A 288,358-nucleotide genomic window follows, 5' to 3' on the forward strand; every position below is an offset into this window, starting at 1 on the left:
AGTCCTTGGGAGAGCAGGCAGCTTTTTGAGAGTCATCAGCTCAAAAAGAGTCTTCAGAGAAGCTCTGCTTTCCCAGTCCCATATTCCCTTCACAGTTGTGCAAACCCAGACACCACCAAACAGAAAGGTGAATCAAGGGCATGCCCAAAGTGCTTGAACCTCATAGTCAAAAAAAAAAAAAAAAAGGAAGAATAATGTAGGTTCATTAGTGCTCTAGGTACAAATCAGTTATTCAGTCTGGGTAAGGCCTACTTTAGACCTGAAAAGGAAACTTTGCCAATAGCAAAGTTTAGACACAGAATAATATAGACACAGAACCCTCCTGTTATCACCGTGTGGATGTTTAGAAATAGCTGAAGTGCAACAGTATTTATGTGTGAAAATGATGCAGGAACAATCAGTCTGGCATATATTTAAACCATGTGAGATAATTTCCCCCCCCCCCCCCTTATTCTTTCTGAACACACAGAGGCAATGCAAAGGGACATCCTCCTAACAGGCAGCGCTAGTGTTGAGAACAAAAAGGAATCCTCCTTTCAACTACATCAAAAGAGGATGTCTGAGCCACAGCCTTTTTACAAGTGGAAGGGTGCAGATATCATCCAGTTGACACAGCTGCCCAGGGAACATACACAGACACATGCTGTGAGCTACTGAAGCTAGTTACTTCAGGATCAAAACTCTCAGTTTCCTGCTGCCTCCTGAGAAATTTCACGCTGCTCAGGCCCATTCTGAGTCCGAGAAATAGGATTAAGGACATCCATTTGAAAATAGGACACAGGGAAAAAAGTCAAGGAGAGCTCCCAGCTAACAGGACAAGACCACATTGGGTTAGGGACCTTAGACTTGTGTCCTTTCCCCTTCCCAGTGACTGCCTTTTCCCTGAGTCACGACCAGACTGAAGTCCTCTGCACAGCAGCCAAGTAGGCAAATGGAAATTAGTGTTACTCCACATGTTTCTGAGCTGCATTCCCCAAACTGCAAGAGCAGCCCTCCACTCCCACTGTGGGGCCACCCAGAGCATATCAGGACTGACCATGACATGGAACAGACTCTACCAAATCCTTCCAGCCTGGATGTGTTTGTGCTTTACTGAGCTTTGCTGCAGCAGTCCTGGTCTCCCACCAGCCCTGAATTTTTCCCCTGAGGTTGAAACAGTAAGTGTCTGTTGCATTAATTTCTTTTTGGGAGATAGAGATGGGAAATGATCCTCACCTGCCTTTGAGACTTGCACAGATTCTGGAACAAATGCACATTTCATAAGCCATTGGAAGATAACAAGTCACAGCTTGAACTGTGAAACAGCTGCTTCATGTAGCAGCAAGGACAAGTAGCCTGTGTGGCTTTGCCAAGAATAAATTCTGTTGAACTGATCTAATATCCACTTTTAGCAATGTAACAGGCCTTAAGAATAAAGGAGAAGTAGCTGTCACAAATCTTACCCCCTTACTAAGGTTTTCAAAAGGGCTGCATGTGGCATTCTCATAAGTGAGCCCCGGCAGCCCGGTCTAGATGAGACTGTGATCGATTGGATGCAAAGCTGGTTTGATAACATATCAGAAAGGTTATCAATGGTGCTTTGTCAGAGTGGAAGGATGCAGAAATGGAGTTCAGACAGGTCTCTTCTGGATACAGTCCTGGCGTATGCTTTCATTAATGAATTAGATGATAGAAAAGAAAGTATGGTTATTAAATTTTCAGATGGCATAACGCACGCTCAGAGACATTGTAAGTGCAGGAGGACAGGGTTTGAATTCAGAATGATTTGGAAGAATTGTATAACATGTCTGGGGTGGGAAAGGGGAAGCTGAAATTCAGCAGGGACAAGTGCAAGGCCACAGACTTCAGCTTACACTATACACAAATACCAAAATTTGCCAATTGCAGCTCTGTAGCAAAGTGTGGAATTGCAGTAGATGACAAGGTGAATTCCTTGTTAAAAAAAAAAAAAAGAAAAGAAAAAGAAACTGCCACCATGCAGGAGTGAACAAACAGGGTTATAACATTAAAGATACGCAACAGTCCTTCCTTTTTCACTGGAAAGACTTCAGATACTATGTCATATTCTGTTTTGAATGTGTCAGCTCAAGAAAAAGGTGTGCAGCAGCAGTCCAGAGGACAAGAGGACTACCTGAGATGTAAAGAAACATGGCCAGAGCAGAAAGACTTGCAGGCTCTGTGTTTATTTAACTTTAGTAAGTCTTACAAGAAGCTCTTCAACAAGCTTCATGTATTTAGAGAGCTTGTTGCAAACAAAAGTACAATAATCTGTTTTCTAAGTCTCCAGGGAATAGAAACAAAACAAACAAAAAGCAGCTTTCTTTATAATGAGAAGTTTCAGTTTGAATTTTTTAACAGTGAGACTTACAAAGCACTTGGAAGATTTCTTCTTAGACACAGTTTTGTGCTAATGGCCTGACCTCAGCTGGATCAATACCTTTGATGCAGGAATCAGTGCATCCTGCCGAAAGCAAATCCTCATAAATTTCATGCACCAAAGGACTGGAAGTGGGATCTCGTTGGGAATCTCAGCAGCAGTGAGCTCCAGACTGGCTCTGTCTCAAGTCTGGCAGTACCACTGAGTTTCAGCACAAAATCTCAGTGTGGGTTACTCTGGGCTTTGCTTGTGTCATCAGTCTCTCCCCCTCTTGGTGCCTGAACTGTTCAAAGAAAGTTGTTTGCATGGAAGTGAGAATGGCAACGCATTTTTTAATTTCCATAGGGTGGCAGAAAAATAAAAAGCTTATTGATGAATGCTGAGATCTTTATTAAACAATGGGTTGGATATCACATTTATTTAAACACCATTGTCTCTTGGTTTGTGGGCAGAACACTCTGGGGAGTCAAAACCCACTCATTGTACAGCTTAGAGTGATCTTCATTAGATATGCTACTTAGGCTTTCATTGCAGTTTAATGTGCTGAAGGATATGGCAGTTGTCCATGATAGATTGCTTTGTTTCTCCTGTAGTACCATTGCCCAGGTGGAGGGACTGAATGTGGTTCCTCTGGCAGTGAGGAATCATTTGAATTCAGTGATTTCTAAACCTGTGGATCCTCTGCATTCCTGTCAGATCTGAGCCTCTTGCACTGATTCAGATGAGGCTGCAGAGCCAGAGGAAGACAGAAGGGCAGGTGGTGTTGGTGGTCTTTAAAAGAACTGGAAAACTGATTGGTGTCAAATTCCACATAAGGTGAATTTAGGAGCAGCCTTTCATTTATGAGCTTGGAAATCTGCTGCTGACTCCAACAGGCATGAGGAGAACAGCAACTGCTTTTTCATTTTTGTTTTGCCAACTCAGAGACTCCATCACTGGTCACAAGAGCCCTGATCATGAAATTTAGTAACCTTTGACTTTTTAAGTACTGTTCATAGTCATTAAAAACTAAAATGCTGAATATCATGTAAAGGCAAATTGAGGGAGAAATAAGTAAATGCTGGGATCTAATATTTTAGATTTATAGTAGCCATAGATTGTAAACATATACTTTAAAGACAGAAAGAGCCCTTGTAAATTTGACTTTGCATAAAACAAGGCAAGTGTTATACAGTCATACCTTCACGTGAGTGAGACTGTGGGGTTTTCAGATTTCGGGGAATAGAGAATCTGCCATATCCTGAGGTGAACTCTCCAGCATTAAAAATATGCAGCTTATCTGTAGTCAGAACTTGTCCAGCTCGAGGTACCAGCCTGTGAAGTGTTATGTACTTGTATGTTAAATTAAAAAGCCCTCTGCCCTTATGTATAATATTTCCCCAAATTTCTACTTGGAGCTCTTTCCCCTCACTGCTTTTACATTTCATTACTGCTCTGCTGCAAGAGTTCCAAGTTTTCCAGTGAAAGTCTTGTGGGGTTCCAGGGGACAATGCTCACCTAGGCCAGGCTATTTGCAGTGCAACACAGGGTAAGGGGAAATGCATGCACAACTCCCATCAACCCTGAATGACAGGTTTAACAATTCCTCCTCTCCCTCCTCCCCCCAGCCCCAGAGTATGGATTATATCCATGTCTCTTCACCAGGGGCCTATATCCTAGCTGTTTACTGTTCTCTGATATTAACACTTGAAGTTTTAATGAGCACAAGCAAAGGAGGATGCTTAGAAACAATACATAAAGTACAACAAATACAGGATAAGCAGTCTGAGATTAGATTTTAATGCCATCTTAATGACAACACCGGGATCTACTCATTGCTCTGCATAACTATTTCATTAACACAGATGCCAGAATACTGCAAAGAATATGAACTACTGGGTTTTCCACTTTGGGAAGTGGGATTTTGGAAGCAATCAGGACAAAGGGAAAGGAAGGGGCAACAGAAAGCAAGGTGTCAGGACATATCTCAGTAACATATTCAATCTGCTCAAACAGCTTGAAGGCATGGTCAAAGTGCCCTCATTTGCATTAGTTTCACAGAATTTCTCTTGTTCCCAACAGACTAGAGAATTATAATGGCAATATTGCCACTGTTTTTTAAAGATTTTTGGTTTTACTCACCTTTTAGCTCCATTCACTCCCAGCTATGACAGGTTACCTGACTCTACCCTTTCAGACTTGCTTATTTTCTCAGACTGCATGATTGTCTGCAACATTTCTTGAGATAATTCTGTGCAACTATAAATACAAAAAAAAATATTACAGTTGTCCCTGGATGAGTTTTTAAAAGCTGTATACCATTGTATCTGTATTATTAACAGATACAATCAGGCTTCACAAATTATGTTTGTGGGTTTTGGAGAGAGGATTAGTTAAATAAAATGTGTGAATCCTGACTAGCTAAAACCAAAGGTGAAAGCTTTGAACTGCTGTGCAGTCCCCAAGAAGCTGAAGTCAGCTTGCCTTTAAGAAATCACCAACCAAGATGCAGAAGGGAAAGGTAGTCAAAATTGGAAATGGAACCTCAAGCCCTGTGCAATGTAGAAGAAAAACAGCAACATGGAATCTGAAGGGCTTGACACGGGACATGAGAAGTTTGTCCCTCCTAGCAACTGTGTAAGATGATACTCTGGAAGGAATTTGTGTGTTAGACTCAATCCTCTAAAAATACCACAGTTACTAGAATTTAATTCTCACACATCTCCAAAACCAGGGGGAAAACCTTGTCTTTACTTGGGCCCCACTGCTCATACTGCCTTTAACCTTATGTTCTGTACCAGGCAAGGTTTAGGAAGGCCCAGTGCCTGCACTTATTTTTGTGAATGCATCATTTTTGTGAATGCAAGCTACCCCTGCACTTATTTTATTGAATGGGGTGATAGAAATGGGGAAGTAGCAGAAATAGTGGGGAAATAAGACCTGTATGAGTCTGGAGAATGCATCAATGACAGGAGCAAGAGTGAGACCACAGTCATTCAACACCTTCAATGTTGCCACCTTGATACAGCCTTTGCCTGAGTTGGCATCAGCTTCAGGAGCCACTTCACACACTGTCCTAAATCTCCTCTGAAAAAAACTCTGAATGGCAAAAGCCTTGAAGTTCATTCTCCTGCTCTTTCATCTCCAGTTCTCCATGCTGCCACAGAAAGAGCCAACTGAGCAAGGCACTGCAGTCCCTTTTCTCCTTTCTTTCCCATGTCACATGTCTTAGAAATCATCAGCTGCAGGAAAATCAAATGACCTGGTGTGATGTAATTGTGTGCCTGTGACTGCCATGCACTCATTTATCTGTGTGTGATAGCCCACTGATAAAATGAATATGGTTACCATGACACCGAAAAGTCACAGCTGGTTTGAAAAATTCACAGAGGTCAGGGGCAGAGCGATGTAAAAATCACTTTGTGTTAAGCATATCTGGAGTTGTCCTTCTGTCACCCCGAAAAATTTCAGCATTGATTCAGATCTCCTTGTGCTGATCTTTGCTATAAGGAGAAGAAGATGACAGGACACTGAACAAGAGAATTAATGGCCTGTGTTCAATCTCTCTGCCTTTCTCCCTTTTTCTCTGAATGTTGTAAGAACATGCTCAGCTCTCACCAGACCTGACTCAGCCCTTCCTTCCAGGAAAGACACAAAACTGCATCTTTCTTTGTGTTGGCCAAAGGAGACCTAGGAAACAAAGGAGACAGAGGGCAAAGGAAAGGATTTATATGGGAATGAGAGGCTTTTGATGATGAGAAAATAATGAAACATAAATGTCAGAGGGAGTAGCCACAGAGAAAACACCCACGAAGAGCAAAGTTAAAGAGAGGTGGGAGGAAAACGTTGATGATAAGGGGGAAGAGAGAGCAAAATGAAGCAGAAAGGAGTCTCAGCAAATTTCCATAATGTAACACTGATGAAGCCCTTCATGATTATGACAGGGATTCTCAGAATGTTCCCTTGCAGGAAGTTTGCATACTCATTCTTTAATAGCTCTGAACACTTTCCCAGACTCAGTGAAAGTGGAAACTTTTTCTGCCAGTGCTGGGTGCTCTAAATCTGGGCTAACCCTGTGCATCACCAAGCTCCAAGGAGCTGTATCTCTGAGGTCTGCTCTGGATGGGCTGGCACATCAAACCCATGTCCATGCTGCCTCCAGAGAGTGTGAGAGCCCTGCCTGTACTGTGCAGAGCCAGCTGATACTGCTCTTCAGGAGGCATACACTATGTCCTGCCAAAGGAAGGGAGACATTGTCTGCACAATATCTTGTGGGACATGGATAAAGGTTGTTGAGGTGATTCAACCTGTGTGTTTCATGCAAAACACATTTCATTTTCAGGGAAAATGATGAGATTCTGGGCTACCTGAAGCAAAACCAAATTCACAAGTCAGTATGACCTTAAAAGCTTCCAGAAATCTCAGCTTGCACTTACTTCCAGTCCAGACTCAAGCCCCAATCCAGTGTGCAAACAAAGAGTACAGATTATTGCTATTTACATACCACTTGTTTACCTGACTCTACCCTTTCAGACTTGCTTATTTTCTCAGACTGCATGATTGTCTGCAACATTTCTTGAGATAATTCTGTGCAACTATAAATACAAAAAAATATTACAGTTGTCCCTGGATGAGTTTTTAAAAGGTGTATACCATTGTTCAGTGCTTGTTAGGGGAAAAAAAAAAAAAGACTGCCAGAGAAATCACCTTACAGCAGAGAGGAAGCTTTTGAGCTCCACAGAATGATTTCACTAGTCCTTTCTGTCTGAAACACATTTTGCTTGTGCAGATGATTTGCACAGGATAAATCCATCACAGTCACTTCAAGAAGACTGACACCAGTGGTTTAGTCTTTCCAAATCCTACGAAGTGATGAGAAATAGTCTCTGATCCCTTCAGGGCCTCTGCTGCAGACTTCAGGGGGAGGACTCTCCAGTGGATTCCCCTCAAAATTGCATGAGCAGTAGTTGTAGCCCCAGTCCAGGTTCACCAGCTCCCCAAAGGCTGCTGGAAGAGACCGTAGATGGTTGTTTCCCAACCAAAGTGTGTGCAGATTCCTTAGAAGGCAGACATCCTCAGGAAGGCTCTCCAGTGAGTTAAAGAGCAATAGCAACGTTTCCAGTTTCTCCAGATGCCGAATGCTGGAGGGGATGGTATCTATTTTGTTGTCACTCACGTCCAGAAAGGTGAGGCTCCTCAGCTGGCAGAGGGTTTCAGGCAACTCAGTGAGGCTGTTGTTGGCAAGGTGGAGGCTCTGCAGCCTTTGGAGTGCCCCCATCTCTGCAGGCAGCGAGCTCAGGCTGTTGTTGCTCAGAGTGAGCCTCTCCAAGCGGCTCAAAGTGCCAATTTCAGCAGGGATTTTCTTCAAGTTGTTGGAGTCCACATAGAGGCAGGTGAGGTTCCTCAGATGGCCGATCTCCTGGGGAAGCAGCTCCATCCTGTACCTCAGGCAGCTCTCTCGTTCCAGGCTCATCTCCAGCACCTGCAGCTGCTCCAAGCCAAAGACCTGTGTGGGAACTGACAGCAGCTCTCTGCCAGAGATCTTGAGTTTCTTTTTCCCTTCACATTTTGGATCGTGCTCTGTGAGGTACCTCCAGAGTGGATCAGGACCTGGACATGCACATCTGGGAGAGGTGACTGCATCCATATCCCACCAGAACAGTGGCTGGTTGCACAGAGACTGTCAGTCACAATTACCTGCATGCTCCACAGGAAACCTCTGAGGTTTTTGGTGGATCAAGGTTCTCTCTCAGCTTTGTGCTCTGCTGGGCACGTTACCAACACACAGAGTGTTTGAGTTGCTTGGATACATCCCACTGAGTAAACATTTGGTATTCTCACAAGATCAGGTGTTTTCCCTCCTGCTCTGCAGAGCACACAAACCCAGCTCCTGGGCTGTGATGTGGCCTCTCACAGCTGCAACCAGTGAGCAGTGGTCAGGGAAAACTGCCTCTGCTTTTCAGCAGGTGTGTTCAAATCTCTGCTTGTGTGTAGCTCTCTCCTTCTGGAAGCATCAAGGGTGCCTTTGCCTGAAGAATTCATATTGCCTGGATTGCAATGGAAGCAGCAAGGCAGAGTAGGTAAGGCACATGGTAAATGGGACAAGAATGTGGTAAATGGGACAAGGAGAAGACAGAGTAACAGTTGGTGGCCTGGGAACTGGGAGCCATGAACATATCTTGTCCTCAGGTCAGTTTGTGCCTTTGACATTCAGCAAATACAATAAAGGATCAGTTTTGAAATCTGGAGGTCCTCCTCCCTCCTGCTAAGTGTGTAAACCCCTACACCATGGAGATACCATTTTTTCTTGTGTTGCACTTGCTCTGGCATATTTAAAAGCAAATTTTTATTCCTTGCTGTCAAAGGTTTTGTAGATGTGTAAAATGCCAGGTTTATCCCAAGCCACTCAGCACAGCATGTGATGTTGTGAGCAAGGCATTCTTCTGGAAGGAGAAAATTGTGGGTTTGAAGCCTCAGGCTGAGAAAACCAACCTCTTTTACTTCATCCTCTAATCCTTAAGCCTTTCACCTAAAAAACTGCTTAAGACAGCCATTTCAAATGCTTCTTAAGGAGAGAGATCTCCTTGAGATGGAGACCCACAGGCCATTAGAGGTAGAAGACAATGTGTTAGAGGTGTAGTCTAAGCAGGTCTACTAGGTGAGGTCTTGTGAAGGTCAGGTCTTGCACATCAGCTTTGCTTTCCCAGCCTCCTCAATTCTGATTATCTCGGGCCAGGATGTTCCTGAATTTGCTGGAACCTGTGTTCCAGCACCAGGGGAGTGTGTGGCTGCACAGCTGAGTGAATAGTAGTAGCTGTCTGTTCAGACAATGCTGGCAAGAGGATTTGGGGATTCTTGTTCAGCTCTCTCTCTTACTTTCTAGATTCTAATGCTTTTTAATTGGTTTTCACCCTGAAATACACATTTTAAGGCCTGGCATATACCAGCTATCACGCTTGACTTGGATTCAGAGTACAAATACCATAATAATTTTGAAATCAAGCAATGGATTTCTTCAAGATAAATTTCTAGCATCTGTAAGAGAAAACTGTATCACTTTGCCTGTGAGGCTGCTTAGCCATGTTAGGCTCCTGGGGTAGAATCACAGAATTCTTTGGGTTGGAAGGGACCTTAAATACAATCTAGTTCCAACCCTTTTGCCATGGGTAGGGATGCCATCCACTAGACCAGGTTGCTCAGGTTCCCATCCAGCCTGGCCTTGAAACTTTCCAGGGATGGATTTTACATGAAAAAAATTCAGCAGAACTTGAGAGAGTCTAATAATTTTTCATAAGCATGAATGGGTACAATAACTTAGAAATATCTGTATATCAGACACAAATGCAGCAGCCAAGGAAAAGTGAGACTTTCACTTGCAGAAGGCTGTTTTCCAACAGACCTCACAAATAACTGTAAAAATAAGATGAACTCCCATCAAAAAGGTGCTGAAGAAGTTTTTGCACTGACAATAATTTCAGACTTGGGTGAAAACCATCCCCCACATTGCTAAGGGGAAAAATGTGTCTCTAAGAACACATTGTCAAATACATCTGTCCTGTGAAATAAACCAAATTGCTGTATGTGCTGCCTTCTGTTTGAACATGCTTTTCTCTTCAAATCCAAACCCAAGTCTTTCAGACAGCATGTCATGCAGAGACAAAGGTATTGTCAGAAAGAAGTTTCTGAGGGTTTTGGCATTATTCTCTTGCTGCATTTTTTCAAACCTGGAGTTTGACCCCATGCTTTCCTTTATAAAGGTGGCAGGTTCTTCTCTTCTCCTTGCAGGACATCCATCTTCCTGATGCTGATAGGAATGTAGGGAGTATGATTAATGTTCCTAATTGTCCCCTTATGCTTTCTACATGAAACTCATGTCACAAAATGTAAAGTACCAAGAAAGAGCCTGCATTTTCAACACATAATCCCCTAGAGACCCAGCAGGATGGTCTCCTTCTCAGTTCAGACAAACTTCAACAATGTTGCCAGCATTAATATTGTGAAGCCAAGCCCTGCAAGGTAGTCAGACGTTAACTCTTACAACAAAAACCTGCTTTGCAAAGCAACTACCAAAAGCAGTCTCCTCTTCATCACATCTTCATGCTTTTCTAAGCAGTTGTTCCCATTTCACAAGTCAGACGACAAGATCTACCATATATGTGACTTCCAGGTTTAAACCAAATCAATGAAATTAAACAGGCTTTTTCTTGGGTCAACTTCACCATTTACAAAGGTATTGAAAGAAAAATCCAAACCCTGGTGGAACCATATTGCCCTAAAGGCCTCAGCTACCAAATTTGGTTCATAGGAGGCAACTGGGTGGCTGATGAAGAGATTCTTCCTCAGCAGTTCTGCAGAAGCAGCAGCAAGAAGGACTCCTGGTGGTTTCTGGTGGATGCTCACCCCTGCATGGGGCTGCAGACTGGCAGGAGCCTGCCTTCAACTCCAGACTGGCTTCATCCTTATGCTGCTCTTCCTGCCATGCCATGGAGAAGCCACCTTAACCCTCCTCAGCATGGGGCTCCAGCTCACAGAGGCTGAAAGTAGATTTATTTTCAGTCTGTCTTGTAACTGTTGAGTTAGTACAGTAATTTTAAGGAAGTTTTCATTGCCCAAGGACAGTCCAAGTTCCTGCCATAACCTTGCCCCTCTCCCTGTGAGTAGCCTGGCTGCTGGTCACGGAGCAGCTGACCTGCCATCACCTGTGACATGAATATCCCCACACCAGCTCAGGGGGAATGTAAGTAACTGAGGGTGGAAGATAAAGACAGCTCCTAAAAGATCTCTTTTCCATGGAGATGTAGTTAATGTAGGTAACTCCATTCTCATCCCACGGCCACTGGAGCTGACGGGGCTGGCTAGCCGCTCCTGGAGTGACCGGTGGAGACTACAAATCCCACCACTCCCAGGTCCTCTGCGAGAACCCCTGGGTAGTGGCTCCATCTGCGGCGTGGTGACGCAGGCGAGAGCAGGACAGCGAAGGAAGGAAGGAAGGAAGGAGTGGACACGCGTGTGGACACCAAGGCGCTTTATTGACCCAGGCAGGGCCAGTAACGGTGTCAGGGAAAAACCATTAGGGAGGCACTGATAAAGGGGAAGGGTGTAACGGAAGGAGACACGAGGGACCAATGAACGAAGCCCAGGGGAGGAGCGAGGGACACAACTGAACCAATAGGAATGGCCCAGGGGAGGGAAAAGGCTCAGGGGACAAATCATATGTTAGGTAAGGGAAGATTGATGTAGAAATTTCTCGAAAGGAAAGGGGGTTGGTTACATTGAGGGACAGGTAACTGGTGGAAGGAATGAACCATTACGAGGGAGAACATGGGGGGAACTGAGGGTCAAACCAAATTCTTAACTTATAAAAAATAACCAACTTTACAATAAACCCATATAAAACACACGATGCTACAGGTAACACAGCTCTGAGTGCTGCAGTTCTTTAGGATAAGCTGAATGGATCTCCAGGTTCTACAGCTCTCATTGGAGCCACCAAAATGCAGGTCAAACCACAGCTTGACTCCTTAAAGTCAAGGAGCTGGACTTTGATGATCCTTGTGGGTCCCTTCCAACTATGGATATTCTATAGTTCTATGTTCTGTGACTCTGAATCTCACCATGAGAGACTGAGCATGGCATTGAGGGACCCAAACACAGACATTTTTCATTATTTGATGTGCTCTCCCCTGGGGTCACCCACTGAAGCTCTGGAAAGGCTCCCCTAGGTCCCACATCATACCTGCCAGTCCCTGTCAGTGTCTCTGGCCCCATGTATTGTGCATGGTGACACCCAGCCATTCCTAGGCACCAGTCCTACAGAAGCTGTCAAATGCAATCTTTAACAGGGCAGAGCTTGGCCAGTTTCCACATTAAAAGGCTGAATAAACAGAAGACTCTATTTTTGGGGGCTTTTTTTAAATATAATTTTTAAACTTTTTTTTTAATAGTTGCTCAGAATGTAAAATCTGTGTTCATCTCCTAACCAGTTCTGTGGCCAGAGCACAGAGTTTGGGCTTAGCTGACACAGTGTTTTTATTGTCTCTATGGAAAGAAAAAAAAGCCCACAGGCATTTGATACAGCTTCCAAAAAGCAGCTAATTCAAAACTGTTTAGAAATTGTTAAATAATTTAACACAAAAAAAATATTTTCCCCAATGATCCTGTTGCTTTGTTCTGTCTCTGTAATTTGTTTATTTGACAGGCAAAAATTGAATGAAATAATGGTTTGTTTGCTATAATTACTGTAATTTACAAATGATTTAAAAATAGGAAAAAAAAAAGAGCAACTGACAGTGGTGCCATAAATCCCATGTGTTCCTTTTAAAAATCTGAATAATATATTGTCTCGCTCTCTAATGCAATTTTAGCAGTATATTGCCACAGGGCCAAAACAAAATCCAACCGAAAAATCAGTCTATTCCCAGGTTTAAACCTCAGACTCAGTGAACAGAATGGTGATTTACCACACACTTGGTTGCAGACACAGGAACACTGAGATGCCAAAGCCACAACTTTCCCTTACTCAGGGTTGCTTAGGAGAGAGCCACCAGCACTGTCCCTGTCCTACCTGCCACCTCCTGGCTGTGTGTTCACCTGGCACAGTTCTGGACAGACAATGCACACACTGTCACCTGCTCAGGCATAGAGGCACCTGCATTTTCTGGAGAGCAGCTTCTGACCATGCCCAGGGCTGTACTTGTAGGTTTACTGGATTCCCAGATGGCAGATCTACTTTGGAAAGTAATCTCAGGCCACCTTTACAAAGACTGAAAATACACACAAACAGACTGAAGCAAAAACTGTGGTAGTTTTTGAAATCCTCCAAATACATCCTCATTTCTTACCTCTTATTGCAAGTGTCCTTTTAGGCACATTCTTGTAGGGCTTGCTTCTCTAAGAGGTGGCAGCTACAGAAACCTCCCTTTGATGACTAAAATCTGGGTGAGTACAAACATGGGTCTTGATCAGGGTCTGCAGCTCATGTACTCTGCTCACTAACGACAGATTCTGCCTGGTAAATGTCATTTAACTGGCTGGAGAGAAAACAAGGTTTAAGAAAAAGCAGGGAAATGGCACCCACTGAATTCAGGGCACAGAGACAGTCTGGGGTGTCTCTGGGAACAGACTGAGCAGATAGCCATATGCTAGGGAATATGCTGAAGCAAAGGGAATTAGGCTGTGTCCCCTTTTACGGGTGGAAAATGCTCAGAGATGTAGTCTGTGTCTAGCTCATGCAGATTTTTCAATTGCTATTAAAGATGCAAGTGTTTCCCTTGTGTTCCAAATACAGACTCTTGGAAATGGCTCCCACAGATGTTCAAATTAAACAGGTTATCAAAAAAACCCTTTCATCTCCTTCAACTGGATGCCACTGCATTGTCTCACCTACTGTGGATTGCACTAGATGACCCTTAGAGTTCCCTTCCAAGCCAAATTATGCTATGATTCTATGACCTCACAGGAGTTAAAGACCCTGAAATTTGTTTAACAGAACATCATTATGTAGGTTCCCTTCTCATGGTGCATTAGAATATACTGAATTCTATGACATGCATGGCACATCAGACACACATGATGAGAGCCTGTAGAAACGAAGGGGTCACCATCATGACAGGAATTAAATGTCACATTTGCATGGCACAATTAACATGTTTGACCTCCATAACACTTGTTCATTACCACCACATTTACCCAAAACAATGTCTCTTCCCATGTTAGGAGGTGCTCTCAAACAGGGACCCTTTTCTGCCTCACCACTGGAGGGAGGAAATCTCAGCCTGGACTAAGAAGAAGGCTTCTGTCAAACATGTGATCAGTATGTTTGCTTAATACTAAAATCCAGCAAGCTAACCCAAGATGCAGTACAGTAACAGATATACCATTGAGAGTTACTTAAAAGTGGTAAGCTTTTACTTCATGGTATTTTCACTTTAATTGGTCTTTCCACAGCAAGAAACACAGTAAAATCAAATCAAAGAGTTTATTTGCATAGGAAATAGCAAAAATAGCACCATTAAGAGCTACACAGTAAAGACTTTGTTTAACCCTGGCATTTGTACTTGTTATTTAATTTCATTTTTCAGTAAAGCAGAGGCAAATTTTATCTGCTACTGGGTGAGAAAAGACTCCAAGACTGGCAAAAGCTTATCTCAGCGCTTTAGCCTCAGGGTATGATTCTGGGCTGGTTATCAACAGCTGTGGCTTCTGCTTTGGCTGGCCAGTTTGGAAGCACCATGCCATATGGAGAATGTGTTAGCAGGGCAAGGTGCCTGTTTTCTGTCTCCAGAAGAGCAGACCAGATTCCCAAACACATTCAGCACTTAGTGCCTGTGTCAGGTCCATTACTCCCATCTCTCACTACAAACTGCTTTGTGCAGAAGAGGTTTGAAAACACAGCTGCTTTGCTGGCTGGCACATATCTGAGGCCTGATCACTTCTCAGATCTGCACTTGGTGGGTGGGCATGGCTTGGTCAGAGGGTTAAGCTCAGCTATTGTGAAGGTCTTTTCAGACTCCATCCCCTTTTTACTTTGTCTTTGCACTCTCAGGTTGATTTTGGCAATTAGCTGATAGGGAGAAATGGCCACTGTCTGGCTTGTTGCTTTCACCATCAAACACAATTTCCCCCATGTTTATGAACATTTCTTTGCTCTGATCCTTTCATCAAAGATCAGCATCCTCCTAGACCAGGCAGCCAGCACTATGCACCAGCCCTCTAAGTAACAAAACTTGCCAAGTTATTGTCATAATGAATCAACCAAAACAGTGAATTGGGTCACAGTTGGCTTCCTGAGTTTTTAATACCAGGGGGATTTCTATGCTGCTCTGGCTGATTTTTGGGTGAAGCAGTGGTAGGGAGCTGTGCATGTGCTAACATTGCACAGGGGATTTGGCATCCTTGACCTGACAGAGGATAACCTTGTAAATTCATCTCCCTGACAGAGGTAAGTAAGCTCCACTTCTTGGAAAAAAACTCTCCAGTACAGAGAGGTTGAGATCTTCTGTGTATCCCTTCAGGCCTTTACTATGAAATCCCACATGACTCCATGAAAAAGTAGCTCGTATAGCATATTGATTCATTTATCAGCAGAAGAATATTAAATTTAACAGGGAACTTCTGGAAAGCACACACTAGCTGTTCAAAATTGTCCACTGGGAGTTGGATATACTGGAGACACCTTTTCCAGCTTTGGTATGACTTTATCTTCCTCCCTGCCATGTGGATGGCAAATAGCACCAACAATCCTGTGCCTATGTGTCACAGTTAATGCTCTAGGCTGCAGGATTTCATTTGAGCTGAAAGGGTGAGGGATAAAGCTTTGAAAAAATTAATCAGATAACAGATAAAAAATTTGGCATTGGAATGGTTTTGCATAAACAGTCAGACAACACATTGCTATTATACGCTTTTCAAAAGAGGAAAAAACCCACTTATTTTTAGCAATTTAATATGCCCTGATGTTAGAGAAAACAAACAAAAAAATAAGTTCACATATCACATCAAAGATAATAATAATAATAATAATTATAATTCATAAAAATAATCTGACCGACCGGCAGCATTTGTTGGCTTTAGAAGGCCTCCCGCGAAAGAAACGCAGCTGAAGACATTGGAGAGCTCTTGGCAGGTGTGAGGAATTCAAGTTTTCAAAACAAGTCTGGGGGTGCTCTCTGCACACTATGGCCCTTTGACATTGGAGGGCCGGGCAGCCAGGCTTGCATAGTAAGCGCACTGAGAGGGGTCACACTGTCCATTGGCTCCCGGGGGCCCCTGGGGACCTGCCAGACCTGGCACACCAGCTTCACCTTGAGGGCCAGGAGGTCCTGGCATCCCATCTTTGGCATAACCAGGCTCCCCTGGGAGGCCTGAAAGAGAAACAAAATGCCCTGGTGAGTGGCACCAGAGTGACACACCCAGCGTGCAGTACTAAGCAGTGGAACATCACAGGAGATGGCTTTGCTGCCAAACTGGGATGCAGACAGCAGCTTCCATAGGTTTGGATTTGGCTAGGATGTATCTCAAGGATACAACCAGAGTGTCTCCTCTGAAATAAAGATTTCCACTCCCTATGGCAACCTTGGGATGCTCAGCTCCAATATGGCTGCTCTTCTGCCTCCATGCTGAAGTTATGGAGATGCGCAAGACAACTAACGACATACAGTTCTCACAGAGAGGAGGTGAGAATGGGAAAGTGGAGGCAAGAGCCAGCCTGATTTGATAATTCACTGGTGCAGAGCGTGGTGGGCACATTGTTATTTGAAGGCAATGCAAGGCCAGTCTGCCAGATGCAGACAATGGGGTTATGAGGGCTTCCCATAGTTCCTTTCCCAAGAAAGCAGTGAAGGCAAAAGTTATCAATGGTGCCTAATTTCAGACTGCAGACAAACTGTATTTGCTGCTGCTTTGTCAGTAATAGTAAAGCAGAAGCTGTATCCCCAAGGCACAGGTGTTCAATATGACCTTTCATAATATCTGAAGCTGCCTGAACCTCTGGGTTCAGCTTGGTCACAGGAAGACTCTGCCAAGGACAGAGAAAACACTTCACAGTGCATTTAATAATTAAAGCTTCACTTTGGATTTGACCCAAAGGTCAGTTAACTTAGCTGTGACTGAGATAGTTCATGGTACTCATTCATCAGGCTGAGGAAATAAAAGTGGCCAGATGTGATGTTAATGATACAGTTCTTCCCTTTGCGCCACATCCTACAGAAATCGTGTCTGTTGTTTTTATGTCATCCTGATCATCTCTCCAGTATAGCAGAGACCTATGTCCTGGCAGTGGTTCTAAGTGATGTGTTTTGTGAGGTGTTCTGAATAACACACCTGGAATTCCTGGGGGACCCATTTCCCCTCGCTGACCAATGCCAGTGTCTCCTTTCTCCCCCTTTGCTCCTCTTTCTCCTGTAGAGAGGGAAAGAAAAAATATGAACTGATGAGCATGGTTTACAGAACTAAGCACTAGTATAGGTCTTCCATCCACATTGAAGCCAATATATTTGATAAAAACAGTTCCTAATTATGGCCAATCCTCTGAAAGAGGACATTAAGTGGGAATGAAGACTTGCCCTACTCTAATTCTGGCTAGAGGTGCAACACACCAGCAATTGCTGGTCATATTCAACACCTCTGGTTCAACAGAGGTAGCTTCCAACACCTGCATTTTGAGGACAATTTATAAACTGCTAAAAGGAAAGGTTTAATTTATAAATTACTAAAAAGAAAGGCCAAAGTCCAGTGGACACATACTTTTATTGGACTGCTCCAACACACCATGTTTCACTTACCTTTGGGACCAATTGGTCCAGGTGGCCCTTCAGACCCAGTCTGCCCAGGCCGGCCAGGCTCCCCAGGAGGGCCAGTTCTTCCTGGGAGTCCTTCCTTCCCAGGGGGACCAGGAGGTCCTGGTCTGCCATGGGATGCTTTTACCTGTGCAGGCTGTATCTGAGCCAGGATGTAGGGTAACTTTACTGTGAAGAGAGGAAAATGGGTTAGACTAGAAGGACTATGCTCCAAGAAATGGAGAGGCAGAACCAGGGGCCCAGTAAAGTCCCAAGTACTGTCACAGATCAATTTTCCAGGGCCACCTCTTTTCTGTCCCCCCATAATCCATGATTGTGACTCCCTGATCCTCTCTAAATTGTTTAAATCTCATTTCTTGGTAGCTTTGAATTTCTCCTAAATTCCATACTTTATGATAAACCTTTCTCTCATCCTCTGCTCCTTGTCCTCCAAGTGTCTGAAATGTCTCTTCCCTTTAGTTGTGCAGATGGTGGATCCCTGTTAAACTGGGACCACTGCTGCTCTGAAAAGGAGAGTCTTTTCCTACTGCTTCTGTGATGCCGAGATGCTACATGGCTGGTCTGTAGGGAGAAAGCTTTTCTTGTTCCCAGCTGTTCCAGGCAGGCACACACTGCCTGCCACCTCAGTGCTAAGACCCTGAACAATCATGCTGGTTTTGGCTGGGGTGGAGTTGATTTTCTTCATGGTGGCTGGTATGGGGCTCTGTTTTGGATTTGTGTTGATAATACAGAGATCTTTTTGTTATTGCTGAGCAGGGCCCACACAGAGCCAAGGCCTTTTCTGCTTTTTGTACAGCCATGCTGGGGAGGAAATTTGGGGTGTTGGGAAGAGACACAGCCAGAACAGGTGACCCAAACTGACCAGAGGGATATTCCAGACCATGTGACATCATGCTCAGTGTACTAAGTGAGGGAAGGAAGCAGGGACATTTGCAGTGATGGTGTTTTTGTTCCCAAGTAACCATTACCTGTGATGGGGCCCTGCTCTCCTGGAGATGGCAGAACACCTGCCTGCCCATGGGAAGGAGGGAGTTAATTTTTGCTTCTGGGTGCAGCTTTTGCTGTACCTATTAAACTGTCTTTATCTTAACCAATGAGTTTTCCAGCTTATACTCTTTTGATTCTCTCCCTGATCCTGCTGGTGGGGGAGAGAGTGAGCAGTGTGTGGGCCTTGGCTGCTGGCTGGGGTTACACCATGACAGCAACCTTGAGAGCTCATAAAACACTCAGCATCACATAAACATTCTACAGAACAGAGGGAGAAGAGTGTTCTATCTTCTTTTCATTGATCTTAAATGCTTTCAGACTGGTGTGGATATTGAGGACTGAGAGTGTGTAAATAAAATCTGTGAAATGATCACCCTGTTTACCTGTGATCTTTACTACAGAACAAAATGCCTGCAGCTGTGTGTCAGCTGCATCAAGAGCTGTATGAGGACTACAGCTCTGCATCTCACTGTCAATAGGGTCAGTAGTGGTCTGCAATTCTCATACTTTGAGAGAAACAGCAGTCCATATCTCCTCCAGCCCCTCTTCCTATACTGATGAGTATCATAAGTCATAGGCAAAAATCATGAACATTTCTTCTCCAGTTGGCCCCTCAAAAGAAAGTTTATGATCTACTCTGATTACTTTCTGTGCTATTGCTGGGAAAATCAAAGCCTGGGGAACTGTAAAACACATATCATATCACACATCTTCCAAGCAGGCTTGCTGCAATTCTATCTTCCTTAAGCAGGAGAGGTTCAGGTACCAGCACAGCTCTGGAAAGCATATTTCATACTCTCAGATCCATCTTCTGGCTTCCTGGTACTGATTACTTACCATCTAGCTGCTTGGATAATTCCTCTTGGATAAGTCTCCTCAAAGTCTCTAGAGATGGGGGCTCTCCCTAAAAAGTCAGAATCACAGTGATGAGACTAGATAACCACAGTAAAGGGATCAGATAGTTATAGGACAAGGGGGAACAGTTTTAAACTAAAAGAGGAAAGATTTTGATTAGATGTTAGAAAGAAATTCTCTTCTGTGAGGGTGGCAGGGCACTGGAATGGGTTGCCCTGAGAACCTGCAGATGCCCCATCCCTGGAAGTGTTAAAGCAAGCTGGGTGGGCTTTGGAGCAACCTCACCTAGTCGGTGGCATCCCTGCCTATGCTGGGTGGGCAGTTGGAAGTAGATGATCTTTAAGGTCCCTTCAACCCAAAACACTCTGTGGTTCTGTGATGTGCAAACTCAGACCTTCACAAAGGGCTCAGCAGGTGCCATGTCATCACCCACAGCACACACAGGGACGCATGGTCTGCCTAAAAGAGGAATGTAAAGGGGCTCAAAACAATCACAGAATCAACTGGGCTGGAAAAGACCTCTGACATCATGAAGTCCTTGACTGAACACCACCATGTCAAGTAAACCATGGCACTGACACATCCAGTCTTTTCTTAAATGTCTCCAGGGACAGTGACTCCACCACTTCCGAGGGCAGCCCATTCCAGTATCTAATTATCCTTTCTGTGAAGAAATTCTTTGTAGTGTCCAAAATAAACCTCCCTGACACATTTTGAGATTATGTCCTCTTGTCCTATCACTAGCTGTGTGGGAGAAGAGACCAAACCCCATGTGGATAGATCCTCCACCTAGGCAGTTATAGAGCCTCCTATAAAATCTCCCCTGAGCCTCCCTTTCTCCAAGCTGAACAACACCAGCACCATCAGTCTTCACAGGAGTTGGGCTCCAAATTTTTCACCATCTCTGCTCCCTTTTCTGGAACTACTCCAAAACCTCAATGTCCTTCCTGGATTTAGGGGCCCAGAACTTGACACAGAATATAATGTGGCCTCCCCAGTGCCCAGCACAGAGGGACAATCACCACCCTTGTCCTGCTGGCCACACTAGTGCAGACACAGAAGACCAGGAGGCCACCCTGCTCCTTGCCCACCTGGACGTATGCCAACTCACATTTGGCTGATGTTGGTAAGCAACCACATGGACTTTTCCACTGGGCCCCTTTCCAGCTACTCTGCTCCCAGCCAGGAGCACTGCAGGTCCTTGTTGGGACTCTGAACAGGACAGGGCACAGAGGACACTGCTAGTGACCAAATGCCAACTCGTTGCAGCTCCATTCCCAGCCATTGTCTGGACACAGCCATCCTGACAGTTAAGACAGCCAAGATTGCCCCTGCCCAAGCTCTGGGCTGACGGCTTTTCCAGGACTGTGCTGTGGGAGAGGGAGTCAAAAGCTTTGCTCAAGCCCAGGGACACTCCATCCACCGCTTTTCCCTCAGCCCTGAGGAGGGTCACTTGCTCCTCAAAGGACATCATGTCTCACAGGCAGGACCTGCCTTTCCTAAACCCACACTGGCTGGGCCTGATCCCTCAGCTGCCTTCTCTGGGCCCTGTAGTCCCCCTCACGATGATCTGCGCCAGAACCCTGCTGGGCCCTGAGGTCAGGCTGACAGGCCTGCAGTTCCCTGCATCCTCCCTGCAGCCCTTATGAGCATGGGTGTCACACAGCCACCTCCAGCCATGTGGGGGACATCGTTATTGTCCAGGACTGACATTAAAGGATGGAGAGCAGCTTAGTAAGCCCTTCTGCCTGATCCCTGAGCACCCTTGGGGGACTCCCAGCCAGCTCCACTGACTTGTCAGTGTCTCAGTGGCTCTGCAGATCACTAATGATTTCCTCTAGGACTGCAGGGGGTCTGCTCTGCTCCTGGTCACTGTCTGGCAGCTCAGGGGACTGCTTGTCCTCTGGAGAATGGATCTGCCTGTTGAAGACTGAGGCAAAGAAGACCTTCAGTAGCTCAGCCTTTTCCTCACCTTTCATAACCATATGCCCACCGCATATTCAATAAAGAATGAAGATTTTCAATGGCTCACCTCCTTTGTTGTTAATCTTTGTAAATGAACACTTTTTAATTGTTTTTTACAGTAGTGGCGAGGTGAAGTGCTAATGATTTTTGCCTTCCTGATTTGTCTTTCTACATGAGGTGGGAGCTAAGGGGTGGGACACCTGGTGGGCTGGGTGGGAAAAGCAGATTGGCAGAGCAAAGGGCATCTTTGGGGATGTTTAGGAGAGGAACACACAAGGTGGGAAAAGGGAGAGCAGCAGGTCATTGGGAGAGGAAGTAGTATAGGAAAAGTCAAGGGGCAAAGGCCTAAAGAAGGCCTTTGTGACCAAGGACGCCATGTCTCTCCATGACAAGGGGTGGCCGTGCCCACCAGGCCTTTGTGACCTGCAGTTGCATCGTGCCCAGAGGCCATTGTGACACAGGCCCATGCCATGACCTGGAGGGCTCTTGTAGGGCCAAACCCCTTGTGTTGTCACTCTCAGGAGAGAAGCTCTCTGAGGAGGCAGCAGTTCTCTCACGAGGTAGCAGCTCCTTAGAAGGAAGCAGCGCTCCTGGGTGATCTTGGCCAGTGTTGATCATAGCACTGCCAAGATGTCCAAGAGACATGACATGAACCCAAGCAGCCAGTCCCGTGAGCGGCAGCCGCTGCTGTCCAAGCGGCAACAGGTGAGGGACGTGAATGGAGGGAAAGGCTGCAGTGGGACCTGGGAGAGGGCTGGGAGCAGAGAGCGGCAGGCAGGACGGGCTCCAGGCCTTGCTCTGGGGAGGAGCCGGTGCCAGGATGGCCTGGGTGAGGGAATGGCCCAGAGACAGCGAGTGCAGCTGGGAACCCAGCCTGGGCCTGGCTGCTGTGGTCAGCACCTGCCTTGGGGCCAGAGCTGGGCTCACCAACATGAGGGGGGACAGTGTGCCCACAAAGCCGCCTCCATCTCATGCCTTCCCCTGCTTCCCACAGGTGCCCCAGAGGCCACCGCAGGCAGCGGCGGAGGTCACATGGGTGACTGTCACATCCCTCCACGGGAACAAACTGCTCCCTAGACAGGACACCCAATGGAGACCAAGAAGACTTGGATCTCAGGAGGAGAGCCTGGAGGGAGGGCACTCACTGCCCCTCAGTGGCACAGTCACACGGCCAGCAAGGTTGTCCGTGTCAGACTTGCCGCCTCTCCATGGCCCTCCATTGATGGTGACACCTCCATGGCAGCTCAGCCCTCAGCTGCCAAGAGCAGCCTCGGCACGGATCAAGCTGCCCCCTCTGCCAGCAGCCCCAGCAGCCTCTGGGTCTTCTCCCAGAGGCAGAGCACAGTCTGCAGGCCACGTAGCCAGCAGCCACCGAGACCTAGTGCCACCTTCTCCATGGGGCACTAGGGCTGCTTACGGGGCCCAGGAAACACCTTCCCTGGACAGCTCAGCTGAAAGGCTCTGGCGAGGGTCAGCATCACGGCAGGGCCATCGCCTGCCACCCCTGCGATGGGCAGGTGGCACGCTGCTCCAAGCAGGGACCCAGCCTGCCTGGAAGCACATGGAGCACAGCGAGACAGAGGGGCTCACTGAGGTGCAGGAAGAGCACGGTGGCAACACCAACGGAGAGCCATTTACAGGCTTTGCCCCGTGCCTGTTTGGAGAAAGGTTCACCAAGTCCCCCTGCACTCAGGAGCAGTCAAGTCTCTGCCAAGAGGCAGATGCAGGGACCCAGGTGATGCACAGAGCTCCCGGCTTCAACAAAGACTCTAATGCAGACAGTGAAAACTCCTCTGAGCTCCTGTCTCCTGCCTGGTTGCCAGAGCAGCAGTCTGTCTCTGACAACTCACAGGGCTGGGAAACTCCTCCAAAAGAGCCAGAGGCCAAGTGGCAGGAAGAAGAACTCCCAGAAAGAAAGGCTTCTGGAGACAGGGACAGTAACTCACAGGGTGCATCGCTTCCCCCTCTCAATAAGGAAGAGTCAGAGGCAGCAACTTCTGACCTGGACAAAGATCCCTCAGACAAGGGGCACAGCAAGCTTTTCCCTATGTCAGAAGCTGAGGAAACCTCATGCTTCTCAGCTTCTCCCTCATCTGGAAGCTCCTGTGAGGAGAGGGGAACTCGTCAGCTGCCAGAGCAAACAACACATGGCAAGCTGATATGCACGGGGCCGGAAGAGGATTCTGATCATCTCCTGAAAATTGAGGCAGAGGAGCTGGAGAAGTTGGAGGACGAGGTCCTTGCTTCCCTGGATGCAGAAAGCCCCTGGGTCCAGCACAGCCTTTGCAGCTGGTCCAAAGACTGTAAAGGAGAGACTGAAAACTACGCACAGCTCGTGCCTCCTGACCTGTTTGAAGAGCTGTGGTCTCTCTTCAACAACGAGGATGCATCATCCAGGGACACTCAGCTAGACCAGCTGCTGGCAAAGTGGGAGGAAGAAGAGCTCCCTGACAGACAGAGTGCAGGAGAGGGGGACAGTGAGCCAGAGAGCGAGTTGTCCCTCCCACTGCAAGAGGAGGGAGCAGAGCCAGCAGCTTCTCCCCTGGACAGGGATCCCTGTGAGGAGGGGCACAGTGAGCCTTTCCCCATGGCACTGCCAGAAGACTCAGAGATGTCTGCAGTTTGTGCCTCACCTGCTGATACCGTGGAGGAGGTCAATGCTGCAGGCATGGAGGCTGGCTGTGCCCAGGCCACCTCTCCCCAGGAAAAGCCCTGTGGGGCTGGTGTGCTGCCTGGGGTTTCCCCAGTGCTTTCCCAGCCCCTGGTACACCAGGTCCCTGCTTCCACTGCTGGCATAGCCACAGTCCCGCAGCCCCTGGCCCCACGGCCATGGCGCTCCATGGCCAAGACGGCCCGGCGGGCTCTGCGCCGCCTTTTCTCCCTCAGTTGCCTCAGGGGGCAGCCGGAGGAGTGAGCCCAGTACCACCACCGGGATGCTCACCAAAGATGACTGCTCGCCCTCAGGCGACAAGTTGCCAAAGGTAGGTCCTGCTACCCGCCCTAATCCTGAACTCCAAGCCAGCAGCAATGCAGCAGAAAGATTGAAGAGATCTGGTTGAGGAAGGATGAAAGCCCTGCCCTGTAGAATCCCACAGAAGCTGACTCCAGGCCCAGTCTGCATTGAGGGCTGCATCCCTCAGGCTGCATTAGGAGCTGAGAAATGCTCCTTGGGCCTCAGCATTGAAGGTAAAGGAAGGCAAGCCTGTCTTCCTTTCACATTAAAAATAGGAAAATGCCTCCCTGGATACCCCCAGTATGGAATGGAGAATGATACCCCGCAAGATGGAATGGAATGGATATCCCCAGTATGGATTGGTGTTGACCCAGAATACCAGCACCTCCAAAAAACCACTTGGACCTCAAGCACAGAGTAGCCCAGTATGAGGAAGGACTGACAGGACTCTGCTGGAGCCAAGTGGCTTGGATTGTCTTCTGTTCAAACTCTCCTTCACTCCAAGTTTTCCCCTTCTTTTTGTCTCACCCTCCTCTTTCCCATCCCTCTCTATCTCTGTATGCCACATTCATAGTTAAATAAAATCCCCATTGTTCACTTAGGTAGATGGTCTCCTTGGCACTTAATTCAGGCAGAGGCATCTCTCACTAATCGCATCTTAACCGTGGCACACATCTGCACACAGCACTCGAAGTGTGGCCTCCCCAGTGCCCAGCACAGAGGCACAATCACCTCCCTGGTCCTGTTGGCCACAGTAGTGGTGATACAGAATGCCAGGAGACCACTGTGCTTCTTGCCCACCTTTGCAAGCAGTGGCGGACGGTCAGCCTCTGTTGGCCAGCACCTCAAGGGCCTTTCCTGCTGGGCAGCTTTGCAGCCACTCTGCCCCCAGCCTGGAGCACTTTAGGGGCTTGTGGGAACATGAGGGCAGCACCCAGTCCTCATTCTTCTTGACCCTTATTCTGCTGGCCTCACACCATCAATCCTGCTTGTCCCCTGCAGTGCCTTCCTACGCTCCAACACATCGACACTGCCACCCACCTTGGAGTCATCACAAATTTACTGCTGAGGGTACCCTCAATGTCCTTGTCCACATCTGCAGGACACTGGACAGGACTGGGCCCAGGGGACACCACTGGTGACTGGATGCCAACTCAATGCTGCACCATTCCCCACCACTCTCTAGACTCAGCCATCCTGCCCAAGCCCTGGGCTTACAGCTTTTTCAGGACCTTGCTGTGGGAGATGGAGTCAAGGGCTTTGCTCAAGTCCAGAGAGACTCCATGCACCACTTTACGCTCAGCTCCGAGGCGGGTAACTTGGTCTTCAAAGGACATCACGTGGCTCAGGCAAGACCTGGCTTTCCTAAGCTCACTCTGGCTGGGCCTGATCCCTTGGCTGTCCTCTATGGGCCGTGTGATGTCCCTCACGATGATCAGCACTATAATCATTCTGGGCCTCAAGGTAAGGCTGACACACCTGCAGCTCCCAGCATCCGCCCTGTGGACCTTTTTGGGCATATGAGGCCCATTGCCACCTCCAGCCATGTGGGACCTCCCCAACAGTCCAGGACTGATAATAATGGATATAGAGCAGTTTAGTGAGCTCTTTTGCCTGATCCCTGAGCATTCTGGGGTGACTCCCAGCCAGCTCCACTGACTTGTCAGTGTCTCAGTGGCTCTGCAGATCACTAATGATTTCCTCTAGGACTGCAGGGGGTCTGCTCTGCTCCTGGTCACTGTCTGGCAGCTCAGGGGACTGCTTGTCCTCTGGAGAATGGATCTGCCTGTTGAAGACTGAGGCAAAGAAGACCTTCAGTAGCTCAGCCTTTTCCTCACCCTTCATAACCATATGCCCACTGCATATCCAATAAAGAAAGAGGATTTTCCTTGACCCTCCTTTGTTGTTAATCTTTGTAAATGAACACTTTTTAATTGTTTTTTACAGTAGTGGCGAGGTGAAGTGCTAATGATTTTTGCCTTCCTGATTTGTCTTTCTACATGAGGTGGGAGCTAAGGGGTGGGACACCTGGTGGGCTGGGTGGGAAAAGCAGATTGGCAGAGCAAAGGGCATCTTTGGGGATGTTTAGGAGAGGAACACACAAGGTGGGAAAAGGGAGAGCAGCAGGTCATTGGGAGAGGAAGTAGTATAGGAAAAGTCAAGGGGCAAAGGCCTAAAGAAGGCCTTTGTGACCAAGGACGCCATGTCTCTCCATGACAAGGGGTGGCCGTGCCCACCAGGCCTTTGTGACCTGCAGTTGCATCGTGCCCAGAGGCCATTGTGACACAGGCCCATGCCATGACCTGGAGGGCTCTTGTAGGGCCAAACCCCTTGTGTTGTCACTCTCAGGAGAGAAGCTCTCTGAGGAGGCAGCAGTTCTCTCACGAGGTAGCAGCTCCTTAGAAGGAAGCAGCTCTCCCGGGTGATCTTGGCCAGTGTTCATCAGAGCACTGCCAAGATGTCCAAGAGACATGACATGAACCCACGCAGCCAGTCCCGTGAGCGGCAGCCGCTGCTGTCCAAGCGGCAACAGGTGAGGGATGGGAATGGAGGGAAAGGCTGCAGTGGGACCTGGGGGAGGGCTGGGGCCAGAGACCAGCAGCCAGGCCTGGCTCCAGGCCTTGCTCTGGGGAGGAGCCGGTGCCAGGATGGCCTGGGTGAGGGAATGGCCCAGAGACAGCGAGTGCAGCTGGGAACCCAGCCTGGGCCTGGCTGCCATGGTCAGCACCTGCCTTGGGGCCAGAGCTGGGCTCACCAACATGAGGGGGGACAGTGTGCCCACAAAGCCGCCTCCATCTCTTGCCTTCCCCTGCTTCCCACAGGTGCCCCAGAGGCCACCGCAGGCAGCGGCGGAGGTCACATGGGTGACTGTCACATCCCTCCACGGGAACAAACTGCTCCCTAGACAGGACACCCAATGGAGACCAAGAAGACTTGGATCTCAGGAGGAGAGCCTGGAGGGAGGGCACTCACTGCCCCTCAGTGGCACAGTCACACGGCCAGCAAGGTTGTCCGTGTCAGACTTGCCGCCTCTCCATGGCCCTCCATTGATGGTGACACCTCCATGGCAGCTCAGCCCTCAGCTGCCAAGAGCAGCCTCGGCACGGATCAAGCTGCCCCCTCTGCCAGCAGCCCCAGCAGCCTCTGGGTCTTCTCCCAGAGGCAGAGCACAGTCTGCAGGCCACATAGCCAGCAGCCACCGAGACCTAGTGCCACCTTCTCCATGGGGCACTAGGGCTGCTTACGGGGCCCAGGAAACACCTTCCCTGGACAGCTCAGCTGAAAGGCTCTGGCGAGGGTCAGCAGCAAGGCAGGGCCATCGCCTGCCACCCCTGCGATGGGCAGGTGGCACGCTGCTCCAAGCAGGGACCCAGCCTGCCTGGAAGCACATGGAGCACAGCGAGACAGAGGGGCTCACTGAGGTGCAGGAAGAGCACGGTGGCAACACCAACGGAGAGCCATTTACAGGCTTTGCCCCGTGCCTGTTTGGAGAAAGGTTCACCAAGTCCCCCTGCACTCAGGAGCAGTCAAGTCTCTGCCAAGAGGCAGATGCAGGGACCCAGGTGATGCACAGAGCTCCCGGCTTCAACAAAGACTCTAATGCAGACAGTGAAAACTCCTCTGAGCTCCTGTCTCCTGCCTGGTTGCCAGAGCAGCAGTCTGTCTCTGACAACTCACAGGGCTGGGAAACTCCTCCAAAAGAGCCAGAGGCCAAGTGGCAGGAAGAAGAACTCCCAGAAAGAAAGGCTTCTGGAGACAGGGACAGTAACTCACAGGGTGCATCGCTTCCCCCTCTCAATAAGAAAGAGTCAGAGGCAGCAACTTCTGACCTGGACAAAGATCCCTCAGACAAGGGGCACAGCAAGCTTTTCCCTATGTCAGAAGCTGAGGAAACCTCATGCTTCTCAGCTTCTCCCTCATCTGGAAGCTCCTGTGAGGAGAGGGGAACTCGTCAGCTGCCAGAGCAAACAACACATGGCAAGCTGATATGCACGGGGCCGGAAGAGGATTCTGATCATCTCCTGAAAATTGAGGCAGAGGAGCTGGAGAAGTTGGAGGACGAGGTCCTTGCTTCCCTGGATGCAGAAAGCCCCTGGGTCCAGCACAGCCTTTGCAGCTGGTCCAAAGACTGTAAAGGAGAGACTGAAAACTACGCACAGCTCGTGCCTCCTGACCTGTTTGAAGAGCTGTGGTCTCTCTTCAACAACGAGGATGCATCATCCAGGGACACTCAGCTAGACCAGCTGCTGGCAAAGTGGGAGGAAGAAGAGCTCCCTGACAGACAGAGTGCAGGAGAGGGGGACAGTGAGCCAGAGAGCGAGTTGTCCCTCCCACTGCAAGAGGAGGGAGCAGAGCCAGCAGCTTCTCCCCTGGACAGGGATCCCTGTGAGGAGGGGCACAGTGAGCCTTTCCCCATGGCACTGCCAGAAGACTCAGAGATGTCTGCAGTTTGTGCCTCACCTGCTGATACCGTGGAGGAGGTCAATGCTGCAGGCATGGAGGCTGGCTGTGCCCAGGCCACCTCTCCCCAGGAAAAGCCCTGTGGGGCTGGTGTGCTGCCTGGGGTTTCCCCAGTGCTTTCCCAGCCCCTGGTACACCAGGTCCCTGCTTCCACTGCTGGCATAGCCACAGTCCCGCAGCCCCTGGCCCCACGGCCATGGCGCTCCATGGCCAAGACGGCCCGGCGGGCTCTGCGCCGCCTTTTCTCCCTCAGCTGCCTCAGGGGGCAGCCGGAGGAGTGAGCCCTGTGTCAGCACCAGGCAGATTTCCAAAGATGACTGCTCACCCTTAGGCGACAAGTTGTCAAAGGTATGTCCTGCTGCCAAACCTAATGCCTGAACTCCAAGTCAGCAGCAAGGCAGCCGGGTCAAGGAGAGCCGGTTGAAGAAAGATGAAAGCCCTGGCCTGTAGAATCCACAGAAGCTGACTCCAGGCCCAGTCTGCATTGAGGACTGCATCCCTCAGGCTGCATTAGGAGCTGAGAAATACTCCTTGGGCCTCAGCATTGAAGGCAAAGGAAGGCAAGCCCATCCTCCTTTCACATTATAAATAGGAAAATGCCTCCCTGGATACCTCCAATATGGAATGGAGAAAGGTGTTGACCCCCGAACACCAACACCTCTAAGAAAACAACTGGGAGCCCCAGAACAGAGTAGCCCAGCATGAGGGAGGACTGACAGGACACTGCTGGATCCAAGTGTCTCAGACTGTCTTCTGCTTCATCTCTCCCTTACCCTCTGTTTTCCCCTTCATTCCATCTCCCTCTCCTTTTTCCTATCCCTCTGTATTTCTCTACCCCACATTAATTTTTAAATAAATCCCCATTGTTAACTTTGGTAGATGGTCTTATTGGCACCTTAATTGGAGGATCGGCATGTCTCCCCAATGGTGTCCTAACAGGGTCACACATCTGCACACTGCACTCGAGCTGTGGCCTCTCCTGTGCCCAGCACAGAGGGACAATCACCACCCTGGTCCTGCTGGCCACACAATGCTGACAGAGAAGGCCAGGAGACCACTGGCCTCCTTGCCCAACTGGACACAAGCTGGCTCACATTTGGCCACTGTCAGCCCCAGAGCCTTTCCTGCAGGCAGCCTTCCAGCTGCTCTGCCCCCAGCCTGGGACACTGCAGGGCCTTGTGGGGACATAAGGGCAGAACCCAGGCCTGGCTCTTCTTGAACCTCATTCCACTGGCCTTACACCATCCATCCAGCCTGTCTACATCCCCCTAACAGAGCTTTCCTACCCTTCAGATACTCCATCCACCTTGTTGTCATCACAAATTTACTACTGAGGGCACCCTTGATGCCCTTGCCCACATCAGCAGGACAAACACTGAACAGGACAGGACACAGGGGACACCCCTAGTGATCGGATGTCAACTCATTGCAGCTCCATTCCCCACCACTCTCTGGTCACAGCCATCCTGACAGTTCCTAAGCCAGCCAAGAGTGCCCCTGCCCAAGCCCTGGGCTGACAGCCTTTCCGGGAATGTGCTGTGGGGACAGAGTCAAATGGCATTCTCAGTTTCCAGCCTTCTGGCAAACCATGGGTCAATGGTTTAAGCAGGGAGCCTGGTCTGAGGGCACCAGTTGCAGCACTGTTCCCATCACCATCTTTAAGAAAATCTCCTTCCTATGCACTCATAGGAGAAGTTGTACAAGTTACATGAGGAATCATCTCTCCCCTACCAGATCACAGTGGAGATACTATGTTCTATTCCATCACGGCATGTTTCCTTGCAAAGAGTGCATGTGTCCCAAAGGTTCTAATGCTGGCTATCTGGACTTCCTGGAAACACTCATATTGGATGTATCCCCTGCCAACAGGCCTTATCTCAGGAAACAGAAGCCAGTTTATGCATATGATACCTATTCTTCCAAACCAGTAGAAGGTTTTGTCTGCTTTCAGGCTGTTGAAGGGAGACAGGGCAAGTGGCTGTCTGGCCTTGGCCCCCTACCCAGCTCCCAAGGCACAGTATCTTTCATCCTTTCTCTTAATTCTTTTGTGCTGCTGCTGTTGTACAGCTGTAATAGCTGTAAAAACTCAAAGTAATGTGAACTACAACTCTGGATGATGCAACTAAAAAAATTATGAAAGCATTTTTTATAGGTGGAAGAATTTTTTAGATTGTAAATAATAATAAAAAACAGGTTTTAGGGTTGCCAGGCTCTTGCCTTTGTAAGAACTCAAAAGAAAATTGCAGCTATGCTTAAACAATAAACCATTTTCAAGCAGAAAGATCAAGTATTTTCTTTTAGAAATCAGAAAGTGAGATGTTCCACTCAAAATATACTTTTCATTTTTTTTGGCTAGAATAATTTTTTGCATTTCTGTCAGTTTTGAAAGTACTTCTGGTCAACCTAAAGACTGCATTCTTTTGTGCATCAACTGCTTGCAAAAGTGTTGCTTTTCCCTCACCCTTACTCTTTTAACATAAAAGGATGCAGTTTGTGTTCCCTATGTTTATGAAAACCTAGTGAGCTCTTCTGAATCAGAAGTTATTCTTCATTAAAAAAATGGTATCTTATTAAATAACTAAGTGACATTTCAATTTTAATCAATAGCATTGCTGATAAATACAGAATTGGTCCATTTACCGCCTCCTTCCTGACACAAATTTTGCATGAGAAAACGATGTGTCACTGGTGACAAAAGAAACAATTTTATCATTAAGTACTAAGCATTTTTGATGGCTCTTAGTGTATATCCCACTAAGTAAACATAATTGCGGAGCATACTTTAAAGGCTTAAAAATTATCTTTTCAAGTTTTAACCCCATTAGTTAAATTAAGTTTCCATAATCATCACTTGATTTCAAACACAAAGAAATGCTTTGTCTAAAATTTAGTCAGTTTTTACATCAGAGATTATTCTCTGTTTATTCTCCTCAGAGATGATCTCCAATTCGTTCTCAGGATAGGAACAGTGGCTTCACTGCTGTTGGTAGTTTTTCTCATTCTGCAACATAAACCACCCTCAGGCATTCTCAGTAGTGAGACTGTTTCCCAGCAGGGGGAGGAAAAAAAAAAGAGGGAGAATATTAAACAAAAATAGTATTTCATGAATTCTGATGAGCTGACTACAGGACTTCCAGGAATAGAGCAGTGACCTTTCCATGGCTCAGCATTTTTTCTCTCGTAACAACCAGCAGCAGAAGAAGGTATTGGTCCTCTGTATGAACTGCTACACATTATTGCCCTCATAGAAAGAATCTTTTTTTACACTCCAGTGCCACGGCCAACATCACAGGACCGGATTTAGGCATTTAGGGGTAAAAGGTGTCAGCAACTGGCCACACTGACTATGAGTCTGGATTATTTAGCTCCCCTGAAGTGCAAGTCAACACCCACATAAGCCTTTCCTAACTTCCATCCATGGAAGCGTCTGAGGCTGGGCTGGACACAGCTTGGAGCAACCTGGTCTAGTGGAAAATGTCCCCATTCATGGCAGGGGGGGTGGAACTGATGGTCTTCAAGGTTTCTTCTAACCCAAACCACTCTATGATTCCATGATTCCCTGATCCCTTACACAGCTCCCCTTTATGGGTATTAAGAGCTGAAAGCACTGCCTCCCCATTAAAACATGCTCCTGCTCCAGTTTCTGTCATCCTCAGTGTACTCTGAGGCACTTTTCTGATCCCTGTGGCAGCAAAAGTACTGTACAAAGCTTTTTTCTGGCAACCTTACCCTTGGTCCTGGAAATCCTGGCTGCCCTGGAGGACCAGGAGGTCCAACTTGCCCAGTGTCTCCTGGAGGTCCGTGGGGACCCATCAGTCCTGGATGGCCCTTGTGGCCAGGTATCCCAGGATCACCTGGAGGACCCTTTTCTCCTCGAAGGCCTTTTTCACCTTTGATGCCAGGTTCTCCCTAAGTGAAGAGAAGGACATTACCACCACAAAATAAGAAGCAAACTTCTGATTTCCAAACACAGAGAAACACTCACAGCTGAGCTGGCAAAGTTGCTGAGTGCAACATCTGGTGCACTACAAATGAATCACAAATTGCTCTGATGGAGAATGATTAAAGAGACCTGGAAGACTGAGAAGCACTGGCTTCACTTTTGAATGACCTCTGCCCCCAGGCCCCAACTCAGAATACCTCTCTTTATTTCATCATAATGAAATAACTGGTAATGTTCTCCAACTTACCCTCTCTCCTTTGGAGCCAATTGCACCCTGTTTCCCTGGTGTGCCCTGCAAGAAAATAAAGGTAAGCATAAAAGAACCATCCATAATAAGAGTAAATAATGAAACATATGCCTTTGTAATGATTCCTGTGACCCCAGGAAAATTTATTTCCATGACAACCCCACAGTTTCCTGAGAGCTTTCTCTTTTGCTCTCAGTTATTAACAATTAAAGGAAAAATAAACCAAAACAAAACCCAAAAACCAACCAAACAAAAAACTCCAAACAAACAAAAAAACCAACAAAAACCCCCACCCCAACCACATGACAAGCAGGTTGAGGAGGGTGATTTTCTCCCTTCACTCCCCTTTAGTGAGACCCCACCTGGGATGCTGTGTCCAGCTGTGGTGCCAGAATATAAACAAGGCCATGAACCTGTTAGAGCAAGTTCAAATGAGACCACAAATATGCCCAAAGGGCTGGAGCACCTCTCCTGTGCATTCAGGGTGAGAGAGCTGGGGTTGCTCAGCCTGAAGGAGAGAAGGTTCTGCAGGAGCCTTCGAGTCCCTTTCAGTACTAAAAAGGGGTTTATAAGAAAAACAAACTTTTTTGTCAGGGACTGTAGTGATAGGACAAGAGGTAAATGGCTGCACAATCAGAAAGAGTGATATTTGATAAAAATTTTTCACTGTGAGGGTGGTGAGGCACTGGAACAGGTTGTCCAGAGAAGTTGTGAACGTCCCATCTCTGGAGTGGTTCAAAATCAGTTGAATGGGGTTCTGAGCAACCTGGTCTAGTGGAAGGTGTCTCTGCCCCTGGCAGGGTGGGTGGAAATAGATGATATTTAAGATCCCTTCCAACCCAAACCGTGCTATGAAAAAACCCCAATTTCTTGCAACCCCGGTAATACCTTTGATGATTTTTTCCCTGTGACACCAGTCTTATATTGAAACAACTGTGAATTTAACTTACCTCTTTTCCAGGAGGACCTTTCTCTCCTGGTTCTCCCTAAGACACACAGAAAGTGAATTTAGCATCACACTGGAGGAGCTGGAAGAATGGCTCTACCTAATACCCATAAGTGTTGCTTTGTGTTAACAACACAGCAGCAGATTTGCATGATTTATCCTTATCCTACTGCTACTGGCCATTCCTGGACAGACACATCCTGCTATTTGGAAAGCATTTTTTAGTGAATTTGCATCCCATGTAAACATAAATAACAGGTAGTAATTTCTAACAAACCAGCTGAGGGCAGATGTTTCACTGGAAGTGTGTTCCTACTTTCAATACATTTTGTTCCTTTTTCTTACCAACAATTCCCAAAGCTTCACACACTTTATATGGTCTTGTTTAACTTAAGGAGCACCAGCATTATACCCATAAGTGTCTGAAGATGTAAGTGAAGTAAATTTTGTCAGTAGAAGTACCATCTTGTATTACACCAGCTGGAAAAACACATACAGAGGTTTAAGGAATTTTAAGCTTAAGTGCTCACCTGTCTTTCATAACTATATTCAGTAATCTTAATTTGAATAAGTACCCTTGTGGAATTATTTATACATATCTATTTAAATATTTTTTTGCATTTATAATGTCATATTTAGACAATATAGTTTCCATTTTAGTATTTCAGTGGAAAAAAATCATTGCAGTCCTAAACTGGTAAAGCAAAATGAACATTAAACTAGTTGTTGCTGAAATTCTGGCCACTTTCCCATATCATGTACAGAAAAAATAATCTTTCTAAGTCTGTTTGCAGCCAACACACATTATCATATCTATAACATGGTATTTTCCCCTGAAAACATAATATCTTCACCTGTATCAGCATCCATACACGTCTCTATGAGGAATGGAACTAATCAGAGATGTGTGATCCAAATTAGGCTGCATTAAACTCACTTGAGTTTTCCTTAGGCTCACTTCAGTTTAAATGGCCACCACATTTGCTGCTTAAAATTAATTGTCCAGAGAAGTATTTCTTTCTTCTCTTTGCATCCAAAAGCTCCTTTTCAAGTTTTAAAATTAAATATTAAAAAATACAGAAGGAAAAAAAGAACCATCCTGGGGAAGATTCAGCTCTGCTAGAGACATACAAAATATTTTAAATTATAAATTTTTGTCACAACAAATCTAGAAATAAAAAAAATTACCTAGCGTTCACTTTTTCCATCCCTCTAGGGGAATTTAACATCTTTTGCTCACCTTGCAAAGAGACTGAATTCTGAGGCTGTGATAATGTCATGAGTATAGGTTTATTATTTATTATTTTAGATCACTTTGGGAGATATATGAATGTTTTAATTGCAATGTACCTCTGTTGCTGGCAACAAAGGAATTTCCCTCAGAATAGCAAATATCAGACATACCTGTATTATTATCAGCACTCACAATTTCCCTATTTAGCCCATCTAAGGTTTATGCAGAGGTGTAGTCTGAGAACTTAAATACCCCATACCTGTATTAAGAAGCCTATTGAAGCAGTCTGATCAATGCACACATTATCAGGGTTGACTGGCAGGTAGCAGCTCCATACATGAGATTATGGTTGCTCATCCATATGAAAAATGCTATTTTTGCAGTTCAGTTTCCTTTGGAAGTAAAATTATATGGTTTCTGGATTTGCTAGATATCCTCCTTATGCTTTTTTTTAAACCTAACTGAAGATGACCATGTCCCATCTTCCTGTCTAACCTTTAAAATCAGATAAAGAGAGGATCTAATCCATCCCCAGACATACTCACAGGTGGTCCTCGGGGTCCTATAAAGCCAGGGAGTCCTGGGCTGCCTGTTTCTCCTTTATTTCCTTTGGGACCCTTAGGACAGAAATGAGACAGACACTAGCAGACCTTTCCCCAACACCTCTTTCCCAGAGCATTCATGTACAGATACACTGGAACTGGGAAATTTCATTTTAGCAGCAGGACTCCCAAAACTGACAAGGAAGAAAAAAGTATTTTAAAAAAGCAGGTTGCAGGTATTGTGGTTGCCTTATCAATAAGCTATGCAGGGTCCCTGGGAGAAGATGAAAAGGGACAATTATGGCAGGGGCAGGAGGTGTGCTCCAGGGCTGTTGTGGTGTCACATGGTTTATAAAGGGGTGTTGAAAACTGTGATGGGGGATGACAGGGAAACATTGCAGGTGGTCATACTGCTCAAATCCAAGAATACAACCAACAGACAGCTACAGGGCTTCTCCTTTGCCTTTATTTCCAGGTTCAATTTCTGTCTCTTTCACTTATCTCTTGTGATATTCTGTCAAACTGTCCCTTTTTCCTTGCAGATCAGGGCAGTTGAAGTGACAGTTCATGATACAGAACTGTTTTATGCACACTTCTGGTGTGGTTTTAACTCTTAGTTTAACCTTTACTTTCAGAACTTTGTCCCCTAATTTTGGTTCAGAACACAGCCCTTTTTCTTCTTAGAGTAAAACTCATGCAAAGTGAGCACCAATGAGCCTGTCAGGCACAAAGCACATGGATTTGGGGTGTGTAACTTGCCCTGAAGATTTCAGGGGCTGGATTGTGTTGTTGTGTGTGGGCTTAAGCATGAGCAAGTGTGAACTGTGATGGGCACTGTCAAACAGCAAATGTAAAAGGAAAAGGCTCCTGGCAGGTTTTACCTTGTGATTTCAAGTCAGCAATGGTGAAAGTAGAAAAAAAAAAATCCTTATTGCCATGATAACCTTCCTCACCTTCCTTTTTTTCAAAATAGAAATATAAAATATTTGCTTGTCAAACCACACTGTGAAGGAAATTAGTGCATTTCAAAATAAATGGATTTATGTACAGCACAAGGAGACACTTCCCATAATAACCTTTATGAAAAGGAGAGGATTCATTTTAATGACAGAGAATGAAAATGATGAGATGACTGTCTGTTCTGCTGACCAACACTGTCTCATCATTTCCCCTTCCTCATCCATCTGACTTTATCCTTTTTCAATCTCTATGTTATTTTTGGACTCTAAATCCTCTGGAGCAAAGGCTGCTGTGGTGCTGTTTGTGCAGGAAGCTGCCTGTGAGTCCCTGGGTCACATCCTATAGGTACTGTATAACACTATGATGATTAAAATAATAATCCCCACTTGGCATTCACAAGGCATCCCAAAGCCACAGTGCCCTGATAAAGACATAGAAGGTAAAAAAGCAGTGATAGGAATTGGGAACAGGGGTAGGTGTAACAAAAAGAAGAAAATAAGGAAAAGGAAAGAGCAAGGATCCACAGGGCAAGAAGCAATGGCAGCAGTCTCAGGAAGGTAAGAAGAGCTTATGTCAAGGACAAAAAGCCTGTGGCATTTGTTTTTTGATGCAGAAGGGCTCTCAGACTGCAGCACCCTGTCCCACCTTCCCACACAGAAAGGTGATGTCCAGTTCTGGTCCCTCAGTTTAGGAAGGATGTTGAGATGCTTGAGCACTTCCAGAGAAGGGTGACAAGGCTGGTGAGGGGCTTGGAACACAAATCCTGTTGAGGAATGACTGAGGGAGCTACGGGTGCTTAGCCTGGAGAAAAGGAGACTCAGAGGTGATCTTATCACCCTCTACAACTTCCTGAAAGGTGGTTCTAGTCTGAAACCAATTTCCTGAAAGGGGGTTGGTCTTTCTCCAGGCAGCAACTGACAGAAGAGAGGACACAGTCTCAAGCTGCGCCAAGGGAAATATAGGTTAAATATTAGGAAAAATTATTTTATGGAAGGAGTGATAAAGTACTGGAATTGTCTGCCCAGGGAGGGGTTGGAGTCACCATCCCTGGATGTGTAGACTGGATGTAGCACTCAGTGCCTTGGTTTAGTTGAGGTGTCAGAGCATGGGTTGGAGTCAATGATCTTGTAGATCTCTTCCAACCTGGTGATTCTGTGATTCTGTGGTGTTTGCTTCTCTGAGACATCCCTGCAGATGCTTGATCAGGGCACAAGTCTGTGGCGAGGCTGGGGTGGCTTTATGACTTTGCAAGGGTCACAAAGAATGAAGTCCTGCTGCAGCTTTTCACATTCCTCCTGCTCTGCCTTTGTTTTGCTGTTAATCCCACAGTCCAGCAAGCTGTACTGTCTCCATGGGCAAAGAGAGGGAAGAGCTCTGCATTGTGATAGATGCTACTGGGCACAAAGGAATGTTTGCATAGATTTGCTGAATTCTGGACAATTTTCAGCAGCAGAACAGAGGAAAAAAACAAAAAAAAACAACCAAACCACTGTCCTTCTTACAGCTTCTCATTTCCAAGCTGTTCTTCCTCACAGGATGGCCTCAGGGGAGTTTCATTATGCTTCCTGATCCTGGTTTACTGCCCGCTGTCTGCTCTTCCCTCAAGTGCCTGTGAGGATTTTTCTGCTGCCACTATTCCTCAATGGCAGCCTGCCAACTCCCTGAGGCCCTCTCCTTCCTTGTGACAACTCTCTGCTGGCTGCATGCTCTCTGCTTGGCAAAATTAAATCTACTGGTGAAGATGAGGCATGCCAATCTTTTTTCCATGCTAGGCAATCAATCATTTCCATTTGCTGTGAACACTTAACTTTCACTGGGAAAAGTGATGACCCAGCTAGCATCTCAATTCCAGGAATGTAGCCAAACACCCTTCAAAATTGTGGCCAGCTACTGATTTTCAGATCAGCCATCTTCAAACATAGAAACCTCAGGGATGGTAACCAGTTACACTAATCCACTCTACCTACACTTCATCAATCACCTCTCCTGGCTGCAGCAGTCTCCCTTTGTATTACTTACTGGGATACCAGCTGGGCCAGGTTCTCCTGCAGAGCCAGGCACTCCATTTTTGCCCTGTGTCAAAAGAAAAAAGGTTAGTGATGTAATGCATGCTAAAACTAGAAATATTCAGCTATGCCTACGCCAGCAGGGATTTCTTTAGCATTGTTCAGTCTCCTCTCCTGACAGACTGTGAAGTATCTTATTTCCAACTGACCTCACAGCTTCTGCACCCCTGATTGCATGGCTGATCTCAGGAAAAAAATCAATACATGGACCCAAATCCACAGGCCTGAGGAGGACCAAACCAGCACTTCTCCTTTCCTGCACCCTTGTCCTTACCATATGCAGCATCCTTCTGGGTAGATGGAGCCACCTCCTCTGGCTGCTCCAGGTCACCACTGTTCAGATAAGACTCTTTTAAATCATCTCAGGCTTCCCCTTTTTTGGGGAATGGAGAGAAACACTTGTTCAAACATTTGATGGATACCTGACACCAGACAACTCAGAATGAGCGAAATGATCCTTTAAAAGGACCTGTTTCTCATTGTTCCTTGAGAAAGCAGCTGAGCTAATCATCCACAAACTTTGGTGAGATGAAGTTTTACACTCCTCTCAACTCAACACTCAGAGTCTTTCCCTTTACTGGAGTTGACCATAAAGACCAGCCCTTGTATTGTCAATATTCAAAATTATGCCTCACACTCCTTTTTGGATAATTAACAAAGAAAAGGAAGAACAAGAGAAATTGACACATTGCCCTCCAACATACAAGTATGAAAAGAAGAATGTGGCCTGAAGTTATGATAATTTCCATCTTCAAATATTTTTACTCACTGCTAGTGTTGTGCAGGGGCATGACATGATAGTGAGTGATGCCAGCAGCACAGGAGTAATGAGATCAATTATGAGGTAGACACAGGAGGTCTCCTTATGTTCTTGCAGTCTAATCTAAACCCCAACCCCCCCAGCTTGGAGGGACCTGCTGCTCCAACTCCTGGCATTTCTGAGTCAGCATTTTCCCCTCCTGATCATGCTGTGGAATCTGTTTCACTACCAGGTCTTCCAAGAAGGAAAGGAACTCACTCATTGCAACACACTTAAGACGTGCCTTGGTTCAGCAACAGAGATATCAATTCAGATTTGATAAGGATTAATTTCTAAGACAGAATTTTACACCCTGTGAAATTAATAAAAGTAATTTCTGAGCCATCCCAAATGAGACTTTTTGAAATGTCAACTAGATTTCTGTTTCTCCACTGAAGCTGTAATAAAATAGTACAGGTGAATAGTATCACAACTGGACCCCACAAAACTCAGCCTGGGCACCCACAGTGAGTGTCTACCTTTGAAAACTGAGACCATGTGAGAAGTGAGTGGGATTCCAGAGGCAGGACTGAAATACGAGTATTTCTGACTCTGCATCCTGACAGAATCCATTGAATTGTTCTTCCCACTGAGTCAGCTACCATCAGTCCTTTGCACTATTATGAGTCTTCATCAGTTTCTAGCAATATTATTCTTATTTGTCTTTCTGAAAGGCAAAGTGTTTCAATCAAAGATTGTCTGAATCCTCCTAAACTCTCTTCTTTCAAGCCAGAGTTCTGGACTGCAGAACATTCCCACCACACACAACATCCCATCCCTGGAAGTTTTCAAGGTCAGGCTGGATGGGGGTCTGAGCAAGCTGGTTTAGTGGGTGGCACCCCTTTCCAGGGCAAGGGGTTAGAACTACATTATCTTTAATGTTCCCTCCAATCCAAACCATTCTATGAACTATTATGGACCTCTAGAAATGGCTTGTCAGGAGAGAGAACTCACCGGCTGCCCTCGGAGTCCTCGAGGCCCCTGTGGTCCTATGGGACCAGGATCACCCTGAAAGGAAGAAAAGTATTCAGGTGATTGAGAAAGAGCTGACATGGAGGCAAGTAACAAACATTTTAAAATGTTCCTGATAAATTACACTGTTCACATATTAGGGAAAACAGGGTTAAAGGAATCTTACTGCCCCCTTTCAGTTATTTATGAGGAAGATCAACCCTTTGGATTTTAAACACCTACCACTAAATGCAACCTGATTACAAGCAGAAGCCATTTCTATCAGGTTAGGATCAGATTATCTTAAAGATGTATTTCTTAGGGACAGAGATTATCTGAAATTTCTCAAGAATTGAGAATTTCTCAGGAATTGAGCCTATTCTCTTTCCAGGAAGGCTTCAGAGCTGCCTGCACCTCCTCTGAGTGGTTCCTTTTGGTCTGCCCTACATTTTGCTTTGTAGGGTACCATTTTCAGCACACCAGCTTCCAGTGACACAAAGGGGTGCAAATGAGAAGCCACTTCTCCAGGTCCCATGGCAGTGGCCCATCAGCTGCTCGGAACATTGCTCGGCAGCTGCTGCAGGATCCCACGTCAGCTGCTCCCTCCCAGGACTCTGTTATATGACTGCACTTGACACTAATCATGCTAGAGGGACTGTTTGTACCATCTTTCTTTTCCTCTGAGCAGCAGCAACTTATTCCATAGGTATTTCCCAGACTTCAGTGGAGCGACACAGTCAGTCAGGTGCAGCTGTGGCAGAGGAGGCGTGATTGAGCCTGGCCTGGTGGGACCTGCAGAGCAGAGCTCTGCTCAGAGATGGGTGCCAGAAGACAGGTCCATGGCTACCAAGCACAGCCTGGGTTTCACACAATGCTGCTTTCTCTGCTTATCCAAAGATATAGCTGACATTTTAGTGCCAGCAGCTGAGCAGTGACAAAGGCCCTCTAATTCTTTGTTTCCCCTAATGATCTTTGCACAAATCATACCCTGCAGTAATTCACCCTTTATTGGAGTTTCTGCAGCTGTTTCAGGTCAGGGTCACTGTGAATTAAAATTTTCATTTGTCAGGGAGAAGGAGATTCATTTCTGCTCAAAATGGTGCACTTACATCCTTCCCTGGTGGCCCCTCACGACCAGCAGGACCCATCACACCTGGCTCCCCCTGCAATTCAGCAAAAAGGGAAGAGATCAGCTCAAGGTCAAATTCAGACCAGTATCACCACTGTAAGTGGTATGGGGTTTCTGCAATGTGTGACTGAGCTCAGTGAAAATTTTTTTAAAGCCAGCAAGAGCCTCGTTCATCTTATATGACATGCAGCTTATAAAAATATCTCAGAAACATCTCCTGTAAGTGATGCACAAGGCAGTGCTCTGCTTTCCAGCAAATTATTTGCTACTGCTACTGCAGGCACTGAAAATCACCAACACATTCATGATACAGAAGTTATCATAATGAGGAAGAGATGAGGATCTCCAGCACTGGATTTTTCACACCAGCTTCTGAAAGCAGAGAATTTTATTTCCCTGTAAAAAAAGGCAGGATTAGGTGGAAGAATATTCAGTTTTGTATTCTCCCTTTTACACCAAGGAGCTCCAAACAGAGTGGAGAACAAATTTTCATGCAGGACTTGAGGTTTGGGTTTTATGACCCACAGGAAACTAAGCCAAAGGGACATTTCTGTTCACTTTTCTGTAAGTTTTGTACTTGAACTTATTTTACACTTCTTCAGCATTTGTGGAGGAGAGCTAGTGCTTGTCCAACAAGTGCAGTAGGGGTCCTCACTTTGCCAGCATTTTTACCACAAGGATGTGGCATGGAGGCATCCTTGAGACTTATTCACAAAGGAGTATCTGAAAGGGAGCATCAGAGGATTCAGCTCTACCAGCTGCCTCACCTTCCCTGGAATCAAAAGTTCAGCAGAGGGAATGAAGACAGCTGCTGTCATTTCTGTGCCATAGATGTGGCCCATAGTTGAAAACACTGTCATCAGCCACATGAAACACTGTCATCATTTTTATCTACTGCCTCAGAAAATGCAATTTCAATTCCCACAATCTTTCTCCAAAGGATTGTGCATGAGGTACCTGCTACTTACCCGGGGACCTGGGGGACCTGTATCTCCTCTCTGTCCTTTGAAACCCTACACAAGGAAATGAAATCAATAATTATCCATCACCCTGATGCAGGAAAGACTAAGAAAACTCTAGGTTGAATGTTCATTTAATAACCTTTTCAGTTTTGCCAAAAGTTACTAGGGACTGGTCAGCATGGAGCAGCTGTGTCCCAGGGAGCAATTAGGCAGGGCCACATCACAGGAAAAGTTTTCCATGGCTTCTTAAGCTGTAAAACCAAGGCTGTGCTCTGTGTATCCCTGGTGTGTCCAGCCCATACATTATTTAACCCTAAACTTTACTGTCCCCACCCTTTCAGAGGACCTGTAACAGAACACAAGGGCTACAGCTGTGACTTCTGGTGGAGGGGTGGCATGAGGTCACATGCTTTAATTTCTAGATAAGGGATTTACTCTTCTCCAATGTGAATGATTCAGAAATGTCTGTGTTCTATTGTTGTTGCTTATCTACATATTTTATTTAGTCACAATGCCAGGACTGGTTATATGTTTCCATCTGTAAAGAACCTCATGTGCCCAAGAAATGCCCCCTGACTGCAGTACAGGGGGCTGAGTGGGTGGAACCCTTCAGAGCAGCACCCACCGGCAATCCTCTGGCACCCTCCCGGCCTGGGAGCCCTTGTTCTCCAGGCTTTCCCTGTGGGAAACAATAATGCTCGTGTTAGAGAGAGCCCCAGGTCCATCTCACTGCTGCTGGAAACCTCCCACTCCCCTCCCTTAGACAGAACATCACTGAGAACTGTGAGTGCCCAGGGCTTGTCCGGCAGAGTCTGAGTTTGCAGGGAGAGCAGGAGCAGCAGGGACAGACCTTCCCAAACACACCTTGAGCTGCACTGTCACCTGCACTCTGAGCTACTGAGGCACCTCACACCTCGGGACTGGTGCATGGTTGCAGTGTCAGAGCTGCACCAATACCTAATCAGCACATGCAAAATCAGCATCTGCACATAGAAATGGGATGTTTGGTGCAAACACAAACTACCTGCAGCTTCTGTGACAAGCACTCCTCTACTTAGCAGTTGTCCTAATGCCTGGGAACTTGGCTGTTCCCAGAACCACCAAGTCCCATTTGGCAAGTCACAGAAAGAGGCTGGCAATGCATGATACTTGATGCACATTCTTCATGTAGCACACACAGTTGCAAGAAATTACATCCACTGCCAAATTTACTAACATTGCCTTTTAGTTGACAACTTCGTGGTTCAGCTTTTTTCCCTCAGCAAATGCAAGTAATAGACTAAGTAGAGAAATCAAATATAAACTCTAATTCTGGGCAACAGAACTGTCTCAGAGCAATCCAGCAAACAGCTTCTTTAAAGACTCCTCCTCTAAACTTTTTATGCCCCATAAACTTCTATCAAAAGGATGGATCACTAGGCTTAATGTTACAAGACAACCTTCTTTCTCTGCAGTGTTTAAGACAGCTGTAAAAGTGGAGTCACTAAGTTTTAGTGTATTTATGGTAGTTGTAAAAGTAAAAGAACACAGTTTCTTTTCAAGATTGCTCATGTGTCATGCCTATAAATCGCTCAAGACAATACAGTTCTTCTGGTGTTAAAAACAGATGTGCAAACAGGCTCCTTGTTCCCCCTAAGGAGTCCATAGATAGGCAGCTTCAAAAACAACAACTGGATGCAGCTTCTGATTGACTGAGCAAAACAGTTTTAAATTACATTACCGGCTCCCCCAGAGATCCTGGTTTGCCATCTTTGCCATCATTCCCAGCAATGCCCTGTTAAATGAAATGCAAAACAGAGTAAAATTGACAAGGATGATTGGTGGGGGTTTTGTCAGAGTGAGAAGTCTGCTCATCATGACATACTTATGTTTGCCTAAATCTCCAAAACCCTCCGTACTTCTATAGCTCAGTCATAAACGTCTCCCTGCTACACCCTGTAATGGCATAACCTCACCCCCCTTTCCAATATGGCAATATTTCCCTTTCCAACAAGATGAGCAGGCCAACAATCTTAAATCAGGATTCTAAAACCATAAATCATTATAATGCCATTATCTTCAGGTAGGCTACTTTACAGTAGAATTTTCTCTGCCTGTATCCTTATGACAGATTAAAAAAATCCCAAAATGTTGTACTGCTACATTTTCCAGAAGAGAGAAGTTTATGCCCAAAGTACACTTGAACCTGAGTCAGTGCAAAGGAATAATTTTTACTGGATTCAGATAAAGTCAATGTCCCAGTCCCTGAATCCCTGTGCCCTTACACTGGAGTTATAGCTTGATTTCTGTGCTCTGTATAAGAGTATTTCTTCCAATGAGAAGACAGGCAATGAACAGTCCTGATTCACATTGTTATTAACACTTTGCTTTAAAGTGATCAAATGCAGATTCCGGAACAAAACAAAAACTGTCTTGGAACAAGGACATTGCATCAGCATGACAGACACTGCTACAGACCATGCATGGCTCTCAAAGCACCTCAGAAGTGTCACCTCTTTGTTTTACATACCTATGTGTGCATGAATAATTTAATGTACTGAATTAGAAGGAGCTTAATCACACTCACTGGAAGTCCAGGCAGCCCTGGTGGGCCCTGTGGACCTGGGGGACCATCTTTGCCCTGGAAAGAAAGAACAAACACTGAGGGTCAGGCAAGTTCCTCAGAGGCTTCTATCAGATGAAGATTTATCACATGTAGAGTCTGATGGGACAACTGTGAGAAGGTGGTCTTGTAGCCCATGTCACACAGTCTATGAGGTTTTCCTGAACTCCTTCTAGTTTAGAATGGATGGCTCTCTTTAAACATAAAAAAAATCACTATTATCATTGAGTTCTTACAAACTGAGAAACCTCCAAAAAAATTAGGGTTTTTTTTTTCTGAGGCTTAATTATATTTAATATTTCATCCTTAAGTTTCTGGATGAGGTGCCCTGCCACGAAGCAGATGTGTATTTTATACCTTTTAAATGAATAGTTACCAGAAGTGCCTTGCTGACCTTCCCAAAAAATCCCCTTACTCCACAGGATTGGACAATATCACTCCAGGTCTTTCACAGTGTCACAACCTTATCATCAATTTGAAATGGAATTTCAGCCAGCCTGTTCATTTCATCTGGCCTCTCTGAGAATGCTCTCTATTTCATAACAGCCATCAGAAGGACCATCACTGTTTACTTATGATGAAGATCAGGTTGTGAAATGGCTCTGCAAAAGGCACTTTGTCCCTTAGGAAACCTTGCTCTAGAAATCCATAATGGAATTACACAGTTTTAAACTGTTCCAACTCAATAGGGAGTATTCTTTAGGGAAGGTTCATCTTCAACTTTTCAAACTGAAATTAGCATCAATCAGATTATCTGTCTTTCCCAGGGGTTTCTGATGCATTGCCATAAAGTAGCATCTGAAAACCCTTAAAATGAAACAGCAATGCCAAAATTCTTCATGGGCTTCTTGAAAGTTATACCTGGTATTTTTGGTGGTGCCAGGAAATAGTGCCAGGCTCCAGCATGTCAGCAGTCTGCCTTTGACATCCTTTAACAGGTTGCTGGTTATATTTTGATAATCCCCACACAGAGTTCAGGTATTAGCTTTAGGTCATGAAGCATCCTAACAGATTTAGAAATCCTGTTCTGGAGGCTAAGAGATGTTAATAGTAAGGACAGGAAGACAAGAGGTACAAAAACCTCCACAGAGGTCCCAAGGGCTGGACTATCCTCTGGCTAACTGGGAATTTCATTTGGTGAGTAAAAAAAGTGCTATAACAGTAACCTGTGGTTATTTGTGGAGGTTCTACTTGCAGGCTGAATATTCTGGAGACCTTCCAAAGGATATTACATGGATGCCAGCTCAGCTTTACTTCACAGACCTAAACCCAAGTGAAGCCAGCAGTGAAGCACAGAGCTTAGAACTTACCATGTCTCCTGGGTTTCCTGCTGGTCCTATTGGTCCAGGTGCCCCATCTGATCCCTAAACAAAATAAAGCAGAAACAATGTGAATGATTAATGCATTTTATATGTTTGTCAACACATAGCTGGCAACTCTGGAGCTTTCTTTAATCACTCAGCTTAACATTCATTCCATTTCTTCATCCATCACTGAAAAGCAGTGCCAACCTCTGCACTCAATCAGCCTCCAAAGCCAGAAATAGTCAGATATTTGAGTTTGGTCTTGGCTTTTCCTCCTGAAAACAGGGGACAAATAGGAAAAAGCCAGTCATGACAAAAATAACTCTGAAGAACAGCAATTATGGGAGAACAGAAATTATGAAGCACACACTGTGGCAGGCAAACTCCTGGAGCCACAAGTCAATGCAGACAGAGGGAAAAGTCAGCAAAAGCTGAAGAACAAAACTGTATAGGGGACATCACATTTTGCTCTGTTTTGACAGGCTCAGTTTTACTTTTCCTTTCGCTGTGAGTCTGTTCAGGAGGTCTCATAGGACAATTTAAAGTGTTTTAATCCCACTGGTTCAGCTCTGTAGTTGTAGCAGTATTAGGTTAATAGAGACACAGCAAATGTGTCTGTTATTAACTTCTCCTAAAATAATGCTCATGGGAGCTCAAATCACCCACAAAGCAAGTTCATGTGCTGTCACAGCAGCAAAGCACCCAGCATCCTTTAGGCACTGATACCATATGAATATAGAATTTTAATCTAATCCCCCTTTCTGGTATGTCCTGTCATTTAGTCAGTGCAATGTGAATTCAGGTTGTGCTGATCCCCATAAGGGATGAAGGTGGCACACCCTCAGCAAAGCAGAGCCAAACTGCACTGTAAGCAGCAATATGAGCTGTGATGACTCTGGGCAATGAAAGGTGGTTTGGAGAGAAAAGTCCTTGACTCAGAAAAAATCCCCAAACTTGAAGGGAGTAAAGCAGGAGAGCCAGCAGGAGAGCCAAGTGATCTCAGCCCTGATCCTGCACTATCACCCATTTTTAAATACAAAGAAGCATAATTTTATTCATGGAGAGAGCAGAATCTAAGAATGAGGACTGTATGGGGAGGGACATGTAAAAGGCCTTTTAATTCAAAAGTAACTCACACAATATGAAAACTGGAGAAAATCCAGTCTCATACCACTGTGCAAAATTGAGAACTAAAATGCTCTCAGATCTGCTAGTTCTAGACTAACAACTTACCCCACATACAGGAAAGCACCTATACATGCACTAAATAGTCCCTATGGAAGAGTTTTAATCATCATCTTTGTGTTGTATAAAGAGAGCAACTGAAGCTTAGCAACAATTTACAGAATGAGTTGAAGCAATCAGTGGAAAGTGGCCAATGTATTAAATAGCAATTACCATGAGTGGGGAACTCTATCACACTCAGGGGATCATGAGAAACCCACTGGAAAATGCAAATTCACTGCACAGACAGATGGGAATGGTCCTTTCCACCCCATGGAGCTTGCAACACCCTTTATCAGCAAGAAACTACAGGAACATCTTTGCAACAGAGGAACTTACAGGTGGACCAGGGTTTCCAGGAGCCCCTGAGAAGCCAGGCATTCCAGGGTGGCCCTGTGGAATGAAATCAGAGCCTTTCCTTATGCATTAGTCACATATCTACTTTTATAAAAGTTAACTGGTGATTATTATGAAGTAACACCAAATGTCAATTCACAGAGAGCTGGTTATAATAGAATAAAGGCTTTTTAAAGTGAAACCTTGGTTTTCAAAGCATGCATTTCCAAAAATAACATAGTTAAATTTCAGGTGTACTTCTTCCCATGCACTTTTTAGTCTGTGCTAATGGCAGATGAGAGCACAAGACAGGAGGTCAGTTGGGAAACCAAGCCTGTTTAAAATGTCCTAAAAATGTCATTGAAGAGGTGCTGATTTGCACCTTGAACCAGTGACTCAGCTCTTGGCAAAATTAACTGCGAAAGTTTACTCTAATTTAAACCATTCTCATCTTTCCTGTGGCCTCTCAGTCCCTCCTAAAAGAGGTCCTCCTTACATTCACCATCTAAGACAAATAGAGACACTGGCTTTTCCACTCCATAGACACCTGAACTCCTGGAAATCATCTAGGGATTATCCAAGGAAATGAGTAAGGGTTAGGTAATGTAGAGAATGTAATGCATTCAGTCCAGAGGTGAGGAAACAGATGGTACTGGGAGGTTTTTATTGGAGATGAGGATGGAATCTGTAGAGCTATGGTTCACTCTTTGACAGAGCCCATTTGTGGTTTGTCAGTGATGAAGAGCTCCCATCTTCCTCCTGTGCCTCTGAGAACGATGCTCTTGTACAGGCATCACAGGAGTTACTGAGGAAGGACCAATCACAGTGACAGCACTGCTGGAAAGCACACTCTGTTTTTACCTGTTCACCTTTTTCTCCTACTTCCCCAGTCATGCCACGGTCTCCTTTAGCACCCTGGTAATAAAAAAAAGAGCCAATGAAAGTCAATGAGATTCAGTGTTGTGACAGCTTTTTGACCTCTCTCATAAAGCACTTGGACATTCAAGAATAAAACTCAAGAATCAGGACTGAGCCCTCCTTGCCCTCCTCTTAAATTCTTCTCCAGACTTTCACTACCACTGCTGGAGCCAGGAATATATGTGGAAAATGGCCTCTGAGCAGAGCCAGCATAGCTGGTTTTTAATGTTTTATTATCATAAGCATAAAGAGGAATTACACATCCTTAAAGACCAGGCAGGTTATTAGGCACTTCACTAAATCACATCTTGATAAAGAATCATCTGGCCCAACAAAGGTGCCCACACCCTTCAGGGACAACAGCAATAAAACCAGCATTTCTAAGATGCAGCCAGAAAATTCATGCTCAGAAAGTGCTCCCCTCTTTCTCTTTCTATTCTAGAGACACAGGCAGAGACAGAAAGCTCAAATGTGCATGTGTGCATTACCAGTGCTTGGTACATGAGACAAGACACTGAAAATTACTGAGGTAAAGGTGAGCAAGGTGTGAACAATGCAGAGAGCAATAATGAATTGCTGGCCATGGAAATAATACACTGGTTTGCTACCTGAGAGCTAGGAGACAAAGGGGAGAAAGTTGCAATTTATTAATAAAAGAGCTCAAATTCATATGGCCAGAAGGAATGAAGCTGTTCATGAGCAAAGATCTGCAGTTCTACTGCTCTTCTTTCAGAGCAGGACCTAATAGCTTGGTAAGGACAATATACCACAGAGTCAAAAGTGCAGAGCAATTTGGGTCTTCCACTGCAAGGATCCTCCTAAGACATGCAGAAAAGAGTCACAAAGACTGACCTTGTGATTGCTCCTTCTCAGAGGTCTTCAAATACTTTTTTTTTTAATAACTGTTTTTATTGAATTCAAGTTAGACTACTTATCAGTTACTTGATTTTAGTTTATGCACATGTATAGTTTGAAATTTATCCTGTTATTTCACCTGTCAATCCATTTTTCTGCCTAAATCTCTGCTTCCTTAAGAAATATAGGAAAGCAGCAGACGTGGTATGTCTCAGATTGCTTGGCATTTCTGCCAGTTATTGGCTTTATGGGTTACTAATTCTCTTGTAAATTTTATCCTGGAACATACTTTCATTTTGATCAACTCTGTGTTTACTTTCGAGATTGTGCTGCTCTCCCCACCACACTTTTAATTGCAAGATATGAAATTATTTCATGAAACTCTATTAGCTTGTCCTGCACTCTAAAAAGTGCAAATACAAAGATGTTAAAATAGCAGGAGCTATTTTAGACAGTAAGTCAGTAGTGAAAGGATGCCTGGAGGAAACTGTGGCTGATCATTAAATCACCTTACCTCTCCCTCATTGATTTGTTTTGATTTATTTCACATTAGGCAGTTGTAAAGGTTTTAACTGTGGCCAGGCACTGGCATTGTGAGCAGACTGGAGGCAGCCCTCTTTATGAGAAATGCTTGAGATGTGACATTATTGAAATACTTCAAACAATGGAAGTTTTATGGTCACCTATGTCCTAGACCATGAAGCAGCACCATATAGCTAAAAGAAGTTTTTCCTGTATATTTCAGGAAATACTTGGAGTTGTTGGGTAAGACCACCAGGGCAGATGGTGTGTTTGGAGCCTAGCAGCCCATTGCAGCCTTAATTTAAGTGATTCCAGGACATCAGATTCAAAAAGGAGAGGTACAGGCATGGTGGCTACTGCTGAGGCTTTAATTTCTTTCTCACCTAATTTGAGTTGAAACTTACTCTCAAGTCTATCCATCAATGTAATGAAATTCAACACCAAGAATCAGGCCCTTTAGATGTGTCTGCCTGTCTGTGTGTGAATAAAAGGATGGCAGAAGACACTGCTAAAGTGAAACAATCCCTCGTGCCATGGGCAGGGACACCTTTCACTAAACCAAGCTGTTCAAAACTCCATCCAACTTAGCCTTTAACACTTCCAGAGATGGGGCATTCACAACTTCTTTGGGTAACCTGCTCCCAAAATAGTTAGTGTGACTAATTAGTCACAAATAAGCTTTCATCAGACAAGGGAAGAAAACCAACCAACCTTTGGGCCATCGAGCCCAGGTGGGCCTGGAGGACCTCTGGGACCAGCAATCCCCTGCAATGCACAAGAGGTACAGGTAAACACTAGTTTAGTTCATTGAATCCACAGGCCTCTAAAAAGGATTCACCAGGTTGTTGATGAAAAAAAAATTAATCATCTTACAGAGAAACCATCAACCATAGTAACAGAAAAACAAGGTCCCAGCAGATGCAGGCATGGTGACTCCCTCAGCTCTCTTACCGGTTTCCCATCCTGGCCATCTCTCCCTGGTGGTCCTCGCAGACCTCTATCCCCTTTGAAACCTGGGATGCCTGGCAGTCCTGGTGGGCCAGGAGGGCACTCACTGCACACATCCTGGGAGAGAACATGGGAAAACACATCAGCAATAGGCTGCAGGCACTTAGCAGACCCTGTGGACACCCACTATGAATGCAGCACTGTGGTGCTGGTATAATTCTTAAACCTTTGCTGTTTTACCTTAGGATTGGGGTGAATCTGGCTTAAAGAACCAATGAGGGCGGTGTGAAGCAGAGTGAGGGTCAGCAGCTGAGCTCACACCTGCTCCCATGGGAAGTTTCCTATCAGTTCTAGGACCTGATTGGTCACCCAGGATCAGGAAACCAAGGAAAAGCTCTTCCTGATGGGGAGGTCAGGGAGCCTAGAAAGACTATCAAGAAAAACATTGATTTGAATCTACAAGACCACTAGAAGTCTTTGTCTGCTGCAGGCTGAAAGATCTGTGTTACTGCTTAGAGGGCAGGTTTCTAGGGAAAAATCAGGTGCAACACAATGTCAGAAAGGGTTTCTGCAGGAGAAATTATTCAGCAGCCACCTTGGCTAAGGACAACTCATCCAAGGAAGTTTGTGAAGACCAAGTGAATGTCACAGTGTCCTGGCCAAATTTTATCAGGGAGAATCACTACCTCCCTCCTTCCAAACATCTTTGAAGCATGGTCTCAGCAGTCTTTACATTCCAGCTATCCTCAGGAAATTGAATCCATCTATGAAATTTCAATTTCAAAGGCAGACCCCCTTCTGTAAAGGGGGAATCCTGCCCATAAGAGCATAATACAAAACACATCATCAGGTGGAGAGTCAGGAGCCCCTGCTACAACACCCAGCTCTGTCAATAATCTGCTGCAAAACTGTGGGGTAAATTGTCCTTCTGAGTCTCAGTGCCTACATCCACATTTATCTACTTACAGTGTAAGTGCTTGAGAAACACCCATAACAGCAGAGCCCCAATTTCATCTGAGATTTCAAGGTGCTGCTTTCTGTACCAAGCATGGAGTGAAAAAATACCAAGCAGAAAAAATGCACAAATGTGTTTAACCATAATAGAAGCAATGGAAGGAACATCAAAGTGACATCCTTTACCCAAGACTGAGTCTCTTGCTCTTGTCCAGATCAGAAGTCCCAAGCAACACTTTACAGTGAAACCTCCAGAACAATACTGGGGTCCACAAAACAAAGACAGCTCTTCAAAGAAGAGTAATTTCACAGCAGCAATCTTAAAAGGGCCCTTTGGTTAATGTTGTTGGTAAGAGAAGGTAATTTTTTAGTTTATTTCAATCAATAAGAAAAGATTTCTTGCCAGGTTTAAGACAGCTTAAAAAACTCACAACTCAACCCATGTAAATCTATAGAGATTTTTCAGTCAGCACCTATCAAAGACTGACTAATTTATCACAAAATTCTCTACATGGAGAGTAAAGGCAAACAGATTATCACTTTTGAATCACAAGTACTTCTGGGGTTAATTACCTGCATCCTTTTAGATTCACAATGCAAACTAAATTTGCATCCACAACGTCACTGTTGAAGGTGTATGTGAAAAAATCCAGCATTTTATTAAAATGGTTTCCATTTTCTGGTTTAGATAATGTAAATTGATAATGCTTATCTCTCCTTGGAATGCATGCTTCAGAAAGAGCTGAGAAAGTCTTGGAGATGTTATAGAGAACTTTTTAGGTCATTTCACTGCTGGGGAAGGGATTTTCATCTCTACTGTGAGCTCATGTCCCAATGCCAGTGCAAGCAGGAGACTTATGTCTTGAGCTTTGAAAGAGTGTTTAAAGACACCTTTTGCACTTGCAGTTCAGACACTTTCCCATCACAGAGTGTTAGGTCTGAATCAAACAGAGACATAAACTCCCACCCTCATTAAAGGCTGATTACCTTTACCAGGAGATTTATGTCCTCTGGAGTAAGCAGGGGTGGGGAACCCTGTGGAATGAGAAATTCATTACTTCAGGCAATTTTAAGAGGCATCAAGACATAACAATTTTTCCTGAACATGTTCTTGGATTTTCAGTGGTTTTCCTTATCCTGTCTAGGATTCACTGGGCTGAACTTGTACTTCCCACCCTACCCTACCAATGCTTTTCATTGGAACCTGAGATGAGTTCTTGCTGGTACTGTACAGTGGTGCTAAGGAAGTGCCTTTAAAATTCTGGCTTTTATTTACATGCAGAATATCCAGTTGTTCTCATACCATTCCAAAGCCTTCACTAAACCTTTAGTGGGTTTTAGTCTTTTTTCTACTGTTCTACAAAACAACAGTAGAAAAGCACCCAAGTGCACTTCTGAGGTGAGGTGTACAGGTGGAAACTGAGTTAAAAGGAAGATGTAATACAGAAGTGAAGTTACATACAGGTTTTCCAGGAGGTCCTCTTTCCCCTGGATTTCCAGGTACACCCTACAGATCAAGAAAAAGAAAAAAAATGTGAAATTATTACACAATAACCCCCTGGTTGCTCTTGCACTCTGCTGACTGATCTGGACTAGCACACACTTTACTTTCTTCTGCTGAGCAGCACTACTCCTTGCATGAGACAGACAGCAAACTCCTCCAAATATCTGCAACTTGAACATCCTCTCAAACTCTTGCTAAATTCATTTGAGTCACGCAGAGACTGGAATTGCTTTAGCTTGTCTTCTGGTGATAGGAAACACCATGAACTTTACTGGTGTGAAGGATGAAACTTTAAATCTCTGAAGGCACCTGTCAACAAGCAAAATCAATTTGTCTGTTTGGTTGGTTGGTTGGTTGGTTTTTTGTTTGTTGAGGTGTAGTGGTATCAGTTTTCTTGAGATGAAGGCACAGAAGTTACCAGCATTCTCAGAATTTTATGTCCAGAAAGGCAGGATTAGGAAAAGGGACAACCTTCACCCCTCAGCATGCATCTCTAACATGTCATTTACAAGGAATTAAGTTTGTTAAAAACAAAACAAAAACCATGTCTAAAAATTTTTGTAAAATCTTTGCATAAAGTAATGCTCACTTGGGAAACCAAATACTTTGAACAAGACAGTTGGCCACGGCTCAGATGGTGACAATAATCTGTACTGTGAGGATCCTTGCAGTTTTGAGGATACTTGGTGACATTTCCCCAAACCATTTTCTGCTGAATTCCTGTATCCACCTGGTCCATCACCCTGTGTCATCACTCAAGCAAGTGCATGTTCTATTCATACTGAGCACCTTAAAGAGTATACAAAATTTACCAAATACAAAAGCTGTCCTACCTGATCATTTTTGTTTCTAAAGGAACAGTTTCTACAGACCATCTAAAAAGATCTTATTTGTGTTCAGCTTTGTTGATTCGGCAGAAGTCCCACATGGGGTTTTCTCTGGGATGGTTCCAGATTTGCCACCCGGGATGTTCATAGAGTCATAGAAAGGTTTGGGTTGGAAGGGACCTTCAAGACCATCTAAATTCAAACCCCTGCCATGGGCAGGGACACCTTCTACTAGACCAGGTTGCTCTGAGCCCCATCCAACTTGACCTTGAACACTTCCAGGGATGGAGCATCCAAGGCTCCTCTGGGCAACCTGTGTGCCAGTGTTTCACCAACCTCACAGTAAAGAACTTCTTCCATATATCTATTTTGAACCTACTTTCTTCCAGTTTGAAGCCATTACCCCTTTTACTGCCACTCCCCTTGTGTGGCAAGAAAAAGGTTGAAAGTGGAAGATCTAATGAGAAGGGAAAAACAGAGTTGTTTTCACTAAAGATAACCTTGCAGCTGGAGGATGCTAAGAATATGCAGTGTGGAAAATTTCACATGTTGTGTTTTCTTTGGGTTGTTTTCTGTCTGTCCTGAAAAATGGAAGTTTTATAGAAGACAACAGAATGCTGTAAAAAACTTAAAAGGCATTCCTCACAGGTTGGGGCCTCCCTGCTGGGAGAAGGAGAGATAAGGAGCTTTGAGGCTACCCTGAGCAATTTTTGCCCCTGCTAAGATGGAATAAACTTAGCAATGCATATGTCTCCATTCTTCCAGAGTGGTAATGGAATAAATCTATTCTTTACACTTCAGCTCTGGATTTTGGCTGTCTTGGTTACCTCTAGTTCTCACACTTGGTCCAAAGTACTTCTCCATCTTTCTTCAAGGCTCCCTTCAGGTACTTGAAGACCACAAACAGGTCATCCTGAAGCCTTCACTTTTCCAGTGAAAAAATTCTCTCAACCCAATTCTCTCCTACTCCCAATTCTCTCCACCTTTCCTTGTAAGAGAGTTGCTCTATCCCTTCAGTTGCCTTGGTGGCCCCCTCTGGACTCTCTCTAACAGTTCCACATCCTTCCTGTGCTGTGGGACCCCAGAGCTGGACACAGCACTGCAGGTGGGGTCTCACCAGAGTGGAGTAGAGAGGTACAATCCCCTCCCTTCACCTCTTGGCCACACTGGTTTTGATACAGCCCAGGACTCAATTAGCTTTTTGGGCTGCATCAACATCTGGATGCTGATCAAAGTACAAGTAGTGGCTTTCAATCAGTCTAGGCTCAGCAGGATTTTCTCTTTGAGACTATCTAGTCTTTCCATATGGAAAGTTCCTTTAAAATTTGGTCAAATGCTTAGCCAAGAAGGGCACTGGGTGTTCTTTCTGCCACCTTGTCTCAGGTTATTCAGTTTTGTCAATCAGTTCCTTGCATTATTTACACCAACAACCAGATGGGGACATGGGGATCAATGACTGAAGAGCACTGTGTGTCATGATACACCACAATTGTAGCTACAGGGCAAACTAGAATTTCATCCTTGAGTCTCACTTAGTACTTAAATCCTGTATGTCTTGCTAGAGGAGAGAAAAAATGGAAAAATATATCAATTATCTTTTTCTATGTCCACATTAAATGCTTCTGGATGAGCAACAACCCTTCAATTACCTTGAGATTCTCAGAGACAAAAATTAAACACACACTGATACGGACCTAAAGTGGAGCTGAAGTAGTACTGAAGTTCATGGATGAACTCTTGTTTCCTGAGGAACTAAACCTTCTGCAGGTGAGAACAAAGAGAAGATAATGTCTGAAGAAGATGTTTAGATCACATTTCTCCCCAGAAGTCCTTCTGGGGAATTCAGTAAATATAAGTGACCATTTTAGTCATTTATAGCTTTCCTTCTTCCACATAATTTCAAGGTGAATCTAGAGAACTGTGTATTATTCCCAAAGTCCCTTCCCTTTCACAGATGCTGTCAGGTCATGCTTTTGGCATCTTCTACACTGTGTTCTCAGCCACCTCTGCAAATGGGAAGAAGGATGGCTAAATAACAATTACACAGATCTTATATTCCCAGACCTACTTTGTTCAGGAGGACTCACACAGAACTTGCTCTAAAAAGTGTGATGCAAAGCAAAAACTTGAGCCATGAGAATAATCCTGGATCAGAAAGCAAGACAGAAAAGACAGTTCAGAAATGTCTTTCATGCTGACTAGTAGCACAGCTATAAATATATGCCATAGGGCTCAGTGACAGCCTTCTGCTTTGGGATTTGAAATATGAACATGGCAGTAGTGGTGTAATCTGAGTATTTAAAGATCTTTTAAAAAAAGAATATAGGAAAAGACTTCTTAGTTATGTGAAAAGACACACAAGAAGAGAGTGAATAAAATGGAAATCCTCAGAAAGGATTAAGCACAGCTATCATGCCCACATGTCATTAGAGTGCCTTGAGACAAAAAGGGATGAACCCATTTTCTTGCACACTGTATGATGTGGAGCTGGTGATGTCTCCAAAAGGGTGGAAATGAGACAGGAAAAGAGATTAAGCTCTGTGCCATGGCTGACAAACCTGAAAAAAACCCTGAATCCCCAGGAAAACTTCCCAGAAAAATTGAAAGGTACAAGATTGCAAACAGAGAATGTCCATTGAAGAATGCTTTTGTGAGCCAAACTGAACAAACCAGATGTAGCTGATGGCACTTCAGCATGGTGCATTATCAGAGAACAGGCCAATGGAAGCAGAGTCAAAAGCAGAGGAAGTATTGCTGGTCTGTAGAGGCCTGGAGTTAGAAAAGGCTGACAAAACCAGACAAGCTACAAACACAGAATTACAAAATATCCTGGGTTGTAAGGAACCCACAAAAAATTAAGTCCAGCTCCTGGTCTTGCACAGGACAATCCCAAGAATCACATCAGGTGCCTGAGAGCATTGTCCAAATGCTCCTTGAACTCTGTCAGTCTTGGTGCTGTAACCACTTGCCTGGGGATCCTGTTCCAGTGTCTGGCCACTATCTGGATGAAGAACCTTTTCCTAATATCCAACCTAAACTTCCCCTGATGCAGCTTCATATTGCTCAGAGCAGAATGAAAATATTAGAATGAAGACATGGAAGTTAAAACTGCATCTGACAAGCTAATAGGGAGGGAACTGGAAAAGAGAAAGCCAGAAAATTCAGAGAAAAGGAAATTAGTCTGACCAAAAAACTGCATGGCACAGAAAATAAACGCTGCTAACACGATGTGGGAAAATGCACAGACCCAAATAGCAACCAGTGCTGGAAAACTCAAAAAGTTTGAACACTTTCAGGAGATTGCAGCCAAGAGTGGCTGGCACAAAGCAGAACATCCAATGAGTGGTAGAGCACACCAGTACAGGGAAAAGATGTCAGCCACGAGGAGGTGGGATGCACAGTATCCAGAATATCAGTCTGCAAAATCTGACACACAGGAATTTAAATGGGAACTGATGGAAACTGTGTTGCTGATAATGCTAAAAAACAATATTTAGCTTAGTTGGTTGGCAAATGGTGCTAATTATGCCAAGGATGTGGGTTTGATCCCCCCATGGCCCATTCACTCCAGACTTGGACTCGATGAGCCTTGTGGGTCCCTTCCAATTCAGAATACACTGTGATTCTGAATTATATACCTGTGCAGTTAATAGACAAAATCCTATGATGGGGAAAATGATGCTCAGGTCAGTGGTACATGTGAAAATACTTAAAGAAAGTCTGTAAGGAAACATAAGTGTATAGGGGAAGTGTGTCAGTCACACAGGCATATGGTGGGATAGTTCTATTACAAGACTGAAAATTATACTTGAAATGCAATATCTTAAATCAGTTATATGTCACAGCAATAAACAGACAATAGGTGGGTTAATAAGTATACCGTGGTTTGGGGTGTAAGTACCCCAAACACCAAGGCTCCTTGGAACTGTCCTTCTAACAGGATGGGAAAATCAACCTCAGAACAGCAAACTCTGCTTTTCAAATCCATTGGCAGTAATTTATGCATCCACAAAGGTTTTGCAATTATGAAAGCAAATGCAGGGGGAAGATGAACTTCCTGGTAATGCTGGAACTTAGTTACCATAAATAATTAACCTAATTAAAAAGTGATTAATTCAGTGTTTATGTTTATTCAAATTATCATAATCAAAATACAGAAAGATCCTATTAAACAGGTGCCCCCACTGTTAATAGGAGGATAAGAAAATATCTCATTCAGATTGTTTCCTAATCTAAGGACACTAAATAGGTGTGTTGAACAGAAACATTTTATCTCCCAGCAGACAGGCAGGGGAGAACAGATGATTCCCACACCAAGAAGTGTAAGAGTGGCTGGCCAGAAAGTGTCTGCTCCTTTAGGGGTATCTGGTCAAGAACCTTTTGAATTCAACAAAGGAAGAGAAGGAGAAAGTCATAAATTAGAATGTCAAGGACACAAACCTGACCAAAAAAAGATGGCAGTGATAGGAAGCAAACCTGGACACTCACACTAATTGATCAAGGCATGTGGAAATATGAGGAGGCTTACTGCAGCAAGGTTACCTCATCCAGGACCTTGTCAGCTGGGAAATTAAGGGAAAAGGAAGAAATCAGAAACTAAATTTTCCAAGACACGCAGACCTAAGAAGAAGCAGATCTTATCACTGGCAGTAACTGATGGGCCATCAAAAACCACAGACTGCACTTGCTGGGAGAGCAATCTGGACCTTGCAAGTGATCAGATTGTAAAGTGGGGGACCATGAACTGGGCGGGATGAGGGACTGATAGAGCTGGGGAGATGCATGAGGGGCTGTGCAGGGGGAGAGAGAGGAACAAACAAACAGAGGGTAGACACAAAAGGGTATAAAAGGGGCTGGTAAGCCAGAGCTGGCTGAGCATTTGTTTGGCTGAGCCCTGCACCTGCCCACCGCGGCTTGTCCTGTCATTTTACACCTTCTAATAAACCATTTCATAGAATCATGGCATGGCTTGGGTTGAAAGGACCTGAAATACCATCTCATTCCAAGCCCCTGCCATGGGCAGGACACTTTCCACTGGACCAGGTTGCCCCAAGCCCCACCCAACATGGCCTTGAGCACTTCCAGGGATGGGACAGCCACAGCTTCTCTGGGCATTCTGCTCCAGTGCTTCACTCCATGCACAGTTAAGAATTTCCTCCATACATCAAATTTAACCAGGCAGGAGGGACCTGCTCTGCAGCAGCTGGAGGAGACAGCACTGCATATAACATCACTGAATATGTAGACATCCTTTTTTAATTCTCAGACTAGGAGATTGGCCAACTTCCCCAACAGAAGGTACTACAGGCTACACTATTTTAATGCTTGATACAGGAATACGGACAGATTAAAATGTGATTTGGATTTTTTTTTTTTTTGAAAAGCAAGAGAAAGTGATTTTTTTAAGTGACTGAGGTCCTTAAAGTAGGCACAATGTGTAGTAGTTCTGTTATGGAAAAAAGTAGTCATATTATTAGGGAAAATGAACCTAAAAAAAAGCACACTTTTCAGGCTTTAAGAATTGGAGCTTTGGTTAATCAGAAAAAAAAAAGCAAATTTAAAGACAAGAATATTATATATATGGAAGAAGACAACATGTCCCAAATTTGTTGCAGAAAAAGATAATTTGTAGGGAATTATGGACACAATGAACTCTAGAGGACAAAAAAATAGCAAGGCTTTTTCTAAGAGGAACAGAACAAGGCCAAAGCAGCACAATTGTATTGTTAACCTAGGCAAGTATCTTCAAAACCTAAATTTTAATAAAAAAGACACTGTCCTGAGAACTCTTGATATTAGATTGAGTAGCCAACAGATGTTTCAAAAGGTGACTTCGGGCTATCCCAAAAAATATGACACATGCTTTTAGGGGACCAGAAAGAATCCAGAAGGTAGTTATGTAAAAAAACCTCTATTTATTCACCAGTGGGAGAGAATTCTGGCCAAAGCTATTGCAAAAACAGCATTGACTCTTTCATCTCCCTAAATGCAGTTGTAAATCTGATTTACTATATCAGAGAATGCAACTGATAGCAGGCATTTACACATGCATCTGATGAGTTTGCAATTGGAAAAATAATTCAGAGAGTAACTCGATGTATGTAAATGTGATTTAAAAGAAGTTTCCAGTCTCAAAAAAAACCATGGAATACATTTGCAAAGGCCACAGCAAAGTACAAGACACTGAGGCAAGTCATTCAGGCAATTAACACTGCATGGCTTGGGAGTTGCATGGCAAATTCATATTAGCAATTCAAATTGGAGCTTTCCTATCCAATGATATCCTGTTTGAACACAGCAGAGTACAAAAATGGACATGTTTCAGAGGATACAGGAACACTGCATTGGCACACAGGAGTGCAGAAGCAGAACAAAAAGTTCCTTATGCTAGTTAAATAAAGATAGAGATCAGGGAACTGCAAATGCATGATCTTGTCAAAATAGGTTATCCCTGCTGACACACCAAGAAATGTTGGAATGCGCCCTGTACCTCCAATTATACCTCCTGAAACACAGACAGAATGGTATAACAAGTGATCAGACAATACAGAAAGGTTCTAAAAGACATATTGATTGCAATTAAAGCAGTGAGTGTAATAGAGAATATGTTTTATAAGTAGCCTGAGGAATGTCTGTGTTTGGATTAATTTTCTTCAGGGAAAAGAAAAATGTAAAGACCTCAGTGCTGCATCTCAAAGAGTTGACCAGCCAATGCTGATCTGAGCAGAGCCAGAAAGAGACTCCAAAAAGCTGCCTCAGGTACTCTTCTTACACAGTTCAGCTCTAACAAACCCATCTATCCTATCTCCTGTTCAAAACATCTTCATTTCAAATTTCAAACATCTGAGGCAAGGGGATGAGATCTAGGGACAAGCTGCAGGACACAATCAATCCCAAATCTCTGGCTGCCCAGGGACACAAGGGACCATTTCAGCTATTATGGGCTCTGGAAGAAAACCCTGGCTCAATCCTTTGTCTTGTGACAAAGTATAGAGTCAGAGAATCTTTGAATGGTTTGGGTTGGAAAGGGTCATAAAGATCATCCAGTTTCAAACTTGTGCCATAGGCAGGGACACCTTCCACTATCCCAGGCTGCTCAGAGCCCCATCCAGCCTGGCCTGGAACACTTCCAGGGATGAGGCACCCACAACCCCTCTAGGAATAAGTAGGTGGGAAGAAAACAAGACCTTCTTTCCACAATAAAGGACCTCCTTTAGGCCACCTGATGGATGTCAGTAAAGCCACACCAGGGCTGGAAAGTGCTTGCTGTGGAGCTGGTGAGAGCTGGTACTCATTTCAGACACGACAGCATCACTGAGCAGCACTGAGAAGGAGAGTTCCAGGAGGTCACTTCCCCCTCTCCACAGTGTTCCCTTAAACCCAAAGATCAAGCCCTTCCAAATCTTCAGAGGCTCCTTCAGAGGACTGGTTTCCACATCACAGAGGAAAAAAAAAATTCTCCTCCTTCTGATGCAGCACTGAAGTGGAAGCAGGCAGAGAGAGGGGCCAGCTTTCCAGCTGGGAGTCTGCCATGTTCCTCTCTGCTCCTCAGTTCCATGACTCACCCCTGAGACAGTGGGAGCACAATGCACCAAGAGGTTAAAATGTCCTCAAAAATGCACAATAGCAGCAGCAAAATGAACTCACAGAGAACTTAACAGCTGTGGCCCTGTTTTAACAGAAAGGGTACTTATCTCAGTGGATTCTAAGAAGTTCCTAGACAGCCTAACCACCATCCTTTTCCAGTGTGGGATCTTTCCCCAGTGTATGCTGCCAAGTCCCTTCTCCAGTGTCATTTTAAAGTGGTTCAGTGATGAACCCCACTTTCCTTGAAGCAATCCTCCTCATTCCAACTGTTTTCCTCTTTGACATCCTGAGTTGTAAGAGCTCCACTTCTGCAAATCATGTCCCTTGGACAATCCTAGTAACACTCAGAGACTGCAGTTGATTATCAGCACAAATTTTTAAGGAAATTAGATGCAAGCACTGACCAGCTTCTTGACCACTTACACTTTAATTTTACTTACATCCTGGCCAGGAGGCCCCTGTGGTCCAGGGATCCCAGGCACACCACGGGGACCCTGAGAGGGAGAGAACAGACAAACCCAGTAGTGTGAGCAGTATTTATGAGATGCTTCTTAGCTGAAGAGAAGAAATCCTTAACCTAATAGTAATTGGTGGAAAAAATTAACCAGCACCTACTAACTATGAGAGAGTTTAAGAAAAAATATAATTACAGTTCACACTGCACTATCCTGATATCAATAATTTCTGTGCCTCAAGGGACTTCATGTGCATCACTAAAGTCAAGCTTCCCATACATTGATTGGAGAGGTATTAATGACTCTTTACAGGAGGTGGGTTTTTGAACAGAGAGAAAATATGCCTGAGCACAGGACAGTAGAGGAGAAAAGAAGGTCCATTTCTGTCACTGTCATATTTTCTGAAAAATCCCCTTGCCCAGGATTCTTCTCCTGGGAAGCTGAGAAGCCTCAGAGAAAAAGGAAAAACAATAATTATCTCATTTTGCTTCTCCTGTGTTTTGCTGCTTTGGAATGTGGTTTGGAGATTGTTTATCCAACAAACAGCTGGTTGGTTGATTGGTTTCATGTGAATTGTTTTTACTTAATGACCAATCACTGCCCGGCTGTGGCAGTACTCTGAAGAGATCATGAGTTTTTCATTAGTATCTTGTTAAGCCTTCTGTATCTATCCTTTCTCTATTCTTTAGTAGAGTTTTAGTATAGCACTCTTTAATATAATATAAGTACATAAAATAATAAATTAGCCTTTTAAGAACATGGAGTTAGATTCATTATTTCCTTCCTGCCACGGGGACTCTGAAAATAGCACACATCTTCTCAGTTCCAGGCTATCACTCTGCTAGGACTGGCTGTTGTGCTGGAAATTCAGGCCAGTGTCTACTGAGACCATGGTACACAGTTGTTTGTGCCACACCTTGATTGGGTTGCATCCTTGAATGGATTGCATCCTTGAAAAACTGAATGTTGAGGGACTAAAGTGTGTTTGGTGAATACTGAAATCTGTAAGATTTAAGTAAGAAAAATGTTCTAAAATGGTTTCTTTTAAACCTTTGAGGCCTTGGCTATAAGAAATATGCCTTGAATTATGTGCCTTAAAATAATTTTTTGAAAGAAGGGTGAAGCAAGTCACTCATTATTTCTCTTTTAGGACTACTAGACACATAAGGAAACATTTCCACCAGGCCAAGGCTTTTGATCAACTCTTTCTCACAACTCAATATAGCAGACAAGTACCTGGTAATACACAGAAGTTCTGATGGATCAGCCACCCTATGACCATTCCTTGAGCAAAACCAAAGCAATTATATCTGCCCTCATGAAATGACTGGCAAAAAAGATAATTAGTATGGTTTCCCCCACCCCAAAGAATTTGGGTATAGCTAGAAAGACATACTGTACCAGTGACCCTTTGTCTCCTGGGGGTCCTGCAGGGCCCTACAAACAGAAAAGACACAGCAATCAAAACTTTAAATTCTCATTTAGCAGGGTGGGTGCTGCATTAAGGCATTTTTCTCTGCTCTGGACTGTGTGCTGCACTCCTGAGTGTGGATGTGTGTGCACTGTGCCCATGGACAATCCATGCTCCTGGCTGGGTCTGGAGACACAGAACCACAGAATCCACACATCCCTGGGGCTGGGACAGGACAACTGCCCCAGGCTCTGAAGACCACCACATTCAGCCACCTCTTAGACAAGGAAAAACATCCCACAGGACTTCTGTGCTCTTTAATTTAGGTCAAAGTAGGGGGAGGGCATGTGCATGCTGTTTGTTTGGGGATGCAAAGTAGTGGGCATGTGCATGCTGTTTGTTTGGGGATGCAACTTAAAATGTGCAGCTGAGTAGAGGGAGCCCCTGGCAGGTACCCACTTCTACAGGAACACCACAGAAGTGCTGCAGTGCCATATCCATCATGGGTGACTCAATCTGGTATTCCAAACACACCCAAAACAAGGCTTGAATAAATTGGCCACCACTATAACTCCTCTCTCCTTCTGCTTTCTGTTTCAGGCACAGTGTCTCCACGGAAGAAGACACCTTAGTGCATGTTAAAGAAATGGCTTAATGCATAATTTAATTAATGCCCACAAGGCAAGACAGGGCAAAATTGAAATCTTTCTACTTATACTGTGCATCCGTGCATTAGGCAGCTTCAGCATATGCATGTGAATTCACCCCAGTTTTCCAAGCTGTCCCCTACTCTGTTGGAAGCACACACTCTGCTAATGCTCAAGTTTATGGCTCAGTGTTATGTAAATTGTAACTCAATACTTCAGCAGATAAGATAAAAAAAAAATCCTCATCTATATATACTTTTTGTGCAAGGAGCAAAGCTGAGAGAGGTTAAGGGCAGAGGAGGAAACAGGGTGAGGATTCCAATTAAAAAGAATTGTTGGCTCTCAGCTCTGAAGCTGAAGTATTATAAACACAATTTTGTCACATTGCTGAAAAGAGTAGAGGCTGATGTCTTTAATTCAGTATGCAATATGCACTGAAGCAACTCCACTGATTTTATTCTGGTTTTTTTTTTTTTTTTTTTTACTGTGGGATTCAGTCTTTGTACAGTCTGCTAGATTCAAGGTTGTACAGAGTTTTTTTTTTCCAATTCCAGTCTTTGCACTGGAGCTGAGGTTATGATGAATCTATACTGGAAAAAAACCCATCATAAAAGTGGTTTGGTTGTTGTTTTGTTGGGTTTTTTTTTCTTTTTTTAAAGAGGCATTTAGTAAAGCAAATTAAAGAAATAAAACATATCATTTGAGAACAGTGTGGTGTGTAGGTGGCTACACATCCTGACAGTGGGCAAATAATGAAGACACTGAAAAAACCAATCTTCTGGTGTGAGACAAGAGATGTCTGCATTTGGAGTCAAGTCCTTAGTCATTTGTGTTTAGGGAGATGAGGATGCTAAACCCCCAATGAAGAACAACTTTGTCATCCTGTATACATCAGGATGCAGACATGAACTCATCTAGCCCTGGACTGAATCTAAAAATCTGTAATCAAAGACTATCCACTAGCTAGTGATTTTCAAACAAGCCAGATACTCATTTGTTACTTTAATTTCATTAATGGCTGAACATTGAGAAGTGCGAGAACACCACTGTTCCTTAGATAAATCATAGATAAATCTATAGATCCTCAGATAAATCAAAGGACATCCAGGAAACCTGCAGTGATTGGTAACTCTGTGAGGACCATAAAAGCCATGATACAATCTCAGTGTGAAACAGGACCAACCCTGTCTGTTCTAACTCAGAATTCAGCTTAGTAAAAGCAAATATTAAGTGGGCATACACCTCAGAAAACCAGATTTTTCAACTCATTACTCAGGAATATGACTTATCCCTTCAAGGCAAGTTCCTATACTAATTGGGACATTTATATCTAGATAGACAGAGCACTAATAACCAAACATTGATGATTGGTCCAGGATCATGGCATGCATGAGGTATTGCAAAAGAATGCAAGGGCTCAGATGTCCTCTTGCAATTACAGCCAGAAATAGCATTTGCTTCCTCCTAAACATATTTCACAAGCAAATTCAGTGCATACCTGGAGGTCTCTGAGCAGGACTACTGCCAGAGCACTGCCAAATCCCCCTCATTTCTAGAGGAGTTGTAGATGACAAGTATTGGAGTGATCAAAGCCCAGCAACAGGAAAATCCAAATTTTCTGAGCAGACTCCCATATACACCATGTGACCAACTGATAGTCAGGAGGGCAGAGCTGGATAAAGTCAAACCTTCCAAACATTTGGGGGAAATTATGGGCAGGAGGCCCCTCTTGGAACATAGCAGTTTAAGCAATCTGATTTTTTATTTTGCTATTGGAGTGTCACTATGTCACTGATGTGGGCATGTGTGCCACACTCATCCCTTCCAACAGGGTTCATACAACAGCAAGGTTGTGTCTGTGCAGGAGACCAGAACTGCTCCCTTGGCACAGATCTCCTCTCACATCCACAGCAGTGTGCCAGGATGATGCACAAAATTCAGGAGTGACAGTCCTGACAAAATTCAGGAGTGACATCAATCAATGCCAGAGCACTTTTAGCCCTCATAGCAGACATGTGACACGTGAGCCACAAATGGCAGCCTCTGAACTCTTCTGGAATCTGCACCTTCAGAAGGCAAAATGTCCCACAGGCTCTCAGCACAGCTGAGCACAGGCAATGCAGGTGGCAATGCCTGATTTTTCACCTCATGGTATGCTGCAGCAGGACCTGCTACTTACAGGGGGTCCAGCCAGGCCAATTCCTGGCACTCCTCTGTCTCCTGGCTGTCCAGGGAGGCCAGGAGCTCCCCTCTCACCCTGAAATAAAGGAAAGAGTTAAAAGCTTTGTGCACTGATGAGAAAATGTGCTGAAATGCAAGCAGGTGGTACACCAGAATGTCACATGAGTACATCTGGTCCTGATCCTGCCCACAGAGGGACAGCATGTGGCAGCATGGGGACATGGCACAGTTGCTGTCTCATCATGCCATTAAAGTGTCCTTTTCTCCCACAGGGGCCCCAGCCCCGCTCTGCAGGCTCAGAGTGCTCCCATCACATCACAGAACTGAGGGCAAACACAATCTTTGTGTGTGTGTTCATTTATTTTAGTGCACTGCATCAAATTTTAGGCATTTCACAGAACCACCAAGGTTGGAAGAGACCTTCAGGACCAGCTTGTCCCGACCACCAGCCCAGCAGCACCTCAGTCACCCCAAACCAAACCCCCAAGAGCCACATCCAGAACCAGGGATTTCAGCAGGGTAGCAGGGACTTTCCTGGGCTTGGGGAAGCACCAAGCACCACAAATCACTTTTCTCTCTCTGTGCTTCTGTGGTAAAAGGCTAAGGCACAAAAATTGCTGAACATAGATCATATATCAGAGGAAGACAGGATTAGGGAATTTTTGCTGCATCTTAATACTCTCCTGTCCTTTACCAACATAGGCCTGCTCACAGAAGTGTATGAAATTACTTTGGTAAAACAGAAGTCAACACTTCAACCACTCTCTCTCAAGCACTTTATTAGAAAAGGAGAGCCTTCCCTTCTAAAACACAGATTTTCAAAGTGAATAAACATGAATAGCACAGAAAACAGCTTGACATTGTTCAATGTACAATGCAGACAGAGGGCTAAGAAAGAATTCAGCTGTAAGGCTTTAATTTAACATCTGTTTTCTAGTTATAGGGAGAAATCAATAAGATTTTTATGGATTGCATTGCAGTTGGGAGATTTGGTCTCACGTTGGCAGTAGATTTATAACAATCAATCTTATTTATGCTATTTATTATGACATTTTTTCTAGCTATATAGAAGCATGATAGAAAAATTGTTACCTGTGGATTCTGCCCACTCAAAATTAAATCTGCAATATCTCCTATTTTTCCCTTTTCTTGCTTTCTTCTTAAGCTAATCTTTTACAACAAAGAAATAATACTGCAAGGCCACTGAGGAAAAATGCATTCTGATTAGTTCAAACACTCCACACATCCCTTATCAGTTATTTTATTCAAAAAGATAATTTTAATACAAAAATTTCAATAGTATTTTCCCCACATACAATTAAGACTTTTATCATCTTCTGTTGCTATTGAATAGAATACTTAATGAGATTTCTTTTAGTGTTTTTTTTCCTGACTTTTATATTAATTCCCAGTCTATTAGTGTATGTCTGTGTAGGTGTAGGTCTGTGTTCTGAAGTGTCAAAGATATATAGAAAAGACTACAATGCATTTGTACAAAATGCATCAAAACTAAAAAAAAAAATCATAGCAGTTTGGTTGTTTCAAAAATATGGGACATAGATGGATTGGGTCTCATACTCCTATAATCCTGCTTTTATCATTTACAGAATCTTTTTCAACACCAGATTCTTCTTCCAGTCCACATCAGAAAGTGGTCATTTTGAAGAGGACAATTTCTGAAATGTCTGATTAAATCTTCAAGCACAAAAATCAAAGATTTTTGCTGTTTTATTACTTTCTCTCTTTTCTGTGTGCTTAAAAGGGAATAAACATTACTTTCAGCAGAAGTTAGTATCATCAACTTCTTCAACTAGCCAGTCTGTGCCTCAATACAGGAGGGGAAACTAGGACTACCTGGTTCTACTGGAAAATAATTAATGTCCTCCTTGAAGAGAGGTGAAGGGAATGAGGGCTAGGGAAAAGTTCTCTTTGAGGGCTGACAGGTGGTCCTGAGAGCAGATCACCCCTGAGCCATGCAGAGTCTCCCTGGTTGTGTGGATTAAAGGGTCTCAGTCCCAGTTTCCCTGAAAAAGTGTGCACTGAGACCTCCACCTGTGATGAATTCTTATAGTGCTGGAAGGTACTTTAAATGTGGAAAGTGAACACAGCTAATTCATAGCTGAGTATTTACATCCACAGAGATGCTGGAATAATAAAGAAAGGAATCCTCTAGAAGGTAAGAAATGCATTTTTGAGTCAGAGCTTTGCAAACTCTATTTTCCAGTGGAAAACAGACTATGTTTGCACCATGTTCTTTTCCCCAGTTCAGGTGATTAAGATGGGCAGTCCATATGAAGTCCATCCTCACCTTATGTCCAAAGGGTCCTGGCAAGCCTGGTGGTCCTCTTTCCCCCTAAAGTGACAAAAGCAAACCAAGAAAACAGTCACCATCCAGCCAAACAAGAGCCTTTGCTATAGTCAAGGCAGCAATTCTCCCATCCCTGCCCTCCTGAGCTCACACTGTCCTGGCAATCTTTTACTGACAACATGTAACCAACTTAAACAATCTTCTAATTGGGCAAGAATTAAAAGCTTTTAGGGAACTTCCATCAAGTTAATAATTTTTGTACTAGTCACAAGGACAATCGCTACTCCTTGTGGAGGTCTCTGTTTTCAATGTAAATTTCAGAAATAAATCTTCAGTTCTCTCTGACTTTTTTTTTTTATGCACAGGTGAGATCTGGAGCATATTCCACAGGCAGGCCTTCCATGGATTACGGTAAATCCATGCTCTCCTGAAAGAGTCATGGTTGCCTGTCTCACATTGAACTAGTCAAGCACAAAGCTTGCCAGCAGGACTTACCTTTTCTCCATCTCTACCCTTCCCAGGCAAACCTGGCTCTCCAGCACGCCCTGGCTCACCAGGTGGCCCAGGTAAACCCACTTTTCCTTCTTTTCCAGGATCACCCTGCAGAAGAGAAGCCATCAGAACTCATTAAAATACTAGACAATTACCACCTCAGATCTTTCACTGGAACTGAAAGGCATGGATATTTTCCTAGCTGTCTCATCTGGATTTCTTTTGGTATCATAGGAAAACCTCGTTAATGGGAATTCTTTTCCTTCAGTAATCTCAAGGCAGTTGTAATTTCCATTAAGGAAAGTAAAAGACTTCAAAATGTTTTGGAAACCAGCTATATGTGGTGGTGTGCTCTTTCCATGGAGCACACCCCAACCTGAACTCATCAAAACTGCTTATCCCTGCTGTGACACTGAGAAATGTTGGAATGTGTCCTGATCCCAACCTGACCTTTGCTTCCCATCACCCTGCCCAAGTGACACCCAGCAGCAGCAGCAGCAGCAGCAGCAGTACTGGATGCCTCTGGTTGTGATGGCTGCTCCTGACTCACAGTGGGTTCTGGGGAGGCAGATAACAACCCTACAGGTGAGGGCTGGCTTGGGCAATGTGCTCTCCTAAACACAGTGCTGGTCAGTGCCTTCACAAATTTGGGAGCAACTTTTTTAGCCAGCATGAAAATATGAGCCAACCATCTTACCCCAAGAACAGGGCACAGCCCAGGGCCTGCAGCGGGCTGCATGCCCGGATCTCCCCTTGACCATGGATGCCTCTCAAGATAACCCCTCAAATTACCACCTTATCACATCAGATGCTCAGCAAACAAAATGGGAATAAATACACTGGAAACTCTGAATCCTTAGCTAAGTGATACAAAGGATTGGTTCCACAAATATAATGCTTTAGACAAAATATTGATCAAGTTTGGGACTAACTTTGGATGCAGCAGACACCTAAATTCCTCTCTGAGAAGGAGTTCAGAACACAAAGGGATCCTTTCTGAAGCTCATGACTCAATGGAAGGGTCTCCCTGACAGTTTTGTCTGTCCCTGTCCTCAATGCAGTAAATAATCAAGTGTACCTTGCATTGAATCTTGTTAAACTACTGTGGCATTTACCAATGAACTTTATTAACTTGGTGTCTTACATCAATAAAATATACTGTTCTTCTTTCTTGTGAGTGAAGTGCATCACTCTTTCTGCAACGCTGAATGAGAGAGTCCTGGGTCCTCACATGACCCTGAGGCAGAGCTCAGTAACTTGGAAGAAGATTTTATTGAAGGAGTTGGGATTCATTCCCTTTTAAGCCCCAAATGCATGGATATAGATAATCATGTTTCTGATTAATCATTCCTAATCCAGAAAACAAAGATCAGGACAAAGATCAGCATGCTGGGCACACAGGGATCCATGACCAAACACAAGCCCCTGACTTCAGAAAGCTCATAAAAGGGGACAAAAAGCCAGTTTTTCTTCCAGCTTTGGATTTTCCGTCATAAATAGGAGTTTCTTAAAATACCAAATGCCTGCTCTTGTCAGGTAATGAAGACCATAATTGTGTAGCAGTGACTTTACCTTATCCAGTCATATATCAGTGGTTTATTAGGTAAATTATAAAGTTGCAACTGGGTAAAAACTTTACAGAACGTGTAATAGAGGAGCTCAGACAAGAGGAACTCATGAACCCATGTGTCTTAACCATCCATGAACCTATGAAATAATTTTCCAGTTCAGAGAGTATCTGTCCCTATTACTTAAAATGCTCAAGAAAAAAAAAAGAAACAAACCCATCAAAGAACCAACTCACCTTTTCCCCTCTTTCTCCTGCCTTTCCTGGGAGTCCAGGGCCTCCAGGAACACCCTGGAGAGAAAAGAACTTTGAAGTTTTTTTGTAGGCAGTATTGGATTTTAAAAAAGGGGCAGATCTGTGGGTTCAGTATAGTTTATCTCAAGGATCAGTATCAGCTCAACATTTCCCAGGACAGAAAATCTGTAATCCAGAGACTACCACAGAAGGTGTATAACAGTTCCTTAAAGGAAGAATTTCTTTTACAATATAAAAAATAGCTGAACAGAAAAAGCAGAAACTGAGCTTGTACCAGATTTGTGCATTGTATCAGTAACTATTTCTTTTGTTTTGTGAAATTCTCAGTAGTCCCTAATACGCTACCAACAACCCCCAATCACCACCTCTGTATCAGAGAAGCCAAAAGCCTCCCAACACTGGGAAATGTAGCTGTGTTCATTTCTTCCTCTATTTCAGTTTTCAATCCTTTTAACATCTTGGCAGGTCTCAAAGGACTCTGTGTCAAAATATAGATGATTTAGAGCTCTAAATTAAGTACTATAACTTCCTAACCCACCAAAACATATCTTAGAATGGTACTCCATTTTAAGATGTGAAATCATGTCTTGGCACCATTAAGATTGGATTGACCTCAGAATGGATGTGATAATTATTTTCCTTTCTGCACCAGTAAAAATTATTTCCAACTATATTGGCTTTTATAGGTAATATATTGGTATTACTGGTGTAGAAGTTTGCTTAATGGAATATGAAATTGAAAAGTTCTTAATTTTCAATATCACCTTTCCTTATGAAATTAAATCACTACATTAATACAATTAAATCAAATGTATCTTAACAATTAGTTGAAGGGCAATTTAAGTTTTCTTGGATTGCCCAGGTAATAAACTCTGGTTCTAACAGTGCTATGGTCTAAGCCCTGTGCCTGAATACATCATATCCTGAGGTCTAAATGCTGTTTTTCACCTACTCCAGTCTGTGCCCAGTGAAACCCCAGGAAACAGAAAGAAAATTACCATAGTGGAGCTGGGAGTAGAGTTAATCCAAGGGTTTTTTTAGCAAATATGAAAAATTTTGTCATGCAAAATTAATAGTGGTGATGAACCCCCAAGTAAGGGGATGCTGCGTTGATTTCAAGGGTTTTTAGGCTCAAATGCCTACATGTTTCCATAACAAAAGTGGGAGTTTACGATGTTATTTTTATACCAAGAAGTCTCGTTTACAAAAGGAGAGGACAAATGAAAAAAAGACAAAGAAAACAAAACCAAAGACACAATAAACATTAATTTTTTTCTCTTGAAGAGTTGGCAGCAAAAATTGCTTTTAACAATTTGGTGAGGAATGAAGCAGCTCCCTTCCTCCCCTTGATAAAATGAATATGAGAAGACAGTTAATGGATACACCATTCCCAGGTGCCTCCAGATCTTTCAATTCAGCCATAAGAAACAAGTTTAATGAAACACAGCCTTCTGAACTTCATAGTAATCCCCATGGAAGGGAAAACTAAGCACATTAAATAAAGAAATCAGGGCACAGATGGGAAAACAAATACACTGGTGCATACTTACCACATTTCCTGGCAAGCCTCTTGGACCTGGGGGCCCTGCTGGTCCACTCAAACCCTGTTTTAAGAAAGATGGAGTGTGTGTGTGTGTGTGCATATCACAACTTGTATCACCATAGGAACAAGATGTTCTAAGTGAGATTGGATTTCATGTCAGACAAGGTGTTGTACATCAAGAAGGCAAAAAATAGCACATTTGTTGGAAACTTTTTAGTGTAAAGAGTAATGAAACAATACAAAATGGATGAAGGCTCTCTTTGGGAGCTTAAAGCTACCTTCTATGAAAAGAAACCATAATCTAGCTCAGACACAGGAAGGAAAGTCTGGGCCAGAAACATCAGAAGAACAGAGAAAAGAATGTTGATTTCTCATAAAAAAAAATGTAGGTCAACAAAATGTGCTTTGTTGACAATTCTACCGTTCTCTGCTGTGGGGAACAAAACCTGGAAACGTTCTTTTGCACTAAACAGGTGAAATAGCCTAAACCATCCAGAGTGTAAAGTTTTGAATTGCAGATCTTCATCTGTTTGGGAGATAAAGCTTTGTAGCATGAAAAAGCCCATGTGTGTCTCCAAAATTTCATGGGAGACATATATTCATTAGAGGACATATATTTGGGGATTTATGTCCCAACAGAGATGTATGTCTGGGGTTATCAGGCTATATTTAGAGGTTTCATGGAATCATAGATTTGGGCTGGAAGGGACATTAAACATCATCTGGTTCCAAACCCTCTGTCATAAACAGGGACACCTCCCTCTAGACCAGCTGGTGCTGGGCAACCTGTGCCAGTGCTTCATCCCCTTCAAAGGAAACAACTTCCTCCTAATACTTATCTAAACCTACTCTCAGTTTGAAGCCATTCCTCCTTGTCCTATCACTCCATGCCCTTGCAGAAAGTCCCTCTCCAGCTCTGTTGTATTCCTTCTTTAGGCACTGAAAGGGGCTTTGAGACCTCCTTGGAGCCTTCTCTTCTCCAGGCTGAACAATCCCAATCCTCTCAGCCTCTGCTCATAGCAGAGGTTTAAAGGTTTCCTCATTTCTGTGTTATTTACAGTCACTGGTCTGTGAGCCAATAGAAATATGGAACAGCAGCAGGCTGTGAAATGATGGCAAGAAAAGAGAAGGTGCCTGCAAATATCTGCATTTACATATCATAAACATCCTCTGAGCCACCAGGTTCACAAAAAATAAAACCAAAGAATGGGTTTTTGTGGAAGTGGGATAGTTTTTGCCATCTCTTTTTTTTTAAATTTTTTTAAATTTTTTCCTCCTCTCCAAAATACTAAGGGGTCCTTCAACCAAGAGTGAAAGACTCCTGAAAATAGGCAGTTCAGGGTTTAGGGTCAAAGCACTCCTTAGGGACACTGCCTAAGCACAAGCCCAAGAAAGAAAACCATGAACACAAAGGTAGAAGAAGAAATTTCAGTGCTCTATGATGCATGATTTGAATTTCTTATTCCTTCCTTCTCCTAATCAGTCATTCCCTTTCTCAATCATTATTTCAAACAGTTCTTCAGTGTTTCTTCCTTTTTGGCTTGCAGCTTTTATTCAGCTGCAAAGGTCTTATGTGTTCCTACAATAATAAAACTGAACTGGAATCCTTTGTTGTTCCTAAGCACACAGACAAGAGCAGCACTCCCTACAACAAATGCCTCAAAAAAACGGGTGTGGGATGAGTCTTCTGGATGAGCCAGTATTAAAACAAAAAACCAGCAGAATCAACAGTGAAGCCTAAAAGCACCCACGATGAAAAGCCAATTGCTGCTGCTGCTGAGCAGTGAGCTCCCTGCTCCAGCTGCCTGCCTGAGCTGGGCTGACATTGCAGTGCAGTCACACTCACAAAAGGGTGTTTTGTTAAGCAGGGAGAGATTTGAGCAGGAAAAGATGCACAACCTTGAGCTGGGCTGAATGGGGCATTGATCTGTTTGGTGCAGATGGTCCTGTTTGCCCACAAACAGCCTCTTCCAGCTATGGATGAGGATGTGCTCTGTGATCAAGCAGCCTGGGACTGCAAATCCACAAGATGTTGATGTCAGTGTCCCTTCAGGCGTGTCACTGCCAGGGGAACATGCTGCAAGGGAAGTTACTCACAGTCTCTCCAGGGGCTCCAGCCTCTCCTCGGGCTCCTTTCTCCCCCTTGGCACCCTGTGCAGAAAGGAGAGATACCAGCTGATTAGACATGGAATGAGACCTCCTGCCAGACAAAAAGGCTTCAAGATGCCTGAATGTGTACTAGGAATTGGTTTTGTTAACCAATTCACAGAGGAGTTAATGGCTGAGGAAACAGCTCCCAGTTCTGTATGCAGTAAGAAAGGGAACTATAAAAATAAAACCCTGAGACTTCAGAAGAGTTACTGATGACTGATCAGCTCAGATACTGTTTCTCAGCACAGGATGCTGAAACCTGCAGGTATTCATCTGGGTGAAACTCCTTCCTATCCTCAGGCCTACCAACTACTTCATTTCCAGTGGAACTTTGATGGTCTCCCTTCACAGAAGACTCACCTGCAATTCTAAAATATAAACATCAGTCATCTAGAAATGGTAATAAGAGATCCCCTTGCAGAGGGTTTGTCCTAATCATACATATCAGAGAGCCCTTTCTGAAGAATTTTTGCAGGACAGTCTACTCACTGAACCGTCCCCCATTTAGCAGATGTTAGTTAAAAGTTGCATGGCATTACTGTGTTTTTTGTTGGGTTTTGGGGGGTTTGGTTTTGCTTGGTTTGAGGTGGTTTTTTTATGTTTTTTTTTTGAATGCTCAGACTGCTGCTGACATGCTCAGAAACCTGTTTAAGGTGCTGAGGCCCAAGTATGGCTGATTATATAGGCTGGGCACAGCATATATGATGGCAGAGTGAACACCTACCCATGTTGAATGGAAACACCTCAGTGTTGATTGGAAATAGTTTTGTGTGACACCACATTTACTGAAGATGGCTGAGACCATAGAACCATTTCACATGAACCATTGCTCATTCCAGGTGAGATGAGCTAGGGTTGAATCTGACTGCTCTGCAATGTTTTGGAAATGTGATTTATCTGCAAGACCTGTGATTTGGTAGCAGCAGTACAAGATGCCCTCTTGAAGGACCATGAAGCTGGAAGAAGTCTCTCAGACAATACTGACCATGCTACAGAGATAATGTATCTCTGAGCTGATTTTCCTCCTGCTGTCCTGCAGTCCAACAGAAGTAAAAACCTCTATAGAACAAAGAAATGGGCTGCTGGTGTGTACAGGAAGGATTATTTACAGTGATACAGACCTTGAGGGCACTCCTCTCTAGTCATGTCAAAGATTTTCTTCAAGGTCCCTCTTACCTGTACTCCTGCAGGTCCTGGCACACCTTGCTCACCTGGGACCCCAGGTAATCCCTGCAAAACAGAGGGAGAGGTGAAGGAGCTCCTTCCACTGAGAGAAGTATGATTTTTACAGAGGATGTCACTGCACAGGGCTCTGTCTCTTCTAGGAGCTCCATCCAGAACAAGAAAGTCCAGAATACAAATGCGGTACCCAAATGCACAATTTAGCTGGGCCACATCACTTCAAAATCCCTTAATAAATCCTGCACATAAATTACTGCCAGCCAAGCTCTGCCTAGCAAATCCCATAGTCCTCTTTTCAGCTACTAAGGCCCAGAACTACAGATTAGGTGCCTAAACTCCAGTAGTCATGTAGCTTCCTCTACAGGCAGCACAAAGATAAGCACCACTGTGGCTATTTTTGATGAGAGAAGCATCACAGCTACAGGAGCATGTCCCACCCTCTCCCTCCAAAACTGACCACTCTCATGTCCTCTCTTTGCTGTACTTACAGGTTCTCCAGTCACTCCTTGATCTCCTTTGTCCCCTTTTGGTCCAGGTTCACCCTGATATAAAACAATAAGACAAAGAGAGAAATAAAAGCTATTTCCAGGGCTGGAAATCACACTAGTTCTGTTTAGTAAGTGGACTCTTTCAATCAGTTACCCATTTCTGACACAAAGTAGCTTCTTCAAAGGACCTTGAGGTCAATGAGTCAAAACTGAATGCCACACTAAGATATGGAGACCACTGTCTAGACTCCTTGGTCTGTTCCGATACTAACTGAAAAAATACCCAGCTTAAAAGGAGAACATTTTGCCCACAGGTGGAAGAGTAGCTAAGTCTATACCCCAAATTAAAAAATAAATCTCTAACATTTTTAAAGGCCACATGATGTGACCAACAGCAAAAGCACCAGTGCCACTGCACTACCTCTCAGTAGGACCAGAGCCCTGATGTCATCCTACAGTGATCCCAGATACAGCTCCCTATTCCATCTATAAAAGAGAAGTGTTCAGTGATCATCTGGAGCATTTCCAGAGGTGAGCACTACACAGTTATTCCTGATCTCTACTTCTATTAACATCTCCATACATCCATGCAGCTTCCTCTCCCTCCTGCAATGACAGTACATTTTTTCATGCACCACCATCAATGCCTAATAAGATTAATTTATTCCTGTTCTTCCTCCTTACAGTAAATTGAATATGCATTCAGACAGAAGTTCATCAGCTTTCTCCTGTGGTCTAGAGCAATAATCAATAAATCCATATGTCTGCTTTTTATAAATTGAAAAGGAAAGCACACAATTATGGAACTAGCTGGAATAAAGCAGGCACTACACTACACCAATACTCACTTTCGTATATTGTTATGAACTTATGCATTCAGGCAACAGCAATCATTACTTATTCATTATTTATCATACCAAGTGTTTCAATTATGCAATCAAGGAAGAGTAAGAACATCAGTGATTTAAGCTACACACACAAGCAAGGAATTGTGATCAGCCAAAATGCAGAGCCAGACAAATCAGCTTGAATTTTATTTACATCTGCTATTTGCCAATCATTTCTGCAACACCTAGGAATTCACAGTCCATTTTCAAATGATTCTCTAACAGATAAAATAAGTGTAGCTGCATAAATATTACTTATGCTTGTATTAATTATGCATTATGAATAAATATTATAATCTGTGGTAAATAATGGGAGGAATTTTACTCTACTAACAGCATCCTATTAGATCGACTTTTAACCAGGCAGTCCCTGATGCCATCTAGTGTCCTTCAGAAAAACACCAGGATCACCTAAAGCAGCTCAAGCAAAGGGGCTAAAGCTGCAAACCTGGATGTTTGTGCTTGGAAGCTGTTTTGTGTAATGACATTTCAAATTCTGAAACTCTTTTGAGAAAGCACAATGACAAAGCACAGACATGGGTCAGTACATTTGTAGGCAGGGATGGTGTTACTGAGTGGGAATAAGGATGTACATTACCGGGAAAACAAAATTGCAAAGTGAAGAAGTAACACAAGAGATAAATGGGGAAAGTTTTTAAGATTTTCCTTTCTTCCACTTTTTCCTTGATACTTGACTTGCACAGCAGTGCAAAATCTAACAGCCACAGACATGGGCAGAAAAAGGATTTCTTCCCAGATTCATACAATGGTTTGGGAAGAAAGGGACCTTAAAATCATCTCATTCCAACCCCTCTGCTATTGGAAAGGCACTTGAAGCCCCATCCAACACGGCTTTGAATGCTTCCAGGCATGAGGCACCCACAGGTTCTCTGGAAAACCTGTACCAGTGTCTCAGTATTCTCACAGTAAAGAACTACTTCCAAATACCTAATCTAAACCCACTCTCTGACAGTTTAAAAGCCTCTAATTATCTTTGTGGCCTTCTCTGGATTTACTCCACGAGAGCCAAGATGTCCTTGTTTTGGGGGCTCCAGAGCTGGATGCAGCACTCCAGGAGGGGTCTCACCAAAGCAGAGGGATAGAATCACCTCCCTTGACCTGCTGGCCACAGCTGCAGCCCAGGACACAACTGGCTTTTGTTAACACAACCCACCAGAAAACCTGCCTGCAAGTCCTTTCCAGTTCACCAAATCCATGACTCTGCCAAGGCTGTTACCACTGCCTGCTAGTGCTGCCCACTGGCAGCTGCTCTCAATCCATTGCCACCCACTTCTTACCTCCCCCTCAGTGCACAGAAAAGACAGAGTGACAGCTGCCAGCTGCCTCCAGCCTGGCCCAGAAGAGGACTCACAGCTCCCATGACCTGCTCTCAGCAGTGTCCTCCTGTAGTCTCAATTATGCCTCAGTAATTCCTGTGCTACTTAAAGGAAAGCAAGTGCAGTGGGGGTCCAGCTGTGCCTGGACACAGTGGGAGACAGAAGGAAAAGTAAGGAGCCACCTCTTTTTTTACTGCTTTTGCCTCTTTCCAGCCATTATACCTGACCACTACTGTGGTTCTCTCATCCCATCTCCAAGAATATTTCATGATCCTACCTGACTAGCCTAAATATATAGGAAATAGTCCCCTGGTACAATAAACACCCACTCAATGGGAAGCAGTGGCAAGGACTGGTTTTTGGAGAGCACACGAGCACCTGTCAGCATCCTGCTGGTCCTGCCACCTCTGTAACATTATCCATGTCACTCTCCTAAGGCTCATCACCTCCTTCTGACACTTTAATGTGTACACCTGTACATCCAACTGTTCTTACCTTCTCCTCCCTCACACTGCTACGTGTAGAGCTGTGCTGTGGCAGGTGTCACCAGAGTCATCTTGCACAAGGAGAAATCCCAGCAAATGGAACAGCTGACACACTTCAAGCCTTTTATTTCTTACTGTCTTGCAGCTCATTTACCAGAGCAATGTACTCAAAGCAAAAGGAAAAACTCTTTCTCTGAGTGTAGCACTACAAAGACCACGTAAGATGTCATTGTTCTGCATGTTTCCTTAGAGTGTGTAAATATATATCTATATATATATATAAGTATAACCTTTGAGCAAAGGGGAAGAGCAAGCCAAAGAAATCTTATCTCTTTCTCCACTACTGCTTCACATCCTCATTTCCTTCTTCAGCCTCTGAATAACCTGGCATATATGTTCTCTTTCTAATGGCACTCCTATAGCCTACCTCTGCCATCCATGAAACCTCCTGATCCATAACAAACATTCACAGATCATGTTATGTCATTTATTTCCCACTAGGTGCTACAAATGGGAACAAAATCTTCACTTTACACTGGGATTAAGAGGCTGGGATAGCACACAGCTCTGTCCCAGCCACAGTTGGTTTGCCTGCTGATCTTACCAGCACAGCTTTGGACTTCTCATAGCTGGTTACAGTGGTGAGGATGCCCAGAACCAGACTAAATATGGGTTCTTTACTGAAAGCATTTAAATAACACAGAAAACAGTAAGGGGTGTGTCTACCAGATACAAGAGGGGATAAGCCAGAGGCCATATTTATTGGAGATGTTACTTACAGGAATCCTGGGGTGTGGGGTGAAGAAGGCTGGCTGGAACAGAAATCAGAGTGTTAAAACCATGACAGCCTATTTTCCTTAAATGCAATAGATTACACATACTCCTGTCATTACAGATTGCACATTCCATACATTCCATAAGGAGGTTTATAAAAGAGCAACCCACTGTAACATCTGGGTGTTGGGAAAGAAGCCCACAAATATCTTAAATCTCCCAGAATATTTGAAATATGAACGTAAAGTCAAGACTATCCTCTGTGTCCTACCATGATGAAAAAACAATCAGTCTTTAAACTTTATAGCAATTTTACTGCTAGCAATCTCCAGCTCACTTTTCCACTTAGAGCCATCTTCTGTATTATTAAATTTCCTGATACCATGAATAAGTGTGTTCTCCCTCTGCTTTGTACCATGTAATGAAATCTCAATGGGAATACATAGTCACTCTGAAGGAAAAGCCAGAAAAAGAAATTATAAAGTTTTGTAGAAAGAGACAGTATCTTTTCTCAAAGCTGATAAAATTTTGAAAAAAAATAGACCTTGATGAAATGAAGACTTGACAAAAGCACTACCTACTTTTAACAGCTGAAACGGTGCCCTGGTTCCAGCCTAGACCAGTGGGAGGGAGCATGGCCAAGACATTATGTTATTCAATACCACCTCATGCCACTGCCAGGGGTGGAGGAAAGGGCTTCTTTCTCTCACTCTGGAGAAGGGAAGGATGTTCCTTTCTGTTGGAGCAAGGAAGGCAGATGGAGCAGTGGGATAATGCTGGTCCTGACCAGAGGGAGTGTTTTGGGTGGCATGGCTGCAGTCAGGTCAAGCTCCACTCCCTCTATTGACCACTTTTGTTATTAATATTGTTTGTTTTGCTATTGTCTGTTTTCTTATCTTATAGTTGTTTCCATAAATTGTTCTTATCCCAACCCTCAATCTTTGCCCTTTGTGCCTCCAGTTCTCCTCTCTGGGCACATGTGGGTGGAAGAGGGGAGAAGTGGAAGTGAGTGACCAGAGGCTGGTTTTGGGGTCTTGGGGGATCAGGGGTGCTAAATTGGGGACTACCATTCCTAAACCATGACAAATAAAAATAATTTCTCCCTACAAACACAGGAAGCTTGAGCAGTGGCACACATTTCCATGTCCAGCCATGTTGTATTTGTTTGTGAGCTGCCTTTTCTGCCTTTACCAACACAGATTCATCTTTGGTGTTGTGACTGGGTCATTCTTGCCTGACACATGTGGAGTCTTTCTACACAAAGCACCATGAAGTGATCTGGCCTAGACTGAGGCCCAGCTAATGGCAGAGAATAAATTAAATCACCTTCTCCATTATGGGGATTTTTGAAGGAATTTTGAATGAGTTAGAGACAGGACCCCTGAGTTTTTAAACGATGCAATTTATTTTTATCCTCTACACAGGCAGGAAGGGTGAGTTCAGCTCACATATTCATAACATGGTTCAGAAGGTCACAAGACCTCTAGTTACAAGACCTTTTAAAGATTTATTGACCAAGAAAACACTGCCAACAAGGATATTTATGTTTTTGACCCAATCCTTAAATATTTTGTCTTATGGACTCATGTTACAGTGTAAGCTTTCTTAGCCAATCACGTTATGACACACAAACCTGCAGGACTGCATTCTAAACTTCTTGTTTACCTTTGTAACTACTTTTATCTTTTCTATATCTTAAACTTTCCTCTTCGTAACTCAACGTGTCTCTGCTTTAAACTATAAATCCACATTCTTGCTTCTATCACCTAAGTTTGGAAGCCTCTTCCAAGGTCTCAGACCAAATCCTATGTTTAACTCTAAGCTTTGGCTTTCAGGCCCAAAGTTCTGAGAATTCCCTGCATTTCACGTTCTAACACTCCACTGCTGTGTCAAGGTCTTTAGGCACTCAATTTTCACCAACCAACAGACCTTGATTCAGATTTTCTCCATAACCTGTGAATGAGGCAGCTGTATCCAGCTGTGGTGAGCAGAACTGATGAGAGGATGTGTGCCATGTCTTGGAGGATCTGTGACTGGCATAAATCCTCTAGTTGCAATGATGGTGCTCATTCCAAGCTGCTTACTCAGGTTTTCTTAGAGGGAATTCAGAGGTTTGTGTATTTACATTCAGTGGGTGCTGATTTAATCACCAGTGAACTTGTAATTCTACTCAGGCTCTTCAAACTAACTTTGCATCTTGATTTTGAAAACAATAAATTTATGTATTCTTGGTCTGTTTTTGCAAAGAGGCAGAGGAAAGTACAACCTCACCAAAAAAATAAAAAGACCAAATAAACCTTGATATTGCTTCTCTGAAACAAAAGGAGATAATCTCAGAGTAAATAGGTCCCAAAGTTTCTGCAGAGAAGAAACTTGAAAATTGTTTCTGAGGAATTTATGTGGAAGAATGATACCTTGAATATTGTTATAGCACCAAACATAATCTTACTTACTGTTCCAGGTAAGCCTGGGGGTCCAGGGGATCCTGTGTCACCCTGGAGGGAGGAAAAAAAGGTAACCAATAACATAAAAAGTTTCCCAAATAAAATTCAACATTATCATTTAGAGATGCAGCATTACCAGATGAGATACAACCCAACCCCCCAGCTCAGTAACACTTCTGGACTGAATTTTTGCTGTCCTTGCTTTGTTGCATGCAGGATTCTCATTCTGTTGTCTTCATCCCTCTATGATTTTATCATCAACCTGAATTCACAGGTTGATGAATTTCTAAAGTTGTCCCATCCAGTTTAGGATATGGAGTTTAATTTGCTTTTTACATTAAAGTTGACCAAAAGTCTTGATTGAACAACATATTTTAGCTAAACTTCTTTCATTGATTAAAAAAAAATCTGTTTTTTATCAAATATTTAAGTTGCTAAATCCAGTTCCCCCCTAATTTTGAATTAAAACTATGCTGCTGCTGGAGGATCTCCTGAGCCCTGGCATTGACCTTCCTGTGGGCTGTGCTCCACAAACATCTGACCCCTGACACTTGAAAGCCAAGAACTACCAACAACACTTGTTAACCTCCTGGGTAAAGGAGGTTTAGGTGCCTTATTGGTGTCAGTGGATCAGCCATGAAAGAATTCCCACCTCCACAGGTGGTCAAAGTCACTGATAAACTGAGGACTGATGGAAGAATTCACATCCTGAATGCCACTGCCCCAGTAATGAGGGCAGTTTTTCTACTATACCCCCACAAGCATCTGCAAGTTCAGTGTTTCTTCTTCACCTTCATGTTCACAAGGGTTGAATGTAAATTTTGGTGGACATTTCCTTTGTCTACTTCTCTCACTTTCACTAAAATCAATGGTGTTGTGATGGCAGAAGCCCAAACTGTTCCTTAAATTATTGTTCTATCCTCCAGAGACAGGCACAGAAAACTTTTTAGATTTTAGTTCTAGGGTCATTTATATTAGCCAGTTATAAAACTGAAAAAAAGAGAAAATTTTAACCAAATTAAAAAAAAAAAAGTTTTCCTTGAATTAATGAAAAATTGTCCTTTATTTCATCAGATTTCATTGCTCAATAAATTATTGTCTCCATCCCACATATAGCTATTTCTGCTATGTAAAATTAGACTTTTAGTTGAACTGTAAAGTTCAGCTAAAAGTCTTCCAAATTTTCTAGTCTTCCTCAGCCTCCTCTATCACTTGTCTCTGCCCCTTTGTCTGTTCTCCTCTCTTGTCTAAGGAAAATCAGGGTCATTTCATAACTTACTTTTTCTCCTCTTTCACCTTTCATTGCTGGGAGACCGTCTCTTCCTTTTTCTCCCTATAAGAAGGGAAAGGAAATCAAGAAACATGCACATTTTGATTTTAATGCATCAGCCTCACTAAAACATTTTACACTCTCAGTTATCTATCTTCCAAGATGTAGAGCAAGCAATTAAAAATGTAGCATTTTGAAGATGGCTTCAAAAATCAACTATATTTTGAAAACCAATGAGTATCAATTGACTTCACAGAAAGTAAAGCACCAATCCTAAAATAATTTGCTTGTAGAAGATCCTACTGCCTGATGTAGTTATAAAAAGCAGAGGTTTTTTTTCTAATTGGAAAAGAGGCAGCAAAACAGCAGTTAAGACCCAGAATGAATATTCATATTACTGTTTTTGGTTTGGGTTGGAAGGTGCCTTAAAGATCATTTAGTTTCAAACCTTTGCCATTAATATATTCTGAATTCTGTGCTTTACAAGGCATAAAATGGAGCAAACTGCATGGAAAACCTCAGTTGATTTTAGATCCTTCTTGATCACATTCAAGCATGTCATCAGTTATCAGGATTACAGACCTCACTGACATGGCTAAATTTACTGTCAGGCTCTTGACCCAAATATTTCCTGGCATGAACACATCTCCAGAGTTCTGCAGCTACCCAGAGGAAGCAGTAGATACCAGGACTTGGGCAGAAGTTAAGCCATCAGAAAATAATTCAGCCATCTGAAGCCTTTTCCAGGGCTCAGTGACGAGGTGAATTAGTAATTTTTTTGTTGTTATCAAGAATTTCAAATGTCCTTAAATCAGGCAAGTAATTCTGAAAAGGAGTTCTAAAGTACAATCTGACCTCTAGAGTTCTAACCTTCTCTATTGCCTCACAAGCAGCATGGCACAACTCTTCCCATTTGGGATAGATATTGTTCATTAGCACCTCTGTGTTAATTGGGAACAGTCACTAGGCAGGGAATACCTTCTTGGGGGCTTGGTAACCTTGCTGGTTGCCAATCAGCTGCTCACCACAGCCATCACACCAAAGCACAACATCATCTAGGGACACTCAAGTCCTCCTGATGCAAAATGGCCAAAAGAAGAACAATTTGTGGCTCCAAGTCACTCACCTGGTCTCCTTTTTCTCCTTTCAGTCCAGGTAAGCCCCTAGGACCAGGAAAACCTGCTTCACCCTGAAAATAAGACAAAGTGGGTGAAATCTGAATGCTGTAAGACAGACTCTGAGTTTTCTCATGAGATTGACTGTAGATGTAGTTTGCTGAGAGATAGTAAGATTAGTTTGATTATCAAATAATTTCTTCGTTTTTTTAAAACATTACTTAAAGCAGCAATTAAGACTTCTCTGTTTTTTTGCCTGTTAACTGATGTCACAAAATTTAGGATGTAGTTCCTTCATGCTGGTCTGTAGCAGGACCAAACAAGCAAATGAAAGCAGAAAAAGAAATACAATCTGAATTTTATTTTCATCATAATGATCTGGTGTAGTCTGGATATGCAAAAACTGCAGTGTATTCATCTGAACAGTACAGATGTCACCTGATGAACAGATCTAGAATTATTTGAGTGCACTATTGCAGACTTGGATTTACTTCTGTTTGAACACTATCTTTGAGTTTCTGCTTTATAATATTTGCTATTGAAGTAACTATGATTTGTGTCATGTGGTTTCTCCTAAATATATCAAGTACTCTCAAATTTAGCTCCCAGTTGACCCAGTTTGTAATATGAAAATAACCATGTGGTTTCCCATTTATAATTCTTTTCTATCTGAATTTATAGTGCAATACCACAAAGTAGATCAGTCATGGATAAGACCAAAATTCACAAAGTCTTGTACAAATACTGAACTAAGAAAAGGTAATCCCTGCTCTAAAGAGAGTATCTTAAGTATAGAGAGAACAAAAGATTATCATGGTAGAGGTGCAATGGGTCTGTAGATAAAATCAGGTGAGGAACAAGATACTGTAGCAACTAAGGATGACTAAGAACATCCAGGTGATGTTGGGAGAATTTTAAAGAAAGTGGCACTTGTTGGCAGATGGAGTGATGCTTTCTCAGAGCTACTGTGGGATCCTGGCTGTCATGGAATAATGGAATGGTTTGGGTTGGAAGGGACCCTAAAGATCTTCTAATTCCATGGGCAGGGACACTTTCCCCTCAACCAGGCTGCTCCAATCTGGCCTTGGACACTTCCAGGAAGGGAAATGACAATGAGATCCCAGCCAGTCCAGAGATTCAGAGAGTAATCAAAGCATCTAACATTGAAGGACACAGAGGAGAATTGAGAGGGAAAATAAAAACACAGTTTAAATTTGGCCTCTGAAATGGTCTTGAAGCAAAATATCATTGAGTTTGTAAGAGTTCAAGGACAGAAAGATAATACAAAACAGCCAATGTGGATTTCTTAAAAAATAATTGTATCAAACACATCCAGTTCCCTCCTTAGACATGAAAACTAAGCAGACAAGAAGAAAACATTTTCCTGATGTATCTTGACTTTAGTAAAATATCTGGCATAGGCCAAAATGATGTTCTGATCTGTAACCACAGAAATGTAGTGTAGAATGATACCTGGAGGGTGGTGTACAACTGAATGAAGAAACAGCATTCATATACCTGCTATTAGCAAACTACTGTCAAAATTCAGAGGATATATGAAGTGAAGTCTTCTCAGGGACAGCACTATTCAGCTTATGACAGGAAAGAGAACATTTATGAAACAGAGAACATCACATTGTAGAGAGAGGGACAAGTGCCTTGGAAGGTGGTGCTAAAATTCAAAACAGGCCTGTGTGGGGACAGTGATCAGGCTGGGGTCTGGCCCCTTGTGGCACTTGGACCAAGCCTGCCTGGAAACTTTAAGCCTGGTAGCTTGTTTACCCAGCTACAGTGAAATGACATCAAGGAAGGGCACAGAAACCACTCATCCCTTGGAGCCTGATGAAAACACTCCTGGGGAATCATTTGCCCATGCTGTGGTGATTTCCCCTTACCTGGAACACCAGGTAAGGATACTTTCCTGGGAACTGAGTGATACCTATCAGGCAGATAGTAAGGACCTTTGGAATAGCAGCAGTACAGTCCAGACTCACAGGGTGGGGTAATTGTTACTGAGTGCCTTATCCCAATAAACCTCAATTTGTGCCTCATACTTGTAGCCTTATTCCACCAATCACAGAATCATTAAGGTTCGAAAAGACTTCCAAAATCAACCATAAGTCTCACCCATGCAACTGTTGCACCTTCAATCACAGAGGCAAGTAACATGCACAGATCTTGTCATTGGCAAATGGCTTTGTTATCTCATGTGGTCACTTGCTATTGTTTTGACAGGTCAAGTTTGCTGTTAAGACTGTTTTTTCTGCTCACCTGCTCACCAGGTTGGCCACGGCTCCCTGGTTCACCCTGGAAAAACAAAAGCAAATCTATAACATTTTAAGGACCCTTTGGTAAGAACACTTCCTCATTAGCAAAATGTGGTCCCTACTGGTCCCTACTGGTCCATGTTGTTCTACCTACATTCCACAAGGCTCTGAAATTGCCTTTTTGATGGCTTGGGAACACAGCCTGCATAGATCCAAGGTTCAGGTTAGATCTCCCCACACACTTAGGCTTCAGAGAGGAGCATCAAACAAGGGTTGGTATTTTGGAACTCTATGAAAGTCAGTGAACCCCATCTGCTCATCCCCTTATGTCTCCAACTCCAGAGGAATCTTCTTCTCCTGTCTTCAGTATAAGACCTTCCAAAATCACACCTTGGTTGACTCAGTGGATACTCAGCAGACCATGAAGTACAATCCCTTACCTTAGGGCCAGCTTTTCCAGGAAAGCCTTCCTCACCCTTTTCCCCTCGTTCTCCCTGCAGGGAACACAAGAAGTCAATTCACAAACTCCTCTGGTGTTTGTGCAGCACATCTGCAGTCAATGGTGAGGAATATTTTAACTCAGTTCCTCAGCATCACCTTGAGGGTGTAAATGGAGCCATACAAGAATATACTTCCTGGAATATTTTTCCATTCCAGTGCCATTTGCAATCACATCTGCAGCACCCTACTGGAGAATTTCTGGAAAAACACAATCACTGTTGCATTAAAGATGTCCATAGTGAATTATCTGGGGAAAAAAACACCTCCATTCAGTTTCTTCAAACTGTATGTGGTTAGAAAGTTAGAAAGTATTTTAAAAAACCATAAAATTTTGGGACTGGGGCCTTGGTCGCTGGATCCATTGTGTAAATACTTTAAAACTGATCTTCCAGTGTGGGTGGTGTCAGCTTGGATGGCAGAGGCTGCAGTAGCTGAAATGTGACTACATAGCTGGGAAATGCAGTAAGTACTACACAGATGTATGGATAAAATCCAAACTTTATTTAATATCAGAAATATGTTATGGACTGCAAATTCCTCACCTTTATTCACCAATAAATGGGAAGTGGGGACTCTGCTAGACCTGAGATCAAGTATCAGAAGCAAGAAAACCTCTGCCTATGCAATCCAAGGCAATAGATGGTTAAGAGCTGTTTTCTTTAATATAATAGTCTTTAATATAATCATCATCCCCAAAACCTAGTTTGGCCTTTGTAGTCAAAACATGGTACATTTCTTTGTCCCTTATTTGCAGGGGCATGAGAAGTCAAGTGTCTCCTTTCTCTACATTTACTATTTCCCTTCTCCCAGTGCACAGACAATGGAGGAGACAACTCCCCTTCCAAGCCATAATTTGGAAAAGCTTTCAAATGGGGCATAAGAAGCAGGGAATAATAAAGAACCAACTTTCTGCCACACAGACCTAGAGAAGGCTCAGGGGGATGGCATCTCTTCTTTCCAGCCCTTCAGGGAGTAAAGAAAGGAACATCTTTGGAGCCTGATACACTTTGTTCTTCTTCTTTGTGCCTTGGATATATGCCTTGACTTGCCAGGGTCACTGGATTTCCTGACTGACTGTTTCCAATGCCCAGCTGTGTTTTTCCTGCTTCCCTTGCTTGCTCACCCCAGTGATCTGCCTGGGTAAGCAGCTTAATCCCAGTGCCTGTGGTGTCACTTGCCTTTTGACCTGGAAGCCCTGGAAGCCCACTGAGTCCATCTTTGCCAGGCAGCCCCTAAACAAGAGGAAAACATAAGCTGTAAGTGCCAATTCTTTAAATTGTGACCAGCAAACTCAGCATAAATATGCTCAGCTCATCTCTCCTGCCACCCACCTAAGTTTAAGAAAAGAAAAACTCCCTCATGCATTTTGGTTTTTGATTTTTTTCCCTACTTTGTCTCAAAAGACACAAAAATTCTCAAACTACGTATTTGCTCTGCCTTTTTTTCCAGTATCCCAGTTTTAATGAACGACCACTGGATGTCAGCATTGTTACAGAGAAACTCCAGTATAGAGCTTTTATGTACTGAGAATCTTTACATTTTTTTATGTACCTTACTTAAATTTTAGTTTAATTTCTCTAAGTCCCTATTACCTGTAGCTATATATATATTTTCCTTTTACATCTGTTTCTCCTTTTAAATCTTGGTAATTTCTTATACAGGAGATAGACACCTAAAATTAAATTATATAGCACATAGTGACAGAGTGGTTCAGGAGATAAGAAGAAGATAAGAATTAAAATTACTTCCTGTAATGCATTTAAAATGGTGAGAAAAAAGTTTTCTTCCCTTTTCCAAGTGTCAGTCAATCCACACACACTGCAGACTATAGGTGGCAATTCTGTCCAAAGTATTTAATTATTCCGTTTTTATGACTTAAGAACAACAGAAATTGCTACAGTCTGCTAAATCTGAGATTTTAATAATGAGTAATTTGGCCTGATTCAGGAAATTCCAGGTTTGGAGAAACAATATTGTGTCAAATGCAAAAGGAATTTTAAAAGGTATCATATAAAGAAAATATCATGATCCAATTGCATAGGAATAGTGGGGCTGCACCTGGTAAAATTCTTATTCACAAAAGGTATCTGAGATTAATTTCTGGATTAAAAGTGACAGTATTGGAGCCCATGTTAAAACCTTGTGTGCAGAAAAGATGTGGGGAAAAAAGCAGACTTCAGAATTACACTATCTGAAGTAAAGAACAACTTTGAGGTGAGGGAAACAGTTCCTCCACACTTACAGGTGGTCCAGGTGGTCCAGTTTTACCAGAAACTCCAATTTCTCCTGGCAGTCCCTGAGAAATGAAATCAGGAGAAAAAAATAATCATTATTTCTGTTCTCTGCAGGAATCTCATTCCAGATTGCTGCTTTCACTTGAAGTACATTTTTCCCTTCCACTGCAGTCAGGTCACTGCTGTGGGGAGCCCTGGAGACCCTGAATTATCCCCAGGAAGCACCAATGTGCTTCCAAGGCTCAGCAGGGAGAAGCTGTGCCCTAAGACCAGCTGTGGCTTTGCAGTAGAGAAAATGTAAGAGAAAACCCACATTGCCAGAGGCCTTAACTCTGTTCCCTCTGAAATCCATGACCTAAAATTTTCTCCAGCTGTTTTTTCTTCTCCTTGATATAAAACAAACCCCCCAGGCTTTCTTACCGGTGGTCCAGGCGGTCCCGGGGGTCCAGCCGTGCCTGGGGGCCCTGGAGGTCCCTGCAAGAGAGGAAACAAATCCAATTTATCAAATTCTCTGGTAGTAGCTGAAAGCCTCAGGTCCTCCCCTGTGTAACAGGGGCCCTGTAGGAAACAGGCAAAATCACTGAGTTTTATTTGCTTAACTTCTACCCAAAAAATGCAAGATGCCAAAGCGAGGGGCCATGAACACATGCTGAACATTTTCTTCTGGGAAATGTTCACTGCTGTCATTGCTACAAGGGGAGCTCCATCCCACACTCCAGTACAAGAGAAGGAGGAGTGGAAGGCCATCAGGGGTAACCCACAACACAGAGCTTGACCAGTGGGATTCCTTCAAGCATCCAAACAAAGTTAACCTCGATTCATGTTGTTTCAAAGTGAATAATTTAACTGTGCAAAAAAAAAATTGCTGAAAGCAACAAATGAATGAACAGGCTTGTGGTTTGAGCTTGCTTTTTTTGGGAGGGTGGGGTTAAAAATATGAGTCCAAGAGAAATGCTGCAATGACTCAAGTGTCTTGAAACAAAATTTGCCACCATTTTGTTGCTTGACATCAACCTTGATTAACATATTCAGTTGGAAATATCTTAACATTCTTACTCATTTCCTTGCAGCAGCTGTTCCTCTTAGGAGAAATATTCTCTTAATAGCCACCTGGTTTAAAGAGGGATCTATTTTTATGCATCAAGCAAATTGTTAGATTTGGCTTCCTATGAGAGATTTGTTTCCAGCCTTGAGAAATCATAATATGTTGCTTGAGATAGAAAGATGTTTGCTACTGCCAGCTTCCCCTATAGACCAGACAGGATTTCTCTTATGCTCAGAATGAAATGTGTTCATGTATTTTTTGGATCAGGACCTGAGCAAACAGCGTGAGAAACGGGTATGTGACTGACCTGAAATTTTATCCTGGATGCCTCTTTCTGTCTTTCTAACGTGACAATCTCACTAATTTTCAGTTTTCAGCACAAGGGGAGTTCTGTTGTGATTCTACTTTAACAAAAAAAAAAAAAAACAACAAACCACCCCACCCAAAACTTCTGTAAAAATTTGAAACTGAGCAACTGATACAAGACAGAAATTGGCCAGACAGCATTTTCCCTGTCATCATTCAATATTAAGGTATTACAAGTCACAGATCAATATTAGCATTTATTTTTAATGAAAAATGTAGATGATGAGAAGAAAATGGTGTAAAAAAGTGAGGAGAAGGATCTATTTGAGGCATGGTTTGGCAGAGATGGCAGATAAGTGATCTTACAAAATACATTCACCAACTTCAGCCAGGAGCTAGGACAGTCTCTCACCAATAGATGGGGCAAAGAGACCACTAAAGGAAACTGCAGCTGCACTTGCCTCAAGAACTTGCAACTCAGAACAGACATGGAGTTATCCTGTCAACAGCACTCTCACTTGTAGAGTGCCTCAAATGTGAATGCAGCAGAACAACCCCAAAAAGATGTGCCTTCAGATGCACTGATGCTGATGATTTAATTCCTGGGGAGTCCTGCGGTTGGATCCTGCAGTTAAAGATTCTACACCCATCAGGAGACACCTGGTCAAGACAATCCTTCATTCAAAAAGGCTTCACCATTCAAGGAAAAAACTCAACAGTCCAAAAAAGCCCAGCACAAGAGAATATACTACACACAGACACAACTGTGTGCAGCCACAGCTGGATGGAGCAAACACACACCAAGGACATGGAAATTCTGCTTGGCCCTGCTCCACCTCCACAAGGCACTGCTGGGAGCTCTACAGAAGGTATGGCCTGCAAGAGGGGGCTTCCATGAGGAATGGGAGGAGCACTGGGGAAAAAAGGTAAAACTTTAGAAAAACTACAAACTGATTCAGATTGGACTACGTGTAAATTTATCTTTGCAGACGTTCCTTAACAAATCCATCAGTTCCTTCCTAATAACTCAGTTTTGTTCTCTGTCAGTAAGTGAACTGTCTCCCACCAGGAAACACATCCTTCCTAGCTCTACACCAGGGAATTTTTATCAGGAGGTGAAAAACCCCAGTCAGGACCCAGCCTCAGCCCAAGCAATCCCAGGTATGTTGTGTTACCCTGCACAGTGAATTGGCAGGGGTCGATCTGATCTAAAAGCAAAGTCTTACTCTTTGCTTTTAGATCAGATCTGTCAGCAACCAGTATAATCCCTAAAATGTGAAGTGCTACATCCTCCTCATCCCAGCTCCTTCTCCCAGTAACTCTTGGTATTCTCACTATCCAAGACAATCTCTAATTACTCTCTAAAACTTTCTATATCCTAGACCACAATAACCTTATGCAACCGTAAGTCCTGAAATTGAATCCCACTGATCTGATCTTTTTCCTAAATTGCCACTAATAATTCAATTTCATTGTCCTCCAAGAGATAATTACTCAGGATATCATACCCAAACTGGTTTACAGGCAGCCTCACCATGTATTGTACCAACAAATGCTACACTCACTAATGGGAAGCTCTTCTGATAAAATCTTCTCTGAGGTGGACACAGAAAGAAACAGTTTTATGAAATGGCCAGCATTATCCCTTGGAGATGCACAGGGTGCTGGCAGCCTGCTCCAGCTGACTGCACACAGCAGTCATTGACTGTCCTACTGGGTTTCCTGCTTTCTGCAGCCTGGCTACAGCAAGTGATGGGATAAAGTGAAATAAAATGGCAGAAATACATCATAAATACCCTTTATAGAGCACTCCCTTTTGCTACAGTGCAGAGAATTTCTGTTTCATTTGTATATCAACATCTCATATTGTAGCCCTTCTCCTGATTTCTGAGTATAATTCAGAGAAGTAATATTTTTTTAAATATTAGAATTCACCAAACTGACAGAATCTATTTATGTTTTAAAAAACCAAACATGATAAAACTACAGCAGCAGGACTGCGTGTAATGTTTACCCCAAAAAATCTCACACCATCTGTTTTCTTTGCTTCCATTTTTAAGTGAATCCAGATTAAAGCACCTGATTTACACAACCACCTTTTTCAAAGATTATTTGATGAATAATACAGATGAGAGTCCCTATCCCAAATCCAGAGCACAGTGTTGTCCTGTTAAAACCTTGAACCAGAAGAAAATAATCACAGGGTGTATTTTTTTTCCAACTGGTAAACACCCTGACATGTGGTTTGAAAGTGTCAAAGCAAGAAATGATACATGAAGACTTGATTTTAGAACAGATCAACACAAACTCACTTTGGAAAACAAATGCAAAACATGGAATTTTTTAATAAAATGTTTAGACCAGAATATTTCCAAACTACTGTTCTGAAACAAAAATATTTCAAATGTTCATTAAAACCTAAAATCTAAATATTGTGTAGAGACGTGTATGTTTCAGGATAGGATATCTTTAAAAACATTGTGGAGGGTGGATTTTTTTCAGGCTTGTGTTTTATCCAGCCTCATTCCTTAGACAATGAAATGCAGTGGCAGTGCTCAGAAAGAAATCTGACACTGTTCATACTGGAGACACAGCTGTATGTGTCCTCTAGAATCCACTCTCCAGTGCTCTCCTCTTCCAGTGTGTACCTTGCTGGAAGATGGGCTGGGAAAGGCAGGGATTTTAAGATTTAGGTTGTGGACTCCCTAAGGAGGCTCTGAGAAGGAAAAGAAACTTTTGTCTGTGACTCCATCAGTAGGCAGCTGGGCCTAAATCTCTTTTCCATGAAAGAAGGGATTATTAAGTCTTAAAGGGAGGTGAACAAATGACATTCCACAATGAAAACTGAAGTCTGATGGGTTTCCCAGACACCTGAAGGCAAAGCCTAAACAGACATATTTTCTGTGTATTATTCCATGGTGTTGTCTGGGTTCTCTTACACTATGACAAAGGTATAGATAAGCCCTTAACACATATTAAAACAGTTTCTGGTCTGGGCTGTTACTGCAGTGTAGCACTTCACAAACAAGAAAGGACACACAGGAGCATTCTGTCTGCTGCCAAAATGAGAGCAAAATGAGTAACTGAGGCACTGACAGCCTTTTCCCTTCCACTCTCTCTTCCTGGCTCCAAAGACATTCCCCAAAATTTCACCTCTCAGAAAGACCCCACAGACCCCTCTTGCTGTTGCCTTTCTGCTGTCTTTCCTTTATTTATATTCCTTTCCCATCAGAAATGAAGCTGTTGCAGCCAGTTTTGTGGAGCAGCCCTTGTGTCTCACTATGTCCTTTGCTACTCCAGACCTCCACTTGTCCTCCACAGCATCTGAGTGGATTCCAGGATCAGCTCCTCAAATCTGCTTTTCATTTCTCACCCAGCCACTTCTGCTGTGAATTGGAATTATACAATCAGAGAATCATTGTGGTTGGAAAAGACCTCTAAGACCCTCGAGTCCAACCATCAACTCAGGGCTGCCACAGCCACTGCCAAACCACATTTCTAAGTCCCACTTCTTTTAAATAGCTCTAGGGACAGTGATTTTACCATTTCCCTGAGCAGCCTGATCCAGTGCTTGACCACCCTTTCACTGAAGAAAATTTTCCTTATATCCAATCTAAAATGGAAATTATTTCTGAGATGTTTTCTGTAATGCTGCATTAGAGCACCATGTTTTTCTCTCTGCTTAAATCCTGCCTTACAAATCAATACAAAGGTAAGAGAACTTATAAAAAAAAGCTGCTGCTGATGACACTAAAAATCAAAAGCCTGAAGAGCCAACAGATGTGAGCATTTGTCTACAATATATGTCCTGTAGTCAGCATCAGTGACAGTGCCATAATTCATACACGGATCCAGTCTCAGTCACTTCATCAAGTGGCATTGGAACTGGAGTACCAACATTAAATTTAAAATAAAAGTTCTGTCAACAACAAATTCTCCAAACTGTCTTTGCAGCTCTTTAAAAGTATGGAGTAAAGTTGACTTTGTACATAGCAGTCTTTCTAGGAGAGTTTCCTGCTTCCAGTGAAAGGCAGTGTTTGTTTAATTTAATCACTTAGTGTAAGCTATGGACATGATCTCTTTTGTCTACAGAGGAAGATTTATTTCCCCATGTGTTTGCTTGGAGTTGGTTTACTGAGTCAGAGCAGCAAATGAGAAAAAACTACTAAAAAAATCTCCTTTAATGTCTTTTGTTTCAGCACTATTAGCAATCTTCACAGGTGAAGACTTTTTTGATTTATTTTATTTAAGGTATAGATCTTATTAAAGATTGCTCTGAGCAATATCTTCCAATTCTAAGCAGCAGTGGAAAAGTTTAAATTCAATCTGAGCTTTGCAGCTGGGGCGCACATCCTTTTCTTAGCTTTTGCAGTATTAACTTGCATTATAAAAAGGACATTAAGGACACTGTGTGTTTCAGAGGAGATCATTTATTTCCTGAATTACTTAAGAAAAGCAGGGCTTGAGCTCACACCCTACAGACAAGTCTATACTAATTAAATCACTGCCAGCCAGGACCATAAGAGGTACAGCTTGTACTGGTCTCCCTCTCAGGTCTGACTTACACCACCAAGTTATCTAGCAGAAGGCAAGCATCAGTAACAGCCCAGAGGTATTGCAAGGCAGAGGTATGTCATTTTTATTTATATTTCAAAGACTTTTGATGTGTTTTGCTGCCTCACAGGTGGCCAGCAAGTACTCACTCAGCTCAGGGAGCCTCAACAGTGGCTCAGTGGCCCATTTGTAGGTGCCTGTTTGAAGAGACCTTCAGGATCCACTGATGATAATAATTGGATCTTCATCAACAGGAGCAGGCACCTGCATCCCCATTCTCAACCCAAAAAGTGCTTGTATTTGGAGCCAAACCCCAGCCTGGGTAGCTCAATGATACAGCTCAGAGTGCCTGAGACAATTATTTCAGCCTAAAGTTCTTTACAGAAATGCTCATTTTTCAGTCTGCATTTGAACATCCTACTGCAATAAAAGTTGGGCCTATGATTAAGGTTCCTGGGCACTAAAATAGTACAAATAAATAACAACAGAAACACATTATTAAGTTCAGGTGTCTGTGTCCTTGCTGCCAGAAAATTGCTCAAGTCCAGACAGGAAAAAATATCCAGAATTCCTATTCCATGGCTTAATGATGTTGCAAGATGCACCATTTATAAAGATGACTGGAAAATAAATACTCATTTTTAAAGGTGCTGATCAGAAAACATGAAACAAATAAGCAGATGGACAGGTTCACCACCACAGCTGATTTGGAAGGAAAAATAAATATTTAAAAATATTTTTATATTATAATTTGGTTTGAGTTGGTGTGTGCAAAGAGAGACAGAGCTACCCTATTGCCACAAAACATCCCCAGTCTAGAAGGGAATTTGCCTCCGAGAGGCTGCTCCAGGGTCTGACAAATAATCTCTTGAATGGTCCTTGAGACTTGGACTGACTCATCTCACCTGCAGTTCATCACTGGACCATGGAATCACAGAATATCCTGAGCTGGAAGGGACCCACAAGAGCAGCCCTTAAGTCAGTTCCCTTGCATAGCTGCCTGACCTGTGGCTTCTCAGTTGGACTGAGCATGACAGCAATGATTTTCCTTGGCAAATACCAATAACTTCAGAAGATCTTTCCTGTGTCTTTCAGCAACAATGAGCTTCTAAAGCTCCTATATCAACCCCTTCCTCCTGTCCATACAGGTATCAATGTGGGGAATCAGGTCAGGAAACATAAATTTAAAATTGCAGAGGAAAAGGAGACTATTTTTGTGTTCTAATCTAGTTTATGTGCAGCCAACTCAAATCAGTTGTCCCTCAGCACCATGGGGACAGCACAGGAACAGCTGACATAGGCTTCCATACATAATTTGAATGAATGTCCATGTAACTACAGTATAAGAAAACCACTTTTCTTCCTGGGCATTTTTGGGGCATAGTCTAATTAAGAAAAAAAAATTAAAAAGAAAAGAAAATGCTGATAAAATGTTTTAAAAATCTAATGCCACAAAAAGTGCTGTTAAGCTGAATAGTTTTGTCAGAAAGTGAATGTAAGCATTTTCATTAAAGAGAAACATTGAAATCTGCAGCAATATGTCTAGAACAGAGTGCCACTGCAGGAATAGGAACAATATTTTACCTTTCATGCAGTTAGCTTGGAGGAACAGTCAATTTCAGTATCCCTTGATGGGGCAAGCATTTTGTGCAGTTTTAATTAACATAAAATTTGCTAACATTATTTAGCTTGTGCAAAAAGGAATCCTATTGTCAGCAATTTTCACAGATACATTTATAAAATTGCTAACACATGCATATATATCTTTAATTTGCAGGGAACTTGAGTTAAGTAAGTGTGACATTGTTTGGATGGATACTGTCAGGTATCTTAAAAAGAATACATAGATAAAAATCTTCCTCCAAAACGAAGGAAAATAAGAAAAAACAAAACAAAACTAAACTAAAAAACCCCCAACAACCAACCAAGGTAAGAAGAATAACACAACAAAAGAAGAGTGTTGGACTCAACAATTCAAGAATTCAAATGTTCTTATATGCTGTAGGAATAGGAAGGGATTCTTGGGGTGTCCTGTGAAGGGTCACAAGTTGGATTTGATGATCCTTTTGAGTTCCTTCAAACTCAGAATATTCTATGATTCTAAAATCTTTAAAATCCATTAGAAACACTGTCTTCATTCTTGCAGGCTGCTGCTGAAATACTTGCATATTAGATACTGTACCAAAAGTAAAAAGTCTTAAAATATGAAAACCAGTATCAAATGGTGTTTTGCTGGGCACAGTTCCCTGCTGGACACAAGGGATTTAACCTGCATGGGGCCTCAAGGTCCTGGATTACTTCTCTGACATTCTTCACAGAAAGGTGATCAGCTCTTTACAGAACTCCTGTCACACAAACCACTTCTAGATCATTCCTCCTGCTTTCAAGGGCATAAATTGCCAGAGCAAATAAATGAGCAATCAGAATCTGCAGTCTAGCAGTGTGATTCCTCCCCCCTCAGGGAAATCCCCAGAGCCCTCCCTTGGAGACACCACAGAGTTCACCCCACCTGGGCAGACAGAAAGAACTTCCCCAGGCCTCTTGCTTAATACTGACCCATCCCCATTCCTTTCCCCATATGTCCCAACTTCCCCTGGTCTCTCCTCTGTCTGCTCCCTCATTGGTTGTGGTACCCCTGGTGGCCACCCCCATTTTCCCCAAAAGCCAATGCCCTTTACCCTGCCCTTTGTACCGCCCCCATGCCCTCCCCTACTTAAGCTTGTGCCGAGCACATGGTCTTGTGTTTTGGCCTTGGTTTCCTTTCAGTGTGCAGAAATAAACCTCACTAGAACTGGCCATATAAAAGGCCCTTCTGCCTCTCTTTGGTGAGCTAGCCATGATGAGTGGTGTGTGTGGATTTGACTGCTTTCCCTGAGTGCTTACCCAAGCAGCCTTTCCAGAGGAGATGCTTATTGGGGAATAAGTAGCAGCAACCACCATCTAAGCCCCACTCTGCTAGAGCAGTTGCAGTACATCACCAACAGCTGTAGCAGTAGAAGCTCATCATCCCTCCCCAAACTTTAGCAATTATTGAAACACAATGCTAAAGCCAGAGTCCAGTTTGTTAATTTTCTATTGAAAGGGAACAAATTAAATGCTCAGTTTTATTCTGAGTGATCAGCTCAATGTGAGGTTGCACCTTTCCTGCTTTAGGACATTCCTGTGGAAATATTTCTTACTGCAGGGGTGACCCTACAAAGTGATTCAGGTCTGCTGAATTTGTCTCCAAAGTTAGCAAAAAACTATGTCAGAGGTGTCAGTGTTATTAGGGCCAAACAGGCTGATCCATGGTGGAGCTGAATCCTCTTGGCAATTCTAAACATAAACCACTCTGTGTGGCCCTCATGATGCTATGGTGCTATTTGGAGCTCTAAGTTGCCAAAAGCTTTAAAAAGAAGGTGTTAAGGGGTCATTAACTTAAGACATCCCCCTTCCTCACTAAACACAAATCAGTGATTTTCCTCTGGCATGATGCTGCTTTAAGCACAAGCAATGGGGAAATCCCATACAACACAGCTGTGCTGCTTCCAAGATGCTGAAAAACTCTGGAAGGTAAATGAAATTGCTGTCAGACAAACAGACATCTCTCAATCTCAACAAGATAAATTATTTGCATCTTAAAAAGAGAAACATGAACTTCAAATACAGTATAAAGAGGAAGATCACACATGCTGCATTGTGTAGTTCCATGTCCTCTGTTGCCACCAAATCTGGTTTTACACATATTATAGGAAAAGGAAGAAATCATCACTTACCTGAGGGCCAATCAGACCATTGATTCCTGGGAATCCTGGTTCTCCCTTTTTACCCTGCATGTTCAACAGAGGAGCACATATTAGAGAGCAGACCAAAGACTGCTATTGATTTTCCAAAGTCTTTCACCACCAACCTGGTAAATCAATGTAATGTGGGTACACAAAACACAAAAACTAGAAATGAAGACAACAGACACCATTTGGAAATGAAGCCCCGGTTGTCTTTAACAATCCTGTATCTCCCAAATGGTGACAACAGCTGTAAAGTTGAGAGCTGTTCTCACACACATTGTGGCATCTCCTACACTCTGCAATCCCATCTGGCTTCCCCCTACAGAGGGGTAAGGAAGTCATGATGCTGAGATGCAGCCAAGGGGGGTGTTAAGTGTAAACATGGGCTGAGAGGTAAAGCAGTGTCCCTCTGGTCCCTTGCACTACTTCTTGCATTAAGAAATAAAATAATTGAGAACTCTGGTGCATGGTTGAATAGAAAAGATCCACAATCTCTAAACTGGGAAACAGGAATCCATGAGGCATTTCTAGGTAAAGGTGGCATTAGCAGCAAAGGGCAGAGCTCATGGACTCCTCTGCAAGTAAAAAATATCCCTTCAAAGGAACCAGAGAACTCCACTGGTGCAAGGCAAGAAGAAGCAAAGAGCTGGAGTACAGCCTGAGACAAGGTCACCTGTATGGATGCTGGGCCTCTGTGTCCCCACGGGTTTGATCTCAAATAATTCAAAAGGAAAAAAATCCAACATGAGAAAAATGAGGAAGAAAGGATGGAGTAAGCACTGGAGTTAAGGCAGCGATTGGATTTGTTTCTCAACCCAAAAACTGACTTGCTATGTTACTTTAGGTAAGTCACATATTTTATAAAAACTACCTCTTCTTCCCTCATATGTAACTGACACTGAATCATAAATATTTCTAAGGCTGTTATTAATATAGTGGGAGGGTACAAGAGGAGTCATGTAAATATCTGAGAGACAGACTTTTTCCTCCTTCCTTTCTACTTCTCATCCAGACTGATTTTCATTTTAGAAGGAAAATAGAATTTAAAAAGTTAAATGTCCCTGATAATGTGAAGGGTCAAATATAAAATTTTCTCTTTATTTTTCTTCATTGAAAGATGTGCAGAAACAGCATCTATTAACAGCATTTTTTGCTGACTTAAAGAAAAATCTAAACCATCAAAAACAAAACAAGTTTTCATTATGTTTTCCTCAGCTGTGAGTGAGGTTTATTATCTGATGTGTCAGAATTGGTTACTTTAATTCTTTTTCTCATTAAAAAATCCCCAGCAACTCTCCACCCTAAAACAATGAAAATCAGCATTCATATACAGAAGAATTTAAGAAGAATATTAAAGGAGTGGTTATAGGGTCCTCAGGTATCAGAAGAAATTTGTAATAATTTGCAGGACTCAAAATCAATAAAAACTTGAATTATATACTCCAGCACACCCACTATTCATAAATGTTCCTTCTATTTTTCCAACATCCATCATTTGTTTTCTTGTCAAAGCCAGCAAGATCTCATTTTTAATGTGAAGGACTCATGTCACCACATGATTTAACATATGTTTTCTAGTTAAAGAGGTTCATTTTGCCCACTGCCAAGGTGACCATGCAAATGGCACTGTTAAAATACTCATTTAAATAAATATGTAAGCTTATGAATAAAGCATACAGGATGTGGTGGGGGGGGCCAGACACAGGAGATGAGCCGCCTCCAGCTTCCTATCCATGTGGGAGCTCCATGCCAAGGTGGCTACTTCCAGATTTATAACACTGAGTCCAGAACAGAGAACTACAGAATCATGGAATTACAGAATGGGTCAGGTTGGAGGGCACCACAGCAGGTCATCTGGTGCAACCTCCCTGCTCAGGCAGGACCATCCCAGAGCACAGGCACAGGGTTGTGTCCAGACAGTGCTGGAATATCTCCAGTGAGGGAGACTCCAATGCTCAGCCAGTTCACAGTAAAGAAGTTCTTCCTCAGTCAGGTGGAACTTCCTGGGCATCAGTTCCTGCCCGTTCCTCTTGTCCCATTGCTGGGCACCCGAGCAGAGCCTGGTCCCTGCTCTGACCCCTCCCTGCAGACACTGACAGACAGGGATGAGGTCCCCCCTCAGTCATCACCTCTCCAGGCTGAACAGGCCCAGCTCTCAGTTTTCCTCAGAAGAGAGATGCTGCAGTGTTCTCTGAGGCTTGGTCCCAGGAACAGAGGTGGATTTGGCACCAGGCACATAGGAAGCATCCTTAATTGTGTCCATCAAAACAACACAGTGTTACTGAGGCCTTTATGTCCCACCAACCAACTTCTCTGTCTCCAGAAGAGATGCAAGAGGAGCTTTTTATTCTTTCTTTGGGTATAATGTTGAGAAGCTTCAGGTCTTTTTAAAACATTGAGAAATCTCTTAGAGCAACATATAATTATAGAGACTGAGAGAGACTTCCTATTGTGAAGGGGACTTGTGGGCCACTCTGAGGTTAGCTGAAATCAGCTACAACAGATTTGCTCCAAAGCATTATAGTCTGTCTGTAAAGGACAGAAATACTTGCTGGGAAAAATTACACCTATGAGAGCAAAACTCAGTGAAATGTCACACTGCCTAATAATATGACAGAGAAACCCAGAAATTATGCTCTGTTACCTACAGTAGGAATCAGGTAAGATTGTCTATCTTTTGACATTATGAAATATATCCTATTTGCCTTTATCAGCAATTTGAACAAAAGCACAGTTAAAAATGTATGTTTTATTGGAAATTTGTGTGTTTACCTCACTGACAATTACAGTTTCACTCTGGATTTAGTCTATGGCATCAATTCCTTCTCCTTTTTTTTTTTTTTTTTTGTTAACTTGCTTACAGTTTGATCTGCATAACTGAGCTTTGCCAGGGCAGGCAAAGTCATCTGAACATTTCAAATACTCACAAATAAATGTGAACACAACCATCCATCAAAACGATATCTTCTATACAGAAGACAGGAAATCAAGGAAAATGTCATTTCCACTCTGCTGGAGGGGAAATTCTGAAAGGTACCTCAGCCCAAGACTGTCTCCCATCTTGCTGTCCAATAGCCAGAACACACATATGTTTTCTTAGCATGTTTTTCTCTGAGGTTTGGCCCAGGAACACAGGTGGATTTGGTACAAAGTACGCAGAAAACATCTTTAGTTGTGAATGAATATGACTGCAAGCATAAATGCCAATTTTGTTTCCCCTGTAACCTGGATGGGATACTAGGATTACCAATTTTATCTGGTCTCTTTACCTCTGCAATACTAGAGAAACCAGAAGAAATCCAGCAATTTTAATCAATGTTTGAGCTCCCTGAAGGCTCCAGCCTTTTGCAGTCTCCATATGCATTACATAACACAGGTAAATTTTGAAGTGAGAGCATCTCCATAGCTTGAGGATAAAAATACCACCAGGGTTGGCCAGATCATGAGTGATTATTGGAGCAATTATGGCAAAGTGAAGGGTTACAAGGACTTCTGGACATTGAGAGAGACTGCACCTTGAGGCTGGCTCCTTCCAAAAAGCCTACTTAATTTTCTAGGCAAACTTATTCTCCTCTCTCCTGGATTATTTATCCATTTCACCTTGGAATTAACAGTCATCTCTCTCCATTCCTTGGATTCTGGGAGCCTAAGGTGGTTCAAATCCAGGGCAGTTCATACACAGAGAAGTAAGAGTTGAAATAGTGTTGACTTCCAAATTCAAATTGTGACTGGCCTAAACAGGAAAACTGTATGCAACAATCCACTCAGGTGAAAGATGGATCAAGAATGGAAAGTCAAATACCTGCATTTGTTCCACCATAAAAACAGGAAGAACTCAGCAGGCCTCCACAGATTTGTTAACTGTTTATCTCCCAGGACAGCTGAGAGGGACAAACCTTTCCTGCATTGACAAGTGATGTGAACACTGCTCCTCTGGGTGGAGAGTGCACCCTGAGCCCAGGAGTTCCCAGTTTAAACTTTGATTATTATTTAATTATTATTAATATTATTATTATTATTACTTATCTCCCTGACTTACGTATATTGAGTCTTTAACATGGAGAAGTATATTCATTAAATGTTACTATATTACAAACATATTTTCCATTAATTTTCATAAGTTTATTCTTATTACCCCATGAGACTCCTGTATTATTTTTGTTTTGTACTGATTGTACTTTGAACTTGGACAGATTTTATCAGTGTAATTTTATAAAACTAAGCTGCAGTCCAGCATATCACACTCAAAATGGTCTAAACAGCTCCTACCTCATGACTGCTGCAGGACAAATGTTTTCTCTTGGCCTCTTTCTGAAATTTCAATCACTTGAATGAAATTGTAGCATTTAAAAAAGAGGCAAATTCTTGAAATCCAAATTACTGAGTACACTTAAGAGGAACCCTATGTTTAGTCTGTACTGGACACAGATCTGCATGTTTTCCAGGAGCATGTCATAAGCCTGCACCTTTTGTACCTATCAAGAAAAAAATTTGGTTTTATTTCAAACAGATATTTCAGTAGATCAGGTATCAAAGACTTAAGAGCAGAACCAAAGGACTTCAGTTTTCTTCAATTTGACAGAAGAAAAAGGACAGGAAGAGGGAAGAAAACCACAAAACCACCCTAAAAGTGAAAGCAGACTCTCAGAGTTCTTCTTTTTCAGGCAGTTTTAATAAAATCAGGACATTATTGTCTGTCACTCAAAAGTCTTGCAGGTCACATGAGAATAGCAGAGCATTTTTCTTCACACAGTGTGCTCCTGATGTAAGGGTATCATTGTCAAAATGCAGACATCAGCTGCCAGGCACTTTTGACTAATAAAATGAACAACCCAGTTGCTTGGTTCAGGTTGGAATTGTTACCTCCTGCCCCCAGATGGGATCTGTGTAGGTCCACCAAGCCAAGTACTTTGATTCATCTCATGAATTCAGTCATTGAATAATGGCCTTTAATTAAAAAAATGTATCTATTCATCTAAGATGCTTGGTGACTAATAAAGACCCTCAGGAGAAGTCTAACTAGCTAGACACAACAGAGTCTAGGGAAAAATTCAAAGACAGAACAGATCAAATGACATCTGTAATCAAATGATCATTAACAGGAGCATTTTCTGGTCTGTTGCAAATCCTGATGGATCACTGTCCTTTACCCAGCTAATATGCTCTGTTAATCTTATTCAAGAAACCATGTTTCACAGCAGGCTTTAAAACCAGGATAATTCCTAACTTACCAACTTAGGGGCAAAGCACTGCAGAGTTATTTGCTAAAGTGATATTTTCTAATGTTTAGGAAATTACAAGAAAGCAAGTAAATGCCCTTTTCCACTGAGGCATTGACTAAAGGCTGCTTGCACTATCTTTAGGAAGATTCCTAAAGTTCATGCTTACAGGCTAAATTTAACAGCACACAATGCAATGGATGGTCTGTAGAAAACCTCTTAGCAAAGTATATATCTTTTTCCCTGTATTGTTGTTTGCTCATCCCCCTCCTATGCTCACAGGTTCTCACATAGGCTGACAACAGCCCTGGTGCTGACTCAAAACACTGCAGGCAAACCCCATGATCTCCTTTAAGGAGTGAAGTTATCATCAAGTCTCTGTGGCTACTTAAAAAAGTGACCCATTAAACAGCAGTACTGAGACCCAAGTGACTGCCTCCAAAAATGCTAAGCAGGTATCTCACTTCCACTCTTATTTGTCAACTCCCTTGAGGGCAAAGAGGCCCTGAAGAGAGACCTTGACAAATGGACTGGACAATCACCAGTTGTATGGTGGGCAGTCACCAATTGTGTGGTGATTGGTGTGAATCCATAGTTCCAGATCCTGCACCTGGGATGGGGCAACCCTGGATGTACAGACAGACTGGGGAATGAGGCTGGAAAGCAGCTGTGAGACAGGATCTGGGGGTCCTGGTCAGTGGGAAGTTGGAGTCAGCAGCGCTCTGGCAGCCAGGAGGGTCAACCCTGTCCTGGGGGCGTCAGGCACAGCATCACCAGCTGGGCAAGGGAAGGGATTGTCCTGCTCTGCTCTGCACTGGGACAGCCTCACCTTGAGTCCTGGGGGCAGTTTTGGGTGCCACAATATGAGAAACACATAAAGATATTAGACAGTGTCTAGAGGAGGGCAACGAGAATTGCCTTATGAGGAGTGACTGAGGACACTTGGTCTGTTCAGCCTGGAGAAGAGGAGACTGAGGAGAAAACTCCTTGCAGTTACAGCTTCTTTGTGAGGGGAAGAGGAGGGGCAGGTACAGATCTCTTCTCTCTGGTCACCAGTGACAGGACTTCAGGTAACTGCATGAAGCTGCATTGGGGGAGATTTAGGCTGCATATCAGGAAAAGGTTTTTCACACAGAATCTGGCTCCCCAGGGCAGTGATTACAGCACCAAGCCTGCCAGAGTTCAAGAAGCATTTCAACAATACTCTCAGGAAAATGGTGGGATTCTTGGGGATCCTTTGTGCAGGGCTGGGATTTGGACTCCATGATCCTGATCGGTGCCTTCCAACTCAGGATATTCTGATTCTGTGTTGTCTCATGAGATGTTCTTCACATGAACAGGCTCAAGCAAGGAAAAGCAGGTTCAAAGTATGATTATAATAATATCAGATCCACTATGAAAATGACCTTTAAGCAGTAGTTAAATATGTGAAGAAGTAATTCCATGTCAAAAAAAAAATCCATGAGTTTTTCATGCATAGGAAAACTAAGCTCTTGGCAGAGAATGGTACACCAGCTACTATTTTTGGGGACCCTCTTTTTGAGTACAGACGAAACAGAACAGAAAATAATAAGTATTGCAAGAATCTTTACACTCATTTGACTTCTAGGACAACAGAACTTCTCTGAAATTTCAGACTGACCACATTAGTAGTGGTTCTGCGCACTCAGAGTCATTTCAAGCAACCCCTTAGCAGTAAAGAGCAGATAAAAGTACAGGAGAGCAGATAAAAGTACAGGAGAGCACATGGCAAGAAAGAACCTGCACTGCATTCAACCTGTCAACTCCAAGAGGTACTGAAAGTTCCTGGACAATGATAAGGAATATGGGAAAGGATCTGGGCCTCAGGATTCTTATATAAGTAGACAAGGATATGTAAGGTGGGTGAAAGTAGCAAACCTTATTGAACAAAGCTGTCCGGAGTCTCCAGAGACTCAGATTAAATAAAAGAAGCAACTCACCCTTTGACCTGGCAAACCAGGGACTCCAGGCTTGCCTTCCAGACCAGGCTCTCCCTTTAAAATTGAGAAGATTTAGAAAGTGAACAGAATAAGAAAAAACTAGTGAACTATATATGATTTCCTAGCTGTTTTGTGCTACCATTACTGCATGGCTACCTAGACAACTCTTACCTGATGATTATGTTGTCCTGTGAGCAGAAGAGAATGAGTAAACAAGATAAAGTGACAATGCCCTGATTAAATACAGAGCACACAACTATATTTAAATTACATAATTCAAACTAGATTTACCTAAACAACACACCTTCACAATGCCATCAATTTTACAAAAGCCAATCAACAGTGAAACACAACAAGCAATTCAAAAGAGAGGAAACACAGAGTGTTTACAAATGAGGCAGCAGTGACAGTCTGAACTGAGACATCCTGCAGAGCTGGGTCATAAAATATAACTAGAATAGGCTGCAATTTAAGTCAGAAGTAAGAATGTTGGCATGTACAAACTGTTGTAAAAATTGTGTTGAAATATAAACACACATACTCAATTCTTAGTTTTCATCCAGAAAGTATTTCAGCCACGACCTTGTGGCATAACACCAACCCTTTTGACAGCAACTACTCCCTGACCTTCATGACATGACAGCTCACAAATTATCAGTCAGTGCCTCTCTGAGACGTGCTGAATGCCCATACAGCTCTTCAGGACATTAGAAATAGAAAAATGATCAGGTTCTGCATGACAACAGCCTTAAGGCAAAGTCTGCCCATGTCCTGGTTGTCACTACCCTGTGGTCAGACAGGCCATCCACAGCATGACACCTCCTCTCAGCAATGAAGAAAACTGGAGGCTGTGGGCACTATTTAAATATTTTAGAGCCTGAATAATGTATAAGATTTTCATATGCCTCACTCCAGCCTGAGTTTCAGCTTCTGAAATTGCAAGTAGTGAGAGAAACAACTTACTGGAGGTCCAGGAAGTCCAGGGTGGCCTTGTGGTCCTCGTGGCCCAGGCTTTCCCTACAGGAATGTTTGAGGTTTTTTTAAAAGAAGTATTAAAGTATCTTTATGAAAATGTGCATGGGCACATTAGACACATTGTCTGTCTTTACAGGACCTATACCACCACTTCCCCCACAAGTCCTGAAGAACCAGTGCAGAGACCAGCTGTTTTTCTCCTTAATCTCTGGCTACTCAAATTATCAGCACTCATTAGGCTGCAGACAGACTGATCCACCCACACTCAACAGGCACTTATCCATATCTGGTTGTCTGTTTTTCAAAGGTAGTGACTCTACTGAAGAGGCTGGGATATCCTGGATATTCCACTAAAACACTCTGGGTTGGGGTTTGGTAGTGGAGAAGAACAGTTTTTGCATAAGCAGCTCCCACCAGCATTTCCCCCAAGCCTACAGAGCTCTGAAGGGCTTTAAAGTATCATTTACATGATGCATACAATTGTATTAAGTAACAGCTAAATGCAAATTACAGATCCACCAACAAAAAATCAAAATTTAAATATATATATATATTTTATACATTGGACTAACAGACTGACACAATGGGTATTTCCCCCTATTTGAGTGCCCAGGTTCAGAGACAAACTAGGCAAAAAATCAAATACAGTTTAACATTAATGTTAATACATCCCTGTCCTTAGATAATTGCATAGCTGACTCTACAATTCATACTTCTCATTGATATAAGATTCACATCTGAAAATGATATTGCCCTTTTTCCTTTCTTCATTATTTTCTCCACTGTAAATAGGAAAATTTATTTCTCAATGTCCTGATAATGCTTCCATCCACCTTTCCTTTAAAGTACTATTTTACAGCAAAATCTAACCTAACAGGCAACAGAATTACATTAAAATTTCCTTGCAATGAAAGAAGAGATATTGAGTCTCTCTTACTTCCTCTCCTTTTAGGCCTTCAATATGCACCTGCAATAGAAATGCAGAGTCATAAATGATGGAAAGAGTAAATACAAGGCAGAAGGTGCCAGAGGTATCATGGGCCCCCACAGGGTATTTTTCTGCCCTTGCTGTTCCTTCAAGTTGCATGATAACTCCTACAGCTCCTCAAATCCTGTTGCAGGCTGGGAGATGCTTTCTATTTAAAGAGCTTAGACTAACCAAGGTTTTCTCTCACCTGTGAAGTGATTTGGGTGGCTGTATAAACAGTAAGAACTTAATTAATTTTCTCATTATATAAATAAGTTAGTAAATTCCCCAGATCTTGTTTTATTCTGAATCACAAAGATCTATTGAGTGCAGAAGAAATCACATAACAAGCAGACTGGCTTGGAATATGCCCCATCAGTTAAACTCATTTTCAGATGTTATACACATCTTTCAAAATTTCTTGGTAATTGCTGTCCCATCATTAATATCACATTTGAACAGGACAGCAAAATGTTCTTACCCAAATAGGCTTGTTTTTTTCATGGTTTTCTAATTCCTTTACTTTCTACCACATTCTGAGTAAGGGAATTGCCTGCTGACTTTCCCAGGATTACCAGGAAGCCTTTTTTTTTCTTTTTTTTAAGTTAAAGGGATACTCCCTAACTGCTTCTTTACCAGCCCATACTGAACTCAGTTCTAGACCTCTCCTCTGCATACTTAGTGGTAAATCTTTCTCCATTCACTCAGAGATAATCTCTTCATACAGACAATACCAGTCTCTGGATATCCTTACATCCCTGCCAGAGATGTCTCTGGCATCAGTGAAGGCAGAGGGATCCACAAAGGATGTTAATCTAGTTCTACAATAAAGATAAACCCCGTTCTTCTTTTTTCTGTTTCATTTTTTCATGAGTGTTTTCCTGATTTCAGCACATCAAGTCCTAGCTGTCTTAATGTCCCACCAGGACTTTTCCAAATACAAGCTAAGGAAAGATCATTCCCTCTCATCAGAAACTGCCTTTTTCTTCTCCTGCCCCAACTCTTACACTTAGTCCATATCAAAGACACTCAGCTACTCAATACTGAAAGTTCATTTGCTTTTGTAACTGGACCAGACTCTATGTACCAAAGGCCAGTTGGAATCAACAACTGTCAGAAACCACACAGTTTTGTCAGAGTATTGCTCTGTCTGATGCACTTGAGGCAATGCTTTCTTTCATTGCCTCAAGTCCTGGTCTTCACACTTCACAATCTCCCAGAATCGTGGCAGAGCATCTCCTCATTGGAACCTGTCACATGCCTTCTTCAAAAATCTTCGCTTTTAAAAACTTCTTAAAAAAAAAAGTATTTAAGAACATCTCAGTGAGATCCTCCCAACCTGCATTTCTACTTCTTATGCAGTAATGCTACAAAGTCTGGGAAAGCTAAAAAAAAAATTCTTACTGAAGTGCCAGGCAATCCTGGAAGTCCTGGTTCACCCTGCAGGGAAACAAGAAAGAAATGAAAAAACATACATAGAACACAACATGGCACAATACCCAACAGTGCAAAATAAAAGCAACATCCTGAGCATATTTTCTAATGGTTATTGTACATTCTTATTTTCAATAACCATCTCATAATTAATAGATCTGGACATATGATCGCAATTAACTCTGTTTTCTCTGCTCTGCAGATGAACACATGCAGGAACTGGTTGTGGACTGTGTTACTGTGATGTTTTACATACATTTTAATGACATTCACTTACTTTAAATGAACGATGCATTGGATGCACAATAGCATTAGATTTGTGCTTCAAAAAATCTTGTGTTTGCTCTGTACACTTACCACACAAACAAACTGTTTGATGCTTAGATCCCTAAGACCCCCAAGGAGATGGATATTAAGGAGGTCAAAACACTTTTATTTGTTAGTAACTAAAATAACTGCAGAAAAAGTGAGAAATGGTACCATTTCCCTCAAGTCATTTTCTAGAGCAATTCACGCCATAGTGGTTGTGGGACACTGGGATGCTACACCCTCTTCCCATGATTTATTGCCATCTAGGCTATCAATTTGTTCTAGTTCATTTTTCTCCAGCAATGTCCACCATTTATTATGCTTCAAGATTGTGCATACAGAAAGTTTATCCTTTACTTTAGGCACAGACTGGTGTTACATTTATCACATAGCTTCCCTCCACACTCTATTTATTCATTACTCATGTAGGTCTCTGAATGACCCAGCATATATTTCATATATTTTCTCTTAAGTTCAATTACTCTTTGTTATTTATTCAGAGCATCATAGAGTGGTTTGGGTTGGAATGAATCTTAAAGATAGAATCTTTAAGATACTGAAACATTAAGGTTGAAAATATTTCCAAGGCCATTGAGCTTGACCTTTGACTGAACACCACCATGGCAGCAAGACCAGAGCACTGAGTGCCACATCCAGTTGTTCACAGAACACTTCCAGAGATGCTGACTCCACCACCTCCCTGGGCAGAACCTTGCAATGCCTGACAAACCTTTCAGTCAACAAATCCTTCCTGCTGTCCAACATGAATGTTCCTTGGCATAGCTTGAGGCAATTTTCTCTTGTCCTGTCACTGGTTTTCTGGGAATAGAGACCAATCCCAACCTGGCTACAGCCACTTGCCAGGGAGTTGTAATGAGCAGTAAGGTCCCCCCTGAGTCTTCTTTTCCTCAGAATACACCCAGCTCCCACAGCAATTCTTCATAGGATTTATCCTTTAGACCCTTCATCAATTGCACTGCCCTTCTCTGGCAACAGTCTTGGCACCTCAACCCCTTTCTTTTCATGAGGTGCCCAGAACTGAATGAAGATTTCTACCCAGTGCCCAGCACAGAGGGACAGTCACTGCCCTGGTCCTGCTGGCCACAGAAGGCCAGAAGGCCGCTGGCCTCTTTGCCCACCTGGGCACATGCCAGCTCATGGTCAGCCTCTGTAAGCCAGCATCTCCAGGGCCTTTCCCACTGGCCAGATTTCCAGCCACTCTGCCCCAGCCTGGGGCACTGCAGGGGCTTGCTGCGACACAAGGGGAGGACCCAGGCCTGGCTCTTCTTGAACCTCATCTTGCTGGCCTCACACCATCCATCCAGCTTGTGAACATCCCCTCAACAGAGCCTTCCAAACCTCCAGTACATTGACATTCCCACTCAACTTGGTATTGTCACAAATTTACTACTGAAAGTATTCTTAGTGCCTTTGTTCACATCAGAAGGACAGACACTGAACAGGACTGGGCCCAGGGGACACCACTAGTGACCAAAAACCACCCGAATGTGGCACCATTCACAGCCACTCTCTGGGCCCAGCCATCCAAACAGTTCTTAACCCAAGCAAAGAGTGCCCCTGCCCAAGCCCTGGGCTGATGGCTTTTCCAGGACTCTGCTGTGGGAGATGGAGTCAAAGGCTTTGCTCAAGCCCAGAGAGACTCCATGCACAGCTTTTCCCTCAGGCCTGAGATAGGTCAGTTGCTCCTCAAAGGCCATCACGTTGCTCAGGCAGGACCTGCCTTTCCCAAACCCACATTGGCTGGGCCTGATCCCTCAGCTGCCCTCTCTGGGCCCTGTGATCCCCCTCACAATGATCTGCTCCAGAACCATGCCTTGGCTGGCAGCACTGGAGTTCCCCTCAAGGTCCCTGCAGTCCTTCTTAGGAATGGGTGTCACACTGGCACCTCCAGCCATGTGGGACCTCCCGACTGGCCAGGACTGACAATAAAGGATGGAGAGTGGCTTAGCGAGCTCTTCTGCCAACTCCATCAGCAAACACGGGTGACTCTGAGCCAATCCCATAGACTTGTCAGTGTCTCAGTCGCTCTTTAGGTCACTAATGACTTCCAACAGGATTACAGGGGCTCTCATCTCCTCCTCAACCCTGTCTGCTGGCTCAGGGAGCTGCTTGTCCTCTGAAGAATTGACCTGCCCGTAGAAGACTGAGGCATATTCCCACCCCACACCCAATAAAGAATGGAGATTTTCCTTGGCCCTATTTTGTTGTTAATTTTTGTAAACAAACACTTTTAATTGTCTTTTACAGTAGTGGCCAGATGAAATGCTAACAGAGCTTTTGCTTTCCTTATTATCTTTTGACATGAGGTGGAGGCCAAAGGGTGGAACATATAGTGGGCTGGGTGGGAAAAGCAGGGCACAGGGCTTCTTTGGGGATGTTTAAGAGAGAGAAACAAGCAAGTTAAGAGAGCAGTAAGTTAAGAGAGCAGCAGATCATTGGGGGAGGAAAAAGCATAGCCAAAGTAGAAGGGTAAAGGGCTAAACAAAACCTTTGTGACAAGGGGTGTCTACATGTCAACACCTCTTTCTACAATGGGTGTCCCCAGGACTCTTGGACAGGGGCATGTCCATGGAAATTACCAGGCCCCTGAGAAAAGGGGTGGACATACCCACCAGGCCTTGGTGACCCCTGGTTGTATCGTGCCCAGAGAGCTCTTGTAGGGCCAAACCCCTTGTGTTGGCACTCTCAGGAGAGCAGCTCTCGCAGGAGGCGGCAGCTCCTCAGGAGGAAGCAGCTCTCCCGGGTGATCCTGGCCAGTGTTCCTCAGAGCACTGCCAAGATGTCCAAGAGAAAGAAAGCGAATGCCCACTGCCAGTCCCGTGAGGGGCAGCCACTGCTGTCCAAGCGGTGACAGGTGAGGGACGGGAATGGAGGGAAAGGCTGCAGTGCGACCTGGGGTAGGGCTGGGGCAGAGAGCGGCAGCCAGGCCTGGCTCCAGGCCTTGCTCTGGGGAGGAGCCGGTGCCAGGATGGCCTGGGTGAGGGAATGGCCCAGAGACAGCGAGCGCAGCTGGGAACCCAGCCCGGTCTGGCTGCCGTGGTCAGCACCTGCCTTGAGACAAGGGCCATGAAAGCATATGGAGGGACAGAGTGTCCACACAGCTGCCTCCATCAGATAGCTCCTCCTGCTTCCCACAGGTGACTCACAGGAAGCCACAAGCAGCTCTGCAGGTCACCTGGACAAACATTGCGTCCCTCCACGGGGACAAACTGCTCCCCAGACCAGTCACCTCAGGGAGCCTCCCAGGACATGAAATACAGGAGGGCAGTCTGGAGGGAGAGCACTCAGTGCCCCTCAGCAGCACAGTCACACGGCCACCAAGATTGTCCGTGTCAGACTTGCCGCCTCTCCATGGCCCTCCATTGATGGTGACACCTCCATGGCAGCTCAGCCCTCAGCTGCCAAGAGCAGCCTCGGCACGGATCAAGCTGCCCCCTCTGCCAGCAGCCCCAGCAGCCTCTGGGTCTTCTCCCAGAGGCAGAGCACAGTCTGCAGGCCATGTAGCCAGCAGCCACCGAGACCTAATGCCACCTTCTCCATGGGGCACTAGGGCTGCTTATGGGGCCAGGGAAACACCTTCCCTGGACAGCTCAGCTGAAAGGCTCTGGCAAGGGTCAGCAGCAAGGCAGGGCCATCGCCTGCCACCCCTGCGATGGGCAGGTGGCACGCTGCTCTGCACAGGGACCCAGCCTGCCTGGAAGCACATGGAGCACAGCAAGACAGAGGGGCTCACTGAGCTGCAGGAAAAGCACAGTGGCAAAACCTATGGGTACCCATTTAGAGGCCATGCCCCGTGTCTGTGTGAAGACAGGTACATCATGTCGACCCGGACCCAGAAGCGGTCAAGTGTCTGCCAAGAGGCAAATGCAGAGACCCAGGTGATGCCCAGTGCTCTTGGCTTGACCAAAGACGCCACAGAAGAGACAGGAAACTCCTCTGAGCTCCTGTCTCCTGCCCAGTTGGCAGAGCACCCGTCTGTCTCTGACAACTTGCAGCCCTGGGACAGTTTTCCCAGAGAGGAAAGAGCCAGAGGAAAAGTGGCAGGAGGAAGAACTCCCAGAAACAGAGGCTGCAGGAGACAGGGACAGCAATCCTGAGAGCACATCCCTTGCCCTCTTGAAAGAGGGAGAGGCAGGAGCTTCTGACCTGGATAAAGATCCCTGGGATGAGGGGCACAACAAGCTTTTGCCATCACCAGTGCCTGAGGAATGCTCAGACTTCTCAGCTTCTCCCTCATCTGGAAGCCCCTGTGAGGACAGGGAAACTCATCCGCTGCCTGAGCAAACTGCACGTGGCAAGCTGATGTGCACAGGGCCTGAGGATGCTTCAAAGCATCTTCTGAATATCAAGGCAGAGGAGCTGGAAAAGTTGGAGGAAGACATCCTCTCCTCCCTGGATGCAGAAAGCCCCTGGGTCCAGCACAGCCTTTGCAGCTGGACCAAAGACTGTACAGGAGAGACCGAAAAGTATGCACAGCTCGTGCCTCCCGACCTGTTTGAAGAGCTGTGGTGTCTCTTTAACAACGAGGATGCGCCGTCCAGGGACACTCGGCTAGACCAGCTGCTGGCAAAGTGGGAGGAAGAAGAGCTCCCTGACAGAGACACTGCAGGAGAGGGGGACAGTGAGCCAGAGAGCGAGTTGTCCCTCCCACTGCAAGAGGAGGGAGCAGAGCCAGCAGCTTCTCCCCTGGACAGCGCTCCCTGTGAGGAGGGGCACAGTGAGCCTCTTCCTACGGCACTGCCCAAGGACACAAATATGTCTGCGGTTTGTGTCGCGACTGCCGATCCTGCAGACGAGGCCGAGGCAGCAGGCATGGAGACTGGCTCTGCCCAGGCCGCCCCTCCCCAGGAAAAGCCCTGTGGGGATGAGCCGCCAGCAGGAGCTTGCCCGGTGCCTGCCCAGCCCCTCACACTCTTTGTTCCTGCTTGCCCCGCTGGCAGCGCAGCCGTCCCGCAGCCCCGGCCCCACGGCCATGGCGCTCCATGGCCAAGACGGCCCGGCGGGCTCTGCGCCGCCTTTTCTCCTTCAGCTGCCTCAGGGGGCAGCCAGAGGAGTGAGCCCGGGGCCAGCAGCAGGCGGATTCCCAGTGATGACTGCTCACCCTTAGGCAACCACTTGCCAAAGGTAGGTCCTGCTGCCAGCCCCAGCCCAGCATCCGCAAGAAAATAGCAAGGCAGCCGGGTCAGGGAGAGCCAGCTGAGAAAGATGGCAGCGGTGCCTGGTACAACCCAGACAGAAGTTGACTTTAGGCCCAATCTGCATTGGGGCGGTGCATCTCCAACCTTCTCCCAAGGCTGCATTCAGAGCTTAGAAATGCTCCTTGGGCCTCAGCATTGCAGGCAAAGGAAGGCATCCTCCTTTCACATGGCAAATAGGAAAATACCTCCCTGGATACCCACAAGGACTGGAGAAAGGTGTGAACCCTCCACAAGAACCAGAGAGACCCCAAGCACTGACAAGCACATGGTAAGGAAAGACTGAGGTGACATCGCTGAACCAAGCGTCTCAGACTGTCTTCTGCTTCATCTTTCTCCCAACCCTCCTTGCCCCCACTTCCCTTCTCACCCTTCTCTATTCCTTTCTATCTCTCTTCCTCCCATTTATTGTTAAATAAAATCCCTGCTGTGGACTTTGGTAGATAGATGGTCTCATTGGCTCCTTAATTTGGGCAGAGGGATCTCTCACTAATCCCATCTCAACAGGGCCACAAATCTGCACACAGCATTTGAGATATGGCCTCCCCAGTGCCCAGCACAGAGGGACAATCACCACCCTGGTCCTGCTGGCCACACTAGTGCTGATACAGAAGGCCTGGAGACCACTGGCCTTCTTGCCCATTTAGGCACTTGCTGGCTTAAGTCCAGCTGCTGTCAACCAGCATTCCCAGAGTGTTTCCTACTGGGAGCTTTCCAGCCACTCTGCCACAGCCTGGGGCACTGCAGGACTTTGTTGTGGCCAAAGTTTACAACCTTGAACTTTGCTTTCTTGAACCTGATACCATTGGCCTTGGCCCATCAATCCAAAATATCTGGTTCCACCCCTGTGCCTCAAGCAGACATGCCACCCAGTAGATCAGTTTGCCTAGGGCCCCATCCAAACAGGATTATTCCAAAAAGAGCTGATGTTATGTGAGAAGTAGTAAAGAGATACACACCAGCCACTCTGAAAATATCAGACCAAGGAGACAAACATCTTCTGGAAGTACCAGTTGCAGCTGGTTCAGAAATATGAATGAAGTGATCAAGACTGATCACTACTGCAGGAAGAAAATAGCGGGAACTGCTTCCAGTCTCTGCATTCTTGGATAAGGGTCACTGACTTAATCCAGAGGAGAAAAAGAGAAAGAAATCCAGAACTGGCCATGCCTTTCCACTTCTGCTGAAGAGCTGGGTCGGAAATACCAAAACCACAGCATCATCTCTGACAGAGAGGGAAACATTAGGCTGCCCTGAATATTTGAACAACTCTGAAAAATAACAAGGTCAAAATTGCTGCTGAGAGAAGTGAATAATTATTTTGCAGGTAGGAGGCTCAGAGGCATTTTGTTGTCACTTTCTGAGTCATTTCCACATCTCCTGGGTGAGAAAAACAGTTTCTACACAAACATATTGACATTTCTACCCACATTTCTTAGATGAGGAAAATTCCTGACCCACACTACACTCTATTTCCTTCTATTCTCATTATCAGCATTAAACTAAGAGCAGAGGAGTCATAAACAGATATATTTTAACACTCACACCCATTTCAGACTGAAGCCATGTCAGAAAAGTGAAACATTTAAATATATATAAACTTCTGTTATATACAAACAAGATAAATATTAGTCCAACAGCCCTGATATTTCCAGCACTGAGGGCCCAAGGAAGAATTAACAAATGTGTTTCTAAATCCACTTTGTGCACCCCATCCCAACTTACCTTGTCTCCTTTGGTCCCACTAGCACCAGGAGGGCCGGGGCTGCCAGGAGGGCCCTATAAAGAGGCAAAATTGAGAGAAAAGTCTTTCTTTTTAAAGTGCAGGAGAAACAAGGCTGCAGATATTGGCAGCACAGTAATGTCGTATTGCACTGGGCAGGAACTAACAGAACATATGAGCCTGCTTTGACTCTGCAGCACAAAGAGGAAAGAGAATAACAATGGAGATGCCACAGCAGCCATAATAACACCAATCCAATTTCAGCTGGTTCAGAAGAATTGCAGTTCAGTGAGTATATCAGCATCAAACACAAAATTTAGTATAAAATTCAGGCATGAAGATTTACCCCCTTCTAAGTGTCTAGACATGAAAAACGAAGAAATGCTTCAGAAAACCCGATTTCTGTAACAGGGTTTCACTTGGACAAATTGTTCCTTTGAAGTACTAGACAAAAAGGATCCATTTTGACATCCCTCTGCATTTTCCTACTTCATCTACATTTGCTGCAAGTATAAACCAGTTCTTTATCCATCTGTAACACTGGAAAACATTTCCATCTTGCAAGGATAGTGATAAACACTAACTAGACACACACTCCTTGGTACAAGGCAAACTGCACCTGAGGAACAGAGCAGGATGCAGATGCTGCACCCTGGAGGTATCAGGCTCAAGGGTGGCAGTGATTAGCTGCATGGTTTTTGGCAAATCCCTTCTGTCCTCTGCTTCTTATTTTGTGCTTTGCTATTTAGCCCAGAAGGTCCTTGGAAGAAAAGGATGCTTCTCATTAGGTATCATTCCCTGGGTAATGAAAACAGTCTTGTGGAATCTACAGATAGTGGTTTTAGACAAAGCAGTGTGTGTCTGATCAGCAGAAATGTACTGATCTCTAGGCCATTTTCTGTTTTCTTTTTGTTTTAAAAATGTGAATAGTCCTAAGCCTTTTTTTTTTTTTATTGAAAACAAACCCAATATATTAAATCCAGTTCTTTTCCTTTCCTGTTGTGGACTTAAACAACCGAGTTTCTCTGAGTGCTTTCTTATGTATTTAATGAAAATTAAGACAAACATTCAGACTATCACGTTTAAAGGACTGGCATTTCCTGTGAGTGTAAGTTGCATTCTAGTTTAATTCTAAAAGCAAACAAACAAAAAACAAAGCTGTACCAAAGATCCTCAGAATAGGGACATGATTGGGTACTATCATGATTCAGCAACCACCCAGGATAAGTCTCAGTTTTAGGGTCAACTTCCACTCTTTCCAAAGAAACACTTCCAGTTTTTGAGTGTTTGCCACATACCTGTTTCCCCTCCACACCTGGCTTTCCCGGGAATCCATCCAGGCCTCTGTCTCCCTGGAAAAAGAAGAGAAAGAACCATTCTAATTTAAATCTGTGCTGTTTAGGTCATTGTCCTGAAGGTGATGCCCATACTATCTGCTCCAAGAGTAATGAATAAGGAGAGAAATTCCAGCCAGTCCCATAGAGAAAATAGCTGAAATTCCTGCATCTGTACCATGAAAAGTTGCTGCAACCAGAAGCAGGTTTGTGCTAGCTTTCCATGTTGGCATCCTTCCTCTGCCTGCTGAGGTGGGTTTGTGTAAACTGGACAATGTGCTCCAGCAGAATGTCAGCCCAGAACAGCTCTTACAAAACTAATAAAGCAATCCAGCAATAGGTTGGTTTTACCCAGTAATGAAAAATCTTTCATTTTTCACCTTTCCTTTCTGTAACCTGGGGGAACAATTAATTTGTTCCTATATGTCTCCAGAGCTGGACAGTCCACAAAGGTCATATGCAATGGATTTCACCACTTTATTGTTTGAAGATATCAGTTTTTCCTCCTGAACCTAAAGCTGATTTTTTTTGCTGTAGTTCCAGACTAGTAAGTCTTTCCCTAACCCCCCACAGAGGAAACTGTTTCCTTCATCTTTGCAATGACCTGTTATGTATTTGAAGATTTACAAAACTCCCCTTTCAACTTTCTCTAGACTAAACAACCATAATACTTTCAACTTTTCTTCATGGGCATGTTTGTCAGTTCTCTGATCATTTTTATTGCTCCCCTTTGTGCAGTGTCCAATTTTTGCACCTCTTTATTGTAGCTAGGTGCATGAAACTCAATACACCTGAGGCTAACTTTGATCAGGAATATATTTTCATGTTTCATAGACTATTTTTCTGTTTAAATCACAGGACAATGTTTACTTTACACCAAACCCCTTTCCACAAGACAGCTCCTTGATCAGTTGTTCCCAATCCATAACTGCAATTTGTTGTCCTATGTGTATGAGACATCCTGCAGCTGTCCCTTCTCAATGCCATCTTCTGCTTTGGGGAATTGTGTTTACAGGATAATTTTGAATTCTGACCCTGATCTGTACTGTTCTTCCATATTCAAGTTCAACATCATATTTTATAAACAAAGTTCTTGATAGAGATAACTGGATCAATTACATACGTCTGCTGAACTTCAATTTTCTCCTACTGATTGTGGCCTTTGACCATTCAATCTCTTTAGTTTAAAAACTCCTAGAAATAGGGACTTGTACTCTCTAAAGTCCTTAAACCTCTGAAAAATGAAACACAGATTTTGTTTGGATCCTTCACACACAGTTGAATATAAACTATCAAACACACACACAGTGCCAATGTGAACATAAATGTGCATGTAAAAACAAATTCTACAAGCACAAGCAGTGACAGAAAACTAATAGTTTTATGCTGTTTTTTAGTGTTTTTCTGTATCTTAAATTCTGTTAGATCATTGTTATTACCTGCAAAACCACACTTAGGCCATTTGATTTAATTCGCTTCTTCTGTAAACTACATTGATTTGCCCAGTCAGAAATGGATTTGCTAATCACTATTTATTTCTCCTCCTTAGAAAGTCAATCAATCTTCCAACATAAACGTTATTTCAAATTATGTATTCAAGGAATGAAATTAAAGATACCTGTATCCTCCAGAAAGCCGCTGAAAACCACTGTCAGACACCCAGATCCACTTGCTTTGGAGGTATAGTTTCCACATTAATGCTTTCCTTTGTACTACCTGAACTACAAATATCCTGAATTTAAGACTTTCAGCAAGCAACAGCTTGGTATATTGCTGACAAAATGTGCAGTGTGTTCCCAGGAGAATTTTTAACATCAATACACTGCAGCAATGAGTACTTCACACACGCTGCTTTAGCTGCCAAAACAGAAAAGTGTCGATGCTCTTACTGCTACCAATGCGGGCTGGAAAAGGCAAATGTATTATTTATACAAGCAAATACAAAAAAAGCTATTTGAAAACACTCCAAACAATTGTGTTTTCTGCTGTTTCTTCAGAAAAATCTGTCATTATAAGTATTTTTTTATTATTTTCCCATTCTTTAAATAAGGCTACTCAGTGAAAGGCACTTTTCTCCCAATAGAAAGAGCAAACACATTAAAGTTTCATTCTCAAATTTTCACTTTAAGATTCAATTTCTTTCTTCTGTGTTCTACTGTTTTTTCTTCTTTTAACCAGTAGAACAAAATGGTGAAGATTCACAAGCAACTAGGGGAAATAACAATTCTGCCAAAACTTCAGTGCTGCTCTCTGACCTCTACCACTTAGAAAATTTAATGATTTGTTGGAAAAATGATTGTCCTGGAGTCTGTAGGGCCCTGGAAAGGCTGGAGGAGAAAAAAACCCACTGCAGAGGAATCTAGCAGCAGCAGACCAGTCCTGCTGCCTTCTTACACAATCCCTTCTCAATAAAACAGACAAGGTTTTGCAGGATGGACACAGGATTATCCAGCAAAAGCAATGCCCTTTGTCACACTGAACTGCTGGATGTGCCTAAATTAGAATGCCAAGCATCACATACAGATATGGCTCCTGTTAGCAGGGCAGTGCATCAGAATTACCTGTCTGGAGTCTGTCCTGGGTTCTACAATGGGCTCATTGACTGCAGAAAGGGCATGGGATAACCCTCATGTGGTGCAGTGCTTTTCCTAAAGTGCAGGTGCAACCTGTACTACTGGATTTGGGAACCTCACTCAACAATAAAACCTCAACATTTACATGTGAGGTCCCAGGATATGTGAGTAATGCAGCAAGATGGATGGGATACTTAGGGCTTTTTGGTAGTAAGGGAGAAGACTTGATAAAACAATATTCAGTGCATCAAGTAGTTTTCCCTCTGATATTATGACACCTTTTCTCTTCAGGCACAAAGAAGCACAGGTTGCGTAGGTGTCAGTATTGAGGTTACAGACTGAAGAGCAGACAAGAAAATATTTGGCCCACTGAATTTACACCCACTGTTTTCACAGTAGTACTGACTGGTAAAAGTTAAAGCACTGGCAGTGGGTGCACTGAGACCATCATTAAAACCTGGGAAAAAATTGAAGCACAATTGTTGTAGCAGAGATTTGGCTGCTTCAGGGAAGAAAAAAAAAAAAAGGATGGGGGAGCACCTCTAATTGTGCAGATCCTTCTAATGAAACAAAACCTAATTCATTTATTCATTTCTTCCCTACTCTCATCTTCCTCTGCTTAGTCAGTTGCCTGCCCACACACAGCTCCAGCTTCCTCTCCCATCACAGTGATGTCAGAAAGATGGATTTTCTTCCAGGAGCCAAATATTCCAGCAGATTAGACAATGTTGCCTCTGGAAAAGCAGCAGAGGCACTGGCTAGACACAGGACACCTATGCAGTTCTGCAAAGGGCTGAAGGAAAAGCATGACAGAGATAAAGTACAGTCCAGCCATTTGCTCTAGCTGCAATAATGAAGATAGGTAATACAAAATATGATCACTTTATCATAAACAGCAGAAAGGATGTTGGTAAAGAGAAACACAATATCTCACACTAAGGGCCTACTGATAATTTTTCCCAGTAGGCAAAATTTGGTGTTAATTGCTGGGTTTCTCTCCAGAAGAAGATGGAGACTGAGAAATGGGAACAGAGCTATGCCAGCAAGATGATGACTCCCTCCTTTACACAAACACAGGCAAAGCTGCCAGACCCTCCCTGAGATAAGCCTGTGTCAGGACTGGCTTGAGTCATAAGCAAGACAGAACATTTTTGAGGGGCCCTGAGCACTGCCAGACAGGTCTACAGCAGAAGTGGGTGCACATCTGAGGTCTCTCTCAACACAATGAGCAAACTGAAATAACAAAGGCTTTGTGCCTGCCCAGCTCTCCTTTTAAATGCCTCTTCCAGGTATAATGAGCATTTGGTCTTTTCCTTGAGCCACAAAAATGGTTCAAATCCCAGAGTGACCTGTACTCTGTGAAACAGCTGTTCACAGTCAGGAGAGAACATGGAACTGGGAAGCAATTCCCTTTGGTTGAAGCCTTTGACATAATACAAATTACCTGGTACTTACTACTAGTGAGTTTATGGGGATGGGAGAAAAAAGAAACATAGGAAGTTCAATGATGTGAAAAACTGGAATGAGATGGGAAAATTCTAGATGCAGACATGGTCAGTGGCAGTCAGTGACCATCCTCAACTCTCAGGTTGTGCACACAATGTGAAGATCCTTCAGATCTCCACACTGGCAACCTCCACTCCTCTCCTCCTCACTCTCCTCCATCCCTAGCTACACACACACACTAAGTCCCTAAATGTGTTCTTAGTAGACAGCATAGATCCCAAAGACCCTCCTGCCCACCCATGGGAGGTAGGGAGCACTTGGAAGTGCAGTGCATGAGGAAACCCCATCCCTCTCTAGAGCTGCTGGCCTGGTAGTCCTCCTCAGCTAATGGGCAAAGGAAAAGCCTGGATTTTCCTACCATGCAGCAGAAATACCTTGTCTCCTCGTGTTCCCTTTTCTCCTCTTTCTCCTTGTAGACCCTAAAAATAAAAACAAACAAAGATTATAAAGCTAAATCCAAGTAGAGGCATAGTTACATCCTCTAATTAGTCACCATACCAGTGTGCACATCTGCACAATCAATTCAAGTGAACCTCAAGGACATTTTCTGTGTTGCCAGTCCTCAGAGTTGGCCACAGGCATGATCTAAGCAGACTCACAGAGCAGGGACTGCTTGTGAGCCCAAGAACATCTGTAATATTATATTGCCTGCAGACACACGACCCTCCTGCCAACAGCAGAGTGGAGGGACAGGGAACACACCACAGCTGCAGATGGTCTGGAAAACAACCAATGCTCTGCATTTTTCAAGTTTCTTGTAAACAATGAGAACTTTGGTAAAGGACAATACTAATGAGAAAACCTATCGCATAAACAAGCAAGTGGGTTTGGATGTGGTAGCCAGACAGACAGCAGGTAGCTTTGAGAACTGGCAAAGGTTAGATGCACTCTGTCCTGGGGGCCCAGCACATTTTTGTGCTGTGAATGCAATGCCAGTATTCCTCAGGACTGCATAATTCATCTCCTCCTAGCTACACCAGAAACATTGCTGGAGCTCAGTTTGGTGTGGCACTAGCACAGACAATTGACTCAATGGGCAGAAAAAGATTTCACCTTTCCTTAGCTCAGCAAATACCTTGTATTTTATCTTTATTGTAGAAACTGAGCAATCAGCTAATAGCTATAGAGAGACAAATATGCTCAGACAGTAGTGACCTCTCTAAAACTGCCAAAGCCTATAGTGCTTCTTGCTGTAATAATTTAATACTTCAGTTTACTTTATATTATAGTGGAGTCTTACCTTCAAGCTAATGAGAGCTCCATGTTTGGGTATATTTGGCCCTCGGGTTGATTTAGATAATCATCTAAATGGGCAGGGCTATTTTATACTAGAGCAGGTTGCTCACAGCCCAGTCCAAGCTGGCCTTGAATGTTTCCAAGAATGGGGCATCCACCATCTCACCAGGCAGCCTGTTCCAGAGTCTCACCATCCTCGTAGCAAAAACCTGCTGCCTTATATCCAATCTAAATCTCACCCCTTTTACTTTATAATCATTATCCCTTCTCCTATCAAAACAGGTCTTATTAAAAAGTTTAGCATCTTTTATATATTGAAAGGCCACATTAAGGTCTCCTCAGAGTCTTCTCCAGACTGAGAAACCTCAACTCTCAGCCTTATCTCACAGGAGAGGTGCTACAGCCTTCCTACCACTTCCATGGCCCTGTTCTGGACCTGCTCTCAGAGGTCCACAAATCTTTCCTGTGCTGGGACCCCAGTGATGGATGCAGCACTGCAGGTGAGGTCTCAGCAGAGCAGAGCAGAGGAGCAGAATCATTTCCCTCACCTGCTGCCCATGGTGCCTTTGGACTCTGAGTGCACACTGCCAGCTTATGTCCAGCTTTTCATCCACCAGCACCACAAGTACTACTTGGCAGGGCAGCTCACAATCCTTTCATCCTCCAGCCTGTGGGAGATGACCCCCATCTGGGTCAGCAAATCTCAGAAAATCCAATCAGCCTTTCCAACATCAGCTTAAAGGCTGCTTACCAAGCTGGGACTACAAGAAAGAGCTTTGAAAATATGACTGGAAACTTGCTGAGAGGAGGTATTTTTTCTTGGTGTTCTGTTGAAGTTTTAAAGCACCATATAAATGGTGCATCATCACAGACCAAAGCAATTGCATTACAGTGGGAGCATCACAAAATCACCAGCTGTTATCTCAGTAATCAAGTCATTTCCGCTGACATCTCTCTACTGGCTACAGGTCTGTTCTCATTTAAAGAAGACAGAAGAAACTCAGTGAAGTCAAGACAATTTTACCACTTGGACTTAGTGCAGATAAGTGGTCAGACAGACTATAGACTGCTTAATAATAAAAAATATGTATGGGCAGAACACACTAAAAAAGTAAAGAAAGTTTCTAGAGCATTAGAAATTGAACAAGAGCCGTGACTTACCGGTGCTCCTACGTAGCCTTTAATGCCTGGAGGACCCTGTTTTCCCTCAGATCCCTGGCAAGAAATTGAGATACAGTAAACCACCAGAAACTCTTTCATATAAAAGACCAAGAATAAAATTAGTTTGTCAGAAATGCAAGTTGGTCTTCCAGACTCACATTGAGGCTTCTTGGCTCTCTCAGTGCTAATACAGGAGTCATGTCTTTCCAGCTACTTACCCAAACTGACACTCCAGTATTTTCTTCTGTCCCCTCAGACATTAGCAAGTTTTATCCTTCTGCTTTCAGACTTTTAACTACAAACTGTCCCATACAGGTTTCTCTAGAGGTTATTTCAGAAGGTTTAGCAATGTCAGCTGTTGCACCCAATACCTGTTGGGGCTCCTGAACATAGCATTAATGGAACAAAGCAAAGGTATACATTGCTGCAAAGTGACCACAGTCTTCAAAATATTATGTTTTGAAGAGTAAATGCAAAGAAACAGATCAGAACTAAATTTTCCAATGTTTTATGTTTACTGATAAGAAAAAATGCAAGAGGATCAGGTACATTTCATCAGTCTTTCAGCTGGTTGTGCACTGACTCACCCTGGAGAAGGTACACTGTAATGGAGAGTGCTCACAGTTTGCCTTTATTTGTCTTACAATGCCTGAAAATTATCTGGATCCCCAGCTGAACAGGCTCAGCCCTCAGAACTGTCCCATGGAGACAGCCTGGGCCTGGTAAGCTGACCTAGAGAATTGGTTTGGCATCTTATATCACCTATTTGACTGATTATTTTCTTACTTACATCACTTCCCCTTCCCACCACTCTCATCTGTCTAACTCCTGTCTAACACTAACTGGGTGGCTGTAATGGATAAGGCTTCAAAACAGATAGAGATATTATTACTAAATAATTTTATAATAATGACTAGATTTTGTATTAATAAAAGTTTTACATTAGATAATAAAATTAAAAATGCAAGACATGTATGCAATTAATTAGCAGCAGAAGTGAGGCTTTTTTTTCCCCAGTGCAGGTTAACAAGAATAGGGTTCAAGCACAAGCAAAGATGGCTCTGGGATCAGACCTCTGCAAGGTCAGGAAGCCTTGCAAGTCCTCTTATAGCAAGCATGCACCTAAATCTCTCCTTCAGCCTGCAGAGAAATACTGCTACCAAAGTCTAGGCAAAACCCCAAGAGAAACAGTCCTGCTCCAAGTCATCCAAATTGCAGAAGTCTAACTCAGTCCTGTTACATAAAACGTGGTTGTAACACTCAGCAGAAGTTACAGAGAAACTGGGTTTGTCTGGATGAGATGTGCTGAACCCACTCAAGGCCTGTGCTGAGATCATGTCTGGTAAACCAGAGAAGCGTGAGACCTTCGACAGGTCGAGCAAGCAAGAAGGAAATTTGTCAAAATGAAACTCTTACCTAATACTTTTTATTTCAAAGGATTGATTTTTTTTTTCCCCTCTCCCTCTGCTTTTTCTATTAAGTGCAGATAACTGTCAGTTGAGATGGGAATGCTATAGCTATGTCTGTGCCACAGCAATGACAACCACAAAAAACCTCTTTATCCTTTTATTAGAGATACAGTGGGGAAAAATGAAGGAAAAGGTTGAATATTTGCGGCAGGATATTGCAGGCTAAAGGGTCTGATCTCAAAAATCCAAACTTTATTTCTCTGCCATAACATTGTACAGTGAACAATCTGAGATCTGACCCTTTTTCTCTGGACCCACTTATTCCATTTAAATTAACCTGTGAGGTCCCACATATTTATGTGGGAGTTTTCCCCACTGACCAGTGAATATTTCTTGCCATCTCAGATTACCATGACATCTGTAACCAGAAGCTCCAACACCTCAGCACAAGGCTGACTTTGATAACTCTTCTTTGTGTCCAGCTTGTAGCCAGCAAGATCATCCATTATTCTTGGGCAACAAAGAAATTTACCCTCCAAGTTTGATGAAAAAGAAAAAACTCACTCCAAACCCTACAGGTTTATGCTGAAGACACTGAGCTAGGAACAATCTCCCCCAGAGACATCACTGAGAAGCAAAACCAGTAAAACCAGGGATGATGTACCAAGGTCATTTCATTCCTGTAACCTGTACATGAACCCTGATGGGCTCAACGACCATTTCTGTAACTCTTTGGACTGAAATTCCATTACCAGAAGTCTGGAGGACTCTTATCTGTGCTACTGGAAGCTTCACACAATTAATGAGGTCTGTAAAAAGTACAAGACAATGTCTTAAAAGAAAGTGCTGGCAATTCCCACTGAAGCAAAAGGCTCCTCAGCCAAGGAGATAAACAAGGGGCTGAATTTCCTGGGGCACAGGTATCATTGCTGAACACACACTGGGCTTGTCTGGCTCAATGCTAATGAAGATGGATTGAGACAGGAAGGATCACAACCCAACCAACCAGACAAACTGCAACATTGCTCTCCACGGAGCCTGGGGTAGAGCCCAGAGCCGCTATATTGATGCCAAAAATAAGTGATCTGCCAAAAAACCTCTAAATAATCATTACACCAGTAATTGGAGATGTGACCTCTCTAATTGCCAACTCCACCCATCCTTATACACCTTGTTCTACATTGATGAGGTGCTCAGGCTTTACACTGAGGAGTAATGTGGATTCCTGTTTTAGATTTTAAAGCCCTGTCAGCAACTCAGGGTTATTTCTTAAAATAGCTCAGGCCAGAATCCAGCTCAAGGACACTGCTCACAGCCAATGCTTCATTGAGGTAAATGAAAGTCACTGTGAAAACACACAATAATTTTATATTTAGGCACTGTGAGAGGCTGGGGTTGGCCAAGCTCATGTCTTCCCTGGGAGCACCTGGCACTGTCCAGTCAGATGTCTTTAGGTCCAGCCCCACCAGCACCTGTCCTGCCCAGCCCATAGATCTGAACTCCTTCTATTCTGCATTGCCTCATTAATTGGCAGAACTGCATGTTCCTGAAGAACCTGGTGGGAAATATGGAGCAGGATCAAGTCCACTTTGAGGAAAATGTAAGTACCTCAGTTTAGCTTGGTTTGTAAAAGCTTTGCAAAGCAAATGTGAGGAAATTCATACCACATAGAGCATCATATAGCCTGCTGTTCTGTAACTCCACTACATGAGACATGGAGGACAGAGAGAAAATATGTATTTATTTACTTGATAGGAGAGATGCAGATAAAAAGCATTTGTGAGTGATAAATTCAGTTCATTTCATCCAAGATCCAAATCCTATTAAGTGCAAAATATTCAGTGTGCTGCCATTCGGCTCAGCCCAGCCCTGCTTTGCACGTGTCATTTATCCCCTGCTGAAGCCAATGTGGTTTCCACAGAGAACCCTGGGATGGCTGCCAAGTATTTCTGCTAATCTACAAACTCCTCATGAGTTCTGATACTCTCCTGATGGGACTTTGCAAAATCTATGCAAAATTACCTTTTGGTGACAGGGCTCTGCATAGCTGAGGAACACAGAGGACCTGTGTATGACCTGCTTCATCAAGTCCTCTCAGACAGAGCCAAGGGACAGTCAAGGCTACACCTAGAAAGGTGCTGAGGTACCAAACTCCTGTTTGAGGGTAATGGCATCAGTGAACTCAGTGTGAGATTTAAGTGACTAGAAATGGCTCTTTCAGAAAGATGAGATATTCAAAGGTCTTGGCTTCTACAGGAACAGAACTGAGTGAAGTTAATTTAGGCAGTCAAATAGTTGTCCTTGCAGCACCTTTTACAAGATGAACTGAACTTGCTGTGCATGGTACCCCCAAAAACACACTTGTCACCATCTACTTTTTGTGTTATAACAGCAAGGCTGAAACCACTTGAGGGTATTTATCCCCTCAATAACCAGGGAACAAGGCAAGGAGAGCTGAGACTTTGAAAGAAGGTTAGAGAATTGCTGCATCAAAATTTGCATTTCTGATGCCCAGCTAAGTCCCACCAGATCTGCATTCAGAAGCACCTTGTTTGAAGCAAACCCAGTGATATAAGCACTGGCTTAAGTTCTGTATCACTCAGGCACTGCTCACTGGTGCAAAACAGAAGCTCCCAAACTAGGCAGAAACATTAAGGATTGGATCTCTACATGTTCTATTTTTCAAGTCATAGAGTAAGAGTAATAATTCTCATCAGCATCTTAGTGAGAGTTGGAAAAGCTATAGAAGATACGACACAAGGTTTATGTGCCCCAAAACATGTTTTGTTCACCTTCTCCAGCTACACTGTTGATTGAAAAAAAGTTATTTCTTCTTCTTACACTCTTTGCATAATTGCTGATACCTTAGCAGGTCCCTTATGAAAATGGGCATTTTGAGTTTCTAAATTCACTAGTAAGAATATCAAATGTCATCAAAAATGAGTAATTCAAGCCATCTAAACATAAAAAATCAGTTAAAGAAATATGCCTGTCCATGCAAAGAAGAAAGGAAAGCTTACCTTTGGACCTGGTGGCCCAGGCAGTCCAAAGGCCCCTGGATGTCCTCGTTCACCCTGCAAGTAACAGAAATATCACTGGTAAACACAAATCTTTTATATAGAAAGGCTAAGATAGCTCAAAATAGTCAGTGCATACAGTTAGAAATATTGACAGTCCTGAGTGCCATTATACAGAGAGCTGAAAGTTTACAATGTGTTTTCCTCAGAAAAATGAAAGCAGAAATAAAATGAAAACTGAAGCAGCTCTTTATCTACTCTCAAAACACAATCAAGTAGTAAAAAATGAATTCCCTAAGTTGTGAGCAGCTTGCACTGATTAAAGTGTGCAAAGATGGATTCCTTGGAGTCAGCAAAATGCATTTGTTCTTGATTTGTCACCTTGCAGTGTATAAACAAATCTTATAAGGAATTCTGTAAGTACAACACTGTTCAATTCCATGCCATGTGTGATGTGATGAAGTTGCATCAGTTCTGGAAGCAATATTGAAAAATTGTCACAGTTTTTCCAAAGTAGGGCAATCGTAGAACAAAGAAAAAACAGGATGTAAGGAAAAGTGTTTTTTTGCTGTGTGTGTCTCCTTTTGTGTATACCTGCCTTCCAGAGAATCCTTTCCCAAGCTCCTTCAATTGCCACCAAGTGACTGCCATAAAGTGAATGACATGGTGAAGGTTCAACATTAGGTTGAAGACATTTCTAAGGGATGGTGATCAAGCAAGGGAAAAGATGTAAGGCTCTAAAACACACTTCTATGAGATACTGGAAAACATATTTATGGTTTTGTGTTTCAGCTGTGGTCCTCTCACAGGCAGTATGTGGTACACTGCAATCTTCCTAGAACTAACCTTGCCCTCCTCCTCTTCTCTTAGTATTTATCAGTGCACAGAAGGACTCGAGGTATTTTCTTCTGTGACCAAGACTCCAGTTTCTCCTGCTGTGGAAAGCAGCATGGTCCCTTGCACCTTTGCTGACTCTGCTAGCCAAGGACTCCTTGCCAGCCATAAAAGAAGTGGCCAGGCTCTGCAGCTGCAGCTCTTTACCAGCAGGTCCCAAACCACAGGCTGCTCCCTCTCCCTCCTTAATGAATGACAACAGAGCTGCCCTGGAGCTTCCAGCCATGGTTTATCCATAGGACACCTGCCTTGGCTGCAGACATGTGAGGGAGAGTTTTGGGACTATTAACCTCCTGCCATTTATTTCTGCTGCTCCTAAAATGACCACACAAATCCCCCAGACGGGTTCCACTCCATGCAGGCTGATGCCCACTGCCTGCCTCACACTGAAAAGCAGGATTACATGGGAGGAACAAAAAGGCTTACAGCTTCTCCTTTTGCTCCATCCCTCCCAGGGGGGCCAGGTGAGCCCAGGGAACCCTGTAACAACAACAGAGTTATCATCAGCACAGCATTAACACCACTGCAAGTGCAGTGACACGAGCAGCACATCTAGAGAAGAATAAGAAATGAGGAGAAACATTTCAACACAAACATTCATTATTTACAGTTCCTGGAGGAGCTGCTGCTGACATTAACACACTAGGCATGATTGATGAGCTGCTAATGAGGAACTAGGCACTCTAGTCCACTTAACTCATTTAAGAATAAATTAATATAAAAGCTCTGGAGCTAATTAGACACATAACAACTGAGTCATCTTAATATTATCATATCATCTTATCTTAGCTTCTTTCTTCACCATTCCATTGTCTCAAAAATTGCATTATTATTTTTTTTCCTCCTTGATTATACAGCATTCATCCCGAAGTTCAGAAGCCTCTAGGCAAAGCTATAATATACATAAGTAGTAAGCCTAAAAGCAAATGGAAAAGAAGACTTGATATACTCAAGCAGTCTTCAGGAATGACCCTGGCCACTGGGAAGTGAGTCCCAGAGCTGTGAATATGCAGAGGTGTAGAAAACAAAGAAACAGAAAGCCAAACACCACTTAAATTCAAGATTTTACCATTTAAAAATCTTCCTATGCACCAGGATGAATGGAACTAAATATGCTGAGATTGGCAGCTCCCCAGCTAAAAGGAACAGCAGCAAATGTGGAGAAAAAGCAAGTTTTCTGCCTGCAGCTGGCAATTTAAAGAACAAATGGAGAGTGGAACAAACAACAGACAAGTTCAACACACAGTGAGGAACTGGCTTAGTGTTTTCACTTCTCGCACTGCAGCAGTTTTGTCTTAGGTGTGTTATAAAAAAAAAAGCTCAAGTGAGAAACAGACATGGGCGCTGCAGGCTGTGATTGTACAGGGCTGGTTTGTTGTATGTTACTTGGAGAGGCATTTTGCCTGATCTGGAACATTTGCTGTTTTATAAGAGGTGGAAAAAGTTTAATTTCCTAAAATTCCTCCTGCAAATGAGAATTTGATTAAGGGATTTCCAACAAATGTGTCCAAAGTCAATACTAGTCAACAGAATTATTTCAGTACTGGATTTAATTTTTGTTTTTTTTAAAATGATGACACAGTAAGCGGCTAAAGGCCACCACAGTCCAGAAGTTATTTATGTTCAGTGCAAGTAAAGTCATAGTAATCTTTGGCCTTCTGTGTCTCATATTGAAGAGACTCTAGTGTTCCTGTGTGTATTAGCACTGAGCTCCTGTTCTATTACATTTAAGTATTTTGGAGTTTTACAAAGTTTAGTCAAAGCTCATGCCTTTGAGCTCTCCACACATTTGTCAAATGTGGCTGAGCATCATCATAAAACTTTAAAACTTAAAAATGTTTGGCTGCACTTTGATGAAAAACAGTACAACATTACAATATCCTGTTCTGAGCACCTTCCTTACACAAAATGAGACACAATATAATACAGAAGTAAAACAAAAGACTTAGAGTAGGGTCAGTTTTCATTAGACTTCCACAGCAGCTTATAAACTCTTAAACTTTTCAAAGTTTAATTAATAAAGACTTTGACTTACTTTTTCTCCTTTGTCCCCTTTCAGTCCAGGGAAGCCAGGAAAGCCTTCTTCACCCTACAACAGCAATGGAAGAAATACCCAATATCAAATGCCATATCATTCTGTGCTATATCTGTGTACTTTAGACAGTGCAGTTGTCATCTCTTGAGAACTGAGTCCAGCTTCTCACCCTCACTGTAACAATGCTCAGTCACCTGTCACTTGCCCATATTCAGGGTTCACTTTCAGTTTTCTATTCCAGTGCATTCCTTCCCTTCCTTTTTGTAATTACCATCCAGAAGCAAAAGTTTTCTAAGAAAAAGATTAGAGATCTACCCTTGTTAAAAAAAAAAGGATTCCAAGCATTTCTTCCTCGAGAAACCCTCCTGTTGCCATATTCCAAGGCATAAGAACTTGAAGTTTGGCATGGCCAACTTACTACAATGCCAAGTTCCCAATGCCATGGATTTTTTTTTAAATTGAAATAAATGGCAGGGAAATTGACATGAAAAATTTTGGAAAAATTCAAATGTAGGATTTTTTTTCCTTCTATCTACTCTCATTAGGACAAAAGACTGGGAGCTTTTTCCCCATCTGCTTTTGTAAAAACTCACTAGCACAGAAAAATCTTTTTGCAAGAGCATTAAATTGGCTAAGAAGTTGATGCATATATTTATTTCCAAGTTGTCTGCATACACATAAGGGCTACCTAAATATGTAGATAAATTCAAGCCAAATTCTACCACTAGCAATCTTATTTCTGACTTTTTTTCCATAAGTCTAGTCTAGCAGACTTAGATGGATGTACTCCTAGGGCAAGGTTCCCTATTTTGACAGTAGATAGTGTTAAAATCCAGCCTTATTTACATATAGGTGTATTTGGCACTTAAAGGTAAACAAAAGATAGTATCTGAAAAGTATCTGTCCTGTATATGTAAATTAAAGTCTTCATAATCACATTTCTTGCTAACTGAGCCTTCACAAAGCACTCCAGAATTTGCAATGCAGCTGGTGGTAAAAATCAGCTCTGCTCTATTGGAATGGCTCTCTAATGAGATAGAAAACCCATCAAATAGAAAACATGATTTTTGAGGAAATAATTTGCTCTGAAAGGTCAATATAACTTGAAGGAACTGTTGTTGCATGGCAAAGTGTGTCACACAGGTAGGAGAACAATTTGTGTCTTTCCTATGCAAAGTAAAAGGAGTTTGCATAAGGTCCACTTAATTAGCTTCTTCTCTTGCCTTTTTTTTTTCCTGCCATGAAATAGCAAATGCTTGGCAAAGCTGAACAAATTAATCCTAGGAGCAGTCAATAAGTTTGAAGCATGGTGTTCACAGAAATATTAATGCAGGACAGGGGAGTATCCACCAGTTTTTCCTGTTTTTCTCCAAGGAGAAAATTGCACAGAACCCGGACCCTAGAGACAGGTTTAATGTCCCCTGGGGAAGCACCACTGGAAATGCTGCAGAGTGAGAAGAGCTCCTGCTTCTGTCCCTTCTGCTGACCTCCAGTAGAATCATTAAAGGTGGAAAAAACCTCCCAGGTCGAGTCCAGCCATTTACCCAGCATGGCCAAGTCCACCACCAAACCACATCTGCATGTTTTTTCAACACTTCCAGGGACAGTGGTTCCTTAACTTCCCTGGGAAACCTGTTCCATTTGCTTGACCATTAAAAATTGCAAGCATTGTGTAAATATGGAAAAGAAAGAGCAGCGGCAGGGAGCACAGAGTAGTGGAAAAACTGCCAGGCAGACACTCTGCAAATGCTTTGGGATGAAACACATTGGGACAACAGGTAGGCTCTGGCAGTTGGCATTGAGCCCTGGGGAACAAAAGTCCATCACATTCTTTGCACAAAAGCCAAACCTGGTTGTGCCACTGAGAGGGGTTAAAACAGTCCTGTGTTCCCAGACTGGCTGCGCTCCCAGTTTCAACACAATGGGAATCAGGTGGTGACATGTAAACCACACGTAGCTGTTTATGCCATGCAATCCTATTGTCACCCATCTATTTTATGAATATCTGAAATTCAAAGGCCGTCCTTTTCTGGAGAAGCACCAGAACCACAATAGGAAGGTAATAAGGACTTGGGAATGAGAAGCACCCGGAAAAGAAGAGGCTACTGATAAAGAGAGGAACTGACTACAGCTTCTAAGGCATCTTCCCTTAGGTTTAGCCTGTATTTTCTGGAGTAGTTTTACACTTTAGATGGGGTGGCCTTCTGCTTTTCTGGTCAATAGTTTTGTGAAGAAAAACTTGAATGTGCAGGTAGTGGTGCCTGTGAGGTATTTTGCAGTAACAAGTATGGCATTTGCAGTAACAAACAAGCTTGGCTTGTTCTTAAAATTGAAATACTTATGAGAATGAGTTCTTAAAAAATGAAATACTGCAAGCTCTGAGGATACAGCACTAGAAAAGTCACTCTAAAAACTCCACCCTTCATTCCTCAAAGAACTGATAACAATTCTGCAAGATAGAAAATTAAGAAGGCTTTCTGAGCCATACTGAAAACAAAAAGTTTAACCAGAATTCAGTAAAAAGGATAGAATTTTGAATTTCTTTGTATTTGCTTTTGAATGGAAGCATTCAGAGCCTCACAATGGATACAAAGCAAGGGGTAGCCACTGCTTCTGTTCTTCCAGAGACTCTCAGAACAGGGCTTACATGGGCACATGGTTTGTCCAGACTCAATGGACTGAAAGAAATGCTACATGATGAGGAACTTCAAAGCACAGGCAACTCTCAGCTGCTGCAGACAGAGTATTGGGTGATGAAGAATAAAAATACTCCTCTCAGCTTCAGCAAAAAAAAAAATAAAAAAAAATAGGTGATCTGGGTAAGGACAGACATGCTCTGGTTCCATTGAGAGGTTCCTTTGTTAGTTTGAGTATATTAGCAGAATTATTCCATTTCTATATTTGAGGAAGGATGTCTGCCTGGTACACCACCATCCTGTGGATTTAGCAGACCATGCCAGCTCCAGGTTAGTGATCCCTTCACACTTACCATATGCACATGTACCTTGTTGTGGGTCATGCAAAAATTCACCTCACTTGGGTTACAGTGAGCCCCACTAGCCCACAGTTTATGGAATACCACATGTTTATGGTCAGTGACCAAATTATATCCACATTTGCCATGGTGTAACCCCAGCCAGCAGCCAAGCCCCACACAGCTGCTCACTCACTCCCCCACCAGAGGGATCAGGGAGAGAATCAGAAGGGTAAAAGCTGGAAAACTCTTGGGTGGAGATAAAGACAATTTAATAGGGGAAAGCGAAAGCCAAGCACACAACCAAATCAAAACAAGGGGAAATTTCCCTGCTTCCCATGGGCAGGCAGGAGTTCTGCCATCTCCAGGAGAGCAGGGCCCCATCACAGCTGATGGTTACTTGGGAAGACAGACACCATCACTGCAAATGTCCCCCCTTTCTCCTTCCTCCCCTCATTTTGTATGCTGAGCTTGATGTCACATGGTCTGGAATATCCCTCTGGTCAGTTTGGGTCACCTCTTCTGGCTGTGTCTCTTCCCAACATCCCAAATTTCCTCCCCAGCATGGCCATACAAAAAGCAGAAAAGGCCTTGGCTCTGTGTGGGCCCTACTCAGCAATAACAAAAACATCTCTGTATTATCAACACAAATCCAAAACAGAGCCCCATACCAGCCACCATGAAGAAAATTAACTCTACCACAGTCAAAAAGCTGTAAAAGATCCCATGTAGATCCTGCTATGTCTGAGTAGAGATAATGATGAAATTACAGAAAAATAACCTTAATTGCTAGATGATTTATTTCATCAGAGTGGGAAAAACTAGTGCAGAGTTTGCCATATCCAACCTCATATTTTTTTTCTGAAGAGACCTAAAACAGAGAAGGAAGGAATCTGCAGGTATAAGGAGAAATGTAGGGATAGAACAATTTAGTATTACCTGATCCTAGAGAGACATAAAGCACATAAAGGAAAAATTCCTCAGTGATGTTTTTAAGCAATCCACTCAAATTTAAATGGTTTTCTTTCCTCCATTTGCAGCTCCTCAAGCAACTGCCAAGTTTACAAATATTTCTTCTAACTGGAGAACAGCTGTGGCCTATAATCACATATTTTATTTGCAACTCTAGGTTGCGGCCTATGTTAATGAAAATAGAGCAAGCTAAACAAAAAAATAAAATGGGGAAAAGTTAGTCCAAAACACATGATTAGATTCTCATTTGCAGTCAAATTCAAATAAATCACTGGTCTCTTCCTTCAGCACACAGACCAGACAACAGAAGACAGATCATTCTAAGGTCAATTCCATACATTCTATTTATCTTCCAAACTGGTCTACATCTTACTTTTACATTTAAAAAGTGTCACTTTTCTAATGCTGGTATGAAATTAAAATTTCTAACCCTGTCACAAAATGTCAATGGAAGACCTGCAAAACATCTGCCAAGCAGAACCCCACACATGACACACTCAGCATGTTGGCAGCTGCACAAACTGGGGGGTCTAGAGCCAAAGTAGGAGAAAAAATATCAAGATTTGAAGATAAACAAAACAACTGGGCAAGATGAAATGGAAACAGAAGTAAAATTGAACTGTGGAATGGTGGCACTTCACCATTAACACCCCCCCTCTCTCCTTTGTTAATTAACTTCACAGCATCCCTGTGAAATGAGAAGGGGGTTACAGCAACTGCAATATTGCTGTCACCTCATGAGGGTGATCAGTCAGAGGTGCAACACTGGAGAGGACAGACAAAGGTCCAAGAGTCTGGGACAAAGACAGAAACTCACTCGATTCCCTGTGACCCAGGTTAGTGCCTTAACCATAAATCTGTTATTTCTCCTGGCTCTTTGGCCTGCATCTACCTTGGCAGCTTGATGTTCATGAAGAATAAATGAGGAGATGATGGGTAGCTGTCCTACTGCTGATCCATGATTACACACTGAATTGTGAGCAGTGTTTGATGAGTCACATGAAGTGGGAGGATAGAAAAGATGTTGAGGGAGGTCTTCAGGTTCAAATGTCTTAGAACACTTCCAAGAGACCTCACAGTCTGGAAGAATGCAATATCTTTCTTTCCAGGGTTTCTCCATTCAAGGGAATCAACCAAGGACATAATAAATATTTTATTGAAATGTACTGTAAATTTAGAGGTGGAGTGGTTTTGAGGGTTTTTTCTTAGAGAGGCAGGGCAAAGACCAGGGCTTCATTAAAAGCCAGGGATGATCTTCAGATCAACTGAGAGGCAGAGCTGCAGTGGATATATGTCACCTAGCTCAATTTTCAAAAGCTGCTGACCAGACAAGCAGCACAAATTGACTGCCATTCTCCAGTCCCCAGGTGCAGGATTGTATTTGCTGAATAACCCTAAAGCCCTGTTAATATCTTGGCAAATTTGGCACCAAAGCTGGCCTGATCTTCTGCTTCCACATAAAATAAGACATTCATCTCAACTTGGACTTTGCTGAAGTAAAGAAGAAGGAAGAAATTAAAGAAATCTTCTCTTCTGGGTCTTCATATTATATTCTGATTTAATAAACAGAATGGTAATGTGGACATGATACACAGGGGTCAGAGGAAGTCATAGGTTCTGCAGGACTATCAGGAAATCCAGCCCAGTGCAAACAACTGTCTAAATGATAACTATTTGTGGGTTTTATATTTCAAATGCATGAAGTATTTTATTTAATCCATTACATAGAATTCAATTGTCCCCAAAAGGTACTTTCCCAGGAGATATTTATTTTCAAAAGCTCTCTAACCCCTTGAATCATTAATGTCATGACCCCCCCCCACCCCTGAGACCAGAAGGGTTCTTCTGACCCTCCATTTTATGACCATGGTTCTTCTGGAGAGAGCAGATGCCCCATTTTTCAGAGATTCCAACAGATATCTTTCTCTCAAGAAACCTAATGCTCCAGATTTTCATAAAAATAGACAAAGCAACAGCTGGGTTGTAGCTAATTTGACACATGGTCACCTATAAGCTTGGAACTGCAGGAGAAAAGATTCATCACAGCTCATTCATGTGGCACACGAGTCATTGTGTCAGTGTAGAGTTCAGAATAACACAGAAACATCCTAAAGACTTCAAAGTTGCCACTGGTGCCTGGAATCCTGTCCATCAGCTTCATATTATCTGCTTCCCTACCATGACACTGCTTCACTCCCTAAACAGGTGATTGCTGAGAGACTGGGGTGGTCAGACACCCCTGACAGCTCCTGAACTTCTGCTTCATCTCCAACCCAGGCTGAGCCAAGTGGTGAATATCACTAAGGAAAGCATCTCTGCAGCAGAGAGCACAGGGATGTACAAGAGGGAGCTCTTCTGTTTGAAATACTCCCATTCAACAATTGCTGAAATGTTCAAATTAAGAGACAGTCAAGATTTGGCAGAGCTATTTATGATTGAACATAATGAATAGGAGGTAAAATATAATTGGAAACAATCAGTACTATAATCCCACTGCACAGAGGAATAACCTGACAAATATACTGGGCTACAATGAGTTGGGTTTGCAGATGTAGGACTAATAGATCCCAAAAGTTCCTTTTTTCTTGTTTGCATGGTTGGGGCAAGAGGGTCTTCAATTAAAGACACATTTCCTAGAAACTTTAAAATATGAAAAACATAACTCTGCTCCAGAAACTTCTTTGCCTTGAAGCACAAGTTGATGCTCCTTACCAGCACCTGACATTACTCAAGACCAGACAAACAGCTTGCCAAGTACCAGAGGGAAGTGTTCACTGAAACAGAAAAATATTCCAGTCATGTATCATGGCATTGATAAATTAAAGTCCTTTCATCTATAAAAAGTAGACAGAAAATGGTTCTGGTCTTGTGGAGGATTTGACACATACTGGTTTATACTTTTTCTTGCAAGAATAATCTATAAAATCCATTTGCTCTGCTTCTGGGAAGTTTCTGATGCTTCGGATCTCCACGTATCCCTTAACAATTTCAGTATCTCCAAGAAGAGCTCATTAGGGCAGAGGAGTAATGTGTCAGAGCACTCCAAACTCTGGTGTTGATCTGCTCTTATCCATCTTCTGCTACTGATATTCCACATTCACCCCTTAGTCTATCTTCTGGTGCCTCCCTGAAATATGTACAAAGCTTTTCCTCAGGATTAACTGCATCATCTAGTCCATGATTCCTCTCCTCCTTGAAGAGTCCCTTCCTTTAAATCTCTCCCTGCTGAGTAAATTTGCCAAATCACTGATCATTCTTCTCACTGCTCTTTAGGAGCAACATCTCTCCACACCTCTCTTTAAATGTCACACCCAAACTGAAGAGAACCTTTGCCTGAAGTCTTATCACCACCTACTTATAACTTGCAGTGATGCACTGCTGTTCACTGCCAAACACACCTGAGGCTGCTCAGTCAAGTCTTTGCCAAAGCTATAAATCTCTTTGATCCAGTCAGACACAGGGTTTGGAACTAGATGATCTTTAAAGTCTCTTCCAACCCAAACTATTTTTTTTTTTTCATTTTATGCTATTTCTTTATGAAGTGGTGCTGCTCCCTAGGTCTTTTTCATCTCAGAGGTTATGACAAAGGTCATGATCCTTCTTCCCATTTTACTTGGACACTGAGGTACAGGAAGGGGAAAAGCTCTGGTCAAGATCTTTTTTGGAGCCAGTGACAAGGACAAAAAAAAACCCAGTCTGCAGAGACTCAAACCTACTCCCAACACCAAATGTATCAGATATCTTTGAAATAACAACCACTAAGGGTCCACACACTGCTTCAGCAGGAAAGCAAACTCTTGTCATGAAAAATCCTCCCATTCTCCTCATCTGGCACTTAGCACTATGAGTACATTTATTACTCAGCAGAATCTGAGACCCAAAACACCATCTTCATGTCAATGCCAGACAGAGAAGGGCTTGTGGGCTTTGGGAGACACAAAATCTCAAGGTAGTGCTTAAGAAAAAGGGTGAGAGACCCAGAACAGGAAATTAAAGGTGTCCAGAGTTGCACTTGGGCAAGTGAGGAACAGCATAAAATCCAGTGCTGCCCTGTCTCAGCTGCCCTTACCTGCCCCTTCAGGGAACCCAGGACCAAGGCACCTGCACCTTCTCAGCCATCACAAAACCAGAGACAGCCCAGCAAGAGCTTTGGTCAGTGGAAAGGGGAAAACCCATCTGCTTAACTAGAGAGATTAACCAGCAGGGAGAAGGGCAGGGAATGCTTAGGGTACCTTTGATAGACCAGTGATAACACCTTGCTTTGTGTGATTCAGCTCTCTGTGATTCATTGGGCTTAGAGCTGCACTTCAGAGGGTGTGCTCCAGACTGCTGAGAAAGCTGTTTTATTTCCCACCTAACAGGCAGATAATCCATACCTATCCACTACAATATCACTCTCAGGAGCATCCTCCACTCCAACAAGATTTATCAATTACAGAATCAAGACAATCTGGTTTTTCCCCACCCCCCCCATCCCAGTTTATTTTCAGAAGAAACATGGAGCTGGCAAATCTCTCTCACATGCTTCCTCTCCTCACTGCCAGTGGATCTTGGCAGAGAAATCCCCCAAAGAAACAAGTGTTGGAGACTTTGCAAACTTCTGGCTGCCAGTAGATGTCATTGCATACCAGCAATGTACCTGCCAGCCAGGGGGTAATGCTGAAAGGGAATGCATGTTTTCTAAGTTTATGTAAGGGGAAAAAAAAAAAGGGAGCAAAGTTACTAGCACTCTTACACTGCTGAGAATTAAGCTGTCACAATCACAATAAGTATGAGAGCTGACTTTGAGTTGTTTATTGCAATCTGCAGCTGTTATTCTGGGTCACAGAAACCCACAGAATTTATCTAAAACCCTCTAATTATGGTTAAAAAGAACTCCATCAAACCATGGTTATTTAGCTCTGCAGAATGTGCTTTAACTACAGTTAAGGGGACACAAAAATACTCAGCATGCAAACCAAAATTGGCCATATACACAATAGGATTCAGAACATACTGAGGAAGGCAGATAGTAACTTTAGTAGAACTCATCTTTTAATATGAGGATTCTGAGAAGAAATCACAGATATGAAAAACTCCATTGAACTGCATGACAGCCTTAGGAAGCAGATGAGGTATTATTATACAGATGTTTAAGTGCTGGACAGAGAGGTTAAGTGCTCTTAACCAGCACTCAGTAGCTAAGAATAGTTCCTGAGCCAAAGAACTGTTTCAGCACCAAAAAGAAAAAAAACAAACCAAAAAAAGCCCCAAAACATATATGTAAAAAATCCCTGCAGATTGTGCTTTCACTTTGCCTTACCAGGTCAGTTTTACTTGTGCTTTCACTTTGCCTTATCAGGTCAGTTTTATTCTGCAATAAAATAAGAAGACCTGAGCACTAAGAACATGAGAACTCAGCCCTGAGGAGGCAACATTTCCATAGCTGCTGTCTCCAGGGAACATCAGTGACAGAGCACTGGGGTTTTGTTTTGTCTTCAAATTTCAACTCAATATTATCTCTAAACTTGAAGACGTTTTCCCATTTTGTTACTGTCAAGAAGTGCTCACTGAAGGAGCCAGCATGGATGCTGATGTACCAAGGTTCCTGTAGCCTGCTTCTGCCTTGGCCTCTCTGGGGAAACCCTTCAGCTCTCCAGAAATGGGTAAACTGGGTGGCATTCGTGAGTTTGGGGACTTGGTGACACTACCTGAACACCACAGCAGCCCAGGCAAGGTCTGTAACCTCACTGGAGCATCTTCCCTGCACTGGGCTCACCGTTTCAGCAATGAAAAGGACATACATTTCTCTTGAAGTGCTAATCAGCTTTATTTGGAAGTTGCAGGAATAAGGACTATTTCTTGGTTCATGTAGGCTTAGGTCCCACATCATTTAACAGCTCAGACAACACATCCTGCTATTAGAAGTTCAAGCTAGTTGCTTCCCCTCCTTTGTACTGAAGCTGTTTTCAAGCTTTCACCTCTGGCCCTTGGATCTAAATTATCATTGCCAGCCTGAGCCTTACCTGCCAGAGTGAGCTTCACCTGCCAGTAAATCACACACACCATCCTGCTGGTCCTGAAATGCATCCCTTAAAAATACACAGATGAAAGCTCTCATTCTCCATTGAACCAGCCTGCAGCACTTTTTGCAGGCAGAATTGCACTCATTTTCTTGTGTCCCAGGTTGCTGGATGCTGGCCAGCCCTGATCTAAAGGCACAGTGCTCGTGCTAATTTGGTAAGTCCTGCTGACAGCACAGCACAGGGGTAAAAAAGCAACAGGGCTTTCAGGTCAGGCCTTTGGTATATTCAGCTGCCTCTGAGCAGACAGAGCACAGGGCTGTGTGTGGAGACACTGTATCTAACAGAGCAGATTTCCACAGCTTTTCCAGAAGCCCTAAAAATGGCAATAACTCCAATTTGGAAGAGAAGGGAAGGGGAAGCAAAGCCTCTGTTAGAAGGATTTAGTGGACAAGATATACAGACCTGGAGGGAAAGAGGCTCTTCAGCTTAATTTTGGGGGAACAAAAAGTAGCTGCTCTGCTCAAGGTCATTAGAGCCAAGCTCCAAGTCTGGATGTGCCACAGTCTAGCCCAGAGCCTGAACTATCTGCCTGCTTTTCTTTTCTATGCTTGGCCTTGCAGTCACTGCATCTCTAATAAGCCAAGCCACTTCAGAGATTTTATTCTCCTTAGAAATACTATAATAGTCCTTCTGCGTTTTTATCAGAGTCATTAGCATGAAAAAAAAATTGCTAGGAGAATATAGACTTCATCTACTAAAGTTGTTTCTCATAGTCATTGCTGCCTGTGTGATTATTAGCATGAAGGAAAGCAGATAAAGCATAAAAGGAAAGCCTGGATACTCTTAGAAACTCATTAGTGAGGGAAGTCCCAGTGCAAAACATAATGAAACCTTCATCCACCACCTCTGCAAAAGATGGGTGCTCATGCTTAGGGTTTTTTCCCCTGATTAATTGGTTTCCTGTGGAAAAATCATGGTAGTGATCACTTGATCTACTTGTTCCATGACACCTTTTTCATGCTTTCTACTCTTCTTCAACAGGTGTGAATAGTGTTGGTCTAAGCCCTGAACAAACTATGGAAATTTCTGTCCCCTTCTGGGCAACAAAGGTGTTAGGAATATTCAAGAGTTATACAAAAGTCTAAGAATAGCTATCAGCAGTCAGGACAAAGGTGCAGTGAGCTCCTGCCCATCTGCCTCAGTTCTCCTCAGGAGAGACTTCTCAAACCTTCTGTCCTGTCACCAATTACATTTTGCAGAGCTCCACTGACATCCTGAAGCAGAGAATGTCTTTGTACTCACTAGAGGTTTACAGATCTCTCTCTCTAATTAACTCATATGCACTGTTTCAAACAACATTTTAACCTCCAGAACAGTCTGCAAAGAGGTGTTTCAATACCTGCTGGATGAAAAGCAACTTCATTTTGTTCATTTTAAACTTGCTATCAGGTAGCTTGGTTTGCCTTCCCTTCAGTTTTACAACAGAAGAAAGGGTGAAAAATAATTTCCCACTAATATCTCCATACCACTCAAAGTTTGACAGATTTTTGTCTTATTCCCCCTAAAGTCATCACATTTCTAAGCACCTTCCTGCCTGCAGAACCTTTTCACTGCTCTTGGCCTTTGGGATGCTGGAAGGGTGTCTCAATGCCACTGCATAATGCTCAGTCCTTTGCAAGACAAAGGCAGAGGTTTCTGAGAGCCTCCCCGTTACATTTTGCATGGAGGCATTAGAAGGGCTGGCTCATGATGTGGATGGCTGTGCCCCAGGAATGCAGACCTCATGCTCTACAGAACCTCCCTTGTCAGACATGAATTCTCTGACTTTGATCAAGTTACTGAAACCCCCTTTTGCGTGAATGGTCGTCAGAAATGCTCTCCAGCTGCTGCTGCTGCCCTCACTCCTCTCCTGCCCCTGCTCCTCTTGAATCAATAGGGATTTGAGATGTGAGTTATAACCCGTCCAGAATCAGCCCATCTGGTTTAGCAGATAGCCACTTGAATAACCTCCAGAATAAAGCTAAAGCATTCCCTTTCATGGTGATGAGTTTACAGAATTGGATATTTACCCACATATAATCATCAGTTCAACAACAGAAGCATTTGCAAAAGTGAATTAACACACAGTAAAGGGACACAGATTTATGAGCAGAAATATGACAGACTACATCTCATGTGAAAGGGATTAAGAACTCCAAGGGCTGAAAGATACCAGTCAATAATGGAAATTTAAGATCCAATACAGAGCAGAAATAGGTGAATCCCACCTCTCCAGGAAATCCACTTGAGAGTGGTTTATGAGGGCACCTGTAGATGCATTATGGTATTTTCTTTTTTTTAATATCTGTGCACAATAACTTGGCTGCATATGCATGTTTCTGTATCCAAAAAAAAAAAAAAAAACCAAAAACCAAACATCCTCCATCATTCTGAGCTACTTAGGCCTGGCAGAACATGCCAGGCTGCTGCTTGAACCATGAGTTTCCTGGGTATAAAAGTTACACAAGTCCTCATGTCAACATGAATTAGGTTTTCAGCCACAGCTGCTATTATCTCGGGGTTTGCCACTAATGATGTGCTTGACATGTTATATATGCTAATACAAGCATCCTTTTGGCTTTAACTTGGTGATATAACCAAGGTGATGACCTGGAGAAGGAAGGCCAGTACCTCTCCTGTCCTTCTGAAAAAGCACAGTATTTTCCCTCTGACAAATGCCTCAGACCTCACATAAATGCCATACAAACAGCACTTGGCAACAGCATGGTCTGACAGGTGTTTGGCACTGGCACAGCTGGAGAGCAAGACTGTAATAAGGGGGTGATTTTAATCTTGTCATCTTGGTCTTTGCAAAGGTGAGACCACTTTGTTCCACCAACATTTAGGATGTGAGCCTCGTCCTTTTAAAGGATCCCACAGTACATGCATGGCAACAACCACACAGACTGCAGCTGTTAGCAAAGTCCAGCATCTCTGATCCAGCTTTCCAGCACTGGCTCATAGCCACATAAATCAAGGAAACAAACCTGTCACAGCCAAAGTGAGAAAGAAACAAGAATTCCTGTTCGTGCAGCCATTGTGGAGCATCAGGCAAACAAAGGAAACACCTGAATCCTCTCCTTCCAGGTGTTCTCCTCTCTGGGAAGGTTTTCATTTCATAGGTTATTCTACTTTGATGGTAACTGGCATTGCAGGCACTTGCAGCCCTGCTCCCTGTAGTTCTGGCTATTTCTTGGGCACTGGAACAGACTGTGCAGGGACGTGGTCAAGGCACCAAGCCTGTCAGAGCTCAAGAAGCATCTGGATTGTGCTCTTGTTACACAGTTTAGTTTAAGTAGTCCTGGATGGAGCAGGGAGTTGAATTAGATGATCCATATGGATTCCTTCCAACCTGAGATAGTCTATGATTTTATGATTCTATATCCTGAGGCTCTCTTTTTAATCGAGCCAGCAACATACAGCTGATAAATCTTTGCCCTGCGTCAGGAACAGCACTGACACTGAGCCACTGGGTGCACATGGGCCACAAACACCCTGGGTCCCATAAACCCTCCCTTAACAGACGAGAACAAGCTGCCTCAGCTGGCAGAGGTACCAAATAAACACAACAAGCTGACCATAAACTCAGCATCCTCCAAGCCTACACATTTCTTTGGGCACTTAATGCTGTTTGGCTACTCCAGCTGAAGAAACTCTGCACCTACTGTGACATTTCTCTACTTTTCCCCCTCCAGACCTGCAAACCTATTTGTCTATGCATGAAAATAATACAGATGGAATTATATTTTCTGACATTTTTCTGCAGAGTTTCAAAACATAAGAAAACAAGAACTTGTTTCAACTACAGCACAACTAATACCATAAACATGTGTTTCCCACCACACTGCTGGCTCTCACCACCTGACAAACACGAGCTGGTTTCCAAAGGCTGAATCCTGAGTCTCAAAGGCTAAATAGTGTCTGTCAGTGGGAGGACTGCAGGAAAATGAATGCAGAGATGTGGTTTTTATGGCCCCCAGGTTTCTAGCCTGGCTCAATAAAATTTCCTGCCATGAGCAACTGGCATTTCGATTGTAATTTCACATGATGAATTACCACTATATACAATCAATATATCATAACCATAGAAAGAGCAAATGAGAAGCTGCAATGGGCATAAATGCCATGTTCTCTCTAGTGCAGCATTCTCTCTTTCCAATCACAATCCAATATTTGGAATTCTCTGAGCAATTGAGTAGCCACAGATTCCCTGAAAAACATCTCAACAGATTCTTAATCTCACTTTCAATATGAACCTTGATTTCTTTCTTAATATGTTCATCTCCTATCCTGTCAATCTTTTTCCATTGTTCCTTGCAACTTGAAATTTCATTTTGATCATAAGGAAAACACCCTCAACCAGGTGTGACACAGAGCTACAGACAGAAAGAGCTAATTCTCTTCTGAAGTCTAGGCATCCAGACTTTTTTCTTTTTGATGCAGAATAGAAAGTTTGTACCCAAAATTGCATTGAAATCACCATCATTTTAAAATGCAAATCAATCCAGTCCTGCTACATGTTTCCCACTGTTGATCACCAATGAAAGAGTTTATCAAGATAGATAACACAGAAATTTTCAGTGGTTATTCCGTATCCTCAGTTTTAACCTCCAAGTCTTATTACTCTGTCCTGCCTAATATTTGAAGTAAAAAAATATTCAGCTTTTTCATTCAGTTTATTAATGAAAAGATCCAATTGGAAGAAAGACTATGACAGACTTCTCATAAGCCACATTTAATCCTGCTGAAAAATTCAATAAACTCAAAATTATGCTTTGTTTCTGTTTTTCATCCTTCCAGCCAATTTCTTTTGTGCATTATCCTCCACGAACTCACTGCTGCTTATTCAAAGGGAAGATTATGATTTCAATTTGATCAGATTTTCCATGCTCAATGCACAAAGAAACTCAAAGAACACAAAGGGGAGAAAGCCATGAACACTCAAAAGCTTGTCTGCAGAAGGAGGCATAAAGGTTCCCTACAAAGATCCAACTGTGTCACATCTTTTGTATCCTATGCACTCCAAAAGCAACCTCTGAACTACAGCAGGCAACAGCAAGCAACTCATTTGTTGGACCAGTGAAGGATTAGATCTTACCTTTTCTCCTTTCTCTCCTATGCCATAGGCTTTGCCCTAGAAATGAAGAAAAAAAAAAAGAGAGGAAAATGTAAATTTGAGAACAAGGGTATCAAACAACACTACAGATACATATTTCATAGTTTCCTTGTTATGCATCCAAGATCTATCGCTCTTTATATATAGACATACAAGTCACTTCAAAACTACTATAGGGAAAGCAATTTTCTTTAGGCATAATAATTCAGTGACAAATTAAACTAAAAACTTATCCCAAATTCTCCTACTGCAGCCAGAAAAACATCTTATTTTTTATTCATGGAAGAGCATGATGTTACATTTCCAAAAGCAAAGTTGCCAACAACACTTACTGGAATGAATTTTGCATGGGGTTAAAGATTTTTTTGCCTAAAATCTCAGCCTGGCATTTGCATTAATTACAGCTGTGGGAGGCTGTATCTTGGTCATCTGAATGTAAAAAGTCAAGAGAGATTTGCATCTTCTTTGTGTTCAGTTGTCTCATATTGTCCCCCAGCAGACGTGCAGCTGTGGTAAGTGCATCCAAGCTACATATTTAATTAGAAGGTCAATATTAAGTCAGTTATCAGCTGTACCCAGGGATGAAACTTCCATCTGCCCCTCTCCAAGAGAGGCCAGTGAGTGCCAGAGAGATCAGGTTCCTCCTGGGATTCAGGTCCAGCAGAGGGAACAGCTTTGACCAGGGCACTCAACATTGTGAGCACCTTCTCACCATGAAGGAGAAAACAGCTACTCACATTTTCACCTCCTTTAGCAAGATCATTGGGCAATTCTTACTTACTGACTCTCCTTTTTCTCCTCGGAGTCCAGGAAGCCCTGGGATGCCTCTTTCTCCCTTGAAACAGAAATTGTGTTAATATCACATAGTTAATTCATTCCTTTCTTAGAAATAGAAGGAAAGTGATGCAACAAGGGTTTGACTGAAATAATGGACACTTTTGGTTTCACCAGTCTCTACAGCCAAGATTTCAGCTCCTGCCCTAAAGACTGGGTGTACCTAATTGCCTGTCTTGAAAACATTCTAGTTTTCAGATTGATTTTCTCTTTTATTTTTCGTATGAAAATACTGGTAGAAGCCTTTGGAGTGCACTGGCAGGGCAGAGAGTTTTCTCCTGGGAAGTACTTCAAATGCCCTTATTTTTTATTAAGAGAGGAAATATTTGCAAAGGTGTTTTGCAGAAGACCTCGAGGGTACATGCCAAAAATGTGCAAAAAAGAACCTGAAAATATTGTTAAGATTTTAGAGCTGCTTTTTTTTTTGTAATCCAAACCCCTTGTTTTCAGTCACACTAAATTTTCAGAATCAGCTAACCTTTCTTTTCCCTCCCACAAGTGTGCAGCACACACAGTCATTATTCCTGCTTGTTCCAATGGGAGAGAGGGAAAGTAACATAGAAAAGAGACAATTGGAAAGATAAAAGTAATGATGGTTGGAAAAGTTATAACTGGAGAAAGACATACATAGGGAGGAAAAGAGAAAAATGGTCAATCAAAAACCAAGCAAAACTTTCTCTTCACTTTTCTCCTAAAAAGGACAGGAGTAAAGGGGATAAAGAATCAAAGAAGATCCAAAATTTCATAAATATTTATCAGATACAGAACTTAAAATGGTGCCAGACCCAGCGAGTGCAGAAAAAATACTTGTAAATCATTTTCACACAATGCTCTGCAGTCTCAACTACAGGAAGGAGACCAGTGGAGGATATATCCACTACTTGGACTAGTTTAAGGCTATGTGTGTGCTGCCACCAGTTCCTTCAATCCCTCTAGCACTGGGAGCTGCTGGGGAGTAGAGGGCTCTGCCCACACACTCTGCCCAGATTCTCACCCAAAATGTACAAACCAGAAACGTGCTGTGCTGAGCACCCCATCTCTCACTTACAAATGCAATGTGCTCACCTATTTGTGCACTGTAACTTCAGTACAGACTTAAAATCAAGCTGGAAAATCTCAGACATGGAGCAGGACCCTCCAGTACCAGAACATCAATAAGTCTGATGGCCCCTGCTCTCCTCAAATCTCCCCACATGGACGACAGCAGCATTTAATTTTGTATCTCTATTGAATTTATCCTGATCTATGCCCCCTCAAAAAAAAGTGCTTAGCAGAACCAGGAACTGAAAACATTTGCTAGGATCATATTTTCTTTTCCCCAGGTAAAGAAATGCTTTTGAAAGCACAGGAAATATGAAAGTTTCTTTCTTTAACCTTTCTGCTTTGTGTTTTGCTGAAAGAAAGAAAACTCACAGAGCAAGTACCATATGTACAAAAACTATGTCATGGTCAATTAAGAAGGATGTGGAAAAATTCACAAAAATTTTTATGTGACCATCTCTTTTAAGTCACTTTCTAATTTGGAGGAAAAGATACATTCTGCTAGAGCTTGTCTAATAAACTGGACTTCACAAACTTCACAATGGAAGGTAAGACTTGTAATTCCTTTGTGGGTAAAAACACATCTCACAGAGCAAGGATTTTGTCTACACTTGGATCAATAGCAGTGCTGGAAGAGAGAAGCAGCCTGTTGATCATCAGCCCAGTGCCCCAACCAGCCATCCTGGCTGCCTGCAAACAACACAGCCTGCAGAGGAACTGTGGAAGGAAAATAAATCAGACTGGGTTGTCATTAGCATCTAAAATTTATCAATAAGACCCAGCCTCAGACATATTAGCCAGTTCTGCCACAGCTATTTCCTGCCTAGCTATTTCCCAATACAATTCTTTACCATATCTCATTCCAAAACACATCAGCTGTGTCTCCATGCATTACCCTCACTTTGGCAGTGTGGGTCATTGAGGCAGAGATGTTTATCTCCCAGAAATATTTTCCACTTTTTTTGATAACTGCAAGCTCTCCTGTTTCTCCCAGCCTTTGGAAGCTTAGAGAAGATCAAAATCACATTATCCTCATCTTTCTCTAATACCAGGTGGTAATGTTGGCAAGCTGCAAATAAGCACTGAACTCCTTGCCAAGGGCAGGATTTTAGCCCAGGTAGCTCAGTAATGTTGCAAGGAGAGAGGAGGAGAGCTAAAATTCATTCTTAAACATAGAGCAAGAACTGTGACAAGCTGGTCCTTGGCAATAGCAATGTAAGAACTGCTGTCAAGAGTGGTATTTGTTACTGAATCTCAACATCTTTGCAAGATGGGAGATAAACATACAACTTGCCTTATTTAGCAGATAGAGAAGCTAAATAATTTGTCTCAAATCATCATATTTATAGTAAATTGTTGTCATATCCTATATTTAAATGGCATCATCCCCAGGTCCTTGAGACTGTGATACAGTCCTGCCTTGTCTGTTTACAGGTCCCAAACCACTACAGCCAGGGAAAAGTGACTCCCATCTGCAGGAGTGGGGCAGTCCTTCTGGGGTCTGTTCCAGAAAACCTCTGATGCTGTGCTTGTAGACACACCCCTCTGTATCCCACCAGTGTGTCCTGCACCCCAGTACTGACCCATGGGACACACTGAGGCACCCTCAGCAGCACACAGACCTTGGCAAGGCAGGGGAAGACAAAGGGATCTTGCTGCAGGGCCCTTTTATCATTATCACCATTGTCTTTTCTGCAACCTCCTCACAACAGGCATGGCTTTGCTGTTCCTTAAAATAGCCCATCACTATTTAAGCTGTCATGGATTAAAATAGAAAGCTCCTATATATACATATACATGGAGGCATAAGGAACTTTTGTCTGCACAGGCACATTTGAGCAGTAATGAGCCCATGTTCTTTCATTCCAGCCTCCAAAAGGCATATTCCTATCTTCAAAACTTCTCTCTGCAGACAGCAGACCAAGCTTTGCCAAAAGACAGCACATCTCTGAAGATGTTTGACCCTCCAAAACCCAGAGATTATTCCTTTCATAATAACTGAGTGACTTTTGATGGGATGCAACCCAGTTATTCACCCAACAGGTATAAATTCCATTTGCAGAAGCAATTCAGATGGAAATAGTTTTGAATATAACTTTCCCCCCAAACATCTTTTAACAGATAGTAAAACTGGGAACCACCAACACCACCAACTTTAACCTCTCCAGCCATGTTGTGACTCTCTGATTTCTTCCTGTACAAGTGCTCCCTCTAAGTCTATTGTCTCATGGCTCTCTCTGTAACTAGGCACAGAAGGAAAATGTGTTTATGCTGAATGCACACACGTGTATATCAGAGAGGCCTGCAGAACAGGCAGGGTAATACAAAGGCTGCACAGTGAAACTTGAAGCAGACATCACAACCACTCTTCTACCCTTTTATCCGGGAAGAAGAGTACTGAGGGAAGTGGCCTATATTTAACATCATGACTCAGGCAGTCTTGCTAAGGATAAAAGATTGAGACTGATCCTTTACCCCTAGTCTCAAGAAACTTTCTGAAGTGTGACTGGAAGGCTGCTACCTCAACATGCATGTGTATTACTGCTGAGAAAGGCACAGCAGGGCAGCAGCACCTCTGTTTCCAGGTGACCTGCCATGGAAGCTGTGCCTGACCTAGTTAATAACAGTAACTTGAAAAATGACAGTTTAGAAGATGCAAGAAAGGATTTTGCAACACATTTACTCTAAGAATCACGTAAAGCAGCAAAAGAGAAGCCTAAATGCAAGCGTAAATTAAAGATAAAAGATCACAAATAACTTCTGCAGTCCCAGGCTCATCCAAAACTGTCTGAACTTAATCATATACTAAATTGACTCTCATTTCTCACAATCTTCAAATCCTCAATTTACTCTGAAATTGTTTCACTGTTGCTGTTTTTATTAACCAAATGAACTAGCACAAATTACTGACCTTTTGACCTTTGGGACCTTCAAAGCCAAGCGGACCCCTCTCCCCCTAAGATAAAAAAGACACCATTAATCAAACTTATCTTCTCATTTTATATTCAAGCATGGGGCTTGATCCTAGGAGGACAGGAGGACTACAAAAATATTTTCAGGTTTAAGCAGAGAAGATAATAAAGCTGACATGCCCTCAGGAGCAATGACAATGAAGTTGGTTCCTCAGAGGTCCCGGTCAGAGCCAGAGAAAGCAAGAACATTGCTTTTAAAAGCCATGAGATTTTTTTCAGTGTGGCCACATTTACCTTCATAATCTATTTCATTTGAAGAAGGATACACATAACTGAGCTGGATAAGAATAATCACTTTATTTCAGTGTTGTTACCAGGACTACCAGCATGACCAGAATCACTGAATTAGGTAAAGAGAAAGCACCAGGGGAAACTTCCTTTACCTCTATAGACATCCCAAATGAAACACACTCCTCTCAGGACTCACCTTTTGTCCAGGAGGACAAGAGCAGTTGAAAATCTTGAGATGTCCAACTTGCTCGCTGCCAACAGTGGGTCTCACTTCCAGGGGAGGTGCTTCTGTCAGGACCGTGACCTGGCACTGCACCCAGACATCCAAGGTTAGGACAAAGCCTTTAATGCTGCAAAGTTTCCCCTTCCACCCACTTTAGACAAATCCCACAGGCACCACTGTGTAACACACAGCCAAATGTGTCCTCTTGAGGAATGAAATCCCACAAAAGCCATTCATCCAAGCAATAGGGGAAAATGAGGCAAAATGAACAATGAACCTCTTTAACCAAGACTGAGGGGAGAAGAGTGATAGGAGGGTGGAAGTTTCTAGTGAGAGTTGGGCACAGGAAAATAAACTGCAACTGGCACTGGTTTTAGCTGTTTCCAAATAAAACCGGTGGGAAACATGTTGAATATTTCATGCTGCATTTCTGTTGTTCTATCATCACTTTGGGGCTTTGTTTCCCCTGACAGTTTGACAGGAAAAGAAGAACTTGGAAACTTCAAATTCCTCATACTCATCCCTCTGCAGTTGCCCTCCTCTGGAGCTGCTACACTGCCAATTACACAGTGAGGTTTCAATCACCCTTATTAAACAAAAATTATAATCCCACACTGCCACATATTCCCTGGTTTATGTAATTAACCAGTGAATAGTGTTCATGTGAGAGTGAATAAATGACAAAAAGGAGCTTACTGGTCCAGAGGGAATGTCGCAGCAGGTCTCCAGCTCAGCGTGCCGGGAGTCGCAGTAAATCACCATCCTCTGGAGATCAAACTGGGAGACAAAAGGAGGCAGCACTCTCAGACACAGTGAATTATTAAAGACCCTGTGTCCTTTTGCTTGGACACAAACAGGGCAGGCAAACACAAACAAAAACCAGATGGTGCAAACTTCAGAGCGGTTCTATGGATCCTGTAGTCAATTTCTATCTCTCCCTATCAATAATAGACCAATACCTCAGCATGCTACAGGAGCTGAGATAATAGGACCCTGAAAATGCCTATTCAAATTCTGGTCCAGGTTTTCATGCAAATCCCAATGTTCTGGCCAAACTTCTGTCTGAGAAGACATATCCTGGCCATGTCTATCCTTCCTAGAATTTCATCTAGACACAAAGTCTATTTTCCTCCTGTTGTGCCTTGCATCTTCTGACCATTTATTCCTGTGTGAGAAATGCTATGAGCACATTTGATATGCACATTCCATCCATTTTGCACAGCCAAGAAAGATTATACAAGTCTGAAATACCAAACTATCACACATAAATTATACCAGGGTAACACTGCTGCTGGACAATCAGCCTGTGTGTCTTGACTTTGGTTCATTTGTACTAAGGGTCATTTAATATCTGAGGAATGGAGAATATATCACAAGTCTTTTCAGTTAACAAGTTTTCTTTTTTCCTCCATCTCTTTTTATCACCTGTGGAAACATTCATAATGCCAAGATCACATGAAGACTTTTCTGTGTAGGTCAGTACCCAGTTTGATGATATTTGTGTTCAATTTTGTCTTTGCTTCTAACTGTAGCACATTCTGTGACTAGACAAAAATATGAAATAAATTTCTCGTTTTTAATCCTTATTTTGGAGATATAGTATCACATAAGAATACAGTAATTCCTGTGCATCATAAGGTGCCAATCTGTCTTAGCTATGTAACACTGGTAACATTTCAACAATGCTGCCTCAGGAAAAGGGTCAATTACAACATAACCCCCCTCATTCACAGGCTGCAAACCCAAAGCTGAACGTTCACCCAGCTCTAACCAGCATGTGCATGTAGGATATGGTAGAGATAATTCATGCTATAGAAGTAGATATATATGTGTATAAAATATTGGAAAGATCCAAAGGTATGTTTCTGACCACTCTGGCTGGGAACAGAGTTCTATTCTTATTTTAACCAGTTCCCGGACAGTGGTAAGATAGTATCAGGTCTGTTGCCGTATGAATGGAATGGTCCCTGGCTGTTATGGGGAATTTCCTCTGGCTCCGACATTCAGGAGATAGCATCTGGACTTCCCCAGAATGGAATGTCTCGAGGAGCTCACAAGACATACACCTGGACATTACTTCATCATGGTACTCAGAAACCAGTACATGTGAATGCATCTTCTGCCTGGACACTCAGACATTTGTCTGCATCTCTGAGCTCGCCTTTGTCTGTTTCTACATCTGTATGGATTCAATATATACATGAGAAGGAACACAAAGAAATATGTGGTCATCCCTGCCCCAGGCAGAATAAACTGTATATAAGCTGGCCACTGGAAGCACTCGGGGTGTACCTCTGGGGAAACGCTGTCTCTCTGTCAGCTGGAATCCTAGGTCACCCAGCGCTGTTCCCAGGACTGACGCTGTCTTGGTTGTGGTAATTTTTCCTTTTTTTCGAACTTTCTATTTTTGTTATTGATCTAATAAATCTTTGTTAAATTTTTCATAAATTTGGCTACCGATTTGATCATTTATAACACGCAGTACTTACATCAATGGGGACGCTGTCATACAAGCGTTTGCCAATCACAGTCTTTCCTTGAATGTCAATGTTCTCCCTGTCCTCAATGGGCAGCACCTGCACCAGCTTGCAGTCTATGTACAGGGAGACAGCCTTGGCCTGGATGCTGAGGGCGATTTTGTGCCAGCCGCGGTCGAAGAGGTCGCTGACGCGCGCGTTCCGGAACACCACCCTGACAGCGTCCCTGGTGAGCCCCACGGCGTTGTACTCCAGAGCCTTGTTCTCCCCATCCAGCCTGATCGACACCTGCAAGCAAACAGAGGGGGTCTGCTGAGCAGCAAAGCCTCCTCCTTCCTCCTGACTGCTTTCCATCAGCTCCCACAGCCCCAAGCCAGGGGTGGCACAGCTGCGGTGAGACAGCGAAGAGCAGAGGATGGAATTTTGTGGGGGATATGGAAAGGGAGCCTACACTTGTGCTGGTAAATAAGATGGGGCTCCACAGTCTTCGGGGCAGACCCATGACTAAAGGAATGTTGACGAAGTGACAAAACTATCTTTTGTCCCCTTAAAAAGGAAATAAGCTTAGAAGTTTCTCTCCCCGATTAAGTGAAAAGGTATCTCATAAGACCCAGGGGACTTCACCTCAAATTTAAGGATAGCTAATTGGACAAGAGCCAAAAAGTCCCACCTGGGCAATTTACTAGAAAAAGAAGAGAACAAAGAAACAAATTGCTTTTGTGAGGTGTTTTACCAGGGTTAGAAGGGCCTCTTGCACCTAAATAAGTTTTTCTCTGTAAAGAGTTTGTTATTTTGCCTTTTATTAAAATCTTTTTGTTTCCAACACTGCCACAAAAGCCATCCTGCTGATTTTATGCCTTCTAAGGTAGCTGAGCTATCTTGGCTGTGAAATAGATCTCCAAGAGCTTATGAGACCTGGCTTGAAGAGTCTCCTATTTCAGACACCAGCTAAAGCCTCCTCCTGTGAGTACAACCCCTGGCATGGTTTCAGCCCAGGCCACCTTGCTGCCATGGCTGGGTGGTGGTGCAGATCATGGGCATCTCCCCAAAGGCATCTCCCCAAAGCTGAACCTGGTTTGGATCCCTCTACCCCATGTTCTCCTCCACTGCTTCCAAGCAGGCTCTTTACTCCCATTACATGTCCTCAGTTGTCCCATGGGATATGGAAAAATATCTCATATGAAACCAGTCTGCTGAGCTATGGCACTGCTCACACTTTTATTTCAGGTGCTTTGAACAGAAGATACAGCCCATGCTCTGTACTGCAAGCTACAGAGCAGGCAAAAATAGGTTTTTGAAGTCATGCAACTTGGAGTTAATTTACAAATTGGTGTCTTCTTTTACCAAAGTCAGGCAGTTACCAGCAGGCAGCAGGGAGTGGAGCGGGCAGAGCCAGGAATCGTGTGCCCACGAACTGCAGGGCCACCTTGGCACTGAGCTGTGAGTGATGTGAGCAGCCCAGGGTAGGCTGACTCCACATCTGACCCAACTTCTCCATGCAGCTGAGCTCTGTGCTGGCTGGGAATGCCAGTTTGGATCAATGTTGGCCCAGGAGTGTCTGCATCTGTGAGTTGTGCAGGGCTGCAAGGAAGCGGCCAAACCACGACGAACTCCACATGAAACGAGGCTCATGGGGCTCTAAGGCACTTCTGGCACCATAATTTAAGGCACTTTTGAAATTATTACTGGAAATATTGAGTGTTTTTCTCTCTTCACACCTAAGCAGTTAAAGTTTTTAACTTCCTGCAAGAAATGCCAAGTGATAATTCTCACTCTGCAGCACCTAGGAATGTATGTGGCACAGTAAATCACATTTCATTTCATGAAGCTTCAGCTGATAATAACATTCATATACACATTTTACCACTGTCTCAAACCCAGTTATCTACTTCTTCAAACTGCACCTATTCTTCACTGATAGTTCCCAAAATCCTTTTAAACACCAGTCCCAAGGCAGCAATACTGAATTCCAGAGCTATGTGAGTCATGCTGACAGCCCACTTTACAGTCCTGGGTAATGCCATCACCACTATATTTGGTGCAGAGCAGAAAAATGTACAGCCCATCCAAATCACTCCCTCCTCAAGCACCCTCAAAAACCTAAACTCTACCAAGCTGCTAAAAACTTGTTGTGTAGGGACAGACAGTCCTTTAATACATGATTGTAATATTTTTTTCTGAGGACCTGAGAGTACTTGACAGAAAGTTATTAGATCAAATTGTGCAGCAGCCAGGACTCGGGGTTTTGGAACTATAACAGCTGTCACACTCACACCCAGAGCAGAAGCCCATAATGCATTTACAAGTCACCTAGAAGGCTGTGCAAAACCTGACATAACTCACTGCTCCGTAGTACATCCCTGTGACAACCTTTTTCCAAAAGGGCAAAATATTTTCCCTAAGCAGAACTATCTGAACAAAACAACTGAAAACTCAACAGTAGTTTCAAGAGCAAGGATGGTATTTTTTGTCCCCCTTTCCAACTAACACATTTATCTGCATCCTAATAACAACCAAGGCATATACAAACATTTATTTGGGGTTTGAATGAAAGGTGAAATATTTGCAGCAAAATCCACTGAAAAAGTAACAGGATTTTTACCAGTTCACAAGAAAAAGGAGTGGGAGGTTAAGGCAAGAAAACTAGCTCATGGCAAAAAAAAAAACCCAAAAAAGACTGTTCCTGCTGGCTGTAAAAGAGCCTCTTACCTGTGGTATGCCATACTTGTCAATAATCTGCCAGATATACCAGTCTTCCTTCCTGGAAGCCTTCCGGAATTTGAAGGTAGTTACAAAGGCATATTCATCAGGCAGGCCTTGTGGAAATACATCCCTGGCATGAGGAGGGGAAAGAGAGCAATGTATCAGGCTTAGCAGTGAAGAGCAGAACTTCTAAAACTCTCTCCATGTCCCAGCAATGCTTTCTATAAGTATCATTATAGTTCCTTAAAAATCTGCTTTATTTGGAAGCCTGAAGAGAGATGAACATGAGCTTGTGCCCTCCAGGTTCTGTCTTTATGGAGCCCTTTCATCATTCCAATAGTGAAGCTCTCAAATTGGCTAAAATATAATGGAAATCTGCAGTTGACTATCCATCATGTTAAAAAGGTTGTTTTTCACTTCATGCTTCTGTTCATGAAACCTGTAAATAATTCTGTTCTGTTCCAGATGCACTGGAGACCTGTGACTTCTGAGAATGGCCAGGAACACCCAAAACCCCTAAATGTACCAAATTATAGCAACAAATATTATAATGTCTGCCCAAAACAGGCACTACAGCTCATGTCTTTGTTCCTTAGCTGGCAGCCCCAGATAAAAGAAGTTTCTCAAATCAAACATTGCAAACATATCAGGCAGAGATTTACTCAGTGTGACACCACAACCCCTGCACGTAAGCAAACACATCAAGTAAGCAAAAATCCAACACTGTTTTTCTCTACCCCATCATAAAACCTGTCATAACATGGGAATGCAGAAGGGATAACTAATCCAGTATCACCATTTTTTTATTACTAACCGTTACTGAATGCCTAAGAACAAGACTGAACACAAGAAAACATCTCTCTCATACCTCTGGATCTTTGGAATCCAGGTGTATAATTCAGAGACAAATGCAATTTCTATATCAATAGCTTTTTATGGATTTATCTGATATAGACTTCTGCATCCTTCCCTTGAACTCAGGTAAATTTATTCACAACATCCTTTTGACAAGGAATCACCCACTGCTGCCCATTGCATAATGAGCCTCCTTCTCTTTGTTTAGGACCTAACTCAGTTCTTATCAGGGAAAAGACAATGAACCTATTCTTTTTCTATCTTTTATGCCATCCATGATTTTTCTAACTTTGCTTGTAATGCCTCTAAGCCATCTCTTTTCCCACCTGAAGAGTCACAGTTAACATTGTTCTTCATGCCCAAGCCAGCCTGCTCCTATGATCATTCTCAAATAAACCTTTACAAATATCAGGACATCTGAGCAGTCAGGCATAAGCACTCAATACAAAACAAAACATAATAGCAGCAATTAATGAAGAGCAAACTATGAAACGTGGTCCTAATGAATAGTTAACATAATCCATCACTATGCAAAAACTGGCACAGTCCAAGGCACATAAAACTAGAAGCCTTTAATTGTATTAAAAGCAAAAAGTCCTCTAAATTTCCAGAATACTGTTTTGCAGTTGCAGCAAATGTTGAGATCCAGTCTTTCCTAATGCCAAAACATTCGATCATATTTTATTCTGTGCTTTGAATCTCCCATCTTTTCAGCCAAGTTATAAATTCAGAACACTCTGGTTTCATCCACTAATGTGACTTTTGCTGTATAAAGTGCCCCTGCAGGATATGCACCAGTATAAGTTGGTTTTCCCTCTTGGGAGACAAGAGACTCTGAATTCTTCCAACACAAAAGAAAACTGAACCAGGCTCCCACTAGCTCCCTTAAGAAGTCCTTCCTTTAGGAAAGCAGACAAGGCTGTCTCACTTCTTGGTACTGGTTTTTTAACCAGGGAGGTCCCAGTTGCCTGGAAGTTAGCAAGTCTACAAGAAGGGCCAGAAGGAGCACCTTGAAGTGAACAGAAGTAGGATCTGGAAGGAGGGTTGCCTTAAACTAGATATTAGGAAAAAATTCCTTACTGTAAAGCTGGTCAAGCACTGGAACCGTCTACTCAGGGAAGTGGTGGATTTGCCACCCCTGGAAATGTTCATAGAAAAGTGTGGATGTGGTATTTGGGGACATGGTTTAGTGCTGAACATGGAAGTGCAGCATAACAGTTGGACTCAGTGATCTTATAGGGCTTTTCCAGACTTAACAATTTTATGGTTCTGGACAGCTCTGAGCTGGGAACAGGAATATCATTATGCATGCTTAATTTCAAAAAGGGTTTTCAGATGTTTAATACCCAGAGAAATAACTGGGAGTTAGGTACCTAAACATCCCAGTGAGTCTGGCCATACCTCATCACACAAGGCTGACAAACAGCCCATCAGGTAGATTTAAACTGACAGAAAGCCATAATGACCCATTACCTGCCATCCTCAACTGATTTTTAAAGCTGCCGAGGAACCAGCTGCAAGTTCCCAACAGAGAAAGGTTTCATGCCAAAAGCAAATCTTAAGACACTCTCATTGCTTTGAAAATGTGATAAAAGCTGTTTCTGAAGTCATTGGTCCCTGTATCTTTTACAGAGCTGCATTGCTACATAAATAACAAAAAACTTTGTTTAGCAAGTTTTAACTTATTTCCTCACTTGAAAATGATCTGCATCTAGAAGTTCAGCTTTACTTGGGGATCTAAGAGCAGGAGCATTCTGCTGTCCCCAGAAATGTTTTATGTTCTTCTTTCACATAAGGCTGAATTGAGCTGATGATCGATATTGTGGAACCTGGTACCTACCGGGAGCATTCTGCCAGCTCCTTGGTCTACAATTCTGACAACAGGATAGATTGCAAAAAAGGCCCTTATAAAACTCCAAGACAAAAGAATCCCCCAGTGCTGCAGGTTAGTCCAAGAGTCAATTAACTCAACTACAAGGTCAGGCAAATCACAACTTTACAAGAAAAAAAAAAATCAGTAAGAAGGCAGAAAGTTTTTTTAACCATTGCTGGTTTTTTCAATATACAGCAACCTTCTCACATGCTTTAATTTGCAATAAGAGCTTTCATCTGTGACAATAAGAATGAGATCCTACATCTAGAATAATACTATGGAAAAATTATATTATCAGTTCTCATTTCAGACAGTCAATGCAACAACATTTAATAAGGTTTTTGCATTTGGTGAGGAAGAGTGTAGTTAATGTACTTGAGCAATTTGACCAATTTTACAACAGCTAAGCCCGTTAACATGAAATGTAACCCATAAGATCAGCAAAACCAAGTTGGAGAAAGCCAGTTCATTTAAACATGCTTCACATCACCAGAGGCTATTAGTATGAAAGGAAGAAAAAAAAAAACCAAGAAAAAAGAGAAGGAAAAGGAAACGGAAAAGGAAAAGGAAAAGGAAAAGGAGAAGGCTATAGAAGGATGTGTCTCATACATCCTTGGCAGACATCTTTTTGACTTCTACTTAGAAATCTCAGTGATGGAATAGATACATCCTCTCTAGGTAATTTCTTCCTGTTTTTCTCTGTCCTACATGCTGTAAAAAAAAAGGAATCTGTCCTAAATCTCACTTGCTGTCGTTTCATTTTCCCAAAACAACTTTTTCCCATAAGAAGCCATGTGAACAACTTGTTCTCCTCTGCATGCTGCAGTATTTTCTTTTTCTTAGCTCTCCCTACAGTCCTTTACTCACTACAAGACCAAAAAAGCCTTCAGTCATTCCACCTCCACCATGCTTTATCTCCTTTCCCCTGTTAGAAACAGGAGACAGTGAGGGACCTCTTGAGATCATCTCATCTAAAGAAGGTTTTTCTTGTGTTTAGATTTCATTGATTGAAATTGTTCCCATTCTTTCTTGTCCTGTCAATGAATATGACTAAGAAGATTCTGGCTGTGTCTCCTTTCCTTCCTCCCCATCAGATATTTATACACATGGGGATCCTCCCTCACTGAGTCTTCCCTTCTCTAAGCTGAACAAGGTTTTTTGTCTCTGCTCTTTTTAATATGCAATATTCGTTTGGGAAAAGTAAGAAAAAAATGAAGCTTTTCAACAGGTTCCATGTTCAGTATGGGAGTTTTTGGTGGCTTTTTGTATAATTTCTTCTCTTGAAAGGGGACAAATGGTGAGACCAGGGCAGGAGCTCATGGAGAAACCTAAGGTAGCTGACTGAAGTCAAAGCTGATATCAGGAGACACAGAAAAACACACCAAGGTATCATGCCCTAAACAACACAAGACTCTGCATATATTGGTACAACACTGTGCCAATATAAAGAGCAAATAGATCATAACCAGAAGCTTGGCCAAGCATCAGGTAATTGTGTGAGGTGGTGGTCAAGTCAGGCAGAACCAGACCAGGCAAGAGAAACCTGAGGATGGACATGGCCAGCAGGAAAGCCCTGGAGTCACAGCTAGGAGATGCAGATCAAAAGGGTGAGCCAAAATCTTGGCATTAGGCAAGACACCAGTAATGAGAAACAAGTCTGAGCATCCAAAAGCAGTAGTCTGCAGCACAGTTTTGGCCAGAACATCCACTGAGAAGCCATGAACAAGCAGTAGGACAGCCTCAGTTACATGAGGAGTGGGAAAAAACACCAGCCAGATTCTGGGGCCAGTCTTCAGACAGCTTCAGAGCCCTGTGAGGCCCTCAGTGATCAGGTCCTTGACTGAGGCCAAGCTCTGTCTGCTGGGTTTGTTTGCTCACAGATGATGCCTCACCACAAAGAGGAAGTAAGTTCATAGTTGTAGGTTACAGATCAGAAGATGAGTAGGCACATTTCCCAGACAGCTAATCTGGCACTTTGTAAAAGTACTATTGCTTGTATAAAAGAATACAAATCCTTTAAGCAGATAATAAAGTGAATTACATATATTACTCAGTCAATGATTTTGTATCTAATTATGAGATGTTGCTATCAGTTGCTAAACATTGCTGGAGGTTATCTGTGAGCCACGACAGATGTTTTTGTTTGGTTTATTATTCCAGTTATCGGTTTTGAGCAGCTTTACAAGGTTTCATTTTCTGTGAGCAATGACCCCATATGCAGCATCTCAGAGTCCTGGCATACAAATGCTGAAATGAACCAAATATGCAAACACCTTCCATGGTGTTATACCCATTTGGGTTCATTCCCAAACCACGGGAGTGTGAAAGTTACAATACATAAGGCTGAAAATGTGAAAATCCTCCTCAAGTTCCATGTTTCAGAATAATTCAAAAGGAATTTTATTCACTTCTATCTACAAATTAGGGATGTTTTACTTCTAATTGTCCTGGGTGATAAAATATTCTGCTTATTTTAAGGGCAAAAGCAAAAACAAATAAATGGGTGCAATCTGAGCAGATGGAAAGCCATCATAGCTGGTTGGTCTGGCTTCACTCCCTCAGTCTTTCTGAGAAAACAACAACAGAAACAGCAAACACCAAAAAAGTTCTTCAACCCTCACTTTGAAAAAGGAATTCAAATGGACAACTCTCTGTAATCTGTGCTTTCTGCAGTGGTTAATTAGATTCATCCTTAAAAGCATGCCCTTCTTCCCTGCTGGTTTTTGATGCCAAGTAGCCACTGCCTTTCAGCCTACCATGACCCTTTACCAAGCTTTGATTTCCCAGAGGTTCCCACAGAGAATGATCCCTTCAGTTGTTGGCTGCTTCTTAATTTTACCCCTCTACACTGCAGTTCTTGGATTTCTCACCATCACACTTGCTTCACAGATCTTCAAACTGTCATTCACTCCATTTCTACCTGTAGCATTGTGTGTTGTATATGGGTTTATTGTAAAGTTGGTTATTTTTTATAAGTTAAGAATTTGGTTTGACCCTCAGTTCCCCCCATGTTCTCCCTCTTAATGGTTCATTCCTTCCACCAGTTACCTGTCCCTCAATGTAACCAACCCCCTTTCCTTTCGAGAAATTTCTACATCAATCTTCCCTTACCTAACATATGATTTGTCCCCTGAGCCTTTTCCCTCCCCTGGGCCATTCCTATTGGTTCAGTTGTGTCCCTCGCTCCTCCCCTGGGCTTCGTTCATTGGTCCCTCGTGTCTCCTTCCGTTACACCTTTCCCCTTTATCAGTGCCTCCCTAATGGTTTTTCCCTGACACCGTTACTGGCCCCGCCTGGGTCAATAAAGCGCCTTGGCATCCACACACGTGTCCACTCCTTCCTTCCTTCGCTGTCCTGCTCTCACCTGCGTCACCACGCCGCAGACGGAGCCACTACCCAGGGGTTCTCGCAGAGGACCTGGGAGTGGTGGGATTTGTAGTCTCCACCGGTCACTCCGGGAGCGGCTAGCCAGCCCCGTCAGCTCCAGTGGCCGTGGGACGAGACTGCATCTACCAACTGAATTATGGAAAATAAGGCTGGACACAACAGCAGTGGAGACTGAGCTGTGTGATATGAAGATTATCAGCCATACTTGACAGTTCCTGTTTATACTCCAAGAATTGCTCAATTTTTCATAGTATCACCAGAACCCAGAGATGACAGTCAGACAAATGAAATAGGTTTCTTACCATCCAGGTGAAATAGGTTTATGGTTTATTTCCATCCACACTCAGACCAGTTATATAAATACACCAAACCTAAGATGTTTTTAGCTGGCTGTGTTGAATCAGATCACTGATCTTGACTCTGTTTACCCTTAGACTTGATACCATTTATGGACTCTAGAGAAAACAGTTTTCCTCTCAGTAAATATTTTTTTTTTAATTGTATTAACATGGAGAAAGAAGGGGAGGAAAAAGAGCACATCCTTTTGGTTCCAGGATGAAAAAAAAATTGTGAAATCAAGTAAATGTAATTCATAGGACAATCTCAAAAAGCTGAGAAAAAGAGCTAAAAACAGAATAAAAAATACCAGCCCTCATCCATAAGAAAGAAAAGAAGTATTATTGATTTTTTAAGCTGAAGTTCAAACCAGCACTGAGAAATTTACTGCAAAAATGTTAATGATGACAATTCAATCCATGGCTCATAGTTACACAGTGAAATTATGCACTCACTCTTTTCAAGGCTAATGCTAGCAGGGCTCAAGTGACAACCCAAAGAACCATTTGGGATAAATTGTGACACAACTGGCAGCCTTAGGTCCTAAAAGCACTCCGAGGACTGACTCTGTATTGACACAGGATTAAAAACTACTCATTCTTCTACAAGGCCAGAATCCGTATTTGCTAACTGGTCACAGCATCTAGCAGCAAGTGGTCTCTTGTGTTTAGCACATTTCTATCTCAATGGGAGTGAAATATTCAATATTCCCTTCAGAAGCTATTTAGGTAGCCCTAAGTTCTTTGGTGAATGTCTTGATACTGCTCCTCAGAATCACTGAGCTACACCAAACACAACTCATGTTCTGCCAGGATGGAGCCTGCAGTGACGGCTGAGACTCCTGACCACGCTGTGAATATTCTGTGCCAGCTGAACTGAAACAGCTGCTCCAAGCAGAAATGTATCTGTAGGTACCAGATAACTACTACTAAGTTAACCTAGAGAAACCAAATAATGTAAGGCAGAGGTTCAGATGGAAATAAAGTAAAAACCCAGAGTACTCACTCAGTTTTCTGAACAACAGGAAAGCTTCCAAGCCGTACATAAGCACTCTGAATCCCATCTTCTTTCATTCCAAAAATCTGCTTCACACTGAATGAATCCATCAGGTCAAATCCTATGTGTTAGAGAAATAGAAATAAAAGACATTAATCAATCCTATGTGTTACAGAAATAGAAATTAAAGACATTAATCAGGTAGTGGGACATGCCTCCAGTTGTACTTACATGGATCTCTTAGCCTACAAACAGCACTTCAGAAATGAGCCTTGTTCTTGTTGGGAAAAGCCAAACAAAATTCTGATATGATCTAATCCTCTCAACCCAAAAACTCAAAACCAAGCTTAAATTCAATCTGTCACAAGCTTGAACAGAGTTTTCCAGAAATAAGTAGCTAATTTTTGCATTGCCACAACATCCTGAAGATGCTGCATAATTCATTAACTCCCATGCAGAAAAATGCAGAGGTGCAGACTGAAACATTTATTCATAGAATAAGAGAAAACACAGAATGTTTTGGGTGGGAAGGGACCTTGAAAGATCATCTTGTTCCAACCCCTCTGCTATGGGCAGGTGTGGGAGCTTGTCCTGGAGAGGATGGGCCGAGAGCTGACCACACTGCAGAGAGTCAGTGTTCGATGTCCCAGTACCAACACCAACTCTTAGGAGACGTCACAATGGATAACATCATGAAGAACAAAGGATTCTGGGACTGACTGGGAGTGGCCATGCAGATCAATAGCCTCTGACTGGCCAGAAGGCTTCCAGAACATTCTGTGAGACTCTATATATCTGTCAACCCCACTTCGGGGTCTTCTGAAGCAGAATGTTTCAGAAAATTCTGAAATCTTATGTTTTGTTTTGCACCCTCGTTTGTGCCCCTTTTATTTATTTATTTAATAAATATCTGCAGTTTTGGCACTTCAGTGGCACCTGTCTCTCCTCTGTTGCTGCACCACGCGGCCACACCACCGTGGTGCTCCTGAGACCGGAGCGTTTCCCTGCACACCCCGTGGATCCCCAGGGGTGTTGTTCTGACCCATCCCTGGCTGCTCCACTGCTGGCCAGGTCAGAGATCACCAACAGGCAGGGACACCTTGCCCTAGATCAGGTTTCTGAAAGCTCCATCCAGCCTGGTCTTGAACACTTCCAGGAATGGGGCATCCACAGCTTCTCTGGGCAACTTGGCCTAGTGTCTCCCCACCCTCATTGTAAAAATTTAATTCTTTATCTCCAATCTAAATCTACCCTCTTTAAGTTTTAAAATGTTGCCCCTTGTCCCATCACTATGGACCTTGATAAAAGGTCTCTTTCTTTCTTGCAGGACCTTTTCATATATTGAAAGGCCATGAGAAAGTTCCCCTGGAGCCTTCACTTCTTCAGGCTGAACATCCCCAACTTTCTCCAGTTTTTTTCACAGCAGAGGTGTTCCAGCCCTCTCATCTTCTTCATGGACCTCAACTGTGTATCTACTCCAATGGTCCGAGCCTTAACTGAAAACTCCTTGTCCAAGAAACTTAACCACAAATGTTTTTCATATAATTTTAGTACAACTTAGTCCAATCAAATTATCATTATCATGAGCTATTAATCTTGGTGGAAGACAGTTGCCTAAAGCTTATGATTTTGTTCTAACAAGGTATTTTTAGCTCAATCTTAAGCTAAAGATTTAGCTTAATCTTAAGCTTAAAGCTTAACCCAAAAGTGAGTTTATGCAGCTCCAGCATCAACATGGTCCCAGGCACAAGGAACACGATTTTTTGACATGAACTCCCAGGTGCTAAACCCTGAGAGGGACAGTGGGGGTACAATGGTGCCACAAATGCATCCAGTTCCTGGAGATGCAGAACTGTGCGGATGCAAACATCCTGCTTTAGCTCCAAACTGGCTCCACAGGGTGCAAATCCAAACTATCAGCCACTGCCAGAACCAAACACACTATGGAGTTAGAGGCAAAGGCGCTGTAAAAGGCAGGTTATGAGCAACTGAGCAGAGAATATATGTTTTAATTTTATTCAGGCTATTCCAACATTATCTCCCCCTCACACATGCACAATTGCACACATTAACTCCTGGTTTTGTAATTCCAGCACACAAACCTGGTGACATAAGTGTAGCTTATTTGGATAAATTGCTTTTAAACTATGGCAGTTCTTTCAACTTTGTTCAGTTAGCGAGCTCTTGAAACTTTTCTAGGATAGATAAACATTTTTATGTGATGAAATTGGGCCTGAAGATTCTTGGGTTTCTTAGTTGTCCTCCTCAACCTTTCTGGCTGAAAAGCACTGCAGAGCTTGAAAACAGCTTCAACAGGAAAAGGCACCAACCTAATGATATTTTTCTTCCTAATGATATTATCTTACTATTCTTATTATTCACATTTATATGAATAAATAGGTGCAAAAACCTGTCTGGGCCAGTACCTAGGCAAATCAAAGTAGCAAAAAGCAAATAAAATATAAAGCTTCCATCATTTTCTGTTTGTTTTTCTGAAGAAATTGCTTCTTCTGAGGACATATAATCTTAATTGTTTGCAAAGATAGAAATGGCTGTCTGGTGCCAAGTTGAGCCCTTTAGTATTACAGTAACTTTCCTTGCTGTCAACAGCTTTTCCTTTTTGTCCACTCTATTTTCAGCTATTACTGGGCACTTGGGAGGGCAAATAAAGCAGTTAAAGTGCTCCAGGGCCTCATGTCTGCACCTCATAATCACCTCTGCAGCAACTCCAGTGATACACCCCTCTGATAGACTGCAATCAGCCAGGATTGCAGCTGTAAATCAGGGAAAACAGGCCCCACCAGAACATGAGAGCTCCCTCCTGGCTGTCACAAACCACACCATGACTTGTCCATACACTCATTCCCCCACTCAGTACATATCCCTCATCCACACTGCCACAGGAGCTGAGGGAAATAATTGAGAGCTGCTGGCAGGGAGAGACCACTCTGACTGGGCAAGGAAATTGTTGACCATTCACAGGAGAGGAGCTGTGGATGGAGAAGGCTGAAATGCTGCCCAGGTGACATCCTAATGTCCACTCACCAGAGGCCCCAAGCTGTGAAATCCTGCTCATTTCACAGGTCTTGTAAAGCTCCCTTGCTAAAAATGCACAAGTGCAAGATACAGTGACAAGAAGCTCCTGCCAAGTTTTCCCATCATTAGCTCAGACCTAAAGCTGCTCTTGATCTCTCTGGCAACTCAAATGAACATTCACATCATGAGCAGCTCTGAAGCTGTGCACACTGGTATGCTTTTCCAGTGGAAACAAGCATCAGATTCACTCAATCTCTTCCTCTATTTTTCCTGAATTTCCTATCAAAATCCACTTTTAAAAGCCCAAATAATACCATGAAACATAAACCCGGCTATCAAAACTACTTTGCAAACAGAATTTGGTGTAATGAAAATAAGTCATGCTCTTACAACATAATTCCATTTACATTTAGGATTGGATAAAGCACGAAAGTAAATCATAATAGTGTTCTTTTCTTTTATTCAGACTATGGATTGGCAAATTAAAAATTGATTTCTCTATTTTTAATTAATTGATGAACAAGGATGGCTCTTTGAAAAATTAAATGTAGATCCAGGGAAAAGTTAAGTCGTTAGGGCCACACTCAAAAGCAAAGGGTTTTTAACTTTAATCACACTATTAATTTATTCTGTGCCAAATTTAAATATTGGCCAGCTGGTGAGATAACCTCCACTCTTGGATACTCTATTTACAACCAAAGCCCTTAAAGGTAAGGGACACTTTGGTTGCTGAAAGATTTCAATAGAATTACAGAAAATTTGTCATCAGGCCATACACTAAAAAATTAAGAACTCTGCCAAGAATGAGATGTATCTCAACTAATTTTAGCTGTCTGAAAAGGAGACATATGATGGATGGAGGTTTCCTCAGTTTCCTTGTGAGTCAGCAGAGAAATTTAAAAGTAATTAAGACAACTCATCTTGAAGACAGGCTGAATCCCCACCTGAAGTGCCTCCATTTTTCCGCAAAAAGGGAGCTCAGACAGGATTTTTTAATGAAGTTGTCTCACATGCATTCTGCCTACAGGGAATGATATCCTCTTTGTACAGGGAGTAAAGCAGAGGTAAAGAGGACAGAAACTAACAAATCCCACATAACTTATATTCACATGGCTTTATTTGCCATCAGAATTGCATAAAGGTTGCAGATTTTTAAATTCAGCTTGATTAACCAGCTGTGATTTTCAAAATCTCTTCTGAAGAACAAAGAAAGAAGCAAACCTAAAATATTATTATTTGAGCTGAGAAAGTACTCAAAGCAGATTACCCAAGTGGAACATACAAAGAAACACACATACCTTGGCAAACCTCCAAATGAATTTATGAATTAAGAGAACCTCTAAGATTGTTTCAGCTGAAGGACAAGCAAATATATTATTATCATCACTATTACAGCTACTAGCAGTATTACTACTGTTAGTACTAATATTACTACCATTATTACTGCCATTTTGTTTACTTTGTGTGCCTGGAAGCCCTTTGCATGGATTATGTTCCCTGGACTTTAGGAAAGGAATTGGGATTGTGAGGGAGACAGTATGGAAGTTTTATTTTTGACTTTTTTAGCCTTGAATTACAATATAAATGTAAAAAGTAAGCAATGCTGTGATCATTTCTGCAACACCTGACCAGAACATTTTACCTGGCAGTGTTTGCTCACTAACAGTGCAGTAAAAGTTGCTCAGTGAGATTTTTCCCCAAAGAGTTAAATGTGTCACACAGCATTTCTGTGCTGGAGTTACAGCAGAAATTGTCTGTTCTTTGGTTTTCCCACCACCAAGGAGGCACCACATTGTCAGTAGCATATGGAAAATGAAATGCCACATGTAACTTCCCAGTTCGCTCTGCAAGTGGATGGGAAAGAACAGACCTGCCTAAATTAGCCAGTGCAAAGATGCTGTTACCTCTTGCACATGCCCAAGCACAGGGTGAAAGGGTAGGATTTTCCTGTTCTCAGCTGCTTTGATTTAAAAGGTGGCTTTTTGTATAGTAGGGCAGGTGTGGTTTCCCAAATGGCTCATAAACTGCTTAATCAGTAATGCCATAAACATGGCATTTAATAAATGCTCTTTGATCTTAAGCCTCTTAATTCATTAGAGCTTCTAAAACAATATGTGGCCACTGAAACCCTCTAACATGATTACATCTCCTGAAAGCCAGCAGACCCTAGTCCATATTAAAATTAAAACAGTGAGCTGAAAGAGAAACTCAGATTTGTAACAGCATACTTGGCCTGAAAAGTAATTTCTTATGCACTGCTCTGCTGATCAAATCAGCCGAATGTCTCACTGCCTGAGAGTTATAACCCCCTTACAGGAAGCAGCCTGTTTTCCAGAATCAGAAAACACACCCAGATCTTTCTGTTTCAGGGAGAAGATGGCAAAACTTGGCACTGGACAATTCATACATCATCTAACTGCAACATGCAGCCAGGTTCTCTTTTACAGGACAAATGTCCACAGTGTACCCAACACCTCAAAGCATGGCCAAAGGGTGATCCAACAGCTCTGTACTGAGTCTGTGATCCTACAATGTTTTTTCAAGATTTTTTATTTGAAGGGGCTATGGTTGGTTGCCCTGAGTATGGGCTGTATTTCTGCTTGGCTCCATGAAGGATCTGATATGGGCAGCATGGTAAAAGCTGTTGTGCAGGTTGAGATTTTCTTGAGTCTCCTGTCTTCGTGGCAAAAACCCCACAAAAAACAGAAGAAGAGAGCAAAAAATATAAGTTTTATTAGCCAGAAAACACAGAAGTGAGCACCTTTGGAAAGGCTTCTCAGAGCAGGACAGAGTCATTGACTTCTTGTTTTGCCCAAAGCAGCTTTCTGAAAAAATGTCTCTTGCTTTGTGTCCCCAAGGATCCCAAGATAACACTCACAGGGGGAACAACTGGGCTACTTCTAATTGTGAAAGTTTTTGGGGAGACAAGAGCCTGGAGAGGAACGTGGAAAGTGAGAAAGGGAGCAGGAAAGGACATCACAGCCTCGAGTGTGGTGTCTGGAATGTATTTACTACGGTGGATTGCCAGCCATGAGCACTAATATCAAACAAAGCAGCTTTTACAGGAAATGCTCCATCCTCTGCTCTTGCTCAAACTCCCAGCTGAATTGTCAACCTTGTCAATGCATTGATGAAGTGTCACCAATGGCCACGATCAGGGGAGTTGTCATCACCTGCTGCTTCACTGACACTTCAGAGAACAGCAATCTGCACAGCCTGTGATAAAGTAGCTCATGCTGCTTTTACTGGAGGATGGTCAATGGCACTGAGCTTTATTCAGTGTGTGAATTCCTATGAAAAACAGTAACACCTGGGAGGCTTTCAGCACATACATGAACTTGTCAGACATCTTTTCACTCTTGAAAGTTAATTTTCACAGATTTCCTGTGCCCTCGGGGGAGAGCCTGTATGCTCTCAGTGTTCAACTCGTCCAGTGTGGTCTGCAAGGTTATTGCCACTGTAAGGAGCCCTCGTTTCTGTTATCTTAATTAATTTCTGTGCTAATATATACTGTAAAAAAGGAGGGAAAATATGCTTTCATGCCATAAAATAAGGTTTAATGAGATGGGTCTAGCAATCAGTTATGTCAAGGCAGAGTGTAGAGGAGGTTTTTTTTTCTCTTGTATCTAAACATTTGGCATCCTTGTCTTCCACAGTGCTCTATGCTGAAAGCAGCTATTTCTGGACAGCCAAGATGTGGTTCAGTTCAGAGCTGGAGTAGAAGAGTCCAAATCCCAAAGGAGAGATTATTTACTTTATTCAGAATGTGTTGCTGTTATTGTTATAGTAGCCATTATCTGCTACAGCATTTTTGCTGTTCCTGACATTTCTTCCTCCACAGGAAAAGAAACCCTGTCAAGAGCTGACTGAGTACCACATTTTAAGATCTCACTGAAGTGTCCATCTCAAAGGATCTTTGACCACATCTAATCTAAGCCTACTTTCTTCCTGTTTGAAGCCATTTACCCCTATCTGATCACCACATGCATTTTTAAAATGTCTCTCCCCAGCTTTCCTCTCAGCCCCCTTTAAGTTTTAAAGGTTGCAAGAATGTCTCCCTGGCCCTTCTCCTGGCTGAGCATCCCCAGATCTCTCAGCGTGTCTTCACAGAAGAGTTCTTCCAGCCCTCTGAGCATCTTTGTGGCCTCCTCTGGACTCTCTCCAACAGTTGCATGTCCTTCTTATGTTGGGTACCCCAGAGCTGGATGCAGCACTCCAGATGGGGTCTCACGAGGACAGAATCAAGGAGCAGAACCCCCTCCCTCACCCTGCTGCCCACAGGGCTTTGGATGCAGCCCAGGACACTTCAGGCTTTTTGGGCTGCAAGTGCTCATGGCTGAAACATGTCGAGCTTCTCATCCACCAGCACCCCCAAGTACTTCTCCTCAAGGGCTGCAATCAATACATTCTCTGCCTGGATTTGGTCTTGAGATTGCTCTGATTCACTTGTATTTGGCTTTGCTGAACTTCATGAGGTTCAGCCCCACCTCTCCAGCATCTCCTGGTCCCTCTGGATGCCATCCCTTCCTTCCAGTGTGTGGCTGCACTCACAGCTTGGTGTGCTCAGCAAACAAAGCTGAGGGTGACTCAATCCCATTGTCCATGTCCCTAAAAAAATGGCAAATGGTGTCAGCCCCAACACCAACTCCAAGGAACACCACTCACCACTGGTTTCCACTTGGACATCAAGCCATTGACCATGCCACTTTGAATGCCAGCCCATCCAATTCCACCTGCCCAATCCATGTCTCTCCAATTTAGAGACAAGCCTGTCATGCAGCACAGTATCAAAGGCATTGCACCAGAGCAGGTGCATGAGTCTTGCAGCTCACACTGCTCAGACCTGTGCCATTGCAAATGTTTGTAAAATTTTTTTTTCCAACTGTCTCTGGCTGTCAGAAGAAATTATTTCCAAAGGCTTACAAAGGATAAGAGTTCTGTCTTCTTGCCCTGTTTATTTCACTGTATTACACCTCTCCAGAAAAGATGGAAAAAGAAGCAGTTAATTTAAGCACTGGTGATTCAGACCACATTCAGCTCTCCCAGAAGTTTGATTCATCATCATCAGTCAGCAGGGGTTCCCTGACTTACCCCCAAAACATTAAGGACTGAACCTCTGGAGGACCAAATCAGAGATTTATTGGCTGCCCACAAGCCCTGCATGAAGCACTGCATTGATGACGAAATGAGTTGAACAGGTCATTAAAAAAATTAGTTAGCTAAATTTTACAAGAAGCTTGCAAGGGAATTTTGGAACTATAAACTTTCCAGAGTCTATAGATTAAGGGTCTCAAGAGTGCTTTAAAGAGGTTCTTGCTATTAACCTTTTTCTCCACTTATGTTCCAGCTGGGATTCAAGCAGCACTTCATGCTGACCCAACTTTCTTCTCACCAGATCCCCATATTCCAGCAGGGAGAGCAGCTAAGAGCTTAAGCTAATGATGAGGTTTTGCTGAAGCAGATGGAACAGGTCTTACCCCAGCATGAAAGAGATATCTTCCAGCAAGCCTAGTACCTTCTAGGTCATACTCAATAAGGCTTAAAACACATTTCAGATGGTCTCAGTTTTATAAAATTTATATATCAGATTTACCCCTGGTACATGATGCCACCACCCAGGCTGTTGGATTACTGATCCTGGTTTGCTTACTGTCCTTCCCAGCACTGGAAGACACAATTTCTACTTTTCCTTGGCCCCAGGAAAGGAACAAGCCACAAGAGTCCCATGCAGACCACAAAAAGGAGTTTGATCTCAGCTCGAGCAGCAATCACATTTGGGGTTATGAGGAGCAGAAATCTTATTTGAGGTGTACAATGGAGTTATACTTCAAAAAGGAACAATCTTCCAGAGGCAGTGAGGCAGGTGAACAGGCAGTCACTGAACTGAAATATGGGGTCACTCTTTCAAAAACATCAGTCTAAAGTTTCAGCCAAAACAGAGGGGAAAAATACAACACTTGGTATCTTTACACAAGGAAGAAAAGATAACACTTCAGGAAAGATAAAACAAATATAAACCAGTAAGAAAATTATGCCAAAGATAGGAGAGCGAATTAAAAAAAAAGAAGCAAGTAAGTAGATACACAGTCCTAGCCACCCCACCTTGTGTAAAGGCTGTTGTAATCTAACCCCCAGCCTGCTGTAAAAACAGGAAATAAATTCATGTATAATGTATACAGCAGCTGCCTCTGAGGCAGCACCTTTCAACACCTGATCCCATGTTAATAGCACAACACTTTATGTGGTGCACTGTTCTGTTTATCTGCATCTGTCCCCTGCTTCTCTCTTACCCTTCTGCCTCTTCAGTTTTCAAACAGTTGCAAGTGGCATATTGAACAACACTGAAAGCTGGTTTTGACACTGAACTCTTTGGCTCATTACTGAAGGCTTTTCTTGTGTTGAAGTCATCTCCATTTTCTCAATAATGGACACTCGGCTTGGTGCCACAGGCCCTCTTTCAGCTCCTTCCTGCTCCAGTGATTTACAAGATTAAACAGGAGTTCATTACTCCTTTGATGTCCTTTGTGTGCCAGATAGGCTTGTACCAGCTGAATTACCTGAGACTATTTGTATTAGGTTCTGGTTTTAATTAGTTCCTCAATTTTGAAAGCCTCTTTTGAGTTCCTCAGGTGTCAAGGTGCTCTGTGTTCCTCCAGAAAACCATAAAATTGCACATCTGGAAAGTCATCCCTTGGGATAGCAGTGGGGAAGGCAGGACCTCAGTACAAGCAATTACTTTTTAATTTTAGTATTACTTTTAAGGTAAGAAAATACATTTAAGGAAAAGCATCTTACTAAGACCTGCTGGATTCTCCCTGTAATGCTGCCTGGGCTGTAGGAAAACTCAACCAATAAGCTGTTCATGAAAAAAAAAATATTTCTATTCATTTTAGGTGTGATGAACAAGGAGTAACACAAAAGCAGGTAGGGACCACTCTTTAGGAGACTGTCATGGTTGCTAATGCCTGGTGACCAGTACAAAACAGATTAGACCTACCTCAAAACCTGTCCACTGCTGTCATCAGAGAGAATTCTCATCAGACAGACTAATTTAACACCAAGAATTAGAAGTATTTTGTTCAGATTCTATATATTCCTTCTTTTTCTTCTATATAATAATATATTATCTTCTATATAATAAATATATAAATATTATATAATATAATATATAGAATAATATATATCTTCTATATAATAAATATATTCCTTCTAGATATTCCTTCTTCCCCTCATGTGTCCACAATAAACAGAAAGCTTGCACTGATCAAAAATCCATGGGATGGTTTCTGAAGGAGAACTAATATAAAATATTTGGACTGAAAAATATCTAAAAGTATATCACAGTTAGACAAGCTATTAGTCTTTTTATAGCCAAAGGATTAGTTGCTTCTTGGGCTACGAACAGTCAAAATTGAATTTATTTCCTTTTCATCAATCTCAAATGCACTGGAATAAGAAAACTACCTAGATTGTTTAACTTCTAGGAGAAAGCAAATCCTACCAATCAAAGAATCACTTTCATGTGCATTATTAACTCTTGCTAAACCTTCTTTGTGAATGCAGATGTCAGAATTTGTTACTGCTGGGACTCAGACTAGAGGAAGGCTTTCACAGGGACTGCTCTGCTGTTGCCAGTTTACTTCCCGCAGAAGCACATTTTAAAGTAAATTCAGCTTTCCATCTCCATGTTTTCTGACATTTTTGAGAAGCTCAGCCAGGCTACCTGCTCCAGGACAGACCTGATACTGTCAGGTCATTCACTGTGTCAGGAATCCATTGAGACCCATGGCCTTGTGTAACAGCTACATCTCTGACCATATTAAAAAAAAAAAGATCAATTTAAAACACGCTTTTTTTCTAATTCAAAGAAATCACCCCAGCTCTGTTGGTGTCACCCTAGTTGTGCATACTTTAGAGGATGCTCCAGTATTTCCAGGCTCCTAATCCAATGCACAATTTGGTGACTCCCTACTCCCTGTTGGGGTGACTGTGCATTTTCACTCACCAATTCTTCAGTTTCCTGTAGAAGGGAAATTCTTTGGCTGACCACAAATCCCAGAAAAACCAAGGTTCCCATGTTGGATAACTGGTGCGTCTGGACACTGGGCATGCACAGTTTACAGCCAGCCCACAGGCCTGCAGTGGCCATGCTTAGAAACCACAAATGATTTAATGGTAATTATTGGCCTGCTTGACCTGTTTTTTAGACTTACTGGATATTAAAATGCCTTTGAACACAAGTGAACCATTTGTCAACCTCTGAAAAACTTCAGAGACCTTTTAAGTGCAGTGATCTAGGCTATAGTGTTAAGATTAACTATTTCACAGTAGAATGGTAGAATCACAGCATTATTAAAGTTGAAAAGATCCCTAAGATCAAGCCCAACCATTGACCTAACACTGCCAGGTTCATCACCAAGCCATGTCCCCAAGTGCCCCAACATCTAAATGTCTTTAGAATCCTTCCAGGGATGATGACTCCACCAGTTCCCTGGTCAGCCTGATCCAATGCTTGATCATCCTATCAGTGAAGATATTTTCCCTACTATCCAAACAAAACTTCCCCTGGCACAACTTGAGGCCATTTCCTCTGGTCTCTTATTACCTGGAGTGAGAGATTGAGCCCCCCAGCTCACTACACCCTCCTCTCAGGGAGCTGCAGAGAGCAATAAGGTCCCTCCTGAGCCTCCATCTCTCCAGGCCAAACACCCCCAGTTCCCTCAGCTGCTCTTCATAAGACTTGTACAGAGACTCCTAAAAAATGAGCCAACAGGATCTCAGTAAGGTCACCTGAACTCCTCATCTACCAGCCCAGAGGACAAAATCCACCTCACAGCATAAGTCCAGCCATTTTCTCCAGCTCACAGGAGACTCACGTAACTCCTGTGATTACAGGTCAGCTGTTCCTTTCCCTGTTTCCTTCTCAGGACTTACACTCACTATTGCCAGATGTCTGCATGTCAGGAACTCAGTTTCAAATTCAGCTCAGTCCAGTTTCACATTTTCTGGGGGACTTCTAGAGAAAATGTGGGGAGAGGAAAAAATAAGAAGCCCTGAGCCCTGTCCTATTAGCACTGCCTAGTGATGGGTCACAGTAAAACACGAGAGCAGAGTGACTAAAGTTTCATCCTTCTGCCTCATCTCTCACAAATGTCACAGCTGCTTCCAGTCCTGCCTGTGTGTGCATAACCCCAGGGATGGAGAGGAGAGTGGTGGGGCCTGCACCAGCAGCCTGCTCCACCAGCACTGCGCATGGGCAGTCTCTGCTGGTGACCGCTGTGTCTCTGCATCCTCTGTCCCAAGGCGGTGATCCCTCACAAATCTCTGCAGCTATTCATGGACTATTCACTGGCACCTTGGGGGCTTCCCAAGGAGACTGCCAAGTGCAAAGGGAGGGCGCAATGCCTGTCACACAGGCACCACAAATACACTTTTTTCCCCAGGAGGACATCGGTCAAATGCGCTCGTCCTGCAGGTCCAGCAGCCTGGACACTCCAGTTTTCTCATACTACCACGTGCTTTAGTGGGCAAATATAAATAGTCCCAGGGATATTGTAATTAGCTAGAGAGTCACTGGCATCTCTGGAATGTGAGCCCTGTGCTGCAAACCACAGGAGCTGGAGACACACTGACAGCTAAGCACAGCCACTGCAGTCTGTAATTGTAGGGGATCAGTTTTACAACCAGTGCCTTCCTTGTAAAATGCCCAAACACCCTTTAGAGAGTCACAGAAAAACACACAGGTCATAAATGTTTTGGAATTTTGGTCATTTTCACATGTAGGTTTTGGAGACAGGGAAGAGTTGGAGGCTGAGGTCAGTCTGTGGTACAACACATAATGCAGTTTCTGCTGCTGTTCACACACACAGCCCCTGTGGCTACCTAGGAGCTAAACTCAGGGCTTTCATGTTCCTCCCTTGCCCCATTAACACCGTCCAGTGTGGGATGTTTGATGCCATGTGGTGGTTGGAATTGTCCTCCCCGAGGGTTTATTTTTCTTAGCACTCTGAGAAAATCACTTCAGGCCTTTCTTTACTTCCATGGCAGAGTCCCCTGAAAGCAACAGCCAGTGTTTGTTGATGAGTATTATCTCCTCTGGTAATGTTCAGGACTAGAGCTCAGCTCACTCTTAATTCTAGGGATCATCCAGATTTCTGCAACCAAATCCTATATCCAGCAGGTCTAGTCTAAAATACAAATAATTCAACTGTGAAGTCTTAAAACTTCAAGAAGTATAATTCATTTTAAATAACATTCATGTGTAGCTTTGATGCAATATTATGGCTCCTAAAAATACACAAAGGTCACATCTTCAGGATGCAAAATATTATCATTGTGTTTTCCTGCTTGGTCAAAATCCTTTCTTTAATGCTGATGGAATGAAAATGCTTATTATTCAGCATAATAAGAGGTATTGAATACAATAAAGGTGGGGAGGGGGGTGTTACTGAGTATTTTAGGGCAGATGAGTTAAACCCTCTTTTGTCTTTATTTCTCTTTAAAAAACCTATTCAAAATATAGTGCCCACAAGAATGTTGTAAGGACTTTGTTTAAACGATTATTAAGCATTAGTTTAAAATATCAGACTTCCTGGATGATAAAATGATATTCTAAGTAAATTCCTTCCTTTCTTTCAAAATTCCCTGCTGATTTCTAATGCATTCAGCAACATATTCAGTGTTATATTCTGAATTCACATGTTATGTACTGTTAAACAGATGCTGCTTCACTTCACTGACAAAATTCTCTCAGTAGCAGAGTAAAGCTGCCTATATATTCTTGCTCATGCAACCCCATTTCACTGTAGCAGCCCTTCCTGAATGCTACAGCTGGAGATTTCTTATTTAAATGCTTTGAGACCAGAGGGTCAGAGAGTACAAACCTCTGCTCTGAAGGACTCAGGACTATCCATCACTGATTGCTTGTCTCCATCAGTGCTACTTCACCTCTTGTCCCAGTGCTTCATATCTCTGACAGCTTCAGCCTTCTTCTGATGTCTTGGATGTATGTCTTAAACAGCTGATAGTCATTTCCTATTGCTGCCTTTGTCCTTCAGCCTGAGTGGCTCCCTCCTCTCCCTCCTGCTGTTCTCCTGATTTATTAACAGAGAGCAACATTATCTCCCCTTTCCTCCTGCACACTGCAAGATTAACCAAACCCAGGATTTTAATTGCCTCTCTCTGGCTCCTGAACACACTAAGAGCTCCTCAAGGCTGAATCCATCTTTCCTGAACTAAGGGAGGAGGTCTGAGCAAACTTTTCTAGATGAGCAGTAACCAAAAGCCCTGTCCAGTCTCAGGAATTCTTCCCTTCTCTACCTTGTCCAGTAACAACCTTTGCATTTTCCCCAGCTCTACAGGACTGTGATGTACAAACAGCTGCTAAGACCCCATCAGTTCACACAGGAGGAGTTTATAGTCCTGATATTGATCCATACCTACCAAAACAGGCCTTTTAAATTGACCTTTTTAAGTTGGAAAAAAATCCCTGGGTTTTGGAGCCATTGATCCTGATCCATAGAGTGGAAGCTCCTAGGGGAGATTAGACCTAAAACTGGACCCTGAAGGACTTCATCACTGCACACACTGACTCATTATTCACTTTCCTAGAAACTTCATGATTGTCTCCCTGCCAGGCAGTTTTTGGCTCATTTTACATTTATTTATCTCTACCCTTTTCCACTTTAGCAGTGCCTTTCAATGCAGTACTCAACAAAAGCAGATAGATGAGATTTACTTAGTCCAGTTTGCCTAAAGAAAAGAAATCATCTGTCTTTTATATGAAAATACTAGTCTAGAGCTTTGGCTCTCCTCCAGATCACAATGGGGTTTTTTGATGCAGTTATTTGATTCTGCATGGAGCCACTTTCACTACCTCACTCCTATTCTCAGCCTCTGACTTAACAAAATGCTATGAATCTTCCACCTCAGCCACACCATTGTTTCCCTTTATCTCACAGAGTTCTTCCTTTTACAGCTCATTTTATGTTTTAGCTTCTATTTTTACTTCTGCTGATACAGAGTGACTCAATTCATCCACTTAAACGCAAACACAGAACTAAATGTAGCAGGTCATGATATAACTTGTATGCAGGTGTAGGGTAGGCAAGAATGGGCTGGAATTGGTGATGCCTTGTGTGAAACAATTGTCTGTGCCTTCTGCTGCTGCAGTTCACCCAATAAAAATATGAGGAAAAAAAAATTTAAAAATTATCAGAAAGATTTTGTCACTCAGTTCTGAGGTCTTGTCCCTCTCTGAGAGAGGAAAAGAATCTAAGAAGATTTTAAATATGTTTTCCCTATCCCCAAAATGAGATTTACTGCAACTTTTACTCCATGAGACTGAACTTTGTGTCCATCTATAAACAAATTTGTGCAAGATATAACTCTGAAATTCAGTGTTAGGAGCCTGTTGGGCAAGGATCAGTTCTGGTTCCTAGAAGAGCTCAAGGCACAGGTGTTAACTTGAAATCCTTGTACACATGAGAAGCTGGGTGGCAGAGTCTCGGGACTCTCACTGCTCAGAGTGACCCCAAGTTATGTTAGAAAGTCTCTTTTCCCAGCCCAGTGGTCGAAGAAGGAGTCAGAGCTCTTCAGTTCTCGTTCTCAAGGTTGTTTATTGTTCCTTATCTATAAAATTCTTTCTCTGGCCTGCCGAGGTCTGCTCAGCAGGTCAGACAGAGGCACTCTGGCCGCCTTTGGGGTGGTGTTACCTTTTATACCAAAAACTACTCGTACATTATTTACCATAACTTCCCAATACCTATCACCTATGGTAGACAGTGAGCTTCTACCCTAAACCAATCTAAAAGAGCCAACATCACAGCAGAAGATGGAGGCCAGGAAGAAGAAGGAGAAAGGCTGGACATGCCCAGATTCCTCCATCTTGCCCCTTGAACCCTCATTCTAAAAACCCCAAAAAATTTATTTTTCCACCCCATGACAAACTGATTATTATTCTACTTAGACTTTCGTGGCTTGCAGATCCTCATATAGGGTTGGTAACTTTTTCCATGGGTCATAATCAAAGTCACAGGTGTCTTGGGCTCTGTGCCAGGGTCTCTGAGCACCCTGGCAGGGGTCCTGGCAGTCCAGGACAGCCAGAGGGATGTCCTGAATTCCAGCAGCAGAGGAACAGCCTCCCCCTGAGTGCTGTCACCCACAGGCATCCCAGAGCTGAGCCTCCCTCCCAAGTGTGAGGGAGCAGAACTCAGGCTGTGCCTCAAAGCTGAGGGACAGTCCCCTTTGGGGTAGAACAAAAAAGCCTTTCAGAACAACACATCCTTTTGGAATGGGGAGCACAGCACAGTGGGCCAACTCAAATTTTCCAGTTTAGCTGGAAGAAGGTAATGTCTTTCTGTTGGAATCAGACCCAGGAGCCCAGAGTCTTCAGAAAAATGCTATGGAGTAAGTAAGGAGCACATAAGGAGTGGAACAGCACTTTGATTTATATGATCCATCTCCAGCAGCAAACAATCCTTAGCAGACCCAGACTATCTGTTCCATTTTTTTCCAAGGAAGAGGCACACATTTTCCTGATCATCAGTAACAAGATGAGAAATAGATAATTTTCCCACCATGTTGGAGCAGTCAGGAGCCTTCTACAGTCCTCTGTACTGGTGGTGAGGGACTGAAGTTGTCATCACTTTTAATTAAATGCTGTAACTAATCTGTTGTTAAGACACTGAATGCAATGGTAAACATTTACAGTAAACAGATATCCCTTAGGTAAAATAAATGACAGCTCTGAATGATCAGCCTGACCAGATGTTGCAAAAAATTAATTTCTGCTTATGGAATTCCCTGATATGGTGGGGAAAAAACAATCACTGTGATACTGACCAAACTGGAAGAGTGCCCAGAGGATCTGTGAAGTGTGCATCTTTATGGAAACTGAAAACTCAATTATACAAGGTCCTGAGACCTCTGATATGATTTTAAAATGGGCCAAATTTTAAAGAGATCCTATTTTGAGTGGAAATTTGAACTAGATGATTTCCATAGGATCCTTCCAACCTGAAGTAACATAGAGATCTAAGACAGCAAAGTGATCTTTTATGTTCTGAACATAAAAGAACATCTCAACATTCTGAATATTGACTTCTTTCCTAGGAGGGAAGATGAACTTGAAGATTATAGGAAAAAATACCTCCAAAATATTACAGAAGAGCCTAAGAGTCTATATATACATATATATATATACATATATATATATATATATATATATATATATACACACACATATGTAAAGATTACTGCATATATGCATGTACACCTCACTCTACCCAAAACTTTGGTGCCAGATCTGAACTGGGATTCCTGTCCTGTACATTGCTCAAGAAAAGATATGCTTTAGAAGTCAAGTAAAGCATAGAGTCCACTAGGTAGCACTTGAATCAAAATTCAGATGAATATGAACTGGAAATAGGAATCCACTTGTAGCTCCATTCTTCTGGAAAGAATCACATAGAAGGTGATCATCTGAGAAGGGGCACAATCCTCCTACTCATTCTGAGCAGCAGCTTCCACTGCAGATGGGTTCATTCAGACTGAGTTGCTCCAACGTTCGCCAGCCCAGAGACAAAAGGACTTTCAGGTTAATGCAAGACCCAGCAACAGACAGCATTTCAATATAGGTGTTTGGGGATAATCTGCTTGGGTCTAATGGTCACAAAAGATGTTACCACCCAACATTATCACCGGCTCAGATGTAATCAGAATGCAGCCAAAATAAACTGCCCACAGACAGCACAGTTGGAGCTGGTATTTTGTGCAGGCAGTGAAAATCCCCCAATGAAAAAATTCTGAATGAGTAGCAAAGCTTTCAAACACTGAGCATTTCTACCCATAATCAAGCTGCAGAAGAACCTTCAGCCTCCCACTGCAGTGACTTATGTCCTTAGGTCAGTCACAATTATTCCCAATGCAACCTTGATGGGCATCTTTTCTCTGCCAGCAGCTCAAGCAGTCTTGGGAGGCTAGAAAAGAGGCACAGCCCATACAAATATCTAACATTAAGTCCTTCAGCTGGCTGAAAATATATATCAGAGCTCACAGAAAAGCAGAGCTATCACCAGACTCCACTTCCCCTTGATCTCTCACCAGTGCTTCAGAAAATCTTTTATTTATATAAATGCACACATAAACCTTTCTCCACTGGTAACTACCACTGTGCTTGAATTTCCACAACAATCACAGATCAAATAAATGGACATTAAAACTCACTAAATGTGCAGTGGTGAGAAAAAAGTGATCTCCCAGACTTATTGCACTCCACTGAGCTCCACTGGCTTTTTAATTTGATGCCATATCAAAAGAAAGTTTGTGATAAATTTGGTGTTGGCTGTCAACAGATAACTCATTTGGAGCCTCACAGTTTCTAATATACTTTTCACCACTGAACACGTGTTGGAATGAGAAAATTTCATCTAGGAAAGGTGTAATGAATCAGAGCATCACACAAGAAATGTACAGTTATGCTATTTCAGTTCCCAGAGGGACAGCAGAACGTGTTTCTGTTTACCTGGGATCTCATCAGTGCCCCCATTGGTGTGTTTGAATCGGTCTCCTTCCACGTGGACATTTGGACACAGGACATCTGAAAAGCAAAAGAACCAGGACAAAATTATCCCAAGGAAACACATCATTGTGGAAGCTGCAGAACTAACAAAGGCTGATCTGATCTTCTGGATTTTTTTCAGAACTTGCACGTGGCACCTCAGCAATAATCCCATCTCATCTGCACATCCTAAATACCCTTGTAGCCTAATTTCATGATGGACAAGAAACCCAGCACACTATGTCTGGTTTTCAGCCACTTTTTTCTGCCTGATCAGATAGGAAGACAGAATAGATGAACTGAACCTTTCCATCAGCTGGGACAACACTCTGGGTTTGTGTCTTTCTGTCTGTAAATCTGTATGAAAATCACTAAAAATCTTAAGAAAATACAGAATGTGCTTCCACTCCCAGCTTGGCTGGAAGGGAAGTTCTGAAAGGCCAGCTGACATTGGGGTGCTGCCCAAACTTTTCAGAAAGAACAGCTCCTACTCTGGAAAACCTCCCTTATTTTTTTCAAGCAGAAATTGGAGTTAAATGACTAAAACTTTGCAGAGTATTCACCCCTACACACAGGTTTTAAAAAGTCAGGAAAATACCCAGCCTTTGTCAGCCATTTCTCATGCTCCCAAATAGTGTCAACACAATTGCAGATAAATGCTTCTACACAGAGAACTGTCTATGTATCCACCCCTTTTCTGCCAAATCTTTGAAATAACTTTTATTTATGCTTTCTTTTCCCAGATCAATAGGTTATTGCACACCTGTAAACAATGGGGGCAGGTAGCTCAAGGGATCATTTTAATGAGAAGAACTGGTGGAGATATCAGGTCTGTACATGTTCAATGTTATAATTATAACAAGAACAAAACAGCAACAATAGTAACAACAACAATAACAATAATTAATTTATGTCATTTTATGTATAACACTGGACTTATTAGAGGCTCATAGAGATGATGTGAGGCCTGGAGCACCTCTCCTGTGAAAACAGGTGGAGAGAGCTTAGGTTTTTCAGCCTGGAGAAGGGAAAGTTCCAGGAAGATTTTAGGAAGGATAGGACCTTCCACTAATTAAAAGGGGCTTTCAAAAAGTGTGGAAGGGACCTTTCACATGGGCAGATAGTGATAGGGACAATCTTTTATTACCTCTTAAAGAACTGTAGCCTCACTTTTGCCTGTATTTTACAAACGTCCTGTGCTCCTTTTGACTCCTCCCCTCGTGCCTGTATCTAAGGAATGAGCACAAACAACTGGCAAGGGAAAGAGGTTTATTGCAATGCTCACTTTCCAGCCACAGAATAATTCACAGAGGCTCAAACTAGGTTGGTACTTTCCCATCCCAGTTATCAACACAGCTCTGTATGTCCAAAGGAGCAGAGTGCTGGACTGACAGCACATCCATCAGTCCCAAGGAGCCACCAGGTCTCCTTGCCACACCCAGGGCTGCATTGTTGGGAAGGCAAGACAAAGCTGCCCTCCTTCTGTTGGAGCCTTTCAATGAAACCCCAGACACAGGTGAACATTTTAGTGTCAGAGAGCATTTATGCCCATTTTTTCTGCTACTGCCAGGCAAAACTCTGAGCAAACACTTGTGATGCCCAGAGGATTTGCAGTAATGAGCACCCACTGAAAACGGCAGAGACAGTAAAAAATCTGCACTGCAGCTAAGGCTCTGCTAATTTGTAAATCTTTACAGATTGACAGAAGAGAAAGTATAGCTGACTGATCTGAGCTTACAGTCTCTGCTCCTTGTTGCATCCTCTGCTTGCAGTTGCCTTTAAATATGTATTGTTTAAAACTTCTTTCTTGTCTGCTGCCTTATATAATATTCTGTAAATCATTTGCTTTATCCAAAATTTTTATCAGCAACGATTTTGCATTTATATGCAGGGGGTTCATGGAAATTTTTAATAGGACCAGAAGTGCTAAATATTCATTTACAGTTGCACCAGGAATGATGACTTTCCACTGACACCTGCTACATGAGATCAGTCAGCTTTTAATCCATTGTAGAGTGCTACTTTTTAATGCAAATGCAATTCAATACATAGTAACCATGCCTAAGAAAAAATGTACTTTATTAAAGAACAAATGTATTTTATCAAGGTAGTTACCATATCAACCAAACTGTAACTCTGCAGAAGAAAATTAGTTTTGTTAGTAATGACCTCTTTCTCATAAAATTATAATTCTTGAATAGGGATACATAATTATTCCTTCCCTGTAATACTTTATTCACTGGCTTCAATATCAAACATTCCTTTTTTGTGAGTGAGATCAGGAAAATTGCTCTATACATATGGACCATTTTTCAATTTCTAATAGCCTTACATTATCAACATTTCAAAGGCCCATAATTGGAGCGACTAGGAAGTTCAGTGTATGTAAATTTGCAGATGACACCAAACTGAGTGGTGCTGTGGACACACCTGAAGGATGGGACCATCCAGAGGGACCTGGACAAGCTCCAGAAGTGGCTCATGGAAATCTCATCAGGTTTAACAAGACCAGGTGCTGGTGCTGTGTTGTATTTGCAGGGACCCTTGTGGCAGGCAGGAATGATCAATCTGACTCCATGTTCTCAGAAGGCTAATTTATTACTTTATGATACTATATTATATTAAAGAATGCTAAACAAAACTATACTAAACAATACAGAAAGGATACTTCCTCAATGCTAAAAAGCTAATAATGAAAACTTGTGACTCTCTCCAGAGTCCCAACACAGCCTGGCCCTGATTGGCCAAAGAGTGAAAACTCCTCACACCAGCATCCAATGAAACAATCACCTGTGGGTAAACAATCTCCAAACACATTCCACATAAGCAAAACAGAGGAGAAGCAAATGAGATAAGAATTGTTTTCCTTTTTCTCTGAGGCTTCTCAGCTTCCCAGGAGACAAATCCTGGGCAAAGGGATTTTTTCAGAGAATGTGAATGCCACAGTGCTGCACTTGGGCTGGGGCAATCCCTGGTATCCATCCAGGCTGGGGAGGGGAGGGACTGAGAGCAGCCCTGCCCAGGGGGACCTGGGGGTGCAGGTGGGTGAGAGGCTGGGCAGGAGCTGCCCATGGGCACTGGCAGCCCAGGAACCCCCTGTGTCCTTGGTTTGTAAGGGCTTCTTGTTGAAGGAAGCATTTCTGAGTAATTTAACTGCAGATCCCCCCTTTTCTGTAAACAAATATGAGATGTGTTTGATGAGGAGGGACTTAAGCCTTAGAACCTTCCCTATGAAAAAAAAATCCCAAAGCTCTCAAATATTTTAAAAGCAAGAGACAATATGTCCTACAGAGCACATGTTCTGCAAAGAGACATGTCAGAAGAATGTGTTGGCTCAGGAACATTCACTAGCACTAAAATAACATTAAATAACCTAGTGCAATTAAAATGTAACAGTCAGGCTGCAAGTTTGGAAAAGTGATCTGATTGTTTGAGTTTCTTTGCCTCCAAGCCATTTCAAAAGAAATTCAAGGAAATTGGATAGAAAACAAAGGGGAAAAGAAAAGGGAAGGAAGGAAGTGGCACAAGGAAGGAAGTGGCGGAAGTGGCGGAAGGAAGTGGCGGAAGGAAGTGGCGGAAGTGGCGGAAGTGGCGGAAGTGGCGGAAGGAAGGAAGGAAGGAAGGAAGGAAGGAAGGAAGGAAGGAAGGAAGGAAGGAAGGAAGGAAGGAAGGAAGGAAGGAAGGAAGGAAGGAAGGAAGGAAGGAAGGAACACAAATCCCCATTGCCAGCTTTCCATCCTTGTGTCCATAGGACTCTGCTGAAACAGTTTCTTACTTTTCATTTTAATTCTTTCAAGGATAAGCAAGCCCTCAGCTGCCAAGGGCTCCTCTGGGGACTGGTGTATAATGAATGCTGAACATGTGTAGCTGTCAAGTTCCACAAGAATAAAGTAGAGAGGTGAGAATGGAAACACAAGAAGGTTAAAGCAAACATTATTTATTATCTTTTTTTTTTTTTTTCCTTTCCAGACTGAGAATTTCAGGATTCCAGAATCTCGGCAGCACTCAGTGCATCGGCAGAGATTCAGACACTGAATCTCCATCATTATTCCATTCCCACAAGAGAAATTCTCTAGTTTCTCTCAAAAGGTGTGATACTCCCAATCCAAATATTTGAATTGTCTCATCCCCTGATGCTGAAGTTTAGCCCCTTGTAATCCTGCCCATGAATAAGGCAATGCAGGGCAAATGCAGGCTTCCCTAAAAGTTGTCTCCCAAAACTTTACAGGCAGAAAAACTTTACAGGCAGAAAAACTTTACAGGCAGACAGCCTGGTAAGAAAGAGGAATTTGGGTTGAGTGGGTGGGTTTCATATTCTTATGTAGATAGTATTGCAGTTTTTTTCTACGTTGAAATAATTTTCCCATTGAAGATTGCACTTGAAGGGAAAGGGGCCTGGTGAGAAAATTTTTTCCTAAAGTCAAGAATATTTCATGAAAGTAGCTTCTCAGAGGAGCTTTCCCAGAGCCCATTAGCTCTGTTCTTTAATTACTCAGGCAGTTCTCTGTGCAGCAGCTCCTCCAGCACATTTAATTCCCTGCAGTCAGTTGATGACTCCTATATATAGTACTACCTCTATTTGTTCTTTTCTTTTCTTTTACAGAACATCACACATAGACCATTTTATAGCTTCCAAATTTAAGAGTTTTTTTCCCCTCACTCTTTTAAAAATGCGTCTTTTGAAAGAATGCCTCCACTCTCTGCCCATATTACTGAATATTTTTTGGCAAATGTTTGTTGTCAGATATTCTTTCCCTGCAAATAATGCAATCCATAAAGTGCTACCCACCATAGAAACAAATTTATAAGGAAAAACGTGGCATTTTTTTCAGCTACAGAGCCAGGCAGCCCTGACAGTGCAATGATACTGCAATAGTGTCTGTACTAACATTATAATTTGCAGCAAGGTGTAGGTACAACAGAGCATCACAGCAATTATATGATTACACCTTGCAGTTTAATGCCTTGTGCAACTCTCTTTCCTTTCTGAAATCACACTGAATCTTCACACCATGGGGTTTGAAGTCCATCAGTGCCAGGAAAATCACTTGTTTGGGGCTGCTGAAGCCAAGGTTGATTCTGTCTTTTTTCCTTCAGTGCCTACATTGATGCTGGATGAGGTTTCCATATTTGCTCTCACACAAAGGCTCTCTGTCACTACAGTGATAGAGCATCCTGGAATGCTTTGGGCTGGAAGGGACTTTAAATCCTCTGTCTCCAACCCCTCTGCCATGGGCAAGGACACCTTTCACTAGACCAAGTTTCATAGGGCCCCATCCAACCTGGCCTTGAACATTTCCAGGGATCCAGCATCCAGAGCTTTTCTACCTAACATGTTCCAGTACCTCCCCACCCTCACAGTGAAGAATTTCTTCATGATATCTAATATAAACCTGCCCTCTTCCAATTTAAAGCCATTACCTTTTTTTCTATCACTACAAACCCCACCCAAAAATCCCTCTCCAGCTCTCTTGAAGAGCTCATGAATGCTGATGGTGAAGTGAAAAGGGAATAGTAAACCCTCCCCACAGCACAGCTTTCAGGTGGAGAAAACACAGCCACAGCCCACCCTACTCCACATAAATCTGTCACAGTTTTCCACTAAAACATTGTTCTGAAAATGCACCAATGCCCAGCTGAACTGCTCCCCAGGCTCCCCTGTCTGCTGAGAAAAGTGACTTCAGTGGGACTCTGGGGAACTGTGTCCACAGGGCTCCTTCCCCGTTTCCAGCACAGTAGCCAGAAAAAGTGAATTTCTGTGTGACCATCCATTCAGTGCTGGCACTGCTCAGCAGATGGTGTGTTCCATACAGAGGTAGAAAAATCACTGCAGGGTATTATGCCCCAGAGAGCTCCCATGCAACACTCATTTAAGGTCCTAGGCAAGAGGACAGTCTTCTTTGATAAGCTCTTTCTATAGAATGGAGAAGCAGAGCTCTTTCAAAGAGCAATTCAGAGCAGAAACCCAATTTAGGTGCCCTGATGTAGCCCTGAAAAAGCCACTTTCTTCCCATTGTTTCTAGGGGAAATCTAGGAACACACAGTTCCCAAATTAGACATCTGTCAAAGGCACCAGAGTTACATCCATCCAATTAAAACAAGCATGGTTGGGTGCATTCCTGGGCACTGAGGCCAAGGCATGTTCAAGCCCATATCTCTGCTAGCAAATGGTCTTAGCCTCCAAAACAAGAGGGCTGCTGACCAGGAACACTCCCTGGCATGTTGGAAATACCCATCTGGAGCCCAGAAATGTTCCAGTGGAGTGTCAGCTTGCCTGGGGAGAAATGTGCCAGACCCCAGGGCAGAGGATTGCATTCCACTGCCCTGGAATGCTTCTGGCCACATTTACTGTTACTAGTTCAAATATAGCCCATAAATATCATCCTTTGCTAAGAGTTCTCTGATACAGATCAAAAGCAATGATGCTGAATTGATTTTATGGTCACAGGCCACCAATCCTGAAATGCATTCAGTGCAAATGGGAAAGTGGGGAGGGGACTGCATGCACAGCAAAGCAATACTGGATCCTGTTTAAATAGGGACAGCAATGCAAGGAGTTCTGGCATTTGCAAAGTATTTGAAGTCCTTTTGAAGGTGAAAAAGTAAATTAAAAAAAAAAGGTTAAATTCCTCTCCTAAAGTTTTCTTCCTGTCCTGTCTCACTTACACTGGAGCTTCATATCAGAGAGATGTGAAAAATACTGTTTTCCCCACAATGTGGCAGGCTGCACTGTGCATTTATACCATCTTCTCACCCTGGATCCAAGCATCTCTCTCTCCTCCTTGTGTTACTATCAAGCCTTTTTTTTTTCCTTTCTCTCTCTCCTATGCTCTGGATCTTGATTCCAAAAGAGAAAATGCTACTGGAGGTGCTCCCACCCCACCAGCACACAAGAAGTGACAACTGCACACCTCCACCAGCACGGGGAATCCTTTACAGCCCATCAGCCCCATCTCTAGGCTGAGCCCATAATTCAACCATAAAGTCAGCTTCAGATCCTCTTTAAAATCTTCTAGAGAAGTTCCTGAATCTTGGTGAGGACTCATCTTTCCAAAGGATACCTGCACCGCAGGATGCTCAGAGAACCTCTCCCTCTCCAATGCACGCACACAAATGCTAGAAACTCCTGGTATGACTGGCAGCAGAAGTATATTGTCAAGAGGACTGCTGCAATTAGCACCATTTAAGTGAGCAGCATACAGAATTAATTTGCACATGCTCCCACAGGGAATAAGTGGCACTCTGGGAGCTATGAAAATAGCATCAGGCCTTGGCACTTCCAAGCTAATTTGCTTGTGTCTGCCCCTAAACAAACACAGAGACTGTGTGCCAAGGAGCTTGTCAGCAAACAGCACAAGGTTTTGAGGAAAGCAATTAGCAGCTGCTCTCCATCCAGGCCAGGAGCTGATTGCTGCTCTGGGACACGAGTCCACCTCCTTCTCTCATTCTGGGAAAGAGGTGAAGCTTCACCATGCTGAGTGTCCTTGATTGGAGTGAGCCACAGGGCTTCTCCTGAGTAGCCAACCATTGCCTTGGCAGATGAATTGCCATGAGCATGTCTTCATGCTAATGACCCATCAAATATTTAACAGGATGACAGTTAAATTTTGGTGGAGCTGAAGTGGAGCACACCCTCCAGGAGCCAGCAGCCACAGCAGCAAGCCCTGCCCCAGTGGCTGCTCTGTTGGCACAGATGGAACGTGTCACTCCTGATGCAGCTGCTGGGCTCTTTGGCACAATTTTAGGTGTTTGCTGCCTGTACCTCAGAGGCTGGAGAGAACAAGGTGCTGCAAGGCTAAAAGGGTTTCCCGCTTGGCCTTGTGTACCAGATGAAGACCAAAGATCAGAGGTACTGCTCACCTGGATGAGACAAAGCCACCCCACCTGCCAAAGTGATGATCCCAAGAGTGCAGAAAGAAGAGATCAGCACAAAGGGCCTCTCTAGGGGTGCAGGTGGGAATGAGCAGTCTGTGGATGGACCAGAAAGCACTCCAGGTAGATTGTCTCACCTGCCTACCATCTCACAGCCAAGCATAAAAAAATCCATCATTCTCGCTCCCCTTCTCACTCATTAAGGTTTAGAAAATAAAAGTTTTTATATTCTTGGATTTTGCACCATTGGACATGGATCAATTCCAATACCCACCTGTGTAATGAACAATAAGATTTCTGTGGTGTGTAAGAAGACCCAAGGTAAAACATCTGTGCTTTACACTCCTTTAAAAACTTTAAAAGATCAGTACCACACATGCAAATACTGGTTGTAGAAACAGGAGAAGCCTTTCACAAACTCAAGCAGGTCTCTCTTATGTTTTTCTCCTGTGCTGAGCAATATGGAAGCAAAATTCTGCCAGCAGCAAATTTCACAGCAGGGAGCTGGTAGCAGCAATAGCAAAAAATGCAAAATCTCTTACAGCAATGACTGATTTCAGGATGGACTCAAACATTGTAAAATGCTATCAACATATTAGATGTGGGGGTTTTTATTTGGTTTTTAAATAGCAATTCTGTGTTAGTCCTGTAATTGAAACGACTGGGATGATTAAAAATAAACTCAGTGTGAAGCTCTGGTAGGTTGGTTCTCACTGAATAGGAACAATACAGAATTTCTGCTATAAAACCCCATCAATCTCACTTGCACTGGGCATTCACCAAAGGCACATTCCCCAGATGAGCCCAATGGAGCAGTGCAGCTACAGATCTGCTGAAGCCATCAGTTCCCACTGCTGGCTGGAGGGACAAGACAGTCTGTCCATTATCCTCCCATGTGCCACAACACGGAGACAAGAGCGTGGACTCTCCTCATCTGAGCACTGCCAGAAAGCTGAGATGCCAAGTCACAGTTTATAATTGATTTAAAAAAAAAAAAAAAGCAAATCCTGGGCAGACCACAAATGTTATTTTATTTGTTAAATTTCTGTAAAAGCAATTACTTGTCCAGAATAATAATGAGAAATCCAGGTAAGGCATTCTGTTCCCTCACAGGAGTTCCAAAAGTGAATTAATTAGAAGCAACTTGTTTCAAAGCTCATGGCTTTTCAGCTGATCAATAAATATACACTAGCTGTTCTCAAATAACTTCCAAGAGAGAAATATAGCTCAAGGATGAGTTTAAGAGGGCTCTGACTGCCATTACTCTTCTGGTGTAATTACACAACTGCAAATTGAACAGTATCTTCTTCCATGTGGGTATTTCTGGGGACTACTCTAACTGTGGCTTTGGGACTCTGACCAGCAGCAGTATAAATATATCATAAGAGGAAAGCAAAGAAATTTCTGTATAAATAGAAGACATGACTCTGGCTAAGAGTTTGATTTTGTTTTGTAAAGAATTGTAGCATTGCCTTTGCAAAATGGAGAGGGTTCAAGAAAAGTAAGTGACTTTAGTTTCCTCTTAGAAGAAACCAGTTAAAATCTGGCCTGAAGGATTATATGGATGCACCTCAGCAAACTCAGAATTTTTTCTGGTTGCTGTCCACATCTTGCTGAATTTGGCCTTTCCTGGGCCAGGGCATGAAACTGGCCACACAGAGGCATAAGGTAGTGGCAGGCATGCCAAGATCAACCAGAGAAAGCAGTGGGACACCTCTGTGGTGGTACAGATCTTCAGATGAGATCCTTTAAGAGGAAGACATCCATCTGATAATCTTCATGGGGTTAAAACTTGGGGTCACCAATGGAAACAGGCTGAGGATGATTGATCATGTGGGAAAAAGGACTTGTCCAAGCTCAGATGCCACCTCAAGCTGCTGGGTCTCAGAGCTCCCTTCCTGCCTTCCAGGATGCTACAGAGTCCAGCAGGAAAAAGAAATTACTCAAAATGAGTGAAGGATGGCAGGAGCAGGCCCAGTGTTCACTTCTTTAATTCCAAAGGGTTTAAACAGACCATTGGTATCTGCAAAGGTCTTAACAGATTCAGAGACCTTTAGGAGCCTATCTGGGCTTTTCAGCTTTAAGACACACCTGAAAATAGCCAGGTTGAAAGCACTGGGTTCACTTCTGACTTAAATTTTGAAAGATAACTTCAGTTCTGTGTTGATTTTATCCAAACAGCTTGATTCACCTGCCAGTTCCAAACATTCCACCAGGCCCAAACTTTCTAAGGAGGTTTGCATAAGATCTGGGTGCTTCCTTCCCATGGGCACTTCATCAATCTCTCCTCAGAAGCCTAAGAGCAGCCAAAAGAAAAGCAACTTAACCAGAAGTGGTTTTGAGGGCATCTGCCCCCTCCACACTCTGCTAAACAAAGGATGTGATGAGTGGAGCCTGGAAAATAAGGATTTGTGAGCAATAAATAAAAGCAGGCACAACCCGGGCTGTGTTACTCAAGCCAGGTGCGCATAGTTCAAAGGCTGATTTCCCCTTTCTTTCCCCCAACAGAGTTTTCCCTGCTCAAAAATATCAACCACTCATTTTTAAGGAAGTCTAAGAGGATATTTTAGACAAGACAGTTGTGCAAGAATGGAAAAGGGAAAGAACCAACCCAAGCACAAAAAAGAAAGGAGTTGAGAGGGAGAAAGCACATGGGTATCAATCAGCCTGCCACCTCTGAGTACTAATATCTTCAATCCCCACTAAAATCTTATCTGTGCCAGGAAAAAACCCATTTATCAAGCCCTCTGCATTAATACAGGGCTGCCACACTGTGTAATACACCTGTGCTGTTATTATTCACGTACCTGGAATCAAATTGTGCTGATGTTGTGCCAGTCTGCCAGCAGCACAGCCCAAGCCTCACCACAGGCATGGCAGGATGAGTTAATGCTGTAAAACTTTCAGCTGCACAGCCACAAAAGGTACATCCCAGTGTGAGAGAATCTGTGTTTCCAGAGGACCTGCAAAGTCAGCCCAGTGGTACCTGTCCCCATTGTCCCTCTCCAGGGAGCTGAGCACACTGACTCTCCAAAGGGGAACATGGTTTGCATTGATTTTTTAAAACATATTAAGTAATTGATATTTTGAACCAAAACCAGAAGTTCTCCACTTAAAAAAAAAAAAAAAAAAAAAAAAAAAAACCCAAGTTTAAAAGCATTTTAATAGCTTCAGGGATTTTTTTCCCAATCCTTCTCCCATGATCAAAAACTCATCTAAATTGGTTTTGCCCAGAAGTTTTGATCTTGATGAATTAGTGTTTTCCCTATGACAGGCATTTAATTAAGAGATCCCAAATCAATTCTGAGAGGTTTCTTTTCCTAAGAAACACAGTGTCTGCTGGCCCATGCACCTAGGGGTACATGGTGTGGGAGGGGGATAATTTTACCTGCTGTCAGCTAGGAATGAGAGATTTGGAATTGACATTTCAATCTGAAATGAAATGAAATGTTGCAGGCAGAAGTACAATGTATTAGCTCAAGAGCTCCTGATGAGTCCTGAAGGACAACATTCAGCATGGTGTGGATAATGTTTTCCTAATATCCAACCTTTTTTCTTAGGTAATCCTCCCCCTTTCTGCATTGGCAAAAATGCAGATTATAACCTCTATAGCTGAGGCCTCAAAAAGTAATTCTTGGAGCTCTTTATCAGTTATTTCCCAGACTTTATAAGTGAGTGTGTTGGGCACAAAGCAAAATAAAAGCAGGGCCAGAGCTTGGCTGGGACATCCATGTGTCTCTGCACACAAAGAGAGACCAGCCAGGAGGGCTCACAAACACCCAGTAAAGGACAGGACAACCAGCTTTGGTTTTTTTATCAGGGACAACTGGAGAAAATCAACCCTGCAGGGTCATTTCCAGGTGCCCATAAGATCCAGAGGCAACGGAGAAGGTCTGGGTGCATGCCACAGAGGAGTTAGACATCTGTGCAACTGCTGAGCAATCAGAGCTGTTATTTCACCTGGATCACAGATTCTGTCCCTCAAGAAAGATGGAAAAATGACATTTCAGCTTTACTTCCTGAGGAAGTTGCCTATGCAGCAAGGTGTGACTTGCAGTTATTTGTTATCCATGCAGAGTGAGAACTGGTAGAGGAGCTAATGTTATCATAGGAACTGGGATCCTAAGGAAGCTCCCAGCTGCCTTTTGCAGGTGGGATTCCTCCCCTCTTAAAAAGAAACTTGAGCCTCAAGTGAACATGGTGAAGGCTTGTGCAAGTTTACCTGACCTGGCTCGCTGAGGTACTGACTGTGGGAGTGGATATTATAGGTGCTGACCTGAAGAAGAAATTGTTTCTAGGTGAGGATCATGGGAGAAAGAGTTTGTGTTTGCAGAACTGTGTCAGGGCAGATGCTGGGCTGGGACTTTCTGTGTGAAGTAAGGAACAGTGAAGTCTGCTGCAAGAAAATGGCTAGACACATTAAAGCTTTTCATTAGCACTTTCTGATAAGATTATAAATATTCTGTATAATTACCATTAGCTAGAGTGTCCAAAAGCCTGAAGTGGCAAGACTGCAAGTTCATTATAAAAATTATGCAGAACACACATGAGAGGGGAAAGCAGAAGATGGAAAAACAGAGCTGAGTAAGTTAATCCATTTCTTAAAAGAACCTTTTAATAACTCTAAAAAACGCTGCACAAGCCCCAGTGTGGACCAGTTGGCCCCTTGCCACCTTCCTCTCCAGGGCAGTGGAAATGGGATCCATCAGCTCAGCAAATCCTGACAGTGAACAAAGGCCCCACTGCCAAGATCTGCTGGCACCGGTGCCATTCCCACGCATCGCCCCCATCCCCTCCAGGGAGCAGGGCTGCCTTGGACACCACCAGCCCCAGTGTCCCTGCCTGGCACCAGCACCCCAAGCTTTGTCCTTTTCCCCTCCCCGTTTCCCCCGGGGTCTTTGGGAGGCCTGGGCTGCCGGAGCCATCCAGGGGGGTCCCCTGCACACTGAGCCGACCTCATTGTGCTCTGCCCCAGTGAGCACAACTAATAACCACGGTTTGCCTGCTTTAATTGAGGCTCTGAATAACTGGGAGCAAGGACCCACCCCTCCAACAAAGGCAGAGCTCCCCTGACCACAGAGCCCAGCTGCCACTCACGCTGCTCTGCCTGGGATGCCACAAAAGCTGAGCTGTTCTGCATGGAAAGCAGCTACCACAAAACCCAGCCATGAGCAAATGGGGGCCAGCATGAATTCCAGGAAAGTCCCCATGGCAGAGAGCATGTCCAGCCCTCTGTGCCCCACGCTTGCTGAGCACCAGAAGCTTGGTGAAATTATTTTGCCCTGCAACAGGTTTTTCTAAGAGGCTGTGGAAGCCCAGAGGAATGACATACATGCTGGCGATGAAAATTACCATGAAGGGTGTTTTTCAGCTCAGAATACAAAACAGATTGGCTTTTCTGCAGGCACTGGTAAGAAAAATACTAATTAGTGCAAAGTATGGTGATAGGTCAACTCTCTTGCTTAGTTGCTCATTCATTAAAGTGAAATTAATCTGGTTTTAGATCAATGTAAATGAGTGAGGAATGTAGCTGGGTGTTTTGTTTTGTGTACACCCATTTGCTGCTGTTGTTGATCACAAAGAAACAAAGCTAAAAGCACAGCACAGGACACCTCAAAGTCAGCTCTATCCCTAATGACCAAGACCTGCTATCAAACAAATGTGTCCTGTTACAGCTGCGAGCCCCCAAAACTCAGTCTGAGGATGTGAAGCCATTCAGGTGAACAGAGATAAATCTGGATAAATCACACAGAAGTAAAAGCAGAAAACAGGAAAGGCAGCTGCCTCAAGTTCCCCATGTGCGGGGCTCAAGGACAGCCTTGGCTTGGTAAGCAGAGAAAAACCTTCACCTAATAGAAGAAATCTGGAGAGGAACTCTCTACAGGGACAGGTAATGACAGGCCAATGGGAAAAGGCTTCAAACTAAAAAGAGTAGATTTAGATTAGATATAAAGATTAGGAAGAAATCCTTTATAATAAAGGTGATGAGGCTTTAGTACAGACTGCCCAGAAAACCTGTGGCTGCCCCATCCCTGGAAGTGTTCAAGGCTGTGTGGGATGGGGCTTCGAGCAACTTGATCAAGTCAAAGGTGTCTCTAGCCCTGGCAGGGGGTTAGAACTAGATGATCTTATAATTTCCCTTCCAACCCAAACAATTCAGTGATTCTCTGACTCTGTGATTACATTCTTGGCTTTGGCTATGAGGTCAGACCTTTATTGCACTGAGCTCATCATCCCAGCAACATCTCAGATGAGATTTCACAGGTCACTGTACCAAATCCCAAATTCACTGAGGAGAAAAACCAATATGAAGAATGTGATTTGCCTAAGAACTACTTACAAACCTGATAGCTGTGCCACTACACAAAAACTGGCAACAGCATTTATGACTAGCTGAGGAAACTCCCACCCACCCCAAAATAGTGTAGTATGGACCAATGCTTCCCCATTCAAACTTCCTGTCTGCTTCACAATGCTCAGCACTTCCATATCTCTATACAAACCAAACTCATTCTTTGGCCAGGAGGGCAGGAAGGCAGAGCCAAACTATTCTCCCTACTCCCATCCACCCAAAATTGGGATGCCACATTCCCACTGCCCATTAGGGAAAGGCTCCTGGCCTGGGACTCTGCTATTCCCTGAACCATGTCAGGTCATTGTTCAGAAAGAGCTCATTAGCACAGAGTGAACCCATCCCACCAAGTGTCCCATGGGCTGTGGTGGGACAGTGCCAGGGCCCAGGACTTTTACTGGCAGTGGTGTGGCTTGCAAGGGCCTGTGCTGACACAGGACATCCCTCTGGGTGGCATTTCTCCTGGCTGCACTGTGTGTGCACGTGACGCGTCGGGCTCTCCATCACTGCTGCTCAGCACAAGCATCCACAGAGGTAGATGGGGTGTTCAAAGGGGTTCCTTCCATCCCAGAGCTCACATGGAGATATCCAGAACCAGCAGATATTTGGCTGAGTTGCTCAAGTTTTGATTACAGAGTTGCTGGAGCATGTCCAGAGAAGTGCAGTGAAGCTGGGAAAGGGTCTGGAGCACGAGTCTGACAAAAAACAGCTGAGGGAGCTGGGGGTGTTCAGCCTGGAGAAAAGGAGGCTCAGGAAGATCTTTTCACTTTCTACAAATCCCTGAAAGGACTCTGTGGCCAGGTGGGGGTGGGCCTCTTCTCCCAAGTAACAAGCAAAGAGGACAAGAGGACATGGGCTCAAGTTGCACCAGGGATTGGATATTTAGAACAATTTCTTCACTGAAAGGGTGGTCAAGCATTGGAACAGGCTGCCGAGGGAAATGGTGGAATCATCATCCCTGGAAGCACACAAAAAATGTGTAGATGTGGCACTGAGGGACAAGGCTTGGTGGTGGCTGTGGCAGTGATAGGTTAAGAGTTGAACTCAATGATCTCAGGAGGTCTTTTTTCACTTTGATAATTTTGTGATTCCATGATAACAAAGGAGACAAGAATGTACCAGTGGTCACTTGTAACACTGGTAGTTTCAGCTTCACAGATGTTGCCTTAAGCTGCCTTAAGCTCATAGTGGTGGCTGTTGTGGCCAGAATGATTTCCAGATGACAGTGACTCCATCTTACAGAGGCCCACACAGGTGCATTTCTTTGGGAAGGACATACTTTTATACAGTGTTACAGAAAGAGAGAATTTTCACATGATATAAGAAGTAAGACAAGGAAACCCTGAGCCCTTTTAATAGTTAGACTTGATCCATCTTGGATCTGTTTCTTCCCAGCCATTCACAAGCCATCACATCATTAGCTTCTCAAAGAACTGACTGTCTCCATAATGATCCAAGGGCAGCTTCTCTTGAATTGCTCCCCACTGCCTCTCTGGGAAGCAGATGGGCTGGGGAGAGTGACACAGACCTGGTGCTCCTGCTGAGAAATTGAAAACTTGTTCCCTGCAGTGATCACCACCATCAGTGTCTGACCCCTTTCCCTGGAAAGTGTTGGATATGTGGTGTTGTTTTCTGTGCCCATAACTGACTCAGGATTAGTTACTGAGAAACAGCTTGGCAGCCTTCCAGGCCACCACACAAGAAAATCACTCTATTGCCTTATGGCCAGACAAAGTCTACAGTTTGTCTCTAATCACCTCCATTAGAGCACAGTTTGCCTTCTAATCAAAGGCCACATTTGCCATTTGATTTTTCTTCCCATCTTCCACCCATGCCAGGACCAAGATGCTGCAAACATTCCTATATATGTAGACACTTAGAGATTAAAATATCCTTCCTCCAAGGTCTGAAAGCTCAGTCTAATAGAGAGGTTCTGGTGGATTTTCTGCTAGGAGAAAGCACAAGGAAAATATATTGGTGATCTCTCAACAAATCTTGTTTTCCATCTGTCTGCCAGACTCACAAATTTTACATCTACAGAAAACTACAACCAGCATCAAGGCCTCTTGCACACAACATCAGACATCTCATATTCCACAGCAATATCTGCTCTTTTGGAAAATAATCTTTCCTTTCTCAGAAGAAAATGCTGTTAAAGCTAGCAGTTTGAGGCTGAGATGAACAAGATTTCATCTCTTAAAAAGGCATCAGCCTGCATTTTAAAGAAGCCAGAGCACACTATTCCAGCCCCATAGGTGATCTTTTTTCAGGCATTAACTATGCTCAGTTAGAAAAAATGAATCTTACATGTCCCTTAAGAAGCAGCTTCTAGTTGCCACTTTTGTCTTGCTGATGGGATTCAGACAATCAGTGCAACAAATTTTAACACTCATCATGTGCCCTCTATTTCCATGTTTCCATACTTTCCAAAGGCAATATGAATACTGATGGTCGAATCTCATCATATATTCTTCCACAGTTGGTTTGGGAGTTTTGATCATTACCAATGTCAGAATTTAATATGACATAAATTTTCTTAGTGCAGGGTTATGTACAAGCCCAAATAAAAGAGTAATTTAAAGATAAGATTCAGTGTCACGGTTCTCTTGACATCTTGCACAAATACTGAGCAAGCCCAAGCTTCCATCACACATCTGCCCAGACAAAAATAAAGCTGCACATGTACATCCAATTCATTATTTGCATTAACCTCTTTATATATGTAGATAGGACATCAACCTGTGGGAGCAAGTCCAGAGGAAGCCACCAAGTTGATTAGAGGGATGAAACATCTCTCCTATGCAGAAAGGTGGAGAGAATTTGGATTCTTCAGAAGGTAAAGAGAAGGCTTTGGGGTGACCTGACTGCAGCCTTTCAACACCTGAGAGATGGAGAAAGACTTTTTACAAGAACCTGGAGGGACAGAACAAGGGGGAATGGCTTCAAACAAAAGACAGTAGGTTTAGGTTTGATGTAAGAAATATTTTTTTTTTTTTAATAAAGGTGGTGAAGCCCTGAGATGAGCTGACCAGAGAGGTTTTGGATGCCCCATCCCTCTCAGAGTTCAAGGCTGGGCTGGATGGAGCTCCAAGAACCTGATCCAGTGAAAGGTATCATTGTCCATGGCAGGAAGTTGGAAATAGATGATCTTTAATGTCCCTCCCAATCATTCTATATTTCTAGAATAAAATTCTAAATTTAATTGATATTGAGTTAATATTGCCATGGTGTACCTTACTAGAACCACACCTGAGCTGGCCCATTTTAACCCAGAGAGGATCCACCTCCCACAGCTGGAATCCATCACTTTATTTCCCACCTTCATTAAAAAGAGCTGCCATAACAGAATGAATGAATCCAGCAGGGGAGGTTAAATGCTGCTTGGCAGACTCACAGGGCAGTAAGCACTATGCTGTTTTCCTTGGTGAAAGTCAACATTAAACAATTCTTCATGCTATCACCCTAGCAGAGCTCCTCCTCACCTACAAACCCAGAAGTGTAGGGAGAATCAAACTTAGCATCCAGCCTGGAATTCCAGATGAAAGTGAAATGAAAAGCTCAGCCCAAGAGCAGGAAAACACACAGGCAATGTTCTCTCTATACTGGCTTCAGCTGCTTTTTCATGAGTCCCACCAACCCTAGGAAAATCATCAACATGTCAAAATAAAAAAAAAAAAAAAAACAAAACAGCCCAAACCACCAAAAACCCAACAAAACTACAGAAATTACTATATAAGTATAGATTCATTGCAGATCTATGTCCTTACTCTCCACTTTCCCATTCAAAACTATATAATTAAACATGTACTGATTTAATGAAAACTCAGTCTGTACTATTCTGAAATTAGGACATTTACCTCTCCCCATGGGAGCACAGATCCACCCAGTATGAATAGCATGTTTATCCACCCCTGTGGTTTCCATTCCCTAGATTTTATTTCTGTTAACTGAGAGAAAATCACTTCATTCACTTCCAATTATATATATGGATGTGTGTGCATACACATACATAAAAAAAAAAAAAAGTGGATGCTATAAAAATAACTGAGTCCAGAAGAGAAGAAAGTAAAAGATGCCTGTACTCCAAAAGAGGCTTATTCAAAGGATAGATTGTGTGATGCTTGAGTCCATGGGAGTTGTGGAGTCCCTCATCAGTGACCATTCTTCACCAGAAATCCACAATAAGTTGAGCAGCCAGCCCCTTCCACTTAGACTTGATCAACTCTGCTCAGTTTGAACCCACATCCAGCTGCAGGAGAAAAGTCACAAACCCCTGGTACAAAGCAGATGAAGCAGAGAGGGCCCTTGGTGCCTTCAGTCCCCTGTGTTCTGGTGATAGCAGGTTACTTGGGAGCTTATTCCATAATGAAGGGTGGTGGGGGAGGAGAAAACACAGACAAAACAACCTCTGTGGCTATGAACTTACTGACATCAATTTACTTCCTCCCCTTGGCATTTGTCCCTCTCACTCCACCACAGAGTTACGGGTAGAAAACACTTTTCCTGAAAAGCTGTTCCTCTCCTGTGCATTTTGTGGTGAAGGGGAGACAATTATTGAGCAGAAAAAAGGAAAGAACAGAAGATGAAAGGGTCAGCCCCGCACAATTACAGCCTCAGCCTGGCCCCACGCTGGAGGTGCCTGTCAGGGAGCAGTGAACACACATGAGCAGAAACATCATCCAGAGCCCTGCAGGGCCAGGCCAGGTCCATCCTGAGAGCTGGGCTGTGCTGAGCACAGGAAAAAGGTGGAGGGACAACCCCAACCCTCTCCCCACGGGTAAAACCTCTGCATACAGCCAGCAGTGAGGAACCATCTGCTAAGAGTTGTTTCACATACCTTCCCTGCTGGAAGGACAAGAGGTTTTTTAGGACTAAGAGTTGGATCTCTGTGACTCAATGTGCATCTCCATTATACTTGAGTGCATCAAACCTCTCATGGAAAATCTTCAGAGTGCCCCACAAGGAAGGGATTTGCACCACGTGTAAATCCGTTCAGCCAAGGTTTATTTCTGAGGTCTTTTAGTGCCCTGCTGTGTAAGCTTAAGAAAACCTTTGGATTCACTAAAAATAACTCAGAATGTATGCAAATAGCTGTACAAAGTAGTGACAAGTCAGTCTAATACTTTCTCAGGTGTTTGGTTAATTAAACATTTATTATCTGGCACACTAGTAGTTTGTGGAAAATAATTAGCAGTGATATATTACTTAGCATAAATATGGAGGAGTGAAACTACTCTATGCTCCAAAATAGAAATCAAATCAATGCTTTAGTTATAAGACAAACTAAGGAACATAAAAAAAAAAAAAAGAAACAGCCTTTTCTAGGATCTGAACAAAGAAGAATTTTCTTGACCCTGTGAGAGTGAGAGATATTTTTCAACATTTCAGTAGCACCTAACATTTTATGGTCAAGGCATGCGCCCACAGAAATCAAAGTAAAAAGCTGAGAGACTTTTCTGTATTACAGGCCCCCTAGAACAAATAAAAATATCGACCTTCAAAGCCAAATTACTTATAATCAACTCAAAAATAGTTTGCAGAGGTGAATGTGGTGGGAGGGTGTAGCAACCCATCCACTAATTCCATTTATTTACAGTTCCTATTCTGTTTTCTTGTGCTGTCAGCAGGCACACAGGACAGTATTTTTAACTAAATAATAGTATGCAAAAGGATTTACGATGAAAAAAAGCATCCCACCCACTGGGATAAACTCCTAATTATAGATGATAAAAATCCTTGATTCTGAGCCAGTCATACATTAAAGAGATTCCTGTGTACCATCTTACACTGTGTGAAGCCACAGTGTCTTACAGCTTGTAAAGCTGTGAGCACGTAAATACTCAGCTGGTGATAAATAAATTATAAATATAATATTAGCCTAGGAAATTAATTCTTCAGGACGTTATTAAGGTCACTACAAGAACAGTTTATCAGGCAGGTAAATTAGACAGGCATCTGCTTCTATGCTTGCTAACAGAAATCACAACAGTCAGTGTAAATGATGTTGAATTTTGAAAGATTTGCAGCTCTGTAAATGTTACACTTGTCCTTAAACAACTTTGTCAAAAATCAACGTGCATGATTCACTATTCCAGCACAGAGCTCTGATAGCTTGGAGGAATAGTTAGCAGATACATCCCTGAATAAACTAACACAGTAAATTTTCCAGTACGTTTTATTTTGTGAGTATTATACACTCACAGTTCAAATAAGACTCATATCCTATTCATCACAAGCAAGGATAATGATGATTTCCTTCTATTTTAATACTCTCTTGCCCTTTTCACTAGAGCCATGAGCTCCAATAGATCCAGAGGTGTAGAAGAGGGATTATTTCTCTGCAGTGGGAGTGGTGGTTGAACATTGTCAATAAGCTTGACTAGGGAAGGAACATTATGGTCAACATCTGCCCTCTTGCAAAACTCCTGGGGCTGGACACTGCCAAAATATTTAGGGAAATATGGTGTCAGGAACTGAAAAAAAAAAGGACATCCAGTTTCCTAGTCCAGACACCAAAGTGACCTTTCCAAAGTGCCTGATCAGTGTGCTGCACCAGAGAGCACTGAGACTGGGTTTCAGGAATCTGTGACTCAAAGACTGCTCTGGATCATTTTGGTCCCTGAGGGATTGTTAGTCCTGAGCACATCCCTTCTCTAACATGATCCTAATATGTGTTATGTTTATATACAAATCAAAATATTTGAGACAAGGCATGCTGTATTCCATCAGACAAGCCCTGCTCGACAATAACAAAAACATCTCTACATTTTCAATCCTGTGTTCAGTAGAAATATAAAACATATCTCCATACCACCCACTGTGAAAAAAATTAATTCCATCCCAGCCAAAACCAGCACTCTACAGCTTGGTAGAGTTTTTGGTGCCATTTACATGGGCACTTCTGCAAAAGACACTCAGAGTGAATTCAATGGAAATTTGAATAAATCATAGAATCATAGAATGGTTTGGTTTGGAAGAGACCTAAATGATCATTCAGCTCCAAACCTCTCATGGGGAGGGACACCTTCTGCTACACCAAAGTCCTGGTTCATTGGAACTTGTTCCAGTGCCTCACCACCCTCAAAGTATTTCTTCCTACTATCCAATCTAGAGTCAATCTCTTTTCTGTTTGTTTCTATCAGATAATAATCAGATAAGAAAGATTGTTTAATTACCTTAACCCATACTCAGAACTCCACTGGCTCAAAGTCAGCTTTTAAATGCCATTCATAGCAGGATGAATTTATCACAGCAGTTCTTCCACTGGGTTTGTTCACCAGGTCCTCCAAGTGAATTTTCAGCTTGTCTCTATGGGAAGACAACCAGGATGCACCAGCAACATGGGTTTGGTTTACATTCAAGCCGGTCTGAGCTGGCATCCTTCCCATTTTTGTTCCAGTAAAGCACAGTCTGGTTTAGGGTCTGACTTTGTTACAGTGAGAACTGGAAAGATCATTAAGCACGAGTGGATTCACGCTTCAATTAACAACAACAACAACAAAGCTATTAGCAACAAAGGTATCTTTCAATAATAGCAATTTAAAAAGCTGTCTCTGTTACTCTTAATTGTATTGCAGTCATTATTTGTTTTTTAAAGTATTATCTTGCTATAAATGAGTCAACAGACTGCAGCAGGCAATATCACAGCACAGTTAACTTCAAGGACCAATTTATCACAAGATTTAGGCAGAAGCCAAAGATGAGGGAGAGGGAACCATTCTTCTCACAGGAGTAGAACCTTAGGGATTAAATAAATTATGTTTGACCCTAAACATATGCTAATACTTGGTAACAGCTCTCTAAACTGACATTGTCTCCTTCAACTGCACAAACCCTGCAGCATCAGGGAGCTGGGTGAGAATTGCAGCACATCCACCTCAGCTTGCAACACTGGCCTGAATATCCATCAGTAATATAAATTCCAGCAGTCTGAATTTCCTTTACAGTCACAAGGAAACAAACGTTATTGTAGTCCCAGAACGTGGCAGGGAAAGGTTCAACTCTTTTGCTGTTGGCTGTCAAAGTGAAGAATCCAATGAGAAAGTTACATGAGCTCTCTCAAAAGTGAGTGAAAAGAAAGAGGCACTCAGAGGTTGAATCATGTCACGTGTCTCAAACAGTCATCCTCAAAGAGGATGAAACATTCTCTTGAGATGTCCACTCCTTTCCACTGACTATCAAAAGAGCATGGACAAATAACTTTCAGGCTACTGCAGTATGATGATATGAATCCTACCGAAGATACCTGAATATAAAGATACAAAAATGTTTAATTCTATTTATGGCTTTCAGTTCGGATCCAACCTCAATCTTCAGCTCAGGAATACCCTTTGATCCAACCTATTAGAGTAATTTGCCAGAAAGCTTTAGCACTAGTGACTAAAATTCTGCTGCACCATCCCACCTGTGTCTTGTTAGTGTTGCAGCCTCTGACAGAGGTGTTACATCTCCAGTGCCAAATCAGAGAGATTTTTACAGTAGATGTAGAACTAATATATAGATAATATGCTATCCATACTAATACATCCTATCCATCTTGCTGTAAAACCCTGGAGGAACAAAGCACAGTGATTCCTATGGCAGTGTAGCTGAATGAAGTCCCCCCCAGAGGTGGTGGATTGGGTTGATTGTGTGTGGTCTGCAGTAAAAATGTCCTGTATTCCATCTTCTCTAGAGCTTTAACATGTTATAGCTTTATCTACCTCACTGTAAGAAAATACTGGTGCTTCAGGCTGAAAGGACACAGGTTTATTTTTCAGAGTTTATACATATAGAAACAAACATATGCCCTATGCACATAGGCAAACATATATGCATATATGTGCGTTTTATATATAAATTCCTTTGTTTCCTAGAGTACAGATGAAGTTATAGCCAAACTGACTAATCCACAAGGAAATTAATGGAGTTTAGGAATCTGATGTCCCATGACCCTGCTGTTCAACAGACAAGGGCAGCAAGTGACAAAAAATCACCTTATCCAATTGAGCTACCTCACTTGAAAGGTACCTTCCTTACTTTTGGCTAGGGTTAGCAGCAGTACTCACAGTTCCCAAAGTATACAGCATGCCAAAAAGCATTTTATGCAGAACTTAGAACTATTCTTCAGCCTTTTAAAGTACATGAATACAGCAGAGCTTGCAACAATTTCTTAATTGCATTTTAAAGAACTTAATTAGCACGTTATCAAAAAAAGCAGTTCTCCAAGGTGTCAGAGCACTCCCACTGCTTTTGTTTTGCATCATAAACAAGCTAACTGATTTGAAAAGGAATTTGGTATTTGGCTATAACTTGTAGGGAACTTGATGGGATTGAATCACTAACCCTACAATTTACTAACAAAAATAGCCCACCGGTTAAACCACACTGCAGCTCTACCACTGAGCAAGAAATATTCTCAACAGACTGGCACATTAGAATTCAATTCTGTTTGTTGGCTTGGTTTATTTAAAGAAAAAAGAAAAAAAATGAAATTCAGCAGCATTTACAAACTTCCACAGAAGAAAAGATGCACCACTTCATATTGCCAAAGGATAGGAAAGGAAATCATTCTGTCACGTGAGTTTGAGCTCTAGTAATAACATGAATCTCTCTGTTGCAAGGTTTCAAGGTTTACAGGTATCACAGATCTGTTCAACCAATGTCTGGTCCCTGGAGGTGTTCAAGGCCAGGCTGGATGGAGTCCTGAGCAACCTGGTCTAGTGGGAGGTGTCCTTGTCCATGACAAGGGGATGGGAATGAGATGATCCCTTCTGACCCAGGCCATTCTGTGATTTTATTACCTACCTCAGCTTCAGAATAAGCCATTAAACCTTAAATGCCCAGCTTTGCTTTGATCACAGAAATAAATAATACAGGCTTCTAAACTCAGCTCAGCTGAACACAAAACTGGAAGCAATGGTTTCATCCCAGATCTTAAAAATAGGTGGTCCTGCCCATTTTGTTCCAGGTGTTAATGTGACAGTTTATCTAGCTCTGAACATGGTTTTGTGTTATAATTTGTCTTATAGTTCTGTTCTGCCTGTGAAATTGTTTCCAAAATAATTTCAATTATGAGGTGATGCACTTGATTCAACACCTTGAAAAGTCACAAATTTTCTGGTTAATCTGTTTGAAGAGAAAGCTGAGTTTTTGTGCCACACCTTTTCCCAGGTGACACAGGCAGCCCATTACCAGCAAACATTTCATCCTTCTATGAAACCCAGGACCTGCCATGGTACCTCCAAACTATCTCATTAGGCTGAATCACAGGATCTGCAGCTCCCATTGCACTTACTCCTCACAAGACTTTGAGGCTGGAATTTATGGAGCCAGGAGCAAAAGAAAAAACTCACCAGCCCTGAGAGCCCAAGCTCACCAATGCTATAATGGGTTTACAGAAATATTCATTTTATAAGAAGCTGGGGATTTCAGGAAACCCACTGGGATTTAGAAATATAAAATCCTATGACTTCATTACATTGCATGCTGTGATACAGATTCAACCTTTTCTATAATTTTCCATAAATTCTACCAGGTCCATCAGGAGAACTGGGAATAAATCTCCATGTCACCACCCCAGACTTTCCCTATCCTAAAAAGAACTACATCCCCAAATCGAGGGAGAGCAGAGGAAATCTTTAATTTGCAGGTGCACCTAACCCCAGCAGGCAATGGTCTATTCCATTTATCTGTTGTGCTGGGAGTTACCATTAGATTTTGATGTGAATAGTCACATAAAGCATACAAATTAACCCCAAAGCAGGCTTAGAACACGAAGACTTTAAATTACTGGTGTCCTTTCAGTGTGAGGTCAGTTTAAGGGTTGTAAACAAAGGAGGAAGAAAGGCCTGACTGTACAAATCTGCTGAAATTTAAAGGATTTAAGACTTGTGAAGGCCACATGCCAAGGGTTTTCTCCTCCTTGCTTTGTTTTTCTTGGACAGAAAAGCCTGTAACTAAACCTAAAGCCTCAGAGGTTTATAAGGGCCTTGCCCTTGCTTCCTGCTGAGCATCTGGCATCTTCAGAGGTTCTTTCTGCTGAGAATTCCTCACAGTCCCACCAGGAGAGACAGTGCTGCCCCAAGGCTGAGCTGTGTCTTTTACCCCATCATTTGGGCTGCCCTGGAGCAGACAGGAAGCCTCCTCCTGACTGCAGCTGGAGAAGTATTGGGCTCCACAGCTGAATATTGAAAGTGCTGAGCACCCACAGCTCCTGCAAAACCAATGTGGGCTGCAGACAGGGTTGAAAAACAAGATACTTCCAGCACATAAGAATATGTTCCAGCCTTTTGCCTGTTCCTATTTCTGTATTTCTCCTTCACTTCTACATTATTTAGAAATGGCTTCCATAGTCACCACATTCTCCCTCTCCCACCCTTTTTTTTCCTCCAAGCAGCACATTACCTTTTCACAGGGCTGTGAGACCCATGCTTTTCCTGATTGTCTCAATATTTCTTTCCAAATCTGGGACTTACTTTAATCTGAGTCTTTGTCTTTACAATTATTTTTACTGTACATCAAACAGTGTTCAGAGATCTTTCTTGTCTGAAATGCAAGAAAACCTATTACAATTTAGGGGAGATGTTATCATCCAACAGATTTTGTGATTTCAGACAAGATGTTGTTGGCAGTCCAGAGATTCACTGTTTTACATAAAGTGATTGCCTGTGGTTTATAATGCTACTATTTGTCTGTAACTGCTAGAGAAAGAAGATAGAGATAAGAAAGGCAAGTGCAAAAGGTTTAATTGATCTCATTTTATTATATTCCTTTCTTCAGAGTCCCATATTAATATTCCAAGTGGTCTGTATGAAGTTTCAGGTATGGAACAGACTCCTTTTCTCACAAACTGCATCAAAGAAAAGAAGTAAAACCATTTTCTGTCACAGAATTATTTCCAAAACTCTGAATTTTGGATGACTTTTGGATTCATATCTTTTCTCCCTCAGCAAAAAGAAGAAATCAGGCCACAGATGCTGAAATGCCCTCATCACCTGAAGGCAATGTCTAAGACACTGCTTTTTCCAACGTACAAGGGAGTGCAAATAAATCAATAAATCACTCTCTGAAACTCTAACAGAGCTAACATCCATTCTGGAGGAGAAAAGCTACCCAAGTGCACAGAAATATCAAAGTGCTGCCTGGAGGCACTGACAGACAGGCTGTGTCTAAGTGAAGGTGGTGGCAGCTTGCTCATCCCTCCTACCAACAGCCCCCAGCAAGATGCTCCCAGCCAGACACAGCCTGTGTGAGGAGGAGAGCTCTGCCATCCCTCCCTGAACCAACAGGAGCTGAGGCAGCAGTAAAACAGCAACAATTGTGTGTACTGGAAAGCCTGGCTAAGGAAAATGGGACAGGATCCTGAAGAGATCCATCTGCAGTGGGATATTTCTCTTAGGCAAGATGTTTTCTCAAGGCAAGCAAGTTGTGCTGAAGCCTAGAAGTGGAGTTTGAATGGGAAAAACCCACCCAGAAATCCACTTTATGCACAGCATAAACCAGAGCACAGCAGCTCAGGTCTGCATTGGGAGCACATGAAGGATTTTTCTCAATTTTCTGAAGTCCTTAACTAAAGTTCATCAAGCTGATATGAGATAGCACTGCACCAAAGGACACAATCCAAGCCTTCTGCTCCTATTAGCTGCTCTCACCTTGTGCCAGTTCCTCCCCTGGGACAGCATGGTGAAATAAATCTGAGTAAAAACTAATCGGAAAGGAAACAAAAATATTCATTGGCTTCCTGCTGTAGTTCATGGTGAGGCCACATAAATGCATGTGTTGGCAGATGGGAGAAGGAAGTTAGGAAGAATAAAATTTTCTTTTCTAGAAGTGGGGCTGGTCATAAAACAGCACTGTTGTAAATCTCAGAATAAACCTATTCATTTCAGACTACCAAGCAAAATAAGAATTTATTTAGAATCATGTAACTGTTTAGGCTGGAAAAAACCCTTAAGAACATTTAAGAAAAACCCTAAAGAACCCTTGAGAGTCCAACCATTAACCCAGCACTGCCAGGTCCATCACTAAACCATGTCCCCAGGTGTTGCACCTACACATCTTTTAAATACCTCCAGAGATGGTGACTCCACCACTTCCCTGGAGAGCCTCTTCCACTGCTTGACAATCCTTTCAGTGAAGGAATTTTTCTTAACATCCAATCTAAACCTCCCCTGGTGAAATTTGAGGCCGTTTCCTCTTGTCCTCTTGCTTGTTACCAGGAAGAAGAGACAAATCCCCACTGGCTGTGATGCCTTGGAATGGCTACCTAGAACAGAGGCTAGACAGAGTTAGAAAATGAAGTAGATATTTATCAAAGGCCCTCAGTGGATACACCTTGGGCAGTGCAAAAGCCTCACAGAGACTCCACCCAAGATGGACAATGGTCACAAGGTTTTCAGACTGATATAAGTTTGGTCTATAAGCATATCAGGGGTTAATTGTCCAGTTACAGCTTCAGGTAATGAAGTCTTATTCCCCCAGTTTGCTTCCTCCCAATTCACTTTTGTTTATGCTTTTTGGGGTCTGAGGCTGAGGCTGTCCTTGGCTGTCAAGCCAGGAAGGATTGTTTTGTCTGACCAAAATGTGAAGAGAGCTTACTACACTAATGCAGTACAGGATCTGAAAAATTTTAAAGCTAGAAACTTTAAAAGAAGTTAAAATTTTAAAGCTAGAAACTCTAAAAAAGAAACAGCTTGCTGTTCTTCTGTGAATATATCATCCTTTCAGGGAGTTGTAGAGAACAGTAAGATTCCAACTCAGCTGCTTTCCTCCAGGCTAAACTTCCAGCTCCTTCAGCCCCCACTCAAAGGACTCATGATAAAGACCCTTCACCAGCTTTGATGCCCTTCTTTGGACATGCAACATTTAAATTATGTGGAGATTACACAGTGCCAGAACAGAGCTGTAGTTATGATCTGGGAAAACAATCACTGCATGATCTGTGGAGAAAGTGAGGGGCAACCAGCAGCCACAGATCATCCACAGAGTTCAAAGCTGCCTGCCAGACACCAGCTCTGGAACCATTTCTCTCTGAGCTGGTGATGACTGGACCGAGTGGAAAATTAGATCTGAGAGTTTCAGACATTTGATTTGAAAATAAAAGGTTCTGTAAGAGAAAAAGAATATCTGAATATCTCTGCTGTGCTTCCAGGAGCCAAAAGATACCACACAGTCCCTCAACTAAATGGCAGAAGATCACCACTAAACAAACATTTTGTCTCCTGACATCCAGGAAAAGTCTCTTTTTTCCCTTTAGTTTCAAGTAAAGGAGAAATCAGTTGGAAATTCTGTCACAGACCTTTCATGCCTTCACAGAAAGCTGCAATTAGCCAGCAAACGTGGTGATGAGAGGTTGAGTGATCCCATGGTCTGTACCATGAGTGATTGCTGGAAGATGGAGATGTTACAGAGCTTGAGAAAGGCACCAGGACAGCTGTGGGAGTGCAGCATCAAGAAGCAGCAGGACACATCAGAGGTGACATCATCTGAGTCACTGCCCAGATGCAGCTTTTTAAAAAGCAGCAGTTGTCTGCTGAGCTTTTAGCAGACTTCCAAAGCCCCTAGATTTTCAAGTGATGGTCAAATTCTTAGTACCTGCACTTAATCTGGACATCTTCTTAAGCAGCAAAATGTGGAATATATCCTTAGGTATTGATATGTTCCAATATCTCAGTACTTTTGTGAGATTTGACTGTACTGATAAGTCTGTTAGGAAGTGTCAATCAAAATATGGCAATTCAGATGCCTACCCTTTGTCATGGTCTCTGTGCATGAGGTATTTTTAGCACTAAAGGCCAAAAAGAAACAGCTTGCTGTTCTTCTGTGAATATATCATGAACCTGGGCAAAGACAACCTCAAAAAAGGACATTTCTGAAGCTTTCAGACTATCCTTTTGATGGATGTTCAAGGTGTTGCTTTGAAGGCTGGAAGCCCTTCATCATCAGTAACAGAATAGGGGTAGCATATGTCTTATATTTTATGCACTTCATACACTACCCAAAGTCAACAAAGACATATAAAAAGAGAAATATAAATGTTTTGAATCATCTGGACATGCGACTGCTTTTGATATCTTATCACAGACCTCACTAAATCAACAGAAATCAATGACAAACCATTGGTACCAACTCATTATTAGAAGGATTCAGCCTCATCTCCTTCTGTTTGCAAAGTATCTGAGATTCATGTGATGACAGTCCTTTGGTCTAGTTTATTTTTAAATATTCCATAGCTGCCTGTTGTTATCCCTATAACATATAAGCAGGAACTGTATTTAGGAAACATGCAGCATCTCTGGAATTTTTAGCAGAATGTATCTCTCCTGCTTTCCTGTGAAAGCATCACCCATTCTTGCCAGCCAACTATAGTCCAGAATGTAATGGAGATGTGTGGCAAAAATATCTCCTCCTGCCACAATGTCCTACTGAGCAGACATGGGGTTTGTTGGGTTTTTTTTTTTTTGATTATGCTATGCTTACTGCCACAAGATCAAATGAGAGCTAAATGCTATTAATGCCCTCAATGACATCTTCTTAGCAATAAATTCAGTCAAATATAGCAAGATGGAAAGACAGAGTCTAGGCCAGATGTCCAGGGAGACCTGAGACAAGCAAATCTGAACAGCTGCTGGCATGAAATCCAGCATTTGCAACACTTCACAACCCTTCACATTTCAGTAGCAGTACCAGGGCTGGAGGACTCATCAGTGGTCAGTACAAAAAAATCTTCCTCCCATTTCCACCCTTTGATTCGTGTGTCTCCCTGGAGCTTACACAGGATTATGTCTATTAAAACCAGAGCCTGGCTGTGGCAATATATGCTTTTGTCTCAGGATGTGCATAAAATAAACAGCAGCTTGGCATGAGCCCTGCTCACATTTTCCACCCACCCCGTGGTTTTTATGTTCATGTCTTATGCAGAGCTGTCATTAAAACCACTCAAAGTTAACTGCAACAGCTATTAAAAGTTTGATCTTCTAAGCATGTAGAAGGCCCAGCCATCACAGTGAACTGCTTTCCTGTCCCTACTGCATTAGCATGGAATTTAAAAGTGGTACATGCACAAGAAATCACTTGGTCCTGTTCTCCATCTCCATTCTCTCATCCCCCAAAACATTTCTACCTCACGCATGCAGGTAACAAAACAAGTAACTGATCTCTAATAGAATATTTCTGCTGGAGGTGCTCTCATTACCTCATCCTCTGTTTCAGCAAGATTTTCATGGTTTTTTAGACCTGATCTAAACATCATGCCTCTTAAAAGCTTTCTGCATGCAAAGCAATAAACTAAATAAGTATAATAACACCGATTCTGCTAAAGAGCACCTTTTCTGTTTTAAATGCAGGAGGAAAAAAATCAGGGAAGACTCTGGGATTGTGTATTTAAGGGTAAAAAGTTACAATGCAGGAGAAATTGCAGTCAGAGGTGAGAAGTGAGAAGTGGGACCATGAGAGAGGAGTAGCCCCAGTACAGAAGGAGGCTCAGGGGGGGCTCCAGGTGCCAGAGCAGATTCCCCTGCAACCCCATCACAGCCCATGGAGAGGCAGCTGTGCCCCTGCAGCCCAGGGGTGCCATGGGGAGCAGAGATCCCCCTGCAGCCCCTGCAGGAGCCCACACAGGAGCAGGGCGATGCCTGAAGGAGGCGGTGACCCAGCCCATGCTGGAGAAAACTCCTGGCAGGACCTGTGGACACATGGAGGGAGCAGCTGAGGAAGAGTGTGAGGAGTCCTCCTCCCAGGAGGAAGGAGCAGCAGAGATGTGCTGAACTGAGCACAGCCCCCATTTCTCACTGAGCTCACCAGTGCAGGTGGAAGCAAACACCTTGGGGAGTGACTGTCATCCAGGATGAAGGATGGTCCTTTGCAATCCAAGGAGAAGGGTTATGCTGGCCTGTGTGGACACAGGTCTCAGAAAGCCATAGATAGATGGTTTTTCTCTGACAGGCAGGTAAAAGATTTCTTTGAGCAGGCAACAAATGATGTCCCAGGTACGAAGCAGAGTAAACACTTGCTTTGGAAAAGGAAAGTAACAGAATTGCAAAAGAAAATCACATTTTTGGTGTTCAGCGGCTGCAACAGGAGGTTGTTTGAGTTGGTCAAGTGTGCCAGTTGGAAGGGTTTACCATTTTCTACTAGAGCCCAGATGTGTGTATGATTACATAAGATTTTCACAGAAAAAAACCAAGCTCCTTCAGTCTGCATAGCTTACAGTTATTATTCCCCATGACTTCCATTTGTATTGGGATTACATCCTCCATTACCCATTTATGTTTAGGCTAAAAAAGCAGAACCATCTTGATATTGCTGGGTAATGTCAACTAGACTCTGCCTGCTTGCACTTGTCACTCTTTAAGAATTCTACATAAACCCAGAGCTTTTTTTCTTACAAAGGGAGGTTCCAGAAAGCAATAACAGATCTTCACAACATCAGCTACAAGGCCTGTTCACAGTAATCAGAACAAACGCTGCAAAAAGCACCAAAACCAGGCAGCTTTCATGGAGTCACTAAGAACAAGAGAGGGAATTATCAGTGGTGGAAGATCAGGCTGTGTGATTGCTGCTCCTATTTAATTGCTGGGAGATAGCAGCCACAATGCCATTCCTATCCTCTTCACCAAGGAGCTGGAAAATAAAGGTCATTTATGCAGTACAAATACCCCACACTTTTCTCCATTAAAAGTCATTCAAAACATCACCAATGCTTATGCTGTTGGCAGCCAGAGCACTAGAGAACACCATTTGTCAGTAGAGTTGAGATGCTGAGAGGCAGAAAAGCATAAACATCCCCTTGCTTCCTTAAGGATCATCCCCAGCAGCGCCCAGAGCATTCTCTACAAAGTACAGTGCTAGAAAATAGAGGGGAAAAAGGTCCTATGCAAAGTAAACCAAAATCTGGATATAAATAAGATGTCACTATTCATATTCAGTAGTCCAAATTATTATAAAGTATTTCAACTATATCAGAGCAAAAAGTTAATTCATGATTTACTCTGGAAGCTGACCTATAGTTAGTACTGTCTTGCCAGAAAAACCCATCACATCTCCTGTAGTAAAATCATAGAATCACAACATCAGAGAATACTTTGGGTTGGAAGGGCCCTTAAAGATCACCTAATTCCAAATCCCTGCCATAAGCAGTACTCCACTAGATCAGGCTGCTCAAAGCTGCAGCCAACCTGGCCTTGAACAGTGATCTCTTACTGAGTGGAATTGGGTAGAACACATGAAAATAAAGAAGTATAAGCATGAAAGAAAACAATCATACCTTTTCATATCTACATGAAATTAGCATATCTAATACTCATATCCATGAACTGAACCTATTCTAATTCTGCAGAAAGGAAAGCTCTACTTACTCTCACAGAGACGCCTCCTCAGCTTCCCCCGAATTTTATCAATGGCGTTGTAATCAGAGACATGAAACACGTGAGCAGACTTGGGCTCTGAAGCAATCTCATCAAGTTCCTCTTTTAAGGCTTCTCCAACACCCACAGCAAAAATCCTAATCCCAGCCTGATGGGCTGCAGTGGCTGGATCCAAGACAAAATCCTGGCTCCTTCCATCAGTCAAAAGGATGGCCACTTTTTTAACAGTTCGATCACTAAGTCTCCCACCAGCTTCTTTGGAAAAACTGTAGGTGGTGATGTACCTGAGAGCATCTCCAGTGTTGGTGTTACCCCCATAATACTGAATCTGTCGTGCAGCCTCTTTGATCTCCTCGCGGGTTTTGTACTTGCCCAGGTCGAACTCCGTGGTCGGCCGATCGCTGTACCGCACCACCCCCACTCGGGTCTTGTCTGGGCCAATCTCAAAGGTTTCCACCAAATTGGACACCCACTGACGAACTTTCTCAAAATCTTCTTTCCCAACGCTGGAGGAGGCGTCCAAGAGGAAGACAAGGTCGTAGTGAACACTCTTGCAACCTGCAGGAGAGGCAGAAAACATTGTTAAGGGGAGATGAATGCAGAGGACCAGACATACCAAACTTCCCTCGACACAGCTCCCTAGTGAGCAGTTTGGAGGAGGCAGCAAACCCTCTCCCTATCTAGCAGAGGAAGAGCAGATTCCCAGCCCTTCTTCCTTGTGATTCACGTCAGCAGTTTCAGGAAATCTACAGAGCAGCACAGACTTGGCTTTGAAATGCAAACCCTTTCCATTCCTCTGCTTCTAACTCCTTCTGCTCAATCCTTCAGCTACACCCCTGCATGAAGATATTTTTCTCTGACTTCATTGCAGTGCCTTTGCTCAGGCAGTGCTCTGAAATGACCTGGACAGATCAAAAGCCCTGTCCTGACCTTGCCTATGGCAATCCTGACCCTGAGTAATGAAACTTTCATTTCCCCTCTTGCATTAATGTTATGATTCATTTATGCTTAGCTAGAAGCAGTACTTTTGCCCAGCATGATATGTTGATGTAGCAGGTCTGTAACAAGATTATTTCAAATTTGAGGATTTCTGCCACTGTCTATTGACTAAAGGATGACTTACTGAATTTTAGAATGTGTCCCTCAATAACAAAGGGCAGCCTGCCTTGTAAGGGAAAAGTTCACTTAGCCCCACAACCATCCCTTTGCCTCCAGCCATGATATTTGCAATGTGAGGCCTGTATAATCCAAACCAAAAAGCTATTTTAATTGCAACTTGTTTGCCCTGTATCAATCCAGACTGGTTGCATATTTGTCAGACACTTGCCAAAAAAAAAGCAGATCTCTCAGGAGATGTTTCTTAGCTGTTTCTGGATACATGCAAGTTGGGAAACAGCAGGTCCATAAAAGTGCCACTGATGCCCAAGAGTTATCAATATAATGCCCCAACTGGACAAAATGTGTATAGAGATGCTTCTATTTATTTAAACCAGTTTTATAGACCACAGAGTTTTAAGACTGAAAGCTGCTCCACAAAGTCAGTTTGGTCACAGCTGCCAACCATTGCTTCTCCAGAAGTTCTTGTCTCACCTTGTCTCAAAAAGTGCAACTGCATGTTTGACCAGTGGTAAAGTTACACATTTCCTACTGAATTCCAGCATTTGAACCTACAGGAAGGTCACAGATTCTTCTCCCACACTCAGATTTTGACACAAATTAGCTCTGGATCTTTTTGCTCATCCCAGGGTTGTCACCCTGCCTGGAATGGAAGATTTCCACAACAGCCCATGGCTCTGGAAAGGAAGGAGTGAATAGCTCAGCTGCACAGAGAGGATTTGCCTTCAGAAAAGAGTAAAAGTGTTATAAAAGAGTAGGTCAGTGCTCAAGGCATTACATGATGACCATGAGAGTGATTGGATGTACACCTGGAGTGTGGCAGGTGGTGAGAAAGGAGCATCACCTGCTGCTGTGTTGACTTCTGTAGCAGAGCACATCCCAGCACATCCCAGCTGCTGCAGGACATGTGGGAACAACCTCTGCACATGGGACTGGGATCACATTGGGACCAGCCCATCCACAGGGGATCAACCTGTTGTTGTGGTTTAACCCCAGCTGGCAACTGAGCACCACACAGCCCCTCACTCACTGCCCTCAGCAGGACTGGGGGGAAGAGAATTGGAAAGGTGAAAGATGGAAAACTCATGGGTTGAGAGAAGAAAGTTGAAATGAAATAAATAAAATAAAATAAAAATTAAGTTGTAATGAAAAGCAAAATAACAAAGATATATAAATAAAACCCAAGAAAGAGGAGTGATGCGAATGAAAACAGTTGCTCACCACTGACTGAGTCACAGTCTCCAAGCAGGAGTCTCCAGCCAAGTGTCCCCCCAGAGTTTTATTTCTGAGCATGATATGGTTTGGGATATCCCTTTGGTCAGTTGGGGGCAGTTGTCCCAACTTTGTCCCCTCCTAATTTCTTGTGCTCTCCAGCCTCCTGGCTGGTGGGGGAAGGAATGAAAAAGGCTTTGGCTCAGTGTGAGCTCTGCTCAGCAGTAACAAAAACATCCCTGTGTCATCCACACTGTTTCCAGCACAAATCCAAAGCACAGTCCCTGAGCAGTTACTGTGGGGAAAATTAACTGTGTCCCAGCCAAAACCTGCATGTGGGACTGTGTTCTGTGATGGCACTTTGTGAGTGAGGGAATGCTTGTCTCTAACTCCAGAGCAAGAAAAGTCTGTCTGGGAAAACTCTCTCAAAGGCAATCTGAGACTGGAGATGATGGTTTATACCATTTTATGTTATGGCATGCAAGTTACAGCTGTGAATATCAGCTGGGCTCTCAATTGTGGTTCTGCTTGATTTTTGGAGAATATAAAAGGTAAAAAAATTAACAGTAAAAGGTAAGAAAGAAGCTTACACTTCCCCACCTTGCCTCCTTCCTAAATTCATTATTATATTAATCTATTGTGGCTGAAAGAATGTTAATTAGGTGAGACTAAGTAGAGATCAATACCCACAAGACCTTCCTGTTACTTATTTTAATGACTCTCAGCAGGTGAGACAAGAGCAATTTCAAAACAAACAGAACAGACAGAATGAATCCTGTCTGTGTTCAAGGGCAATGAGCCTTAAAACAAGGGGGAGTTAAGGTTTAAAAAGTGATGCCTATTCAAGGCAGTATTGCAGGGAGGCAAAACCTGGTATTTCAGGATCATTTTTTTTTTGCATTGGTGATTCTTTGCTTACAAACCTGGTGGCAGTGAGATGAAGTGCTGCAGAAATGCTTTTAGTAAATATTAATCTACATTTTCAGCACTTTAATGTCCACTGCTAGACAAAATTGACTGTTTTCCAAGATTGCCATAACAGTACTTTTTACTGGCAGAAACAATTCCATTCGTGTTAAGGGAATACGGGAGATAGCTCATAGAAAGCAAAATTTCAGTTTTGTAATTGCAGAAATGCTCTCTGGGAGCATGATTCAAAGAGTTGTGCTCATCTACTCAGACACTGAACCAACTGTTTTGCAATATTTCCTTTAAAAATAGTTCACAAACAAGCCATAAGCCCAAAATTATTTAAAGTAAGCACAGAATGAACATATAAATGGCTTCACTATATTCTGCCTGTGACAGGTCCAGAAGCAGGAAAAAAAGTGAGATTTCACTTTGTTTGGTTACTAGGTATTTATTTCTGGTAAACTTCACCCAAAAAAACTATAGAGAGATCACATAAGAAAGCAGTAAAGCAGCTATTCCTTAAACTGAAAAAGGTCTAAAAAAGCCTTTCCTTTCTTCTAAATTATCCAAGCCCACAGAATAGCAGCTTTCCTAGAAAAAGAGACAGAAAATCTTCATCTCAAAATGTCTTTGGACTCTTATAAAAAAATTGTGTGGGTCTACAACCATTTTTAATTTGAGGTATGGCATCACTGATGTCAGATACATCTTGCTGCTACACAAAAACCAGCGTGTCTTTATCAAGGATCCCTGTAAGAATAGTCCCTGAGCTACACCATCCTCTAATGCACTCAGTAGCATTTAGGAGAGAGTGTTCATGAGCCCAGGCCAAAAGCTGTGCCAGAGACCATGCTAATAACCAGACAGGAGAGAATCCTAGAGTCATTTAGGTTGGAAAAGACCTTTAAGATCATGAAGTTCAACCATTAGCCTGGCATTGTTAAGTCCATCCCTGTCCCTAAGCACCACATCATCGTATCCCTCAAGTGTCTGGAACCAGAGGAGGATACCAACCGTGCCCTGGCCCTGTTTAGCTCACAGGAAAGTCCCAGCCAGGCAGATGATTCACCAGGTCTCATCTGACACTCACAGGAGGCAATGGAAGAAGTGATCACCTCCATGCCATGTGGGGTAGATGGAGCACATCCAGAGCAAGCTGTGGTGAGCTGCTCCTCTTGCTGTGGGCAGCTGAGCTAAACTTTCTATGCCTGCAGCAGAACCAAAGACCCCAGGTAAATCACAGCCTTAACCCCTGAGCTTTCTCCATCCCTAAGACCTGTTTTACGTATTTCCAGCAGTAAATATCTTGGGTTGTTTATAGATTTCCTCCTAGAACTGATGGTTCCCACCATGGGAGAGCCCACCAGCTCGGGGGCGTGAGGCAGCGAGCGGAGCGCGTACCTGCTCTCTGTGCCGCAGCTCTCTCCCCGCTGAGCACCAACGTGACAAGAACCAGGAGCTGGGGCACACGGCACCTTCCCACCATGGACGTATCCATATCTCCTCTCTCACATCAGCTCCTTTTTTCTCCAGGGTGCGAAGCTTGCTGGAAATCCAACCCGCAGCCTAGAAAGGGAAATAAAGAGCAAGTGTTATCTCACAGCAGCGCCAAGGGCAGTAATGATGCAAGGCATGAGAGCAACGTTCTGGAGAGTCGCCTCCTCTGCCTGTCATTTTACTTGAATAGACATAAACTGCTCAGACAAAGAGGCAGGAGTTCACCTACTTTTCAAAAGCCATACTCGTTCACTGGCTCTATTCACTGTGAAGCAGCTGAATGGAAACAGGAGAGAGATTACCAGATTATTATACTTTAATTGAGCCCACTGCCAACTACACAATCAGCGCATTGGAGTGGAAACCATTCCTGACCTGGCCCTCCCACGCATTCATCATTAGGAGATACACAACACAGAGCCCAGATACAAACCACTACAAATCACACACACAACCCGTTGCCACTTCACCCATCACTGCTTTCAGTTCTGGAGCCCCAAAACTGACAAATGCTAAAAATACACCACTGTTTTCATGCATGTATTTGTTGCCATTAGTCCTTCTCTGCAGGAGTAAACTCAGCAGTTTCAAAACATCTTTCCCTTTTTAGCTTAAAGATGTACAAAAGCTCAGGGTTATCTTCAATATAAGGGCTTTGGTTTGGGTTGACTTTGAGTGAAGTCACTGAAGTCAGAAAGTATTGTAAGAAGCCAGGCAAAGTGGCTGAGCTGTTAAAAGTTAAGTTGTGCTTTCTAACACTAGATCAACACTTAAAAAAAAATAAATCTGTTATTGGTCTTGTTTTATTATTTTTTATTATATCATAAAGTCATTGCAGTTTGATCTACTGTTTGCAGACCCAGAAGGTAGCAACCAGCTTCCACTCTGCAGCTCTCACTGCCTGAGGCATTATTTTCAAAAACTTTTCCCCATCTCCTCATTCTTTCTTTTCCTCTTTAAGGATTCTAATGATTTCTTTGTCCATTTTCTTGGGGAAGTTGTGCCTTCTCAGTCTTTTAACATGCATGTCTGCTTCTCACTGTTGATAGCTGGGTAGAAGTCATGAAGGGGACACTGTCTGATGTAGTTCATTGCTGCAGAGTCAATTATGCCTTCTAGGGTATTTCTTTTCAAAGCAATAAGGTTCTGTGGGAATCACAGACAGGAAGAATGGTGGCGTCAGCATTTGTTCAAAACCCATTTTGATCAGTCAGATGTTGGGCCTATCTCTACCATGTATCTCAGCATGTTGCGCTGGTTTAGGAAATTAAAAAGGGGAAAAAACTTTATGAAGTTGTCAAGATGTTGCTATAAATCTTTATCCCCACAAAAAATACAGGCTCTTTCCAAAAGATAAAAAACCAGGTTATTTTCAGAAGTCTGTATCCTATGCAGACAAGGAGAAAAGCAATACATATAATAAACCATTCACTGTAAATAAAATTTGGAAGTGTCTGCTAGCGGTGGAATATAAATACAAGAAAGATTAAAAAAAAATCACATTTATTCATGTACCAACCCTAAATACAAAGGACACAATCAGGTGCTGTAGTTTGCACCTCAGCCAGACGATGTCCCTACCAGACAGTGAGGTGTTCAGGTTTGAGCCAGCTGGAAAAGGCTGCAGGGTAAAAAAGGCATGAAAATACCACTGTGCCCTACAGGAGTTAGAATTTCCTTCTAAATAAGAACGTTATTGAAATACCAATCAGGCAGCCGCCTGCAGAGGGATCAGGACAGGCATGACTTAAAATATCTGTGGGAGCCTTCAGCCCAAGGTTTCTGCTCCCCTGGATTTTTTTAGGAAACATTGTTTTTGGGTACAAGTGATGGGACAGCAGGTTTGTGGCAGCAGCAAGAGCTGGGAAACCAGATCTGCCAAGAGACATCCTGCACTTCCAGCGCCGAGCTCAAAATGTCCTTGCTCCGTATCTGGGCTTGCACGGCTGTGAAGTTTTATAAATACATTCTTAAAAACAGTCTTGGCCAGCTGCTAACCCACAACAGGCCAGGATAAAAGGAGCAGAGCACCAGCTGGTGTCAGTCAGCAGAATAACCCGGGCTCTGTGAGCAGCAGATGCAGCTCGGTGGATGGGGCTCACTGGGTGCGTGTGGGATTCCACCCCAGCAGAAGAACTTCCTCCATGGCCAGGCCTGAGGGCTCTGTCTCTAAGGGCTCATTCATCTCCCCTCCTTGCCAAAACACTCCAAGGACTCATTTCTGCATTTTGAGTGCTGCAAGGTGTCTCAGAGCAGCCATTTAGGCTAAAAATAGTGGGGAAGAAAAAGCCACAAATCAAATCAGAACATCTGCTTAAAATCTATAATCATAACTTGTGGTGGCTTTAATACACATTTATGGTTCAATATTATTCTTGCATTCAGGCCAAAATATATAATTTTATCCACTTTTATAGCACAAAGAATTGAACCAAGTCTCTTAACTTGCAACTACTTTATGTACAAATATACCAGTGACAGAAAATTGCCCCTTTCACATAAACAGGACCCATGTCATGGCAATGAAGTCTTCAGAGGTGTTATAAGAAAGGTTGGAAATAAAATATTTTTAGCTATGGGTTTTCCACACTTGTTTCTTTCCCACCTCAGTCAGTCACTTTGAGACTGTGCCCAGTTTGAAATTGCAGCAGCTGATCACTATTTATTTCCCTTTCCAGGAGAAAAGGTCAAAAAGGAGCCAAAATTGAGGCAGTTTAGTTTTCAGAGTGATCCAAGACTGAGAATTTCTCTATGTTTAACCCTATTTCCAAATGGCCAACATGGATTTTTTTTTAATTACTTTTATTTTTAGTTCAGCCTATCATGTGGGAATAATTTTGCTCAAAGAGGCCTAAGTCAACGTACATCATTTAAAAATATCTCCCATTTTCTTTTTATTTCACAAACATCACTGGGATTCCCTTGTGATGCATTAAGGGATATTGCAAAAACAACTGACAAATCCTATCACGTACAAGTTTATTACTGAACTGTGGACTCTGTGTCTGTCTTTTTAATAGTTTAATGGGAAAAAATGGAGTGAATACTTCTGGCTACATGCAAACATGATGTGGGAATGGCATCCTGGCTGGGAAGTTGGTGAATGTTAGAGTGAGCTCTCTACACTTGAAATACAAGCACAGAATAAAGCTATTCATACCATCTCACAGCTGAACAAACAATATGCAAAAGATAGGTACGAGTTCCATATAACTTTCAGCTTCAGGATGGCTTTTTGGGGGGGTTAGTGTAGAGTTTTAGGTCAGTTGGAATCCATGGTAAGGTCTCTCTAGTTTTGAACAATAAGTAAATACTCTTTGTGGAATGCAGGGCAAAAAACATCAATTAAAAAAAAAAAAAGAGCCAAAGGGGAACTTGGATTTCTCATCTCAACACTGCAATTCAGGAGACAAGGATGAAAAATGTTTTTGTGCGAAATGAGAAGCAAAATTGTTTGCTTAGGAGTGGCATCTCAAAAAAAATAAAAGGAAAGACACAGAGTGGGGCAGACACAGGGAATGTGGCAGAGAAAAAAACTTCATGGCACTTCTAGGAGAAGCAATTTGCAATGGCTCTGGATATACCCTATCTCAGCCTCTCCAGATACTGCTCTTCTGTCCTGGTTTGAGAGATGTTTTGCCACAAACAGCAAAACTCACATGAGTTAGAGATGGAAAAACACAGAACACTTTCTCTGATCTCCTTCATTCTTCAGAGCAGTGATTCAGCCACAAATATTCATAAAACAAAACAAAATAAAGCTGGAGTCACAGTAAGATGAGCATTTCAGGAGTGTGATTTAATAAAACTTTTTCTACCTCATGTGAGCAAAAGTTCAAAGACCCTACAGGGACAGAACAAAGACCACTGAATCAAAGTTAAATGTTAAAAGTATGCCCAGTTATGTACTTTAGACTCCTCATTAAAATATTCGAGCTCTTGCTTGCATATTACTAAATTACACCATTGAATTGTTTGTCTTACTGTTAAATTCAAGGGGGGATGATTCTATTATTGTGCTTGATTTCATCCATTCGTCTGCTGCCACTGAACATCACCATATGCCATATAAATGTTGTAACTATGCTGGCATTCATAATGTGATTTTAAATGTCTTTGGTATGCTCCTCTGAAGAAGAGGTTAGCTGGGGGTGAAAAAGACAGTGTCCAATTATACAGCTTTTCACACACACACAAAAAAGAAAAACAAATATAAAACCCAGCACACTAATACATCTGACATCTTAGTAGAGTCAGCTTGTTGATTGTGCTTCTTCCAACTACTGAACTAAGCAATTTAATTATCTAAATTATTGCTGATATGAGCAGGAAGCCAACTGTATAAAAGAGAGATGGGACTTTCTTCCCTGCTGATCATCCCATGGGTCGTATATCTTTGTTCAATGATTTTTAAAGAAATTATCCGATGGCATTTCTGGAAGATCTGCATCTTCCCAGGCCTGATCCAAAGCCAACTGCAGTTAATGAAAAGAGGAACATTGATTTCAGTGGACATTGTTTAAAAACCCATGTGAATAATAGAGCAGAAAATTCTCTGCTAACACCAGAGCTATTCCTAAGGTACTTTGGTCAACTACAGCTGAGCCCAAGTCTGCTGAAATCAAGGAGGAGAGTGTCAGCAGACCCACAGTATGCTGGATGAAGCCATTCATGCACCCTGCTAGCAAAAAACTCTTCAACATCTGCTCTAAGTGCTGGTGAGGCTGCAGGTGGTGGGACATTTCTTCTCTTCATTTGCAATGATAGAATCACAGAATTGTTTGGGTTGGAAGGGAACTTCAGGATGATCTCATTCCAATCCCTGCCATGTCCAGAGACACCTTCCACTAGACCAGGATGCTCAGGGATCCATCCAGCCTGGCCTTGAACACCTCCAGGGATGGGGCAGCCACAGCTTCTCTGGGCTACATCTCATTTTAAGAGCAACTTCCATCCCAATCCCTAAAAAACTGATCAGATCCAGAGTGATGGTTAACATGAATGTGAGCCAAGGCAGTTTTTCAGCTTTATGGGAGATGAAATAGGGCAGTGGGAAGGATCAGCAGACCATTCCATCCCATCGATTTGTTTGCCTTTGCTGAACTCTATTACTGCCCTGAAGCACTTGGTGCTGGAACTGCCCAGGCCCATGAATGATTAATATTGCTGCAATTGGAAGTGTTTGATTGTGCGAGAAATAAAGTACATACTGATAATTTAGGAGGGGAAAAATAATACATGGCTGTTCCCTAAGTGATAGGTACCTGTCCAGGAGACACAACAAAACAGGAGTTGAGTGGAAAAAATCCTAAAAGGGAGCATAGCCAAGAGTCCTAGAGGGCCATGAAGCACACTCCAAGGATTAACTCAACATTGGCATTTCCTAATTTGCAGCCTGCGAAATGTTCCTTTAACCTTTGTGGTGCTGCACGTGCACACACACAAGGAACCCTGAGGCAAGGTCAGAATTAGAATACAGCTACTCTTGACTCCTTAACCTATGCTTGGATCAGGCATTCCACAAGTTGACCCCTCATAAATGCATTTACCACAGATGCTTTAAAACAAGCCCTTACTGGTTGTCTGCCAAATCCCTGCTATTCTAAAACATCCTCACTGCTAGAAGAGGACTTTGCAGGGTATTTTTGCCTGCTGCAGCCACACAGTGCCTGCAGGCTGAAACCTTGAGGCAATATCCCAAGTATAACTTTTCAGAGTTTTGCCCAGAGGAAGTAACTCCAGATTTAAGTTGTACTCTTGCCTATCAAGCTTAGAAATCTTTCTACTGATTGTCCAAGAAACACCCAAGGTAATCTACAATCAAAATCTGTGACAGACTCTCTCTTTGGCTTTGGCATCATTGACCAGACTGTCAGGAAAATCTCCACTGCACCCTATGAATTAATGTGTTTATGGACCAGCCAAGTCCATAAAGGGTGACCCCTTCTCACTTCAGCTAACAAGGAGTTTGAATTTAAATAGAAATTCTAAATCTAAAAGGCTGGTTCTGTAAAAAACACAGATGCTCAAGCATCCTGGTAAGCCTTACTGAAATAGTTATCAAGGAAAAGACCCATGGGAAGTGTCTCAGAGACTGAAGGGATTAGAAGAGCTGATAAGAAGAGGCTGATAAGGGGAAGCTTTGCACATCTGATCTGGGAAAACAGTGCCTGAAAACAGAGTTTGCCCAAGAGCCAGGCACCAGCACCTGTAGCACTTGTACTGACAGCTTCTCTCACCATGTTTATTTACTCACTGGCAAAGGCAGGAAGAATGTCTTGAACTTGAAACTGAAGCATTGGTCCAATACTTCAAGATGCTTTAAAGAAAATAAAGCAAAGTAGCTTCTCAGGGCTGCATTTTATTTGAATTTTTTTCAAATAAATTTTTCCCCTTAATTGTTACTTACTTTCCTCTGCAAAGCTGTAGCCTCTTTAGCATGGACCAGGGAGCTAGCAACAGAAAAGGATACTCAGAGGTTGATTGACTTGTCATAATCTCATTTTTACTATCCTCTTCTAGCCCCAAAAGATTCTCAAGTATATAATTCAAGTCACATAGATTGCAAGTCAATTACAAAACATGTCGGTCGATTTTCTGCCTCTGCAGTGGCTCATCTTTTGGGATGCAAATTTACTTGAATCTTCTGGATATTAACACAATATTATTAGCTACATAAAAATTTAGGAATGCTCTTGGAAGAACACACTCCAAACTACATTACCAAGTAGCAGGTGCACAGCTCAACCACCCTAATAATGATTGTATTGCATAAGGCTAAGTTAGAAAACTTTGCCCATACTTTTTTGTCTTCTTTTAAACCTGGCACAATGCTGAAATGTCTCTCATGTTGTTGCTGAAGCAGGGTTTTCAGCACACAGACCTCCTGGAAAGGGAAAATCCTGAAGGTAATACAAAGCACACTGGCTGTTTGGGGTAGTAAATAACATAATTTCCAGAGCTTCATACATTTAAATTAACCTCCACATCTGTCTGTAGGGTGTCCAGATTAAAGAGGAGTGATACAAGCAAGACAAAGACCAAAATGATGTCCAGAAAAGTTATGGTAGGACCAGTTTGTGATGGAGTGGAAAATCCTGAGATTTTTCCTCAGTACTGCATGTTCAAACTCTTCTTAGTACAGTATGTATGGAGCATGTTGATTTTGTACAGGGTCACAGAACACCAGTCCTTTGGCCTAAGCCCTGTAAACCTGTACTGGCAAAGTCCTACAAATCCCATTTCCTCTCAAGCAGAGGCCAAACTGTTCCAACCTACATTAGCTACTAGGAAGAAGCCTTTAACACTGAGCCCCTGAAGGCTATTCAATATGAGAGTACTCCACTCTTACAGGGCCAATTTCCTGCTTTTTATATCCTCATGGAAGTTCTTACAGCTCTTGGAATGAAATTTAATATTTTCTTTTATAGTGCAGTCGAGGATTATGTCAGTAAAAAGACCCATATGTAATGGCTTTATATAGTTAGCAAGCAGAGCTGGAGCAAGGAATCAGGATGGGGTAACAGCCTAAATCTATTTGGAAAATAGACAACATACTTTCTAACAAAGAGGAGCCTGGTGAACGCATTTCCCAGAACTCTTAACTGGGGCAAGGAAGAATTGCTCTGCATTCCTTGCTCTCTGCCTTATGATAATGGCTTGGATAACCAGAATCCCTACAAACTCCAGAAATGAGCTCATGCCCATTGTCTGTCACTCTCAGGGTTATTAACAGGGCCATGCTAATTGGATGTGTACCACACGCTCACCTACCACTTCCCAACATTCCTGCTGAACTATCCAAATGACAGAAAATTTCCCAAATACAGGAATGTGAATGCCTTCTTCTTGACCACGTGGCTGAGTTCCACTTCCATGTGTTCCAAAAAGATGATGAACATCTAATGTAATGAAAGTTTGTTCAGAAACAACAAGTGCATTTGATTAAGAGATTTAGTACTGCAGAGTCTTTCCATGGTCTAATTTGCATGGTCTTGACCTTTGTAATGAAACCCAGAACTCTACTGTGGACACCAACACACCAGCAAAAGTGAAGGATCTGTGAATAAAGGCCATGAAAATAAGAGGTATCTGTCATTACTTGTGGAGATACAGATAGCAGGTTTGCATCTTCAGCCCTGAACCTTTCCCTCTCCATCCAGCACTCCCAGATTTTGTATCCACTGCCTGAAATTCACCCAAGCTGAGAATCTCCATGCTCTCCTTCACTGAGGACAAGTACAGCCCTTTCTATTTTAAAACACTGGAGTGAAAATGGACAATTGAACAGATAGAGCAGCTTGCAAGAAACCCCTTCTCTCCAGGTATTCTAGAAACAGGCCAGTCTTTACCTCCTTGTTGCAGCAGGGCCCCAGGGTAGAAAGCAATTCACAGCTGACATTGCAATGAAGCATTTTGTGAACTGACCCAAAAAAAAGGTGGTACTGGAACTGATGTAGGATTGCCACTTAATTTTTCATAATTGTATAATTCAAATCATTTAAGGCAGGGGCAAATCTTGGAAGCCCTAACAGCAGAACCCTAAGGTTAGACACCTTACCAGCTTAGGTGTCTGCAGAGTGGGGAGGTTGAGTGGAGAATTTAAGACTGAAAATCTTGGAAGTAACTGACTCCTTTGTAACAATCTCTTTTTGGCTCTGACCTGAAGAGTTTCTCCCTCTTATGAAAGGAGCAGGGCTAAGAGGAGGCAGGAAGAATCATCTCCTCTGACCACAAAGTTCTGCATTGTGAATGTCTTCACCATCAATACAGATTGCTATAAAATGAGAGAAATAAGAAGCATGGCCTCAGTGCAGGACAGTTTTGAGTGAAGACAAGTTGGATCTTTGATGTCTCAGCCATCTCTGCCCACCACTGTGGCCACCATCAGCATGGGACAGGCAAGTATGGGGAAAACAGGGAAGTCAAGCAGAAGCAGAATTTATCAAGTGTCAGAGATCCTAAGTCCAAGACTGAGATAAAAACCAGGCTTTACCCCTCTCAATTTCTGAATGTGACACTCAGTAAATCACTGACTGTGAATTCTTCCATGATTTCACCGTGATCCCAGCAGAAGGAGACCTGCAGGAAAATTCTGCCTTGTCCCTTTTATTATCATTTCTGCGTCCAGGGCTGTGAGTAAGATGGAAAACTAAATAAGATGGGATGGATGAATGGATAAATAAGATGAATGGATTGGAAGCAGTCCTGCCAAAAGGGAATTGAGGGTGTTGGTGGATAAAAAGATGGACATTAGACGGCAATGTGCACTTGCAGCCCTATTCAACCATATCCTGGTTTGTATCAAAGCAGAGTGGCCAGCAGGCCAAGGAAGGTGATTCTGCTCCTCTGCTCCACTCTCATGAGACCCCACTTAGAGCAAGACTGGAAGGACATTGACCTGTAAGAGCGAGTCCATAGGAGGCCACAAAGAGGATTAGAGGGATGGAGAACCTCTCCTGTGAGAAAAGGCTGAGATAATTGGAATTGTTCAGCCTGGAAAAGAGAAGGCTCTAGGAAGATATTATAGCACCTAAAGAGCTGAAGGGGGGCTTTTGTCAAGGATAATGTAGTGACAGAACAAGGGATAATGACTTTAAGCTGATAGAGGGCAGGTTTAGATTGGATATGAGGGAGAAATTCTTTACTTTGAAAGTGGTGAGGCACTGGTACAGGTTATGCAGAGAAGCTGTGGATATCCTATCTCTGGGAGTGTTCAAGGCCAGGCTGGAGGGGCTTGGAGCAACCTGGGATAGTGGAAGGTGTCCCTGCCCATGGTAAGGAGGTCAGGGCTAGGTGAGCTTGAAGGTCCCCTCCAAACCAAACCATTTTATGATTCTGTGAAAACAGAAGATGATCTGAAGACACTGAAGAGAAGTACAGCAAATAAGGGTCTGACAACAGTAAATTTAACAGGAAAAGATGTAGCTGGAGAAAACATGTAAGTCATCCCTAGTTTCTTAAAGGAAGGGCTCTCTTCACCACTGTCACTCACACTGAAAGGATAAGATACAAAAACTTGTGCTCTACAGCCCACACACAGCTCTTATGTCAGGCAGCTGACAGAGGCAAGAGGGAGCTTATCACTTAGGAGCCGAAAAGAGATTTGCAGCTATCCCTGAAGCACAGCTGGGTCTGCCTGTTTGTGCTTATGGCCAGGGGTGTGACAGCATCACATCAATAACTCTGATGCTGGCTGGAAGGGTTTTGGGCCATTTCAGATCTCACCCTGTCCCATCCTCTCCACTCTGCTTCCTTTCTTGACATTCTTCTCACAAGTTTCAAAAACAGCAGTGGGAGAAAAGAAAGCAAAAAGGTAAAGGATGACAACAGAAAAAAAGGAATTTTCAGATCACATGAATGAAACATTATAATTCCTAACATTATAATTTCTTCATATCTAAAATTTTCACAATTAACTGTAGGAGAAAGTGCCTCATACTGTCTCAAAAATTCCTGAAATTCCAAAAAATTACTTAATTTCCTTTTTCCCTACCTCTTCATATGCCATATCTTGAATTTTTATCTTAAAAGAAGAGAGAGCTATTGCATAGATAATATAGGTATCAAAGATTTTATTTGATAATTGGGGAGAAGATATTTTGAAATGGATAAGGACATAGAGTGTTGTCAGGAAAATAATAACAAAACAAAAATTCTAAAATTTGGTGGAGGAGAAAGGACATGGAAAAGTTGTAGAAATGGAAAAGAGATACCTACTTAGCCAGCAGTGCTAGAACTTAAAACAAATTAATTTTGTGCATTCCTGTACCATAAAGCTTAGTTTCAAATGGTCTCACACTATACTCTTTTTCTTAGGACATAGCAGAGTTCTGGCTGGGATTTATCTCAATTAAGTTTGGGCTGTAGGTATCTAACTAACATTTTATGTGGTTTTATACTAAGCTCCTTTCAAGTTCATGGAGAGAAAAAAAAAAAAAAAAAAAGAAAAAATCCATACCCAGATTGATTTTATCTCTTTCTCATGAGGAAAAGTAAAATAAATTAAGTACTCACAAGAAGTGATTATTTTCCCCAGACACAATGAAAGAAGCTTAGAGAAAGAGCAAAGCTTTAGATATTGGTGTTCCAACAGATACCAATATTTCAGCAAATGTCTGTCTGGTCAAGGTGACATAAGAAATTCAGCCAAAAGCATCAACAGCTAAAGATGGTAAAGGTAATGATAGGAAACTTTATCAAGTTCAGATGCAGAGGAGGAATAGACTTTGCCTAATGGGGAACAGAAGATGCACAACTTGACTTCTAAACAGAAACCCCCCTTCCTGAATGATTGTCCAAGAAAATTATCCAAGAAAAGCAGTTTTGGGAAGAAGAACCAAAATGGAGCTAGGAAAAGCAATGTCTTTTTGAACTTTAGTAGTGGTTTCCACAGGGAGAGCTTAAGAAGATTCTGTGCAGAGTTTAGTCTTGTTTCAAGTGAATTATAACAGATATGGGAACCAAAACTACAGGGCACTTCTGGATTGCCTAAAATTGTTAAACTTCACTCTGAGTTTTCTCTGTCCATGAATTGGACTGGATACAGCCAGCCCTGAGGCTCAACTGACCCAAATGCCAGCAGTGATGCTCTGCTCTCATTGACTGCAGGGAGGTTGAGGAGCCCTCACCAGAAAATAAAGTGTTCAAAAAGACCCTGAGCACTTTGGCTTTTCTACATCTGTTTTGGCATTAAACTTCCTGCTCCACTCAGGAGCAAGAAAGCACTTTGCTTTCTTTTCCTTTTGATGCCAAGGAAAATACCAAAGTACTAATACATTGCCATGGGCAGACATGCACATGAATTGACATCATATTCAGATAAGCAAATATTTTCAACACAATTGCTGTCTGAAGAGTAACTGTTTTAATCTATCTGTTGCCAAATAAACAACAAAAGAAAAAAAAAAAGATGAGATTGTGCTTGTTTTGCTGTTTTGTCTTTGTTAGCAAGACTGACAGCCTGTTCTTTAAGAGATAAAACAGGTGTTATAACTTGTTTTCCACAGATACATATGAGATCTAACTTGATGTGTGAAAGTTTGTCATATTCATGTCAATGTATTCAGAGACCAACATTTATTTATAGATTAGTACAGATGAAAGAGACAATAATGTGCAGTCTCACCTCCCAGCCAACATAAATCCAAAATTACTCCTAACAATCCCAGTGTATCATCTCTACCTTGTTCAAAGTTGCAGTACTTTTCCTGATCTATAGAACTATTGGTTTTGATTTGAGACAGAACATTCCCTCACTAGGACTAGAAAGCTGCTTGTGTGCTCAACTACCATCACTTGATGCACTTGATCTCTAAAATGAATGCATTCCTCTTCTGTTTGCAGTGTCATGTTTTAATCTGACACCCTCCCCTGACTTCTGGGGCCAGAACAAGTTGCTTGACTGATGGTTAATCATGAAATAATTTTAATTTTTTCTGTACTAAGGTAAATGTGAAAGGCCATAATGCTATTAGCTGTTTCTTGGCCTAAAAATAATCCCAAACAGAGAAATAAGTAAGAAACTAAATGACAGATTAACTGAGCTGCATCAACAATGTTTCGCTTGCACAATAAAGAGAAAAATAAAATAAAAATTTTCAAGCTCCTTGCCTTCTTCTGCTTTGAACAGAAACTGAAAACACAGCTGGTCCTTAACAGTGCCTGGTTAAATGGAGAAAAACTAAATACAAGATTATATTATTATATTATATTATTATCTTCAAACTGAGAAAAACTTTTGTACAACTACACAGCAAGTACATCAAGAAATTCTGCACAAAACCTTGCTGGTAGCCATAGCAACTGCATTCACTGTACTTTTACTGGGAAACACTTTTTAAAGCTAGGTAAGAAAGTGCATTTTTCAGCTGCTATCTTGTATCCAACTTCCAGGCTTTTTGATGCACTCCTGCTCCCCATTCAGCTTCCACACCCCCTCTTCCACTTGGCATGCACGGCATGTGGGTTGCTGGGGTTACTCCCAAATTCAGGGAAGGAATTTTCTTTCAAAAATTCAGCAGGCTTAAATCTAAACTGCTGAACTGTGGCTTTCATTTCCAGTGAAGTTCCATGCCAGCACAAATACTTACATCTCTCAGGCAAATCAGACATCCCAGAGAATTACACTGTGAGCAATAACTGCTATATACCCCAAAATACTACAACAGGGATGGGAAAGAAAATAATCTATAAGACCTCTAATTTGCTAGGCCTGGAGAGATAAATTTTTACAGAGGCATGCAATGAGAGGAAAAGGGGGTATGGCTTTAAGCTGAAGGAGGGTAGATTTAGATCAGACATTAGGAAGAAATTGTTCCCTGGGAGGGTGGTGACGCCCTGGCTCAGGCTGCCCAGAGCAGCTGTGGCTGTCCCATCCCTGGAAGTGTTCCAGCTTGGATGGGGCTTTGATAATCTGATCTAGTGGAAGGTGTCCCTGCCTAGGGTAGGGGATTGCAAACAGAGGACCTTGAAGGTCTCTTCCAACCCAAACCACTCTGGTATTCTATGGTTTGCTGCATGGAAATTCTGGTCTTGCTGCATTTACTCAGCAGCAAGTGCTGTAAAGCTACAAAACTTCAACATTACATGGGGTATGAAAGCTTTGGAGAGCCACTGTACTTAATGCATCTCACATAAATGATGTCTTTCCACAGCACAGCCTTCTGTGTAGGACTGGCCCCATACAGTTCAACAGACAGGTTTGACATTTATCTGTTGAAAGGGATTTCCCCACCTTTGAAATGTCTGTGTGAGACAGATGAGAGCACTGCTGGGTCCCTGTATTACAACCAACCCTCTGAGCAGAAGACTGGTGTGGGTTTAACTCTTCTCTTTGGTGCTCCCATCCACATGAACCATAGTTTTGACTCTCAAGTCTGAGAGAGAGCAGCTCTATCTCCTCACATTTGGCCTCCCCTTTGAGAAGGCAGAATTTTATTTCCCTCTGAGGTGTATGAAACAAAAGATTGAGAGCATAATGCAGGTCTTCAGTCTTTATATTGAACTTCCACATCTGAAGTCTTTGGAAAAATGTTTACTGCAGCAAATTGAAAAGCATATCCTGCCTCACACCCCCAAGTCTTCTCACTGACAATAGGTCACTTCTTGCTGTTCCACACCACTGTGTTAGTTTGATGTATTGATTCATTTATTCACATGAAGCAGCTTGTCTACTTTGCCTGTAACTATACTATTTATGAAAAGTTCATCATGGAAAACAAAACAATGTGCACAAATAAATCCTTCATAGACCATTAGATTTTTTCCATAAGATTTGCTTTGGGATGCTATTTGTAAAAACCAGTCTATTACTTTTCTAAAGTATTCAGTTATATCCACAGGAATGCCACTGGATAAGCATAAGACCACAGTTTTCCCTGTTTTTGTGTATTTCATGAGTAAAGTCCTTGTAAGGTTCAAACTATTAAAAGACACAAATAATATTAAAATCTATAATAAAATTTTCAGCATTAAAACTTTTGATGTTCACCATAGGCCAGAACAGATTTGCAATTCAGGGCAACAGAAACACTATGTCACACATTGCTGTGATGTTATCACCAATGTTATTCAACTTTCCAATATATTAAAACATTATGATACCTGGAAAATATTCACAAGTTGTCATCTTGTTCCTAATAACAACCTAGGGGCAAAAGGATTTTTTCCCCACATACCAATGTGGAAGAGTGTCAGCTTTATGATTCCTGCCTATGAATTACACCTGGAGGACTGAGTTTCACTGGCAACAATTCAAACCCAGGAAAGTCAGGACAATGAAGTGACTTCAAAGGAACATGAGTTATTGGAAAGATCATGCAAGAGCAGGCTAAGTACTCAACCTTAACATGCTTCAGTTTCATCAGATTCCAAATTGCAGGAACCAATTATTTTTTGTCGTGGCAAAGCTCTCATATCTCAGAGCCTGGCTCCATCCTGATATGCAGCTGCAACTCTATTAGTGTAAATCAGAAAGAAAAAATGATAACAAAACCAACAACTAAAAAAAAATATAAATAAAAGCAAACCCAAACCCTAAGGGACATACACAAGTGCAAAGTAGGAATAAAGCCACACAGACCCTGGTGCTGAGGCTGACCCACCTTTCAGCAGAGGACAAGCTCTTAAAATAAATGTTACCAAAGCACTGAAATCCATTCAACAGTTACTCTAACATTGTTCTACTTAATGAGAGACTTCTCTTCAGCCACAAGTTATAAATAGGAGCATCGCCTCTGCATAGTGTGAATCTCACAGCAAAGGGAACATTTCCAGGGGAAATTCAGAGATTTAATCTAGGAATGGATTATATCATCCTGTTTCTGATTTTAGGAAAAGAATGAGAGGAGGGAAAATGACTTTTTTTTTCCTCTATATGTCTCTGAGGCACTTTCAGACCTACCTTATTCCTGATCTCTGTCCTGCAGCAGAGGATTGCCTTTGGGAATGCTTCTCCTGCAGGCTCCAGCCCTGCAAGTAAACAGGCAGGGACGGGCAGGATGTGGGCAGAACTTGGGAACTTCTCTACCCCTCCCAGGGACCAAAGTAGCCTCAGAGCCACCACAAATGCAGAAGAGAGGGATGGTAAGGAAGGGCTACCCCTCCCATGATTGCTGCCCTCAGCTCCTGCCTGCCCTGGGGGAACACATGGGCACAGCTTAACACCCTTTCCTGGGCTGGCAGAGCCTCCAGAGCCTGTCCTGGTGCCAGGGTCAGCACTCGTGGGCTGGGGTTCACTGGTGTTTGCAGATACTCATTTAATTCAGATGCTGCCTGGCACTCACAGGTCAGTGAGTGAGTTCTAGTCTGTGATTTCAAGTATTTCCTGATGAAATTGCCTAGCAAGGATATGGCCAGAAATGTTCCAGCTCACCTGGTTTGCCACAGAGAGCAGTCTGAGGGCATTTTTTCCCCCACAATATTGTCATATACAATTTTTTTAAAAAAATTAAGTCATAATTTTAAATTTACAGGTTTTGACAATATTGAAAGCATGCAAAAGATATGCATTTTAAAAGTTATGAATTTTAAAAATTATGCATTTTTAATAGTTCAGGTATTTCATCTGAATGCACCACATGAGTGGAAGCCAACACAGACAATATTTTTCTTTAATATCACACCTGAGATATGTGATTTAGTCTTTACTGGCTCTGCTGATTTAGTAGCACAGCTCACAAAAGGATCAATGTTCAGGCAATCCCACTGGCCTCTCAGCACACCTCTTAGCAGATTAAAGTACTCCATAATTTTTTATTGGAAAGACAGAATCTGTCCCTAAATACAGACAACACAATAAGAACATCAATAAATTGGGAGTCCTTTTCCACTTAAGTCTGTAAAACTTCAAAGACACTGATGAAACCTTAAATCACAGAAAATAATTGCTAGTGACAGAATTCTTCTTAGGCTTCATGGATTTGTTCCCAGAAAGCATTAAGCCCATGGGAAAGATTAATTTTTTTTTTTTTCACTAGTTCCCATTCTGCTTGTAGATTGTTTAAAACAAATTCAAAAGAATTGATTTCTACTGTCTAAGAAAGCATCAGTGTGAATAAGGTCAGAGGCCTTTCCCCAAATTCAGGTGATAAAATGAAGGACCTTAGCAAGAGAATTTTTGAGCCTTAAATATAGAGTTGAATATAAAGTAGTGGGCAGCGGGATCAGTGCCTGCATTCTCCAGGGTTTTCAGAATTAATTCCATTATAATTTATGAATTATTTTATTTCAGAATTTATTTCATTGTAATTTAAAAATTATCTTATTTCAGAATTTATTTCCTTTATTGCACTATTCTGAGATGAGCTCAGCTGGCCAGAGCCTGCTGCTGACAGCACCGAGGTTGTGGGTTCCATTCCTGTACGGGCCATTCACTGAAGAGCTGGACTTGCTGATCCTTGTGGGTCCCTTCCAGCTCAGGTATTCTGTGACCACTGATGGAAGATGTGGGTTTTTACTCTCCTCCAGGTATCAGACTAATTTTTTTTTTCATTTAATAAGAAATGGATATCATATTTCTTCTATCTCCTAGAAAATAATGGCACAAACATTTGAAAATTTGCCCCTGATATCTAACCCTTTCCAAGCGCCTTCTGCAATTTTTAGCTTTTGACTCCCATTCTTTTCACTTTCTGTGATTTTGTGTTCCAGCGGATGAAATTCAGAGTGTTTTGTGATATAAGTTTGACTTCTCCAAGAAGGCCACAAGCTTGTCTTTTTTGATAAATCATAAGATAAAAAGTACCATCTCCTGTAAAAGAAAATATTTCACAAGTCCTAGCAGGTGTGAAAATTCTGCTTAGATGTGAATTAGGTGGTTTAGAAGAAAATTAACCCAATAATCATTCAAATTCTTGGGAAGAAGATTCTGCTCTTGACTGCAGGCAACAGACTTGAAGCAGCAGCAATCCCAGAAACATGAAATGCTGATCACTGACCCTCTTTAAAACCCTGCAGAACAGCAGGGACCTGGTGTAAAACCTACAAGACCCTCTCAGCCACTTGTCCACTGCTCAGGACCCTGGGTGCTGCTCTTGCCATTGTCTCATCTCCCAAGCGATGTGAGAAGCTATCAAGGTGGAGATTTTCATGAAGAAAAGAGATTTAGGCAATGAATAAAAAATGAAGGCAGGTGGTGAGACAAATAGGGTTATAACCAGACTCTTCACCTGTCACCTTTAAAATGGCATTTTTTAGATAGGAATGGGGACTTGGGTGGATTTCTGATGAAGAAGCTGTGGATGGCCCATTCCTGGAGTGTACAAGGACAGGCTGGATGGGGTTTGGAGCAATCTGGATAAGTGGAATGTGTCCCTGACCATGGCAGGAGGTGGGAACAAGATGATCTTTGAGGTTCCCTCCAACCCAAACCATTCTGTGATTTATATGGTTTATTTTGTATAAAATTATGGTGACAGAGTTAGAATTAAGCTCAGTTCAGCTGTCCAAGCCTTGCATGAAAAGTCTGGCCTTCCTGTCCCACATCATCTCAGCTGGGACAGGAGCAAAGGGTGCCCTGATTGCCAGACTTGATCCTCGTGTGGAAAGATTTACCTTGTAATAAACAGGATTTCACTAATCCCATGGGCATACAGCATTAAGGGTCCCAGGGGCTAACAGCCTCCTCAAATCTCCCCTTCTTCCTGATGGTATTGAAGGAGAAAAACTCTCCTTTGAGCTTTGCAGCCATCCAATTCAGCATCATGTCACAGAACAGAGAAGGGATTTGCATTTATCATGTGATCTGAACAGGGCAAACAAGTTAGCCAAACAAGAAGAGCTAGTAATGAGGCAGAAAAGCTGTTTGCACAATGGCACAGATCCTCCCACCTAGGCATGAATCAAGAGTGTTCATAACACTGCTATTTAATTGAAAGACTCCATAGATAAAGGCCAATTTTTAATTGAGACACTCGAGTAGATAAAGGCCAAGTTGTTGCAGGCAGCATTGGACTGACAAAAGAAAAAATCCATGGTCTGTGGAGCTTCTTAATGACAACTGAGAATTAATAAACCTTGTCCTATTTGTAACAGGAATAAGTGAAATGATCATTTACACAAGTGTCTGTTTCACAGGAAATTGTTGCCTGCCATGTTCCAGCAGTTATATGGGTTTCAATGCAGGAGAAACACTGGCTTTGTGTCAGAATTGTCCTAAAGTTGCACTAAATCAACCCAAAGGCTGGTATTCCCCAAAACCAGGGTAATCCCTTCTCTTCCATGGGTCCTGCATGAGAGAAAGAGGTTTTTAAAAATAATGTGCAGTCCAACAGCCTCATGCTGCCTCTGTCACCTTTACACATGCCTGACACTGAGCTATGTGACATCACTGTCACATCACATATATCCTGAAAGATCCTAAAAACCTGATACCTGGGATAAAATAGTCACATCACCCCTCTGCAGCTATTCCATACCCTCCTGCTCACCCAAACTGCTTTTTTAATCAATGCAAAACTTTTCAATTTATTGACTGATATTGGGTCAGCAGCCATGGGCACTCCCAGTGCTGTGGGGAACCAGTCCTGCCAAGGCTCTGCTGTGCCTGACTGAAATTATGGGGCTTCATCTGACCAATACAGAGATTTACAGTGTAGTTGTCTAAATCTGAGTAAACCACCTGCCAGCCCTCTATAATCCATAAAGACAAACAGACACTTCTAGGGAGTAAATTATTTCAAACAGATCAGATGAATTGCCCCGGAAAAACTTCGTATTTTTTCCACCATTTTTAAGGCAGCAAGGGATGTCTGGCTGAAAGTGAGAATCAACAAAAGACACCTAAAACAAGGTGAGATGACCCAGCATGACATCTTGGGCAGGAAAAGCCCATCTCCACACACACAGCATCTCTGCTTGAGGCAGGTGGGTTAAATGCCACACAAAACAGCAGCACAGCCTTTTGTCCCATGTCATATCCATCCACGTCATGGGCCATTGCAATTATTTAAGGGAATTGAGCCCATGACATGATGCATCTGCAGCTCATTAATGAAGAGAAATACAAAGGAATCAAGTTAAGGGGAAAACAGACACTGGTTAAACCAGAATTATTCCTGCTTATTCTTGGAGAGATTTTTCTTGATCTGCTTTGTTTGGAGTTTGTGGGGTTTGTTTGTTTGTTTGTTTTGTTGTTGTTGCCTTTGATTGTTTTTTTTTCCTTCTGAATCCTGAAGATCTACAAAACTGCCAGCAACTCTTTCCAGAGGGACAGACTTCCCACAACTCCCCAAAACTCAGTGCACCCTCTGTGGCTTCCTTGGCTGGGCAGGACCTGCCTTAGCAGGTTATTGCCTTCAAAAAATCTGTCTGGGAGAGACACAGGGAACAGAACCACTGACATGGAAATGAGGAGAAATTGAAGCAACAGTAAATAGGTTTAGTTGTTTATCATCCCGGTGGCATCTGGTATAAGGGTACTTGATGCTTTATCTGTTTTCCTACATGTTATCAGTCTTAGCTCAGAAAACTGCCAAAGGAAACCAACAACTCTTTGACTTCCCTGTGTCACCACATCCAAAATTAGCAACTTAATTTTGTAGCCCACTCATAACTGCCACAGCCTGCCTGGGGTCATGGCCCATAGTCTGGGAACAGCTGCTAAGGGAAGTGAAAAGGATGCTAAGTGAAGAAAATATGGCAGTAGAAATATCTACTGAAAAGGAGAAAAAAAAAATCAAAGGCAGCAATAAAAATAAATAAAGGCAGAACAGCAAATTTGAAAGAAGAAAAAAAGTAATGAAATATATACAAATAGCTTGGGTACAAACTGATCAGAAAATGTACTCAGTAAAAAAACCCAGGGGATGGCAAAGAAGATAATATAAGCCTGGTTGTAAACCGTTTTAATTTCAGGAATCAATCATAAAAGTACTTATCCATATAATTAAGAAAAGCCTCCAGAAAGCATAAAAACCATTCTCAGAAACACTCTAGACATGGTACCATAACTAAACAGCAAAGCAGGACAAGGGAAATGGCCTTGGAACAACTCAAGGTGGTTTATGAAACATCAGATTTGAACAAGGATTGTCAACCCATCTGTTAGGAATGAGCAGCTCACTCCTGCCCCAGCCTCCCAGAACAGATTTATTATCTATGTTACAGCATTGTCCTTTACAAAAGGAATGGGTTTTTTCTTCTTCTTGCTGCAGGAACATGCAGTCACTGTCCATTGCAGAGCCACACCACCAGCTCCCATGTTCAGAGTGAGCATCCTCTGCAGCAGATCAGGGAAATGAGGCAGATCTGATCTCACACAGGAGCAGAGGAATTCCAGAAGGGCTACAGAAGGGCTGTGCCTTGCTGCCTCTTGGCCAGTGCTGAATTAATTTCCCAGTCAGAATTTAATACCACTGTGCCTGACCACCCTGTCTAGACCTAGTCAGTGGGGTTTGCTGCAGATTTTCTGGTATATTTTGCAAATATAAGCACTGAAAAACATTTTTTATCAAGCATTACAAAGGACTGAAAACCATGTGCTCCTTTCCTTGAAGATTCAATAAGGTATTTAAGTTAATGTGAAGAAAACCAGTCCTGCCACTGAAATGGATAAAGGTTTTCAGGAATGCCCAGCACAAGAGGTGCTGTAAAACAGGTATCAGCTGTTGTTTCATTACTAAGAACTGCGTTGGCAATCAAGACAATCCACACAGATTATTTGTAGCCTTTATCTGCTGGTGAAATTGGAATCAGTGAAGTTCTGTCATACAAGAGGTAATTAGTTTTACACTTAGCATGGAGCCAACAGAAATCCCCCAGTACCTCGAAACTTTACAGCTCAAAGAAAATCTCTGCAATCAATATGCAAATATCATGTGGTAATCAATGTTAACCAGGTTGCTCTGGAAGGAAATACCTGGGTGCTGACAATTGGCAAATACTTCAACATGGTTAAGCACTGAAAAAATTGCACTTGGGCAATAAATAGTCAAACCACAAACAAGTGTTGGCTAGGGTAAGAACAAAGACCATCAGTCCAAAAATATTTTAATCTGTCAATGGTTTAAACTTGCCCTCAAATGGAAAGTGAAATAAGGCAGTTTTGACATCTCTTATTAAAGTCACTTAAGAATCAATATTCAGGACATAACAATAATCAAATCAAGTTGCTTAAACCAAACTCAAGGGATGCTTCTGTTCTGCAAAGAATCAAAGATTAATTTCTAAGGAACTGAATCAATGCAAAGTAAATAGATTCTGATGAGCTGGAGAAGGATAACTTACATCTACTGCATAGTAGATGAGCTCTGTGATAACAGCACTCCCTGAGCACAGGAAATCTACACCACTGCATAATCAGGACTGACAGCACTTGCAAAACATGACCCATAACTCAGTTTCATTCATTCCTAATGAATAATCAAGGCTAACACAGCTTGGAGAAGCTTTGTGGCATGTGATCAGATCAGGTCCAGGTTTGGCACTTTTTGGCCAGCCCCACACACCCTGGAGAGGGATTTGTGACTCCTCAGTGGGCTCCCAGGAAAGGCTGCTTTTCTTTTTTCTGTAGAGCAAGAGGTTGCAAGTGAGTGCCAGAGCTCACAGGTACCTGCCCAGTCTTTCCTGCTGAATTTCCTCCCTACCGGGAAAGAAATGGGAAGTTTTGAGAGAGAATTCATTCTGCCTTACAGAAAGAAGCCTTGTAAATCTAACAACCTTGTTAATGTACACAAAGATAGCAGGTATTTGCCATGAAAACCTCAATGCAATAAAGAATAGCAACTCAGCCCACTTTGATCTCCTAAACAACCATTTTTTGTTTAGGTTGCAGCTAGCAGCACAAGGAATCAAAAGATATTTCACTAATTGTATCACTTGATTTGTGAAGTTAATTGTCCACCAAACCACATACCTGTTGCATATCAAGAATGGTTCTTAGAGAGAGGAGTGGTTTCTTTTTTTTCTCACTCCAGATTAAATCTCTAAGCTATAAGTCCCTGGTAGGTGATGTACCCACCTACTGACAGTTTTCTCAGGGCAATAATAGTGTGTGCATGCTTTTTCTTTCCTAGGTGAAGTAGGAGCTATGCAATTGACCTTTTACTGACACTGAAAAATAAATATTATCAGCCCACTCCCACCCTTGTATTCAGACTAGAAAGGAATAAGCAACTTGTCCCACTAAGCAACTTGTCCCACAAGCAGAGCTGTCCCTCCTGTTTCGTGGCTCACATTCACATGATAAATTTTTTCAGCCTAGTTGGTGGAGCTGGACATCAGGAGTAAAGCAGGGAGAAGAAATCAGGGCATGCTCCCCTACCCCAGTTCCTCTGCTGTGATTGCCAGCCCAGGGTTTGCAATTGCTGATCAGGACCCCCATGGCAATCTGCACCAACAAGGGCAAAGGAGATCACATAAAGGAACAGTCCTGAGACAGAAAACAAGAGCGAGCTGCAGGGGTCTTGGTGCTCCATTATTATCTCTTAATCCAAGACTTCTGAGGAGGCTGGTTTCTTCTCTCAGGTAACAGGGACAGGAAGGAAGAAATTGCCTCAATTGCACCAGGGGAGGTTTAGATTGGAGATTATGAAGGATTTCTTCACTGAAAGAGTTGTCAAGCATTGGAAGAGGCTGCCCAGAGAAGCTGTGGAGTCAACATCCCTGCAAGCATTTAAAATGCATGTGGTACTGGGGACAGGGTTTAGTGGTAGACATGACAGTGATGGGTTAATGGCTGGACTTGATGGTCTTAGGGGTCCTTTCCAAACTAAACAGTTCTATTATTCTCTGATTCTATACTTTTCAGAAAATCAACTCCAGCTAGTTTCTCTTCACCACTCAAATTCTAGAAATCACGCCAATTCTTTGAGAACATAATATTCAATTAAAAATAAATCAGGATGCTTTGAACTTATATAAACCTTCTGATTTGTCTGGGTTATTTTTAGGAACTTAAGGTTACAATTAATATAAAATCTCCTTTTAATATTGTCTCTTATTCACAGCTGGAAGAACTGACTGCTCACAGAATCAGTGACTTGCCAGAGGCTGTCAGTGTAACATCCTCAGTCTATGCTTCCTGACCACACATCAGTGGTCTGCAAGTTTAAAGTAAAAATCCTTGACTTCACCTGTAATTTACTGACCCCTGATGACATTTATTAGTCAAGAACATTAGGACTAAGATCTCCTCTCCACTGAAAAAACCCCAAAACCTAGCAGTATATTTTAAACAAAATTTGAAATCAAGAACTGTAAAATAAATGTTATGATTATTGACATAAGAGATTTCATACTTGCTTGCAAGGGAGAATGCAAGTCTAAGTGTACCTTGAGCAGATAATTTCAAGATTTAAGACCTGCAAGTCTCCCAAAAGCACAACAGGAGATCCTTGCAGAAGTTTCTCTCTGCAGAAGACATTTCTCTGCTTGGCTCCACTCACAGAGCTGGGACAGCCACCTCAGCCAACCTTTGCTCCTGCCAGCTTCAGAAGCCTGATGTGATTTCCACTGAAGGGGATCACTAAACTTCCAGCAGCAACTGGAAGAAGCTTCCTGAAAACACCAAATAAAATGAAGCATATGATGAAGAAAATTGCTAGAATGCATTTGTGTCCCAAAAGGACCAATTTCCAATATGCCCATTTTCCTGCTGTACCTACATATGCTACAAGAATTAAAAAAAAAACATTCCCAGTTCCTCAGTTACAGTTCAGTGATTTCTGTAGATGATCTCTCCCCCTTTCCTCACTCCCCAAATTTGAGTTCTCAAGTCCAAAACATCTTTTTAACAGTGGGTAGTGCCTAATACAAAGTGACCAGCACCCAGTCACCACCCAACAGTCCTGTTTTGAGACTCACTCAGCCATGGAAAGACCTGCAGGAATCAGCCTTCTCTAAAGAGGCAGTTTTAAAGACAAAAATGCACCACTGAATTTCATTGCAATGGAAAAGAGGGTTGGGAAGCCTGGAAGGAGATATTTCAGTGTCATAGGAGACAATACATAATAAAGTTCATGTAACACTGACTGGGGAATTTGGCATTGCCTGAAGAGCTGAAATAGCCCAGTACCACCTGTATCATCCAGGTGTGGCGGTACAGACAAAATGTTAATATAATGTAAGTTTTTCCTTAAAGGTTTTACTCCTCATTGTGAGAAATGGGAAGAATTCAAAAATGGTCTTTAAACAGGATGAATTGTTATCACCCAGCAGCGATTAATCAAACCAAGTTTTAGAAAAAGCATTACAGACAGTATGACAAATTGAAATGTCCTTTGAAGCCAAGATAATTATGGAACAAATCTCAGGAATATATTTGAGCAAGAAAGTTATCACATGCTGGAAACAAAAGGGTTCTTTTAGTCCTACTATTTTCAGTATCATAATCTCCAGAATCAAAAGCTAGCTCTGGCATGTAGCAAAGATGTTTGCCTTAAAACTGTATGAAATGCAAGAAGAGGTAAGAAAATACTTATGTGTATGTACAGGTGCTATAGACATGCTCACCCACTCATTGTCTGGGTCTCTGAGCTCATAAAAGCCTTCTCACAGACCAAAAAAATTAACTAATCCTTCCACCTCATTCTTCCTCCATTGGATCCCCACTGGGGAGGTTTCCTTCCACTGTAGTACCATGAGTCAGGGTAACATGAGTCAGAGAGATGCTTCCCCTGCAATGAGTCCTCCATCAGATGTGCTGTTCCAACCCAAAGGCTCATTCATGGCACAGGTCTCACTCACATTCAAGAGACAATCACTCAAAACAGAGAGAATATTATTTTCTGTTGAAACAAACAAGATTTGGCCCCAAACTGATCCCAGGAGAGAGAGGCACTGTCATCTGCTGGTTTAAAAGTCAAAAGACCTGGTTTCCTCCCTTTGCTCCACAGTGTGCTGAGAACTGCCTGTCTGCAAGCTACTTGGAGTAATTCTCCACAAAACCAGATGGCATTCATCATCTGGTGGGCTGCCCATTCCTAAGCTCAGAATTGGACTCTTCTCCATTTCACCAAGGAGGCCAAAACATCCAACACTGCCTCTTGCGAGAAGCAATAGAGCACAATGCACTCACTGAGGATGCACAGTGAATCTACAACACATACTCAGGAGTTTCTGTTGCAATAATATTCCATAAACACTTCATTGACATAAAATCTACCTTCATGTATTTGATATGTCTAACTGGAAGTTACTCAGAACCCTGCCCCAGCTGTCCAAACATTAGTATTTGTATATTCAGAATAGCAACATCTTAATGGAAAATACATATGATAGTTGGTAGGATTGAAAGCTTAGTTAAAACTACTAAATGCCTATTATTTAAGAAAAAAAAAAAAGAACTTATATAGCTTTTCAAGTGGCATAAACCTTGCAATTTTCTGCCTGACCTATTTGTCAACACTTCTCCCTATTATTTTATCAATTAGTATCTCTACAAACTCCCTCAAAACAGATGTCTAAACAGTCATTCATCAAAGAGAAAAGGGAAATTCAGGCATGCACCTAAAGTAATTTTGGTTGCTAATTGAGCACATTGAGTAACACAGATACATTTTGCAGGTGCATCTTGCCGAGAATGATCCCACAAGTGTCCACACTGCACAGATGGGCTGTGTTATTTTAAGGTTTTAATCAAAATACATGCAAACAGGCACAGCACCATGTGCATGCTAATGCTGTGAAGTGTCAGCAGTCACTACACTCTTTTAAGAACTCCAGCTATGTAAAAACTCAAAGAGAAGGAACTGATTAATTAGGCACTTTAGAGGAAGACTTAGAGGGTACAGCTAGAAGGTGAGCCACAGCACATTTCTAATAAATGTGGAGAAAACACCTTGTTAACACAGCAATATATTCCCACATACTGAGAAACTGCACCAACACAAAGACAGAACACAAAAAGGTGTAAGGTCATCAAACTCCCAAGGTATTTATGTTAGGAGAACCAACCATGAAAACAGTGATTACAGTGTAATCTTGACATCTGTCAAGCTCCTGTCAATGGCTTTCCTCAATGAAGGCATTACACATCCCTCAGCCACTGCTTTATCACCTGCAGTGAAGTTTTCTGCATCTGCTAGTCCCAATTTGAGGGCTCACCAGACCTGATTCGGGTGACCAACTCACCTAGCACACTCTGGTCTGAAAACTTTGTTAACTAAATGAGAAATAAATAAATCCAGCTTAAGAATAATGGAACACAGTTCCTGCTATATTTCCTTTGTAAAAGACAGACCCTGCTCCTGCATGTTTGCGTGGTTAAAAAAAAAAAAAAAAAAAAAAAAAAAAAAAGTAGCCCTCTGAATTTGGTACTCCTCCCTGCTGAGGAGGGAAAAAATGAAAATAAAACGACATAGCAGAGTTTGAGTTCATTTGCAGTGCCCCGGGAGCCAGGTTTGCAAACCCAGCGATGTCCTCTTACCTGCACAGACACCGCACCACCCCAAGTGGCACCTGGAGCCCGGCTCCTGACCCGGGCGCGCCCTGCGGAGCTGTCAGCCTGGCGGGGATGGGCGGGCAGGGCAGCAGCGCACGGACAGACACACGGACACGCACAGACACACTCCCCCGGGCCCCCCTGCGCACACACGCACTCACAGGGACATGTCAGTGATGGGGACGGGCAAAACGCTGCATCCTCTGTGCATGAGGAAGAGAAGAGAAAGAGAAGAGATAGAGATGAGAAAGGGATGAGAAAGGGATGAGAAAGGGATGAGAAAGGGATGAGAAAGGGAAGAGAAAGGGAAGAGAAAGGGAAGAGAAAGAGATGAGAAAGAGAAGAGAGGCAGCGGGGGCTGGCGGCAGCAGCGGGCGCGGAGCCGGGCCGGGCCGGGCCGGCGGCGATGCCGGAGAGGGGCCGGGCAGGGCGAGCGCGGGTTTAAGGAGCGAGGGGAGGGGAAGCGGGGGCGGGCAGGGCTGCGGGCCCCGCTGCGGGCCGGGGGCGGGGGGAGCCGGGGATGGGGCTGGCACTGACCGGCCCGGGGGTGTGGGCTGGGGGACACGGGGCTGGGAGCTGTGAGTGACGAGGGACAGGTTCGAGGGAAGAGCACTGGGAGTCCCGGCCCGAGGGGTACAGAAATGTGCTCCCCGAAGGGCAGAGAATCGGGGGAGACGAGTCCCCGCTGTGTCGGGAGCAAACGCCCTTTCTGTTTTAGCAAACAGGTGGTTTCTGCTTTTACCTCCTCCCTGAGCTCACTGTCTAAATAAGAAGCCCTCGGCTGGGTTATTTTTTGCTTGAATTTCGGCTCTGACTTGTGAGCTGGAGCCGCTCTTCCTTCACCCCTCCTCCCGACACGGCCCCGTCCCCTCTGTGCCGCTGCCTGCAGCTCCTGCCCCGGCACAGCCTTCACAGCTCGCATTCGGGGCGGGTGTCCCCCAGACGGGACTGATGTCTGCCCCAAACCAAAGCTATCAAAGCATGCCCAAAGGACATACAAAGCATTTCATCATGCCCAAAGGACATACAAAGCATAAAAAAAATGCCCGTGCATTTTTTTTTAGCATGGCTGTAAGCATCTTTTCTCAGGTTGCTCAGAAAAGTGCTGGGTGCCCCATCCTGGAAGTGTTCAAGACCAGGTTAGATGGGGCTTGGAGCCACCTGGGATAGTGGAAGGTGTCCCTGCCCATGGCAGGGGGGCTGGAACTGAATATCTTTAAGATGCCTTCCAACCCAAACCATTCTGATTCTATCATAAGCACAGTTGCACCTAGAGCAGATCAGTGGGTCAGGATCTAGACCAGGTTATGAAGATGTTCCTGTCTCTGCTGTAATTTCCCAGAGCAGGCCTGAGGCCTTTGATGTCAGCAGGTTTGTGGCTGCTCAGATCCATGAAAACCCACACAGCTTTGGTGACAGGTGGCAGGTTTGATGGGGTTTTTCTGTCTGTCTACTACGTGATAGCAACAATTACAGAAAGTCGTTTCTCTTGTCTTACAGCTCACCCTCAAGCTGAAGGAGCACTGCAGATACCTGCCCACAAAGTTTTCTGCTTTGCAAAGAAAAATCATTGACTGAATTCAGCTTGCTAAACTTCAGAATTTGCTTGGAACATGCATTCAACATTATACATATATTTTAAGTTGAAATGTGCTTAAATGGAGCAGATTTCTACCCAGTCAGGTGATTGGAAAGGCAACTCTCCAGTGTCTTCTCTAACCCCTCTTGCCAGTGACATGTTCACTCAGCCCAGTCTCATCCCTGCTACTGCTGATGAGACAAAGTGTAATTTTATTATCTTTTGTATGTTAAGACCAACTCATGACCTTCCTTTGCATTTTTTAAGAGACCTGTTAATCTCTCTGTTCCTCCACTCCTTGGACAGAACACATTATTCAACTTCTATGTGGATATCAAAAGAACATCACCTTTGCTTTTCCCTTTCAGGTTTCCTTCAGGGATCTCTACCTCAATACAAGTTAGAGCCTGAGCCACCAAAGCACTTTGCTGTATTTACTGAACTGAGACTTGAGGTTTGTGTTCATTGTGTGGCTGTTTAAAATTTATTGACAGGTTTGCATTTTAGGCACAGGTGATTAGACAATCTGTTCAGAGGCATGAAAGAAAACATCCATGAGTGCAGGAAGGTAAGAGGTTTGTTGAGGACTCACAGCCTTGCTGACCTGTGCCCAGATTTTGGAGTGGTTGCATGGTTTATTCACATCTCTGCCATCAGAATCAGCTAAAATCATTGGTCTATGAAAAACAAATGAAATATTTAATGCTGCATATGCATCTATAAATGTGAGAAGGAATCCTCTGTCTCCAACTGACCCCATTCCAGCCCTCACAAATGGCATCAGAAGGGTGGGCAGGCACTGGAACAGGCTACCTGAGGACGTGGTGGAATCACCATTCCTGGAAGTGCTCACAAAACCTGTAGGTGTGGTGCTTATGGACATGGTTTGGTGCATCTGGCAATGCTGAGTTAATGGTTTCACTCAGTTTTAGAGGTATTTTTCAACCCTAATGTTTCTATAGAAAGATGAAGGAGGGCAGGGGGTTGCTCAGCTCCAAAGTGAAGCAGCAAAGCAAAACTTTTCCCGTAACAGAGTGCTGTTTTTTATACTGGCTTTCTGCATAGCTTCTTCTTCAGGCTGCTTCACTATCCAACCCAGTATTTTATCAAATATTATCTTTACCTGATGTACAAATGTTAAGCCTATGCGGTGCTGATGGTTTTCTCCCTGAAGCTTCACCTTCCCAATAATATTTTTTCTCAAACAAGCATCTTCTCACTGTCACATTAGCTTCACCTGTTGTAAGAGATTAAATCAAGTGGTGTATGGCAGATGAGTGTTGTGAACAAAGAAGAAAGCCTAATATCCTCCCTCAGTCTGTAGCAGTGGCCTGGTTTGTATTTAGATCTTGCAGTGGTTAGTATTTAATTTACTGCGCATAATAATCATCTCTCAACATTCTTACAGCAAGCTCAGTTGTTACTTCTCTTTAGAATGTACCAAGGTGATTAACAGAATCATTTCTCTTTGCAGATACTTTGTCTCCAATGATCTGGAAGAAGCATAAACATGTAGTGGCAATTCAAGCTGCTGTCTCATTAGGATTTCTGCTGGAAACTGAAATCAGCAGCTCAGAGGATTACGACAAATATTGATGCACAGATACATAACTCCATTTCCCCACATTTTTCAGTTCTTTCTGTTCTGATTGTGAGCCTTTGATTTCCATTTTCAGCCTGGGGTTAGGAATATAAAAGCTGGATGTACTGCATGGAGAAGAAGGTCTGTGTAGCCTGATATCTCATCCCCAGGAACAGATGCCTCAGCAGGTGTATAGGAAAACAGTAATCATTCCACAATGCTTCCTGAGAATGGGGTCTCAGTCTGTGATTGTTGCACAGGGATTTCCTCACAAAGTCATGGTGTGTGACTTGAACAGCTCACAGTCCTTTATTCTTTGGTAAATTTACCAGATAAATGTTACTTACAAATGTTTTGTGGCAACATATCCTGCAGTAGTTCACTGCCAGGAATTATGCAGTCTGCAAATCACAGTGCCTTTGCTTCCTGTAACACCCAGTTCGATCACAGATATAACTGGCATTCCCTTCTGTCCAGCTAATGGTATCTCAGGGCTCTGACAGGTTTCTTAGACAAATTCCCTGAAAATTCTGATGCTGTCAAGGCTCAGGTCAGTAGCTGTGTGCTGGCAACTCATAAATTCTTAAGAAACAAGGATTTGCATCACTGGGGAATACTCTTGTGCCTTTTTTATCTTTATATACATTCTCTTGTGCACATTGTGTGTTGTAGTCCCTAAAGGCTTACATTTCAAGGCATGAAGCAGATCCAAATGGTCTCTCTTAAGAAAAAGTCTACCTAGCAAAGAAATGTTCTCTTCCCTGCAGCGTAGAATTTTCTATGCCAAAACCCATTGAGAGCAATGAAAGGAAAAGACTAAATTCTGCAGAAGAATATATTTTATGTTATTGTGCTGCATGCCACACTTTAGTTTCTGTAGGTTTTATAGGACTCATGTATCATGACAGTATTCTGTTTTGGTCTTGTTCTTATCTTACTTTCTTGTTGTTAGTGAATTATAGGATTTGTAATTTCTAAATCCTGACATTGGATGAACATGGCATACAACTTCTCATCCAATGTTTCAAATTACAAAGTCATGAATTATGGAATCCTCATAGTGAAGAAAAGACTCATAAAGTTAATTTAAAAACAAATAAAATTTCTTCTAATCCTACAGTAAGTTTTGAAATAACATCTTCAAGAGTGAAGAGAAATGGCAACAAAAATGGAAAAATCTACCATGATCATGAGAAAAGCTTTCAGTATTTCCTTCCTACTCTTCAGAAAAACCAACTGATTCTTGAGCCACATATAGTTTGTGCCTGTATTGGTAACCCCAGCTATACCCAAATCCCATTTAATATAAAATGGTTGTAAGAACAATAACTCACACAAATAATCCTTATAAGTATTTCTTGTTTCTTGACTTATCTAAGGGTAGTCTCATAATTCTCCATCTCTCTAAAGCACAGTGTTTATGTTTATCCATCTCTCAGTCACCAACTTCTGATTATTTTTTCACATTTTATAATTTTTAAAAATATTTTTAATAAAAATCCCATTTTATAAAATATTAATCTTTGATTTTATAAATTAATACCTAAACCACATAAAAATTTAGTATTTCATAAGATCCCATCATCAACAACATTTGCTCAGGACAGAACTCAGTGCTGAACATCACCAATCCTTTGTTGTCTGCATTTCACCTTTAAACATGAGCAGAATTACTTTTTTCTCTCTCTTCTTGAGAATGTAATGCAGACTAAGTGAAAAGATACAGACTATACACTGCCTCTCTAGGTAATTTTACTTTTACATATATTGTCTATTTCTTTAGAGCTAATATTGCATTGAAATCAAAGAGTTATTCTTTAATTAGAGACAGGCAGAACAGGTACAAGAATTAAAGAATCATAGAATAATGGAATCATAAGTTGGAAAAGCTCTTTAAGATGAAATCCGACCATTAACCCAGCACTGCCGAGTTCACCACTAAACCATGTCCTCAAGTGCCACATCTACATGGCTTTAAGTGCCCCCAGGGATGTGACTCCAGCACTTCCCTGGCCAGTGTATTCCAATGCTTGTCACCCTTACCCTTGGTAAGTTTTCCAAATATTCCATCTAAATATCCCCTGGTACAACTTGATGCCATTTCCTCTGGTTCTGACAGTTTTGCCTGGGAAAAGAGAACCAGAAGAGGAAGAAGAAAAATATGTTTATTATTCTACAGTTAATGTGCCAATAAACATATTAAAAAATTATATTTTTAAGGAGACAGTTAAGCAGTTTGATGACCCTGTGTCCTGGCCTTGAAGGTCAGACTGGATGGGGTTCTGAGCAGCCTGTCTGGTGGGAGATGTCCCTGTCCATGGCAGAATGCTGGATTGGATGATCATTGAGGTCCCTCACCATCCAAGCCATTCTAGGATTCCATGACCACAATTCTTGACATCACTCATGACCTTGCTACAGTACCTACAAGAGCAGAAATTTATTCTGATGGCTCAGTCAGCACTGTGACCCTTGTTTGTGCTGGAAGACCCTTTTCAAGCAGTTGGTCTGAAATGTTTCTTTCTCCAGCTGGGACTCTGATATGTCCTGCAACAGCTCCACACCAGTGAAATGTCTTCGTGTTCTGGGCATCCCTGCCTAATTCCAGAGCCACACTGGAGATCTTGCAACTGAGCTCACCCACAGCAGGACAGCAGTAAATCAGATATGGGAGCCTGTGCATGTCAGACACAAAGGAGACACATAAGAGTGAGTGCTGGGGATGTAAAACCTTTCACTGGGCACAGTTTAGATGAGGGGATAACTCAAAATACAAAGAAACTGGGCAGCCCATGCAAGTGATTATTGGAATTAGATACCAGGCTATTACATCACACCACAACAAGTGATAATCATCCATTTAATTTTTGCACTCCATAAAATGTTTCAGCTGATATTTTGTTAAATGGTTGGAGGCTGGTGCTGTTTATCCTCTCCACCAGTTTCCCATTCTTACACCACCCTTCTCTATCATTCTCTGTGAAGCCATTTTAAAAGCCCAGAAATATTTCTGAAACATTTTTCTCCATATACTTTCAATGCAAAATTATATTTTCAATGCAGAAATAACTTTCCACTGGGAATAATTTTGCATCTTGATAGCTCCTGGGTCTGTAAGTTATATTTTACATCCTGTTGAGAGGAAAAAAAAAATCACATTTTATCCAAAGATAAAGTCAAATTTCTTCTCCTATGACTTCCAGAAAATAAAGTTCTGTAGATTTTTTATATACAGAAGACAAAAATAATGACCCAGGCTGAATATGGCTTATTCATGGCCTCAAGCCAAGATAAAAATAAAAGGAAAATTTTAAGGATTAAATTTGAGAGATGAAGAAGAAATTCGTAAACAGGAAAACTTATTTTAAATGGCAACTGACTGGTATTTTTTCTAGGTTTGAAATATTCCAATTAGTCTGGGAAGAAAGGTTAAAGGACATCAAGCTGGTGACGCGGTGAAAGGGAAATAATATATGAATTTATTACATGGATATCCATAACTCATGCACAGTATATTTACTAAGCAGAGCCTATTTTTTTCCTGTCCATTGGACTTCAAAATACAGAGAAAAGTCAGTGTCAGTGTTGATGGTAACATTTGCACCCAGCTGCTATGAATTTACAGATTGAGCAACATGGTCAAAAAACCCTATGACTATGAAATACATTTTTCAATTGAAAATATTGATGTAATTTTTTTGGTTCCTTTAAAGAAATACTAACACATTTGATGACATAATCTGAGAAAAGTATTGAGAAAAAAAAAGACATTTTGAAAGAAAAGAGGCAGAAAAACAGTCAAGGTTTGTCCTATCAGAAAGGAGGGATGAGTTGAGGTGAAAGCAGGGAGAAGAGCAATTCTGAAGATTTTTCTGTCCATATCAATGTACACAGCTGAGTGATCAACAGTTTGGTCTTCAGACACAATGTAAAATATGAACAGATGGAAAATTTTGGAGGAGAAAGAACAGAGTTCTGAAGGAGCACTTAAAGAAGGTTGAATTTCACAGAGTGAACACCTTAGGGCAGGATGGTAGGGTGCCTTGGCAGAGTGGCAAGCCAGAAGAATGATTTTACTGGTTGGTTTTGGAGACTGTGGGATACTCTATGTGATTCAGAAATTGGAAGAATATAAGAAGAGCTCTACAGAGTTAGACCAGGGTTGCACGTAGTCCCTAGTCCTGACTTCATTAATAGCTAATAGAACACTCCTAAAGAAAAACAGAATGAACCTACAGTAAAACTTTCCAGAATAATCTCCCTTGCTCCAGTAATTTTTATTTTTGTTCATTCCTAGATGAGAGGATGGTACTTAACAACCTTCAGTAGATTTCTTCCCCATGAAATTCACAATTCCTTTTTGAGACAAGCTGATCCTGCAGCAAGTTTCAAAGCTTTGACACATTGTGCAAAAAAACAACTTCTTCTACATATTTGGCACTTATTCATTTTAGTTGATGACCCTTAATACCCTTATTAGGCTAGAATGCAATCCTTCCTTGTTCTGACTCTCCATATCATCCATGAATTAATTAAGCCTTTATCACAATCCTCTTCAATCTCTGTTTCCTGCAGGACAATAGCACACTATTTTCTTGACCTTCATGTGAAAACTTCCTCAAAATTCTGATTATCCCTGCCAGTCTTCTCTGTGCCTTTGCAAATTTCAGTTTATTCATCTTAAGGTTGGGAATTGTTTGGGAAGCAACAAAGGCAGGAGTTAGGATTTGCTCCTGCCACGATCTACACATCTGGTGACTTAGTTCTTACTGCTTTGGTCTCAGTTCTTTCCTCATAATTGCAACATGCTCCTGTCTTTGCTACTGAGGATTTCATGGACTTTCCTACTGTAATCCCAACATCTTCTAACAACTGGGTCAAAATTTATCATTCTGTGTATGCATCTTATACTTATTGGTAAGGAATTTCATCTGCAGTTTTGTTTCCTCCTTTAGTGTCCTAAGGCTTTCTGTCTCTATGTACAGTTGGTTGATCTCTCTTCTAACATTAATTATTTACTACTGATGCCTAAAGAGGCTGCCTAGAACAGAGGCCAGGCAGTGTTAAAAGAATAAAGCAGGGATTTATTAAAAAGGCCTTTAAAGGACACACCTTGGGCAGTGCAAGAGCCTGTCCATGGTTCCACCCAAGATGGACTCAGGGTCACAAGTTTTCCCACTTTTATAAGTTTTGGTCCATTTACACATTGGGGTTAATTGTCTAATTACAGTTTCAGATTAATGAAGTCCCATCCTCCCAGTTTGCTCTCCTCAATTCTCTGTTGTTTGCACTTTTTGGGCCTGAAGCTGCAATGATGTCCTTGGTTCTGGGCCTGGAAAAGGATTGTTTTGTCTGACTAAGCTGTGAGGAGAACTTGCTAGCACTTTATATGAAGTTCAGAGTTATACACTAATGCAGTACAGAATCTGGAAAATATGAAAGCTAAAACTTAAGGCATCACTAGTGTTAGATAATTTTGCCTTGCTGTTATTCACTTAGTTTTCTAGGACAAGATCTGCTTGTACCCAACCCAGTGAGACTCCATAGGTGACTTCTGACCATGTGAAGCTCTGCACTGAGCATTGTAGGAAGCTCAAAGTAAGGTAAAAGGCTGCCACTTGCATTGGAGGGGGAACCTGAAAAACTGGCATAATTTTCCAGGAAAGTGGAATATATTAAAAAGACAATCTGTTTGTAAGGTTCCTGATGTCATTTGTTTTTCTGGGAAACCTTTTCATCTTCCCAATATAGAACTTTTCCCTGAAATGCAGATGAAAAAGCAGAGGTGCTGTTCAAAGTAAAATACAAGTTCAGCAGGTAAATGATGAGATCTTGCTCCTTTGGCTGGTGTGATAAGCTGCACTCCCTCAGGGAGGTACCACTGAATCACAGAATTGCAAAGACCCTCAGGAGCATTGACCCAGCACTGCCAACTCCACCACTAAACCCCATCCCTAAGTGACACATCCACAAGTCTTTTAAGTACCTCCATGGATGGTGACTCAACACCTTCCCTGAGCAGCTTGTTCCAAAGCTTAAGAACACTTGCTGGGAAGAGATTTCTCCTAATATCCAATCTTAAACCTCCCCTGGCACAACATGAGGCCATTTCCTCTCAAACTCTTGCTTATTACTTGGGAGAAGAGACTGACCCCCACCTGTCTACATCCTCCTTTCAGGTATTGTAAAGGTAATGAGGTTCCCCCTGGGCCTCCTTTCCCAGGCTAAACAGCTCCACTTCCCTCAGCAGCTCCTCATCAGACTGATGAGGAGCAAAGTCTGATGCCTCACTGGAGCCCAGGTGAAAGGTGTAGTGAGATGAGATGTGGTGAGAATATTTCCTACATTGGTAAAGCCCTTGGGTCATTATCCATTGCTGCTTTTTCTTGCAGGAAGTGATGAAGCTGCAATGAGAAGTCTAAGAGCAAACATGAGAGACTTCAGAATCTTGGCCCAAAACAACACCCAGTGTTCCAAATGAAATTTCACAGGCTTTAATTGCAATGGAATAATTGACCTTCCTGCCCATTAGTATTTTCCAGAATGAGATTTTTCCTTTTCTGCTGTAGAATTCTGCTGCCTGTTGCTGGAAATCTACATCTGGGAGTTACCTGCAGTAAATCAGATATAACATGGACCCAGAAGAGCATGGAAAAGGAAGGCAGTTTTATTAGGGACATGCACATCCCCACTGACGGTCACTACAAAAGAAAAGGTACAGTAAGAAAAGCCCAAGAAATTATGGAGGAGGATTAATAGCCAGACTATAGGAAAAAGAAGACAGCAGTGATTTTCTGGATTAGACACCAGTGTTTTGAATCACAGATAGGTGTATGAGGAGATTCATTCAATTGTCCTATGAAACAAAGATATAGAAATAATAAAATAAGGAAAGAAACCCAGCAGCATCAACATAAGGTGAAAAGCCTCACTACAAGAATTTCCTGTGGAAATTTCCCTTTCTCACTCAGTATTTTAATGTGAAAATTTTAATTTTGAGGATTTTTGATAAATTTTATGTTGGGGCAAAACTTTGTTATGCAATTTGATCTTCTTTCTAGATTCTTCATGAAATTTGTACCCAGTTCTCTAAGCTAGCTCATGCACAGAATAACTGTCCAACCTTCAGGTTTTCCCAGTATACCCAGTCATGGCATGCCTGAAGGAAGGGACTGCACCTGGGGACTACCTGGGCAAGGCCAGACTCTTTTCTAGTAGCAACAAATGTGGAAAGCACCAGACACAACAATCAATCATGATCAGCAAGTGCAGGTAAGAAATGGGAAGGCACATTTGACCTTTTCCACATCTTTGCCCTCCCAAATGTCAGAGCAGTTAAAGAATTGCTCTTGTTTCATCAGACAGGGCATTAATCTCTGCCTGGTCTTTCCAGCTTGTTGTGTTCCTTTTAATGATATAACAGTTTTGTGGGTCTGGTGAAAAGCCCCATCACATTCTTCATGGGTTTTTTATAATTGTTTTCACTAGTGATGAAAGGAAATATGACAACGGAGCCAAAAACTGATTCAGTAATTTCGGTGAATTGTTCAGTACAGCTTCAAAGAATGGCTCCTCTGTAGGATCTAACTGATGGCATCAAAGGGGGCCTGAGACCTTCTCCTTCTTCTGTCAATGCTGGGAGCTCTTCTCCCAAATTGAAAATCCCACTTAGGTGTTACAGCTTGTGATGACTGTAGGAGGTCTCACCTTCCCCACACACCAAGCAAAATCTGGATAATGATGACTGCGCTCAGAAATTAATATTTTCTTAATATTTAGCTTTAAACTATTACTCATAGACCTATCACAACATGCCCCATTAAAATGTTTGTCCTAAAGAGCATTATTGAGTTGTTCCTCAGTATTCTTATTTCATATCCTCAAAAGCTTTTGCCAGCCTTGCTGCTTTTTTCACACTTCTCTAATTAGTCTCTTTATTTAAGTCTATATTAGTAGGTGCACATAGTCATCCATTCATAAATAGACATAAAAAAATAGAAATAACTTATTCTCAACTTCTTTTCCCCCCTGGTGTTAGCTACACATTTACTAAAATTCACTCTCTTCCATCATTGAAGTCTTTAATGAAGACATATCAGTAACTGTGGATTCAGCATCTCCACTCAAACTGACTAATACTTTTGGGAGTGATTTTCCAATCTGTCATCCACCTGTCATCTTTTGCTCATTGTGTATATCTGAAAATGTCACATCAGGCCTTACCAAAAACCAATATAAGTCAGAAAGCACCATTATGTCACTTCCCCTGTTTCTGCTCATCCATTACTTCTTAAAGAAGGTGAATAAATTGTTTTAATGGGATGTCACAGACTTCTGGATCCCAAAATTTATCAGTCTGAGAACCTGATCAAGCTCCATGAGTGAGAATTATACCAGGCTTTTAAAAGAGGACATAATCTATCAGATTTAAAAGCATTAGCCAATCTCTCTCTCTCGTAGGATTAAAACACTTTTCCATTCCCACAGCATCCCACAGTGATTGCGATGAGGTTAATGGGACCATCTTTATCAAAGATGACAACCATCAGACAGAAAATACCCCCCTGGAGGACCTATGGGTTTGTTTTTTCCTGAGGTGCAGATAGGATGTGAAAGACAGCCTTCAAAATACTTTTTAGAGTACATTTTTCAATCTGCTTTCATGGGTTTGTTCACATTCCAAATAAAAATTCCTCAAGAGTTACTTGGAATACAGGCAGATATGTTTAATCCCTTCACCTCTTCACCTGGAGAGAGCATTACACTAAAAAAAAAAAAAAAAAAAAAGACAAGTCTGGGTTGCACTGACAACAGGCACGTGGCAGAACAGGTGCTTTCATTTGCAGACTCAAAGTTGTTTATCCACAACTCCTAAACTTCAGCTTTTTACAACGCTCAGGGCTGTGTCCTGCTTTGGGCTCTGAATTACAAGAATAAAGTGGCTGAGCTGGGCATTATTCAGAGAGCTGGATGAATGCTCAGAAGTCAGGAAAACATAACCTAAGAAAACAGATTGAAAGGAATGGATTGTTTAGCCTAGCAAAGAGGAAATTGAGGGTGGACATGGCAGAAGTCCTGAAATATGTAGGAGTTGCTGAAAGGAGAATGGCAGTAGATTTTCCTGCATACCCATCTGGGTTAGGTCAACAAGCAGTGGGTTTCAGCTGTCTTTAGGGAGATAAACTGTCAGAGTAAAAACAGAAAGAAATAGTAATGAAATATTTATTCTTGAAAGTATAGGTTGAGGAGGGGTACGGGTTAGAATTTGAAAAAGCACTGCTAAGCAGATTTGTATGGAGCAGAAACATGGAGTAGGTGGGAGTCTCTGAAAGTCCATTCAACCCTGTTTTCTGTGATCCACCCCACAGCTGTGGCTCCCTGGTTATAGCTTCATCCCTTTATTGACTGCAGTGGCAAACATCAAATTGTTTGTCAGCTTAGTTATTGCAGAGACAGCAGTGATGGCACCAGTGAGCCGGTTCTGGATGGGCTTCCAGGTACATCCTTTTGGATACTTGAACTCAGGGCCCTTTTTCTCCAGTTCACTTCAATAGTTGGGAAGAATTGGTAGCTATCTACTTTTCCATGCAGTGAGACTGAAAGATTTCAGGGCACATTTGTGTTTGAAGCAACCTGAGTCCAACAGCTTCCAGTTTTTGAAGGTTTGCTTTCTTTACTGTTGAGCACACTCACTTCAACTTAACTCATGAATTAAATGCACAAGAACTATAAGATCATCTCACTTGACCATTCTATTTAATCTTTCCTTCGCCTGCTGAGACAAATCAAATCTGTTTGTTGAGCTACACTCAGCCTTTTCCCTTTGGTTCTAGGGAAGGAGAACAGCACTTCTTATATTTTAGCATGACCTAGAAAGAATTCATCCAGAATAAAATTGTGAAGAACATGAACTTGGTCTGTTCAGCCTCCAAAAGAGGAGACTGAGGGGAGACCCCATTGCAGTTACAACTTCCTCATGGAGGGAAGAGGAGGAGCAGACACTGATCTCTGCTCTCTGGTGACAGTGACAGGACCCGAGGGAATGGCCTGAAGTGGTGTCAGGGAAGGTTTAGGTTGGATATTTGGAAAAAGCTCTTCCCCCAGAGCATGGTTGGGCACTGGAACAGGCTCCCCAGAGAAGGAGTCACAGCCCAGAGCCTGACAGAGCTCCAGGAGTGTTTGGACAGTGCTCTCAGACTCATGGTGGGAATGGTGCCGTGCAGGGCCAGGAGTTGGACTCGATGATCCTGCAGATCCCTTTCTACTCAGCAGATCCCATGGTTCTGTGATTAGCAGTACCAGTCCTTAAAAAGGAGAGCTGAACCAGGAATGGAGTTTTAGTGGCTTTTCTTTAGGGGATTGTGAATCTTTTCATGTCAGCAATTTGCTTTGCTTTGTCATATTTGTCTTCCTTGAGCTCCACAGGGTTGTTTTCATTAACGAATCCAGAGTGGAAAGAGAGCTGCTGTATTAATCAATAGCTGAAGGAAATAAATCTCTGCTCTTTCCTGAAAATGTGCTGCTGCATGACATGCTTTCCTTGAGAAAGTTTTATTCCTGACAGAAGCCAGCCATCTGCTGGAGTGCTGCTGCAATAACCTTTTCTAGGGCTGCAGGACACAGCCACTTGCTGATTTTGAAAAACTAAAAACCCCATTTTTTTTCTTCAGATTTCATGAAAAATAAGCAGCTTGGTTAAAAAATGAGAAGCTATGAAGAAATACCTTAAAAATAGACAATTAGGGAGATGCTAAATGCTGATGGAGGTGAAAACATCTATGATGAGGAAATGGAGCATAAAATGTTCAGCACAGATAGAGCATCTATCTGCATGCTGAAAACCTGAACAATGATACCAGAGGGATGAACAGATCTTCGAAGGAGAAGGACCCAATCATCCTGGAATGGAGCCCACCAAGAGGAGCCAGCCATGGACATTCTGCCCACAGAAAGCCCAGACACCTAAACAGCTTGTTTGCATAATGGGATGCAGGATTTAACATGGGAAGAGCATTTTAAGATTTTGTAAAATTTAGGATGTAAGACCTTTAAGAAGATTCTGTAAATGTGCAAACTTACTTATAGGATGATTAGGGGAAGAATTGAAAGTGGGGAAAGGGAGGTACTAAGTTGAACTGGGAAGAAAAAAGCCAGGAAATAAAGGAGAAAGGAGCTGGATATGTGTTACCATGTTACTGGTGAGTGGATAGTGCTTGATCACTACAATCTGTCCTACATCATCATGAAATCCTATTTCCAGCCATCCTCTCTATTCCAAATTCAAGTCTCTGTCCCAGTGAGCTTCCAGGTGACTGGGATGAGAGATCTGGGTGCCAGCACCTGGAGAACACTGAGGTTCAAAGGCTGCTTATTGAGCAGGAGGGAGGTCACAGACCAGATGCTGGTGAGATCCACAGTGACAATGTGTGTTTCAATAGGAGCCTTCAGTTCTGGTCAGCTAGAGGGGAGGAGAGGATTGAGTCGTCTTTGTTCATGTTTCTGTGAATGCTGGGTGTGTTTGTGGGGATGTTGACTGAAAAAAAAAAATTCTCTTTTTGCATTGATTTGTGTGTCTGGGCATGTGTGGAGCCTGTCATGTCTGTGTGTCTGTCTCTAACTAAGACCAGCAGGGAAATTATCAAAATAAAAATCACCCAAACAACTTCACTGCATCTACTCAGTTTGCAAAAGTGACTGGAGGAGGAGGGAGGCAGGTGGAATAAACTGTTCCCACGTTTAGCCTGGAAACTAGGACTGTGTTTATATACTTGTCCTGATGGAATCTGTAGGGATCATGTCATCTCACCCCTGAACACTTTGCCCTTTGCCCTCACTCTGAGTTGATTTTTTAGTAACAGTGCAGGAAGTCATATCTTGGAAGCAAAAGGCTGAATATACTGCTTCAAGTATATTATATTGTATATAGATTCAAACATCCTGAGAGCATTAGCACATGGCAAAGCTGATTAACATCTTTCCCTGGGCAGAGAGGTGTATCCCCTTAGCTAATGGGGCTGAAATAATAATGACTTGCTTAATAGCCTCTGGCAGTAACCTGCTGCAGCACTGCTTAGAAATGACAGCTTGATGATAGGACAAACTGGTTGATTTGCCAAGTGAATTACCTCTGGAAGTGCACCCAGACCTCAAACTGTGATTTTTAACTTAACACCAAAGTTTGTTTCCCACCCACACAACACTGGCTTGCTTACATTTTCATTACCTACCACTGACAGGTCTCTAAAATGAAAAAAACATGAGCAGAGGAAACATGATGATGGAAAAGCATTAATTGAATTAGAGGCATGAAAATGCATGCTCACTATCAAGAGGAAAAACAAAAAAACCTTCCACACTCTTCCACACAAGGTGCAGTGGTGGACTTGGCAGGTCTGCGTTGATGTTTTGTTGGATTATCTTCAAGGTCTTTTCCTACCTAAATGGTTTTGTGATCCTGTGATTCTCTGAGTACACCATGGATTTTCTCTGGAATTTGAGTATAGGGAAGAGTGTCAGGACTTCTCTCTGTGCATCCAGTACAATTGCTGTGGCCACTAGGACTTTTCAAAGATGGAAAAAGACACTCACAGCTAAAAAGTGGCATCTGGGAAGGCAGTAAATCCACAGCATGATCCCTTACCATCCATGTGGGCATCCTGGAACAGCTCTGGAGTGTACTGGATGTACCAGTTGCTATGAGTAGAAAAGCTGCCCATTTTTTAAAAGGTTGCAGAGTTCACAGGTTGGGCCAGTTGCTGCCAGGGTGGAGTTCTAACTGTCTGTTGTTGTAATCACCAGTTGTTTTGGTTAACTAGTTTTGGTTAACTACCTGTCCTGGATGGTTGGGGAATCCCCCTTTGGTGAGTGACACCCTGCTGCTTCCTGGAGGAGGGCACCCGGATGGTGAAGAGGAGGAGACCTCGGAGTTATCATGCAAATGACATCAGAGCCAGCATGCAACAGGAGAAACCCCTCACCAAACCTAGACAAAATCCCTAAAACAATGAGTCAACACGAAATTGATGGATCAAAATGATGTTCAGACATGAGGAACAGAATCCAGTATCTGCTAAGACCCTTCTTACCCCTCACCCTAACCTCAAAGATGTTGGCTAGACAGAGGACCTCGAATGTCTAAACCAAAAAAGGGGGAATGTCATGATGCTCTCCTGAGGATGGAGGCCCCAGCTCTGCCTGGACAAAGCTGCACTTTTCCTTCTTTTTTCTTCTGTGCTACTCCTGGAAACAGCGGGTGGCATGAGTGCGGACCCGTTGGTTTTTACCACCTGAGCTGATTTTTAATAAAGGCATTAAAAAGGAGAAGGATCCCCTGCCCATATTTATTTCACCAGTGAGCCCAAGAGCTGCCCCATGGAGAGCCCCAAGGGGAGCAGCTGTCCCTGAGAGGCTGAGCCCAGGAAAGGGCCCAGCCCGGGGCAGGGAGGAGGGAGGAGTGTCCCAGAGGGGCTGAGAGGGACTGACTGCAGCCCCGTCCCCACCCCTGTGCCCCATGGGGCAGGGGAGTTGGGAGTGAAGGGGAGAGGGGGGACTGGGAAAGTCCCTTGGGTGCAAAGAAGGTGTTGTTTGAATATTTGTGTCTTTCTTTCACTGTCAGAATCTATTTTAATGTTTTGGGTTTTTTTCTCTTTCAAATCTATGTTGCCCTTGACAGTAATTGATAAAGGATTTTACTTTCCTTACCTCAATGGACAAAGTGGAAATACAAATATAAGGCGAAAAGCTCCTCCCAAACTTTAATTTTGCAGCAGATTAACAGCAGGAACACCACACTTCCTTCTCCACTAAGTAATTAATCATCAGCAACTACTTTTCAGTAATTTGTCCCCCATATTCTCATGTTAAGTCTGCACCTACATCTTAAAATATGGAGCCTGGATAAAGCAGCCACAAGCCAGATAAGTCAGCCAAGTCTCCTGAAGCTGGCATTGTGGAGAGGATGTAGCTCACACAACCCCAGTGAATTTCACCTAGGACATTCTGGGGTTTGCTCTTCAGGTGTTTTTAATGCCTCCATTCTGAGCTGAGGTGTCTGTCCCATGCACTTGACTCATCTCTAGCATAAGGTGCAGTACTTTCAGAGTGAATCCCTGTCCAGGTGTCCATCAGGAGCTGGAGACGTGTGTAAGAGGCTACCTCAGAAATTCACTCAAGTCTGCTGATTGATTCCCATCAACTACAAAGCCACACAAAAATCTTGGTCACACCAAGGCCTCTTGTACTCTTTGCTCATCTCAACTGTATTGGACTTCTTGGATCTTTTTTTGCTGTGAAAACATGTCTGATGCTTGCATGCTGTTTTCTGTTCCTTACTGGTCCAGGAACACATAGAGGGCCTATCCTAGCTCCTGTCCCTCTTTTCACCAAGAATTAGCAGGAAAAGAGATATAAGGAGTAAAAAGGCACTGTGTGTTTTGCACCTTTTACAGCTCATTTGGGTTTGCTTCTGGGTTTAGCTGGGGGCTCCAAACATCCTTTATTTTAACTGAGCCAATTCCAACTTCCACTGTTACAATAAATTTCAAGAGATGGAAGTGTCAGCAAGCTGCCTGGGTGGAAGACAATGTATTCAAGGAGCATAGTTAGAAGTATTCCCTGCTAATGATTTTTGAGCACTGCTCCTTTTATTGATGTTCCTGCTGCAATTGCCTGAAAGCATGTCACCCCCAGGGCCTCGGTGAATATTCAGAGGAAGCTATTATGTTTAAAATCGTGTCTCTACACACTGAAAATTAAGGCAACCTGTTGGCACAAACATCCTGAGAGCATTAGCACATGGATCTCAAAGGCAAACTCAGTGCCAGCTCGTTCCTGAAGTTGTAAGGCTGTTTTCCAAGGGTTTAGTGTGCCCCGGTTAACAGGAGCAATCAGAGCCCTGTTTGTTGTCTTCCAGCCCCAGCCTGATAACTAGAAATCTCAATTTACTATAGCAGGTTTTTCCCTTTGCTGAGCTCTTCTGGAAAGAGCCCTTTGGCTGCTCAAACTCAAACTCAAAGCCAGGCAGTACCAGCAGGATCACAGACTCCAGAGTGGGATCCTGCTCCCTCTGATTCACCCCAGAGAAGGGCATGGACAGAATCTGGTGCAGTCTTTCATTCATTATTAGTGGGCCTGACTCAGGCTCCTCCAGACTGGCATAAACTGAAAGATGGAGACTTTGGGATTTTTAAAACTTCTAGTTTTTACAATTTGAAGAGACAGGGGAAAGTTCACAGGAAGCACTAATGTCAGTCAGAATGAAAACTGTCTCTGGAGCTCTTCTTGCGTTTGTGTTTCTGGTTCCTCCCTTTTCTCTTCCTCTCATCTGTCATGACTGTGTTGTCATTTCCTGTAATTCTCCACAAAATCTGTATGGCAATCCCTGAAAATGTAAAGGCAATGACAAAGAAAATCTAATGATCAGTAATAATAAAGTTTTGGGGTTTTTTGTGTTTTTTTTTCAAAAAAAGTGTGCTGTTTCAGGTCTTCACCTCTAAAAGCTTTCCTGAATCTTGTTTTCTTTTCACCCAGGACTGAATTATCCTGTTGTGACTGAAAGGAGAAAGAACTGCAAGCAAATACCCAGGCAGTGTCTTCAGGGGCATTTCTACACATCCTAGGGGAGAGCCAAGACATTTGGCTATTTCATAGTGCGCCCATCTGGTAAAGTCCTGACTGGGATCCGGTTATCTCTGGGCTGTCCTCTTCTCACTTCCAGTGAGGGACCATGTCTGCCTCTAGAGGTCAAAGAATTATTCAAGAATTTACCTTTTTTTCCTCATCCCAGCAAGTGTTATCATGCTGTTCTATGAACCTGTAAGACTCTGTAGGGGTGGAAGGTGCTGCTTATGAAATATGTGCTATTCCTAAATTCGGTGATTGTGACATTGGTCTGTAACTTTTGCCCATGACTGATTTGGAAGGGACCTCACTATGCCACTTGTCTGTGTTTGTTGTGTCTGCCCATTACCTCTTTATTTTACATTGAGGCTAAAAAGTCTCTGGAGTGGAGACCATCTTTGTGTCCTGCTTTTTCACAGCCTAGGGGAAAGTGATAGAAACTGGTTTTGCATTACAAAAATGAAATCACCCACTGGGTTCCTGAGTTGCAAAAATATTGGAAGCAAAAGCAAAGGAATATGCAATCAAAAAGGTTTTCTTTCGGAAAAACCTACTGAACAGAGACATGGATATGAATCCCTAAAGCACATTTATTTCTTTATTAAATTTATTTGCATAAGAATGGTTCCCCTCATTACTAAGTTGCTACATTTTTTTTTTCCTTTATACTCAATGTTTGAGAACATCTTTATGGATCAATGAAATCTCAGCTCCACTGATTGCATCATCCACTGTTCAAACACTGGTTTGAAGTTCCTGAGTCATTTTCTGATGTCAGTCTGAAGCAACTGAATTGAGTCAAATGACTGATATTCCATGTACAGCATTTAACTGGGAGCAAAGCCTAGTTCCCCTTCCACGATGGCATGGCCAGAGTTAAGTTTAAAATAAATGGCTTCTTTTGCCCTAATCTTGCCGTTTCAGTGGGATTCTTCTGAAACTGCTTTTGCCATCAGAATGTTATTTTATGTGTGCACAGCACCGCTGTTTCATTTCTCACTTTGCACACTAGCAAGCATTAGGTAACATTGAATCTCACCTATTTTACCAGAGAAGGGCAGTACTTTGGGAGCATCCTGCTCTCAAGTTTGTATAGGTACCAGAGTTCCCCTGGTGCTCCCACACTGATCCAGTTTGATGTTATGGAAAACATGACTTTTTCACCACAATTCACACTGGATTTATGACCACAGTCAAGCAGAAGAATTAAGAGATCCAGGACAGAGAGTGGAGCAGCCAACACTGGACAGGCATTTCTAAAGCAAAGCCGCCATAATTCTTCAGTCTCAGAAGTCTGAGGGTGGAGCCCAGGTATTTTAAGTATTTGTGTTGTGTCACTGTGACCCATGGCACTTGGATACAGTGGTTTGCTGCCTTTAGAGTATAATTTAGATACACTCCAGCATGACAGAAGCCAAGCCAGTGACCAGAATAAGCGTGTGCTTCCCTGTCCTTGTCTCCTTCATGCTGAATCAAACACCCCTGAAACAACTCACTAAATCAAGCCTGGTGCAGATCCTGGTTGAATACTCATCTTTTGGCGGAATTTTCAGTGTTAAATTTACTGTTCCAGATCACTGTGCTGCTGTTTGAAAAGCAGTGCCAGCATAAGAGGCTGGTGGGGAGGTCTAAGCAGTGCAAAGAGCCAGGGCAGAATGCATTTATATTGAACAGCAGCAGGAGTTAAAATGCTGAACCCAATTCCTACATGAATTTCTCAAGATTCAGCTTCTGCTAAATTATTTATATCTTTTTTTCCTCCTTCTTCCTAAAGAACCTTTTACTAACTACAGCTCAAACTTCTTGCCTGTCTCATGGAAGGTAAGTTCCCCAGAATTCAGATTAGTCCCCTGACACTTTTCTAGTAAGTGAAGATGCTCTTTGAAGCAGAGGACACAGAACATGAAATTCCATGTAAAGCTGGATACTGAATCCTGGAGACACCTCCTCCTCAATGATCTTCCTGTGCTGGAGATGGAAAAGTATTCAATCCCTTGTCCCAATCAGAAGTCTTCTACCTGTGCATCCAACAACAGTTTGTCATTGCAGCCATAGGAGAAAGTTGGGACCTGTAAATTCTTTTCAGTCTCATTAGTTCACATTTTTTAAAGCATCACCTAATCATTTGTTCCTTAAAAAAATTGTTTTAAAGCATTTACTTGCATTAAAAGAGCTCAGAAAAAGAGTAGAGGAATAGAAAGTCATCCTGACACCTTCTCACAGACAATTGGAGGAGTTGTTCACCCTGGTTGAGCTGTCACTGTATTTCCAAGGCAGGAAACTCAACCAGGTGGCCTCAAACACCCATTTAAGGAACCTTCTTCCATCACAGCTTAACAAAAGGCAGCAGCTTCTAGGGTGAGCCAGGCCAAGCCTAACTCAGCTGTGCTCTCCTGCCATCCCTCTTCTACTGAAAACTGCAAATCTCAGTAGCATTTTCTTTGGATATCCCATTAATGGTCACTGGAGCACTTTCTGGCTGGGAGCTTGTTAGATGCCAACAAAACACATGGGATTTGCAGTTTCACATTCACAATTCAGTGGCTGCAGTGAGTCAGGGATTCAGTTGAGTTTATTAGTTAAATTATTATTTCTCCTCACTGCCCAAACATCACAAGGAGGAGATACCTCTCACATTTTTATTTTTTTCCTGGCTTAAGATCTCATTTTAATTCCAAGTTATGTGTTCAACTACTACAAAAATCCTTATTCACCTTGAATTATATGGCCTGCATAGTCATGAGCCCTCATTCCCCAGGTATTCTCAGCATAGAAAATTGGCAGATAAAGGTGGTGGCAAGTCACAGGGTGACTGATTTGTATAAATACAGCTACTGCTGCTGTGACAAGCCTGGGCAGAGTTTCAATCCTGGCAATGTCTGAGTTCTCTTCAGCAAGAAACACTCAAGAACAAATTCCAAAAGAATTTGGGCTGTGGGTTTTCTCTTACTAAGAGAACAATCAGGAAACAAACAATCCACAAAAGTTTCATGTTTTCTGATATTGTTGAGATGCAGAGGAATACTTAAATATTTTTCAAGCCCTCATCTGCTCTGTCTTTGGCTGTCTTCATCATGTACATAGCAGAAAGAATTAGAGGCAAATAAAAGCTCACCTCTTTTCTACACCAAAAGATCTTCATTCTTCTTATCTCTCACCAACACCAGCATGTTTTAAGGCTGAGTTCTGCTGGTTCTACCCACCTTCTGTTTTTAGACATCCATGTATTTTTACCAACTCTTGAAGTTTTATGGCAAGTCTCACCATTGGGTTTTTTTAAGTCCCAGGTTCTAAGATCATTTGACCACCTTTAGCAAAAACAAATCGAGCAATCAAAGATATGGATGATCATTGAACATCCTAATTCTTGCTGTAAAAATAATATATAAAACAATTTTTATTGCATCCTAATCTTATTAATAATATTTACACCATGCTAGAATCTCCGCCAAATTGTCATAATACCCGTCTGAAATCCCATGAAATAGGTTTTTCTCCCTAAAAAATTCTAAGGGGGACTACATTGAGACTGCATGTACTTGGTTTAGTCCATATTTCATATAAACCCAAAATTCAATCTTTAAAAGATGACTATGATCTTAAAAAGTGACCAAAGGTGAAAAGGTAAAAAAGACAATGCAAAAAATATAGTGGTGAGGTGTTCCTTTATTTACCAAGAAACTGTGAAACAACAAACAGAAGTCTGAAGAAACCAAAGGACAGCAGCATCAGATGCTGCCTTCTGAAGAATTCAATGAATATCTTGGCATGAGCTGTAGGACAAGGAAGAAGAATCAGTGCAAAGTGAAAAGTTGCATTTATTGTACCTTTTATGCGCTACATGGCTTAGTTAGTAGCCCTGCAAGTGGACAACTGAAAAGACAGACCATATAATATAAGAAAAATTAGATTGAAGGACATTACAGATCATCCAGTCCTTGTGTGTGAATGAAGGATTAATTCATCTGAAAACATCCTTGGCAGGTGTTTGCCTAATGCATTATTAAAAATTTCAGTGACAGAGATTCCCATCTTGGTAAACAATATTCTTCAGTGTTTGTTGTCCTTAGAAGTTTTTCTCCTTTTCTGACTTGAATGTCTCTTGCTAAACTTACACTAATTATTTTTTGTTATGCCAACAGTACATATGAAGAACATCAATCTTCTCTTTCTGAAACAAACTCGCCACAGCTGTGAATGCAAGGGGAGTATTCTAAGGAGCAAAAAGCCCCAGACACAGTATTTTCTAGGTTTCTGCTTTCCTCTTGATCCCTCCACCGAGTCCACATCCAGATTTTTTCTGCATGGTCCATGTGTCTTGAAAAGTTATACTCTGTGCTGGGCTCAGGATATCTGAGGCCCTTATAGTGTTGAGCAGAGTAGAAGGTGATTTTCACTGAGCCATTTGTTCAGGCATCTCAGAAATGACAGAGTTGTTCACCAGTATCACCTTATTTTTATTTGGTGGATTACTAATGGCTCCATGCCCCCTTCTGAGGACTTCTATCTAAGCACTCAGTCTAAAACATCTTCCTGGGTATCTGTGCTGTGACATTCAGTCATCATCCACCTGGATGATGTCTCCCAAGGCCATCCTTCGAATCGACTGCCTCCTCACAAGAGAGGCTTCATCCATTTCCCTTTGCTTTGCTCCTCGTTCCTTCTGCTTTTTGGACACATTTTCAATGAGCTTGCTGGCATCGCTGAGGGTTTTCTGTGTCCTCTGACCTGCAGTTTTCTTTGTGCCTTCTCCCACACTTGGATCTATGGCCTTTAAGGGTTTGGCTTTCCCGGTGTCTTCCTGCTGCTCTTTTGTGTGTCTCAATCTGAATCGGCGCCGAGAAGCGTTTTGGCAGGGCTCAGGGATGCTCTCAGGGCTGTGGGGCTCTCCATGCATGTCAGACACCTGCAGAGTGGGAATTAATGGTTTACACAGTGTCTTGGGAGCCTCCTCAGCATCTGCCTGCTTAGTCAACTTAGGGGGCGTCTCTGAAGGCAGAATAATTTGGATTTCTCCAAGGGGTTTGCTGCTTTTAGGGGGTAGGGGATCATCTTTGTTCTCCAGAGCAGCCTTGTCATTCAGCTTTATCTTCTGGAGGTTTCCCAGCTCCCCCTGAGCCAGATTCTTGACCCGTTTCACATGGAGTTCATTCTGCATGGAGTTGATCACCATCAGCTTCTGGGCAGCCATTTGGGCTTCTCTCTGGAGGCTCATAATCTTTTGGAGCTGGGCTTCTTTTACTTCCACAGGAATCTCCAGAGGGGCCAACTTCACTGGTCTCTTCAGGGTCACGTTCTCTGTGCTACACAACTCATTTGCACGATGCAGGCTGGGAGACAAAGCTCCCTCCTTTTTCACCTTTTCTGGACACAATTTCTTCTCTCCCTGGCATAGCTTCTCTGAAATCCTTGGAGGTGGAGGCTGGAAACCAAGGTTCCTATGATCACTTCCTGGCTTCCCTCCTGCCAGGAGGAGAACTGGATTTTTCTCAGGCTGCAGGTTCACAATTGTGACTTCACTGACAGTGCAGTTATACTTGGGCTTTTCTTCAGCCATTGGGGCACTCTGAAAGAAAACAAATAGATGTGGAGATCACTCTCCTACATTGTGTTAATCCCCAGTTAGGTTTTTATGCAATGTTTAGAAGTTTGAAAAGAGTGTGAAATTTGGTGTCTCTTGAAGTGTACTCCTGTTAACCTTAAATCCTCATCACTGTGCTCCTTAAACTGCCTTGCCCCAGGGTAATCCAAAATAAAGGGCAAATTTAGTCTCCATATCTAGAGAATAAATTAACCTGGCAGCTGAGGGAGGAATCAGGGCTTGTCTCCTCCATGTCTGTCAAACATTTCCATCCCTCTTGCTACTCTGTCCCAGATATTGACTCCTTTCTAAGCAGCGAGCAGGCCCAGACTGTACACTGCACTCACTAATTTAAAGGAAATTTAGGTCCTCTACAAAGCATGGAAAATACCAAAGGATAAGTGTTAGTCTTGGGACGCTGCTAGCTGAGGTTCAGACATGGGTCTGTCTCTTTTCTTCTGACATTCTGTGATCTGGACTTTTGCATATACCATGTACTTTATGTATATGGTATATAGATAAACTATTTATATATGTATATACATGTACTACATGTATATGCATGTACTTTAAAGGGTAGAGAAAGTTCTTTAATTTCCACCAAAATTCTGTCTACTTTCACAAGATACTTTTCCATAAAGAAGAGACCAACAAACTGATAATTACTTTACTCGTGTCAATGGAAAATACCCTGAAATTAAACAAGATGTCGCTCAGAATACTGTGGATATTGTTAAATTTCAAAACCAGTGTGTCTGGGCTATTAACTAAAGACACTGCTAAATGGCAGATGTAGCAAACCAGGAGTTATTTACTTGCCCTTGTTCAGAGAAATTTTATGGTATGGCTGGGAAATAATATAAGAATCAATAACCAGTGATCATGATTGTCAATAATATAAGAATCTCATGGTACACAAACATCTCTTTGCTGTTCAACTTTCTAGTTCTGCATGGGCAGTGACTGGCTCATGGGCAGCATCAGGAGATGGGGTCTGCTCTTGCTTCTGTCCAAACAAGGAAGTCCTCTTCCCTAAGGTAAGTTTTTCATTCCCACTCTGGTCTTTGCACACACTGTAGGCTTTATGGGAGAGACAAAAACAATATTCTTGGCTATATCTCAGTATCTCAGACTTCTAGCCCTTATTATCACAAAGATATGTTATTAAATTATAGTATTAACCTGGTTTTCCTCTGGCAAATAAAGAACATGAGCTCCTTTCATCTCATCTAATTAAGTCTGTTTTGCTAATTCCTGTTCACTGTTATTGGTGGGATTTTTTTTTTTAAGTGCCCAAGCTTAGTATCATTGTAAATAAAAATGATACTCATCCTGCCCTTTCAGTTTCTTTCTTCTCGGGTCGGCTGTCTGTTCTCTGCCCCGAGATGCGTGGGATGGTTCTGCGGCAGCCTGCACTCTGAAGAATGAGTCTGGACTCTTCACTTTTTCTGTCTTCAGGTTGTTTATTATTTCTTATCTACAAAATTTTCTTTCTGCCCAGCTGAGGTCCGCTCAGCAAGGCAGCCACAAGCACTCCGACTGCCCCCGAGGCAGTGTCGTCTTTTTACACTACAAACTATGTATATCATATTTACTTTTAATTCCCAATACCTATCACCTATGTTAGACAGTGCATTTCTACTCTAAACCAATCGCAAAGTGCCAACATCACTGCAGAAAATGGAGAACAAGAAAAAGAAAGAAGAAGGACTAGGCACGCCCTGATTCGTCCATCTTGTCCCCATAACCCCTATACCAAAAATACTAAAATCTACATTTTCACCCGTGAACACCTTGTTATTACACCATTCAAACCTGTGTGGCTTTCACATCCCCATGCCAAGCTGGCAATTCGTTGGAAGGATCAAAATCAAGCGACCAGGTGTTCTGGGCAGCATGCCAGGGTCTCTGAGCCCCCCGACGGGGTTCTCGGCAACTCTGGACATCCAGAGGGATGTGCTGAGTTCCCACACTTTCTGTTTATATTAATATAATATAATAATATACTATATTCTGTTTATAATAATATAAAGTATTAATAATATTAATACTTAAGGCTGCCCATGGCTCTGTAAATGTGAAGTGAAATAAAATAAACATAAATAAGCCCTTGTACTGAAATGTAGGCATATAAAGCAATGGGGCAAGAGAATGAAAGCTCTAATGCAAATGGAGTTATGGGAGTGGAAAGGAAGAAAAGCAAATAATGTAGTATCAATACATTATCATTTTGGAAAAGACCTTAGTTAAAAAGTAAAAAACTTTAGTAAAAAACTTTTACTTGCCTTTAAAATTCTAGTACTTGTCCAAAACCTGGCCACCTAGCCAAGCCTATAGAACAACCTGCCAAGACAATGTATCTTTCTACCCAGGACCATTTTTTGTTCTCGTGCTGGTTTCAGACAATAGTGACCAAGTGATTGGTTCATTCTCTGCTGCACTCTTCTGAGGACAATTCAGACATGTTAAGAAGGCTTGGAGAAATCTTAGACACTACCTAAATCTGATTGGAATCCTAATGTTAATGCACTTAAACCCCATCCAAGGCTAATGTGCAAGATAAGCCGCATCCTCTGTTCCCATGCACACATTACTCAGTACCTTCCAGAAATATTCATCTGCTATGTATATACTCCCACTTAAAATTTAATTAAATAATTGGCCGAATCTTGTGTAGGTAATTGCTCTGTGTCCAAAATTCCCTTTGCAGTCAATGAGAGACCCATGTAAAGAATGACTGCTTCAGGTCCTCTGGATCAAAATATTATGATAGTGATATTATCAAAGGGACCACCATCCTTTATTTAGAAACCACAACCTTCATGTAATTTAAACACTTTCCTTCCTGGTCTCATCTTGCTGATCCTTCTGATATAAACTGCGCAGTAATGGGACAGCAGAAATAGAAGTGTCACAGTACATTACCTCTATTTAACTAAATTTACAATATGCCCAGTGGCAAATTGGCATGCAGTGGTTTCAGATCCAGGAAACTTGGTGTCCCCTTTAAACAGGAATATGATGTCCCTCTAAAGCCATCTTAGTACCCAGACTTAGGTCTCTAGAGACAGGTGCTTCTACTACTTGTAACTCTTTTTTATTTCAGGAGCTGCTCATTGCAGGACAATAAATATTTGTTTATCATAGGCTAAAAGTGAGATTTGGAAGAGTCTTACAGAAATCTTGTACATCAGCTTAATGACTGGATGAAGAGAAGAGATTCAGCTGAGGTTCCTTTCCAGTGTTGGTCCTCACCTGTGATGTTCTACATCTGATGAAATCAGACAGACACAAAGCAGCCTCAGGCACCCTGAGGTGTCCTATTGGCAGGCACCTGGCTAAAACGGGGAACCAAAGGGAGCCAAGCACATGGCATGAGTTTAGATAACCTGACAACCAGCTGGACTTCAGCCAGGAAGTCAATCTGTCAGCAGGGAAAAGAAGCAGGTTGTTGTGCTGTCACAAAGCTCTGCAGGGCTTCAGATCCAAACCACTATTTTATGCACGTCACTTCCCCATATGGCTCCAAAATACTTCACCATTGTTCAGACCTGTCATGGATATACCTGCCAGGAGGTGATATTTGGTTGGTAGTATGCATGTTTATAGACACATCATGATTGAAGGGAATCCTTTAAAAATCTGAAAGTGTTCAAGGTCAGGTTGGATGGAGCTTTGAGAAATCTGGTCTAGCAAAATTGTCCTTACTCATGGCAGGGGGGTTGGAATAATCTTATCTTGAAGGTCACTTGCAACCCTTTGATCTTTGCTTCCTTTAAAAATTCCCGTTTTCTTAGTCACCCTCACGAGGTTTCCTCTCCTTGCTCAATGAAACCAAATTTGTAGTGCATTTCATAAGAGATTAAAAAAAAGAAAGCAAGCACGTGCACAGGCACACACACAGAACCACCACTCTAAATCCCAAACTCTTCCTACATAACAAAAAGCTTTAATCTCATTGCTATAGGATAATCTGTAGTGATAAGCAGATGTTACACAACTCTGATGCTTTTCCTTCCCATCATCACATATATCAACTGATTGCTGCAGTTCAAAGGGGAGGACAGAAATACCTAAGAAAAGAAGTTCACAGATCAAATCCTCCAGCTTATCTGGCTGAAAGCTTCTCCCAGAGTGGATTTTATTTTAGTTCAGTTCCAAAATAAACACCAAGCCTTCAGTGTGCTTTAATTCTCCATGTGATGCCTGAAGCTCTGCCACTGAAAACCCCTCTGGCATGTGGAGATCCATTACACATGCTGTCATTCATCAGGGGAGAGAAACAATTTAGTATAAACATCTAGGGATGAATGGCTTTGCTTCCACTGCAGATTGTGTATGTACAGTAAATAGCTTGGGTCATCATGAATGAACAATGAGGAAAACAGAGCCAGCACCTGAATAATTCCCAGAAAAGCCTTAAATATGCAGCCTTGCACTTTGTCAGATGGCATCATTATCACACCTGCAATGTCAGGGACTTAAATCATCATTTGCTGTGCTTGAAAAAATTAAGAATGTTATATTGTCTGTGAGCCAGTGAGTCTGAGGAGGTCAGAGGGTCCATTGGGCTGAGAAAGATAAAACATAACCATGCTCATAATCATCAGTACTGAGCACAGTGCTAACATCACACCTGGCTGTCTTGGATCCCAAAACAAACAGGTACCAAGGTGGACTGACTACAGGGACTTCATACAAATAAATTCTTGCTGTGTTTCCTCAGTACAGGATCCAGAGATAGAGTCTCATTCTGCCACAACTCCCTTTGCACCACTGGTATCTTAAAACAGCAGTGGCAGCAAGAGTTCCAAAACAGAGCAAAGAAAAGACATTTGAGTGCTCTGAAAACCAGCTCATTATCAGGGAACTGGTTTCAAATCCCTTTTCCACCACAAGCTGCTCATGAGATGGAAGGGAAGATGTTTTTTCCCTCTGTGACTGTGTTTTTCATCTGTAAATGTGTACTGACTCCCTCCTCTGAACCATAGGGCACTAGAGAGTGTAAGCTACTCAGCAACAGGGGAAATGAAATTGCATTAGTTTCCAAAACAGGTTCAATTCCAGTAATTTTCAGAAAACAAGTGCTCTATAAAAGGTGGTACCTGTTGAATAATCAAAGCCTGAAAAAAAATTTATGATTACTTGAAAATTATGTCAAGTACAAATTTTGCTTGTAGAGGAGTTGTTCTTACATTTTGGGTTTCATTTTCCAGGGGAGTGAAGGTGAAAACATTGTGAAACATGTTGTGAAAACATTTCAAAATTCATAATTCATAGTTCATAAAATTTGGCTGATCTTAAGAGTAATTACCCAATTTTATGCAATGTGGCACACTCTTATTCCTAATATTATTATTACTTTAATAGCTCCTCCCTGAATTCATGAGGAGACCAGTTTGAGTTCTAGGAAACCACAGCAGATTATCCCTTGCAGGCACACTCAATTTCCAAACCATGGAGTCTCCAGATTTCCCATATGCCTGAGCAACCTCAGTCTTGGGAAGCTTCTTATTGGGATTTGCAATATTGCAGGAAAGAAGGGGAGGTGCAGAACTCCAGTCCTAATGACAAGTAAGTAATGTAAGTAACTAAGTTTTCCAAATTCCACCTCTAAACAGGGACATTGTTCCTTATTTAGATCATGACAAAAATTTATAGAAAATAAGTAACTAATATTAGACTTCTAAATCCACATTTATGATATAAATAAATGACCTGTTTTTCAACAATAGCACTGGATTTGACTCCCTAAATTCAGCCAACTTATTTAAGGATCTAGACTGTAACTCAAAATTCCAGCTTCAGCCTCAAAAGTCTTAGTGCCACTTGTTGGGATAAGGAGATTGATTTCCCAAGTTCTGAGCACCTCTGAATCCCTGCCCTCTCAACAAGACTGTGAGAAGTAAGGGCCTGTACTTGCAGCTGGACCACTGCTGACCAGGGGTGTGTGTCTGACATGACAGCACAAGGCTAAACTTTCTCACTGCTGTGGGGCAAGAGAGGCAGAGATGAAAAATGCAGTATTTCCTGCTAACTACCAGCTCCTGCTTATGTTAGATGCCCACAAAGATCACAGCACAAGCAGAACCTGCAGACAAAGAGATTGAGCTCTTCCCTTGCTGGTTTTTTCATAATTTAGGGCTTGGCACTGTAAAATCCAGAGTGATGGAGCTATCTACCGTGGTGGGAGCTCATGTCTAGGAATTAATGTGGTGCCCTGCCCTGTCCCACTGATAACAGAGGCCAGCACCTTGGAGTCAGGGAGAGCAGCTCAGCCATCACTCAATCTGCCTGTTCTCTGGGTGCCACTCATCCATTGCACTCAGAAATACCCAGGGAGACAAGCACCTTTTCTCAGCTCTGCCAGGCAATATTTCATTCAGAACAGAAGAATGAGCATCCCTGTCTTCTGAAAAGGAGGTGTCAGCAGTGCCATTATTTTTCTTAAAATACATGGACTAGAAAATTCACTTCTTCAGAGACCCTCAAGCCCACATATCCCATCTCTCCACAGAACTGGGGGTTCATTTCTCCTGCCAGAATTGTTCCCTTTTTTATTTTTCTTTGGCCAATTAGGCCAGAAGTGAAAAAGTGACCTGACTGCATGGTCTGCTGGTAAGGGCAGCTTTGGATGCACCCTTTGACAAGGACAATTTAATACAATTGGCTTCACTGCCAAAATCTTCTAGAATGTCCAGTTACAAGGCTAAAAGCTCCTCTCTCACTTTCTTACCCCTTGCTGCAACACGTTTTTTATCTCCACATCTCTAACAGAAGGACTTGAGGTGTTTCCAGCCCAGGATTGTCTCATGTTTTTGCTAGGACTTGCTCCCAATGGGTTGTTTCAGGTTTGGTTTCATCAGCACTGTGGATTCCCTATAGTAGGAAGGGATTTGGGGGGGCATTTGGGAGCAATTTGAAGGCTGTGAACAATGGACAGGAGCCAGCTCTGCCCTCTCCAGCTGTTAGGATCCATTCTGAGGTGGGTGCCCCTCCACAGTGCTGGGTAGTGACCAGCTCACAGTCTCTGAAAACAGCCACCTCAGACAGCCCCTCAGACTGAGGGGTGGTGCATCTTCCAGAGATCCTGTCCCACTTCTGTGACTGTGTGGCTCCAGTGGCTAAAAGTAAAGGAGAAAAGCTCAGACCAGGGAGCCAGCAGTGCTCTGGAGCCTGCAAAGGAGACTCCAGCTCTTTAATGGCTGGGACAGGCCATTAAACCCTTTGTGATAATTTCCTTATCCACATTCTATGGCTATTACTCACTTCAGACTCTCACTCCTTAAATACATTTTTCACAAGTTCCTATTAAACTGTGGGTAGCATATAGTGTTATACCAGTGTTGATGTTAAAGCAGAATTACCTGCTAGTCCTGCTAATCCACTGATGCTTTGACAGCAGGGATCTTACAAATAGAGATTCTTCATGAAAAAATGATTAAATATGACCTGAAAGGCCACTGCTTTCCAATTCCCTGAAAACTCAGTTTCCTTGTTGAATGCTGTAGCATTTAAGACCAGAAGAATCAACGACAGCCCATCCTCTGATCCACTAATGACATGGATGTTGAAGGATTTTGATGTCACTTTTTTTATCCTCAAGCCTATTATCCATCTCTTCTGCCTTTCTCTCTTCAAACAGAGGCTGCTTTAGAGGGATTGCAGTGGGTGGGCAGGGACTGTAGGAACTGTTCTACTTTTTGTATGGACTTAGTCCACAGCAGAGACAAGTCACTGAATATCTCTGAGCCTCACAATCAAGGGATGTCCTTTAGATATTTTGTAGGAATTGGGAGTCTGTTAAATCTGCTGCACTGCTCGAGGAAATTGCTATAAATTCTTTCAACCTAAATTTACCTTTGGCTTCAGCAGGACAGGGTTTGGTGTATTCCACTCTGCCCAGTGGTCCTAAAGTGCTGCAGTGTTGTTCAGTTCCTGTGCTCTGATCTGGGAAGGGCCACATTTCAATGACATGTGGATCCCTGCACCATTTGGAGACTGCTGTAGGACGTTCCAGATGGTAGGCAGAATCCATTAATCTATGTCATGAGAATTTAATTCATATGAAGGTAATAAATTGTTTATGTATCAAATAGGCAGAACTAATACATAAGCATTCAGGGCTGAATCACACCAGGATACAGGCACACGCAGCTCACAGTGAACTCAGCCTTTTGGCTGTTACAACAAGAATCAATTGAACAGAATTATTAAGTGCAGATACTCTGTATTTGGGTAGAATATGCCAACACAATAGCTGCTGCACTGTTAAAACAACCCACCCCTCCCCACAGTAATTTTAACTCAATCTTAAGAAGCCAGCAGTGATTGAAGAGAGAAAAAACCATAATAATAGAGAGAGCATTGAACAGCCTGGGCTTGCTGCTGCATTTGCATTGACGTCAGAGCAAACAAGATTAAATGAAGGCAAGCACAGCTACAGAAATGTGACCTTAAACACAGCCTCAGAGTTGCAGATACTGCCAAAATCTTAGCTGTAACTCCACCTGGCTGGCTGATGTAGGCACAGAGATAAAGTCTGTGAGATCCCAGCAGCAGCTGGCACGGGGAGAGCTCTGCTCACCACAGAACTCGGGGCACGGTGCCACAGAGAGGAGCCAGGGTGGGGCAGAAAGGCTCTGCTGACACTGTCCTTCACAAGGAGCCATTGAGGCTGGCAGGATGCACAGCAGCCTCTCACTGCTGGGGGTGCTTCAGTCCAGGCCAGGATTAGGGCAAAGATGGAAAAAGGCTTGATCTCATTTTCCCTGTCACTCGTTCTCTTTCCCTCTGCCCACTGTAACCTTGACACTTTTGAGATCCAGTCTTGGAAAGCCAAAGCCACAGAGAGAAGCAGGCCACTGGGAACAATGGTTAATGGCACCTTCAAAAACCTGAGAACAATTGCAACTAGAAGTTTGTTACCATAGGAGCAAAGCCCATTCAAGTCTACTCAATCCAAAAAAAAAGCACGATTATGTGGTGACACTGCCAAAATCTGAACCACTGTTCACTGAACAAAACCACAAAAAAATTATCCACAACCAATTAAAAAACCTCTCTGGTAAGAGAACATCCCTTCAAAACTCCTGAGCAGGGAGATCCCAACCTCCCCAGACACTATGGTTTAGAGTAAATGAAGGTATTTCCTTTGATTTAAAGGATGAGATTACCTGCTATGCATCACTTAAACCTCTCAAAACCAGGCTGACTTGGGGTCTGACTGCCTTAGCATTATTTCACTTTACATTAGCCACAAAAGAGATTCCATTTTGGATCTGTGGGGTAAAACACCTCTCTAAAGATTCAAATGGAATCAACCAGAACAGCAATTTCAGGCTGTTTCCCCACTTTGGAGAAGATAATCCAAACACAAAGATTAATCTTTTTTATGTCTCTGTATTGATGAATTGTTCTGGAGTTGTTCAAGCACACAGGGAGCTTTGGCAGACAAGTTATGTTGTAGGACCTTCCCCAATCAATTTGTCTCAGCTGAAGAAAACTGGAGATAGTTTATCTGTGAGCTACTGAGAATTAAATTCTTATTGTGTTTGTTCCTTAAGGTATCTACAGACAGCTGGACAATTTTGTGTCACCTGCAGCTTAGACTCCATAATAAAACCAGGTAGGTTCCCTGGTGGGGGTAGTGATGTAATAATTAAACTTAGCCTAATACAGCCTAAACTTAGCCTGCATTACACTCAGGGCTCCATCCAGATGCTCCTGTTATGGGCTAAGCAGAGTGCAATGAGCAGCTAAAAACCTTTTCAAAATTTTATCCCTGTGGTGTACAGAGTTCATGGGGGATTACTGCCTCTCTGGTCTTGTTCCAGGCACAACATTCAGAGAGTATTTTGGGGAAATGCAGGAGCTTTTGAGAGCCTCTTGGATCATATTTCAGGACCTTGCATCACTTTCTGATCCCAGCCTGAAGAAAAGGAGAGAGTTGTGTTATGTTGTTTGGTTTTTTTGTTTACCCATGCAGCTTTGTGGGTACAAATACCTCTGCAGAGATATTTGGCTTGGATAGTGGTGGGTTTGTAAAATCCAATAAATGTCTAATCTAATCAAAATTCACCAAGCAATTGTTCCTCATCCTTAGGAGCCCAGGGATCTAAGCTGAATTATGCTACCGAGCTTATTACTGAAGGTCACTGAAGACTCAATGGATCCTTCACTGCATTTCTTCTGTCCTCTCTTTGATGTGTCAAAGAGTTGTTGTTGCAAGAATTGCAACTGGTCCTGTTTTAGGACCAAAAATCTTAGAATATCCCATGCAGAATTTGCTGAGCCTGCCCACATGGATCACTGGTGCTGTCCTGGAGACACTTAATGTACCATTGAAAGGCATAGAGCAGCAGTTTTCATTTCTTCTGAATCATGAGGTGTGAGATCTTGGCACTTGTGACTTGTGCTTTTAAGCCTTTTCTAGTTCATCAGCCAAGAGTTGCTTTTTTAATTCAACACTTAGCAGCTGACTTTACTTAATTTGGAAACACAAACAGACCCTTTGCTTCACTCTTTAACACTTGGCCAAAAGACAATCAACTTTAAGACAAAAGCTGCTTTCAACTCCAGCACTGGCTTCCCCCTCTGTCTCCTGACTCACAAGGAACCATGTTATTGGAATAAGGAGCAGGTTATCCACCAAGCCTGGGAGCATCTGAATTTTTATGTGTTGGTGATGTTCCAATGACCTTGCCATGAACAGGACACCTTTACTTGCAGATGCCCCCATTAGTCCAAGTGTCATGTGGAAGGAAGCTCTATTAATTTCATTGTGGAATTTCTGAATTCAACTAGCCAGCTCCATAGGAATTTTGGTGACTGTACTCATCTCCCACTATTTTATTTCTTTTTCTCCTTCTTATTACCATTGCTTTGCACTCAGGAGTCAGGATGTAAAGGAAAACAGCTTTTTTCATGGAAGTCAAACACATCTCACTGCAGAAGACAAACAAATCCTGGAAAAATATCAGCTTTCCAGCACAATGCCAGGACTAAGGCAGCTGTGTGCTTCTCCGGGTAAGCTGCTGTCCCTCAAAGGCACAAGGACCTACTCTGCTATGTGAGCTGGTCACAGAGACAATTTCAGCTCTCCTGGAGAGTACAATGTAAAGTTAGAGCTTTTCCAGTATGGTCCAGAACACCAATCCAGGTAATTATATTATCTATAGGTTTGAAGACCCTCCTAAAAATTTGGGGTTGTTCTGCCCTTGTGCTCAGAAATTAATCTCTCAGCAGAAATCTTTCTGTTCACTTTGGTGGGTTATAGAAGTAAATCAGCAAGGATATCTTCAGTATTATCCAAAGTCAGGTGTCTGTGCTGTAACACAGAGCTGCACCCTGGGAAATCCTTCCAGATCCCAGCAGGCCTTGATTCTGCTCTCTTTTGTAATCAGTGATGGTACTGCCCTTGATTTCAACAGGGGCAGAATCAAGACAGGGATTGTTTCAAATCCAGCAGGACAATTCAACAAGTTGTATGTAGTCTTCACCCCATTTTATGTGTGGCTAAGGAAAACAGTTACCTCCCACAAATATTCCATATGTTCCTCAGCTGATGATCCAGTAAAGCTCACTCACTACATATGTGCAAACAGCCCATTCTTAAATGTGTAGAAAAGTGAATATGAAGCCAGTCCCTGTTCAAAATTCCATGCGAGGCCTCAAATTCAAGTGTTAGTTGAGTCTTGCTTCCTTCTGATTTTCTGAAAAAACACAGGGTTTTCCTCATCAGTAGAACTGTGCACTCATTAGTTTCCTTAGGATGAACATCTTTGGTCTGTTAAGAATATCTCTGTCTATACCAACAGTTTTATTTTCAGCTTCAAAATTCACCCAAACCAGCAGTGTCTCTCAAAGACTCAGATGCTTTCTCTTAGCACTGTTTAGCACCACATCTTGTTCCTTGCTTAGGGACCTTGAGTCTCAGGTCTGTGGCTCTCCTTGCTTTGTCTTACCACAACTTCTGTTCCTGATCCCTGCAATTTACTTGAGAAGGAGGTAATTTCTCCCTATACGACTTGGAATGCTTTTGGGATTTGTTTTCTCTGATGAGAGGCACGGTGGGCACCACTTTAGCCATCAGGGTGGTGTGTCTTGGCACACCCACACATCTTTTGTGTGCCTCTATTGCTTATTCTAATACAGCAGCCTACTGCCTTATCTAGTCAGAGTGCTTTGAAAGGCAAATCCTATCAGAGCATAATGGGAAGGAAGTTAAAGCTATTAAGAGCCAGATTCTTAGTGGGTCAGGGGGCAGAAGGGGAGCTCTCTAATCATCTTCAGATACATTTTCTTCCCTTTCTCATAGGCTTGAATAATAACTAAATATCAGCTCTCAATAGCTTTAGATTCTATTAGCACATTCAATCAGTAACTTAGAAAAGGAGACAAAAGCACAAATACATAGATCACACAATCATAAAATCACAGAATGGTTTGATGGGGAAGGGATCTTTCCATCCCCTGCCATGGGCAGGGACACTTTCCTCTAGGGCAGCTGTCAAGGCCCCATGTGAACAGGCATGGCAGGAGGAGTGGCTTTCCACTCCCCATCCCTGGGAACATCTTCAGGAGAAAGGGCTCCTCTGTCCTTCCTGGTAATTGTGTTTCTGGTAAAAAAGAATAGAGGCATGGAGAAGCCCAGAGTGAATCAGGAAGGGACAGAATTCCTGTGAAAAGGAAGCCTCACTTAAACAATATTGGTTTCCTGACATCGTCTTCTGATCAAGTAACAGAGAGTCCTCCTCCTGCTCTCTGTCTCCTTCATGGTCCTGCACTGCATCCCCTGGCTGAGCTCCTCACCTGAGAAACTCTACACCATAGTGACAGGGAAGCATTTTGCCATGGCTACTGTCATTAATTACCTTGATCATTTCCATCCTTAAACTTCAGGTCTGAATTATTACTCATTTCCCATCCTGCCCAGCCCACTACCCTGTCTAGACATCTCATTTGGCAGCTAGACCATATGAGTGCTGCTGCCTTGATTAAATAGTTGGTACAATGTGTATCTTATCACCCTCAGATAAGTCCCTGGTCAGGGTTGTTTTTAAGCATTTCCTTCCCAGCAACAGTTGAATGAAGGGTGAAGGTATTCAAGGGAAGGTTTTCAACATCATTCAAGGTGATCTTCAGCCATTTTAGAGCAATGAACAACACCTTGTGTAGTGGAGGTGTGTATAAACTGTATATTAAATGCAGGGATTTTAGTTCCTCTTGTCTAAACCAGACCAATGTTGAGCTTAAGCCACATCTCTTACTTGTTTTAAATAATTAAAAATCAAGCCCTCTTGGTGCCTTGCAGGACATTTGGTCCACACCATCATGACAGATTAAAAAAGGAAAAAAAGAAGGAATTAGCAGATACCAGCTCGTAATCTCCAAATGCTCAGAGTCAGGAGCATAAGTAGACTTAACATCTCCTGATATAGTTCCCATATTGCAAGCAGACTAAATAAATATCTCTGTGGTCTTAAGGCTGACATCAAACCATCATCTCATAAAAAAAGATGCTGACTGAAAAGTGGGGGGAAGCTGTTCTTGTCTAATGGTCTTACTTCTGTCAGTTTGTGAGAAAACATTCCCAGAACACCACTGTCATTGGCTGTGTTGTGATAGCAGCACCACTACCAATCCACTTTGGATGACCCAAGGATTCAGATGTGCAGGTTTCATCTCACAGCACAGTCCTGAAGAGTTTCTTTATGCTCATGAGCTATGGAAGGTTTGTGTAGTTCAGGCAGAGAACATGCCCTACACCCTCTGTCTCACACAAATTCCCCCTCAGCATTGTACCTCAGGCATGACTGAAGCCAGCTCTTTCCCCATTACTCCAATAAGCACCTGAAATGCTTTCCTCATTTGGAAAACCACCCAACAGGACCCAAGTTTACAAAGTCCCTATGTGTAATCACCTTTTTGTAGGATTTTCCTCCTTATCTGCATTTTCACGTTGCAGAAATAAGACCAATATTCACACCTGTGTCCCATCAATTTATTTGTTCAATTCACTGATCTTGGAGATCTCCTTAAGGAAATCAGGCAAATCAGGCCTAAACTTTTCCTGAATCCTTTCCCTGGCAGTGAAACCTGATGGTGATTATTATTAGCAGTTTGGCTTTAGAGTTGTGTATGTGTTGGGATAAGCTGGTGTATTTTAGTAGCAATTTTCTAATCTGTCAGAAGTTGCTGGACATCTCAAGACAAATACATTATGAAAAGCAAAAAGCATGCTTTACTTACAGAAAAATCCTAAGAAATGTAGTGAGAAAGGATACAGAACAGTCATAAATACATCTTTAAGATACATAGAGTTTAACAGCGCTCTCCTCAATTCTGCACCCATCCTAGAGACCTGAATAGGAAGATTAGACATTCATAGATTCATAGAATGGCTTGGAAAAGGCCTTAAAGATCATCTTCTTCCAATCCCCTGCCATGGGTAAAGACACTTTCCACCAGACCAGGTTGCTCAGAGCCTCATCCAGCCTAAACTTGAACATTGCCAGGGATAAGGGGAGTCCACAACCTGTGATCAACCTGTTCCTGCATCTCACCACCTTCACAGTAAAGAATTTCTCCTAATATCTAATCATCCTGACATCCAGGCTAGCTCTACCCTCCTTCAGCTTTGTTGGGATTCAATGAAGTTGAGGGGAAGTACCTTCCTTTCACAGCTACAGCCCTCTCCCTCTAAAGATTGCACCAATTGGTCCTTCAGGGAAAGATGCCAAAGGCTGAAAGATTATATTTCATAGTGGGAGACAGTCTGGGCAGATGAAGAAATCTGTAGAGCCTAAACATCCAGTTTCCAGCTGTGTGAAATTGTCACACTGTTCATAATAACCAGAAGGATTGAGATTGCAAATTTATCTGGCATTTTTTTTTGCCAGCATAATTTTCAATTTTTACATGCTCCAAAGTTCACAGGTTCCTGTTCACAGCCCCTGTTAAATATCCTGAAATACATCTCTTCTAGAAAACTGTTCTGTTTTAGCCATTCTTTTAACTAGATGCTTCCAGGAGGAGGGATTTTCAGCCCATTTTTGCTGTACAGTTCATTGTTCCTAATCTCTCTGTTGCCATTGCTATAGCAATCAAGTGCCTGTGATATGCCCCAACTAGAAAATGTCTTTTTTATTTCATTAGCTCCCAAGTTGAATCCTATTACTTATTAATAACCTCATTCCACCCCTGCTCTGCATTGATCCCTCTTATCAGCACTGGCTCCTGCTGCCTTCTCAGCTTTCTTAGTGGAATGTTTTCAAAGGTAAAAATTTCCAGCCATCTCTCCAAGCAAGACTC

The 288,358-nt window shown here is 42.7% G+C and overlaps 2 protein-coding genes across 2 annotated transcripts; both read right to left on the reverse strand.

Moving 5' to 3' along the window:
* Positions 1–7,202: 7,202 nt before the first annotated feature.
* Positions 7,203–8,003, reverse strand: LOC136556592 (leucine-rich repeat-containing protein 30-like). The gene has a single exon (XM_066549941.1). It carries the CDS (start codon positions 8,001–8,003, stop codon positions 7,203–7,205), a length of 801 nt encoding a protein of 266 aa, XP_066406038.1.
* Positions 8,004–14,245: 6,242 nt separating this feature from the next.
* COL22A1 (collagen type XXII alpha 1 chain) lies at positions 14,246–221,791 on the reverse strand. Its single transcript, XM_066566730.1, has 64 exons — positions 221,707–221,791; positions 217,057–217,623; positions 184,462–184,536; positions 165,912–166,023; positions 158,462–158,585; positions 155,765–156,040; positions 153,972–154,052; positions 153,249–153,362; positions 152,761–152,805; positions 148,756–148,809; positions 147,957–147,992; positions 132,869–132,922; positions 131,260–131,313; positions 129,943–129,996; positions 125,514–125,567; positions 123,491–123,535; positions 119,002–119,055; positions 117,706–117,759; positions 110,426–110,461; positions 108,992–109,021; positions 108,043–108,096; positions 107,080–107,133; positions 99,888–99,941; positions 90,648–90,701; positions 90,236–90,289; positions 89,172–89,225; positions 87,933–87,986; positions 87,497–87,532; positions 85,237–85,299; positions 84,120–84,173; positions 82,850–82,891; positions 80,402–80,434; positions 76,914–76,967; positions 76,420–76,473; positions 75,190–75,243; positions 73,100–73,153; positions 71,532–71,585; positions 69,731–69,835; positions 69,236–69,280; positions 66,926–67,003; positions 64,090–64,125; positions 62,674–62,727; positions 53,778–53,822; positions 53,303–53,350; positions 51,365–51,478; positions 51,125–51,178; positions 48,980–49,033; positions 48,122–48,175; positions 46,565–46,618; positions 45,219–45,272; positions 44,373–44,426; positions 43,278–43,331; positions 42,659–42,703; positions 41,671–41,724; positions 40,565–40,618; positions 38,765–38,818; positions 35,789–35,860; positions 34,014–34,049; positions 33,064–33,108; positions 32,603–32,782; positions 19,477–19,543; positions 17,638–17,820; positions 17,177–17,254; positions 14,246–16,218 (listed from the first exon to the last, which is right to left on the reverse strand). Exons 1-64 carry the CDS (start codon positions 221,789–221,791, stop codon positions 16,031–16,033), a joined length of 4,839 nt encoding a protein of 1,612 aa, XP_066422827.1. The 3' UTR covers positions 14,246–16,030.
* Between the last annotated feature and the right edge of the window lie 66,567 nt (positions 221,792–288,358).

Source organism: Molothrus aeneus, chromosome 1, assembly GCF_037042795.1.
Source record: "Molothrus aeneus isolate 106 chromosome 1, BPBGC_Maene_1.0, whole genome shotgun sequence".
NCBI lineage: Eukaryota > Metazoa > Chordata > Aves > Passeriformes > Icteridae > Molothrus > Molothrus aeneus.

Excerpts from the sequence above, each read along its gene's own strand:
- LOC136556592 (XM_066549941.1), bottom strand. The coding sequence starts at position 8,003 with ATGGATGCAGTCACCTCTCCCAGATGTGCATGTCCAGGTCCTGATCCA.
- COL22A1 (XM_066566730.1), bottom strand. The coding sequence starts at position 221,791 with ATGGTGGGAAGGTGCCGTGTGCCCCAGCTCCTGGTTCTTGTCACGTTG. Across the intron at positions 117,760-119,001 it reads CAGGTGTGGAGGGGAAACAG|GGCCCTCCTGGCAGCCCCGG; the intron begins GTATGTGGCAAA and ends GCCTCTTTATAG. Across the intron at positions 62,728-64,089 it reads CAGGAGACAAAGGGTCACTG|GGTCCCCGTGGTGTGCCTGG; the intron begins GTACAGTATGTC and ends TCTCCCTCTCAG.